The sequence below is a fragment of the Buteo buteo genome, chromosome 12, assembly GCF_964188355.1.
Source record: "Buteo buteo chromosome 12, bButBut1.hap1.1, whole genome shotgun sequence".
In the NCBI taxonomy this organism is placed as follows: Eukaryota; Metazoa; Chordata; class Aves; order Accipitriformes; family Accipitridae; genus Buteo; species Buteo buteo.
Genome location: NC_134182.1, coordinates 22,050,552 through 22,329,679, shown reverse-complemented (window position 1 = coordinate 22,329,679; position 279,128 = coordinate 22,050,552). Strand labels below are relative to the sequence as shown.

General features: G+C 53.8%; 5 protein-coding genes across 20 annotated transcripts; 4 read left to right on the top strand and 1 right to left on the bottom strand.

Annotated features, from left to right (window-relative positions):
* Positions 1-132,621: 132,621 nt before the first annotated feature.
* MRPL14 (mitochondrial ribosomal protein L14) lies at positions 132,622-143,061 on the bottom strand. 2 transcript variants are annotated; one of them, XM_075042986.1, is made up of 4 exons: positions 142,973-143,033; positions 135,795-135,888; positions 134,558-134,670; positions 132,622-133,275 (listed from the first exon to the last, which is right to left on the bottom strand). In XM_075042986.1, exons 3-4 carry the CDS (start codon positions 134,581-134,583, stop codon positions 132,909-132,911), a joined length of 393 nt encoding a protein of 130 aa, XP_074899087.1. In that variant the 5' UTR covers positions 134,584-134,670; positions 135,795-135,888; positions 142,973-143,033; the 3' UTR covers positions 132,622-132,908. The 2 variants fall into 2 exon arrangements, with proteins under 2 accessions (XP_074899087.1, XP_074899086.1); XM_075042985.1 differs by lacking the exon at positions 134,558-134,670 and having other exon boundaries at positions 142,973-143,061.
* A 38-nt stretch (positions 143,062-143,099) lies between these two features.
* On the top strand, positions 143,100-191,461 carry TMEM63B (transmembrane protein 63B). Of its 3 annotated transcripts, none has more exons than XM_075042982.1 (24): positions 143,100-143,252; positions 172,376-172,574; positions 173,205-173,284; positions 175,107-175,145; positions 178,788-178,878; positions 179,622-179,659; positions 180,438-180,580; positions 180,851-180,902; positions 181,191-181,299; positions 181,829-181,899; positions 182,739-182,819; positions 182,951-183,074; positions 183,146-183,279; positions 183,426-183,563; positions 183,841-183,994; positions 184,263-184,369; positions 185,176-185,262; positions 186,632-186,697; positions 186,838-187,000; positions 187,154-187,259; positions 187,417-187,584; positions 187,725-187,840; positions 188,075-188,155; positions 188,934-191,461. In XM_075042982.1, the coding sequence occupies exons 2-24, from the start codon at positions 172,398-172,400 to the stop codon at positions 189,096-189,098; spliced, it is 2,490 nt and encodes an 829-aa protein (XP_074899083.1). In that variant the 5' UTR covers positions 143,100-143,252; positions 172,376-172,397; the 3' UTR covers positions 189,099-191,461. The 3 variants fall into 3 exon arrangements, with proteins under 3 accessions (XP_074899083.1, XP_074899085.1, XP_074899084.1); XM_075042983.1 differs by lacking the exon at positions 143,100-143,252 and adding an exon at positions 167,201-167,219; XM_075042984.1 differs by lacking the exon at positions 175,107-175,145.
* A 2,772-nt stretch (positions 191,462-194,233) lies between these two features.
* Positions 194,234-207,583, top strand: CAPN11 (calpain 11). The gene is made up of 23 exons (XM_075042980.1): positions 194,234-194,280; positions 194,512-195,330; positions 197,306-197,588; positions 198,190-198,259; positions 199,720-199,838; positions 199,981-200,114; positions 200,289-200,457; positions 201,051-201,134; positions 201,221-201,306; positions 201,517-201,591; positions 201,998-202,158; positions 202,238-202,407; positions 202,629-202,640; positions 202,947-203,158; positions 203,280-203,319; positions 203,569-203,634; positions 203,978-204,035; positions 204,121-204,185; positions 205,042-205,110; positions 205,241-205,319; positions 205,780-205,896; positions 205,972-206,030; positions 206,282-207,583. Exons 3-23 carry the CDS (start codon positions 197,343-197,345, stop codon positions 206,306-206,308), a joined length of 2,118 nt encoding a protein of 705 aa, XP_074899081.1. The 5' UTR covers positions 194,234-194,280; positions 194,512-195,330; positions 197,306-197,342; the 3' UTR covers positions 206,309-207,583.
* Positions 207,584-214,834: 7,251 nt separating this feature from the next.
* On the top strand, positions 214,835-234,573 carry LOC142038027 (uncharacterized). 6 transcript variants are annotated; one of them, XM_075042975.1, is made up of 32 exons: positions 214,835-215,263; positions 219,844-219,999; positions 220,705-220,836; positions 220,952-221,143; positions 221,225-221,308; positions 221,424-221,542; positions 221,711-221,825; positions 222,103-222,186; positions 222,507-222,622; positions 222,804-222,948; positions 223,163-223,270; positions 223,383-223,463; positions 223,623-223,757; positions 223,830-223,961; positions 224,230-224,486; positions 224,604-224,727; positions 224,894-225,088; positions 225,397-225,552; positions 226,044-226,264; positions 226,606-226,783; positions 227,110-227,256; positions 227,484-227,882; positions 228,233-228,352; positions 229,528-231,069; positions 231,477-231,557; positions 231,795-231,881; positions 232,025-232,116; positions 232,360-232,445; positions 233,009-233,075; positions 233,203-233,366; positions 233,648-233,782; positions 233,992-234,573. In XM_075042975.1, the coding sequence occupies exons 1-32, from the start codon at positions 214,835-214,837 to the stop codon at positions 234,225-234,227; spliced, it is 6,315 nt and encodes a 2,104-aa protein (XP_074899076.1). In that variant the 3' UTR covers positions 234,228-234,573. The 6 variants fall into 6 exon arrangements, with proteins under 6 accessions (XP_074899076.1, XP_074899077.1, XP_074899075.1 ...); XM_075042976.1 differs by having other exon boundaries at positions 222,100-222,186; positions 223,163-223,269; positions 223,388-223,463; XM_075042974.1 differs by having other exon boundaries at positions 222,100-222,186; positions 223,163-223,269; positions 223,385-223,463.
* Positions 234,574-236,128: 1,555 nt separating this feature from the next.
* LOC142038023 (heat shock protein HSP 90-beta) lies at positions 236,129-278,324 on the top strand. Of its 8 annotated transcripts, XM_075042969.1 has the most exons (22): positions 260,861-261,311; positions 263,001-263,083; positions 263,594-263,675; positions 263,943-264,115; positions 264,345-264,484; positions 264,693-264,827; positions 264,998-265,095; positions 265,455-265,545; positions 265,674-265,765; positions 265,906-266,014; positions 267,202-267,287; positions 272,363-272,509; positions 272,673-272,879; positions 273,163-273,322; positions 273,528-273,661; positions 274,157-274,471; positions 274,909-275,074; positions 275,271-275,461; positions 275,741-275,888; positions 276,170-276,438; positions 276,846-277,179; positions 277,737-278,324. In XM_075042969.1, exons 2-22 carry the CDS (start codon positions 263,055-263,057, stop codon positions 277,844-277,846), a joined length of 3,216 nt encoding a protein of 1,071 aa, XP_074899070.1. In that variant the 5' UTR covers positions 260,861-261,311; positions 263,001-263,054; the 3' UTR covers positions 277,847-278,324. The 8 variants fall into 8 exon arrangements, with proteins under 8 accessions (XP_074899067.1, XP_074899065.1, XP_074899069.1 ...); XM_075042966.1 differs by lacking the exons at positions 260,861-261,311; positions 272,363-272,509; positions 272,673-272,879; ... (7 more) ...; positions 276,846-277,179; positions 277,737-278,324 and adding exons at positions 236,129-236,313; positions 242,457-242,622; positions 269,016-269,215; positions 269,867-270,876; XM_075042964.1 differs by lacking the exons at positions 260,861-261,311; positions 272,363-272,509; positions 272,673-272,879; ... (7 more) ...; positions 276,846-277,179; positions 277,737-278,324 and adding exons at positions 236,129-236,313; positions 269,016-269,215; positions 269,867-270,876.
* The last annotated feature ends 804 nt before the right edge of the window (positions 278,325-279,128 follow it).

Genomic DNA, 279,128 nt, shown 5'->3' with positions numbered 1-279,128 from the left:
AGCAAGTGTGGGTAAAGTAACCCTTAGGGAGCATTTCAGGGGGACTCACAAGGTTTTATTCTGTCTGTGGTGGCTTACTGAGACACAGTAACCTCATTGCACAGCTCTTAAACATTATTTCTTACTTAAGTCCAGAGTCCTGGCACAGGGAGCTGTTCAGTGACCAATGCCAGGCTGAAGCCAGGAGTTTAGTGATAAGGGAACGTGGAAATGAAGCCAATACTTATTTTTGTCTCTAAAGCATGCGCCTGACCCTTTAGCAGAGCTCTGTCAGGGCTTACTTGTCCTCATGCTGAATGCCCAAATCATGTGAAAGTGGGAGGCCATTTGGGAACTCTTTGCAGAGTGGAAGCTCCTCGGGAGGGCTTCCCTCTCCCCCGCCTTCCCCCTTTTGTTTGAAGAAAGCTGCTCCCTGACATGCCCAGAGCATGAACTCAGTTGGCAGTTGAGCCAGTTAGAAGCCAGACAGTTTACGAACCTCTCCTCTCTCAGGAGATACTGCCGGGAAATTGCTCTTGTCCCAGGAGAAAGGTCAGGGAACTAAATGCAAAGCTGTGAATTTGCAGCTGACCTGGGTGGGAAGAGCCCCCATGCATTAGATGGCCTCACAACTATTTCCATCAGCAGAAATATTGCCTCCATAGCCACTGAATCAGTGAGCTTGGGATTAAAATGGAGCAGTGTCCACCTGATAAAGATGATTTTCTTTTTCCATTTCCTCACTTGCTCTTCTGATTTAATTGTGGGCTCAGAAGTGCAACAGGTTGTAATGGCTTCATGAGCTCCAAGACATCAGCTGAGCAACAGTACCTAGCCATGCTCAGGCCCCTCATCCACAGCAACTGAGAAGTTAAATGCATTGGGTGGCAGAGGTGAAACCTGCACCCTTCACCTCATATTTGTGAGGTGCTCACACACAGAATCCATTCCTCTGTCCCAGCTGACACACAGCAGTCTCCAATGACAGACCATATGTCTGAGCCTGAGCCTCCAGAGATGATTTAGGCTATTTCAGTGACTGATTTGTTCAGGGCAGAGGTAAACATCCTTTTGTGGTCCTAAATGGAGCCAGCAAAGATATTACCCAGCCCAACTGCCAGTCACTGCCTGTTGGCTGATGGTTACTCTGTGAGAGTTGTGCCTCATCTGTTTCAGTGCAGTTGTTAGTGCAAACCAGTTTTAGCAGTAGGTTAAGCTAAAACAGATGACTTTCTCCTTCCTCAGCTGAGGAGCACTGCACCAGCAGAGCTGTGAGATGCCGTATGAACTCCAGCAGAAGCACACTTGCAAGTAGGTGTTGAGGGCAAACATCCTAAAACTTTGCATCTTTGCTCTCAGTGGCAAAGATCACTTAGTCCACTGCATTGACTGAGTCATTTACCTAAACCACAGGATCCTGCCTGGTTATTTGATATGAGAGGCAGACATACCCTGCATGCATTGGGAGCTGGCTTATGAAGCTATGTTGGGAACACTGCAGGAGAAGAAGGTTTCTGCAGCCAGCTACTGACATTGAATAGCTCTGCTCCATTTTGGACCCCACTAGTGAGACCCTTTAACCATCCCTTCCCACTTATCCCTGGCTAACATACTAGCTTTGCTGACTCTCTCCCTCTCCTCCTGCCCTCATCTCTCCTTATCTGATCACTTAACCTCTCCAAAATTAGTAGTTCTATGTTTAGCCTGTTCTGGCACTCTGGACACTCCTGCGGGTGCTGGGTCAGTCTCACAGGGAGCCTAAAAATTTCTACTGCTATTGGAGAGAGGAGTGTTTTCAAGACTGCTGACACCAGATCCCAGTGAGTGAACTAAACCAAGAGGCCAGAGCCTGTGAAATGTTCTTAATATAGTCTGGGTGAATAGCTCCCATCTTGTGTTACCGAAGCCCCACAGTCATGTGTCCCAGCAGCCCCATACCCCTGTCAGGCAGGAGGGCAGGACCGTGAGGTCATTTCCAACAGCTCTGCTTCTGCGACGTCATCACGGGAAAGCCGAGCAACTACTCGTTTTAGGTGTGGGAAGTCAGAGGAAAGGGCAGGCTCAGGATTTAAGCCTTCCTTTCTGCTTCCATGTGAGCCAAACATAGTTTTGGAGGTTACAGGGGGGTCATTTTCCTCCCCTTTCTTCCTTCTTGGAGGCCGCTGTAGCCGTATCACTGGCAGCTTTTTAGGAGTGCTGGACCGAGGCAGCTTTGCTCCAGCCTTACCAGAGTATGAAAGAGCCATCTACAGGTGATGAGAGATAAGGCGGCACAGCCCTACCTTCTTCCCTAATCAGCGGGAGGGCGAGATCCTAACCCCAGTTTGTGACCTCCTCCCCTGCATTACACCTCCTCCCCAGGGCTGCAGCCACCCCTCTCACAGGGCACCTGTGCGTTATGTGAATGGCCCCAACCTCTTCCAGCTCTCAGTCGCTGACTTCAAGCCAGGGAACCACCAGCCGAGCTTGCTGAGGAGGCTGGCAGTCCCTAGGGTGGTGAACCACATCGAGAAGGCCAGAGGGAACATGCCACTTGCAAGCCACCACAGCTGTGAGGGCCCCTTGGAGACACCCCTGTAGCAAGCCTTTCATGCCCCTCCAGTGAGGCAGCAGGAGGCTAGACCTGTACGTCCAGGAGACTGGATTCAGTAGAGCGAGAAAGGGACCATCGCGTCTCAGTCACCAGCCTTCAGCTCCAACTAGACTTGGGCCATGCTCCAGAGAGCTTTGCTGGCTGCTGCAAGGTTCCTACCTGCGGCAACCTGCATGACCATGGTGTCAACGCACTGGAGAAACCAGAGCCCAGCTGGCTGCTGGAGGAAACACGGTGGTCATGCACAGGCTGCTAAGAAGAGCCAGCCTTGCATTGGAAAGACAGGGGTCCAGAGAGCAGTGGTTGCAAAATATTTAGAAAAAAATGGGAACTTCTCCGAGTCAGAAAGGCTGGTGTAAATTGCTGTAGCAGGAGGGAGAAGGTCTAGACTGGAAGGCCAGTTCCACTTAGTAGTCCTTGAGAGGTTTCATGTAAATCTATAAACTTCTTATACATCTGCTTTTTCCATCCTCTGCTAACATAACAGTTCTTACTTTCTCCCCCTTGGGCATTTCTACATGGACCAATGCTCACAAGAGACATGAGAAGACCTCTGGGCACACTCAGTGCCGAAAATGTACTGATCCCAAGAAAGGCACCTGGTGTTTCTTTACCAGATATTTGCCTACCTCCTTTTTTTTTTTGCTTTCTTTTCACCCACTTGCCTCCAAGATCTCCTCTTTCTCTTTGTTTCCATCCAGGATCTCCCTCCTGTCCCTCTGTCCTCTTGCATTTGTTTCCTACATTACTCTGGTTGAACCCAGCTCTAGCTTGTGAGTGCTGGAGCCCCCATGGGCTCTGTCTGACTGACACATGACATATTTTAGAGTGTGGACTTAGCCCTGGCGAGGTGAAAGAGCAGTAGTCAGCATGTATGAGCTGTGCAGCATAATAGAAAATACAGCTTTTAATTAAAACTGGTATTTCAGGACCTCTGCTGGTGGCAGCCCTGCTGAAATATGACATCGCTGAAGCCCTGCAGATTGTAGTGTGACCCCATCTCCAGAAGCTGCAGCTCCCAATGTCAGCGCCAGCACTTGGAGTGATGGGAATTGCTCTGTGTAATAGCTAAATACCCAGCTTGGGCTGAGAGCACTCCCACAGCAGGATGGCGACTGCTTTGTAGCCTGGACTAACGGACCCATGTGGCAAAGTACAGGTCACAGCCGTGGTGCTGCTTTGCACATTGTTTCCAAGAACATCCGTTTAAAATTGTGTGAAATTCAAATGCCATGGGATTGTGTCCCTCTTGTTACCTACGTGTGGGACTAGACCCCAGGAGGCTGGGAGCAAGGTCTTCCAACACCTACCCTATTTATTTGACATAGGGCAGCACCTGTTCTTGCATCTTGCTCTGCCAATATTTCATTTCATTTATTCCTTTCATTTATTGCACCTGCTGCTGCCAACTCTCCAAAGCATTCTCTGCAAGGACTGCCCCATGGCTATCCCAGCAGGATGCAGCACCCTGGCTCTCGGTTCACCCCACAGTCTGTTGAAGGTATCACCATGGCTGCAGGGAGGCACGACTGGGGATTTCAGCCCCTGCCCCAGGCACAGACAAGCCTTGGTTTGCTCCTTGCTACACTACTGCCTTCCAGTGATACCTGGGGCAAGTCACTTGGGCCTTGATCTGCAAAGGCAAACATGATTTTCTTGATCTTGGTATCTGTAAACCCGATTAACAGCACATGAGGTACCATGGTGGAAGCGGACGTGCCCTAGGGACAACTCACAGGACCAGGATGGCGTCTCAGAGAGAGAAAGCAGCAGCAGGCTGGGCTCGTTATGAATAATTCTCTTAAAATGGAAGCAGTGCTGCCCACCTGTCCCTGAATACCTTACCTCCTTGGAACAAGTGGAAAGGGCAAGGGGGACCTCAGCTCGCCCAGTTTGGTTCCTGCGCACCCAGTGCCCTCGTGCAAGGAAATAGCCAAGCTCTCAGAGACCTGTACTAGCTTGATATAGCACTTCTCGTTTCCCTCTGTCCCACTTCAACCAGACCATGACCCATGTCCAAGGCATGACTCAGAACTGGGTATCTCACAACCCAAACTCACAATGTTACCTTCTTCTAAATTTTCAAACAAAAGAATAACTGCTCCATGGGTAGGCTGTGAGGTCAAGAAAGGTATTTCCCACCAAAGGGAAGTGAATTGGCCCTCTGTCTCTCAGGCTGCATATGCCAGAGGCCAATCATTGCATTAGTACTTAGACTTCATAGCAAATCAGAGGGAGAAGAAAAACTAGGCTTTAGGATAGAAGAAAATATAGTTTATTGGGCACACCTGAGAGCTGGTGCCCAGAGCCATAGTTCATTTGATAAACAGTAATTTTTTTTAAGTTTATAATACTAGGGTGGGTTATGGGGAACAGCCCCATAATTTGGACCCAGCAACACCTCTACCCACCAGCAGAGGAAACAAACAGCACAGAAGAGCTGCCAGCAATCCTCCTTCACCAGTGCTGCCCTCCCTGGGGCCCTGGGGCTCCTCAGTGGCAGGTCCTGGGGTGGGAGCATGGCCCTCCAGATGGGAAGAGGAGCCAGAGGTGAGCAAAGGCAGCCATTCTCCCTCCATAGGATGTTTTGAAGGGCTGGCAAGGAAAAGGAAGGAGCACCGAATTCCCAGGCTCCTGCTGGCTGCTGACTCAACATGGGACTGAGGTTTCAAGGTAGAAGCTGAAGGTCTTGTTTGGATTTGCTGGGGAATTATGTTTTCTACAGCTCTGGAGGTGGAGACATTAATGAACATTGCAGGCATGTAATGGAGGGAAGATCAGGGGACTGCCATTTCGCTCCAGGAGACTTCTTGAGTGGAGACCCTTGAGAGCTTCCCCAGGCTACATAAGGAGGAGAACTGCAGATCATGGGGTACTAATTGTCTTCCCACTCTTGCCCTTGCTGAGGCCAGTTTGAGGACAACCATGCCCAAAGGAGGAAGAGGAGCTGCACCTGACATTGTCCTTCAGGACCTGTCCTGCAGGACACGTGCAGGGATATTTTGGCTCACAGCAGAGCTCAGCGAGAAAGTGGGGAGAAACCCAGCCTGAGGGACTCCTGTCCTTTTTATCCACAGGTCTACGCCTTTTGCACACCAGCAAGCATGGAGTTAAGACTGCAGCCGCGATGAAATCCAAACATTTGCAAGTGTGGGAATTCCCAAGGAGAGCAACCAAACTACCTTCAGTCTGCCCTAGAAGCAGTGCTTTTACACAGCCTGCAGCCAAGTCTGCCTCGACCAGCTGCAACAAAGAGTTTAATCTTATCAGTGACCATAAAAACTCAAATTCCTCTTAGCAGAATTGCTGATGGGGATGGTAGTGCCAAGCCTGGCTTCATCGCAGTCTTGCACAGTCAACAGGGGGGGAAAATGCTATATCACAAATTCCTGAATCACAAATTCCTATATCATCCCCCACTCCATGCAGGGAGAAAAAGCCCATTGGTGACTCGGCACCAATCTGAGCAGGATCCAAAATGGTTTTTCCCTCTATTACTTAGCAGTAGGATTTTTATGTTACTGAAGTTAAACAGGTACAATGCTTCCTGCAGGCTCATCTAAAGTGCTTCAGAGGTGCTCTGCTCAGGCAGCAGGTGTGCTTGGCCACAGGCGGATGCCACAGATCCTCAGCATGGCTTTGCCGGGAAGGCGAGGGACGATTGGTTCCCTGTGGACAGGAGCTCTTAGCAAAGCTGTGCTTCTACCTGTAAGGTGGATTGAGCTCAGCAAAGGTGGTGCATGCCCGTGGGAATGGCTTGACACTTAGGTGCTGAGAAAGCAGTGCCTCAAGTTCTCCTCTCCCATCTGGGCAGTCTTGCATGCACATGAGCAGGTGCTGGAGCTGGGGAGGAATAGGTGGGCTCAGGTCTCAGATATGGGGCTGGGACCTGGGTTACACCTCAGTGGCTAATTTTGGTGTTATTGTTGAGCAAAAAGGTATAGAAAAGGTTCTTTTTCTCCCATAGTTTGTCACTTGGAGCTGTGAGGCCCATTCCACAGATGCTTGGACCTCCTGCAGGAGGTGGTGAGGACCACCACCTCCACCAGCACCACAGTAACCATGACTGTCTCCTCTCTGGCATCCCCATCCCTTCTTTTGGCCCTTTCTCTGCCCAAACCTCCCACATGCATGGGCCTACAATGGCAAGAACAGCTTTCCTGGGCTGCACTCAGCTGTCTCCCCCTTGTACACCTGCCACCACCATCATCCTTTCTGCTGTCACAGGTTCATCCCATCACCTCCCTATTTGTCCTCTCTTGAGGTATTTATCTATCCCCTGCCATGACCCCACCAGCTATGCCCAGCCCCTCCACGCTTTCAGAAGACACAACCATCTTTGTGTTTCCCTTGCCTCTCTCATATGGTACATTTGTTCTCTCCTCTCAGCCCGTTCACACACACGTGTTTCCCTTCCTATGCACACAAGTGGTCTTTACACACACAGTTCTCATGCAGGGCTGTGAGACAGTCTGAGCTCTGCTCCAGCTCAGTCTGGTCTCTAGTGGACATGCCTCACCCAAGAGAGCAGGCTTCCCCTCTGCTCTGGAGCAGATGGCTCCTCTTGCAGCCCACAGGGAAGACCCCCAAGATACCCAAGGACAAAGCACCTGTGTGCCAAAAATCCGGAGTGACCATGCAATGCAGACACACTTGGACGCTCTCTCAGAACTGGTCTGTATGCCGTGCTCCCGGCTCTTCAAGGTCTCATTCCCGATGTTGATAGGAAGTCACCCTGCTTATACAGGGGAGGCTGGTGGAAATACTTGCCATGCACTTCAACTGTTGATAAGGCTGGTCTATCTGCCAATACACATTGTGCCTCTCCCTCTGTCTGACTTGGAGTGGTCTACAGTTCTCATCATCATCGTATGTCAACACCTGTGCCTTCTGGCTCCTTCCCCTTGCCTCACCCTTTGTACATCTTGGATTAGAGCTGCTTGGCACAGGGGTTGGCCAAGACCTCAATGCCCAGATCCTGTGATATCTGGCTGCTTTGGGAACTGAACCATGGAGAATATCACAGAGGCACACAGTACTGCTTGCAACTGCATTCAGACACGTGGCTTCACTTGCAGAAGTGTACACCTAACCCTTGTGTTGGGCAGAGGAAGATAATGGGTGTCCTTCCTCCCACTGTTGCAGGCTTGGGAGGTGATAGACAGCCATCCTAATTAGGGGCTACAGAGATGACGCTTCCATGGAGAACAAGTTTTATTTATGAGCCAGATTAGGAGGCATTAATTGCTTTCTCTCCTGGTTTCTGCTCAGAAAGGTACAGTAATCACAGGAACATTTTTGACATTGTTGACATAGCTTCCCAGCCCTCCTGCTGAGAAACAGGGACTCTTGCATACTTCAAAAGGGCTTAAAGGCTCGGGTTGTGCCACCACAGTAGTAGTGCCGATCTAGGACTGGGGTGGGGGGAATTTGCATTAGAAGGATTAAATACCAGGGCTATTGTGGAATTTTAAACTGATGTTTTCCGGCTGACCACAGGCCCGGAGCTTGTGTGTGGCATGTTTGAGCCTCAAAAGTGCTCTTGATCCTCTGATCTTTTATTTCATAACATTTCTCCCCACTCCCTCCCTTCAAATGTATTTTGCTTTTCTTTTGGCTGCTGAGCAGACACACATTAGCAAAAGGAACATGTTGGATTGACAGTACTGAGAGCAGTCTGAAGCTCAGGAAAGCTTTGCATGTATTGGAAACATTGAGCGTCTGGATTACTCTTGTAGTGCTGGGCCCCGGAATAACAAAGTTAAGACAAGCTCCATTCTGACACAAACGCTGTGTGAAGCTTTGCCACAGTCCTGCACAACCATTATGGGATGTTCTTACATCAGATTACCTTCTGAGATATGTCTCTTGCTTGTGGTTCATATAAAACCTTCCTGGCTTTCATAGCATGATGCTAAATGAGACATTTCTTGCAGCTACATCAACATAATGGGGTCTCTGCTGAGACAATCCATTTCCAAAACATCAGTCCATGATCTTCCTGGCACTTCTCAAGTACCTCGCTCTGCAGGAAGAGATTGATCCTGCGAGGATGCTCAGGCTCTCACACAACTGGATCAGTCCTGTTCCTGTGCCAACCTGCCATCCAGCTGTCATTAGGCACAGGCTCAGGCTGCACACAGATTTCCTGCTGTGGTAGCAAATGGCTTCTTATTAGGTCCTGCAGCTGACTCTGGGTTAGCTCTCAGAGTAGCCAGCCCCTGCACGGCATCACGTAAGAAAAACATGGTTCTTGGCAGGGAAAGATGTCTGGGGCTGGGGTTTGGGGTTTATTATTTTTTTTTGCTCTGCACAGAGGTGAATACCCAGCCTTCCAATATTAGCCTTGCCACGTGCAGCATCCCAAAGTCGTATGAGACTTGCCTTGGCTTGTCTTTGAGGCAGACATTGGAAGCTGGAAAGGGCCAGTCTTGGCCCTTAGCATGCAGCGTTGTGGTTCCGTGTCTGAGCAGGGTCCAGGAGGGAGGCACATGTCCCTGCAGACTAGGAGGACTGGGGGAGTCCCACTCCTGCTCCCCCCACATCACAGCCAGCAAGCATTCATCCATGGGGGGGCCATGACAGGTCCATGAAAGCACGGGCCCACAGCCTGCTCCAAGCTCTCCCTTAAATCTGGGTGCCTCCTCAGAGCACAGCCCTGTGGTTTACAGGGCACAGGCACTCTCTGTAAGCAGAACCAGTCTCTTTCCCCTGCAATGTGGCCCTTTATGGTCTAAGGCCCTAATCAGTGCCAGCTAAAATTGCTGAGGACCTAATACGCAAATATATCTGTTCCTGTTCTTTCTAAAATCATTCTTGCTGGTGTTTCTAGTAGTTATTATAATTCAGTGAGGACTTGGCAACTCATCAAAGCTAGCATTTTCCCTTAGTCTGATGCAGCAAAGTAATAAAGAGCAACCACTAAAGATCTTGGACCAGTTACACAGCAGGGCAGCAAGAGGAGCTCAACATTTTCCCTGCAACCATGACTCAGCTTTACAGCCCATCCCCTACAGGGTAGTTTCCCCAAAGCGATGGTTGTACCACAGCCAGCAATCTCTCTACCACACTTCCTCACACATCCTGGTGTGACTCCTCCATGGGAAGCTGAGAGTGCTACCATGGAAGCAGCAGTAGCTAGAGGCTTCAAGAGCAGGTGTGCTCTCATCTGCATTTGACAGATGCCTGTTAATTATTTATATAGCACGAGAGGTGTACTTGATGCTAGACAAACAGCAAGCAAGACCAGCCTCTTTCCCCAAGGAGCTTTCCATGCAGATTATGCAGATACCAACAGGCAAGGCAGGATCAGGCATGAAGGAAGGAACCAACCATGCCACGGAGGAGGATGGTGATGAAAGGAGAGAGAAAAGCTGCAAACCATTTAGAGGAATTGGAAGGAGATTATTTGATGAAGGGAAGAGAAATTGTTTTCCACTCATGGGAAAACAAAACAGAAAGAGGCAGCAGGGATGTCAGAAATACCAGAGAGTAATGAGTAGACATACCAGCTTGGGGCTTAAAACTGGCACAGCTCCTACCCTGGCCACCATATCTTGCTTGTGCAATAAGGCTGTAGGAAGCTGGGAGTGAGCAGTCCTAGAGATGGAGTAGAAGGGTCCGCCACGAATTGGCCTTTTGCAATATGCATTGCTGTGCAATATGTTCTGGGTGTGCAGCATGAAAGGATAAGCTGGAGCTGGGGAAGTACAGGCATGGCAAGATCTACACTGGGCTGCCTGTACAGACCTATATGGTCCTGTATACTTGGGACCACTTTGTCTCATAGTAGTGTTGATCAGACCCCTGTGTCATCCCTCTGTTACAGGAAAGGGAGGCAGGAAATCACCAATGATACTACAAGCGGGGCATAAATTCACTACTACCTCCTCACAGGAGACACAGCCCACAATCCCACCTGCTTCACTCTTGTGGCTTCAAACTGTAGGAAGAAGAACTGCTGACAAAAAGGAGTCCTTTAAATCAATAGGCAACCCGGTGGCTTTTTGATTCACAGTGCCCTGATTCAATATCCTGCTGGAACAAGGATAAGTCTCCATTTGATGGTGTACTTAGTCAGACGCCTTTTTGGAATCCTGCACTGACCACATTAGACCATGCAATTTCTCTCATCCTTGCCAGGATGCACTTACACGTTGGCTGCTTTAATAGTTGAGGTGGCACTTTCATTTTAAGCATTTCTTTCCATTGGCTTCTGCAACCTTCTGAAACCATTTGGAGTTGTGTTTTTTTTTCCCCCGGGGCTGAAATTTCTCACGCTTATGCTCAGCCCCGGGTGATGAAAGTTTGATGATAATCTGCTGTTGCTGGTGTCTCGACTCAACAAAGTGGTGATTTGGGGCTGGAACAACTGGAACTCCCTGATACACTGATTGGAGGAGGCACAGAACAAATTGCACCTCCTCATCTACTCCACACACTCTAATTTGCGGATTCCTGGGTGTCTCTTCACCACTGCCTCAGCACCCTCCCTGCTTCAGTCCATGCTATCTGCTGATCCCACACTCATGTGGTCCTGCTACATGGCTTACCCATGCAGGTCACTTCATTTAAGAGACATTAGCGGAGTGGTTGATATTATTAATCAGAAGCAAAATCAAATAGATCCCGCAGGCTTAGCAAGCCAAGTTATCGCACGGTCATGCTGCTTTTCATTAACTTTTTTTTCCTTTGGCACAAACCTTGCTAATGTATAGCCCCTGATTTTGCAGAGTGTCCATCCTCTTCCCAGTGTGTCCCCCCTGACTTCTAACACACAGTACACAGAGCTTTGCTTTCAAATCCCATAGGACAAATGGGCTTATTCACAGTATTAAGTGCTGTCCAGTGTGGTTTCTAGAGCCAGCTTGACTGCAGCACAAGATCTGGGGGTCTTGATCTCAGCTAGCCTCCCCTGGGTGTGGGGAAGTGAACTACCTCTGTGTAGGTTCTTATGGTTCTCCTGCTCTCCTTCATTCCTTTTTTTTTTAAGGCTCCTTTGCCTCACCTTTTCCACTCCCCTATACATGCTAGTGCCAGGAGACCCCTTCAATAACAGCTTCCCCTCCCTGCAGCTAAGACCATGGCAACATGATCCCAGCTGGGTACTTCATCTCTATACCGCAGGGGTTGCTCAAGATCAGTCAAGGGTGACATCTGAGCCCACACCCTACCTTACACAGCCCCTGTCTCCCCTGCAACTGTTGGGAAGAGCCCTGCTGGAGAGCTCCATGAAAGGCAACACCAGGCAGCGGCAGAGGACTTTTCATCGCTTTTCACCCCATGGAGAACCCAGCTGAGCAGACGCCTCAACCCGAACGACTGTGAAGGGACGGAGGAAGAGATTAAAAGCCTTGAACCCCTTGAAAATCATGAAATAATCGCCTTGAACCCCTTGAAAATCATGAAATAATCGCCTTGAACCCCTTGAAAATCATGAAATAATCTGAAAGCGAAAGCATCTGGCATTGGCCAAATGCTAAGGTGGCATGGCAGGGAAAGGTATCCAAAGCCAGGCTAAAGTCAGAAGGCGGCCACAGCACATCTATGCTGCCCTTAACCCCCCTTGGCACCCTCCACCGCCTGGAGCACCCATTGCAGGGCCTGCTGGGAAGCAAGCCGGTTTTGCAAAGGGCAGGCTATTAACTGTGAATCAAAAGGAGCATTCAGGCGGCCAGCAGGTCTGGTGGGAGGGAGGGCTGGGGAGAGCACGGCTCCCCGTCCTTCCCTGCTATTGGAGGCCAGCCGGTTCAGCTGGGGAAGGGGGGAATAAAACGTCTCCAGTGTCGGCCGGTGAGGCTTGCTTTCCCTTTATAGCAGCCCTGACGGCCGAGTGAGAGACACTGCAGGGAGAGCTGAGTTAGAGGGGGGGGGGGGGGCAAATGTTGGCCTGCAAAGTCAATAGTAATTTAATACCCCGCTGACATTTTTGGTTGGCAGCAGGATAGAAATTTAAATCATAACCTTCACTCTCCTATACCCCTCCTCCCCACCAAAAATAAATAAATAAACCCAGCAGCCCCTATTTTGGCCTGCCAAGAACTTGGAGCATTTGCTGTGTGCTCCCTGAGCCTCACGTCGGGCACTGTCAGCTGAGTCTTTCCTTGACATCAGGGATGCTCACTCCCCTCCAGCTTTTGGAGGGTTGCTGAGGACCAGGTGGCAGCGGGGCCAGCCTTGGCAGCTGGCTGGGACCCGAGCACGTGTCTCCGGGTTGCTGTGCAACCAGAGGCACAAGGCACAGCGTGGCGGTGCATACGTGCTGTTTTGCCCATGCGACAGCCAGCTCATACCAGCCTCTCTGACCCCTGGCATGGCACGCACAGGCCCCAGCTGGGCTGGTAGCCTCTCGGGGGGAGCCAGAGGAGAGGGTGGGAGTTTGGGAAGAAAGTGGAGAAAATGGGGAGGGAGGGAAAAAAAAAGGGAATTTTTAAGTCTCAAGCATTGCCCTTAAAGAGCAGCCAGGATCTGACACCAAAGCCTTTTCCACTTGAAACTGATGCCTGAGAACAGGGGCAAGTCCTACAACCTGTCTTCTCTCTGCAGGTTACAGCGCCATTGCCCCTCAGCCCCTCAAGCTTGCAATCTTCTTTTTATGAACTTTTTCAGACCCTAGAAGAAATGGAGCTCATTGCAGATCCATCTCCTGCTTGGTGGGAATTGCCCCAAATCCCCCAAATGTCATGTTTTGTCCCCCCACCCCACTGTGGAGGACAGAGGATCAGCTCCAGCATATCCCTTACCCCCTTTCTCTCAAAGGAGTGCTTCTCCTCGCACATGGTACTGCAAGACAGCTCTTTCCCCAAGGGGCACTCTGTCAGATTTTACAGCTCTGGTTTCTGTTTGCACCCTCTGTCCACAGGTCCTAATCCACAAGGCAATGAATTCAGTGGAAAAACATCCATCAGCTGCAAGGACCATTGAATATGCCTGATATCAATTAGGATCTAATTTGTCTAGTCTTATTATTCACATATGAGTCCTGAGATTGAGACTCCCAGCAGTAAATGGGAATTTTTCTCCCTCCCTGCACCTGGGTTTCAGTGGTTTTGATCAAACTAAATAGCCTGGCTTGCAATTCCATGGCTGCAGCCCCTGCCTGCTGCCATTAGGCTGGATGTAGCAGAGAAAAGCACTGTCTTTGGGAAGGAAGAAGCAAGAAGGGGAGCTAGCCTGGAAGAACACATGCGAGTTATGAATGTGCAGTGGAGATTTATTCCCAGAGCCTTTCCAATGGGATGACCTCCGGGTGAGCAGCAGGAAAAAGGTACCAACAAAATTCTCTGCAAGGTTTGCTAAAATCTGTGGAAAGGTCTGTGTGCTTTCACAGAACTGGCAGGGATTGAAGTTGTCCCCATCAGCCTGCTTTCCCTTGGAGTGTGCAGGCCATTTGTCTGAAAAGATGAGAAGAGAAAAAAGGGAGGTGTAGACAAAGAACTAAGGGATGCCCAATATAACTATGGGATCAGCTTCCCCCAGTCTCCTTAGCACATCGGCATGGCTGATGGCAAGCTCAGGGCAGGACTGCAAGTCAAAGAACCTTTAAATTAAGGCTATAGTCCAAAAGATGCCTGGAGACTAGCCTGCTGCCAACCTGCCAAATGCAGGTGCTGACTGTGAATATTAGAGCTAAAGCTGCTGCTTTAGAGTAACTGAGAGCTGGATTCTGTCCTGTTCTCTCCCTTATAGTGCAGCAGCAGGAGACCTGCTTAGTGCAGCCCAGCCTTTCAAATGTTGGTGCCTGAAAGTAGGTTCCAAAATATGTGTGGAGCAGCCCTTTTCAGAAGCTCAGTGCATCTGCATGAATAGTGTCGGACATCCTCAGAGCTATGGAAAATGCATTCCAGCTGCCTAACTCTGGTTTTTGGAGCCAAATTTGAGGTGAGGAGGATGGAAAAGTTTGGTTTCACTTGTTAGCAAGTCCTTCAGTTCATACCCAGTGGAGAAAAGGGACTAGCAAAATTTAGGACGGCTACAGCAGAAGACAATAGAGACAGGCTGTTAGCAGATTTCCACCCATTCTTTTTGTAAGCCCATAAATAAATATCTCTCTAATGCCACTGTTTGTTTTTATTCTTCCTGAAAATGGTCCTCCTGTTATTTTTGCCTCATCCCTTGGCTCTCTTTGTAATCCCTCTAGTACATTCTTTTCTTAAAGGAAAGCTAGTCTGAACTGAAGAAAGGTCGTGCTCCATGGCCACACACTAAGACATTCAAGACACCTCTTTTAGGGCCTAGAGTACAGTGGGTTATGGCATGGAGTTATCGGTAGTGTCACTGAATGGAAACGGGAATGGCTATAGGACTGCTTCTTTTTGTCCATCAGACATGTCTTGCTTTCAGGAATGGTGGACAACAGGACCTAGGAAACGCTTTTTTTTCCCAGTGACCATTTAAAATTGAGCAGTCTTTTCCTCCTGTATCAGTTTTGTACAACTCTTAGTTTATATTCACCTCCATTCAGGGCCAAGGGGATGTTTTGGGGTGCTGAACTTCATATACCATTGGGCTTTGCCTTACCACCTGAAAGGACCCCAGGCGCTGCTGAGTGGACAAACCCAAATGATGGAAGCAGTGGCTCTGAGAGGAGGTAGACTATGAGTGTGCAGGGCTGTACCCTGATGAGTGCCACTCCCAGATCGGCAAATGATCCCAGTTGTTCCCATCAGAGAGAGCCTCCAGCTCCCTGTGTCTTTGGGAGCTGGCTTTATGAAGTAAAACCAGCTCAGGATCTTTGCCTGCAGATTCCAAAATACTCCCATTCTTGCCTCCCTCCTTCTAGCTCCCTCCCTATAACCAACACCTCGCCAGGGCCAGCGAGATGGCAGAGCTCCCAAGGTAGTGGTGGTGGCAGGGAAATGCCAGACATCTGGAGATGACCTGCTGTAGGGGAGGGGTTTGAATGGCAGCATTCCCATGAGAACCCAGGAGACCTGAGCAGAGGAACCATGCAAACTATCTAGGGACCAGACTGCTTCTCTCAAGTCCCTTCAAAATTCAAGCGAATGTTGCCCAAGGACCCCAGTGAGCTGGCTCTTACAAGACATCCTCATGATGTTCTCCAGTCACGTCTGCTCAACAAAAACATCTCATTTGGCCTAAACAAGAATAAATGAGTTTGTACCTCCCAGGCCTTTAACTCTCTCAGTCCTGGATGGTCAATGTACCAACAGATACGGGTATTTGAACACCCATTTCTTTACAGAGAGTTTCACTGAGAGGAACAAGACATCCTCATGGCAGAGGACTCTTGTGGGGGTCCACAATGGCATTCTGAACTTGGTTTTTTTGAAGTTATTCTCATGTGAACACACTCTCAGAGGAGAAAGTGACACAAAATCAATTGCGCAGATCAATACCTGTACTGATGTATTTCCTGGTGACAGGCCAGATCACCAATTGAGGGTAAACAAAGTCTGAACAAAGTCTGGGCACAGCAAGGGGTTCCAGATGGGAACCAGAAGTTCAGAGCTCATCAGAGCCATCTCCATGCACACATTACAGGCACCAACCAAACACTAATAAATGATTAACAGGGCTGTTGTGCATTAGCCTCAGATTTTGCTTCCCTCCCATTATTTCTGGATAATTTTAAAAAAAAGGCAGATGATAGGGAATTCTGCACTTAGAGAAATTAATTAGATATTCAAGTCTCTGTGGACCTCATACAATCCTGAGAACCCTGTTTCCCCCTCCCCAAATGCCTCAGATCAGTGCTTTCAGTTGAAGGCTGCTCAAAGGCAGTTCCCTTCCAAGTCCATCCAAAGTCTTAAGCATCCAACTCTTCCCTGAGGCCCTACAGAGTAATGCAGCAACCTTCTTTCTTCTGTGACTTGAATGATCTTTATCTTCAGAGTCCTCAGTTCTTCATACGATGGGAGAGAGAAGACCTGGGGATAGAAGCTTTTTCTTACAATGAAGAGCTGATACAAGGAAATCACTTGGGCTTATTGCCTCCTTCAGATGCTCCTCTCACATTTCCACTTTTCGTTCACTTCCTCTATCTTTCACCTGTAGGTAATCTCAACATCCACCTGTTACTTCTGCCTCTTGCAGTCTATTTTCCGTGGCTGTAGCACTACAGCACTATAGTATCAGAAATATTCTTTCTTTCTTGGGTGCTGCCCACTCTTTTGCACTCCATGGTACAGTTACACTGCGAGGCCTGTAACAGGCTGAAGGGGAGGAAGGTTCATCCCTTGGAGAGCGCCCATCTATTTTGTCAGGTACCAACCCTAGCTTTCAACAATGGCCTGAAACTGATAGGACTCTGATATCCAGCTATGACCAGATATAGCATAAGCAGGCAGAATTATCTGGAGCTGAAATTGGTCTTGCTCCTTCTGTTCCAGCTGGGGTCTTCATAGCCTTCCCCTTGAACATGGGCATCTAGATCTAGAGAAGAGCACTGGTCAGGCCCCCAGGAGCAACAGTAAGGAGGGCACCAGAGGGGACTGTCCCCTGGGATCTCTGCAGAGCACAGCAGCTCTGCAGCAGACAGCTTCATCCTCATTTTCTGACCTTCAGTTCCCCCATTCAATAACTGTATTCATTATACAACAGCAGGATTAGATAGTGCCTGCTGGTTGGCACACTCTGATGGGCATTAATACCTGCTGGCACAGAAGCAGGTACATGCCAGTACTCCTGTGTGCTAATGAAAAGGCACCATTTCCACTTCCATTTCAGCACATGCTGAGGTTTCCTGAGAGCCAGCATTGATCTTTGTGTCCAGAACATGTGCCACCGTCAGTCCTGCCTTGCAGCTCCAGGAGTCCTGCTGCTTAAGGCAATGGCTACCATCAGAGAGCTGGATGAGATCAAACAGAACCCCTACTGAATTATTTGTCAGCACTGTGTCACACAATGGAGACTTCCAGTGGCACATTGCCTTCATGTACACTGGGCCTATCCTGGCATCCCTTGGGGAATGGAATGAAAAGCTGCACCATGACAGGCTGGATGGTGCACCTACTCACTACTGTTGGGTTCTCACTGGGAGGTTGGCTTTAAAATTCCTCCCTTTGCCTTCCTCCGAGTTCTACAAGAGCTTCTTTGTCAAAAAAAGGCTGGAGCAGTTTATCTGCAGCCCTCTAGGAACTCCTCTATCACCATGACTCCTTTTGGGAGATCTGCCATCCTGTTGAAACCTGGAGAAGTGATGGTGATGGAGAAGTGGGAGGAACGGTTTCCCTGGCACACTCGTATATAGCCCTGCTGCAATGCCCCTACCCAGAGGAAGTGGCCTCTAGGACTAACCTCCAGGCAAAGCAGTGAATAATGTTTGACTTGGAGGGAAGAGAGATGGAAGGACCTGTCATAGAAATGTTGAACAAGCTACACAAGAGAGCAAGAAGACACCCCAGAATGCTGCACGTGACCTTACTGTCATCAGATTAGCTGGAACTCACTGTCTCAGGGTGTTATGGGGCACAAGATCTAAGCAATATTTTTTTTAAGAAGTAGGTAGTATTATAATTGTCTCCAACTGTTGTGTTGGAACAGTAACTATTTAAAACATGTCAGACTTCCAAAAGAAAAATTCTGATAAACTGATTTCAAGGCCATGGGGCTGAGAAGGAATTTGCCCCCAGGCTTGCTTAGTCCAGAACCAACCACTGCAGAGTATCTTGCAGGATTTCTCTGGAGGAACTGCTAATAATCACATTTTGGCCCAGAATGGATGACAGCACTATGGAGCCATTAGGCTGATTCAGACATCTGCTATGACCAGAATGGACAGCATTTGTCCACCTGATCTGTGAATATTTATGTTTCTGACCTAGTTGTGATGTATGGGAATACAAAACCTTTGAAAGAGTGGGGTACTAAGTGCAGAAATGGGCATGACAAGTACTAGCATGGAGGGATTCATATCCTGCAGGTGACAGGTCTGATGTTGTACAGTAAGCCAAATTTAAAGCAGTGCTCGAAGACTATTAGCAGCATCCTGGCACTGCTGCAGTTCAGTGTGCCAGACAGTAGGTCACTTCAAGACTTTGCGAGTAGGACCATCCACACACACATGCTTGGTGATGACCTCCCACCCCCAGCAAGTTTGAGGGCATGAAGTCCTGCTGCCAAGCTCTTTGAGTGTGGGTATCTTGTTTCAGTTCCACACATGTAGCTCTGCAATTCAGGCCCTGCAAACAATAGTTTGGCCACTCCAAGAGCAGTGAGCATGAAAGGGGTGTGACTAGAACAGCTCTATTCCCAGAAGCCAGGCCAATTCTCTGATGGGAGTTCAACCAGCATCTCTGCTGAGTGTCCAGGAAAGCAGTTTTGGCAGGCTCTCTGTAGATGGTTCCAGTTCAGGAGAAACTGCTGGTAGATTTGAGACAGACAGCATGCAGTTCACAGCTGCATGCAGCCAACAGCGCAACAAGCCCTGTCTGCCAGAGACACTCCTCCAGCATGCTTGATCTTGACTTTTTATTTGCCATATTGCATTGTTCTTGGGTGTCAGCCTCTTTCATTCCCCTCTGTCTCAGCAGCCCTTCATTGCCAAACCATGCCACATCTCCTTTCTACCCAGATCTTTCTTTGCTTCCCTGCTGTTTCCTCCACAAAGGGATTCCTCTTTCTGCTCTACTTCAGACTCACATGTCCCCTAGAAAACACCCCAATCTGAGTGTTTCCTAATAGAAGCACAGTGAATATAGGACATTTTTTTGCTTAAACAAAAAGCCCTGCTACTAAACTCCATGAGAAAAACATCCTCTCCTGTAAATTCTTTGGGACAGGCACCATTTCATCCTACCTCTCAGAGACATCCCCCAGCACAAAGCCTCTGTGTGCAGCTCAGTTGCAGTTAACAAACAGGAACTATGAACTGAGCTTGCAAGGGATGAAACGGTAAAACTGACCTTACTGGAATAAGTTCATTCCCCTTTGCAATTATCTGGTGACAGACTTCACCTCAGGCTGAATAAATATAGTAGTTCAGTTTCCAGAGCTCCAGTTACTATTTCATAAATGGTGCTTAGTTGTGACTTGGCCTGGCTTCAAACAGGGATGGGTAGGTTAGCTCCTATTGATTTGTTCTTTAAGTAAAAATTAGAGCTGGTACAATGCCAAGATTGCAATCACCATGTAGAGCATGATGCCTCTGAGACAGGGAATGTGGCTTTGGACCTTGAGCTGCTAGCTGGGCTCTGACACCAACTCAACAGGTGATCTTCAGAAAATCATCATTCTTCAGGTTTCAGTTTCCTGAAGGAAAAGGGGGCATCATAATGCAGTACCAATGGAGCCACAAGAGTTTTTTCCCCTTTCTTGCAACCAGTATAGAGTCTTACTTGTATTGTTACATTTAGAGTCAGCTTCAGGTGGGATTTCTTTCAGTGGAGCACTTCCTTCCTAACAGCACTGTCCTCAAGTGTTCATGAGCACTGCTTTGATGGAGGGCACCATAGACATCTAGCTACTAAGCAGTCCTCTGATGGAACAAAGCTTTCCCTGCATAGTGCTATTTAGACCAGACAGGATAGTAAATATAAAACATGTCAGCAGAGCCCTAGGTATTATAGATATTGTGTTTGAAATAAGTCAGGAATGAGCCTTCATATTTCAGTGAATATCTGTTCCTAAAATATGAGTCAACACTGACACTAACATGGGGTTTTAACCCTACCTTCATTGAGATTCCAAAAAACAGTGACTAACACCACCTCTGCACAGCAGCCTAAGTCCAGAGCCAGGAGGGACTGAGGACAGCTGAAGGATGTACTGGTGGAACCAGCATTGGAAAAGCTCTGCACCAGCTGAGAGGTCTACTGCTGCTCAAGCAGGAGGCCAGATGTCAGAGCTGTGAAAGGCACAGGGATGGAAGAATGGTGGAGATGTTCTAGATTTAGATAGAGGGACAGCAGCAGCAGAGCTGCATGTGAGGCAAAATGGACTGACATGGGAAGGGATGCTGTCGGGCAGAGCCGCAGGCACAAACACTGCATGCACTGGCCTGCAGCCAGGCAGCAGTGCAATCGGCCTCCCATCACTGTCAGCAGCTGGCAAGGCCACAAATGGGAAGACAAGGCAGCGCAGACCAGATTGCAAAACCCACCACAGATACATGCAAGGAGCATGGACACTTAAGTCATTAAGGGAATGAGTTATTAAGGTGAGGTTTCACACACCCAGGCTTCATGCAACAGAGCCACCGCCTCACAGCAGTCCTCAGCATGTATAAAATTGTGCTTGTGTACCATTCAGTCCTGCTGAAGGTAATGCAAGGGTGCAGTGGAGTATTCCTGCAGGCCTTAGAGCTATTCGCAGTTCAGGAGCAGCTCTGGGGAGAGCAGCAGCTCTGCGGTCTCTCCATGAAAGCCTGCTTTGCATAGGACTGGCTGCTTGAGACTCAGTTAACAGCACAGGAGGATGGGGCTGGTGTCTAGCCCCCATTACAGGGAATTGCGTGCTCTGCCTGAAGGGTGGCCAGTTTTCTGCTTCTGCAGAAAGAAGACATGAAATGGATTGTGTGAAGGAGACACAAATGTTACAAATGCTCTGTATAATCCTGTCTGGAGATGTTTACTGTAAATACCAAGATGAGTGCACCACACCACTTTTGGCACAGCTGGCTATTTTTTTTTAAGCACGCTTGTTGTTGATAAAAATCCAGAGACACTGACACAATCTCTAAGTTATCCAGAGACAACTCAAAATATCCCATGGCTGGCAAGATGAAACAAAAGCTTTGATGTACCAAGGATGCGTCAACACCAGCAGAGCTGCAATTCCCTGGGTTACAGCATCCCACAGGGCAGCCCGCCCATAATTGCCACTGACCCTTCATGCAGTCCCGGCAAGCAGGATCTCATGTCGCCCTGGAGGGGACAGCCTCTGCATGGAGATAACCACTGCTTGCCCATGGCCCCCAGCACTGGCAGCACCACTGTCCCTGTGGGCCCCTGGGTCCCCTTGCCTGGCAGCACTTGAGCAGGGGACCCTGCTGAGCACCAGGACACGTGCCTGCAGGCCTGGCGCCACGGGCAGCCACTGAGAGGCCTTGGAGGCCAACCTCAGAAACCCTCAGGACTGCATTTGGCTCTCAAGATGCCACTTATCTGACCCTTCCCTAGCCAGCTGGCTTACAAGCCAGCTTCTTCTGCAGTTTCAGTTGCTACACAAGGCTCTTCAGAGCAGCCTGGGGGCAGACACTAGCCAGAGCTTGTATGGAGGGGCGGACAGGTAGGGAGACCCTACCAGAAAGCAGAAAAGCCAAAACAAATTAAAAGTGCACCCATGTTGGCAAGCAGCAAGAGCCCAAAGTTCATTTTCTCCAGTTCATCGTGGTCAGCATTGCTTGTGTAGGCCTTGGTCCAGCACAGACCTGGGACTCCAGCTAATCCCATCCTTGGGATCTCAGGTCAGCAGAGAATATCAGCTCCCAAGGAGAGGACCCATGTTTCTCTCCATAGATTTTTTTGGCCTTGTGGCTTGCAACCTCAATGTAAGATACTTTAAATAGGTCTGAATTGTTTTTTTCAGCCAGTGTTGAAAGCCCAGTCCCTAGATGGGTGGGCACTGAAAATCCCAAGTAAATTTTGAGAATCCCAACATAAATAAATAACCAATTAATGCTTAAGATATCAAGGCACTGCAATGAAGGAGGAGAACCCTGACGGCAATTATAAACCCCTGCTCATTGCAATTGCATTGGGAACAAGGTCTGGGAAACCCCATTTCTGAGTGGGGCAGGATCTTTCTCACTCGCACATGCGCATTCACACACAGTGCTGGCAGCACGTCCACCCTAGCTGCAGCACCTCAACCTTGTCCTGGTGTGCTGCACGGAGGTGAGCTTCAGTCACAGCAAATGTGTCTCAAAAACTGTCAAACCCAAACACAAGTTGCCTTGCTGCTGGAGGTCAAGGGAGGTGAAGACTTCATGTGAATATGCTGGAAACAGAAAACAAACACACACAAAAAAATCCCCAGCAAGAAAGGACAAGCCAATCTTAACAAGCAATTCCGTTACCTGTAAATAAAAAGAAGGCAATCACAACATGCCTTAAGCTTGGGGGAGCCAAAAGCCGTCCCTCATCTGTGGGTGACTGATGGCTCGCGGGCTTTCCAGCACAAACTTGCCTGGTGTCATTTGTCACCTACGAGAGGTAAGCCGCTCCTGAAGGCTCCTCTGTGCTGGTGTGTGTGCGTGCGTGCATGCAACTCACGGAATTTCAGCAAAGACGCGTAAGAGGATTGTAGTCCTGGTTCAGCTAAAGACTTAGGACTCTGCATAATGTGTTAAGAGGAGCTTAATGCAATCCTACTACTCTGCCACAGAAACCCTGAACAGCGGCCTGTCTGTTCTCACCTTTCCCCATCTGCTAGCCAGCTGTGGAAGAGCTGGCTTGCCCTGAGACTGTTTAAAGGAGCAGGTGCACAGGTTGGGATTCTGCATCTGTCTTCCCATGGGAGCAGATTTCTGTGCTCACTACAATAAAAAGACATTATGCAGGACACCTGATGCAAAACTCTTATGGTGTGGAGAATTTGCATTTTTGCATAATCTGGAGGCCTCTGGGAGGTGTATCATGAGAAAGGAGGCTTCACAGCTCTGAAAGGCGAGTAGAGAGCCAGAAAAGAGCAGTTTCACATCTCAGTGGCAGGAAATAGTCTAAAAGCGAGGAACGGAGCCCTGGCCAAAATTGTGTCATCCAGGAGGACATGTGCTATTGTGGAATAAGTTATCATGACAAAGGCAACATAAGTAAGTGCGCACTTGAGGTGAGACAATCATTAGAGATTCTCTCTAATGAGAATTAGAGCAAGGATGGCAAAGGGTAGGGAAAAGGGAACAGAAAGACAAGATACTTGCAAATCAAACCTGAATGTCAGGCAATAGTGAGGTCAAAAGGTTGGGTGAGGGTGTTTCCTGCTACTCAGTTGCTGGGAAAGTTTGGTTTTTCACAGCTAAGCCAGAGTCATGCACATCCTTATTCTGAACTTCTCCATATCATTGTGGCCCATCTGCAAAACAAAGCAATTGTGAAATCCTTTTTCCTAGCTTCTGCCTATCTTCTCCCTAGATTCTGCTCAGGTTATAATTGCTCAGTGCCATGGACAGTCTTGTTGCATGCTTAGGTACAGTGCATAACTCCTCTGGAGCCTCCAGTCACTACTTTGATATAAATAAAGAAATAATAATGCAGATTAGAGTTTCCCAAAGTTGACACACTGACCTGGATACTAGCACAATGCAGACTGGGGAAAACATAGAGGAAGAAAATGTATTAAAACCTGGTTGGCTCACAGATAGTGAAAAATAACAGTTTCATCTGAATGTGGGTGAGATGGGGGAAGGAAGTGGACTGGAACGTGGGTTATTCCCTACTGTGGAAGACAGCAGAATGTTAGGACAGCATTTCCATGCTCCATATGCTGGAGAGTATCTGGGTAGAAAATTGGTAAATTAAAATGGCAGTAAGAGCAAATCAGTGATACAAAGTGATCTCTGCTATTCATAATTGGGCTACAACCAGGTGATGCATGTTATAATGTCTGTCCTAGATTAATATGGCAGAGCGTAGTCCGTATAGACAACCTTTAAGTATTTATGAAAAAGTAGTAACTCTGGGGAGCATTGATGGGTTATGCAGATAATTCACTGGAAACTGGCTCCAGGCAGGGCAAGAAAGCCTAACTTATTCCTCCTGATAGCTAATTAAGGAGATATGGAGTAGCAGAAAGAACATGATTTTCCCACTGGCATGGCATTGACAAAACATTTACCAGATGACCACATTCAAGAGAGAAGTAGAATGACTGGGAAAGGTTCAGAAATGAGCTGCAGGAATGATATACAACCTTTAAGATACTCTCTAGCATAAGAAACTCTTTAGGATCTCATATAGTTTATCAGAAGAAAGTTAGGGACACTATGATGTTCTAATGATCTACTAAGGAAAAATGCATCCAAGAACAGGAAGGTCTATTACCCCACAAACAAAACCCTAACAAAGTCCAATCCAGAAGATGGAACCCATAAAATTCAAACTGGAAGTAAGATGCAAGGGATTTTTTTAAGATTTGAGGAAAGGAATAACTGAAAGCATTTCCTTCCAGGGAAGTGGTGAATTTGTCATCACTTGGAGTCTTTACATCCAGTCTGGGATGATTGCTAAAATACATGGTCTAGTTTACCAGAATGTATTGGATTTGATAAGTAGTGGGGAAGAACAAAGCATTTGGACTGCCAGCTGGCCAGGCAGAGCTCTGCATGTTGGGTTTTGCAAGTGATGTGACGAGATCAGCCACTGCGGTCCTTGTGGCTGTAACAGTAAGATCTCGTAATGTATTTTCCGTCCGTGATTCTGAAAATGGCTTTCATAAACAGCCAGTGAGGTGGGCTGTCCCGCTGTGACTGTGACCAAAGAGTGTCCTTCCTCAGTGCCTGATCAAAGCTAAAACCTTTGTTGGCACTGCCTAATGACCACACTCCTTCTGAGGAGACAGATAATGAGAAATGGCCTTGATGGGATTTCTCCACAACGTCCAAGCTGCATAAAGTTTGGCATGCAGGCAATGCTGGAGCCAGAACTGGAGACTTAATGGAGTTTTCCTTACATCTGCTGGCATTGAAATGCATTTCTCTAGAAATCTGTGCACAGGGTGAGATGGAAGCACTGATCTTTTGTATCCTCTGAGACGATGACTCAGCTCTTATGCTGCATTTTATTGGAGCCAGCAATAGGTGTAGAAAATAAAATGTATGTACTTATTGAAGAGTCGGGTCCAATCAGGAAATTTCAAGGAGACAAGATCTTATCGTTAAGCAACAGTTATCGAGAGCACCATACTTGGCTTCAACTCTGAGCTTTGCCATTAATAGTCTTTGATCATGTGCATGTCCTCCTCCATTCCTGGACTTCTGTAGCAATGAGAAGAATTGTACTTCCTGTCTCTCACACATTGCTTTACAGATTCCCAAGCTGGGGGCTGTGTCTCTTCATGTATGCTTGTGCAGTGCCTGGCAAAGAAAAGTACATTTTGAGCTTCTGTGCTTTTTTTCTAAAAAATGTCTAATAATAACTCCCATGTCTGCTGAGTATAATCACAATTTAGGAAATAAAATGTGTTGCCTTAGGTGATATTTTGGTGGAACCACAAAGACTGTATTAATGATTGTTAGACTGTTTATATTTCCCTCTATCATCCCTTTCTAATAAGGCCAAAGATAGATAGTTCCCCCAATCTGTTCTGTAGTCTGTTGGCCCATACAGTTTTAAATAAGCTCAGCTCTCAGACTGTTGTCTACTAAACACAACTTCTTTCTCTTCTTTTTGCCCACTTCTCTCTCCCAGCATCCTCTATTCTTCCCTACATGTGTCATTTCAATATGTGAGTCCCTCCTGCTCTAGAATGATTTCATTTAATTTTGTTCTGTGTTCAAGCAGAAGCTTGCTACAAGGCTATGGAAATCATTGGGATCATTTCCGCTCATTTCCTGAGCTCTTGAACCAGGTTCACTCAAATTTTCAGTTTACTTGTCTTATCTTTAGTGCTGAGAGCTGGTTTACTATTGCTGGCAGGTATGGAGACCAGACAGCCATTCCATAATGCAATTGCCTAGGAACTACACATTTTAAAATGTTTGCTTAGAAGCTAGTGGGAGGGAAAAGTAGAAATGGGATGAGGTTGGGGAAGGAGAGTAATATTGGTGTTCAAAACCTCCTTTGTCTAATGTTAATGAAAAAACAGTTCACTAGGACATTTACAGGAGCAAGAAACACCACGTCTCACATGCTGGGATGAGAATGACATAAACTGCTTCTGGAGAAGAGATTGAGGTTCAGTGAAAGATTTTGGGTAGTGAGTCACCATTTGTTAGTGAATTCTTTCACGTATCAGAGAGGATGGAAATATTCTGCCTTAAGTCAGTAAAAAGCTACCAAAATATCTACAAAATTCTTAAAGGACCTTGAAGAGATCCAGTACTTGTCACTTCCCAAAGTTGTGCAGTCCTGCATGATGACATGGAGAAAGGAAATACTCTTGTCCCCAAAGCAGAGGTGGACTGTAAGTACTGCAGCATCCTCCTTAGGATGCTGATGGACAAAGAGAATTCAGGAGAGCAGAGGTGAAGTTTCAGGGTGGGAAGGGGACTTCCAGTCAAGCTGACCTTTTGTTTGGACCCAAGTCAGAAAATTCAGCACAGGCCCCAAGGCACAGTCTGAGTCCCTGAGAGACAAATCTGGGCTATGGAGAATGGTCTGTCAGTGCATGGACAAGGGACACCATTGTTTAACATCTCTTCATAACTTTTAGATCAACTTTACAAATCAGGCAGTGTTCTAGAGCCTTTCAAACAGAAGGCGAGTAAAGCAAGTGTTGTTCCCAGGATCTCTAGGAAAAGCTCCTTTATGCCTTCTCACTCTGCCTTGTACATCTCAGTGAACTCCAGCAATTCTTAAACATCTAGTCTAGTTACAGAGGGTGGAATGAGAACTATCTTGATTTTGTTTATCAGGAGAAAGCTCTTCCCCTACCTCTGTGCTGAAGCCCTTTGCTGGGGGGGCGGGGTGGAGAGCAGTTTGCAAATGCACAGCAAGGTAGGCTGTTGAGAGCTTGTCTCTCAGCACTCCTGCTCACAGGGTGTTGGGAAGCTGAGCTCTGCAGTGCACAGGTTGCAGTCTGGGTATTACCACCATATTCCAACACAGCCAGCTGATTCTGATTCAGCAGTGGTGGCTTCCAGAAACAGAGGGAGTGCCCATCCATCTCCAGACAAGTGCTGAATAGAAAAATGAAAGTAACTAAATAAAAATCCCTGGAAACGGAGATGGTGACAGCAAAAAAGGGAAAGTAACTTTCTTACTCATCAGGTTATTACCTTTGGAAAGGAAACTATGTAATTGAATATTCTTCTGGACCATTCATCTTCATTCTCCTAACTTGATATCCATAGCTGCCAGGTGGTGCCTGCACAGGCCATTCAAATCAGATTATGTTATCATAGTTCTCCAGTCATCGCCAAGAACAGGATCACGATCATGAGGAGGAAATCTAGTTATTCAGGTACATGTTACCTTATTAAAAGTTTGAGCAAAGTACATTTAGCTGTTGTAATGGGATTAGAGTTTGAGTTGTGTTCTCAGGTTTGCCATGACTCTGTGATTTTGGGGCTTTGCTGTGCGGCTTGGAGAGTGCAGCTCCACTCTGGCCAACCACAAATAATCCAGATCATCATCACAGAGGAGTGGGCACCAGCATGGACTGTGGCCAAGAGTGTGAAGCTTGTGGAGATTATTTTTATCTAGGTACAAATGCCTGAGGCAGGGACTGAAGAAGCCCATACGAGAGGTGTGGAAGGATCCTAATGTCTACTTACACTAAGCAAAGCAGCAATCAGGCAGAGCTAGAAGAAATGAAGGCTTTGTTAAACCTTCTAGAGACTCTCTCAAGTCCAGTCCCAGCCTTTTGCTCCAGTATTAATAGATATCCCTCCAGGAATCTGGTCTTTTCTCTGTAGTCCCACCTGTCCCGATAGAGTATGAAGTGGTCTGAAAGGTTTCTTCTCCAACTGACAAGAGTTCACAGGGGTCGATATCCTCTTCCACATTCTCAGTGAATAGGAATCCACATTACAATAGGCACTAAAAGGTGTTTCTCAGATGCAGACCGTGAAGGACAACAGCTGAGGGAAGCAGGTGGACCAGACTATCATGAACATCAGCTTCCTGAACTGCTTTTACAAAGAAGTTTTTTGCTCCAGAGCCACCAACACAGCATTTTTTAACACTACCAAAGTTATTTGAATGAAATTACTATAAAGGTGAGTTTCTCTGTCTAGGATCTACTCATTTAATTCAGCAACACACTGGCTTATCCAAGAAATGTTATTAGTGATGACCCATGGACAAAAGGGGCAGATTCTCCCAAAAGTCTTGTCTCAGGGGGACCTGCAGGGTGCAGGACTCTTGGTGAGTCCTGAGCATGTTTGAAGCCACGTGCCTTGTATTTTAAACTTTGCACTTTAGTTTTTCAGGTCCCACCAGCCTTCAAATGGTCACTCTTTACCTTTCAGTACTGTGACTAGTGCACAGCTAGCACAGAAGGCATTTCCAGCAACAGGGAAAGCAACATTTCTTCTCCAACTACTCCTGCACCTGGAATAACACTAACATTTTGGGACCACTTACTAGGTTCCTATTCTTAATCTCCTGACAAGGAGTCAAAAGTACCTTGTCAAAATTGACAAGGCATAGTTGCTGCCCTCTCAGACAATGGCCAAGGCTGACACATCTCCACACACACTTTCCCAGGAGGGTTTATGGCATGAGGTTCAGCCCTTTCCTGTCATTACTGCAATTCTAAGCTCGGGTGGCCGCACCAGCCCAGATGTGTGCCTTCTGGCCATTCCCAGCTTTTGGTGGTATATACCTCACTGAATGAGTAGGAAAAAAAGTCTAAACACCTGCCAAAACCCCCACATTTCCATATGTGACTGCAGGGTAAGGAAATGCTGGCAGTACTGCAGTGCTCTGGCAGAGAACAGAATACATCCCTACCATTCCCTGATTCACTAAATACACAGGACATTTTCTCCTAACCTGCCACTCCACAGTAAACAGAAGTGCAACATGCACTGTGGCAGGAGACTGCTCCCCTTCTGCATCAGCACCTGAATGAAGCCAAACTCTTAATGTGTGTCTGCAAAGTGCTCTTGTATCTGGGATTAACTCCTGGAAAACAGTTACACACTTTAAACCTTCAGCTATCATAAAGCCTTTTTCATACGCTCCCTCCCTGCATTGCTCTACAAACCTGTCATGTGCTCGGGGATAAATCCCTTGATGCAGAGATTTTACTTTCTTCCCCCCCCCCCCCCCCCCATTATTTTAATATATTTTGTGACCATTTTAGTCAGCATTTTTTTTTTTTGGAAATGCAGGTTTTAGATCTCAGTGTGCTGAGAACACCCAGGCATTCATGAAATGCATTAATTTCTCTTAGGGGTTAAATGGGTACAAACATGCAGTGCAGATTTGCCCTTAGGACAGGATTCCCCCCAGGGACCCAATGACTCAGACAGCAAGAAAGGAGACAAGGAGCCTCTCTGCCCCAGGATCTTGGCGTCAGTCCAGGCTCTGCCCATCCTCTCCCAAGGGCCCTACTCCCAAGAGGTGTGTGCTGGAAGGAGCAGGGCAGTGGTGGGCTCCTGTGGAGATGGCTGGAGGGTGAAATTCATCCCCTTGTGGGGCAAGCAGGATGCCTTAGTTCTGAAGTGACATGCGGGCCTCCTGCTGGCTCTCTGCACAGGGAGCCAGCCACAGCGAGCTGCTTTGTACAAAATCCTGGCCCCGCTCGCAGACTGCCATGTGTCCAAGAAAATCCTCTTTTTTCTCATCCTCTCTCTCCACAAAGAAATTCTTCCACAGAATTTCTTAGAATCTGAGGACGTTGGCCATTTAGCTGAGATTTCTGGCCACAGCACAATTATAATTGGTCTCTCATGAACAGGCTCAGTGCGGAGGCCAAAAAACTGCAAGGGTTATTAATGACTGAGTTCCTTTCTACTTCCTAACAGCCAGACAGGCAGGAAAGTTAGAGGGGGAGACTTGGGGCTGAGCCACTCCTCTCCTCTCGTACATGCTGTCCTGGTGCTCCAGAGCCTTCTTGCAGACTCGGAGCCATCCACAGCCCAGACACCAGACTGCATGGAGAGCTGCAGGAGGCAGATCGGGTATCCAGAAGCCCTTCTTGCGCTTAGAGACAATTTGCGGGGGCCTTCTCCCTGCAGCCAAAGAGCGTATCAGGGTGAAGTTAGCTGCAGCCTTTCCAGAGGCACCTGGTTTGCCACAGGCAAGGTTGGAAGGATAAAGAGAACCAGCTGGAGTGGCAGACTGAGACAGGCAGAGTCATAGATCCTTCCCCCTCCTCCCCTCAGATAAAAAGAGCATCTCAGGAGAGGTTTCAACTGAGTGAGAAACATATTATTACGATTATTACATTCCCATTTGACAACAATCACATGGCACGGTGCCAGCTGGCACTGGGAAGCCACTGCTGCTTCTCCTTCATTGCCCGATAAACACCGTGACAAGAATACAGCCCTTGTTAGGTTGAGAACCAAAGAATGGGAGAGGCCAAAAACACCTCCTTGAACAATCACTATCGAGTAAACAGAGCTGCACTTGGGAAACACATATTTTAAACATATCTTCCCTGAGGTTTTTGGGGAGGGAAGCTCTGTGTATGGGTTGGGAAGGTGAGCATGTTTGCACTTGGGCATATTTCTGTGGTGTCAGACAGGCTAGTGGCAGCTAAGAGGAGAGTCCGTGATGTCCTCATTTCACAGGGGAAGATAAAAGCCCACGAAGCTGAGAATTTAGGGATGCATGCCAACATAGCAGCCTGGGTAAATTTGGACTGGCACTCCAAGCTGGTCATGGCTGTGCTCAGCCTTTGATAAGGGGTTGTCTCACAAGAGCTCCTAGCAAGCTAGTGTCATTCCAGCAAACCACTCTCTTATCAAAGGTCATGTCAGAAATTTGGAGATGAGAGAGGGAAGCAGACCCAATAAATGCTGAGGTCATAGGATATTGTTTATTCATGTTAATGTTCCTGAAAACATACCTCCCACTGGCAGAACAACTGTATGGAAGCATAGGGAAAAAATGCTGTTTATTAATCAGTAAAATCTTGCATGTCAACACGCTGCTGTCGTTCAGTAATTTTGCACTGAGGTTTGTACAGGCGAGCTAGCACTAGAGGTTTGGGACAAGTGGATTTCAGAAAGACAAGTGCCATATCCAGCTCTCTGAACATGAGCCACTTGTACCCTCAGGACAATCTAAAGAAACCATTACCACAGCACAGTTATTAGGTTTGTCCAAATGTGCATCCTTTCCCTGTCACTCTGTTAGGCCAAGAGGTTCACTTCTGGTAGCTGAAACACTGATTTTACCCAAGCAACATTTGCACCAACCTACCTGAGTGAGTCAGGACAAGATTTGGCCTGTGCAGTCACTGCCTGCTTTGACAAATGAGACAACTATTGCATTCTTGTTCTGCCCAGGCTTCCCAGGGCTGGCCAAGAAACTCTGTAAGGGGATGTCTCACAAGGGCTCTTTAGGCATCAAGGTTTGGCATCTCCTCCCAAGACCACTTCAGCTTCACTGCCTGAAACAGGCTGGGTCCCAGCTGAAGCTCCATGAGTCTACTTGCACAAAGTCCACCAGCTGCTGTCTCCTGAGCAGGCTCATGGCCCTTGTGATACACATGCAATCAAAAAGGCAGAGACCAAGGATGAGTCCAGATCTTTTTTCTAGTCTGCAATTTTCAGTGGGCTAGTACAGCCTCCTGTACAGCTCTGCCTCTCCTCCTGTCCTTCCACATGCTGCTAATCCAGGAGAGTACAAAGGCTCTATGAAATAATAAATAAATGGAAGCAAAGAGATCTCTGATGAATACCCAAAAGGATCTGTCAGCAAAACCCTTTTAGTGGCCAGTTCTGCCTCCATCTCTCTCCCCGGGCCAAGCATCCTCTTAAAAGAGGGCTGCAGGAGGACTATACATATATCAGGCCTAAGATCACAGCATGGCTGCTCCGCAAAGCATCAAAGTGAGAGGAAAAGGGGAGGGGAGGATAACAGCTAATATTGTCCATCAACCTGTCCTCCCATGTTTTAGCAAAACTGCCACTGTGATTGAGTGAGGCAATAAGGGAGGCAGTGTGATCTGCCATCATCAGCCCTGTGCCCCTATGTTAAGATTTAGATTGAGCTGTCAGTGGCCAAAGGCAGCTGGTAAGACAGCTGGAGCTCTCTGCCTTGATCTATTTTGGCTTTACTTGCTCCTCTCTTCCCTATTGCATTTTCCTTATGTAATTTTGAATTATTAAAAATATGAAATTTCCTTGGTGATGGGCTTGCATTAATCTTGGGATCTGATTGCACTGATGTTACTCTTAATTTCTTCTTCAGAGAAAAGATGGTTTTTCACATGGATGGGGAATCATTTGTTCTGGCATGACATTCAACCCAGGTCCAGCTGAGCTAAGCATGCAATTTTTATTAGGATGCATGTGATGGCTAGGTCCTGAGTGAAAGATGACATTGGAGTTGTGAAAGGTTGTCTAAAGCTGGCACATGCTGAAGCCCTTTCTCCAAGCAGCATGATACCCTGCAATGTGTTCCAGTCAGGTGGATTACACAGGGAAAGAGAGGGGCTGGACAAAAGGCCAGTGTGCAAACACGCAATTGTGGCATTCTCCATTTGGAGCAGGAATGGCTGGTATGAACAGCTGGTTATTGTAGGCAATGTCCCAGCTTCCCTGTCTCCAGTCAAGTGTGCTACATGCACTGATGGTGTGGCCCCTGTGACCATGGGAGACAAGCACAGGTTTTCTGAATGATCAGTGCTTTCTGGGTACCTCGGAGATTTGGAGGGTGTGACCAGAAGATGGAAGTGTAGGACCTTGGCTCATTCAACCAACAGTTTATCACCTCTCTTGAGCCCACACCAAAGCAACCCCTTCCTGTTCTGCCTATGCCTGTACCTCCTCTCTTGCTCTGCTAAGCTTCTGGCTCCTCCACAAAAAAACACTTCATCCTTGGGACCCCTAGACCCTAATCCCCTCAGCAAAAGCACACGATGCCACCCCATGTTCCCAGAAATGCCCTCCATCTTGGGGAAAAACTCCTGCATTCAGAATGCCTGTTTGGTGTCTTTGTCTCAGAAGGTCTTTAGACCCAAGAACCTCATCTCCTCTTGCACTACTGGTACCCAATAAATACTCATCAATAACAGTAATTAGTGGTTTGTCACATGTTCTGCCTACTAACCTGAGACGAGAAAATATTTGACCCTGAATGATGTTTTCTTTCTCCCCAACCGTACTTTGTAGTATCAGGCTTCAATCTACATCCAACTCAAACTTGAGCTAAAGAATGTGTTGTTGCTAATGTATAACCAGGGAGTGTGAAGCTGCGTGTGAGAACAGCACACACTACCAGTGTGAGAACAAGCAGCAAGCACATAAGGCAGCCTCATTGTGCTGCTGCAGAGCGTTGTTTAATGTACTTTTTGCAGAACTGTATCTGCAGAGCTCAAGTTGAAGCTAGCTCCATATGCAGCTGCCTGCCTATTCCAGGGCCAAGCACATCACAGAGGAACTTAAGACTCGTCCCTTCTAGGTGTTTGGTTTTAATCTGCACTGTTCAAAGTTGCCCAAGATCTGATTAATACCAAATCTGTCTCTTACCCCGCACCACACTGTATGGAGTCTGTCTGGGAGGACATTTAACAGAGCTCCCTACGTCTATGGTCCTGGCATCAGAACTTGCTTCTCCCTTGGTGGGCTGAAGCTGGATTTGCTAAGCTTGCTGTTGGCCCCATCCCGCTCCTCTCACATGCAAAACTTTTGCTGTGTGATGAGCTGAGAGACACTGGGGCAAGCAGCTTCCAGGATGACTGTAATGGTGCGTTATCATGCACACAAAAGGCACTTCCTACATTTAATGATTGCAAAGGCATACGTGTAGTCATTTAGCAGGAAGCATTTCTGCAATCCCACAGAGAGCATGCAAGTGAACCCACTGCACTCCCTGGTGCCAGCTAACGTCACCAAGGCTTGACAAACTGGCACCCACTCGCAGTGGGCGAAGGCGGTTCAGTTAAAATTCCCTTGGATCAGTGGAGGCACTCCAGTTTGGCAACTGGCTCAGGTGTACGAGGCCAGCATGGGTGAGTGGCGTTCACAGTAGCGCTGCTGCAAACAGTGCAGAAGATGACCCGGGCAGGAAAGTCTGCGTGGGCTAGGCCAGAGCTGTCCCCCACAGCCACAGCAATTACCTCAGATGCACTATGTTCTTCCACCCACCACGGGAACATTTCCTAATACCCTCCAACAAACCCAGCACACCACTGAAGGAGAACAGAGTTTGCCTGCAGCTAGAGTGCCCAAATCCAAAATACGTGCCACAGCCAGCGTGCACGAGGCCAGGCAGAGGCAGGGAGATTTTGCACGGTGCATCCAGAATAACCAGGTCGGACAGTTTTCATGCAGAGCTACCAAAGCGTGATGGCAGGCCAAGGCGGGTGACAGGCAAGCTGGGTCCTCACACAAGAGGAATGCAACATTGAGGAAGCAGCTCAGGGCACCGTGCGAGGGTCTCAGAAGAAATGAGAATTAATTCTGTGGCTCAAATGGTCCTAGGAGGCATCTCACGAAATATGCAGACTGGGAGCACTCTCTGCATCCTATCTGCTACTAGTAAAGAGATGTCTTGCTATATACATGTGACCATGGTGAGCTGAGGTAGTCCTGCTGTCTCTGCCAGATTTGATCTGGTTATGTACCGTCCAGGGCCAGCTCTGCAGAGACTAGGGCCTGGGACGTGACCCAACCTTTGACAAACTACCCAGGACAGGAGGAGGTCAGCCAGCCCCTCACCTCCCTGTACTGCAGTTTTTGGAGCTCTGCTGCAGGTCAAGCCAGGGAGGGCTCTACCCTGCGGTGCCCAAGGGCCCAGGCAGCAGGCCTGCTGATGGCTGTGGTGTCTGCACAGGAGACAGGATTGCTTGGAAGAACTCATGTATGTCATGAAATCAGCTATGGTGTTGCAGAATGATAGCACTGGGACTCTTGAGGCCTGGCTTCTGTCCCCAGCTCTGCCATGGCCTTCACAGGGTGATGCTGGGCAAGTCACATCACTCGTCTGTGCCTCCACCTCAGGAAATGTTGCTTCCTTGAGTTAGAAGGAGCATAATGAGGACAAATCTTTGGGCTCCAGGGCCAGAGGGTCCCTGCAGGCTCAGGCAGACAGTGGATGAGAACGCCATCTTTGCCTGCCACACCACCAATGTGTGGTGTCAAAAGATGACATCATGGGATATGAACAAGTATTTACCCCTGGAAAGAGAAAATAGCAGAAGCATGTGTAACCATTTGCCTTCCATGCCAACATATTTTCCTAATGTAAAGAGAGGCCCTGGCGGCCCTAAGGAGGCTGAGAGATGCCCGTGCTCCTCTGGGAAGGAGGAACTATCAGGCAAGGATGCCAGCATACCCGCCTGGGTAAATTTGTGCATACACTTCATGTTATAATAGGCTTTAGTATCTGATAACAGAGACCTGCTGGAGTCTGGCATGAGGACAGAAGGCATCAAAGGTCATGCCATGAATTCCAGTTATGCTGATAGGCATCTACAGCCAGAGGAAGGAGCTCAAGAACAGGAGCTGTAAACTGGTAGGGAGAGCTGGAAAACAGAAATTGATTCAGGGTTGACAAGTATGGGTCATTTTGGAGCCCAGCTAGACAATTGTGTCCATATGTTTGTCATGGGACATAGGAAAACATTTCCCCTAATGGAGTTACCCACGAACTCTGCCGTTACTAGTTAAGCAAACAGAGTAAATACACTGCAATAAATTTATTAAATAGCTGGCACATGTCTCTCCAGAGGCCTCTGCCTGATGGAGATGCTGATTCATGACATGGATGGGCTGATCAGCAGATAGGTAGGGATGCAAGCATGCAGGATGTACCTTGCACTAGGGGAACTGTCTGCACGCAAAACCAGCTAAGAATGTATGTGACATAGCACAAAGTTGCTTGCCCGCTGCCTGCTTTTGCCTCATCATCCTATTGCACACTGCAAGTCATTCTGTCACTACCACTTGCATTGTGCTTTACGCTTAGCAGATGCCTGGGTGGCACCATGCTCTGTGGTGCACATCAAGGTCTGAACGAGTTCAGACAAGGAGTGAGACTCTGCAGCTGTGCACAGAGCTGGCTTGGCAATCCCTGCACAGCACAGCTCTGTGCCAGGTTGGCTGCACACTTCTGGAGGCAGGAAGAGGTTAATTCATTTGGTCTTCCCATGGAGCCTAACAGAAATGGAGCTTTAAGGTCCTGTGGTACCCAGATGAATAGATGGGGTGGAATGGGCTGGACAAGGAAAGGAAAGGAAAGGAAAGGAAAGGAAAGGAAAGGAAAGGAAAGGGGAAAGGAAGGATGGGGAAGCAGAAGAAAAACTCCTAATAAGTGACCTGACACTTCCAGTTGTATTGCAATATATTGTTAGGTCATTTATTTCTACTTCTTCTTCAAGGAGATGATTCCACTGTTTTCACAACATTCTCCTCTAGCCTCAGACTAGATGTGCTCACTCTGCCTTTACTTTTCAAATCACAGGTTTTATTTGGGTTCACCTGCTTCATGGCTATTGCTTTTTGCCTCTGCACAGGTACTGACAAGGGCTTTGCTGACATTGTCTAAAGCAAATTTTGAGCTAGGAAAGATCTGGTAAACAGGCAGGAGGTTGAAAGAGAGGTACAGCATAGGCGGGGACACTACAAACTACTAGCACGTTATCATCAGAGCATCTTGTTTCTTCGCTCCTCTGCTGAGAGTGTTACAAGCACACTTGTTAGTGACACACTTCAGGCAGCAATAGAAGCTACCTGTGAGGAATTGCACTAGGCATTAGTTTTGAGCAACTGAACAGTCACCAATCTGGACCATTGAAAGCTTGCTCCAGACTGCTGGCAAACTGGTGGGGAAAATCTCACTGAATTCAGGGAGGTTTGGCTTTAGCTTCACAGAGAAAGCCTGAAACTGAAACTTCAGATGCATAAAACTCCACCCATGCAGTAACTACAGGGAAACCGGACTAAAACGGATAGATTTGAGCCTCAGTGAACAGATTAAATCACCCATTTAAACTAGCAAGCAGGAGAGCTTAATTTTAAATATTAAATCAAAACTTCTTTTCCATTTATCCTTTTTAATTATTTTCCCTAAAGAAAGGTTGATACTCGTCAGGCTGTAACCAGTAAGACTCTGTTGACTTAAAACCACATACAGCCTGTCTACTAACTTTGATACTGTTACCAGCAGACAGTTTTATCTACACATATTTACTTACAGCTTTACATGCTTTTATTAGGTCTTGACTATTACATTTTTCTATGCTGGAAAATGTTGAATTCTGCATTTTTAATTTGTTATAGGATGACTGTTTTTCTTTAGAATTGATTCATATCAGGCTGCATTTAGAATGAAATTTGAAACCACTACAAATATCTAAAAACAGTTTTATTAAACTCTTAGTTTATTACTTAAATGAACTACCTTAACTGCAAAACAGAAAAGAAAAAGTAATATTAAATGAAGGAAGTTGTATCAGTGGCCAGTGAGTTAAACAGGTTGTTCCAGGACACCATGTACCCCAACATTGTAGATCTGCTGGATCTTGTCCTCTCATCCTCATTTTCCTCATAGATCAGAGGAGAAAAACAAGCTTGTCTGCTTTTTCCAAACCTCATTCAGTTTCTCAACTTTGAATGAGCAAGCCATTGAATCTAAGTTGTTGTATAAACTGAAATGAAAAAAATTGTCATCTTCTACTCTCTGAAGAGCAATTGCTCTCAAAAGTGGATTTAGCACTTACCAAGCCTTGGTTCCAGGTGCTTAGGCAGTGGTTTGGTTCAACTTTCTGAAATGTTTTGGCAGGAAGCATGTGTAACTTGATATTTAAAACAAAACAAGACAAAAAGAAGTTTTTATCAAATATACTAAGTTTCATTCCTAATATAGATGGCCATTGTTCCACATTTTATTTTAAATAGCCCTACTTCAAAAGAGAGAAAATGAATTTAGCTCAAAATTTTTGAAATTATTAAAAGTCTGTCATTGATATTGTGTGTTGTCTGTGATGGATGTTTGAGAATAGTATGGGCCTTACCTTCCCTGCCCGGTGACCAGACTACTTTAAGCTGTGGATGGCTTCATCATCACAAATCACTGCCCCAGAGACAAAGTTTCCAGCTGGGAATTACGAGCTCCCCCCAGGATGGACAAAGCTGTCAGAATAGGCACGTCCCCCCGTTCCTTTTATCGTCCTCCACCCACCCCTGTTTTTCCCATTACGATCACCAGGGATGTCTTTCCATACTGTTGCATGACTGGAGAAAGAACCTGGAAAATATGAGCAGAGCATAAATCGATGCTGAGATGCCTGCTTGGATTGGCAAGGCACCTGAAACAATAGCTTGAACATCATCCACCCCTGGCCTCTCTGCCCACCCCAGACAGGAGGTCTAATCCTGTGGAAAAGGGGCTGCCTCTCCCTGCAGTACCCTGTGGAAAAGGTTGACACATGCTGTCTTAAAAGGTCATAATACTGTTCCATTTTATTTCCAGTTGGCATTAATTAGCTCTCTACTGTCCTCTTTCTGAATCATCTCGACCAAGGAGTCTCTGTTAGTGATTTATACTTGGTGCTTCCCTGATAAAAGCTTTTCCACTCTAATTCAGCTTGAATAAGACTCTTTTCTTCTTCATGCCAACTTCACTGAAGTGTCCCACCTTCCTGCTTCTGCCTCTCTTTGTAGTAAATGCCATCGAAGAGGCAAATGGAGGACCTTTGCGCCAGTAGCGTGTCTGCTACACTTCCATCACCAGTGCTCAGTCTGTTGTCTTGCCTGGTGGTGACAAACAGTCACCATTAAGAGGAATTGTGTTGGGGTCAGATCCTCCTAACCTCCAGCTTCACTGGCTCCAGTGAGCTGAATCTGTGTTATGCCAGCTGAGGATCTGTTCCTTCAGGAAAACAAGGCCCATCAGAAAGACTGCACAGGAAGGAAAAACAAGGTTTCTTAAAAGGTTAGCTAACACTGCTTTAGCTAAAGCCCACCACAGCCCAATTTCTGGAGGCTTATGGCACATAAATCTTGGATTAACTCAATATTCAGTAGAGCTTTGCAGTCCACTCGTAACACTTTCTAGTTCAGTGTGAAGAATTGGGCCTCTCATGAGCCTCTTTTCAGTGTTTCTCCAAAGCTCTGGATATCCTTCTCCAGTGTGGGATTTGCAGGAGACTCATTATGAGCAGGACACTAATCTGCTCCTCCACTGCAGTGTGTCAGGAAGGGATTCTCAGACGGCTTCCTACGGCACTTGATCCCCATTTCCTCCCTAGGATAACCTGGTGGAGACACCAATGTGCAGCCATTTCAGCCCAGACCCCAGTATTTAACCATGAGAAACAGTCTTGTGTCAAGTTTTCACAGATGTTTTTCAGTGGAGGAATGTATCCTACCTCCTAAATTAACTCAAGCAGATGAGGCAGTATGGAAAACCACTGCTGTCAGTCATTGCTGTCCAGAAGTTTATATCCATGTCAGGAACCAATACAGAGGGAAAGCCAGAAGCTCAGTCTGTTAAGGAACCATGGTACCCACATTTTTAGTTTCCATGTTCACTCTTTTAATTTGTTTTAATGCCTGAGAGGTCTTCTGTTTGCAACTCAGTGTAGGGTTCTGGCTAGAAGAAACCATTAACCATGTCTGACTGCCTCCAAGTAGGATGGAAACAGAAAGGTACGGAGGAAAGATTAAGATCAAATTCCCAAACTTAAAAGGATATTTAAAGCAAAAAATTGAAAAGTGTAATGGCATGCTTCATCTCTATCATTGATAAAATATTTTGCAATCCTGGAAAACTTAATAGCTTCTTTGACATAATCTTTATGAGCTTAAAGGGGTGATAAGGAAGGCAATATAAGACTGTTTCTGAAGGGTTATGCGTTTTCCTAGTCAACTCAGTTTTTCCTTCTCACCTCCAAGGCTAACATTCAAAAGGAAGCTTGGCACATATGGGCTGTGTCGGAACTTGGAAGCTGTTTATTTAGCTTCTCCCAAGATACTACCTATGCAACCTTGCAGAGCAGGGCAAGAAAGGGAGCCCTGTGGAGTGGCAACGGCGTCTGAAAAGTGGAGGGTGCATAACTCAAACTGCTCAAGTTTATTAAAACAAAATAGGTCAGTGGAGTTGCCCAGAGGGTTACGTAAGGCGGAAAGTAGCACTCCACAGGAGAGGAGAAGGGAGCCTGTTAAAAGGCAAAGCCACTCCAGTTTGTTTATGGCCAGAGATAACTGCCTTGTGGTGTGTCTGTTCTCCATAGCTGACAGAGTAAATCACACTCTTTATCTGCACAGCAGATGAGAATTTGGACTGGGCTGTTGTTTTGTGAGCTGCAGATTAAAGCAAATGGGGCTGTTGTTTATTATTATGACTAGCATTATTATTTTGCTCCTGCAATCCCTGCATTTCAGTCTCTACGTAAGGAATTTCATCACTTGCCAACAGTTTGCTTGCAGGGAATGTTAGGGATCATAATAACAGCAAGGACAAAAGCTTGAGCCACCTGAAAAGGGTATATAAGAAAAGTTGGTTGGCAGTTGTGTACAGGCAAGGGAAATGGGCAAATGTGCTTTGGGATCCTGCAGAGCAAAGCTGGAAGCTGACACTCTCACCCTGGCCCAGAGGTCAGCAAAAAGGCTGATATGACATGTGGGAACACGGAGGTACCCTGTGGCCTGCCGGCGCACCTGTCCCAGCACCACAACCTTCCTCTGTTCTGCCTGCTCCTCCTGTGCCAGAAATCCAGCTTTGTATCTTAAACACTGCCCACTCCATCCCAGCTCCCCGGCCCTTGGCATAGATGGGGCAGGGAAGGCCTCTCTTACAGAGATGCCAGGCACCCTGCAGCTCTCACATCTCAGTGAGGGCACCCTCAGTTTCAGGTACCAAAATCCCAAGCCACTAATGGCAGTATTCATCTGTCAGAACTGGAAGCCTGTTGTCCCTTTTCATGCGTTCTCCTTGGCTCCTGTGAGACATTGCTCCTTCTTTTCTGCAACCTCAGCAGAGCCGCTTGTATCGAGAGCTCTCCCCAAAAGCAGGCAGAACCCAGGTCTCACTGAAGATCATACGATCAGAGAACACCTGATACCACAGAAAGCACCAAAACTATTTTTTGTGTTTTCAGGTCTGTAGGAACAAATGAGAGCTCTTTGTTTGTATGTCTGATCTGATGACACCTGCCACCTACTAAACGGGCCTGACCTAGGAAGCTTCTCAGCAGCTCCAGGAACAGGTCCCTGGGAGGAGACACAGACTGCATGCCATTGAGCCATTTGCTGAGAGCTGGTCAGAGAAACAAAGGAGCTTTTTCTTCCATGGGAAAATGCTGAATCATCAAACCCCACATTTTTCATAGGGGCACATCAGTTTTCATGACATTTCCAGGAAAAAGTTTCTCTGATGAAGGATAGAAGGCAGAGGTTATTTTTATTAAGGGGGAGGGCAGAGAGTTGAAGGAGACAGATGGTGAAAAGAGGCTTCAATCCATATTCAATCCACTGGCCAAGCAATGTGAGAGCCAGTTCAAGTTTTGCTCTGCCTGATCCAGAACAAGGGCTGGATCTGCTCAGCTGTGTGCTCTGAGCAAACACCTGCATGCTACAGAACAGCTGGAGGGGACAGGGGGGAAGGTGTCTCTCCCTGTATAATTTTTGCAAGACGTGTTTGAAAAGGCCTGGGTTTGTCCCATGTCAGAGTAGCAGCTCTGACACCCTACAAACATCTGTACATGAGGAGTCAGCTCTCCTAGCCAGATCAATGGTTTCCAGTCTCCTACACCTCATCTGCATCCTTCCAGCTCACCAAGCAGCAGTGGCATCTGTGCCATACACCAGGGTCACATCCCTACAAGGACAAAATACCCTGGGATAAGATGTGAGCCCTCTTCTCTGGTCAGAGGACCACTTTCTTTCTTGCGCAGAAACTTTCCTCTTTATAAGCCAAACTCTACCATGCCAGCATGGAGCAGGCTCTCGGCTGTGAGAGCACTGGCTTCCTACATGCTACACCAATTTACCCTGCTGGAGGATCTGGGCCTCTGGAGCACAGCAAGGATGCTCCTGCCCCAGCACTCAGCCCTTTCTGGAACAAGCCCACAGAAGCACTGCAAGTTCTTATCCTGACCTGTCAGAAACGTGTCAAGCTGCTGCTGCAATATCCACCTGGCACATGAACGCTGCTCTTTAGGGCCACTCTCTTCCCCCGACAGGTCTGGCCCTGTCTTGTAGGCCCTTGCTGCTGGGTGAAATGCATTTTCTTTTGGCACACAGATGCCTTTGTTCAGCTGGCTCTGCTCTTTTCCAGGGATCATCCACAGCCCTGCAGCTCTCACTCTGAGCTCTCTCTTCTTTATTGGTGCCCCTGAAAGTGTGGCCTTTTCTGGTTCATTTACACCAAAGCTCAATTCAAAAGGGACCTGATGTGTATTTTTTTCAGTGGGCCAGGCTTTGGCAAAGCAGAAATCCTCCTCTGGTGTGGCAGCTCTGTTCTCCTAACAGGTAGCCATTTCCATTACTAGTACGGATATTCATTCCTCCTCACATGTGACTGGGAGCCTTAATTCCTGGGAGTGAAGAGCACAGCGTGACTTGTATGGTCCACAGTGTTACAGGCCTTTGAAACTGCATTTTCTAGTCCTTCAGCTTCTCACTGTCTCCAAGAGGCCAAAATTTAACGCAGGTCTGTGCTCTAGTGAGTAACTGATGTAATTACGTTCACTTGTTACAAGGGGAAGCTTTCACAAGAGGGGGAGGCGGTGGCCCCACGCCAGGAGGTGTGTCCCTGATGACAAGCCGCGGAGCCAATCACAGCCCCGAAAGATCATCACATTCATACCAAAAAGAAAAGAAACCGCCCCAGGGTATTTATATTGAGGAAGGGAAGGGAAGAAAAAAAAAAAAAAGAGTTGGCAAGGAAAGAGAAAAAGAGACTGAGAACCTGCAACTTTGTTAACTAACTCTGCAGCTGAATTCAAAAAGGCCAGACTGGACCCCCTACAAATCTTGCTTCCCATCCCCTCCCCTCTCTCGAAGCATCTCTGGAAATCTGTCTGTAAGCTGGAGTGAAAAGTTCAGCTGCTTGGAGTGGTCATTCTCTCCTCCTGGCAGGCAACCTCGTAAGCTGCTGCCTGCAGGGCTGCCTACCCTTGTCCCGAGCAGAGCTAGTCCTCAGGTGGGCCAGGGAAGGTGAGCTCCAGCAGGCAGGGTGGGCAACGGTCCCCTGGCAGCACTCTCCTGATATCAGCAGGGCAGGGAGCGGGACCAGCCAGGAGGCCCAACAATTAATAATTACCTTCACAGCACCCAGCACACCAGCATGGTCTCCAGGATCCCTGTATCTACGTTAAACAGCTGCGGAAAGAGAAGGCAGGTTTAGCTTTAACTAAGGGGTAAATGGTCAGCATTTACAAATGCTGAACTGCCAAAAACCAGCCAGCCACGGGTTATTTATTCCACTTACACAAGAGGACCATGCGGTCCAAAGGATGAGGGGGCCCACAGCAGCCTAGAAATCCTGTTTTCTGCCACTGGCCTGTTGGATGAACCAGAGGAAAAAAACGCTTCCTCTCCCTGAGCCGCGTTTCTTTCCTGCCCACCCTTTCTGCTGCCTTTTTCTGTTTGGACTGCCTGTTCCCCAGAGTACAGACTGTCTCTGACCGTGTTCGTGTGGAGCCTCACACAATGGAGCTGTAATCTAACCTCTGTGCAAACATACTGCCATTAATAATAATAAAAATGCCCATCACACCCTACAGCAGTTGTGGACAGGGGAAGAGCAGGACCAGCCCCGCTCCAGCCAGGGGCCTGTTGGCCGGGGAGGCCGGCACCCCTGGGCAGCCCGCAGCCCCCTCTCCTCCGCGGCTCTGGCTGCGGGGGGAAGGCGGCAGCGCCCCTGTGCTTTGCCGGGGCGGGGGGAGGGGGCGAAGGGTCCCTTCCCCGCCCGGGGAAGCTCCCCAGCCGGTCTCCGAGGCCGCTCCACACGGAGCTGAGGCGGCCCCGGGCAGAGCCGCCGCCCCGCGCAGCCGGGCCGCGCCGGGCCGGGCCGGGCCGGGCCGGGGCCGGGCCCGGGGCGAGGCGCGGGGCTGCCCTGCCACCTGCCGGCAGCAGGGGCTCCGTGCGAGGCCCCGGCTGGGGGTGAGGCGCGGCGGGAGCGCCCACGGGCCTGCGTGAGAGACACCCCTCATCCGCAGGCCCTACCAGGGCCGAGGGCCGGGAGCCGGGGGTGGGGGCGGGGGTGGGCCCGGCAGGGAGGAAGGCAGGGCTCAGCGCTGTCCCCTGGGAAGGGGACCCAGCCTGCCTTGCCTGTATGCCCGGCTCGGCCACCCTGGGTCAGAGCCCGAGGGCTCTTCCTAACCCTAAACCGCAGGGGCTGCCCATGGCTGTCCAACCCACGGGGCTGCAGAGCTGTCCGCCGAGGGCCAAGACACTGGGGTGAGCGGTCGCCTGGAAGCGGCATCGCCCACCTCATGCTGCAGAGGCAGCGGAGGGGAGAAGCCAGAGTTTTCCTCTGCAATGGTTGGTAGTGCTGTGCTGTCAGCCCTGGCTCTTTGTTCCCTCTCCTCCCCACCTACCGTACAATCATCTGACTGTTTCAGGCACACACAGCTCTGGCTGCTCAGCCCCTCCCCTTGCAAAAAACAGGAGACCAAAGAAACTCCTCTCCCATCCACATCCGATGAAAGATAGGGAGGAGACCTTTCCCATGCAATACTGGGCTTTCAGTGGTATTTCTCTATGGGGCTGCAGTATCTCTCTGGCTCCGACCCAGGCAACGGGTGTCTGTTGCCAGCTGACCGTTCTCTGGTGACCACACTGTGCGATCATCTTGGGCTAGGTAACAGGGCTTCTGCTGAAATACTGAAAGACTTGGGGTGAGGATGGGGGAGAGCAGAATGGGCACTTCCAGGTGGGGGCTTTCAGCCCAGCCGGAGGCCTTGGGGGCTAATTGCAGTGCCCTCTTTGCCAGGGGCTATGGTCTCAGTGGAAATTTGTAGGCTCAGTCCAGAGGTGCCCATGTTGTAGCAGCTCATGAGAGGGCCCGTGTTGTGGGGCAGCCATGCCAGGCGTCAGGCTTGCTGTCACAGTCACTTGTCCTTTGCCAAAGGTGGTTCTTTGGCCATCACTTCCCTCCCCTGCTCTGCAGTCCCTTCTCTCCCTTCCCACTAAACTTTCAAGCTGCCTCCCTTTAGCATTGCTACCCCCCTTCTCCTCACCCTAAGACTATAGCTCACTCCCCTTCTCACTAAAGACCACCCATTGCCATGGTAACATTGCCTCTTACAAAGTTGTCAAGCAGACACAAAGATATGTTTCTCCCCTGCTTTACAGCCCTCCTCCCCTCCAACCCAGTTAATAGGCCAGGACTTTGCTTGTAGGGAGGAGGTGGAGGGCTCCTGCATTTAATTTTCATTGTGGAGGGAGAGGTTATTCCAACTCCTTTGCTCCGCAAGTGCTGAAGCCTGTGGCCACTGGAGGGAAAGAGCTGTCATTCATGGACTACCTGAAAGCCCTTGAGGGCACTGGTAGTGCAGATACTGGTAAGACTGGCCCTGCACAAAGGAAAGAACGTCTGCCAGTTAGAAGGGACAGGACCATGGAAGACTTAAAAGAGGGGAGTTAAGACCTGCGTTTGATCCACAATGAACAGAAAATATCTCTGCTGTGATTCTGTTCTGCTGCTGCCTCCCCAAGCAGCTCTGGTTCTCTTCCCCAAATGATTTCTTCAGCACATGGAGATGTGGCCAACTGGCCTGTCTCCAGGACTGCTGCCACCCCTTGCTGCCACAGCTACACCATGAGTAGCGTTGGTACTACTTACATGGCAGTACTGGCACTGTTTAATTTAATACTACCCTGGATATACCCATGGTTCACTGCAGCTGTGGCTATGACTGCACCATAGACAATAGATTCTACTTGTCAATCTCTTGTTGACTTTTCTTTCCCTTCCCTTCTCTCTTATATACATCTCCCTCTCCTCTCTTGATGGATCTGCCCCAGGCCTTTGCAACTCTGAAGAAAACCTTTCCTTCATCCTCCTTCTTGTGGCTTTTCTGCTCTTTCACTTTGACCATGATGTTCTTTCTACTTGAAACCAGTGAAGGATCTCCCACATCCCCCTGTTTGTCAGTCTGGTCCCTTCCAATTTATCATTTTTATTGTAGAGTTGCCATACCAGCCTATCACATCTTCTCTTACCTTCCTTTAAGTACTTCATAAGTCTCCACCAATTCCACAGACTCCCCTCCCCTGAGTTAGTTCCCTTACTACCATCACCACTGAACTTTCTGCCCTGACCAGTCTCTGCTTCACCCCTCCAACATGTTTGTCTAGAGTTGGGTTTGCAGTCACAGTGCAAAGCCTTAGGCCACTACTGGTGTCAAGTACTGTGACTTGCCATATGCTACTGTAGTGCATCTGTGCCGGGCTTTTGCACCACAGCTGTGCAGCAGAGCTCAGTGTGAACATCAGGAGCTGTTTGCAAATGTGCTGCTGAAACTGCTGACTGCCCCAAAGTGGGACTACATTTACAGTACCTGAGAACTGGCTTTGAACATTCATATTCAAAGCAAAAGTGTTAAAATAAAACAAAATTTTTAAAAGGTAGCTGGCCTAAGGAGGAGAAGGAACTGTATCAATAATGTTTATGCCTTGGCAACCCTGAGAGACAAATTGGCATATAGAGGAAAGGAATTTTATCTCCTAGTATCTTTTGCAGCAAATGGGAGAATCTGACAGGAAACTAGAACTGGTGCCACTAAAAAGAAGCAAAGCAATAGAAACTGTTCCTGATATACACACCTGGATGTATCCCAGTATAAGCAACATATTTCAATAAAATAAAAATAAACACATAGGCGATTCCAGGCTTTAATTATCTTTGACAAACTCCACTGTCAAAGTCCCTCTGACCAACTGCAAATTTTGCATCCTCCTGAGCATGAATGAGAATTAGGAGGAAAATTATGGTAAATGAGGCTGTAGCAACAATGGACTTCCCCAGAGGCTGAGAAAAGTCCACGGAGGGGAAAATTTGCCAAGCCAGAAGTGTGAAGGCTCCCTTGACCCCGCTGCTCTCATCCATACATGTTCCTTCTCCAGCGAGGAAAACTGTAAACTCAGCAACACCCATGACAATCAGCAGGGTCAAATCCAAACATGAATTCTGTTTGCAAGTCAGAGCTTGGCCTAAATCCTTCTATGGTCCACCCATGTTCCAGCCATTGTTCTAGTCCAAACATTTACCAGCGCTCTGCTCTAGTCGTCTGCATCTCATCGTCCTTTTCTCTAACTTTTCTTTCCATTCAAATTTTTCCTGGAGATCTTGCCAACACTCCACCACACTATGTCAGGAGCATCCACTCCATGCTAATTTTACAGTCATGATCCTTTCATTACTGTCTAGTCTCCTTCACTCTGGCATGAAGTCTGGAGCCCTGGCCTTGCTGCAAAACTCAGGCATTGCCATCCCAGTTCACCTCTACCAAGGGAGCGCTCCTCCCATGGGATCTTACTGGAATACCATGCCTTATGTGCAGAGTTCTGATAAGCACCTTCTACCCTCCCTGTAGTCACAGGACAAACACATACCTCTAGAAAAAGCAAGACAGGCCTTAGGTGACCTGGATGTTTCTCTGGATGTTCATGTCTCTCCGTTGACTATAAAGGAAAGCCAAGGCCTTATGAGCCCCCCATCTTGTGTTAAGTGGGATGAATTCAAGTGTTTCTGGACACTGTTATTTTCCCATTGTAGCTTTTCATCCTCCCTAATAACCGATAGGCCACAATCCCGCGAAAAAAGCCTCCCAAGAAACAGGATACCTTTTCTTCCCATCTATATGCCATTGTTTGGCTCTCTAGCCTAGCTAGAGTTCAGATAGCTGCTCTTCTCCCAGGGCAGTGAGGTTTGCTGTGTTCCAGCTACTGATTTTTAGGCAAGACATACATATCCTGCATTTATTCCAGGTGGGTTCTGTTCCTCCACCCCCCAGATATAGATTCCTTGGAGTAATCTATATTGCCCCAAACTCCTAGGATACCTCTCAGGTGCACACAGGACAAGCGTACATCATGCAGTCTCAGCCTGGATGCCACGGGCCTCTTCATCAGCTGGGACAAACCAGCACAGTTCCAGTGCCTCCAGAGAGGCTGTGCTGATTTACACCAGTTAAGGAGTCAGCCCCCTTGAGGCAATGACAGCCCTTATCTACATAGCACAGATCTCCTGGGCTGCTTGGAAGGATCACAGTCCCTCTTGGGCTGCCTTGTTCACTTACGATTCCTTGTGAAATTGTAATAGCTGGAGGAAAGTCACTGTTACGAAAGTCACATACTACCCACAATATTCTTTCTAGCTTTGACAAGCTTACCCCATCCTATGTTGCTCTTCCAAGCTCCCAGCCATGATAAGACACTTTGGCCCCTTCTCTCAGCCTTTTCAGAGCTACCCTGGGAATCGGCAGAGCCGCTGGATAAGCAGCAGCAGCGTAAAACTCTCAGCCATTACTAGGCAAAAAAGTCTGTCATGCTCTGCAGGAGGGAAACCATTCAGCGTGTGTCGTGGCACCCCCAAGCATGGAGAGGCTGCTCATCCAGTACAGGAAAACCTGTTCAGAAGAGCAGTATTTAAAAGCCAGTGACTTCTGATCCTTTTCCCTATCACCTCCTCCTATCCTGTATCACTGACTTCCCCGGAGCTGCCTCTCCTCTCTACCTTTCCTTCTTTTATGCACAGACCAGCAGAAGGCAGTGGACTGTCCAAGAGTTAATTCAGTAAATTGATCCTCCAGGCTGGGTCAGATCATACCTGTTTCCTGAGCACAATTTTTAATAGCTTATAAAATAATCATTTGGCTTGTTCTGATCTCAGTGGCAGGTTCATCTCTGAACAGCATGAAAAGATTTCAACGTCAGGATGTGATACTGCTTCTTCTATTCTCCTCTTCACACTGAAAGAGGCCAAAAGAACCTATCTGTTCCCAGGCATAATCCTTTCAAATACCTAATTAGAAATTATATAGGAAATGGAGACTTCTCTGGAGATGCACAGCAGAAGAGCAAGGAACAATGGAACAAGTTGTAGCTAGAAAAATTATAATTAGATATTAGGAAGCATTTTTTTACAGTGAGGGTGGTCAAGCCCTGGAACATGCTGTCCAGAGACTGTGTAACATCCAGCCCTGGAGATCTTCAGAGCTCAACTGGACAAAGCCCTGAGCAACTTGATCTAGCCCTGAAGGTGGATCTAACATAAAGATCGGCCATGCTATGAGCAAAGGCTTGGCCAGTTGACCTCCACAGGTGCCTTCTAACCTAAACTATTATATGAGTTATGGATCTGTAATTGTAGGAGCCAGCTGTGCTTCCCTTTGTCACAGTCCCCTATGCAGCACCCTGCAGCAACTTCAAAATCTCCTCTGCCAGTTCATGCTGTCTCCATCTTGAATCACCTGGGGAGCCTCATTAGAGAAGCCCACATGACTCCCGGCACAGTGGAAGCTTAAGAGACTGCTCTGACAGTCTCTGTTGCACACCCTCAAACCACCTGAACAGCCCAGAGCAGGGAGTGATGGAGCCTGGATTGACAGCATGTCCTGCACAGGGAAGCACCACGTGGTTCATGCTGCCCGTGCAGGCATATCTCTTCAAATGCATGACGGTACCATCCCTGGCTCCATGATATTCATTCCCCTGGATGACCATGCTCCCCCCGTCATAGCAGAAGGCCTGCAGGAGAATGAAATTAACACAAATATATAAATTACTGTTCCCCTCCTATGCCAGGACACTTACAAAGCATTTAGGTAACATCCTCTCCTGGGGAACTCATGCGGCAGTGTAGTGTTTTAGATACACCTAGAGGCTCCTCCTCACAGGAAAGAAACAGTTAACACATGGGACACCAGGTCCCAGAGCCACCTCAACTCTCGGGATTATTTTGGAGGGACACTCCCCGATGGTCAGAAAGGAGAGGCAAAAGGCAAAGGCTGAGCTTCATAAGTGTCTGCTGGCCATATAGAAAATCCCTCTAGGTTTGCTCTTTGCTGTTGCCTAAATCTACTCCTCTTTTTTATTCCTCCTGCTCTTCAAAAAGGAGCCAGACCACCCCAGAGACATCCCAATGTGGCTAGGTTTTGGAATCCCTTAGGATCACCTTTTGTTTAGGTTGCCATGCTGCAGAAAGAAATTCCTGCCCTCTCCTCAGTGTCTCCAGAGCACATGCCTCTGGTAGCGGTGGTAGAAAAGCCAGGAGAAGCAGGGAGTAGTAGAGGCTTGAGAAGTGCCTTTGGTGTGAAAAGCAGCTGCCATTTGGGATTTGGACACAGACCATTCCATGCAGCTGAACACGTATATATGTATTTATATGTACACCCCATTTCCTAGCCATCAGTGTGCAGTATTTTTCCCCACTGCACCCAACATCCTCCTGGAAACTGTGTGCGCTGCTGAGCAAGCAGTACAGCCCCAAATGAACTCACACTGGCTACTGGTAGAGAGACAGAAACACCTAGCTGGCTTTCTCCCCAGAAACTGCCATTCAGCCACTGACTTCTCAACCTGATCCCCAGGGAGATTTATAAAATACCTCCAAAGGATGAGCTAGGAGCTAGAATTCACAGTCCCTCTGGATGGTAAAACTCATGGACTTAGTAAATACACTGTTTTATGACACAGTACTGCTTATTCCTCACTTCTTGTCATCCCTCACCCTTTCACAGGTGCTAACCATCTTTTTCTCAAACTGCCCAGTTGATTACCAAAACCAAACTAAACTCAAAACATTTGTTCTCAGCCAGTGCTTAGCTGGACCTTGCTGGTTGTGGTTCAAAATTGAAAAGGAGGCTTTTCTGCCTGAAAGTTTTCTCAATTTTTTCAAATTATGTCACTTAATCAAAAGACATTGCCCCTCTCTACAAGCCTTATCTGCTTCATAGCTCTTAGGGCTTGGTGGTTGCAGCAGTGTTATTGCTAGTGCCATGGAGAAGCTGTGCTCACCAGAGGAGCCAATGTGCCTCACCTGCTGAAGAAGGCAGATGAGTGAAGAAACCCCCCAATTCATGATGAGGGCCAAAATTGTAATACAGGCAGAGATGCAGACACACAGTGACAAGGCAGCAGGTGACTAGGGCAAAGGAACTGTGTGACCATCATTTAACTTGAGAAAACACGTACTGTGTGGTGGGAAGTGCTTCAGAAACAAGGGCCCTTAGCCTTTTCCATGCAGCCCTCCCCCAGCTAAACTGATTGTGATGGGAAAAGAAAATTACACAAATGGCCAGAAAAAAGGAAACAATCTCTTGGATCCTATGAGGATAGAGAATGAAAAAGAATGGATGAAAGTTGTGCCACAAGAGATCTGAAGTAGCATTACAGGGCCTGGGTGGGACAAATGACCTGACTGGATTGTTAGTGCTGTGGGATGCAATCTATTTAGATGTGACAGAGACTGGAGCAGGGATGATACATCCCATTCAGGGCCTTTCCACATGTTGTGGAATACCAGCAGATGCTAATGGGAAGTTCAATGGCTAGAGTGAGATGAGCACACACAAGCACATATAATAAAGCAGGAGGAAAATCAGAGTTGGTGTCTGCTGTGAACATGCACAGCTCAAGAAAGAAATCAATAAATTCCTGCCTAGTCACACAACACTAATGGCAAGGTCCCAGTGCTTGGTAGTCATGGAGGATTTTAATTACAGTTCCCACATGTCTGCTGGGAAATGCATAATGCTAAACACCAGCCAGCAGGGACTTTCTCAAAGAGCTTCAGTACTACTTTCTGATTCAAAGCGCTGGAGAGACGTGTTAGGCTGATAGCTCAGTAAACCAGTAATGGGATATGGGGCCTTTCACCTCGAGGTCACCTTCTAGTGACCCATGGTTATTACCATCTGATTGCTGTTGCCTGTGTGAAATGAGGTGAGGAGCTTGGACCAGTTCCTCATGGCCAAGTGCCTCTATTGCACAAAACCCACCGCTGCCATTGGTGGTAATTGGCCCCCCTGGTCACCAGCCTCGGCAGAAGGACAGGACTCCCGGACTCCCTGCTCCCTCCTGGGGGGCGTCCCTGGCAAGACATCAGCCCAGTGCCCCCAGGGCTGCAGCCTGGATGGTTGGGTGGACTGGAGCTCTGTGAGGGTCCTTTCCTGGTGGGGAAGGCTCTCTGGGAGGAGGGCGATTCCTCGGAGCAGGGAAGGATTAGGAAGGGCTGTCTCCTTTAAGAGAAGGAGAAGCCCCCCTTTCAGCAGGCTTTCCTAGCTGACGCACAATGGCATGCCACCTCCTTGGCTGCACAGAAATGATAATCAGAGGTTCAGCAAACAGGAGAGAAAGAGAGCTCCCTGCCCTCCCGCCCCCCCATCGCATGACTGGTGTCACACGAGATGAGGTGGCAGATAGGTCGTCAGGGCCGCATTGGCTCTTTTAACCCCTTCCTCCCCCTCCCAGCCCACTCCCAGAGAGGGGTGTGTGGCGGGACCAGCAAAGGGAGGAAGCCCTGGTCCAGAGGCTGGTTTTGCCATTGCGAGGAGTCCAAGCTGTTTGCATGGAGGGCTATGCTGTATCATGTCAGTATCCCAGTGTTACAGTGGGATACAGTATTGCCTGTTTAAAAGATCGTATCTGTGCTGAGGTATTTGGATCCATCCCATCTCAGTTAGCAGCTCTTCCAGGCTTCCATGTCCAGACAGAGGAGATGTATCCGAAAGGGATGCGGGGCATCGGCACATCACAGAGGGATGGAAAAAAACAGGATGAAAGCACCTTCCTGTCCAGAGGCTCTGTCTGCTTTACTTTATGTCCATTATTCACACAGGTCGGCAGGGAAAAGCTCCCTCTCTCCCCCTCCACCTCATCACCAGCTGCTGGCATTTTCTTAGCCAAGTAAACTTCACTGGCCCAACCCCTACAGGGTAGTGCTACCCCTGGTGCAGGGGCAAAGCCTGTGTGACTCCTCAGGGTCTTTTGCTACTCGTTTTCTTCCAGGATGCTCTGAACTCCAGCAACTTGAGGAATGGCTGCAGGAGGATGCACCTACCTGATATCTGCCTGTCTTTGGTGGCTTCTTTCTCCCAGCTGTGATATGTGTTGTCAAAAAGAAAGAGCCTGAAATCCAAGCTGAGCTCTGCTGCTGATTACATTGCTTCAGTCCAATCCCATTACCCCTGGTCTACAGGGACCTGGAGTTATGCCACTCCTTATTACCAGGCATTATTAACATTAGAAATAATAGTTCCTAGCACAAAGGTTAGGGGGGAGTTGGGGCATCTTCAATGAATTCTGCGGCATTTCCAGCATTCTTTGGGAGTGCGGTATTGTTGTTCTGCTGTGTCACATTTATTATGTGCGTGCTGCTTGTACTCAATCCCTTTGGCACATTTTAAAAGGCCACACCATGCAAAGGGGCGCTGCTCAGGAGGAGGCCATGTGTGCTTTGTTAACACAACCAGTGCTTTGCTTTTGGAGATGTGTTCACTCTATCACTGCGCGCCATGGTTTCACAATGCCAGTGCCATCCAGAACTGCTCAGCTTTACTGTTGCCTTTGCACCTGCCTTGCAGCCTCCCCGCTAGCCTAGCCCTGGTCCCCCAGCCCTGCCCTGTGCCTTGCTCCTGTCCCACAGCCCCTGCTATGCCCTTCTTTCAGCTCTGCCGCAGCCCTTTTCTCTCCATTGCTGTAATTTTATTCAATTGCAAATTCTTAATCTTTACTAAATTAATGCACTGCAGTTGCCCTGTCTCTTGTGCCATCTTCCACAAGAAACACCGAGCTGACACTGAAAAAAAAGAAAACCTATGTCAAGTGTCTGCTTAGAAGCAGAAACTCAGTAGCATAGGGTAGGGGTCAGCAATCTTTGAAAGGCCGCATGCTGCATTGTAGTTTCTTATCCTAAGTTACTGTGAGCATGCAGTTAATCAGTGGCATCTTGCCCTCTCTGAGAAGCAGCGGGTGCCCAGCTCCAGTTAAATGTTGAAATGAGAAGCTGAGAGCCCTGATCTCTCATGGAGGCAAGTTCAGAGTGCAGCAGGCAAAATTTGCTGCTCACTGTGTTTGACAGCCTGCCGGCAGGCTGCCCCTGCTACTTCCCACCAGGAAAGGGCTTTCTTGCTCACCCACCCCTCACTTTTCCTTTCCACACCTGATGCTGTCATGAGATGGTGTAGACTGAAAAGCTGCTCCAATCGGGGCAGGAGGGGCTGGCAAGATTTTGCTATGATCCAGGACTCAAAGGCAGTGACTGCACAGACAAGATGTGTAACTTGTTTTCCTCCTCCATGCCCAGCTTCCCAGAGGTCAACATGCAGAATTTAGGAAGGCAGAGGATCTTCTTCATCCTTAAAAAGTTCCTAGATCTAAGCCAGTACAATCCTGATGCAGTGAGCAATGCTATTGAGTTAACAGCCGTGGGTTTTCCAGAACCCCACCCAACCATCTATTTAACATGCCAGTGGCATTCCTTCCCTTGTGAAAACAGACATTGCCAGTGTTCCCAATGCAGAAAAAACCTGTGGATTCAGGGCTCCCACCACAGCCACCTGACCTCTGCAGGAATCTCCACGGACCTCTGTGGCCACAGAACTGTGCTCTGAGTGAGCCAGAGTCCTGTGCTTAAGGAAAATATGGTGCTCTGTCTGCTCTTTCCCCCTTGCATTCAGGAAAGAGCCCATCTGGGTTGATGAAATCTGCAGACAGTAGCTCCAGATGCATGTAGGGTTTTCAACCCATTTTCTGCTCATGTAGCTTCTCTGTGAGAACTGCAAGTCCCTGTCAGACCATGCCGTGCCTCGAATCAGAGCTGGAGTCAGGCTTGGCTACTTCAAGCTGCCAGTACTGCTGCAGGGTGCGAGGCCAGGCTGGAAGGTAGCTCAGTGCCAGGGGGTCAGAAGCAGACCCGGGGGCTTGCCGGAGGAGTGGGGTGCACTGGGCACAACCCATGGCAGTATCAGGCTTGCAGGAGAAAGGAAGGTGCAGAGGCTGTCGCCTAGGTGCAGGTCTGGTTGGTGACGATGTTGGAGCAGCCTGAGCTGCGCAGCAGCACAGGAAAGCCCTGCTATTGTTCTCTGGGGACAAAAAGAACCCATGAAACAGATGTGCCAAGACTCGGGCTCTTTGGGACACAGATCGCTCTGTAGGTTTGAGCTGATCAGTGACACTCGCTGTCTCTCACCCTCCTCCCCATCCTGCTGTACATGTGTTTCAAAGGACAATTACATTTGTATTTTACAAAATACACTGCTCATAAGAGGAGAGGAAGCCACCAAGCTCCCTGCCCCCACTCCTCTGGGCCCCCATTAAGTCTATTTGCCTGTGATTCCTTCCAACTGACAGGGCCAGTCTGTTAGCAGTTAAGTTAAACAGAGCTTGTCCTGTAATAACCCCATTCAGGCTGCTAATTGGTACCAGCACCTACTCCCTGCCTCCTCCTTGCTGCTGGCAGGGCTTGGCTCTGCAGTGCTCCTGCAGCAACACTGCTCAGGTCAGCAAGAGAAGGGATGTCACCTGCTGGCCTTTGCTCTTGCCCCCTGGCACGGGACTTTCCTGTCAGGGCACAAGTGACCATGGCAGGGGGAGGCGAGCAAGGAGGGGAAGGAACTTTGCCAGAGAAAGCAATGACCATGTCCCTGGATATGCTCCGTTTCCTGCTGCTGTAATTGAAGACAGCAGTTGCTCTGCCTGATCTGGCCACAAAGTCATCCTAATCCTCTCCTTATGACATCACAGTGTGTTGCTGTGGAAACAATGATGACATCCCAGCATCACCACAACAACATATAGCTTCACAGCAGGGAAGGCAGACAAGGTACCATGCGAGCTGGACACAGCTATACAGTGTTGTTTGAATGTTAGACCTTCACAAAGTCCCATGAGGTGCCCAGCTTCCCTGGAGATGGAGCTATCACTGCTACCAAAATGCCTCAGGGTTATCTAATAACACACAGCCCTTGTACAGCACCATGCACTATGAACAATTCAAGTTAAGCAGCAGATGAAAAAAAAGGTCCTGGGAAGGATTGCATTTGTAGTGCTACCCAGTCCCTTGGAGAACCCAGGTGACAGGGCAGTTTCCATAGCCAAAGTCAGAGAAGGTTTGTTGTTTGAGGCTCATAGCGCCAAGGTTCAAATCCTTTGGATGACCTGTGGGAGTATGATACTATTTCACTTCCATGAGAAACTGTATTTTACTGCTCAAGATACTTCTAGGCATCACATTTCAATCCCCTGCACAAAATAGGCAGAATGATTTTTGCAGTCATTTGCCTCTCAAAGAACATACTTGCTCATCTTCTCAGGGATCAGCAACACCCACCATTTGTGAGAAGCCACCCCCACTAACACACATTGAATTTCAAATATTTGCTGTCAAGTCGCAGGACAAAACAAAACACCAAAAAAAAAAAAAAAAAAAAAGCTGAGGGGATTTTTTCATCGATTAAATCAACAAACAAATGGAAGGAGACCGCAACTTCATAATGAGTGCAGTTCAAGGAAAAGAATGAGGAGGCTGAATCTGACAGGCTGCTCATTGCAAAATATCTGTGCCACTCCTATTATTGTTATTAGTCACTTGCACATTTCCAAAGCAGTTAACTCATTAATCGTCACAGTGCCCATGGGAGGTAAGACAGTCATTATCCATTAAGGGAAAGCCCGGGTTGTCAATGGTGTCAAATGTTTTGGCTGCAGGGAGGCTGCTGGAGAAGAGGATGCTCTGAAATGTTGGGAGGTAGGGCTCGGCTGGGGCAGCACAAGATCTTTGAAGTTCTTCTCATTTTGGCTGTATCTAGGGTCAAACCAGTCCCCCTGCTGCCCAGAGAGGCCTCCCTGCAGTATGGAAGCGTTTCCAGGCACTGAAGGAACGATCTGTGCCTGCATCCTTCTCTGAAGGCCTTTGATGTGATCCTGAGGGAATGATCTCAGGCCTCAGACACATATAGGAGTATCTGTCAGGTCTGATGCTGATCCTGGTAACTCCTGAGAATGACAGGAGCACAGGGTCTTTATCCTGAACCCTGCCACATTTAGTGTTGACTTCCCAGGGGAGCAACTGGAAAAGCATCCTCATGCACAGCATCCCTGCACTGAGGGGACCCTGCACACCCCTTGGCCCCGCAGAGCAGAGGAGGAATGCAGCATGCCTTTCCCCACCAGCATTATTCAAAGGCCAGGCTCCAAGATCCCACCCTGCATGCATTCTTGGGAGGAAAAAAAAATTTCTGTGTCCTCTGCCCAAGTGCCAAGGAGTGTGTTTATGCAGCCCCCTCTGCGAGAACAGTGTTTGGTGCTGCTCACCAAGCCGCCCTCGTCCCCATTAGGCAGGGCTCCAAGCTTCCCCAGCTCCCTGTTCCTTGGTCCTGGAGCTATCCATGGTTTGTGCAACACACCCAGTTCTCATAGTCTTGCTCATTGCAAACATCAGACTTCCTAAACAGTTCCTGCTCCGGCACTGTAGCATCTAAATCATCCTGTACACGTCACACAATTGTTCAGCTCAGACCAAGCAGCCCCAGCTTTCTCCCAGCTCTGAAAGCATAATAATGATCCCTCTGTGCTGCTTGGTGGTGTGGGGACACAGCCTGGGCTCTCTGAAGACAACAACATGCTGGTGAGCATTGCAAGACATTAGGTGGGTCCCACCTGAGAGACACTACTCTGGAGATGGCTGCATTTTTGTATCACAGTGCATTTGAGGTGTGTGCTGGGATCCTTAGGAATGACAGACACCACAACTGTGAAGAAGGTAAATTATTTGTTGCAATTACTTAACCAACTTCTTCATTTAAGGAATTTTAGGAATCTCTGCTCAGGGGAGAAAGCTCAGAAATGGGAGATGCACCCTGGAGCTCCATGGAGTGGGAGAGAAACTTGATGAATTTAGGAGCTGGCAAAGCCCTGCTGGTGTGAGAAACTGTTCAGGAGAGTGCCAGCCAGCTGCAGCATCTCCACACAGAAGTGGCCAATAGCCTCTGTGGTTGGACCAGACGGAAAACAGCAGTCTGGGTTGGCTGCAAAGCCCAAAGCTTTTGGATCTTAGGAGCAGAAGCTATACAACCAGCACTTTCCATGTCTCTGAGCTAGTGGAATAGTTTTAGGCAACCTTGATATGAAAGAGCAATGAGAACTTGCAAGCCAGATGGTTCTCATTAGTGGTTAATTTTCTTGGTGTGAGGGATAAAAGCACAGAAAGAGCTAAAGCAGCTCCCAGCGTTTGGGTGGAGGGGAGGGGAATGACTACAGAGGATCACCCTTTCCCCAGGCAGTGACTCTAGAGCTTGGCACGACCCTGCAGCAGGGAAAGGGGGAACTGCAACCCTATGCTGAGCTTGCCAGTAAGTGTAGGAGTCTGCTCCCAACCAAAAAAAGGAGCTTAGAGATGGGGGGGGGGGGGGGGGGGAGAGAGAGACCTGGCAAACTGAGAAGAAGGGCTAGGGGAGAGGACTTCTCCAGCAACCTGTAGATGCAGTAGGTTGGGTGCACAGCAGTGCGAGAGCATTAACATGGGCTGGAGAGAGGGGATTTGAAACCAGAGCAAATAAATATGCCAGAGCATCTTTGGTGAGCAAGCCCCTGGCAGCTGGGGAGAAGAGGCTCCAAGGCCAGAAGACCACGTCGTCGTTCTGTGGGGTGATGGTGGTGTGGACTTCTCGGGCTGTACTGCATCCCTGCACTGCTGTTCCAGACTGAGTGCCTGGCACCACATCTCCCAGCCTTCAGGAGCTAAACAGGGAGAGACCTGGGCGGCAAGGGCATGAATACACTGGCTGTGCTTTGAAAAGCTGCATGAGCAGGGCACTTCTGGAGCTTGTGGGCTTGTAGGGGTCTCCTGGTTTTCTGAAGATTCCTCGGGGAAGCTGATATGCCTAGGCTTAGACCTGAAACAGCAGCAGCTGATGTCCCAGTGCTGTTTGCAGACCTTTTCCTTTAGGTATCTGGTCCAGGATTGAATATAACCAGCTGGGAAGCATTAAAAAAAAAAGGAACAACCCTTGCACCCATTTTCTGGCATTTTAAGAGCCATCAGCCTGCCATCAAATCAGTGGAGCACTACTGCAGACCTCAGATCAGTCCTGTAAATTGGCAGCCATTGGCAGGCAATAGTCTGATCTTTTGATGTTGAAGAACCAGCATTAAAAGACAGTACTCTGGAGAATGGTCCCAGGGCTGAGAAGTGAGCTGATGAAGAATTGTGTCTTCTTCCCAATGGCCAAATGGTGATGTAGTAAATCTTTACTGCATCCCTCTTCTCATATGTTTGGAGCAGCTGCGAAACAACTGGCCTTGCTGACCTTCCAAACAATAGTTAAGAGTCCTCTGAAATATCTAAGAAGCAACTCTATGTTTCTTAGTGCCCTTGTATCCAGCTGTTTGCATGCTTAGGGTAGATCCACTGCTTTGGGACCCATCCATTTGAAGATTTTACTGTGTGGTTTTGTTCACTCTTCTGAATTCTCAGATTTTTTGGAAAGCAAGGTAGCAGCCCCCAGAAACGAGGGCTAGTCCTTCCAGCCACAGCGGGACAGCCCTGTTCAAGTCCTGCTCACAGCTGTGAGCCGTGACAGACTGTAAATCTGAGGGCTGGAGTGGGAGAACAGCTGGGTGGCCATCAGAGATGGCTTGGGGGGAGCTGTCAAGGGCACTGCCTGGCTTTCAATCAGTCCTAGGAATTGGCAATGTTCAGCAGACGCTAATCCGCTCCTTTTGGCAATTCCCAGCAATCAGCTTCCTTCAACAGCTGAAGGAGGAAAAAAAGTTACTTGATCACAAACCTGAAGAAGCTGGTCTGATGGTGTGAAACATATCTTTATCTTGTTTCTGAATTGCTTTAAAGTGTAAAAGGGGAAGGTAGGAGAGGGAAGTATAAATAAATACACACCAAATATTCACTCTACACAATAAAAGCTCTCCATTAACTCATGTCCTGTTTTCAAACAGATTATTTGCCTTTGGGTTTTCTGCTTTCTACAGTTTGCGATTTTGCATGATTTGGAGAAGGGATTTTAGTCTCTTGAGATCACACAGGCAACCATCAAGACAGTCAGGCATGTGGTCTCACCATGCGCTTGTGGCTTCTTCTGCTGAAGGCTCCACCGGGCTGTTAGATAGCTTCGCATTTGTTTGCAACCTTCCTGTAAAGAGGGGATGGAGTATTGTTGCCCTTATACAGATGAGGAACCTGAGAGCCTCAGCTCATGCTGAAAAGCTGTAGCTGGGAACTGGATCCAGACCCAATGATCCCACATGCTTTAGCTGTAGAAGTTTCATTCTGAAATCCTTTGTCGAGCTGACTTTTCAGTTGCGTGGTGCTGTTTCTGGATTTGATGGACCACCTTAGAGCACTTGTTCTCTCCTCAACCCAAAAGTGAATCTGTCATTTAATTACTGTTGAGACATGAACGCTATTCACTTGCTGGGGTCACAAAACTTCCTGCAGAAATGCTTGTCAGTTGCAGAGAAAATGATGCCCAATTAAAATTTCTTTCACAGTTGGGAAAAAAAAATCCTCTGATGATCGACCATTTCTATCACACCTGTCTTAAGGGTGAGAGAGACTAGCGACTTGCCATCCTGTGTACTTGGAACAGGAGTCAGTCCCTGACTCAAAGACTTATTGCTTAGGCAGGGTCCCACTGGAGGAAGCGCACTGTACTCCCTGGCCTCTATAATGTGAGCGGAGGCACAAGTAAGGTGGCTTTCCCAACATCATGCTTCAAATCCAGCTGATTCAAGAGCAAAACTGAAAACTCCTGAGCCCCATTCCAGCACCTGATCTGTGGGACAGTCCTGCCTCTCTGATTTTTCTAAGGAAACTTTAAACAGGAGCAAGAGTGTAGCATAAGCTAAAAGAGTTCAAGGGAAACCTCTCACTCACAGATAGCCACAACCATGTAGATTCGGACACTAGTGTCACAAGAACATGCAGAAATGTTCTCTACCACCAGAGTACGCATCCCTGTCCTTAATCCTAAACGTACAGGCTGACTTTTAATTAGCAACATATGTCTCAGAAGACTGGCAAGATGTGTCTGAATTTACCTCTATCTTAATTGCATCAGGAAGTTGCCTTCTGGGGCTGCTCAGCTCCGAGCCTTTTGGCATGTCTCATGCTAACGGAGCGAGGCTGCAGCCGGCAGTTCCTCCCAGACGCTCACCGGGCTCTTACTGCATTGTGAGTAGCATGTGCTGCAGGCGACGCCTTGCAGGACTACCAAACTGGTCCAGCGTTCCTGTGTGGGAGAATGGGATACTGCACTGAGCCGCCTCAGTGCTGGCAAGTGGAGGTGTTACAAGGCGGGTTCAGCTGCAGGGGGATGGGGGTCAATGGGAAAGGGTGATGGCAGATTTATACGAGTAGCATCCACAGGGTGAAACTCAGATCAGATTTGCCATCCGGAAATCCCACTCTGTTATTTCAAATTATCTTGATTCCAGTTCAGTTTCTGCGTGGGTGGACATGTATGTAAATGTGAATGTGAGCTCGTGTATACACAGAACAAAGCCAGCCAGCCACCCCTACCACCGTCTGGCTTCCACCGCACTTGCTCCTGTTTCTGCTGTGCCAGAGACTGATGCGACCCCACTGATGAGTGGCCACAATTTGTCAGTGCAGGCCATTTTGCCATCCCTCATGCCAACTAGGAATGCAAAATGGGGAGCTGCAGGGCCAGGGCTAAAGCACATCCCTTGCCCACCCACCCCCTTGCTCCAGGAGGGAAAATGGGCTCTACCGAAGCCCTGACTCACACCAGCGCCACTCGCCTCTCTGTTTTCAGGGCTTGCTGCATTTCTTCTCCCTAATTTCCCTGGGCTCTCCCTGGGAGGGAGTATGGCCAGGCTCGCTTCCTCTCATAAAGCAGATGTGAGGTTTGGGGCTGCAGCTCCCAGAGAGCTGGGCTATGCTGTCCCGTGCCAGAGCCCAGCTCTGTGGTGGCATTGATGTTGCAGGACACAGTGAGTTCAAAATGGCAGGGAGGTACTGCTGAAGAGCACATCTCCCTTGATACACTGGGTGGCCCAAACCTGCTGACAGCTTTAATTTAGGAAGCTGACAGTGTCTCTCTACACACTGCATCTGCCTCTTGGTTTGGCTGAGCTATGAGCACATCCCTTTCACTCTGCCTTCCCATGCCATAGCCTATTTGGGGTCACAGAGTGCCTCTGCCACCATGGGAACCATGCACCCCCAAGCTGCCCTCCACTTGCCTTTTTCCGCTCTTTTTGCAGCCTAGAAAGCATCCCACTGAAGCTCCTGAGGGCTGGGAGCCTGGCAGCAGCAGACTGACAGCATCCCTGCCTGCAGGAGCCTCAGAGGCAGAGGGTGACATCCAGGGGCCTTCATCTCCTGTCCATACCCCAGGCAGGTGGGAGCAAGCAGGTCTGCAGCTCTCCAGCCAGTCCTTAGCACATGCAAGCAGCCCTACTGCCCTTTCTCTGGCCTGCCTCCTCAGACACAAATGTGCAAGAGGAGCAGAATAGCGTCTGCGTAGGGGAGAGGCTGAGCTGGAACAGGCACTGGAGCTGAGACAGCCTCTGGCTTCCTGGTGATTGCTTTCCTTAATTTAGTATCTAGTCCTGGAGGTCAGCTTAATCCTAGAACTTACCTTTCTTCCCATTAAATGCCATTACTCAGACTCTACACATCTAGGTGCTAACACACCAAACAAGGTGAAGGACAAGGGCTGTATAATTGTGATATTAACGTATGTCTCAGCTTACACAGCAGATAACTGCTGTTTGCCAAAAAGATGCTGGTAAATGGCTCCCAGAGGAGATTTCTCTCTACGAGAGCAGCATTTCACACCACCAGCCACTGTAGTGAGGGGAAAAGCCCACATCCTTACTCCAAGAGGGGGTAGGTGACAGGCTTTGCCTTCCTGCAGCAGGCCTCGAGCACAGCAGTTTGCCTCGCTTGGGAGAGTGGATACACCTCATGCTTCCTCAGCTTGTTTTGACACTCTTCTACAGCCAGACCATATTTAAAGAAAAGAAACTAGTTAGTTCTGCCAAACCGAAGGGTTCAACATTTGATTGCATGTTTGGGGAAGAGAGATAACATGGGTGTTTTTCTAAGCCATGGCCAGCTAGGGTTTGGTTCAGACACTTCCCACCATGGCAGTGCAGCCTTTCAGAACAGACTGCTTTCTTAAGCCATCTTTTTGTTTTGGTTTGGGTGGGTTTTGGGGTGGGTGTTAGGTTTCCTTGTTAGGTTTGGGAGCTGTGTGGTTGCTCTCAAAACTGCCAAGCACGTCTCACAGGCCTTTCCCTGCACACCTAAGTTAGAAGTAGTTTTTTTAGGTATTTTTGTTTTCAGTTGCTCAGGGGCAGACAGAATGCCAGTGAAATACGGCAGAGCTTCATCAAGAATTAATTTCTCTGGAGGGAAGACAGAACTGCAGATGCCCACCCTTCTATTCCTGTTTATCTTTGCTTTCAGGAGGTCAGTTGAATTGTGGGCATAAACTTACATTGCGGTTTGCAAACTGATACTCACCAGAAGAGTGTTCTGGCGTCACAGAGCATTTTGTGTTTTGGTTTCTTCTTTCCTAGCTCTTTTATGGCTTGGTAATAACTTGCAACACATGTATCACAGAAACATTATTTACACAACATTTTTACAGCATCACAAGTAAAACTACTTGGCAGAATTCCCATGAAGATGTCCCTCAAACAGCAGTGACCAACAACCCATTTCAAATTTGGACTTCCTCTTTTTTTTTGGTATGGTATAGCTGCAGGGATTCTTCATAAGCACTAGTTGAAAGATTCATGGTCTTCAATTCTGTGTATGTTGAGAAAGCGGTGGGTGGGGGGCGTTTTGCACAGCGTACATTTGCTTGGCCTCTCTGTCCACTCAGTTATGGTCCCCCCTTTCACACAGTAAGTGACCACCCCATGGAACTCACTGCTGCACGATATCATGGAAAACAGCTATCTCAGTGGCTCCAACAAGGCACCAGACAATGAGAAGCCTCTCATTGTCAAATATAATCGTCTAGCCAAAGCTCCATCTCTGGACATGTTTGCAGTGCTAGCTGCCACATGCTAAGAGGGCCCACAAGGGAAAAGATCCCCCTGTTGAGGCCCAGTTTTTATGCTTTAGTTGCTGTCAAAGCCAGGAGGATGAACTAGGTGGACTTTGGATCTGACCCAGTATAGCACTTAGTTCAAATTTACACTGGCTGGAGTCAAGCCTGGTTTCTAACATAGTGTGTTGTGCAATCCTTGCTGTCATTCCCAGTGCTGTCCCCCAGCCATTCCACAGAGGTTAGTGAGTTTGTATCTCGAGGGAAAGGGAGAGTGCTTTCTGACTGCAGTCACTTTTGTACTGTCAGGCCTTGCCCAAGCCTGTTTCTGAGATCTTACTCAGACAACTGCTTATGCTTACTTGCAAGAAAAAAAGTGCTTAAATCCATCTGACCTTAACAGATATCTTGGAGTGAGGCTCTACCAGCTCTCTGTCCATGGAGTGTGATGGCTCTCTCTTCATTTTCTCATACATTTTCTGGGTTTTCTTTTATCCACAGTTAAATAGGTACTGGACTCTAACACAGCCTCTCTTACATTCTCCCATCCCACCAGTTCAGTCCTGACACAGAACCAAAGAGCTGCTAACATAGGCCCACAAGTTAGGAGGAGGTTTTCTCTGCTAGGCTGGCCTAGGAGAGAAGAATCAGTGGACTCAAAAAGAGCTTTCCAGCAAGAAGTAATGGGATATACCCTGTTTTTAAAATCCCCTTTGTAAAGCCCTGAAGTCAAAGGCAGTGGCCGGTGGATTTGATCAGATGGGACCATCTGGGGCTGTTGGGATTTCTGTCCGCCCATGGTCTGGGCTCTGCTGCAAATCTGTACTGTTGCATTTGTTGGCAAATTTGCATTTTTAGCATCTTGAGATCCCTTGCATTATACAACATTCCCAAATTTCCCTGATCTGGAGCTTGACACACTCTCACCCAGACACAATAATACTTACCCTTTATTCCACTTTCCTCCCTGGCAAGGCTGCCTCAGCGGTCAGCAGCCCTCCTTCGCTGCCGCGTGCTGGTTTCTTTAATGGTCTAGAAAGGAAGATGTACAATAATACAAGAAGGATGCGTAATGAGATAAGGAAGTTGTATAATGAGATAAAAGTGATGCAAATGCCTGCTGGACAAGAAGGGACTTGAGGAAGCTCAGGGAGACATCCCTCAGTGGCTCAGCAAAGAGGGATCCCCATTGCAGGAGAAAGCCCAGGATGATGAAAACAAATTAAGGCAGCCTGGAACCCTTCTCTGACTTGTGGGCTTTATGGGGCTCTAAGTCATCTGTAGCAATGCTCAGGGAGGAGGCTGGCACTGTGGGCATGGTATAAAAGGGCCTAGGAAAGCATACTGCTGGGTTCCCAACACCTTTATATCACCTCTTGTGCAGCTCCTGCCACAGGTCTGCTCACCCATCACATGGGAGATAATGCAATGAGAATGACTGTGGGCTAACTCTTGTCTGGCAAGACCCTGAAAGTTCTGGCATGCATTGCCTCAGGAAGGAGAAGAGCAAGGGGGTCGCCAATACAAGTGTGCCAATGGTCTCACAGGGGACAGCTGGGAACACCTGCCCTTTCCCTCATAACCACAAAAGTGGTGGAGGAAAAGAAGTTAAAGGATGGGAAATTCCAGTGGAATAACACACATTTTAACACCAGCCTTGAACTTAGCAGTACTCAGAAGGAGCCTGGGTAGCTAGAAGGCACAGGGCCATTGCAAATAGCAGTAAGTTATGCAATTTTTCTTCCCATTCTTATTGCTGGCTTCTGAGAGTTGGCCTGGGGAGTTCAGTGAGTTTCCCTCTCAGGGGTGGGGGGAGTACTGTCTGACTTAAGTTAGCTCTGTACCATCAGGCCAACTTCTATAATTTTGAAGGCAGTCAGCAAGGCTCAGGAACATTGTAAATAATGACCACGTGTGTCAGAAGGGGTATGAATTATTCTGCTCCAGGGCCTGTCTTTGGCTGCTCATTGACTGAGCTGCTTAGCTGGAATGGATACCCATGACAGAGGGTGAAGGGCAGAGATGTGCTCACTTGCCCCCTTTGAGCCCTGACCTCTTTTCTAGGAGCACTGGTGCTGGCCAGTGTTGGGCATGGGATGGAAAGAGGTGGCTGTGGGATTCATCGCACATGCATATTTCCAGCAGTACCCTTTCTTTTTCTTCTCTGGTGCTGCAAGAACAGTTGCAGGCTTTGGCTAGTACATCCTCCATGACTTTCCAAGCTTTACTGTCTGCAGCACCTGAAAAGAAACCCAGAGCATCCTGCATTTGATTGCCTGACTACACCAGCTACCAGCCTGGGGGTAACCTGGCTGTCATGGTGACAGTCTGGAGTACCACCTGGACCTTCAGGGTGCAGAAAGTGGGTTTTGTAGTCGCAGAATGATTTAAAAGAGAGGCAGATGACTGCCTGCTCCAGAATCACCAAGGACTGTGTGTTGAGCCAGCCTGGTGAGGTCAACAGCTATAGGGACTGCTCAGGGTTGTCATACCCCACCTGTCTGGGGACTCCAGCAAGGCTGAAGGCTGGCACTTTGCTTTATTAATCAAGTGTTATTTTCTTGTGGCTTTCTCTTAGTTGTAGTTATAAACTGTCTAGTCATTAGCAGCTCCACGCCGTCACACAAGCAGAGGGAAGACTGCTCATCACTCATCAAATGCTGGGCTTATTTGTGTGTTTTCAGTTTTTATGCAAATTTTTAAAGTGCAAACAGGTGTCACAACATTTTTATCTCCATTACCTTCATGTGGTTTTTATCTCCATTAAACTTGCAAAGAAAAACTACATGCAACCAAGTTTTTGGTCCAGCAACTGCAAGAAGCCCCATGAGACAGAACAGCCCAAAGCCAGGTAGATTGGTTATACAAAAAGCCTAAATTCTCCAGAACTGAAGTGTACAGACTGGAAGTCTTAACAGCTCAGGCTGATCCAAGCTACAGAAAACTGTCTTCCTTTTTCACATGCTCTTCTTTCATTTACAGCTGAGACCATCTTTGTATGAAATTCCTTCCTCTCTCTTCTGGTGATCTGCCTGCCTTCAGTACATGTTGTGTCTACCCAAAACATTGTCTCTTCAGAGTAGCCCCTGTGGTTGGAAAGTGCTCTTGTCCATGTGCTATGGGCACACAGACTGGGGCAACAGGAGCTGACGGGCTCCCCCTCAGGCACACAGAGGCATTGGTGAGTCTGGCTGTCCAGGCACCATGTCCAGCCTTTGCTGTCTGGCAGACAGCCCAGAGGTAGGTAGAGGATTTCAAGTGGACTGGAGGGTATTGTAAGAGTAAGTATGGGAGACACAGGAAGGGAGTTACAGCATTGCAACCCAGTCATTGAAAGCTAGGCTTCAATAACTCTGCTGCTCCTGACAGACTTCACTTACCCAAGCTCATGTCTAAGAGCAGGAGCTTCAGCTTTACAGGAGACCATGCTGGGGTTCCTTTTCCAACGAAAATATCCTCAGGTCTGCTTTGAAGTTGGAATTGAACAAATCTTCCTTTAAGCTGCTTTATATTGCACCTAGTTCAGGCAAGAGCAGGAAATTCTTCTGCATTGCTGCATTACTGTGCCAGCAACCAGGAACTGCAGCAGCATCCAAAGGTGAGGTCTTATCTCTCTACCCATGTCACCAGCTTGCACAACACCATAAAATAGTACTGTGCTACAACACACAACGGGGCAAAAGAGACAGATCTCTTTGCTGTTCTGCCCAGGTGACTGGCACTATTCATACAACATTGCTCTTTATAGGTTTTGACTGAGCCGAACAGAGCCTCCTACAAACAAAGGGGACAGGCAGATTCTGCCATGAAGCACTCAGGCTGTAAGGAGACAAAAGAGTGATGGGATCAGAGAGGAAACAAAAAGAAAGCTTTTTTTTTCAAGATCACAGAACAGGTCAGCAGCATTAGGTAACACAATGCTGAACTAAATACCCAAGTGCAGGTGCTTCCTGTAGGACTCCTTCTGTAGATAATCTAGTCTACTTTAGCAGGTTTTGTTAGAGAAATATCTAGGGAGATGTTCACTGCTTTGATTTGGGCTCACAGGCACACCAAACGTTGCAGCTCTGTATCGTTGGAGGTGAAAAAAAGCAACTGACAGTGTAGAATGGAGGAATCTGTCAAACTCATAAAATCCTTTTTTTGGGACCCATTTCTAGGAATAAAAGAAATATTTGTGCAATCACATAAACTGCTAAACGTTCTTGCATCGTTATGCTGTTAACTCCCTTCCGTACCAGCCAGGAAGGGCCATTAGACCTTTTTCCAATCTGATTTTTGATAAGACTCTTTAAGACCCCTGTAAATCTTGTCAGAAAAAGTATTTGGCATTAAAATAATTGCTTAGGTGAGAAAGCTGGAATGCAGGGTGGTGTTTTACGGAAAGAGCCTGCCCTCACGTCCTGGAGCGTTCAGTCCATGTACTACTACATCTGCCAAGGCAATTCCAGAAGACATCATCCTGTTGCCCAGTTTCCAAAGCAAATGTCAATTAAAAAAAAAAAAAATCCCTTTATTCTATTTTTCATTCCACTAAAATATTGAGCTGGAATATTGTGAAGGGATGCACGGATTTTGCTCTGGTTATTTGCAGAGCTGTTTCACATCAGGATCGTTGTTTCATCAATAGAAATGGAAATCACAGCCGAGCCAGTAGGAAAGGTGAGACAGCTAAGATGGCAGAAATCCATTGTTTCAAGCCATTTTCTCAGAAAGCTTTTTCTATTTCTTTTTCCTGACATTTCATAAGTTGTTTTTTCTATTCTTTTTTTTTCCCAAAAAACATAATTAACTTAATCAGATTTTTTTTTTTTTTTTTTTTTAATAGAAAGAAGCCCAGAGATAGGCTGCAGCCCCTCCCAAGCGCCTTTCTGTCTGGGAGGAATCCGAGTCCCAAATATTGAATGTTCCAGTCTGGCATGCTGAACGACATACAAATATCAGCTGTGGTACAAGTGAAATGCTTTGGTGAATCACTGGACACTGCTTGAGGCTGCTAACAGTTCGGTTGCATCCTATTGTTACATTAGCAACCCTGTAGAAAAAACAGCCTGAAACTTATCCAGTGTAAAAAAATGTAATAAACTAATTTAGTGCAGACCTCCTAAGAGTAACAAAACACACCCTAAACCTCCTCTTAAGATCAGCTGCATTATTTTTATAAACAAGTAGTTATAACTGGCCTTTTTAAGGGTTCAGAATTTGCATCCCGGGTAGAGAACCATTTAAAAGAGGAAAACTCACTGGGCTTTCTCTATCTACACTTTATACCCAATTCACTTAGCTGCCTAGGTTTTTCTGTGAGCAGAGGCATGCCCCATCAGATAGCACCACTTTCATCATTTCACTGCAAGGCTCTCTCCACTTTCCAGACATGGAGATTGCTGGGGAGGAGAGAGGCATCTCTGCAGTCATTCAGGCGATCGTGCTGGGATGTGGACCTCGCCCTCCTGCTGAGCAGTGGGATCACAGTACCGCCTTCTCTAAAATGAGAAAATATCCACTCAGGCAATAACCAGGTGGACTACACTCCTTCCACAAAGGGGTGCAAAACACACTTGTTCAAAAATCCAGAACAAGTCTTTATCATGGACTACACATGAAAGAGAAGCAAGTTTCTGGTTTACAGCTTGCTGCCTAAATGACCCAATATGAAATGTAAGAAACTGCCCTTTTCAGAAAGGCAGTGGCAGTGAGTGTGATAAATTTTTGTATTTTAAGACCCATGAGGGTTATATAGTTCATAACACAGAACAAAACACCTCCCAACAAAGCAGGGGCTCAGTTATACCTGTACATTACAGAACCTTGTGCTGTGTTGGCAGGTAAATTTAATTTAAATAAGGGAGAGACATGGTTGGTGTCTGCTTGAGGCTATAATGCAATGCTTAAACTTGCACATAAGTAAAGAAATATAAGCCTACTGAAGAAAAAGCGAAGCTGACACAGCAAGATGGCTGCAGTCTTGGCTCATGTAGCCAGCGGAAGCTGACGTGTATTAAGAAGGACATCTGCAAAGCAGTGGAGGACCAAGTAAGGTTCAGTGGTACGTGGGTGTTTTTTCATACACGGTTTGTTCAGTCCATTTATTCCATGTTGACTGGTGTCTCATCTCCCAAGAGGTTTCAGGGCTCTTCTCTGCCCCAGGGTTTCAGAGTGGTTTCAGCTGCAGAGTCACAGCTGTGGCTGCCAGCCTGCAATCAACTGCAGCATCTGCATCACAGCCAAACTCCTCCAAATCCATGGCCAGTCTCTTCATTAAAGAGCTTGCCCTTTGGACTGACACAACATCAGTTTTCCCATGCCTGTCTTCCATACCCAGCCAGGAGCCAACCTCCTGCAGCCAGGACCGGGGCTGTCCTAACTAGGATCTGGGTCAACCTCTACAGCTGGCACGACATGGGTAGTGGTTCCAGTGAAGCCAGTGAAAATACTGTGGTTCATACCACGGGGAGAGACCCAGGCCCATTATTCTTGAGCTCTGTCTCTTGCTTTATCTGCATGCCACCTTCTTTCCCACCTCACCAATTCTTCAACCTCCATCATGGCACAAGCCTCCCAGGCTGGCCTGTGCCCTCACAAACAGCTCACATCAGCAGCACCTTGGCCACAAGCTATATTTTTCATTCAAATATTTTTTTTGTGTTATTAAAATACTCAGAGTAAATACATTAATTAGGAAGATAGAGCAAGTAGGAAACATGAGGTGGGATGGAGAGATTTGACCAGCTATAAATAGCACATAGAATAAACAAAGAACTGCGAATTATGGGCTGCAAGGCTGGGCTTAGTGTGGAGGCAGCACCTGCTACTGGGAGACTTTCACCTGTTTATTTGTTTGCTTTTAAAATAAAAACTGTTTACAATTATAAACTCCAGGCTGACAGATTTCTGGGAAAACATTACTACTTAATGATCACTTGCAGGTGTTTTTCCTACCTGCTGTGCAGTACTTGCCCCACTCCGCATGCCAGAGGCAAGGTAGGGCTTTTGGCACAGACTCCCCTTACCCCAAACCCTTGCCATGTGCTGGCAGCCTGGGCAGCTGCCTGAAGATTAGCAGGAGGGGTCACAGCACATTAGCTGAGCTTACGGGATGCTTAGGGCATTTCCTAGAAATGAAAGTTTGGGGAACACATGGCATGGTTAGACAAGGGGAGCACAGGGAGGACTCTGTCCTTGGGGGTGCACAACAAGAGGGGACCCCAAAAGGCCCATCGAGGCAAACATGCACAGACACTATGGATGACCCTTGGAAACATTTCTGAGCAGGGGAAAAAGAAAGGATGCCAAGGCAGAGGCTTGTCCTGAAATGTCCACAGAGTCGTCATGGAAAGGCTTCCCATGCAGCAGGGACGGTGCCTCTGAGCAGCCCTGACATGAGCTGCTGGAAGCACTTGTGGGGTGCAAAGTCTCAAGCATTTTGTTTTTCCAGGAGGTCAGGTTGTCACGGACAGGAGGGATCGCCCAGTATGGCTCTCATGGTGGTTGGTGCCAGGTCGATGTGTGTGAGCAGCAGGCATGTTCCTGCAGACACCATGATGACTTCTGGCCCCAGGCCTCCAGCTGAAGACTGTTGCCTGCAGCTGCTTCCACACAGACTAACCCCACTTTCCCCCAGGCGATAAAAAGATAACCACTTCTCGACCATGCAAAGATCACAGCCCGTTTTGAAGGTGACTGTGCTTGCCACCATCCTGGGACAGTCCCTGTTCACCCTGTTTGGGTGAACAGCGTATTTTTCCATCAAGCCTCTGCCTGAATGAAGAAAAGGCAGGAATTCTTAGCCTGACTAATGCTTTGCCATACATCACCGGCAGCTGAATTTCAGCCGTCACTGCAGTTGAGCTCAGTACCTTGCTTTTATCTCCCAGAAAATCAGCCCGCCTGAACACAAAGCCGTCAAGAGATGGGGAGCCCCAGACCCCTCCCGCTCTGTTTTGATGTGTGCCAGCACCCCCTGTGCAATGTGCCTCATTTCTTATTTACATTTGCCTGGCTTTAAATTGCAATCCCTGCTGCTTGTTATGCTTCTCTCTGCTAAATTAAAGAGCTCTAAAATGTCACCCATTCACTGTTATCATCTGCCCTCTGCTATTATTGCCTCACAGTAAACAAAAGGGACTTCCCAGTCATTATTTTATACCCCACAATCACAGTGCTTTTTCAGATCAATTAGTTTTCACTCCTCTTATCTGCATTCAAGCCTCACCTCCCTTTCAGTGTTTCCATTGCCTGCTCAGGGACCTTTCCTGTGTCTCCTCTGACCTCTGGGAGAGGAGCCGAGCTGACTCAAAAGGGGGGCTTGGTGGGAGGACATCCGATCTGCTTACGGACCAGCCGACCTAATGTTGAACACAGCCAATGCTTTTGTGCATGTCTAAGCTTCTCACTGCACATCCTGGGAAGATAACATGATTGCTTGCTTGCCTGTAAAGTTACATCCCCTTTGGCACGATCAGCTTGTACAAGACATGTCAGTTTGGGTGACTTGGTACTTATCTATAAGGACTTTCATCTTCTACCTTGTGCCCAATTACCTTTCAATAGCATACTCTTAACTAAAACCATTGTATTTTATACACTTTCCCTTTCTTTCCTGGAGTACATAAAAACATCAGGGCAAAATCTGTTCTGCAAACAACTGCAAAAACTAACTTGACTGGGGATAATCATTGGATTTTCTTCCTCTCTCTTCTAAATCAATATTTTTTTCATTTTGGCAAGAACCGATCCAATTCTTCAATCACTACTTGATAATACATGGGAACCAGAAATTAATCTTAAGAGGGTCAGGCCAATTTCATTGTCCATCTTGAGAAAAGTTTAAAATCTAAGCTATCAAGAATGCATAGTTAAAAGCACATTGGAAGCCATTGAAGGCCAGTTTGGACGACCCGCCAGCAAAATGTCTTTTAAGGGCTGGTAGGAAACTGTGTTTAGCTTTTAAATATAGCTTTTTAACTCCCTGGTATGGTTTTACAAAGTAGAGGCAGCGTCACTGTTCCCCAAAATATCCTAACCACATCATGTTAGAAATGGAGCTTTACTACTTCACTTTGTTTCCTAGCTACCAACAATTTTTTTAGCTTAGTAGTAGAGATGAGCAGTGAAATTTGGCATTCAAACTGCGACTTCATAAAAGCCTTTTAAAAATCTCATACATATATATATACATCTGTAACAATTACAGTTGCTCACATAGTCACTCTTTTCAGAAATGTTTCAGTTACTAACCTTCCTCCTGGATGCCCACTCATTCCTGTCCGGTGGCCCCCACCAGCCCAGCCCCGGGCCCCCCCAGCTCTGGTCCTGCCTCACAGCCCCCTCCATCCCAGCCCCCCCGCTCTGCCCTCCACCCTTTTCCCACCCCAGCCCCATCTGCTGTCGGAGCACTCTCTCTTCTCACCCTTCCCAGCTCTACCAGTCCCTTTACATTCATCACATTAAAGAAAACATTTCATGGTCATCTCTTTTATCTCCTTCAGTGAACAGTTAATCAGAAAAAATGCTTTCATGTTGCTAAATCAGGGCCAGTGGGCAAAGCCAGGCTGACAAGAGACATTTTCCTCTGCCACTAACCTGGGCTAAATAGTATTAATTACAGAGGCTGGGCTTTGATTGCTGGAGTGTGGTGGGACTGGTGAGAGCTTTCTCCTCCCCCTCCCACCACAGACCTACACTGCACCTTCCTTACCTGCCTGCCTATTGCCAGCATCCCCTTCCCATGTCACAGCACAACTGCAAGTGGGATCCCCTAAGTCTTCGGCTGGGCTGCTCAGGCAGCATCTCTGGAGAGTCAGGTCCCTGGATTGGAGGTCAGGGATGGGCTTCCAGCCCAGCTGGGTGGTTGGGGTATCTCTGTCCTTGCCTCCCCCATGCCTATCTGCCCACGGCGATGCTTTTCTCAGGGCAGGGACTGCTTCTTTCTATGTTTCAGAGAACCTGAGAGAAGGGCTGGGAGGCAACTGGAGAGACATCACCCCATCCAGTGTTTCTCAGCCTGTGGTCTGTGGGCCACAAGTGGTCTGTCAGATTTCAAAGGGACTGCAGAATGACTGCAGACAATTTTGGGGGACAGACACATCTATCCTCACACATGCCAGAAAAGGGGCAAAGACAACAGGCAGTGGGAGTAGAAGGCAAAGTGAGGCTAACGTGCTACAACTCAACCTTCTGTGGGGAAGTCCAAAGGTGTTTGTTGCTCTTTCAAAGAAAGAAAGGCCAAGAAACACCAGGCTGGTCTACCCCTGCAGAGATGAGTGGTCCTCATCTCTGCACATCTCCACAGACATTATGAAGGAAATGATGGGAGCTGGACATGGCCTAAAGGCTTCACTCAAGCCTGATGCTGTGCTCCTCTCTATGTTGGCAATAGCATTCCCCAGGTCTCCCAGGTGTGTGTGGGGGGACAACCTCACATCAGACCAGCAGCATCAGCAAACAGATGGTTAGCAATTCTGATGAACTGGCTCTCTGCAAATTATCAAAACAGGCCAAATCCCCAGATGCATGAATCACAGCTGGAACATGGCTGCTCTTTAAAGGCAGAATGCCACTAACTGCTTTCCCCGTCCCTCTCCAAGCTGAGCAGGGGTTTATGAAAGCGACCACAGGAGGAATTTGCATGGCAGTCACTCTGTTTCAGAGACCTTCCCTTGGGGTGGGTGGCACAGCTGGGGGCCTCAGTCAAGATTTAAGTCAATTAAGGTGACTGTCCCTGGTGACCCATGGTGACAAGCTCTGATCCCATGCAGCTGGTGGGCAGCATGGTGGGAGCATAGCACTCCAGGCAACAGGCATGTCCAGACTCACTACAAAACAGCTGGAGCACCCTAGCTCCAGCCAGCACCCTAGCATGATTACAGCTGCTTTTCTACCACATAAATACCCTTGGTGTGAGCCCAACTCTGTGCCCTTTGCAAGTTGGGGTCCCCTCTTCCCATCCTATGATACTGCAGACCCCCGGTCCTTCCTCCTCCTCTGTGCTGCAGCTGGTTCCCACAGGTTCACCCTGCCTTCTGAGCCGATGCTTTGCTCTACTCTGCACAAGCACAGAAAGAAGCAGAAGCAGTAGATCTGTTCCATTTTGCCCCAGACCACACTTTGATCTTCTATGTGCTCTTCCCAAGGTCTTCCCAGACAGCAACAACAGGTTGGAGTCTCCACCAGAGTAAATCAGCTCAGGGCCTTGGAGGTCTGCTGGCACTGTCTAACTGCTTAGCCTCGTTTGCTCTGAAGAGCAAAGAATTGGAGAATTGGGAAAACACCTAGGGTGGTCAGGGCCCAGCAACCAAAGTCAGCTAAACCTTGATATACCAGTAGCTTGCATGGACCCAGCTGCTCAAGGCAGGTTTACTCCAAGTTCTGTGGGAATGGGGTCCTTTGGACTATCTGGATCTCTAGGGCAAAAGACCTCAGACTTGTCAATAGCTTCATTCACACCTTCAAATTAAAGTGCAGCACTTGCAGGATGAAATATGCAAGTAAGTAACCCAAGAGGTAGTTGTCCCCATGCTGTTCTTTTTGATATTCAAATGTATTTTAGGCTGACAGTGCTATATCTACAGAATACAGTACAGCAGTTACATGCAACACCCTGGAAGAGCTGTTGAGGAGGCAGAAATTGGCATTTTGATGGCTAGGAGAGCAGTAAAGAGCCTAGGAGATAAGAACATTCTCAGCTAACATGCAGTAGTGAAGAAAACTAAGGCTTGAGTTGCCATTGCTGAGTTTAGAGTTAACAGCGTCTTGATATGAATGACAGTTCAGAGCCCTTGTTGCAGCATACTTCAGACCACAAACAAAGTGGTTGCATCTTTTTGTATTAGCTTCAAATATTTAGGGCTCTCTTCATTGCCAGAAAGACTCAAAACTTTTCTTCTTTCTTTTTTTTTTTTCTTTTTTTCACAGTGAAAATGTAGAAGATAAGAATGGCCAGCCTGGATCAAATTAAGCCTCCATCTAGCCCAATTTTTTCTGGTGGGCTGTTTTTTGTTGCTTCTGAGAGAAAGGCAAGAGGCTTTGCAGCAGTGGGATATTGCGCTTGCCAAAAGAGTTTCTCCCTTAGAAGTTGTCTCTCTTGCTTAGAAGTTGTCTTCTGCCTTGAGGCAGGGTGGTTTATGTCCAAAGCTACTTGATTTGACTTTGTTCTTTGTTTGTTTTCAGTTCTTCAGGCTGTCACTGTGAATAATGGGTCTTTGGTGCTGGAACACAATTCTTGGACAAATATTGGCTTCCATGGTAAATTTCAGGGCTGCTGAATTCAAGAATAAATCTTATCTCCATTGAGTGGGTGGCTGGTGTCTTTGGGGAAGGTACAGGGTGCCGGTACAGCACCTCCCTGTCAGTCCACAGAAGGTCATAATTCCTTGCTGAAGTTCTGCATGTGGAGGGCCAGGCCATCCTCCAGCCTGAGCAATGAGCCTGGCCTGCCTGAAGCTCTCCTGAGCTCCACACTTGGGAATCTGCTGCCACATGGTGGCATCCACTCTCTCTTCCTGGCCCTAGGAATCCCTCCTTGGCTTCCAAGAGGTAGCAAGTGTGGGAAGAGCACTTCTGAGCTCTGCGTTGCAACTACCCCACCAAGTTTCCAGGGACCCATTCTGGAGCTCCTAGGAGCTTTTCCAAGAGCATTATTTCCTGTTCAGAGCTACACAAAAGCATCATGGATGCTGGTAAAAATTCTGAGAGGATCTTAGGTGCTTTGGGGTCAGTGGGTAGCATTTGTAAATGAAAGCCCTTTACCAAACCTCACCGCACTAGAAGTATTTTCATGAAGCATACCAAGGTCTGCATCTGTCTGCTTGCATTTCTGGTGTGCAGCAGTTGCAAGAGCATCCGTAGGCGGGAAAGGAAACTATTGAGATCATTCCTGTTCCTGACAGAGACTGAAAAGCAGAAAAGCAGTTGTCACAAGAGCTGGTGGAGAGCATCGGTCTCTCTGGCTGTGTGCAGCACTGTGAGTTTTCAACGCTGTATTTCACTTCCTGAGACCACAGGTTGCTTTGTCCGGTCGGGCAGCTGTGTGCTGCTCAGAGAGCATTTACAAGGCAGCTACTCAAAACAAGACTGGCTGCTTCCTTCCCAATGGGTGGTGGCACCTGTGGGTGGAAAACCCATGGAAGTGCCCTGGGTCCACCTTTGCTTTGGAGACTGTGAGACAGCATGCTCAGAGCCTGTCGTTCCCACCGTGCTGCTGTGTACAGTGCTGGAGATGGCAGCTTTAGTCAGCAGGCTTGCCTGGCTGGGAAACACAAGGAACCATCCAGCTGAAGAGGGAGGGTGGCAGGGCAATGGACTGGCCCAACAGATCACCTAGGTAGGGCCACTTGGTTTGCAAAGGACTGTGGGGAACCTGGCCCAAACCAACAATGCCCAGAGTCTGGAGTCAGAAGGACTGATGTCTAGAGTTGATGGCATCCCTGCTCTCCTCCACATCAAGACAAAGTTGAAGTCCATCCAGCAGCAGCTCCTGGATGCAGGAAAAATACAGATTCTAGGAGGATGGCAAGTTACCATGGACCGTCTTCCCATCCCATCACAACCCATGCCCAATGGTAAAAGCTGCACTTCTTTCCTCTTCAGCTTCACCCCCGCTGCAGTCCTCTGGCAGTGAGAATAATGCAGGACAGCATGCTAAGCTCTGTGTTGGGGGAGCAACACAAGATGGGCACAGTGACATCGGGAGCAGTAAAACATGAGAATAAGGATGGGGAGGTGTGACCCCCAGGGAGGGAGAGGGACTGTCCAAGAAGCAGGACGGGGAGGGGGAAAGGAATAAGGGTGTTGTGGGCAACTTATTAGGAAACTCTGTGCCGTGGTGAGATCTCTGTTTTGGCAGGACACTGCTGCCCAGAGGCACTTAGTACTCAGGCTTGTAGAACAGGGATTGGAGGGAGCATCTCTCCAGCAGGCCAAGGGGACATCCTCATGACACATAACAGAGCTGCCCCATCTCGTGCCTCTGCTGTTCCTCAGCTGCCGGAGCTGTAGGGGAGGAAGGGGTGGCCAAGGAAGGGCATTTTGTAAATGTTGGGACAAAATAAGCAACAAAGCTGTTGCAAGCTCAGCCACTGTTATTCCATACGGTTTGGTGTCCTGTGGCAGTACGTGCAGATAGGAGGGAGGCTTTGAGATCATCTGTATCCAGCTGTTGAGCGTGCAGGCCCCCAGGAAGAGCCCTGTGTCTATGCCACAGACTGTGCGGCTGCGAGCAAGCCCACTCATCTTCAGCTGTGCCTCTCTTCCTCTCCTAATGGAGACTGGCTAGCCCTCTGCCCCAGATCCTCTCTCCTCATTGCTGTTCTCTGCCCTTGCTTGCTGCATCTTGTTTCATGGAAAAGGATTCACTGTGTGGGGCAGAGGCCACGTCTGTGCCCTGGGGGGTCCTGTTCTGCCTGGGAGACCTCAGATATTGGGGTAACCGGCCTAGGTAATTAACAGCAGTGGAAGGTGCTGGAGGAGTGCTAGGGTTGATTACATGCACCACAGCAGAGGCTCTGGGCGAGCACATCAAAGGAGGTCTCCCTTTCATCTTGCTGCTCCGAGCAGACAGCTTCTGAAGCATCTCTTCCAAGGACAATATGGGGGGGAACTCTAATAACCTTACAGTGTGGAGCCCTGCCAGTGCTCCCAGCGGCCGCTCTGGCGGCGGCTAAAGGGGCGCCTTCTCTACTTCCACCCTAATTGCCCTTAATTGGCTCCTGCCTGCTGGCAGCAGAATGGCAAGGGCTCTCCAAGGATCACTGTGCTGGAGTGACAACATTTGGAGAAGGATTGCCTGCCCCTGCATTGCCCCACCTCCCTCCCACTCTTCCCCACCCACAAGAGCAATACAATAACCTTCCAAAATATGAGATTTCTCTGTCCATGTATGACTTTTTCTTTCCAGGCTCTGCTCCCTGCTTCCCTGGAAGGGGCTTTGCCAGGCAGCCGGAGCAGGGGAGCAGTGCAGAGTCTGTGTCCCAAATGCGGAGGACTGTGTGCACAGTGGCACTGGGCTGAGGGGGATACAAGAGTTGTCCCTTCATATAGCACTGAGACCATCTTGCCCAAGACCCTGTGTCAGTGCAATGAGCCCTGCTGCTCTGCTGCTTGCCAGGGCTGCCTATGCAGGTGACCAGAGCTTTGAGGTCCCCCATGCAGAACCAGCATCCCAGGTGATTCAGCCCACAAAATCCCAACTTCTCTAGGGAGAGGTGCTGCTGTACTGGGGCAGCCAGACAGGAATGGAGTTGCATGCCAGTGTGATCTCCTGGCTATGGCCTGCACTGTTATCCCAGGGGTGTGGAGGGGAGGCAGGGAGGGCTACTCTCTGCCCCCGCTCTGTGTCCCAGCGCTCGGTGAGAGCACGTGGAGCTGAGGGCACCCGCTGCCCCCCTTCCCCAGGAAGGGTTCTCCAGGACATGCTGGCCCTCAGCTTGTCTGGCTCCAGTTTCGTGCAGCAGACCTCCCTGCGCTTTCCCCTCTCCACTTGACACCCTCACAATCCGTTCCCTTGTGTCAACAGGAGGGTGGGAAGCTGCAACACGAAAAGCACCTTGTAGCCCCAACCAGGCACATCCCTGCCAGGCTCCCTCCCCGCTCCTGCTCCCGGCCAGGACAAACTCTTGCTGCAGTGGCAAAATACAGCCAAGCATCTTCACAGTCCCTCGTCGTTACCCAAATCCTAGCCAGGGCCAGCCTCCACAGGCAGCAGGCATCACGTGAGCAACACGCTCAGCAGCAAGCTGGCAGGGGCATGGGAAGGCAAACACCACACAAATCCAATTCTGATGGACGGAGCTGTGATGTCTTTCCTGCTGAGGTTATTTTTAAACTGTTTATCAAAGGCTTGCTGCTCTTGGCAGCAGAGTGGGGGGCTATTTTTGGACTCCTGCTTCACCTCTCCACAGAGATGGGCTGGCATAGGTTCATCCTTTCTTTTGCCTGGCACTCTCAGACCTCCCGTGGTCTCCGAGGTTTGCCCCGCTAAGGTCACCACTGTATGCTCACTCACATGCAGAGGGACTTTTTAAGCAGGAGGTCTGAGCTCAGGCACAGCCTCATAATTAGTCCTTATTAGCAAATCTCATTCTTTCCTGCTGTCAGTGTCAGCTGCTTGGGTGTGGGCAAAATACACGCTTTTGCCTGCTTTTGTCCTTCAGGATGGTGACATTTGTCCTGACCTACGCCTGGCACTCTGGAGCTTTGCATTCAAGTGATGTCTCTGCTACTGGCTTCCCACTTGCTGCTGTCATGTCACTTTGCCTGTCTAGAAGAGCAAGGCTGTATTTCCCTACTCCACTGGGTTGCTGGGACAAGTAATTGGGGCAGGCTGACTGAAAACTCAACGTTGTCCTCACAGGGCCTCTTCTCTGTGCACGGGTGAAAGACATGACAAGTTTCACTGAGGTGTAACGTTGGGAAAGGTGGTCTGGTAAGGTGGAGCTCAAAGCAAGTGCAAGGAGACAATAGGGGTGTGTGGAAGTGCAGCAGCTGTGTGTTGGAGTCAGTGAAAATGCAGACTAAAATGGCAATGCAAAGCAAGCTATCAGGCTTTGAGGTTAATAATAAGCTGCCTGAGTCTTGACTGTGCAGAAGAAAATCAGTCCTTAAAAGAAGCTCACTGGCACAATGCTTGGCCCCGACATAGTTATCCACAGAAGCCCGAACAAATGACTGGCCTCATTACTGACCTGCAGCCAGAAGCATGGCTTGAGATACTCTGGGCTCACATAAAGAAATCAGCACTGTCCACACTGCCCTTGGAGTACCAAGGGAAAAGTCTTGAAGAAGTCTCCCAAGAACATCAACAAATTCAGAGATTTCCTTTTGCTAAGAAAGCACAAATCTTCTGCTGAAGGAAGATTTTCTACATTCAAATATGATTTTGGAGAGCCAAAGGTATGTGCAGCATCTCCTCCAGGAATGAGGACAGAAGAAAGGCAATGCTGGCACATGTGAGATTTTGGACTCAATGAGGATGGGCATGTCTTTTCTTACAGAAAGCGATTGGATGAAAAGATGAAAAACACTTCCCTTCAAGACTGGCAGGGCTGGCTAGGTATCCTATACAAGCATACACAACTGTGCTCTCAAGTCCTGCGAGTTAATGGGCAGATTTCTCTGAAATGAGAGACTGGTGGGAATCGAAAAGCCCCATCGGCACACACACAGGAGAAAATGAGACGGAGCCCATTGTCATCTGTGGCAACCACTCAGTCACCCCTGTGGCCTAGCTGGTCACTATCTCCATGGACAAGATAGTCAGAGGGGGCTGATAATGCTGGGGGGTGGCAGATCAACAGCAAAGAGCTCAGGGAGAAAATCCTTAGGGGTAAAGAACCAAGGGGTAAATGCCAAAGGAGAAACATGGGTGAGGGAAGGGAGACACACCTCCACGTTGAGGACACATAGCTATATCCAACAGCGCCCACAAGTGCTGGCGTGCCAGCACAAGGCAATGTGTCTGGGGAAACACAGTCATTCAGATTTCTAAGCAAATTAGGAATAAAATGGGCAGGGTCACTAACCAGCTCCTGCAGACATGCACCGGTGGAGGTGACCACAGCATGTGGCTGGCTGCAGGAGCCAGCACGTAAGCGTGGCCAGGGCAAACCTGCTGGGGAGGACATGCTTGTGGAGTGAGTCCCTTGGGTGCACTGAGGCTGCTGGCACGAGAAAGCGCTGCTGGCATGAGGTGTCACTGAGGCAAGTTGCCCCCTGACATCTCTGGGCATGTGGATGTGAGCAGACATTCTCACGGTAAGTAAAGGTTATGCCATGTGGCACAGTCAGACAGGCACGTTCACCATGAGAGGGTCCAAAGGAAAAATCATGCCATTGGCCCTTCCTCTTACTAACAGGGAGGGACTGACTATGAGCAGTAGGATGATTGGGAAGTCTAGGGCACTGACCACGAGAACCTGGAGCCTGCCTAGATGAGGGATGAGTTCACTGTTCCCAGTCAGAGACCTCAAGAGGACAGACTTTTTGGAAGTGAAAAAAAAGGAAGGGGGAAAAAAAAAGAAAAAAGATAAAAAAATACAGTGCCAAATGTGCTGTTGCTGTGAGCAGGATCCACAGGTCAATGAAAGCAACACTCACCTTGTCACTCTATAGATGCCTCTCAAGCCTGGAGTCAGAGCCTACCTGGTTGCCTTCTGCCCTGGGCCACCTACCAAGGAGAGATGGAGAAAAATGCATCAGAGGGCTTTGCACACCAGTATGGGCAACAGTCTGCCGTAGGACCTTTGCCTTTCTGGGGGCATGACAATACAGGAGTAGGTTTCCCTGATATCAGTGCAAAGAGCTCAGGCTGGAAAAGCCCTGGGTTAGAAAGCTGGGGGGGAAAGGGCTTGGTGCAAGCTGGAAAAGAGCCAGGGATTTGAAGGAACAGTGGGGAGATCGACACCATCTTGGATGTCACAGGGAACACTGACAAACATGAATGCAAGCAACCCCCCGCACACTGCTAATATCCAGAAGGGTCCTGGTGTGTCCCTTTTTATCCTCCATCCATCCTTTAAGCTGTCTCCAGTAGACATTGTAGAGGCCTTGAAAGCTTCATTTGACAGTGTTTCTGCTGTGTTTTGTACAGCTTCCTGATGGGCTCACCACCTACCCCAAAGCCTGGGCCAGGCCACCCAGCCCTGTGTGTCACAGCAGGTCCCTGAGGTGACACAGGGAAGGAGGGGAAGTGATGGCTTAGTCCATGCTGGGAGAGGCCCAGGGGTCCCAGGACCACCTGACAGCATTACCCCTCTGCTTTGGGCAGCGGGAGCAGGGACCGAGACACAATCCCAGGCACAGCAGCTGCTTGCCTCCCCACAGGGGACATGCTCCCCACCTGGCACGGAGACTGTCCTCTCCTCCTTTGTGGCATGAAACAAAGAGCGGAGGGAGGGAAGGAAGTGACTTCTCTGGAAGCGATTGTGGCGGCGGGATGAGCACCCATCCCTTTCCAGACAGGCGGAGCAGTGATGCCCCTGGTCCTCCAGGCATCCCCTCTTGCCTCCCATTCACTTCTAGCATCCCCTTTCTCTCCCCCGGCCTTGCCTTCTGCAACTGGGAGAGAGGGAAAAAAGAAGGAAAGAGAGAGAGGGAGGAAGCGGATCTGGGGCACTGGCTGGCAGGCAGACAAGGAGCGCGGCAGGGGCGGCTGGGAGCCCGGGACGCGTGGACGCTGCCAGGCCCTTCTGGGCTGCGGGGCAAGTACGTGCGGTCAGCAACGTGCAAGCCGGTGTGTGTGCCGGGGCCGGGAGGCACGCGCTGCTGTGCCAAAAGGCCTGGGCTGGCAGCCGGCGCGCCCGTCAGCTGAGGCTCCCTGCACGCAGCCCCCATCAGCTGGCAGGCAGCGGGGCGGGCGACGGGCGACTGACTGCTCCTCCCTGGCCCCCCCACGCCCAGCCAGCTCCTGCACCTGCCCAAGGGCAGCACGTGCCACCACGCACATCCCCGGCGGCCCCTCCGGCCCCCGCCACCGGCTGGTGCCATCCAGGTGATCACAAGTTTCCAAGCAGGCGGGTGTGCTTTTCTATCACGCCAGCCCACCTGCCATTTGTGACCTAAGACAGAGAAATGGTGACCTCCTCCGTCCCAAGGCCACGTGCCTCCTCCCGCTGGCCCGCGGGCGATGCCGCGCTGGGGATCATGCTGCTGCTGCTCCCTTCTGCCTGTGTCAGCAGTTTTGGAGCGGTTCCCAGCCCGGCAAGGCTCCCGTGCCCTTGAGGAGTCCGCAGAGCAGTGAGGCTCCCTCCCTCCGCTCAACCCCCTGCAGCCTGGCCGTGCTCCTGCCCACCTCTTTGGGAGCATCCTGTCCTGCTCCCACTTCTCACCCACCAACTCGGGAGAAAAAAAGAGGTCTCACTTGCACCCCCCACTCAAAAATGTCTCCCCAAATGCACACAAAATTCATATTCCACACTCAGGCACAATTTCCCCTACATTCATATCAAATTCACACAAAGGGGAAGGGAAGGGAAGGGAAGGGAAGGGAAGGGAAGGGAAGGGAAGGGAAGGGAAGGGAAGGGAAGGGAAGGGAAGAAGCAGACACAGTGGAGCATTTTATAAGACGTGGTTTCTTCGTGTGCACCTCTGTGCATTATGTCATGGGCCAGCTGGGAGTTAACTAGGTCTTAGTCTCCTTCTCCTCCTCATCTCCTGAAAATGAACGAGGTTTCCAGCCATTTTGGAGGCTGGAGAGCAGTCTCCAAAGCCAGAGGTGTGCTGAACCCATGAGTCAGCAGCTGTCAGTAACGGTTACACACACGTGGGTCTCACCACTGGGATAGGAAAGTCCCTGTAATATCACGCACCGGACAATAAGCACGTAGTAACTTGGCTACTTAAACCCATCCTTGGCGCAACTAAGAATATATCAACACCACAACCAAGGTGTTCCTACATCCCGGAGAGCACGTATTACTTCAGCTCTCTGGGGAGGTAGTAGTAGCACAGCTGTGCAGGGATAGAGCCCGCAGCAGTCTCTGTGGGTCACGGCTGTCATGACAGTGGCTGTCAGCTGCGTTTCACTGCCAGCTGCACCTGTGTTTGCTCACTTTTGGTATATCCAACCCACTTCAACTACTCCTCAGAGTAAAGCAGACCCACTGAAATACTCTGAGAAAGATGGTCACCCTGCAGCAGACAAACCCAAGCGGAAATGGTAGCGCATGGGGTTGGGGGCGGGGGGGTGGCTGATGCCTTTTCAGGGTACTGAGATGCTCCTGGTCAGCAGGTTACCTCCTTTGCTGGGTGTCACTTGCAGAACAGCCCAGTGGGGCATTGCTGCAGAGCCCTGGCTCTTTGCATGGGAAACATGAAAAAGGCCGTGGGCAGGGAGAGGCAAATGACATGGGGAGGCAGAAACACCAGCTTTTGAGCTCACACCAGTTGTGCTTGTAAATATTTTATTCATTTCTCAGTTATTCACTGTAGCAGGCCACTATCTAGCTTCTGGCTATCAGAGGGCAAAAGCATTAAAGAGCTTTAAGTGTATGAGCAGGTCTGACATGTAACAACTGCTGCATGAAGACAGCACTTTTCATCTTCATGTCCTTACTGTCCTGACCAGCCCCAGCCCCCTGGCTCTGCCCCTGTCCCTTGCTCCCACCCTGCAGCATGCCTGAAGGACACATCGCATACACAGCGGATTTGTAATTTATACTCCCAGTCCCAGCAAAATATTCATTTTCTGTGTATGGGGTGCCAAATAATAATCCAGGTTTCTTGAAGCAGATGAGTAATTATGTATCTATAAAACTGGACAAAGCTAGATTGGTGATGGGCTGCGATCACATTCCCTTAAACAAAGGAGGCAAATGAGGCAGATCTAATCACATCCTTCACTCACCCCACCCTGCAAACTGCCTTTGCAGTGTTCAGTGAGGAAGGGTGAGCCTTTGGTCCAGGTGGTCTGAGCTGAGCAGCTAAGATGGGTAGAGATGCAAACAAAGTGCAAGCCCTTGGGCCCAAACCAACCCTAGAGAGCTCTCCAAACACGGGAGCTGTTCAGTGTTGTGCTTCTAGTGGAAAGGCTTCTTGGCCTGTTGGCCGAGGCATGGCAAGGTCCAACAAAAGCATGTTGGACTTCATTTCAGACCACTGGGGTGATGTGACAACCTCTTCGCCACCATGGGGCAAAGGGAAAGACTCTGCTCTCCTGTACAGCTCTGCCCATCCCGTGTCAGGTGCCGGCTGGCTGCAGATAGCTTTCCAGCTCCGTGCCCAGGACACCCCCTCCCTTCCTTGCCCAAGCTGTCAAAGATGGACACTACCAGCATTTCCTTCCTCAGGTTCTTCATCGCGAACGGCACGACCAGGTGAGCCTGTGCAAGCAGCAGCAGAGGAAGCAGGAAGTTCCCACTCCACTTTGCAAGAGCCTGTGGCATGCGGGCAAGGCTGGCCACTGCAGAGACTTGTTTCTGGTGTCTGTGGAGCAAATTCAGTGGGGCACTGCTGAGACAGGAAAGTGGGACTGCGGAGAATCTGCCTTCCCATGTTCTCCAAGATCTGTTTGTTTGACAGTTTTGTGCTTTCTGCCATTCACAGCAGAAAAGGTGGGTGCTTACACCAAGTGGATGTCAGAGGAGGTTCATTTCTCCCTTTCTGCCTTTGGAAACCAGCCAGACATAACTCTGCTGGGAGCATTACACCTGAAGGCAGGTGAGGAAATCTGGGTCTTGCTGACAACACAGAAAAAGGAGATGCAAAAGATGCCAAGCTTGTCAGTCCAGCCAGGTGATGAGGACAGATCCCCACCTGCTGCCAGCTGTTGCAGCTCCCCCTACATCAGCGGCCCTTTAGCAGACCTTTCCCGGGGCAGTGCTGCTGGAAGGCTGCTCTTTGCTGTAGGAAATGGGAGCAGCAGCTTCTCTGACTGTGTCAGCGTGGAGACCTCAGCCAGGGTATTGTGCTCTGGACTTATCGCCTGCCTGGCCATTTTCCTGCTTTCCCCAGGGGCCCTCAGCTCTGCCAGGGCATTTCCCACGCCCACCCCCCTGGGACCCAGTGATTCCCCCCCAGGGCCCCACTCTGGGCAAAGGTGGGGATGGCTGAATCCTGTGGCGGTGGAGCTTTGTGCCACTGGCAGGCTTCCCACCCGTCCTCCACCTGTTCCTCACCTTCCTACCAGCACCGCCCCAAACAGCAAGATAGCTGCCTGCAGGAATAGCAGGGTATATTAGGCTGAGGCTACTTACTGGAGCTGTCTGTCCAAATGCCTTGAAAGCTTCTCCCATCCCAGCCCATGTTTGTCCCTCTGCTGCCAATTTCAGGATGCTACACCTCTGAATTCACCCCTTCGTCACAGAGACATGAGCACAGTGAGGACCCCCGTGCCTCTTCCCTGTCTCCTCCAGAGAAGCAAGCAGGTCACTGGGGGAGAGGAAGAAGAGGGGCCAAGAAGTAGCAGAGGGAGGAGTTGGGATCAGTTGAAATCAGGGATGAAAAGCGAAAGAAGTGACGGGATCAGATAGGGGAAGGGGCAGAAGGAAGGAGCCGAGTTAAGGGATAAAGTAAAAGGACTAGAAGGGAAGAGGTCACTCAAAGGGAATTACAGGGGTTGTTTAAACCAAGAACTACCTAGGACAGAGACTGCCTCCGTGGTTGCCCAGCCTCTATGCCTGGATCCCAAATGAGCAACAAATTAATAGATGTGTGAACTCAGAGCTTAGAAGGGAGGTGAATGGGTGGGAATTACCAGCATTCGGAAAACTGAGGAGACATCCAGACCCAGAAAGGCAAACGTAGAAAAAAGCAGGAAATGCAAAAGCAGCCAGGCCTCTGCACTGAAATCCCTAACACAAGGAGGGAAAGCGAAGGAAATGATGAAACCGAGCTGGCACACTGGGAAACAGCCTGGTCCCGCCATGTACCACCAGTGCTGCTTCGGGGGAGCTTAGCACCGGAGCGCTCCGTTTGGGAAATGCCGGTCTGGAAATAGCCCGCTTGGTAGTGAGATCATTCATTCTTCTCAGCTGGAAACCTGACCCTGTCGCCAAACTTATTTTCCAGACTAGAAGCTGATGTTCATGGAAAACTTCGGCCCCAAGGTCCAAATAGTGAGATCCCCAGCTTGTCCGTGCTGGGGTTCAACACCTCGACAGGCTACACAGCAATCTCAGAAGTCTCTTTGGCCTTGTTGCAGCCTGGCTGGTGGCTCAGTTGGGGAAGAGGAGCACAGCCAGTGTGACTCAGTGGCTAGTTGTGCTCCACACACTGTGACCAGCTCCCAGGCAGCTCGTGGGCTGGCTAACGTTGGGTATGCATGGTGTGCTCATCAGATGGTCTTCAAAGAGATTCTACAGGGGCCAAAGCCTGGCAGTAAGTGGCAAGGGCGTAAGAGGGCTCAAATAATATCTGGTTTGATATTAGGTCTCCTGGATGCTATTAAAGGGAGTTAATTCCTCCTGGACCTCTGGCAGCAGGAGGGAACATGTTTTTGGAAGCCTTTTCTGGCTTCAAGCATCACATAAATGAGCATGGATATGTCAAACACTTTCAGTCATGGCTTTTGTCACGGAGTCATGACTCTGCCAAACCACCATCCTACTTCTGAGGTTTTGGGCGACTTCCACTGCACCACGCTGGGGATGTGAGCCATGCATTGGCAGGGCACCCCCCCACCCCGGCGCTGCACTACCTGCCGTCCACGCTGCTTCAGCTGCTCTTCCCTAAGCAGTCGGCCCCAATCCAAAGAAAACAGCAGCAGCGCTGCCATGCCATTGCAAGCATCTGCGGGAAAGCCAGGCCTGCCGCGGGCGAGCAGCCTTCGTGGAGCTCCAGGTGAGGCTGGGCACGCTCCAGCCCCTGTGCCTAATATTTGCCATGACACCCAGATAATATTTGTGTGCGGCTGGCAGGTGCTCATCTCACTCTGGCTGGGATGGTGTCTGAGTGTGTGGTGAAGGTGTGAATTATACCATTTCAGGCACTGCAGAGCGCTTGAGGGACAGCCAGGGCTGCAGGCATCTCCCCTACCTCCAGCCTTGGTTGCAGGCAATCTCCTGCAAAGCCCTCGCCTCCCTCCCTTGCCCTCTCTGCAAAAAGCACCAGGCTGGGGGGACAGGGTAACCCCAGAAGCTCCTGGCCACTTTGTTCTCAGGCACCCCAGTGGGAACCAAGGGACGATACTCCTGAGGAGGAGCTGAATTTGGAGAGTCAGGAGCACACCAGTTGGGACGCTGGAGGGGACTGAAATGCCAGGTGTCCGGATGGAGGGGTGGCCCCATAGGCACGAGAGTCCCCGCTCCTGCCGGCAGTGAATAACCATTATCCAGGCAGCCTACAAAGGCCACTCGCTGCCTGTGGGCAGACGTGATTGCAGGCACAGCCTCGGCTCTCGCACTTGTGGGAACCCGGCCGAAACCCTCCCGCTTTCCCCTGGGCTCGGCTCAGCTGTGCTGGGAGATTTGCATTGGCAGCAGGGTGGCAGGGAGGCTCGCCCGCCCCTTGCCCGCATGCTGCCAGCGTCCTGCCAGTGCCGGCAGCCTTTTGCCTGTGTGAACTTTTTGTCTCTCATGTGAAAGGGGAGCATTTTTCAAAGGAATCATTTAAACATTGGCATCTTAATTAGAAGTGGGCAAATGGCACAAGGAGCCATACCTTTGGCTCAGAAGCACACCTTTGCCCATGCACTCCTCTCTTGCCTATAGGCATCCCCCTCTGCCACCAAGTCCCCAACGATCTCAGCTGGCCGAGCCCCTCAATCCACGCTGGCAGCCCACAGCGTGCCCGGAGTCCCCTGCTGCCCTCAGCCCAGCTGCATGTTACGCATGGCTGGGTCAGTGCCCCCTCCATCCCCTCTCCCAGCCTCCCGCTGCTCTCCCAGCCCCAGGACCCTGCCCCCTTCCTGCCTCCTCTGGCCACCCCTCGCTCCTGACCCTCCCGTTACCTATAGCTGCAACAGCTATTCGGCCTATATCTATTACTAAATGAAGAATCCTCTGTGAAGCAGCAGAAAAGCCCCGGCTGTACAATGCACCCAGAGTGAAAAGGGAAGGCTGTTAACACCACTTGGAAAGGGGCCTGCATTTGACAACAAACACAGCCAAGTTTCAAGCTCCTTGCTAATTAGTCTATTAGCTATGTGAGCAGAGAAAGCCTCTCACCATCCAGCGCCGCTCCGCTCTCGCGCTTCAGCCCCGTCACCTCAGGAATCCCCTGCCCCGTCTCCGTGGCGCGGTGCTACGTAGGCATCACACCAGCGGCTGCCTGGCCACTCGCCTGCGCCCGGACAGGAGAGCCAGCCGGAGATGGTTCCTCGCCGCCGATTTTCTCTAAGGGACAAAAGCTGCTTAAAAAAAAGGAGCCAAAGCCCCAGGTGCTGCTGGGATGCTGGGCTGTGGAAGGAGAGGGCACCTTGCAGTAACCCACAAACCCCCGCACCCATGGGATGGATGTCCCCAGCCTGATGGTGGTGGCAGGAGCCACCAGGAACAGCCCTGTAAAGAAGGTGTTGGGGACAACCTGTCCCCCTGCCAAGTCCCACACCTCCTGGCCAGGCTCGGGCACCAGCAGAGCCATCAGCCCAGGGAAGAGGTCTCTCCCTGGTGCACCTTCGAGGTAGGAGCAAGCAAAACCATCACTGTTCCCCCCGCTGCACAACCCGCACGCATCTGCGCCCCCAGCCTTTCGGCACCTTTCCGGCAACCCAGCCAGCCAACCCAGCAGAGAGAGGCTCTCAGTGCTTCAGCAGCAGCTGGAGAGCATCTGTCCGTGCATCTGTCCATCCGTCTGTCCAGGGAATGGGTTAAACAGCCTGTGCCCCACCCCTCGAGGCCAGCCTGGGCTTCCAGGCATGGAAGGGAGAGGCTTACAGCTGGGGCTCATTACCAGGCAGCCATAAAGAGGGTGGAGGCACTTCCTCCCACACTGATCAGAAGAGCTTTGCAATTGTGTGCCCTGGAGCCAAGGGATGAGGTCCAGGGCTTGTTTATCACCTCCTATGAAACAGGGGAGTTTTGTCCACACCAAGGAGAAAGCTGGCTGATCCCACCAAGAAGCTATGTGTTACGTGCTCCCCAAAGTGAGGGGACTGCTTGATGACCACGTGGTCTGCTTTGGTTGATTTGTCCAAATCAGGAGGGCCTTATTTGGCTGACCTGCCTGGGGATATTTATTCATCTAATATTCCCCCCACCAGGAGACAAGAGGGGATACTGTGTTCCCCAGCCTTTTACTGAGGGTCTCCTGCTAACAGAGCCTGTTGACAGGCCACAAGGACAGATGCACCTCTGCTGCCTGAAAACATGGAGCTGCAGTGGCAAAAGGTCCGATTCACTCCTGCCCTGTGCAGGACTTGCATAAATCAAAGGAAAAGAAGAGGCAACCTTTCTGACTTGGCCACAGCATATTGAAGGATTGACACCAAAACTCCCAGATGCTGAGCTCTCTCCACTCAGACAGCTTTCCTAAAAGACTTGGAGATCTTGGAGAAATTTAGCAAAATCCTAAGGGATGCACTAATAGCAGAGGAACTAAGCAGCAGCCATTTTGTCCTGGGGATGGCATGTTGCCTGGCCATCAACAGATGAATGGAAACCCACATGCCAAGGGATGCCGGAAGCACAGCCTTTTCCCTTGGAACGATGGGGAGCTCCACATGAAAAATGGATGACTCACTCTCCCAAGCACCACAGTCAGACATGGAGGGGAGGAGGTCGTGGTACTCCTCCAAGCTCAGCCCCTGGAACTAACTTGCCAGATACCAAAATGAGATGTTATGAGATGTTTGGCTGGTGTGGCTGGTCTCCCTGCTTCATGTCCTCGAGCAGCAAAGCTGTGCTGGCTGGTAGAAATCAATAGAGTAGATGCAATCCCCTTTGGTTTCCAGTGAAAGCTGGGAACTTCTGGAAGGCCAATTGTAGCTTCTGAGGGTTGCTGGGATGGTCATCTACCTCTTCATCCAGCAGAACTGAACCAATTGCTGGGGCAGTTTCATCTTGTCTGAGCAGGACTGCCAGAGAAGGTACTTTCCAAGATCCGAGCTGTGTTATCCACTGTGACCCCTTTCTCCTCCCTTCCAAGCATGGGGGATTTCATACTCCCTGTGGGATGGCCTTATCAAATGCTCTCGAGCTGCAATATGAAGTCTTGGAGGAAGCTATTCCCCTTGGTTTCATCCTGCACTGTTAACACAGGGGCAATTCAGCCAAGGAGTTTGGAAGAATTATTTATTAAAGAGTCATAAGATTGCTGAGGTCACTCATCTGTGAAATCACCAAGGAGCAGAAAATGGATCTTTGGCCTCAGGTCCTTGAAAATCACATAAACCTGTGGGAAATGTCTCTGCTCCAGCCCTCATCTGCTCTTGACAGATGTTTATACCACAGTGGCCTCTCTCATCTCAGTGCTGTAATCCAGGCAAAGGTCAGCCCTTTCATTGCCAATGCCGCTTCTAATGCATGTGGTGGGTTGGCTTTTCAGTGTCAACAAGGCTTAGGGTCTAGTTTTTCCATGTGGCCTCCACCCAGCCTCTTGTGAACATGCTTACCCTCTGGCAGAGGCACCCATTTGCTTGAGCCAACCTTCACAGAGCATTTGAGTTTGAAGGGGTGGTTTGTATGCTGCAGCATGGGGCTGAACCAGCACAGCCATAAGAGGATTTCCCATACAGACTATAGCATCAGGTCTGTGTGAAAAGGAAGGCAGCTCAGGTCCACCTTGAACAGCCTTCTGCAGAAGTCTGGCGTGGCTCTGAAGGACTCCTGTGGGTTTGCTTTCCCGTTGACTCCCTGGAGGACTCACCAGCTTCAGCATGTTCTCCTCCTGAAGGACTGCTGTGAGGTCTAGTGGAGACTAGGCCCTCTTTCTCCTGCCATCATGAAAGCTCATTCAAGGACAGATGTTTACTCCATGCTTGCAGCTTACCCTGAACTAGTGGTTTAACTTCAGCCACAATAAAGGGTAGGCTTTATCCACCACTTCTCTAAATCTTTACTTGTTATCTAGCCAGCACCGGATGAGGGACCCATTCAAGAAGTCTTCTCATCTGATTCTTGTAGACCAGAATGATGTAATGAGCCTTTCCAGTTGAACGCCAGTTCTGCAGAGTTAGCAGCCTCCGTGGTGCAACTGAACCACTGCATTTCCCAGCAGGAAGTGATAGCAGCCTGTCCTCCATCAGTCGAAGGGTAGGGTTGTCTGAACAGTGGGTTAAGCTTCACCTGGGCAACTGCCAGCTTGCTGGTGTTGTCATGTATCCTGCAAGGCTATCCACTTTTTGGAACAGGGAACAGGTGTCTGGACAACATGGCAACATGTTCATTGATTTTCAGCAATGCCATTTGCATCACCCTGCAAAGACCAACTCACTGCTGGAACTGCATGGCTGTGCCTTACCATGTAATGGTGCATGACCAAAAACAGGGTTCCTGAAACATCATCTAGATATCTCTCTGCCCGAGGAGGGATACTGCTATCTAACCAGGCCTGACAGGTATTTGTAACACCTTGGTTTTGGAAATTGCTAGAGAAGGAGATCATGTGGTCTCTGCAAGGCACTCTGTCTTAAGAGGACAGGAGTCCTTAAGGACTTAAAGAGCTGAAAAGTTTTTCTGGATGTCTAACCTTATGTCTTCTGGAGATGGAAAACAATCCATTCTGTTCCTTTTTCAGATACTTTTTACAAATCTGAAGGTTGGGGGTTTTTCCCTTTCCTCTTCTTCTAAGCAGACTAAACAAATGCAGTTCTTTCAACCTTTACTCATAGGTCATGGTTACTAAGCTGTTGATCATCTTCCATGGACTCTAATAGGTGTAAGCCTTTCTTGAACTGCATTGCCCAAAACTGGATGTATTCAGAAAGTATGAGACTTTCCTAATGCCACATAAAGTGGAATGATTGCAGCACACATGGTGCATGCAGCATTATTGTTTATATAGCCTAGTAGGGATGTTTGCTTTTCTTCACATCTATGTGTTGTCAAGTCACTCAGTAATGACACGTGTCACCACAATAACACCTGTGTCCTTTTCTGAAGGCCTTGTTAGCCCCTTATATATATGCATACAGCAGATTATAGTGCTAAGAGCTATGGCTTGTATCTGCCCTTATGAATTGCATCCTGTTTATATCCATTTCACCAATGTCACAATCCGCTTGAATTCCCATTCTGATCTCCAAAGTGCCTGCAACGACCACACGGCCAATCATCGGCAGCAAATGTAATATGCATCTTTGAAACCAACACCCAGGCTGATCACGCAAGTAGATCATAGCATTAGAGCCACGACACATCTTCCTCGTCTCCTTGCCCTCCTACCCTGCTGTAGAAGGAAATTAGGCCCTTGCCAAATCCGTGTTGGCTATTACGTCTCACCTTGCTGTCATGGTCAATCTTACAGATAGGGCATCTGCTCCAGGGCCCTTGCCAGCACTGAAGGCAGCCTGGTAGGTCCGCAGTCCCATGGCTCCATTTCTTCTCCTTTAAGAACAGGTACTATCCCTCTGCCTTTTTTCCCTAGTCATCTGGAACCTCACCCCTTCTTCATAAGATAATTACTACCACATCTGAGACCGTTTCAGTCAGTATTTCAGCAGAGCCAGTTAATCCGAAAGGAAAGGAGAAACTCATCTGAGGTCACTGGTGAAAGGACGAGGGAACTGGTGTCTCTGCCATGGCCGGAGGGCACGCAGCCCGAACCTCTCTGCCCTGCTTAGGGAGCCTGCAGGTGCGAGTCCAGCACCTCCCACGGCACGAGGAGGGTACGTGAGCCTGCAGACAGCATCCTGCAGCATCTGGCCTGTTTACATAGCAGGGAGCTTTTGTTAACATCAGGAGGTTGGCCAATGAAGGGAAATTTTACAATTGCACCACACAGCTCTGTTGACTCAAAAGGAAGAGTTAGCTTCAAAGCGAAACATGCTCCACGTAGCCAGGCTCACGTAGTCCAGCCAGCTGCACAATGAGGCGTTTCAGTGGAAGGCTGGGAGGCTGCTGCATGGATGCACAACATTCACATGGGGCAGATAGCAGCTCTCGCTAGGCAGCTGGCAAACGGGCAGCTCCCGAGAGCCAGAGAGCGCCCTGGGAAAGGGGCAGGCAGAGAGGGAAACAAAGGCTGTCGGGTGACTGCGGAGAGGCTGTGGGTGTGATGCTGACATCCACTCCATCAGGCAGGAGCTGGCAGCTGCCTCTGGGTACCCAGGAAGGGACAGGGGACGAACGGGCCGCTGAGTTCCCAGGCCCCTTGGGGGATACGACGGCAGTCACACAAAGTGCAGTTCTGCGCATCAGTGAAGGGGCTGCCCCAGTGTTGTTCCCCCCACCCCAACCACACTATTTTCCACTTCTTTTCCCAGACAGGAGTGGCCCAATTCTCTGGTGAACCCTTTTGCCTTGTCCTTACCTTTAGTCATGAATGAATTTATTCTTTGCCTCACTTTTTGGTCCAGCAGTTTTCCCAGCCGGGCAGTGAGAGAGGCAGGCGGGGGGAGCACTACACCCCCCTCTCACTTGCTTCTCCCCTGCCCGCTGCAGAGCCGGGCAGCCCTCCACACCATTAATTACAGGGGACGGAAATGCCCCGTGCCTGATATCCGGTCGGGCTGAGTGATGACAGCCCGCTAATCATTTCCAGAATTTGTGATTGGAATTAAAGGGCCAGGTTCTCGCTGGCAAGTGTGGGAAGGGCAGATGGGGGAAGGGAATGGCCCCCATTTGGGTAGGGAAGAAATGAAGCTGCGCAGAATATTGCTGCACTGCTGGAGTGATTCAAGCACTGGCCAGCTGATAAGTGCTTTATGAGCCTATGGGATAGCCGTGGATGTCCTGTGGGCTATCTCACAATAGCAAGCGGTTACAGCTTTGCGAGATGCCAACCTTCCTCCCCACCCATCACACGCAGCACCTCCACTTCCAGAATCTGCATGGTCCCTCCCCACCTTCTTATCCTCCTGAGAGAGAGCAGGTCCTGCCTCCACTCTGCCAGCCCTACCAGGCTATCAATATTGCCTGCTTGCCTGCTTTCCCAACAAGTGCCTGCATGCTCCCTCCCTTCTCACCCACTTGTGCCTGGGGGAGGCTTCCCACACACCTCCTCCAAACCACTTTCTCCACTGTGGTGCTGGAGAGCATAGGGAGCTCAGCTACTTGCTTTATCCCCAGCTGGGAACTTGTCCCACTGGATTCCCTAGTACTCCCCACCTTCCTGATGGCTGGTGGCTGGGGGTGCTGCTTGGCTGCCTGCTCTGGGATATGTACATCCTTGAGAAGAAGCCATCTTTCATAGTTTTGTAGCTCAGCAGGACCCAGCAGCACCCCAGGGACTCTGCTTGCACGAGGAGTGCTTGGTCAAAAATGGCCCCATCAGCTCCTGCACTCCAGACAAGGTATGGCCCAGGGGTGCAGGACACCAAAGGCAGGAAAGCCTTTTATTATTATTCATGTCACCTAGAGACAAGCACTCCAGAACAGAAGCAAGCCTGTGTTTGCTGACCTGGCTCATTGGCCTGAAGCCTCCCATCCAAAAGCAGCCCTTGGGAGGGCTTCTGAGATGCTGCCCTTTCTAAGCACAGACCAGAACTGTTTTCTCCTGGTAACAAGGCATTGCCCCCTTTTAGGGGCTTCTCACATATTTGCCTGAAGCTACAGGTCTGGGATATAAGGCAAGGAAGACCCCCGTGGTCTTCCCGTACAGCTCTACCCTGGGCCCCAGCTATGAAGCTCTTCTGAAGGGAAGCTCAGGGCAAAGTCCTGTGGAGATGAGCTGGAGAGAGCTGTGAAAAGGGAAGCCAGTGAGAGGGTGGGACGCCTGGAGGGCTGCAAAGAAACTTTTAAGTAATTGTGTCAGCGGAAGAAGAGATTCGGCTGTGGAATGGAAATTAATGAGCTGTCTGCAGGGCATGTGCAGGACAGGCTGAAAGCCTTGGGAGCCTCCTGGAGCTGGGTGGCCAGCTCCAGCAAGAGGGACATCATATGTAATACCCTTGTGTCAATGCTATGCAAGGAGCTTTGGCGGCAAGCCCATATATTTTGGGATGAGCCTTACTGCCTGACTTCCAGATAAGGATTTTACAGAGTTTACTTGCTCCCAACTTGAAGATGTGACATGTTTCCAAGCTTTAGGTGGCCACTTTTTCCTGACTGCCACCAGCAGCGCTGGGACATGCTTTAGCAGAGGTCATCAGTGGGTAAACTCCTTCCCTGCCTAGCCTGCCAAAGGGAGGGTTTGACAGCTTTCTGCAGACCCCGTCTGCCCCAGCAGGGCAAGGAGGATGTTTGCAGAGAGCCTGGGATGAAATCACAGTCTGGGAGGTCTCTTACTCTTTGCAGCCTCAGAGCTGAGCTCAGGGCCCGGCTAGGATCCACTTTATCAGCCATCACTGTTTGATGTGAAATCTCCATCCTGAGCCCAGGGCTTGAGATAGATAGATACAATTAGCAGATTTGATGAAATAACCGAGATAAAATAAGGTGTCTGTTGGATGCAGGGCCAAGCCCAGCCCGGGATCATGCCAACACACACATTTTGGAGAGCAAACGTGCATCAGGAGTGGAAATTAATTACCCGGGCTCGTTTATCACTGCTCTCCCTCCCTGCCTCTCACAGAGGCTCACACCCCATCTCAGTGCCAGGCTGCACGTACAGTAGCAGGGCTCTGACTAAGGCTTGCCAAGGGATCCCAGGCAGCGCGCTCCCATCTCCACACCCTGGCTGCCTCCAGCCCCGCTGGGCTGGGTGCTCACTCCTGAGCCTGGCAGGCAGGGCAGAGCCATGGAGCAAGCCAGGCGGGACAGTGGCAGCCACCCACTTGTGCCTCTCACCTGTGCCCATGGGCCCTGCTCTGGGCTGGTACCAGCTCCTTGCAGGCGACCATCGGGGATGCAGCTCGCTGGCTAATGGGGCCGAGCAGAGCTGGGGATGCTGGGGTGCTGAGGCAGTGCTGGTTAGCTTCCAGGAGCGGGACAGTAGTTGCTGAGGGCTTGGGTGACAGTGGGGCCTCAGGGGGTGATGTGTAGGAGAGAGGACCTGGATCAGCCCTTCTCAGATGGAGAGCAAAGCAAGGAGGTACCCCAAGGACCAAGCAGTGGCATTGCATGCTGGGTGTTGGGACAGGCCTGCAGTCGCATCCTGAGGGACACGGATGCTTGGAAGTCGGGGTGCGTTCACTCTGCTCCGGCTGCCAGGGCCACACTGCGGGAAGCTCCCTGCCTTCAAAGCCTTTAGTCCCACTTCAGTACGTCCCTGAGCCCACAGCAGAGCTGGCACGTGGGTGCCAGAACGGGACTGTGCACTTGCAGCAGTGGAGGTGGTGAGGGGTGGGGGAACCAGCCCAGACCTCCCATGATGCAGGGTGCCTCCTCCAGGCTAGCCCCATCTCCTGGGCCCTCCCCTGGCTCCTGATGGGCTGCATCTCCTGTCACCCCACGGTTGCCTTTTCCACCATTGGTCACCAAGACCTGAGCCCATCAGAGTTGTTCAGATCAGCCCGTCCTAGGTCGTTCCATCTGGGGATGCTACTGAGGAGCTGGAAACAAAGAAAACCCCCTACCACTGCCCAAAGATCCCACACACGCTCTGAGAGCAAAATCCCTCTGGCTTGTAAGCAAGATGCAGCCACTTTTTGCAGCTTGTTTAGCAGACGGCATCCTGTGTTGACCCTCCTAGCACCCCACTGCGGGGTTAGGTCAGTAGCGAAACAATGAGAAGGTAGTACATCGCCGATGTCTTCTGGCTAAAGAGCCCCACAGCTTTCTGAAATACCTCATGCTCTGCCTGTGAACTTCTGCAAGCACCGACCACACTGAGACTGCAGCTTGCAGAAGAAGAGGGCTCGGATCTTAAGGAGAACTTGGACAGCGTTAAAATCTTGGGAGACAAAAAAACAGGCTTGGATGTAAAATACTCCAAGGAAGAGAGAAAGCTTGTAACCAGCTCAGGGAGAGCAGCTCACAGGAGGACGAGGAGCATGCTCCAAGGGATGGCACAGTGCAAGGTCTGCACAGATACAGCAATTCCTGTGTGCAGTAAGCTCTTGGAGCAGTAGCAGGGAAGGGATTCAAACATGAGTCAGATGGGCGCTTACTTAGAGGAAGGAAACAGTCCAGAGGACAAACACCAGACAGTCAGGTGGAGAGCAGGGCCACCACCTCCTCTCCTGAAACACTGCTCTGGCCCTCACGTACCGCATGTTCCTGCAAGGAGGAAGGGATTTGCTCCACCTGCCCAGCTCAGATCAACAGAAATGGGGGAGCTCCTCGATGCGCTGGCTAATAAAACATAGCAGCAGCCCAGGCACCCACCTTGTGAACATGTCCTAAAACACCCTGCCCACCACGTGCCCCTTGCCCTCCAGAGATGTCTGCATGTGGACTCAGCACAGCCACAGCAGGCAGCCTGGACAGTGTGCAATATGAGGAGTGGAGACAAGGCACAGGGACTGAGACAAGCTGGTGAGCTTCCTGGTGCAAAAATTCCGCCCCCCCTTCTCCCTACTCTGTGTAAGAATTTACAGCAAATTTTTTGACTCCATTGGTATCTCCCTCAAACACACAGCAGGGTACTGATGGAGAGGACGGGCTCTTGGGCTCATGGGATGTTTGTTCCACAGAACATATGTGCTGTCCTTGCAAATGGCACAGCAGGCTGCAAAGGCCTCTCTACCAGTCCTGAAGGATGTACCCAATCTAGCATTAAATCTAGCTGGCTTGAGTGCCAAGAGCAACGAAGCTCTGGTCCCACAGACTTCAATATGAGTCATTTACCCCCAGCACGGAGCCTGGACCATGTCCTCGTGGTGACTAACTATTGGCACTGCTAGCTCAGAGGTGTCTAAATATGTTCTATGTCTACCTAGCTGCTGTCCTTTCCTAGAGCAAAGTCACCCCCTCCACAAACAGCCCTTAGGCTCTGCCACCAGTGCCATGCACAGGTCCTGCCCCTTCACGCTGGCTTGCTGCCTGCCCTTACCTTGGCTGATGGGCAGCGTAGCTGCACTGCAAGTGCCCCTTCCCTGGTGCTGCAGCCAGTCTGTGGGGACAATGACTCTGTCCTAAGACAATGATGATGGCAGAAGTCCTCATAACGCAGCCCACAAGCACTGGCTGACACACTCAGTTCATGACCCATAGCGCCTGTCTTTTCTGGGTCCCTGGCGTTTTGTTTTCCCTGTCAGGGCAGACTACACCAGGCACTGGGTATTTAAAGAGACCCCCTCCCAGTCAGTACAAGGTTTTCTTGGCCATCCCAGTCCCACCGGCTGATGGGCATCTCAGACAATCAATACACACAGTGTATTTGTGTTCTGGCCCCAGGTTGTGAGCAGGATGAGCAAAGGGCTCCTCTCCAGGGTTTGCCTGGTGGTTTCATCCTCCTTGCTTACTGGGAAATAATATTCCATTGGAAACGTAAAGGAATAAGTAACCCTGTCCCCTCTGTGAGCAAACCGACCCCAAAGACACTGACCAGGCTGGAGGGGAGACACACAGGGGACCCCCACAGCTCGTCCCACTGGGGGAGAAGCAGCACAAGAGATCTCAGCCAAGCCACGGCTCCCAAAAAAAATCTCCTTCTTGCCCCCTGCTTCCCAGTACCTCCACCAATGTCCCATGCTCCATCCCTGCCCCTGCTGGGTCAGTCCAGCTGTGCTTGCTGTATGATTCAGTCATTTCCTGACATTGGGCACTGTGCAGTATGACCAAGAGCAGATGTACACGAGCAGAGAAGAGTGGGAGATCTAACACCGCATCCAACAGCATGCTGACAGCGTGTCGGGCAAGGGAAGGGAAAAAAAAAAAAAAAGAAAGGAGGAGAGAAGAAAAAAAAAAACCACACACGGCTCAATTCTTTCCATGTGCTGCCGCTAAGGAGGAAATCGCCTCCATTTGCTACGTGCAAAGCCGGGTGTCTGCACAGTGGGCCGGGAAGAGAAGCGAGCCTGTTTCCCAGGTGGGGAGGAGGGGCTGCCGGAGGATCTGCAGAAGGGAGGAAGGTGCCTCCCACACCCACGCAGGATGGGGACGGCGGGGCCGGGGGGGCGGGGGGGCGGCGGAGCGGTGGGCTCAGCTGCAGGTGGCAGGGGAAATACCGAACGTCAGGGGCTGTGTTGGAGGAGCGCTTTAGGAGGAGTGCCAGGTTAGGCGCTGCCTCGATTTCCCCACTGCCAGGCTGCCAAACAGGGAGGGCAAATCTGGGCGCCTGCTGCGGTGCCCCGCTTTCAGCTCTGCCTAAAGGGAGGCAGCCCGAGGGAAGAGGCAGCAGGGGCTGCCCGGGGGCTCCTACTCCTGCCTGTCCTCCCAGCACCAGGGGCTGCGGGAGAGCGGCTCCTTACCTAGCACCCAGTCTTGCTTCTTGAGCTGGGGTGCCAGCTGTGCCCCCCTCCCCGTGGGGTACCATGCGCTCTCTCTCATCCCTCAAAACAGGGGCAAGGGAAGGCGAGGACCTATCTCCCACCCCCCCTGCCTCCCTCTGAACAGCGGGGGGGGGGGGACAAGGGCTACAATGTCCTCCTCCATTCCCATGACTGCAGCTCTGGCCTCTGTGCACACCGAGGTGCTGCCAGCCTGCAGGGGCAGCTGCCTGCCGCTGTGCCCCTGTCCCCTCCCTGTGCCTCCTGCCCAGCCACCTCTGGTAGCTGCTGCCCCCGCCTCTCGTCCCAGCTGGCACCCTCCTCCTGCACCCCCCTGGCAGCCATCTCTGCTGGGGCAGGAAAGGGGGAAGGATGCTCCTGCCCAAGGTCCCTATTGGAGGTGCCCCCAGACTGCTGCCTCCAGGACAATGGCAGAGGATGCAGCACCTGAGGTGAAGTAAAGCCCCCTGGGATTTCGAGGGCTTGTCTTGTGAGACTCTCAGCATCCCCCCCTGAAGCCGAGCACCTCAGAGCACAGGGGTCGCCTCTCTCCAACCACTCCTTCCCCACTTCCACCATCCCCACCAACACAGCAGCTACCCCTCCTTCACCCACACACATGTTCCCGGGCTGGTGCCATGGGGCCCACACTCCTTGCCCTACTCCACAGCACAGCAAGACATGCTGCAAGCAATAAAAACCTGCCCCTCCTTGCCTGCCCCCAGTGCCAGGGTGGGGGCCACCCCACATGCCATCCTTGCCAGGGCAGGGAGAGCCTTGTGCTGACGGGTAGTACCACATTACCTCCTGCACCAGACCGGGAGGCAAAGTCCCTGATTAGAGAAGGTCTGCCACGATCACCCCTGGTCTTTGCAAGCCAGGGAAAGCCCATGGACTACAAGATGAGCAAGGTCGGGTTGGGGGTGGGGGTTTAACCTGGGGACCAGGGCATGAGAGGTCCCTCCTGCCCAGCCTGGGGCACCTCAGTGAAAGGTGAGGGGGTCTTTGCTGTGGCTGCAGCTCCCTCATGCCCGAGCCCCTGCCCAGCACAGCCCACAGAGTGCATGTGCTTGACGTCTCACCGGGAGACTCCCACCTCCAAAGTGTTTCTCCAGCTGTGAGTGGACACCACCAGAAAGACTGGGAAAATACCTTCCTCTGTCTGCAGCATACACCTTGGCTGTAAACTGTAAAGTCAGCCTGGTTCCGCTCCAGGCTGCTTAAACACCGGCCCAGACCCCTTGAGCGCCTTCCCCATGGTATCTGCAGGCTCGCAGCTGCAGAGGAAGTTATAGCCCTCCCGGCTCCTCGCTGGGAAGCCACTGCTCTGTCCTGATTTGACCCACATCCCCGGGGCCTTGTCTAATCTCGTTTGCACAGGTGTCCCACAGGTGGGGAACCTTTGGAGTCCAGAGATCTGCATCCATGCCAGCTAAAGCACAATCAAGCTTTAGGCCATTGCTTTTCCCTGGGAAAAGACAGGATTAACAGGGCCAAGTGATGGGAAATCCAAATGGCCCCTGTCAGAAACTGGGCCTGCTTCAGGAAAGGCTTGGGAGGGGGGACAAGGTTTTGAAGGCTGTGGAGTCTTCGTCAAATCAACCATAAAACACAGGGAAGCAAGACAGTGTGCAGCACAACCCATACCATTTTGGCTGGTCCACACCTTTTCTCATAGTCCTGCTCATCCTCAGAAGACCCCATGTGATGGGTGCCATGACCCATTGCAGGTTTTTGGGGGGCACACTAGCATACAGATCACTCGGCAAAGACTTCTGTGATATGCAGAGCAAAGCTTCAGACTGACACACCCAAGTCTCCAGCACCCCAGTGGGGAGAGGAGGATGGCACTCAAGCTCTCAGAAATGTCTCTTAGTTCACCTCCTGACCCACAAGACCCTCTGGGGGTTATGCTGTCCACAGGATGCCACAGGAATCGGGATCCTGGGCAGTCCACCCTGAGGCCCTCCCCGACCTTTTGCAAAGAGCAGAACTTACCTCCAAACATCTCCTGGCACGTGGGACTCTCCCCATTGGGATGTCTCATGGTTCCCCTGCAAGGTGCCATAGCTGGAGACCTCCTGTGGACCTACTGCAGTGAAGAAGGCTGTCAGGCACAGGGTTGTGAAGTTGTGTGTCCTAGCTCTGCAGCTGCCAGCCAGCTCCCACTGGAGGGGCTGTCCAGCTCTGTATTCGCCACCTCTGTGCTCTACGGGCCACACACTGTGGTCAAGAGCTGATGGTGCCTACTGAGGAAGGTCCAGTCCGTCTACCTGCTGGATGGGTGGCCCCCTTACCACATGGAGAGAGCGGAAGCAGCCCCAGAAGCAGCAGAACTGGGTGCAAAGCCTTGAGACAGTGGCTTTATTTTTCTTGGGAATCAACGTGGTGCCCAGAGGAGCTAGCAATCCCCAGGCAAAGCAGGGGGACTTCCAGCAGCGACCCCAGTTCATCTTCCAGGAAGGTGTGGGAATGTGGCATCTTCTGCTTGCTGGTGGTGAAGGCACAGTGGGGATGATGGCATACCACGCTGCCCGGGAGGAAAACAGCTCTGAAAGCGGACATCCCTTTCTACTAGGCATCTCTCCCTCTGTTGGTTTATGAATTTATTTTTCATTTTCCCTCCCTCCTCCTCTTCCTCCTCCTTCTTTCCCCCTAATCCATGAACAAGACCCTCAGAGCTAGAAGAGAGGCGAAAACCAGCACAGCTGCAAATTTGATCAGCCGCGCGCTGGCAGGCAGGCACGCACAGCTGGGAGAGGGGAGTGCGCTCTCACACACACAAAGCAGCACCAAATGGAGCACGTGGACAAAGGCCAGCAGAGGCCGGTGACTCACATACCCCAGCCTCCATCAGCTTCAGACCGAGGAACATCAGCAGATGGCTGAGGCTGGCAGGAGATACTGCAATGCTGGAGCCGTGCTGAGCACCCACTGGCCACCCGAGTCAAGGATGGGTAAACTCTCCTGACCTCAGAGGCTGCTCAACACATCTTGGTGGCAGCCAGATGTAAAGCACCATGTTATCTTCTGTGAATCTGAATCTAAATATTTATTTCCTCTTTCAGGTCCTGACACGTCCCCCCTCCCTCCTTCCTTTGGCAAATTGTCCATACCACCAGTGGCAAGAGGTGCATAAACGGGAGAGAGTGCCTGGTGCCACAGACCTAGCAGATGGGCAGAAAGCTGAGCACTGATGAGATGTGGAGACCCCTTGACATGGCAGAGTTGGGGAGCAAGGAGGCTGTTGTGAAAAACGCAGCTGCCACACCACGAGGCCCTGCTCTCAGGGTATTCTCTCCCCTCCCCAAAATAGCCCAGCAACACAGTGGGGCCTGCGATGGCTGCCAGATTCTCCTTGCTCAGGGGCCATTTAGTCTCCCAGAGAGGAAGAAGCATCCCTACAGGAGACTCTGGCAGCAGAGCAAAACTGGCATCTCTGAGGACACGCAGCACCTTTGCAAAGAGCAGCACTGCTCCCCAGCCCTGCCTGCACCCACTGTAGCACCACCATGGCTGGACCAGCTTCTCGCCTTCCTTGTCTGTGATGGCAGTGGCCCATGCCAGGGCACAGCAGAAATGCAGGAGTGAGAGAGGAGGGAAAAGGGCCCTGTATTGATGCAGCATCCATACCCACCTCTCAGTGGACAGTGCTGCAGCATGTGGTGCTAACTGGGGACTTCAGGCTTCTTCTATCCTCTTTAATGCCTCCACTGCTGCAGTGCAGCCCTATGCCATTTGTTATGGCCTGGCTATACATCCCAGTGCCGGTCTCCTTGCCATACAAGTTCCTCCCAGTTCCGGCCAGCATCACTTTTATTTGGGATGGCTCACTCCTCAGCTTGACAGAACACAGACATGCTGCAGGCACCAGGAGGGAGGCCGGTGAACCATCGTTTCACCATGCTGCAGAAAAATGGGAGAGGATACTGTACAGACCTGAGTGGTGGTGCAGCCTCGCCCAGCCCTGTCTGCTGCTGGAGCCCTCATCTTCTGCGATTTCTTCTTGCACAGCCACACTTCCCAGCACATCGGTCTGTGATGCCTGGCTCCCCTCTCTCCTCCCCTCCTCACCCTGCCGTGAGGACCACACAGCCTCCCCCTGATGCAGGATGCATTGCAGGATACAACGCCATTCAGAGCTGTCATGAGGTATAAGTTTGAGGTAGCTGGAAAGCACTGGTATAAGCTGACCAACTCTCCTGTGCATAAGCATCTATATCCTGTCCAAACCAAGGCTGGAGCCTGCGTACCACTCACAGGTTAAAGATTGGGCACTGCCATTCTGGCTTGGGGGAGAAAGAAAATGAAGGCAGAAAAGGGTGGAAGTTTTAGGGTTTTCTCATCCTTCCTTCACCCCAACCAAACACAATCTCCACCCCAACAGCTCTATGAAAGCAGAGATACGAGGGACAGACATTGCAGGTAGGTCCACTCCTGTCAAGCGCTGTGAATATGCTGTCACTCTTCCCATGCCAAGTGCCGGTTTTCAGCCGGTTTTAACTTGGCCATACTTAAACCGTTCAGGCTGAACTTTGTCTTGCTGCTGGCTGCCTAACACTGAACTATCTATATAAATATAGATATAAAATACATAATTTCAGCCAAAATGATTCATCTGCTTCCAAGAACATTGTAAGGGGAAATACTTTGGTTTCTCTTGCTTTTGTTTCAGAGAAATCTGATGACCTTTTCTTTGAAGAGCTCTCGAAGCTGCATGTTTTTGGCATGCAGACTTGAAGTTTGGCAAAACGAAAAGCAGGGAAGGCCTTTGGTTTAGTCCAGATGCACCCTTCACTGCCGCCAAACTTAGCCAAGTCTTTGAAATATTCCGTTTCACATGTGCTCCCTTAAGACAGCCTTATAGTACTCACCGGCTAAATTCTGTGAAACTTTTCCCCTTTCAGGATGCGCTTCAGTCAGGGGCTGAGCAGGATTTCCAGATAAGCAAAGCTGTGGATCGCTACGTTCCAGACCACAAGTCCAGTCCCTCCTTGAGATTGGGCATCTCCTGCCCCCTCGCACTCCCCATCCTGGCCCAGGCAGCATAAGCAACACACACACAGGCAGGTGGGGAAAGGAGCCAACCGGACCGAGAGACATGGCCACAGGAACTGCTGGGAGGAGAGAGGATTTGGGACAGGGATTTGGCTGAAGGGAAACTGGTCTGGGTCCAAGAGGGAAAAGGAAGGTGAGTCTCCATGAGGACTCAGCATGAAGAACCACGACTAACCGAGAGCATGGCACAAGGATGCAGAGGATCCTGCAAGGATGCAGCCCTAGAGAAAGCCAGGGTATCCTCAGAGCCAGAGGAAATGAGGAGCGGGGTGGGAGGAGGGAGGCAGCCAGCTGCTGAGTATCACCAGCACCAAATCAGGCAAGGGCCCCGGCAAAACCAAGAGGTCTTGGACAGCATTGCAGGCAGAGGTGACAGCCAAAAGGTGCTCAGGGAGCATAAGAGCTGATGTTTGGGGGTGTCAGGACAAGACCACGTCTGCTAAGAGGTTTCTTTAACATGAGGCATGGAGGGGAAGCTGCATATCATGGAAATATTACTATGAGTGCTTATCCTAGTAGGAGGCGAATCAGTCCTGCACCATGATGTCAGGGTCCTGCCCTGCTGGTGGAAATCAGCAGAGCTCTCTAAGTGTGAGCTGAGGGTCTCATAGAGGTGTGCAGGTTCCACACTCTGAAGACAGAGGAGGGAATTCATTGGAAAGTAATAAACTGTAAATCGGGACATTGCTTCCAAACAGGGAGGGACACATCCTGCTTGGTATGGTGCAAAAGAAACCCTTCAATGTGGCTCAGGCTCAGAATAGCTCCATTTGTTTATTTATTTTCATTGTGATGCTCTAGTTTTGCTTGGAAGCAGCCGCACTGAAATCTCCTCAGCTCCCAGGTCTCCAACCTCAGCTCCAGCCCAAAGGAGGGCAGAAGGTTTGGAGACCATCCAGGCAAACATTTGAAGCTTCTGAGCCTCACTTTGCACTAGCATTAAGAACCCCCTTCACAGTCATACTTCATTAGCTCTAGGCACCAACACAAACAATCTCTCTACGGCTGTTAGCTGGCCTTTCATGGGACTGCTGTTCTCCATGGATGAGTGGTCAATGCTACCAGTCTCTGCTTTTACTTTATTTTTCAGTTAAGGAGGAAAATTTTCTTATCACTTTCTTAAAAATAAAAAAAAAACCCAACACATTAAAAAAAAATGCACTTACACTCACAAAGCAGCAATACCTTTTCATTTTTCCCCTAGAATCCCACAGGAAGTCCAGGACAAACCCTGCCACTTTTTCTCAGGAAACACATCTCCTCATCCTTGTTTCATACCTAGGCAAGAGCAGAAAGTTTGCATTCAGGCTGTGTCAGCAGCACGGGGGTGACTCACCCATCCTCCAGCCAGGGTGCCAGCCAGTGACTCATCTGCGATGGAAATCGGGGAGCATGAAGCAGAAGAATGGAGAAAGCAGTGGTCCATGCTATTCTGAGTGCGTCACTCCGCCAGGAGATGTCTTCCTGTGCAAACAGGATCACAGGCCCTGGCAGACACGATGGGCAGAACTGGACCTCACGCTGTGGGGAAACCTGCAGTAGAGAGTGTTTGTGCATGCGAGTGTCTTCGAGAAAGGGAAGCATCTCTGGGCAGTTCTTCACTTAAATGCTTCTTATACATAGTGGCTGGAGATTATCTGTTGGAGCTATTCCTTTGTATTGAATCTTTTGTTCCGTTTTAACAGCAGATTCTGGATTCTGCAGGGAGCTTTTACTTTTTAACACAAACCTAGACTCCTGAAGCCAGGCAGTTTGGCCAAAAGCCCTCCCTCCCCCAGTCCTTGGTCCTGAAGCACCGGGGCTGCCTCCTGGTCCCCAAGCCCTGCCTTGCCGTGCTCTGCCCTGCCAGATTCTGCCCTGCCCTGCAAGGCTGTGCCTTGCCATGCCATGCTCTTCCCTAGCTAGTGAATCTTCCCTGTCATGCTCTCCCCTGCTGTGCCAGGCTCCCATCCAGCATTGTGGTCATGCCACCATATTTTGTTAGCAGGGCATCCTGGCACATAGTGGGATCGGCAGTCCAACCAGGGTGTTGGGCCTGTGAAAGGGCAAGAGGGGCACAAGCTACCTGGACTGCAGCTCCCAGGAGACAGAGCAGCACTGAGAAGTTGTGAGTGTGACTTTTTTCTTGACAGGAGCTGAGCAGTTGGAGAAGGAGCAGTTTTTGACCAGCTCTGTGTTTTAACCTCCCCCTCTAGAGGAGGGCCAGATGGGCGTCCGAACCAGGGTAATCCTCGAAAACTGCACAGCAGAAGTGGCTTCACAGGAGCATTTGGCCTCAGAAGAAGGACCAGATAAGATTTGGCTGCTGAAGTCCTTCTGCCCTCAACTTCTCTGCTGCAGGCTGGCTCCTGCCAGCTGTTCCTCCGTCTCTTCGCAGCAGCACTGCCGGCTTTGGCCAAGCCGAGAGCTGAGCCTTTCCAGCGTCAAAGCTAGGAGCCTGCCGAGGGGACCTAGACCTTAGCAGAGCTCCTTAGCCTTGCAAATTGATCTGAGAGCTCCTCCAAGGGGCAATGGCACTGCAGAAGAAAAGTGAGCCCACCATTTCTCTCCCCCGCATCCGCAGGTGTCTGCAGAGCCATCAGACGTGCGGTGCTCCGCGACCTCGGGCGTCTGCTCCACTTTCTCTGGGAGAGACGGCCAGGGCAATTCCCTGGGCGCGAGCAGCTCCCACGCAGCGGGCCAGCGCTCGGTGCCAGGGCCTGTGTGTACAGAGCCAGCCGGAGGTAAAAGGCAAGCCTGCTTTCTCTGAGACAGCCAGGGCCAAGCCCAGAGGAAGAGGCAAAGAAAGCCTTCGCTGTCAGAGTCAGGGTTTACAACCAGCTGTAAATGGCCTCGGTCCCTAAAGTTCCCATGGTGACAGTCCTGGTGGGAACCGAGCTGTCTCCTCTGCCCCGTCCCCACCAGCCCTTCCCAGGTCCGGGTGTGCAGCCGCCTGGCACATCCCGGGTGAGCACACCCAGCTCCAATACCCTGAGATGGGGAACGAAGCGTGGCCCCAGCTCCGGGGGACCAGCAGCCAGGGCACCTTGCATGGCACCCCTCCAGGGCCAGGCTGCAAATGCAGCAGCTTTGGGGTTTGCTGCTTCTCATTTGGCTGAGTGTGGGGTTTGGTGTTAGCCTCCACTCAGGCTCCAAAAGGCAAAAGATCAGTGACGACAGCAACGGATGGACCAGTTCTCCCTGGGACACAGACACAGAGCACCTACCACCAAAGCCAAAGGCGTTCTGGAGAGAAAGGCTGTTTGCAGCCCATAATCTTTGCTATAAGCTCCTCTTGAATTCACTAGCTAGTTTTCTTTGCTGGTGCCTCACCAACTTGACTTACAGCTCTTCCCAGCACATGATATTGCCTTGCTTGTTTTATCAACTTGCTTATTTAACACATTCACATGGGGGAAGGCCCATTGCAGAGGCATCGTTGTGCAATGCAGATTTAGGTTTGCTCCCAACAAAGACTTCCCTTTGTCCTGCTGTGAGACCATGGGCAAATCACTTGATCCTTCTATAGCAAAGATTCCCATGCATTAAAAAAAGACGTAGCTTTTCCCCTGCTCTTGCTCTGTTATGTTCTACCATGCTGTTAGAGAAAAATCTTGTGGATATAGATGTATGCACCACATCCCACAGGAGCTACTCTAGACTCCCTCCAAGTGGGACTGGTCCCACCAGATTATCCCCAGCGTGGACGCTGGTGCCTGAGCTAATTACCCCAGGCTCCCCACATAGCTGGTGGGAAGAAAAAGCATCTTTAGGACTTGATGGAGCTAACCTATTTGAGTTGTCTACTTGAGGATGAAACAATTGATGCCCTGTAAGTGCTGCTGGCTGCTCATGAGGCCCTGGACACCTTGGTCACATTAGATGTCTCCACAGCAGAGCCTGAGACATGGTCAGACAACTCATGCTGGCCACAGCAGCTGCAGTTTGGACGCACAGATGGTGTGACGCTGGTGAGTGAAAAAGATGACTTTCCCCAGTCATATTTCTGAGTGTAATTCCTCTTAAGGCAGAAGGCCTTGCCTTGGCTGGTTACGGCATCGCTGTGCAACGAATGTGAGTCACTGCTGTAACAGGCTGAATTACAGCTCCTTGCTTGCTGAGTTTAAAACAGGAAGGCAGCTTAAGCAAACGGAAGGGCCTAAGCATGTGAAAAATGTTCCCTTTTCAAAACTGCCATTAGCCAATTGAAAATCTTTGTGTTTGGGCTGCAGGTCTATGCCAAGTCTCTGTCTGAGGCTCAGTTCAAACACTCAGGCTATATAATTCCTTCCAGTCTGGGCTCATAATGGAAACGCCAACAGACCGTTAAGCACAGCAGTATTGCCAGGTTCTACTATAATTAAACACACACAGGAAAAGGTATAAATAACCAGGTTAAATTAAGGCAGGGGCTGTGATTGAAGGAATCTCCGGGAAAGCCTGCAGCCTGATTGTGTCTGACTAGTTCAGGGGTGGTCATCCAGGGACCTGGGTTTTGCACCTGGCCCAGGTGAGCCCTCTCCAGCAGATGCTGTGTATTAAAGTGAAGTCAACTAGCCGTGATCACCTGCAGAGTGTGATGTTCCAGCCCGCAGGTCTGTGCTCCTACCCTGGAGGCAAGATCCTTTCTGTAAGGCAAGCTACACCTTACCTTACAGAAAGCCAGGTGAGTGGGAAAGTGAGAGCCTTGCTGCCTTCTGAGCCACACTCAACCTTGCTGGGTTTATTTGCCCCATTGGGGGCCCATGTTTGTTGTTTGCCACCTTGTCCTCATTTCTACAACAATCAGATGACATGGCCTGAGGAAATTATTGTCCTGGTTTCAGCTGGGATAGAGTTAACTGTCTTCCTAGTAGCTGGTACAGTGCTATGTTTTGAGTTCAGTATGTGAAGAATGTTGATAACACTGATGATTTCAGTTGCTGCTCAGTAGTGTTTAGACTATAGTCAAGGATTTTTCAGCTTCTCATGCCCAGCCAGGGCACCTGACCCAAACTGGCCAACGGTGTATTCCATACCATGTGACGTCCCATCTAATTTAGGAACGGGGAAGGGGGGGGCAGGGAATCGCAGCTCAGGGACTGGCTGGGTGTCGGCCGGCGGGGGGTGAGCAATTGCCCTGCGCATCATTTGTACATTTCAATCCTTTTATTACTACTGCTGTCATTTTATTAGTGTTATCATTATCATTATTAGTTTCTTCTTTTCTGTTCTATTAAACCGTTCTTATCTCAACCCACGAGTTTCACTTCTTTTCCCGATTTTCTCCCCCATCCCACTGGATGGGCGGGGAGTGAGTGAGCGGCTGCGTGGTGCTTAGTTGCTGGCTGGGGTTAAACCACGACAATGATGATGCAGAAGCAAATAGATAGAAAAAGTTCAAAATACAGCAAAGAAAGTGGCAGAGGAGGCAGAGACTTCTTTCAGGGACATTGGTCCCTGGGGACCACTTCATCCGCAGCCTCGGGGTCCTCCGAGGGAAGCACATCTCTGCAGCATGCAGGTGTTGCAAAGCAGCAGCAGAGACATGGCAGGTCCGGCTCTCTCCTCTCTGCAGGTTGTTACTGCTTCCACGCCCTGGCTGTCTGACAAGACCCTCCTGCATGTAGATGCTGGGGAAAGGTGGGACACCCACAAACAGGACAGTGGCCTGTCTGTACTGGCAGACAAGGAAAGCCAGGAAAAAAGGCAGATTCACAAGCAAAATGGTCCCACACCAGCCTCCTTCCTTGTGCTGATGGGTGCAAGAAGTAATGCCATGGGAATGCTGCAGGACTCTTGGGTAAGGCAGTGTGGGCTGCAAGATGCACCAATGCCACCACACAGTCCCATGCTTGCTTGGAACAGCGGTGCGGGCTCTCAAGCTCTTCAGCAGGATTAGCTGCACATACACGTCCCTCCTGGTTTTCCTCTTGTGATTCCCAGCTCGGTTCGACTGAGTTTGCTGGGCCAATTCTTCTAAATTTGTACAAGTATCCAGGGAGCTTTAGTAAATAACACAGTAAATATTTGTTTTCAATATTTGTCTTTCAAAAAGACAATGAGGCAGCAGCCATGCAGCCACACACAAGGACATGGCCATGCATACAACCTCAGGCGATCGCAGAGCACACCCCGCATCAGAAAACTGAAGCTTGCTTTTCTATCTGAAGAAATAACCACCAGGATTAATGTGAAAAAGAACCCCTCCACTGAAACCAGATACATGCATGCTCCAGCACATACGTACATTTGTGTACACTCGTATATTTTTCTGACCACAGTCACTAAGCATCAAATCTTGCACTTCCCAAAAAAAGAAAAAGCTCATTTCCAGCCTGCAAGACCGACTCTGACCTCAGCCTGTGCTTCCCCAGCTGAGCTAATAACACTCCCAACCCCCAAAATATGGAGGCAGCTCAGAATGGAAATGTTAAAGAGCCGTAATTCCAGAGGATGTGAATGGCTAATTCTGTACATTCAAATGAAACAGAGGGGAAATATACTGAATGGAGCCCATGTATAAGATCATATGAAATGTAAAAAGACTTGTTGTTCGGCGCACACACTGCCTCTTCAATCTAGTTCTGTTTAAATGCCCATTCTTTTCGTTTGGCATCTCCTTGTCTCTCGATGGCTGAATCAAAAGAGGAACGAAATAATGACACAAAGATTTTAAAAAACTCAGCCCCAGCTGCAGCAGGGAGAAGCCTGAAGCGAAACGTGAGAGCGTACGGCTCTTTGTTAAGGTTTCCTTGGCTATAGAATATGGTATATGAAACGCCTGGCGGATCCCGTTTGGTCCTATGGAGTGAGAGCTCTTAAGGTGGCTCCCTTGGGTTTGGGGAGGGCTGCGGGAAGGCTTCCCTGCATTTGCAGGCAGCAAGCATCCCACCTGCGGAGACCCCAGGGCCCGGCCGGTTACCCCTTCAAATGCCCCGGGGGCCTAGGACACTCTCTCCCCGGATGGTGGGTGGTCCAGCTTTTTTTTGTCTTTTTCTTCATTGTAGCTGCCACTTTACATAGGGAAACCAAACTCTGCAGTTCTTGTTGGGAGATGGTTCCAATTTATATAGGTTTCCAGGAAATAAGTATTTTTTTTCCATGCCTCTGAGGTATTTTGTGCATGCCCATCCCCAGCCAGCAGAGCCGTGAACACAAGCAGCTACGAGGCATTGGTGCCAGCAGAGCACAGCCCATGCTCCCCAGCCACAGCCTTTTCTAAACTCTGCACTTGGAAGCTGGTGGAAGAGTTGATGCCCTGATGACTGCATGGACCCCAGCATCACCAGCCCAGCAGAGCTGAGGCAAGGCTGCCTGTCACCTCCTGATCTCCAGCGCCTACAACCATGGGAAAGTTCGGCAGGTCCTTGCACTAGATACACCCACCACAACCTCCTTGCAAATGCTGCAAGAGATAATGCCTTTTGAGAAAGGACATCACCCAGAGCATCCACCTCTGGGAAGGAACACCACCATTTGCTCAGCTCTCTGGCTATGAGGAGCAACCAGGGAGAGAAAATGCAGTGCGGAGGAGGAGGAGGAGGCTCATGAGGTCAGGGCCAGCTCTCCCTGCTGCCACCCAGCCACTTGGCCAGTGTCATGAGCAGCAACACTGAAAGACATCTAGTAAGTGCTGTGGTGACCAGCTCCCCACAGCTGAGCAGCTTTGAGACAGATTGCTTAATCTAAGCAAATGTTCTGGGAGCATCAACACTAACTCATTTTCTGTAGGCCGCAAAGTTTTCCTCTTGGAGGCTCTTCCAGCAGCTGCAGCTGATTTCTGCTTGTGCCCAGCATGTCTTCCCCAGGACTGCCCACCTTCATGGTCACCAGGGTGGTTCTCAGCATGTCCACTCACAGACCCCAGCCCTTGGGACATGCTGGGATTGGGATCTTTGCAGGGGTTCCCTGTAGGAAAACCCAGTGATGCTGGGATGCCCTGAGCTAAAATCAGCACTGAAGGCCCAGTGGCCGACCTGTGCCACCTGGATAGGTACTAAAACTATTCATTGGCATTGATGGATTCTCTGTATTGTGTACTACCTGGAACAGACTCAGGCTGTGGAGTCCTTGTATGTTGTGCCTACCCCACCTCACAGCTTCTGGGCATGCACCGCAGGGCCAGCACGAGCGGCGTGCCATGCCCGACCAGGCAGCAGGATGCTTCCCTGCTGCAAGGAGCACAGGTCTGCTCTCCTCAACAATTTGCCTGGCAGGAGGGCCTTTGCAAACCACTGAGGAGACATTTCCAAAGGCCTCAGGTCACCCCAGCGCCCTTGGTTGTCTTGGCTAAATCCCAGAGAGGAGGGGTGCCATGACCACCGCTCCCTACTGCCAGGGCTGCGCCCCGGCCACATGTCCTGTTGGCACATCAGGAGACTTGTCACCCACCTGTCCCCAAGGCTGGTGAGGAGGAGCACGTTCCTCCATAGCCACTGAAGCCATCTCATGACGCTCGCATGTGTGGCTGCCTGGAGGCTAGCACGGTGCAGGGGAAGACAGCCAGAGTGGCCATGTGATCCCCTTGCTGCTATTCCTGGTCCCTGGGGAGGCTGAAGGACTGTCACACGGAGTGAGAATCAGCCGGCTGAGCATACAAGCCAGGTGAGTCCAGCTGTGGTGACAGCAAATTCCTAATTAGTTCATTGCATCAGACCAGCCAAACACTTGCCGTCATTACCCAATGATGGCCTACGTGCTGGGCAGGGTGTAGTCCCCTGATCCCTGCTTCCCAAAACAGGACCGGGAGAGCCAGACTAGCTCGCCCTGGAAAAGGGACATGCTGTGTGCTGTGCCCAGCATGGCAACCAACTCCAGGTCCCGCAAACCACATGGGGAAAAACCAGCAAGACAAAGTGCCAGGCATGCAGCAAATGGCCCAAGTGTGACTGTCCTACACGGTGAGGTCTCATTCTGCTGCATGCATGGAAGTGGAGTGAGTCTCTCTTACCCACAGCCACAGGGACCCAGGCATGGGACAGTGGGGAGCACACCAGTTCCCCCATCCTGCTCCCCTGTGCCTGAGGGTGTAGGCAGGCATGACCCACTCCTTTGCGACTAGTGCCTGCGGATGGAGAGCTGAGAGCACATGTGGAAGCCCCTCAACACGGCGGTAGTAGGGCGAGCTCCCCGTGCGCTTGCTGGCAGCTTTGCAGAGAAGTGCTCTCCCTGCGATCTCAGCTGGACACTGCGTGAGTGCTGGCTGGAGGGTTGGAGCCCTGACACGTACCCACTCCCAGCAGCATCCGAGGGCAGAAGCACCGCTGCCTCGGAGGTAGCGCAGGAAGGTTTGGCAGGGAACTATGTATCTTGGAACTGATTTCCCCACAGCAGTAGCTGGAGCTGATTCTGAATACTTAGCTGGTTTGATATGCAAACAAAAATCCCTGGATTGTCAGCTCTTCCAAGCGAGGGACCATCCGTGTGCTTGGCAAATATGCAGGCGCAGAGAGAGCTGTGGCAGCCGAGCAGCGATAGCCAACACTGGTCACAGGGCGGAGGTGAGAATCTGCAGGCCCAGCCAAGCAGCCTAGGCTGGGGTCTGCATCATGCTTGCTCTGAAGTTTAGCTGCTCTCCCTTGCTCAAGCCAGGGTAACACAGAATGGCATGGTGTGCCCCAATCCTCCCTGTGCTTGAGCCCCATCAAGGCCTGTGCTGCTGGTGGCTTCAAGGCGCCGCGAGGTGCTGGGTCAGGCAAGGACCTCCTGCCAACCACGAGATGGAAGCACCCACACGGCCGCAGGCTCTCCTGTCCTCCTCCTCCTGCATCATCTCCCGGCCCTGAGGGCACCTCACCACGCTGGCTGGAGAGTCCCTCTCTTGCCTGCCCTCTGGATGGAGGATCTGCAGGATCCAAAATGCCGCTGAAGCATGGACTCCTTTAGGGTGGCACACAGTAACCACCTCCCAGCACACAGCAATCCTACCTAACTGGTTCAGATAAGGGGTGTTGAAAAACCCTGCATCCCACTGAAACCACTGTGGGATTTAGGTCAGGCAGGTGAGATCACCCAGGCTGGAGTGGGACCAGTGGGCAGGAACCTGTACCCAAACACTGCCAAAGGCACCACCAGATCTGCAGGATACCACCCCTGAGGCACAGCCAACCACGCTGGGGGAGCCAGTGCTGCAGCACCAGCCTTGTCCATCCCACAAGTAACACAGCGCTGCAGAGAAACAGGGCCCAGCCGCAGCAAGTGCCGTGCTGGGGCTTTCTGTGGAGTCCCTGGCCCACGCCACAGGATGGCTCTGCTCCTGTGCTGTGGCATAGGGGTGGCACAAGGCTAGGTACCCCCAGCAGGAAGCGGATCAACATGCTGTTTGGAAAAGCCAATGTTAGAGCTTCCCTCCTGGCGAAGCGCCGCTCTCGGGGGTCTCCTCCAAAGCTCCCCCTGAGCATCTCTGCACCTTGAACACTCCCTAGAAGGAAACTCAAGCCTCACCGGTGCAGGCAGTCTAAGCTGCCTCTGGAGGAAATTTTATCCCCCATGAGGCAGAGTGGGCAGAGCGGATGGGAAAGCAGCCATTCCCCCAGCCCACTGCCTCCCAGGAACAGCAAGGGCTGCCTGTGCTGCACTGCAGGCACGACCCACACCTGCCCGGCTTTGGGGCTGTGCACAGTCACTTCTGCTGCTCAGTCACCCGTCCCACAGCTGTGCCAGCGATGCTAATGTCCCAGTCCCTACAGTGGGAAATCCAGGCTGCAGCTGAAAGCAACTGACACATGCAGTCCCAAGTGATGCCTCAGAGGCCTCAAAAGCCACAAAAAAAGAGCTTTTCCTCTCCTTATCTCAAAGTACCAAGCAGCCATCACCCCCAGCTTCTCTGCCAGCAAATGGCAGCGAGTTACTCGGCTCCTTCTCCTGGCTTTCCACACCAAGGGGGACCTCTGATGCAAAGAGGGAGGTCATGGGAGAGCAGGATGGGGGGCTGTGAACATCCCCCAGGGCACAAAGAAGCTGCAGGGGAGGAGGATGCCCCGGCACCACCTTGCGAGGCCGGGCATAGAAATGTGCAGTGGGGAGAAGGGAGTTTGTTGACAGCGAAAGGCAGCTCTGCCCCCCAAAGCCCAGCCTGGTCCCGGACCCCCCCCCCTGCTGCTGGCCCAGCACCCCCCCCGGGGCTGCCGAAAGCTCTCCACGGAGTGCGTGGAGAGCGTCGCTGGGGCACGCCAGGGCCCAAGGTCACGGTGGCAGCCCGGTGTAAAACCTATCGGGCCACGCTCGCCCCGAGCCGGGTTCCGCTCGGGGGGGGCCGCCGGGGACCCCGGGGCGCCGGGTGTCGGGCGGGAAGCGGCGGTGCCGGTATCTCCGTGAGGACACCTTAACGTCGGTGCCTGCGGGCTGCCGCCCCGCCGCCCCGCTCCGCTCCTCGCCGCTCCTCGCTGGGAAGCAGCTGACTCGGGGCGGCTGCCAGCGCTGCTGGCTGCTGGATCCGGCCGCTGCAACGTGCAGCCTGACATGTAAACCCGGGCAGGCCTATGCTAATGGCTGGGGGAGGGCGCCTGGCGCAGGGGCGAGGGGGAACGGAGGTGGAGGCCGGAGCCCAGCCAGCAAATTCCGCCCCCCCCCCCCCCCCCCCCCGCCTTCTCCATCACCACCTCCCCGCATCCATCTGCCTCCCCTCCTCCTCCTCCTCCATTCATAAAATCCGGGCGGCACTGCCATCTACCGTAGCGTGCAACGGCCAGCCCGCCGCCCCGCTCGGCCCACCGGCAGCCCCCCGAGCCCGCCGCCCCGCCGGCACCCCTGCCCGCAGCCCTCACCCTTGCCCGTGGGTCCCGGCCCCATCGCGAGCCCTCGCCCCAGCAGCGCTCCCAAAGGCCCGACGAGACTTCCCACGGGGCAGAAAGACAATCCTGTCTTTGCCCTTAATGCCAAGTTGGGGTGTCTCTGTCCAGACCCCCACCCCAGCCTCAGGCCTGCCCCAGCGGTATTTTGGGGGGGGGGGGGGGGGTCTCTTTGCCACCCTCTCGGGCAGCACAGCCAAGAGCTGAGCGGTCAGCCCCACTGCTGCTGGCCAAGCAGCTAGAAATCAGGAGGCGGCAGAGACAGTAGTCTCCTACCTCTGCTGCCTGGTCTCCCACCCTTAGGAAAACGCTCAGCTCGTGTTTTCAAGCACCGCCTTAAAACCACAAAGCCCTCTCTCAGCACTGGGAGATAGGGGAGATAAAAACCCAGCTTCTCCTGTAAGGAGCCATGGGCCTGAGGCTTTAAAAAACAAGATGAAAGTAGCATGTGCCCGCCAGGAGAAGCATGAGTTAGCTGTCAGCCATAGTCCCTGCTGGGGAAGAAACCCTCCCAGGGCCAAGCAGCCCCCTCCAGGAGGAGACACTAAGGGGCAGCGCCTTTCCCTCCGCAATCCCGTTCCAGTTCCCCACTGGGGAGGGCCTGGGCTCCTGCCCCCCCCCCCCCCCGGCTTACAGTGTTCTATTCTCCCTCCTTGACATGCAATGGGACAATCCCTGGTTGGGTCTTGTTCCACATAACTTACTGTCACTCATATGAATAAAGTCTTGCTGCCATCCACCCACGTCAGGGGATGTTCCCCAATCCCCTATGCCCTGCCCTTCCTTCTTTCCTTCCTTCCTTCTTTCCTTCCTTCCTTCCTTCCTTCCTTCCCTCTCCTCGCTAGGGAGGGCTATCCCTGGGCAACAAAGATGGCAACCCCACACCCCAGTGGGAAGTGAGCAGCCCCATGGGGTGGCCAGGGCTGGACCTCCAGGCTCATGGGTGGGCGAGCAGGAGCAGCAGGTTCCCCGGCCAAGTCCGTGTGTCGTCCCGTCCCCCCCCCCAGCAGTATCTCTGCTTGCACCGGCCTCCCTCTTTGTTCACTGGAGCTCCCCCGCCCCCCCTCCCCCCCTCCGCCCAGGACTGAAGCCCCGGGGGAGCGGGAGAAGGGGAAGGTGGTGAATTTGGACTGGCCCAACAGAACAACCTGCAGGCGGGTCAGTGTGTGTAATGCGTGTGCAGGTGGGAGACCTCGTGCTTGAAGCTGAATGGGGAGCACTGTCTGAGCATCTCTGCAGGAAGAGAGAGAAGGAGGGAGGGAGAGAGGGAAAAAATCTTGTGAGTGCAGCGTTTGCAGAATGAGCTGGCGGTAAATAGCTGGAGGATAGACAGCGTCTCTGTACGTGAGGCACAGCACGGAGAGCTGCACCTGAGCGAGGCTGGGCCACTGCTTGCTTCGGCATCACACGTCACTTACTGATGCATCCTCCCCAGGCTGCCCTCTCTCTGCACTGGCTCCCCTGCCTCTGCCACGATAATGCAGAGGGAAGAATGGGTTCCCCCCCACACCCCACGCAGCCACAAAGCAGAGCTGGGAGAGGCACAACTGAACTTGATTCAAGGTCCAGCTCATGCCTGCCCTGGTTCCAGGGGCCATTCAGGAACACGAACCTCCTGATCCCCTTTTCCTGCTGGGGACCCACACCCCCTTGAGCTCAGCCTCTCCCCACGCCTCTTCAGGCGCTTTCTTCCCCCAGCAACAGCAGCAGTGTTGCCAACGCTCCCTGCTTGCAAGTGTCACTATCGCTACCCAAGTCCCTTTGTTCCCCTCACAGGGCAGCCTTCCTCTGTGTTTTGCAGCGAGAGGCTGAGGCCCAGCACAACTCATCTCACCTGGGGTGCTCCAGGCAGGAGACCACCACCCCTCTTCCCCCCGCCACAAAAGACCAGGCAAAAATTCACACAGCACCTGAAAAAAGTAGCGCACTTCCTACGTGCCGTAGGGCAAGGAGCAGAAGTCATCCTTCCCCTATAGAAAGGTGCGCCCAGGGGTATCGGTTATAGCAAAACCAGCCGATTATTTGCAATTTTCCAAGGCTTCCTCCCCGGGCCCACTGGGTTTGCTGGTCCCACAGGCGTTAGCGAGCGGTCCCGCACCCGGTGCTCCGTGGGAAGGCCGGCACCCGCCTGACACCGTGTGGCCGCCGCTCGCCTTGCAGGGACACGGGGAGGGCGCCCGAGGCAGCCGCGGGGATGGGGACCGAGCCGGTGGGAAGGGAGGGAAGGCTGCGTGGGAGTGGGCACACAGGGTCTCGCCCAGATTGACTCTTGGCAGAGCAAAGCTAAAACGGGAGCGGGAAGAAATCTTAGACCGAGCGCATGCCTGACTCCTGCCACCTGCCATCCAGGGATAAAATGCTACATACTTTATAATAAAGCAGCACACACATGTCCCAGCAGTTTCCATAGGCGCCCACAGATTCAGCCCAGCATGTCTAGGAGGAAAAGAATTTCAATTTACTGCTAGCTGATGCCACAGACTCGTATTAGCACGCAAGACATCTCGCTCTATGGGCAGCGTGTGACAGCAGGAGCTGCTATGATAATGCCTCAACAGTTGAGAGACCCCTAAGAACATCCATATGGGTTTCAAGACACTCGAAGAGTTCTCCACATTGCACAGCAGGGGCTTTCTCCTGCCCTTCCACAGCTTTGCTCACCTCCTGCCAGGAGGCTGAATTTCGACTTCCTGAAGCACAAAAGTTGGGGTCTCTGCAGGGACTGCGCAGAGTAAAACCCACTCATCTGCACCCCACCGACCCCATGGGGTGCCCATTTGGTGTGCCCACCTGTGAAGGTGTGAGGGTCAGAGTGGCCCTGTATGGTGCCTGTGCCAAGCGTCACACACTCCTCCTGCAAGAGTCAAAACACCCCAGCAATTCCCACCGCTCAGAGCTGGCATGTCTGAGGCACTACCAGCAGCTATGGCACTGCAGGACCACAGCTCAGGGAAGCTTCAGCAGCAGCTGGGGACAGGGCTGGCACTCACCCTTCCTGGGGAAGCAGGAGGCATGGCTCCATGCAGTGTCCCAAGGGAGTTACTGACACTCAGCATCCCTTCCTGCAGGGTTCACATCCTGGAAAAGCTGCCAGAATGCTGGAAGTGGGAGGGGTGGAGCTGTTTGCCGAGAGGGCTTTGAGAGCCAAGCCACCTTGGAGCAGGCAGCCCTTGCTCCAGGTGCTCGCCTAGGTACCCGAGCAAAGTTCTGCAACCTTCATGGAAAAGCTTGTCTCGATTTAGGACAGGATCCTTTGCATACCCTGACTTACCTGCCTCCATTCTCCATTTTACAAACCCCAACATATGTCCCACCCCTACTCCTCCCAGGGCTGTGGGGAGAGACCCCCAAATCCCACCAAGCCCTGAGCATCTGATGGCCGCTGGCTTGGTTGTCCTGCAGGTACATCAGCTGTGTCTGGGGAGCTGGTGACCCCTAACCCTGCCGTACTGCTCACAGCATTCACAACCTCCCCCGGGCATCCCCAGCTTTGCAGGCCTCTGCAGGGAGAGAGAGACTATTTCTCATTCCCAGGTCTTCTCCTGGGTGGACAGCCAAGGTTCCCTGTTTCTCAGAGCCTGGGGCAGAGCTCACCCTTGCTGTAGAGTGCCATTGGCAGAGGGATGTTGCAGCTATCAGATGCTTTCTTTGCTCAGACTTCAGTTTCTCTGAACTGGCTGTGGTTCAGAGAGATTTCAATGTGATACTCTGCCCCAGCACATCTTTCTGGCCTGAGCCCAGCAGGGAGAACTGGAGACATTCAGACAGTGCATTGCAGGGGAACCATTTTAATTAAAAGAGATGCTCTGGTCAGCAGGGCACAGGCTTCTTTGGGGATATGGGTAGGAGGAGTGAGCTGGGTGAGTGACATGGGGGGAAGAAGTGCCTGCTCAGGGTTAGCTCTGGACTCGACAGCTTTGCAAGGGAAGCGGTGCTGGTGCTCGCTTCCCACTGGCCTCACCACGGAACTCGTGCTCCTGGCAATGCTTACAGTATCCTGAAAGCCCAGTGCAAACTGGGGGACTCTCTCCCCCAAATTGAAAGCATTTGCTGCTCCCCAATACCAATCCCTCTCCTGGCAGAGGAGGAGGATGTCTGCATGCTGCCTATGGATGTTTGGGGGTATGGGGGCCTCATGCTGGCTCTCTGCCTCTGCCACAAAAGAAAGCTAAAAGCTCAGGAAGGCCCTGCACCGGGGAGGTTATGCAGCATAGTGGGGAGCCACCGCAGCCACAGCTACCTCCTGGAGGTGGGAAAAACCACTAGGTCTGATGTCCTTCGTGGTGAGCTGCAAAGCCCCGCTGCGCTCTCAACTCAGGCAGCAGAGGAGATCCCTCTCTGCCAGAGCTGTGCTAAGAAGACTAGAAATGAATTGTGAGGGCGAGTAGGCTTTGAGGAGAAATTAGGCAAGGGAATTTTTCCTCATGTAGAAGTGCAGGATCTCCAGGGACTGGGAGGCTTGAAAGAGCACCAAGCCCTTGTGTCCATCCTGAGGCGCTCTCTCAGGCTGGCCCTCAGCTAGAGACTAGTCTACCCTGGGTAGCTGTGATCCTCCCACCTTCACCCGATGTTCCCGGGATGCTCTGGAAAAAAGCTCCCAGACACCAAACCATGTGGCTCTGAATCACCAGGAATGCATCTCCCTCCAAGCAACCTCCAGGCCCATTTTCTGCTCCCAGGACAGTTGTGGAAAGCAATGGCTGGGCCCTCCATGCCATGCCTGCCTGCACATGTACCCCAGCAGGAGTCAGAGGTGGAGCAGCCACCAGCCCAGCGCAGAGGCAGGTGCCATTCCTGTCCCAGCAAGGATGTCCCTTGCTGCCTCCCCGCCTCAGCTAGTGGCAGCCCAATCACATGAAACCACAATTATATTGCAGGCAGCGTGGGGAGCATTTCTAGCACGTGCTGCCAGTCGCTGTGAAGAGACGTATTTGCTGATCAGTGCCAGCAAGATGGAGGGAGCATGACAGGAGGATGGGTGGCACAGGATGTGGGGAAACTACACCACTGGTCCTCAGCAATGCCTGGCGAGGCAGTGAGGAAAGGGTGGAGAGCGACTACGTGATGCTTTGCAGGGAGAACTGATCTTATTAATAAAAGCTGCTTCTTCCCAAGGCCTTGATAATCTCTCCTGCTGCAGATTATTTACAGCTGTGGAATTTAATACTCCAATGAACAAAGCTCCCCAAAGCAGAGCGGGAGTGAGCAGACTGTTAACCCTTCTGCATGGCACCAGGGGCTTTTGGCTTGGGTTTGATGTCTCAATGCAGCGGAGCCACAGGCTGCTGCAGCCCCACCAGATCTCAGCACCTATGTGGCCAGCACCCAAGCCAGACGGATACTTGGCAGAAAGTCAACCCAAAAGCCCATTCAAATGCCTGCATGGGGAAAACACCTCTTAATTAAAAAGACAGGCCAGTGAGTAGTGCTTGGAGGCAGAGCCTGGGCAGGGCTGGGGGCTGTGCTGTCAGCAAGGTGTCCCACCAGTGCCTGAACCTGGTTTGAGTGTGTTCATTGCTGAATGGGATGGGCACAAGAGAGCAACCAGAGGAATGGCTGGGCGAAGGCATGGAGAAGGAAAAGCAAATACCAGCCCTCACTCACACACTAAAATCCACTAACCACCCCATAACAAAGTGGCAGATTGTGGAGCCGTAAATGCAGACATTTTCATCTCCACCTCTCTTAGCATGCCTGCACTTCAGACATTCCCCAAGGACGACACAAATTCTTGGTCCAGTTCTGCACAGCACAAAGGGTCACAGTAGCATCCCTACTGTAAACTACATAACTACAATCCCCAGACACAATAAACAGTCCTTATCCACCCCACATAGTCCATGTAGGAAAAAGCTGAGTTATGGCAGAATTCAGGTGGGATCTGCTATCCTCTCAGTCAGCAAAAACCCAGCTTCCGAAGTTCAGGAAACACAGAGCTCATGCACCAACTCATGTGTCTCTCTTGGAATGGCACCCCCTCTATTTCTCAGGAGCATCCAGCCTTTGCGCAGTGCCAGAGCAGCCTACACCTGCCCTAAAACCACAATATGTGCCTCCCAGGTTATGCAGCCCCTTCGCTGTTGACTTGCAACACCCCTCCCTACAGCCCCTCTCCTACCTGCATGATGCCATCTGTCAAGGATCTCTCAGGGCTCTTTCCCCATCCTTCAACCACCCCACATAGGACGAGCTGGAGATTGTAGAAGGGAGCTCAGCCCAGCCTCAGGTGGCCCAAAATTTGCACAGGACAGCCCATTAACTCTGCATTTCCCCATTCTTTAAAGTTTGCTCAACTTTCTGCAGAAACACAAGATACCACCTGCCAGCCACCACTCTGCATTGGCAGAGCCCTTTGCCATTGAGTTTGCCAGCAAGCAATGCAGGTGGCTCTGAGGATGCTGAGTGGAGACACCAGCAGTGAAGGGAGCCCAGAAAGCAGAGGAAGGACGGATCCTGCCCCACAGAGCCCGATGGGTGTTTGGAGACCCTCGTTCACAGGCAGGAGGCGGGCCTGGCTTCCCTCTCCCCCTGCCCTAGTGCCTGAGCCGCTAAGCCTCCAGGAGGGAACTGCCTCCCTGGGCCTGAGGAGGTCCCCATGTCCTCAGCTCACCCCACTGCAGGTGAAACATCCTGGTGACCCGTCCCTCCTCTGCAAGACAGAGCAGAGGCACATCAAGGGCAAAGCGGCAGACTTGTGAAAGCCAGTTAAACCAGCTATTTACTGTTGTTAGCAGCATAAAACCCAGATTTGAGGCTTCCTAGAGCTGTCTAGGGCCTCCTGGAGAAGGGCCAAGAGCCGAGCATCAACCTCAGGAAACAAGGGCAAAGATAACATCTACCATCCTACCACCTCCTTCCTCTCTTCACTTTATCACCCCTCCGAGCAATTAGTTTTGTGCCATCAGTGAACTGGAGCCTTTCCCACCACTCTCCAGATGCACACAGGGGATCTTGGGCCTTGTTTTGAAGAGGAATGTAGACATGGTTAGGAGCAAAGCTTAGCTGACTGGGCAGCATGCAACTATTTTCTCTGCTCCAGGCATGTGTGAATGCAAAAGACCAAAAGCTCATCATGCAGAAGTAATAGCCCCTCCTGCACTGGCAACCGGTACCACCTTCCGAAGCCTCCTGTGCATCCCAGACAGCTTGGACCAGACAATGGGGCAAAGTGTGAAAGTCAGGACAAAACAGCACCTCGGGGTAGCCCCAGGCAGGTCTCCCCTAGGGACACCCTGAAGCACAGTGATAAGAAATGCACTCTGGCCTGTTCAGCTTTTGCCATTCCCGGTGAACCGAATGTTCTGCTGTCATCAGTGCCTCCAGGGAGCTGCTGCTGGGCCAGCAGCATGGGTTGGGCATCACTCACCCCACTGTATCTCCCCCTGCCCCGTCCCAGCATAGGGTGCCTGTTTGGGTGAGCAGGACTAGGCTTGGCAGGACCAGAATGTCAGAGAACACCTGAGCTCTTCCTACCTCCCGGATGCAGGAGGTGGAACATGCTCCACAGCAGTACATGCTGCCCCTAACGCTCGACTGCTGCTCTCAACCCACAAAATGTTCCTCGTTTCAGTACCAAGAAGGGACCACCATGATTTCCAATCCCTGCATTATATTGTCCCAGAAATGGGAGGAAGGTTTATTTTTACCTCCTCTGGGGTCAGCACCTAGTCCACAAGCTAGAGCAACAAATCCTTTAACCCCAAGAGGTGCATCTAATATGGGAAATCACATTGGGATGCCATGGTCACAACTGGGGTCCATCAGAGGAGGAGGCCGGCTTCAGAGTCTGGGCCACATGGCCACAGTTGTGAGTTCTGTGATGGCCCTCTTTGGCCAGGAGTGGATATCATGGGGTGATGTTACCATACCTGGGAGGTTTCAGCTCTCAAGAGCTGAAGGTCAGCCACCACCCACATTCATACTGGGGAGTTAGAGCAGCAGTCAGGAAGCCCATCAAAGCATTGCCTTTGGTTTTGGTATGAGGACAGCCCCAACGGGGGTGACTGCTATACAAGGGATGGGAGATGAGAATTTCCCTGGGGTCGCCCAACCTTGGCTCATTCCTTTTTCTGCCCTGCCTTGGTAGATCCTGGCAGAAAGAGTAGCTGGTGGGCTCTGAATGCAGCTTCACCTCCTCTCCCCATGCTCCACAGGCAGCCTGGGGTACAGCTGCTGTAGGTTGCCACTGGAAGCACCCCGGTACCTGGGACAGGATGGCTACTGAGCCCTTCCCAGAGCTACAGTCCTTCAGCAGGCTGGGATGCTGGCAGAGTCCACCCTGCCATGCCTCCAGGCAAGCAGAGGGCTAGCCTCACTGCACAGGAGCCGCAGGACCACTGTGTCCTGGCCTTGGCCCTGGGGAATACTCACCAGTGCCCCCCCTCCACACCCAAGTGCTATGAGGCCATAACTATGAAGAGCAGCTCATTTGAGCTAGAGCAAGAAAGGTCTGGGGTACAATCTTACACCAAATGACCTTGGATTTGCTTCACAGGCTCTGCCTTGGTCCATGTTGTATCTTGGGGCTTGCATGTTTATTTTTAAAGAACCACATTAGGTTCATGGTGTTTACAGCCTTCAGACATTTTCAAAGCAAGTTTATGTTACAGATGCCCAAGTGACAGCCTGTCTTCAGTGTCTACACCACAATAACTAGGCACATCACTTCCCAACCTTGTGGGGAGGGCGTGTGTACTATTCATACTGAGCACACTCACTCTAACTGGCATGAAGGTGAGCATCCAGGTTCATTTTGAGCTGTGTTAAGCAGTGAAGCTTGCTGGTGCCCTGGAGCAATGAATTCCATAGGGCAGCTTGTGCTCTGGGTGAAAGGAAAAATGAAAAAAAGCTAATTTTATTTCCTCTGCCAGCCTGTTTGATTGAACATTGCCTCTACTGCACTCTCAGAGAGGGCGAATGGATGTGCCTGATGTGCTTTCTTCACATCCTTCTTTTTATCCTTCTGTCATGAGCCCTCATTAATCTCCCTGCTCCCCAGGCTAGACACTCCTGAGCTTTCCAATTCTATTTTCTTGTTAGAGGGTGTATATGCAACAGGCCTAGGAAAATTCCCATCCTCTACCCCTGACAGCTTCTGAGATAAGCTGACCAGCCCAGCATGCACTAGCTCGCTTGAGGCTCCACCACTGATTTACGCAACAGCATTAAGACTAGATTCAGTATCATTCACCACCCCATTTCTTATGCTGGAGAATGGGAGAAACTACTCAGAAAACAAGCAGACAAGGCAGCAGTCAGTGCTAACTCACTCACAGGAGAGCCCTCTGGGCAGTGACCACACAAGCTGTAACCTCAGGGCTCTGCCCTGGCAGCAGTGCTAGCCCCAGCATCCTCCCCTCACTCCCAGCTCATTGCCCCCTCCAGACCCTCTGTGTTTCCCAGTACAAGTGTCCAGCCCATACAGTCTCCCTGACGGATGCTCTCCCCCTGCCCTTGTCTATCTATCTCAAACAGTAGCTGCAGGATTTAAACAAGCAAGGTCCTGGGTCCAGCTGTTTCCCAGTCCTCTTTGCTCTCCTTGGGTCATATGGATCCTAAATGGCACAGCCATGTCCAGAAGAGAAGCAGACGGCTAAAAAAATGACAGCCCTCACTTGTCTCATCAGAAGGGCTCAGCAGGGTCCTCTGGCTGCCTCTCTGTGAGCAAGCGGGTAGAAAATGCTGCTCAGTCTGCAAAACCCGCTTGCTGCCTGAGGCTTGGCAAGCCTCTCCCTCAAGGAAGGGGATTTAGCATCTGCCTCTAGGTGAAAGGCCCGGGCAGGGGGTTTCATTGCATTTTGAGGGGTTGTTTTGCATCAGGAGAGTGGCCCAGCTCCGGGCCTCCCAATAGAGCCAGGCTGCATCTCCCCCGCTGCCCACCCCTGCCCCCTGTTTTGCAGCCCTCTGCCATCCATGAGCCAGCATCCTGCCACTCGGCAGGGCATCGTGTCCCTCCTCTCCCTGCCACGAGCAGCTACCAGCCCTGTGGGAGTCACAGCACTGCTTGCAGACCCATCTTTCCATCGATCTCCCTAGCCCAGCTCGCCCTCACCAAAACGGCATGGGGGTTAGATGTGACCCTGCTGCTCCCAGCCACTCAACACACCTCCGTGTAGACAGGGCTCAGCCCTGCTCAGAGCTCCCTGGCTCTCGCTGGATCTTTCCCCAAGGGACCAGGTCAGGCTCGGTCACCCCAAAGTTTCCATCTTTCTCCTCCTCACTGCCCGCAGCTCCGCTGCCCTGCTGCGGGCCGGTGGCTGGGGAACATGCTGACAGAGGGAGATTTCAGCTCCAGCGTGTCAGTCAGGCTTAGGGGCCTGCCGATCGGCATGGGGGGCGGTGGGGACAGGCTGCCAGGCGCACCATCATGCCCACATTGCCATCTAGCCTCCCACTCTGGGATGTGCAGCTCGCCGCCCTCACCCCGTCAACCAAGCGATGCTCACTTTGGACCAAAGTCCATCCTCTGGCTGCATTGCCCCTCTTTCGGCCGGGGCTTTGGCTGTCTCCCCCTCCTCCCAGCCCCCAAAGTCACTAGCTGCCTCCCCCAGCTCTGTGGTCCATCCACCCCGGCTGGCACAGAGCCATGAGACGGGGCCGCCTGTCTCCCAGCCTTGGTCTCCAAGCAGATGGAAGGCATCAGCTCCCCACTGCATCCCTCCACAATAATCTGTCTCGCCTGCTTCCTTTCGGGGACACCCCTTCTCACGGCCAGCTAATCCCCAGTGCTCGCCTGTCTCTTTCCAGATCCCAGCCCTCACCAGAGAGCCCTGTCGCATGTCTTTTCTGAGCAAGCATCTCCCCAAAGGCCATCTCTCCCTACCCATGCAGGATGCCCTAAAAAAAGACCCCTCTCCCCCAGCTCCCACGGAAGAAAGTCTGGGCACAAACTCCCCACCATCGCCAAGGGAACAGGCACCCTCTCGGGAGCTTCGTCTGTCGCAAACCCCATATCCAAACACACGGGAGTGGACGCTAACCCAGGGACCCAGTTGGAGCTGACCAGGGAGGCACACTGGTAACAGGGCAAGAAGACCCTGGGAGGACTCTGCCTTTGGCTTCCCCTTCCCTCTCCAGCGGGTGGCAGCTCTCCCAGAGGCTGCACAGGAGATGAGAGAATTCCTCCCAAGCAAGGTCTCATGCTGGGAAATTTTCCCTCAGCGGAGCGAAGAAAAACCAAAACACCACCTACCTCAGCTGCTGCCAGAAGGTCATTCTCTCCTTGCTCCCTATTTATGTTTACTATTCTGCCATTAACATGATTTTGTATGGTAAATGGGAATCATCCCACCAGCCTGCATTCATCCTTCAAAAAAAGGACCTGCAAGAATTGCTACCCACAGAGGAAATCACATCTGATTTCCTAGCAGGATAGATGCACAAGGAAAAGCCTCCCATTTGGGGGGAGCTCAGTCTCAGGGAGATCCCAGAGAAGGATGCCACAAGCTAGAGCCCAGGAAATCCAGCAGCTGCCCCTGGGACACCACTGCCTCACTGCTCAGAAGGCTCTGGCACGTCCAGAGCAGAGCGGGGGCCAGCCTGGAAGTTGAGAACAAGCAGGTATCATCCCCTAAGCCAAAACAAAAGACAGGACCTGGAATACAGGGCCTGCTTGAAGGAGAAGAGAGAGCCTGGAGAACCTACATCAGACTGGGCCGCTGGCAAGGCACCATCCATCTGCTCCCACCTGTGCAGGCTTTGCTGCCAGAGCAGCGCTGGGACAGTCAGGGGCTGACCATCCCACAGCCACGGTGGGGCCGAATTCAGTCAGACAGGTGGGAGCAGGCTAAGGGCTCACCCACGAGACAGGCCAGCCCTTTCCCCTCAGAGAGATGCTGCTACAGGCAGCGTCTGGAATTTGCCAAGCACAGAGCTGTCACCATGGGCTGGGGATTTCTGCCGAGGCCACGTTCCTCGTTAGGGAAAGACGGGTAAAAACTGCAGGAGACACTCTACGGGATATGCTTAGCTTAGCTGTCTGCATGTCTGCTTATTAAGCTCCAAGGTTAAGGATTTAGTTCCACATATCAGTTTACTTAGAAATAAAGCATTGCTTCACATTTTAATCTCAAGTATGCTGCATTGTCTTGCCTGCTTCCTCTCGTGCCCTCTCCCCACGACCCCTTCCCCAGTGAAACGCTGGAAAGTTATTAGCAAATATTCTGTGAAATATTTAATATCCAAACAGCGGGATCTGTGCATCCCATCAGAGACTCATAGCACTTATGGTCAGGACAAGAAAAACAAGGATTGTTTGCAGGCCCCCAGGTCCTACTGGGAGACACTTCGAGGCTGGAGTTGTTGCCAAGCAAAAACCTCACAGAAAAGCAGCCCTTTAGATAAGTTATAAACCAGGCTAGCTGGGACTGAGGTATTCCAGCTTGCGATGGACCCCACTTCCACTGTGCCCACAGCCTTTGCACAGAACTGAAATACCCCGTGCAAGTGTCATTTGAAAGTATATTTTCTGGCCCTATGTTAGTGGAAGCCATCTTCCTCTCTTGTTCTCAAACGGATTTACATTGAAGAAGTCTGAGCTCCTTCTGTCTGCAGGAGGGGTATGACAGACATAGCAATTGGCTTATGATTTGCTTATAAAAAAACCTGTAAAAGTATTTGTTTATGTGTTTATCAGGGTTGGGGGACTTTCAAAGGTTGTGAAAGGTTTCTAAAGCAAAACTGCAGAGCTGTTAAGTGGCATAAACACTTTCCCTAAAAATGCATAAAAGCATAGACCCTTTTTCTACTCAAAATACTTTAGCCTGCTACTGGGATCAGCTTTGAAAAAGCTAAAAAACACATCTAAAGTGGCCTGTGAAGATTTATCCGCTCATGGCAGGGCACAATGCTGACTTTCCCACCCCTTAGCCCAGCTCAGGTAAATTCAGCACCCTGCAGCCCTACACAAGGCTCCCCCGGTGCCAGGATTGGACCTGCGCACCCAGCACTTGCTAAAGCCCGTCAATCTTGACCAGAGCCTAGTTAGTCCCACACCCCCGGCCCGACTCTGCTCCTGAAGCCATGGCAGGCCCTGCCTGGTGGCTGGGAGCCACTAGAGACCCTGGCCTGCTGGCAGGAGGATGCCAGGGCCGGGCAGGTCTGCTCCCCCCCACCACCACCTGGCTCCAGGCATCAGTGCGCCCACCTGCCTGGCTCCCCATGCCCACAGGGCAGGCACCAAGCATCAGCGAAGGGCTGGGAAGCCGCTCATAGAACAGCACTCATCCCCGAAAAAGTGCCCAAGGAGCATCCTGTGCTGATCCAGGAACAAATTCAACCGGGGAAAAAAAGGCAGTGAGTCAGGCCATGCCATGGCCCTGTGACATGGAGGCAAACCCCACCCAAGGCAGGGAGGCCAGTCACACTCATCGCTGTGACTGGCATGCAGTTTGTTCACCATCCTGCTTAGCAAAATGCCATAAACATCACCTCCGAACACTGAAAGTTCCTCCTTAAGTCGACTGCACCCAGATAGACTGGAAAGACTGACATCAGCCAGGCGAGCATCTGCTCAGCTGCTATGGCAGCAGGCAAACACCTATGAAGCAAGCAGGCTGAGGGCTTAAAGGCAGCGCCTGAGGGGTTCAGGAGGACTCAGAGCAGCAGACTCAGTGCCCACCAGCCCATGGACAACAGCAAACAAGGAATGTGCTGCCAGAAGCAGTCGATCCTGCTTTCCCACAGAACTGCGCAGCACATTGGCTTGGGCCCCTCCAGCTCACAGGGAGGTTTTACTAAGCGGGATAGTGCTGTTAAAGGTTGAGACTGAATTTAAACTCAAAGCACCATCTCACCTGCGTTACCTGAAGTAATGGAGTACAAGGGAAACCAGGGCTCACGATCTCTATGGGCAACATGGATTCCACAGTGGAGAACATAGGGCAGATACATCTGCCAGGAGTAACTAGTTGAAGTGTGGAATAGCTCAGCACTGCAGTCTTCAGATCTTCACACCAGAACAATGCAGAGCCAAGGTAAGGAGCTTTCCCAGCACAGCAGGGAGGGGAGGTGGAAGGACAAGGCACAGCCAGCTGCTGCTGCCACCAGACCTGTGAGGAGTCAGCTCAGGGGCCTGAAGCTGGCCAGACTCCCACTGGCTGCATCCCCTGCACCCTCCTCCCCCACACTGCTATTTCTAGGAGTGCTCTGCCCCAATGCCCCTTTACCTGCCACAAGCACCAAGTTTCTCTGCTCAGCTCCATAGAAAGGCAGCTGTTTGGCTCCTGGATCACAGCTGGCCCTGAAAGCAATACAATAGCATTTGCCTTCTATTGTGCCCTAGCTTAGGAAGCTGGACAACAGGCAGCCTCACCAACCAACATCGTGATATCTGACATGGTCCCAAAAAGCAGTCCAAAAGGAAGCTTCTTTCTGTGGACTTTTCAGTCTGAACCCAGGCCTTGCATTACTTGGAGAACATGATTTCCTGAGGTTGGTCAGGTGGAGAGCATAGGCTGCATCTCAAACCTACCCCATTCACCTCCCCTTCCCCATCTCTGGCATACCCTGTTCAACCACACACCACTAAGTTGTAGGCCACCATGCTCTCCCAATTCTGATTCCTTCTGAAGACTTTTCTTAGGCCAAGATGTAGAAAGTAACCCTTTTAGTGAATGTGCCCAAGCCACCAGTAGTTCATTATATATCCCTCCTACTCTAATACACATGAATCCATTTTGTAGACCCCAGTGTCAATGGGTCAGGGACTGCACTTTGCGTCTTGCTCCTGGGGAACTGGGAAAGGCAGAAATAGGGAAAAGAGAGCATCAGCAGTACAAAACAAGAAGGATTTTCATATTCTCATTTTAATGATTAGAGACCAAATTAACACCACTGCAGCAGTAAGGGTGAAGGACCATTTCCCAAACACACTGCAGTTGTTCTGTGAAATAAATCAAGCTTCTTTTGGACAAAACCAAGGTATTTCAACATTTAAACTAGCTGCTTGTAATCAGGAAGGGAGACTCTTGATGAACCTCAACTTTTTCACATTTCACCATTTTAAAAAAAGGACCAAGGAACTGCTACTGTATGAAAGGATATAAACAGGATTGCCAGAGACCTTTCTTAGCTTTCATACAAAGTTGCGGGCAATGGCCAATACTTTGGAGAACTCTCCTTCTCTCTGTCGCAGGATATAGGGTATCGGTGTTTTTATTCTAGTCCCTACTGGATTTCCGTTGTCTTCTATGAGTACCACATTGTTGGAATCAAATCTAGGTGTCATGGGGGGGCCAGGCATCTTATGCCCTACAATTAAAGCCTTCTTCTTTTCTCCTTTGATAGCCAGAAGGATCGTATCTCCTACTTTGCCAACTCCGGTCTTGTTATACACATGGATACATTTTGGTGGCCGGTGGTACGGCGTGTTCCCCAAGGCGCTGTTGTCCACCACTCGCACGCGGGTGAGTTTCTGTATTGCTCGGCATGCTCCAGTGATACTAGCAAAAGACAGGAAAGAATGAGAGACAGATCTCCTCAATCATCCTTGGGGAGCAAGGGCAAACCCAGCACAGGATCTTGTCATTACACAAAGCACTCAGAAGGCGCCAGCAACAAATACATACCATATGGGTGATGCATTGACTGCTTTCAATGTGCTCTTTGAAAGCCAGATGCTACTTTGGGCTTTGCACACTCCTCACTAAATGTCAAACATAAAACAACCGTTCTACTCTGAAACATGACTAAAAGATGGCGTGAAGAGTGGCTTGCATTCACTGGGCTTTTTAGCAACTGCAGCTGGTTCCATTCGACTTCAATTTACAAGCAAAAAAATGTGCCTGCTTCTGCTACAAAGTCTACAGGAAGCTAAGACTCAAGTCGGGCTCTTTCAATCTTGTACACAGTCCCCAGCAATAAGGACTTTTCTGGCCCATCTTCTTTTCAGTGAAGCCTAGGAGGGTCCCCCATCTTATTCTGCTCTCAGTGAGACCTCTGAGGTCCTGCTGTGGCTGTGCTAAGCTGCCACCAACTAGAATCTAACAGGTCATCACCTTCCCCATGTGGAAGGAACCCAGAGAGATGCAGTCTGTTCTGCATCTGCTCTGTGGGATTACCAGGAGTAAGAAACAACAGAAATAAACTGCACAATACTAAGTTGTTAGAGCTCACTCTGAATATGCTTGGGAACAGCAGGAATAAACAGAAATAATTCAACCCCCATTATAGTAACAGCTATTCTTTTATCCAGTATGCTCAAATTCAAGTGATTTGTTGCTCCTCTTCAAAGGACGCCCAAACACAGACCATCGGAAAATCAGGAAGATCCTTTCTACTACTAAACAACTGCTTTGCAGTAAGGTACTAGAAACATGCTGGCCAGACAGCTGCAGATATGCCAAGCTGCTATCAGCTGAACCACTCAAATAGCATATGGAATCAAGCTAACCGTTCACCTCATTTTGCAGAGCAGAAGCATATACAGTGAATAAAGACCATTGGGGACCATCAGCCCTTCTTGAAGACAAAGGACCTGTATTTGTAATGCTGCCTGGAAGAGGAAGCAAGCCATCCCCTGTGTATCAACCACAGTGTGGGTGGACATCAGTTGAAGTAGACATTTTTACATGCAGTAAGGGAAGGCCAGCTGGGTCAGTTTGTGTTAGTCTAACTGTTCCAGAGGTCAAGCGCTGCCTTTCAAGATTTGTTTCCCACAGCAGACGCCTACCCCAGCTTTCCCCTACAAAAGGGCACCTCTCTTCTCTCTCAGAAGTCACTCACCTTTGCAAGCAGCTACCCTCTCCCATCTCCTGGCAGGGACTGTGGTATACCACACTCTCTATCCTCTGCCTACCAGCTGTGGCTGCACAGCAGGGAAAGCAGAAGGGAGGAGGCTGGAAAGGACAAGAGTGTTGTCACAGGAAGGAGAAGAGGAAACCTAGGTGGGACCAAGCCCACAACAAAGCAGTAGCAAACAACTATAAGTGTGATTGCCCTGATAACCACTTGACAACAGTAACTGCACAAGGAGGACTTTTTCTTTCCCCTCCTTTTTTCATTTCTGCCACAGTCTTGGAGCAAAACCCCACCACATCCAAAGCAGGCCCACCACAAAGAGTGAGTTTCCCCATTAAGACTGCTGACATCCTGTAGTAGCACTGCTCACATCTGTGGACTTTGCCTGCCTCCCTCCCGCTGTCAGCATATATATATATATCCTCTAAATGTCTACTGGCCAATGCTCTCATGCAGCCCATTTACAGAGAAAGCCAGTAAGACTTACATACCTCCTCGAGATAGGTCCTGGGACTATCACAAAACCTAGCCCTGAGCATTGTCTTAATCCCCTCTCCAGACTACAGTCATGGGAATGACTATTCTCACCCTTTAAACTGAAGCACTGACCCTTCAAAGAGTTATATGCTAGAGATTCCCTGTACCTGCACCGAGTGTACTGTGGGATTAGGCTCTAAGCTTTGTGCAAGGCATTGTAAAATATAAGGTCCATAAATTTAAGAAGCTTTAAATGCCTTGAGCCTTGAACAAGGATGAAAGTTAACAAAATGTACACTGTTAAGGTACAAGGAAATAATTTTTCAGGTTACTTTTGTTCTAAATAACTGAAATTATAAGCTCTGGAATAATTTTTAAAATGTAATTGGCTCTACATGAGCAGGGGCTGGCTGTTGCTTTTTTGCACATGGCTGAGAAACACAGGTGCTTTTAACTTCTGCTTGCAGACCCTTGCATGGCCCTCAAAGGTTTAAAAGCCTCCTTACACACATATGAAAATGCAGAGTTCAGACCACGTTCAGACTGCTAGGAACCTGCATATGTTGTTGTGTTTGGGCTCACTTTACAACCTGTGAAGAAACAACTGTGAGATTTTTTTTTTCTATTATATTATCCTTTTTGAATTACAAATACTATACCTTATGCTTGATCTACTTAACAGCATCTCTTTCAATGAGGAAACTCTCCCAAGAAAACAAAAGCAAAAGCAAGATTTGACTATTACCTGAAGTGTCGCTGGATCACCGTACTGCTTAGATGGGTTAAGGATAAACCCAATCGCCTATTCAAGAGAGCCATTTGGATTCTGGTAACCCACCCTGCATAAGAAACAAGAGAATCATGAACTCTGGAAAATGGAGAAAATTTGTTTTGCTTCCCTTCCCTTATATAAATCACATGCTAGAGCCTCAGCACCTCTTTAGACGCTGCAATCCACAGCACACAGAGTGGTAACAGCATCCACGGCACACTACAAAGCAGATCAACAATGCCTGCCTGAATTCAGGAGACAATATAATTCAGATGCGTATACCACAAAGCAAACCAAAACAGCACCCCAACTGCAGCAGAGCCGGGTTACAAGAGTAACCTCTGACTGAATTTACGACACCCTCTTCCCTGACTACATCTATGGCTGTTCGCTAACCTCATTCTGTCAGACTACGGGGACCAGCTTGCACGCGCAATCGCGCAGGCATATCTGAACCCGGATCACTTGACCGAACATTGGTTAGGGAGCGACAACCCAGGCAGCTATGTTGGCAGATCCAAGTGAAGGGAGAAAACAACAGGGACCTAGAGCCAGTCCTCTTTCAGGCCAGCTCAGGTAGAGCTAAGACTTTCCATCTGACTGTAACTACTGCTGTGTGACACTGCTTGCTTAGACCTTGGCAGTGTAACCAACACATGCTCTGCTTCTCTCCTTTCTGAAGTAAACATTAAAAATACATTGACCTCTTATCTCCCTTTGCTAGTTCTGATGAGCTTAGGGCCAAACTGTAGCAGTACATTGTAAAGCCATTTTCTTAACTTTCATTTTAAAAACAAAGCTGACCTAACTTCTCTAGGGAGAAAAAAAACTACCCACAGAGCCTTCCGACAGGTGATGCCACAGCTGTTCTTATTACAACCAAGTAAAGCCCAGGCTAAATCTTCACTTTCTCTTTATTGTTTTTATTCTTCCGCAGTGTGTTTGCTTACTTGGGGATACAAGTAATTTTTTGGATTTGCGGTTGTCCTACAGAGCAAGCGTTACTGGACAGCAAGATGAGAAACACTGGAGATGTGCACCACAGCAATTTTATATCAGCGCTCCCTGAGCAAAGTACAAGATACATGGCAAACCATCTCACCTGTCAAACAGGCAGGTTTGGAAGAGAACAGCAACAGTCAAAGCTTACATTTATTTGCAAAACAAAGCCACTTTTCAGTGGGGTAGAAGATCTCCAAATGAATTCAGAACTTCCCTGCACTGTCCCCTCTCCGAAATGAGACTCCAAGAAGGCTGTGTATTTGCCACAGCTCCTGACCTAGCTGTGTGATCCTAACAAAAACAAGGCCCTGCAGTATCTACAGTGCTGCTGGCAATCAAGGTCCAATTACCCAGGCCTTGCTGCTGCTAGGATTTCTAAGCGAGTTCAACTGCATTGCCTTGCTGTAAGCCCACACTCTGCATTGGCAGGGAGGACAGCCTGTATCACATTCTACACTTGGGTGTACTGTTTCCCCAGGTGAAACTCAAACCCAGTGGGTAACACTGCTCCTACTTCCTCCAGAATTGCACCAAGGCTTTGGTTTGGATCCCTCTAGAAAACCCAAACAAGCAGCAGCAAGTTGGCCTCTCTGTTGTCTTTGATGGACACTTCTTGGGGAGTCCAGCTGCTGCTGTCACCCCCATCTCTATTCCCCTGGCAGGCACAGTGGCCTTGCTGGCAAGGGAGGGTGGGCCTGCTCATCCTTACCACTGCGTAAAATGGATAGGAGAGGTCTGCTGGTTCATGGCAGGGCAGGCACAGGCGCACATTCTGCCTGCTGCCAGAGGGACAGCAACATCAGTACCAGCACAGCTAGATGTGCTCAAGGCCACATGTCAGAGTCCTAAAGCGCTGCCTAAACTCTGAACTCACTCCCCACTCCTGGGAGGAGTCACCACTTGTTTCTACCCTGTGGCAGCAGTGAAGGTTTGAAGTTACAAAACTACCAGCAGAAGCATCAACACCATTAAGTGTCCAAGGATTGTTTATTTTTCCAGATGACTCAGTACCCCCTTCTTTGCTAAGAATTATTCCTCGGCACATTAAGATGTGTCACAAACTAAGAAACTTTGTATGATTGATTATTTGGTATGAAGCACCCTGTTAGGAACTGAGTAAACAGGGGGGATGCTTCCAATTAGCAGGAAGGTCCAGGGTGGAAGGAAGAGAAGAATGCATCTGTGGTGTGGAGTACAGCATTCAAGAGTGCAAGTGGGTTCACAAAGAGTGAATCACATCTTCAGCTATCATAACATGCCAGCCGCCCTTCTAGAAATGAACAGCCAATAGTTTGGGTCTGTCTCCAGGTGCTCCTCAACCAGACCCAGTCCCAACTTGCTCCCTCTGCGGCTGCAAACTTGACCTACTTGGCCCTCAGTTTTCCTCTCTGTGGAGTGGCTAATTACTAAACTAGACTCCAAAGGGCACAGAAGCCACTCTGTCACACTGGGTGCTGCCACATGAACACTCTGAGGTGGTGCCAGTTGAAGAGCCGCTATAAAGCGATGACAGCCATCAGCCCCAGTGCACCCGGCACCTCTGTCCTTCCCAGCACTGAGGCTGCCTTACACCAGCAGGCCTTAAAAAGGCTCAGAGGAGGCTGCACTTAGCACAGGCATGGGGAATGCACATGACCAGAGTTTGCTTCTGAAGGTGGCTCTCCCCAGGTTGTCACGTTTCAGTGCTTGGAGGTGTATGGGAAGAGTACTCACATAACTCTCAAGCACAGGAAAATTTGCAGGAATTCTGAGACGTCTGCTGTTGGTATTGCCCATCTGATACAGGAGTGCACCCTACAATACCCTGGATGGGCAAAACACCACTGCTGCTTAGTACTTAGTCACTAATACACTCCTGACCAAGGAATTATCTTCAAAAGGACTTTCGGAGGTCATACAGTCCAATCTCCTGCTCAAGCAGGATTAATTTCCAAGTTGTTCATGCTAAGCAAGAACAGTATTTAAACGGACACTATCCTAAAATGAAAGGTCCAACACAAAGACAACTATTGCTATAACATCAGCCATGCGTAGCTGCACCAAAGCAGTGATAAAGAACTGTGCAGAGAAAACTCTCTCCCCATTCCTACCCCACTGCCCCTAAATTCTAGCAGTGGCTCTATCTCATGGTTAGAGAGACTAATTTCTTAAAATGAGAATCACAGAGATGCTTTGCTTCACTCCACAATGTGTTAAAAGTTAGCACAAACCTCAGAGTTCAGAGTAAGATTCAGAAAGGGGGGAGGAGTTTGTTAATCAAATATTCACTAAAATGACCCAATTTCTACTTACTGAATAAGTCTAAGCATGCAAGAACCTGCTGCAGCAAACACTCCCTTCTCAAGGGCCCTTCAGCCTTACCCCATTCAACGCAACAGATCGCCATCAAATTCCAACACCGCACAACAAAGAAACTCTTCACCAGTTATAAACCTCCGGAAGTTATTTACCCACTGCACCATTTTCAAGTGCCATACTAAAGCTACCGCCTTCACCATTTTTACTTGAGATTAAAGAACTAACATATTTACTGCAGTCTTGAGTGATTTTTGAATGGAGGAATTCTGGAAAATTTCACCCCAGCTAACAGAAGCAGGCCACATACAGTATTTTCATCAAACGCATGCAAACGCACAAGTAGACCAGTTCAGGGAGCTGATACAAAGCAAGGACATCTTCCAGATAAGGACAACAGGATTACATACTCACTTTGAACCAACGTCAGGTCACACAGTAGCAAGAAAGGAAGCCCTGTGTCCCCCCAACACACATTTCCACCACCTCCCTTATGCTGGCTCTAGCATTCATGTAAATCAGTCACATCAGTTCCCTGATCCAACTCATCCCACAGCTGCATGAATGCTGGTGCGAGGGAATGTGGCAAAACACAAGACTGGGACTTCTTTCACTGCCAACCCAGACTAACATTGTGACAGTATCTCCAGAGAAACATCGGGAGACTTGGATGAGAAAAGGATCTGTTTCATTTCAGCAAAAATACTGATTCGCTTCACAAGAATGGTTTGTATGAATCTGCACTATTAACACAGCCGTGGGAGCACTAAAAAGGTCTGCGTCTGAACACTCAAGAGGCCAGGGCAATGGCTCTGACCAAGTTTTTATCAGTGTATATCCTAAAAACCAGTCACGGTGCCGTTCTTACCCTGCCTGCATCCTAGAGTAAACGTACTTTTAAACAGTGCTGTTACCTAGCAATCCAGCATTACTTTCCTTTTTAATCACAAGTTTTGGAAATGACACCTGCTCCCTATATTCCCAAGATCTGTAGTTCCACAACTACTCAGCTATTTCTTTTCCTTCTTTCTGCTACTAATTCATCCACACAAACAGGCCCCAGGGAAAACCAATGGATGTCACACAGCAAACGCTGAGGCCTACTACCCAAAGCCTGCTGTCAAACATACAAAATAAAACAGGGAAAAATATTCTTCCCTTTAATAGCAGTAACCTGATCTGCACAGTCAGACAGTGGGGGCCAACATCCCCTTTATTCTTCCAAGAGACCAAAAATAGACATGCTGTGGGCACCAGAAAGATTTGAACTGCATCTGTCATCCATCATTAAAACACAGGAAATAAATCCAAGACAATATGCACGATGCAAATACCTAAACCCCTACTCTGCCACTGCAGGTTTATTTATAGACTGTCTGCCAGGGTGAGCTACAAGAGCCAACTGTGAACTACGGGACTCAATCCATTCACAGCTCTCCTCATAAAGGAAACGATGTGATTAAGGGCTTGTGTGTGTTAAAAATACACAAGATATTCATTACCAAGACATAATTGGTTTTACGTTAATGACAGCCAGAAAGGCCAGGATTCACAAAGAGGAATTAAGCCTTTTTGAATTCCATTTATGAATAGGATTAGCTATTAAACAGGATACTTATTGATCAAATTTACCAACAGAAACTCATTACAGGTACATCTGTTAACAACTTTGAAGCAAAACACACTAAATTCATTTTCCAGATCACAGTCAGGAAAGGCAGATAAAAAAAAAGAGCTAAATACCCTTAATGGAAAACTTACTTTTGACATTTTAAGTATGCAAAGTCCCAACGCTAAGGTACTTATGGCTCTTATCGTTCTAGTATCCAAGCACCTTAAACCATTCTATATATTCATATTCACAGCACCGTACTAAAATAGAGAGGGATTATTCCCAGTGCACCAGCAGGAAATTAAGCTACAGAGAGGACAACTTCCTGTGTGAGGTCAAAGGAAAGGTGCAGTAGAGCAGGTACCTAACCCCAGCAGCTCTGCTCTGGTATGGTCTGTGGGGCTGGAGATGAAGACCAGTGAGGTCCCTCCCCATCTCTGCCTTCTGGAATTATATGTGAATTCAGAGAACTACCCACATTCCCGTAACTTAATGCCGCTATCACCTCTCAAATGTATCTTTACTACTTCTGAAAGTATTGAGGTCTCAGGAACAGGACAATTGGTGGCAAGCCACAAGACCAGATTCTGTTTCCAGCCCTGACCTCGGTAACCAAGTCCCAACCAGCAAGGTGCAATCACAAACCAGATAGCAGTAACTGTGCTGGGGGTAGCTGTGGCCAGGACAAGGACACAAACAAGAAGGAAGAGAAGGTGGGCAGCTGTGGCTCAACCATAAAAAAAAAAGTCAGGAACCAATGACCTAGGCTAGTTGTTCACAGAACAAAGAACGATAGTGGCTCCATGCCTTCTTGCTAAATCTACACCAGAAAACGATGCCTAATACAGACAGAGTTCAGGCTTAAGAGAAACCTGACCTGGAGACAAAGGCACAGTCATGCCACAAGGCAGCAGAGAGCAACCTGCAGCTTTGCTGGAATAAGCCTCGCTTCTCACTCAGAAACTTCCCTTAACTCAGCTTCTCTCTTTCCAAACAAGACCCTCCCAGGTAAGCTTGGAGAACTCTCAAACCAGACAAGTGAACACAGCTCAGATGAGCATCTGTGTCCTGCTTTTAAAAAGGCTGCCCACCTGTCTGCTTTTACTACAAGAAGTCCTTCATGCTTCTAAGAAACCTGCCATGCTGTCTTCTTCCCCAAATTGCCTCCCCTTACTCACTGGACCTCCAAAGGAGTTTTTTGGAGAATAACCAGCAAAGCACAGACTAGCGCCCACACTTCCTGAGTCCCCATGACACACATGAGTAAATGCGGCGCTTGTCAGGACACAGGAATTTTGGTCCAACTTTGCTGCATGACTACTCATACCCACACAAGCCTAATCCCAGCAGCACAGCCCTGCGTGAATTCTGAAGCAAATTAACACTCTGAAGGACACACGTGCAAGAGTATCAGAATAGACTCTGTGTTCTCCTCCCCGAGGCCAGACAGCTAGGGCACCGGCTGGAGCCCAGCGGGGACAGAGGGCGCTGTCTGTCCGAGAGGCAAGATGCTGCCGGTCACCCCATCTGCAGTGCCGCGTATGCAGGCAACACAAAAGCTCCAGGCTCCGCACAGCCCAGGCTGTGTCTCCCGGCAGCTTTTGCAAGGCGTCACAACTATCTGCCCCGCTGCGTGCCACTCCAACTCGGCCACCGTGCCGTCTTCGAGGCCGGCGCTTCCCAGCCTTTTAGGGCAGCAACCCATGCTCAGGGTTTAGACGTTTCAGGCCCTGTGCACAGACCATCAGCGACACCTGCAAACGGCTCCCTATCAGGGACGGGCAGCAGGGCGGGTACCCGGGGGAAGGGACGACCCGGACGGCCCAGGCGCCGCAGGGCCCATACGCGAGCGCGGCCCCGCACAGCGGCCCGCTCTCGCCCAGCCCCGGCGCCCGGGGGCCGAGAGGGGCCGCCCGCACCCCGAGCGGCTCGGCCACAAGGCCGAGTGAGGGTCCGGCGCCGGCTCCGGGGGAAAGCCAGCACCCCGGGAGCAGCCTGGCCCGGCGGCGGGGTAAGGCCGCCCGCAGGCCGCCGGGTCCGCAAGGCCGCGGCCGACACCGCCCGGGAGGCCTAAGGCCCCGCGACGGCGGCGCCACGGCTCAGGGGCGGGGCGCCCACCCCGGCGCCCGCTCCGCTCCGGTCCCCACCGCCCCGGCCCGCCGCCGCCGCCGCCGCCGCTGCTGCTGCCGGGGCTCCCCGCGCCGAGCGCGGACCCCGACCCCCCTGCACCCCCGCCGCACACCTCCGAGGAGAACGCGGGCCCTCCGCCCTGCAGGCCCCCGCGCACGCGCAGCGCCGCCGCCGCCCACGGGTCCCGCCCACCGCTGTGCAGGGCCGGTGCCTCTGCGCCCCGCCCACCCGGGGCCCCGCCCCGCGCCGAGCGCAGCCGAACCGAGCCGAGCCGAGCGGTCACCCCTCGCTCCCGTGCGCGGCGCAGCGCGGTACCGCAGTGCCCGGCCCGGCGGGGCGAAGCGGAGCGGAGCGGCAACCCGGGGGGGCAGCCAGTCCGCGCCTGACACGGGGTAAGCAGAGCTGCCGGCGAGGCGGGGTGCGGCGGCTGCGGCGGCTCCTTTAGGCCAGGCGGGCTGCAGCTCGCCGCCTCGGTGCTTGTCGGAGGGGGGGGCGCAACGGCCGCGCCTCAGGCTTTCCTGAGGGCGGAGCGGGCCGGGCCGGGCGGTGCGGCCGTTGCGCGGAGCCCCGCAGTGGGGGCGGCCTGGGGTGGGGGGCGCCGGCTGCCATCTTGGGGCGGCGCGGAGCGGAGCGGGGCGGGGGGCGCGCCCGGGTGGCGCCCGCGGAGCGGCCTGTGCCCCCGCCGGGGCCGCGTGGGAGCGGGGCGGCTCGGGGCGCCGGGGCTCCTCGCCCGCCTCCCGGGCGGCCCTTCTCTGCTGTCTCCCGGCGCGCCGTCCCTCGGCTCGGCCGCTGCTGGGTAGCGGGGTTTCTGTACCCCGGGGGTCGCCAGACTCATTTCTGCGGGGTGGCACCGGCTCCCATCTCACCTGCGAGCGCCGTCGGAGGTGCTGAGGCCGCTTTTGTGCGTGCTCGGTCTTGGAGAGCTGCCTGTCCGCTGCCTCCTCCTCCTTGCCTCTTCTCCAGGCACCGCCGTGACGGAGAGTAGCAGGGTGGCAGGAGGGACGTTTCAAGGGTGGGAATAGCAGGCAAATTTCTGATGCCGCCCTGCCTTTCGTACCCTGGAGAACTCGGCAAAGAGCTATCAGATAGGGCTTGTGTCTGTGGCCAGGTAGCCAAGCAGTCCCTTTCTACGCTTGTCTTGATCACCAGCCCCTCCAAATCAGCAAACCGTGTTTTTTCCTCCTGTCCTAGAGTGTGCCCTGTGTGTACGTAGCTGCTTGCTGGAGGCGTCACACCAAAAATCTATGACGTGGCTGCAGTCAGCCCAGTGCCTGTAGCAGGTTTGGTAGTTCTCAGCTGGATGGAGACCAGGTGTTTGGGAAATTTGGGATTCTGGACACCTCCCTCCCTTGCTTTACCCTCAATAGTAGGAGTTGGAAGCAAAAGGCTGATCAGTGCTCAGGGTGGCTAATTTAGTTGTGCATAGTCCATGAGGACACACTCCCCCCTGCTCCCGCCCTGTATTTGTCTGTTACTGTGGAAGTGTCCTGCTCCATCGTGTCATCCTCTGGAGTAAGCACACATGGAAAGCCACAGGCTGCAGGGCAGGGACATCCCATTAGCAGTGGTCACAAAGCCACTGAAGGGTTGCACGGCACAGGTGCCTCTTGGATGATCCTGCAGATGCCCCACCCAGGCGTGGGACAAAGCCTTTGCAAGTACATTGCGGGGACCTGTACCCTTCCTCTCCAAACACCCAAGCTGTATGGTCCCTAATAGCCTTTTATTCTCTTAATGCTTCTGAGAGAGCGGAAAGCCGACCACTCAACTTGTAACCAACTCCAGGAAGACTCCATTCAAACCAGAAATAGCAAAGCATTAAGGACATTGCTTCTAATGATTGCAATTAGCTGGTATCTACCTAGGAAAGGGTTTTTTCATCTTGAGCCTTTTAGTGGTAGGAATACACTGTCTTTACAGAGAGAGAAGTCCTTTCTGCAGTCTTCACCTGGATACCATAGGAGCAAGATAAACATGAAAGAAGATGCCTTTGAGGGGGTGGGAAGAGACTCTGGTTTGGCTCACGAGTATGTTTTGTTGCACTAAGTTTGCTCTATTTTTGTCTGTTCCTGTCTTCAGTAACCTTGGAAGGAACTGAAGCTACTGTATTTTCTGAGGGTGTCGGTTTTCTTGTCAAGAAGGCATTGCTGTGAGGCTTTGCAATGCTCCATTTTCTTCCCCTTTGACCAGAGCGCAGTGCAACTGTCCTGAAATGTCCTGAAACCATGAACTGAGCCAAAAAAAGAAAAATACTGAGTGCTTTGCTTCTTGTTTGGTTTTGTGGTTGTGGTTTTTTTTTTCCTTCTGGGCTTTTAAAATATCCTTGGTCATATTTTTTAGCCTTCTTCAGTAATAAAATGGGCTGGGAACTTGCTTGGGGGTTTTTTGATAAATTTTTATGTAAAAAAAAAAATCCTCATGAAATCACTTTGTTCTGGGAACTAGGACTTTAAGAAAATCCCAGGTAGCATGAGATTTGAAATAAAAGCCTGAGAGCTGGCAGTGCCAAGGGCCTGGTTTTTGTCCGTTGCCAATTATGCTTTCCTTGAGCCCAGGGTAGCTGGAGTGCCTCAGGTCACGGGGAGCCCCACAGCATCCTGCCCGCAGCTCCTCTGCCGCCTTCCCCATCCATGCCAAGGTGCAACCACAGCCCGCATCCTCTCTGTAAGCACCCTGTCTCCATCCCGGTGGCCAGGGTGAGGCTACATGTTGGGGACCCCAGGGCTCCGCAGGCAGCACCTCCCGCTCCCAGGAGAGACAGCCAGGACCTGCGCCGTCTGACATGAAGCCTGCACAGCCATGGGGTGATTGCTTCGTGCCAGAGGAGGCCCTGGGCGTAGGATACTCGGCACTGTTAATTGCAAACGGTGCCGGTTATGGATCCTGTAGCTGATTTGCATATCAAAGCATCTGAGAGCTCCGTGGTGGGTAACGGCGGCAAGGATGATGGGGCTTGCTGGAGGCTGGGGCTGGACCTTCCCTGGGGCTTTTTGTGGTGCATAGATGAGACAAGATGATGGGGGTGTTTGGAAAATGGAGATTGTCTCTGTGTCCTTGAATGACAGCATTGTTAAGGCTTTTTTAATCTAGCAGCTGCTTTCCAGGTGCTGGGAACCAAGGAGGAGGGGAAGCAATCGTTGGTGGCAGTCCCTCGGGCTGCTTCTGCCCTACCTCCTCCCTGCAACCGAGAGCTTGCCTGGCAGCCCCGTACTGCCCTCCAGCAGCCATCCTCCCTGGCCGGCATGCCAGCCCACTACCTGTTCTCCATGCCACTTCTAGCACAAGGAGGCGGAGGCCCTACTTGGAGCCTGAAGCAAAGGGGCAGGTTTGCTACTGCCTGAACTGGCTCTGCAGGGTCCCAGGTCTTGCCTGATGGCTCAGGAGGCATTGGAGGGGGGAGCAGCAGAGCCTTGAATGGGCCACGGCCTCTGGGATGCTGTGTGAGTCAGAGGAAGGTTCACCTGTGTCTGGTCTCAGCACAGCTGTCTGCTGTTCCTCCTGGCTCTGGAAATGAGCCTGGGGAGCTTGGAGCTTGCTTGCAGGCTGAGTTGGAAACCAAAATGCAGGTGTCCAGGTGGGGAGAGAGGGAGGGAGTCCCTCTGTCCCTCTGCCACTTTGATCTTCGCAGATGTGTTGCTGGTCTGATGCTATAGCTTTGAAGGACCATGGTGTGGGGCAGCTGGCCTCTCTGCAGGTAGCTCTGCATTCTTCATGGGAGTGCCTGCTGCCTGGCACTGCAGCCCTTGGCCTCTCTTCTGTGCCCTGTGCAGCTCAGCCTCTTGCTGGGGAGGACTCCTTGTCTCGCTAGCCATATGGGGAGTTGCTGTGTGCAGGAACTGCCTTGAGCATGGCCTTCTCAGGAAGCACCTCTCTGCTTTCAGCCCTCATCCTGTCAGCAGCTCTCTGGATTGCTCAGGGGAGTGAGCTGGGGAGCAGGCCTGATGCATTGGCTAGAAAGTTGGTTAAAAGGAGAAAAACAAAAATCAAGGAATGAAGAAGAAATGCGCATGTGTGTATGCACTCTGCAACAGAGAGAGGGCGAGATTCATGAAGCTGGTGCCAAGCTTGTAGAGCAAAGGCTTGCAGTATGAAATGGCTTTTCTCTGAGCCTGCAGGCCTGCAGTTGGCACTGCCTTCTCACTTCATGTCCTTCCAGCATGGAGCTGGGTGTCTGCCCTCTGCTCCAAATACAGATTAGCTGCAGGAGGCCCGAGACTCTTGCTAAGTGTGAGATGCAGAACGTTTTCCTCAATCACTGCCCTTCGCAGGGTTATATTTGCATGTTTGTTAGGTGTTCCCTGCACATGATTGCTAAGCAGTGCTGGAGATACTTCCGCTCTCCCCCATGGCTCTTGCATTTTCCTATTGCCTGCCTGCTGTTCTCCCTCTTCTGTTTTCAAGTCCCTTCTTCCCCATCCCTCATAAAGCCAGGTGGGGGAGTGGGAATGCTTTCCCAGTATCCCAGTGCTCTCCTTAGGCCAAGCTCTTACAGTGGCTACACAGCTTATATGGGCAAGATGGGGATCCTGCTGGCATAGCCCACTGCATCTTTTGAGCAAGGTCTCCTGTTCTTGATGTGCTTTGGTCTAATTGTCAATGCCAGTAGCTTCTGCCCATATGGTTATTGTGCTGGGAAGAGAGAGAGGTCTTGTTTTATGCATGCTGGTTTTCGCCAGAGAAAAAACTGCCCCAATTGGCAGTTGGTAGTATGGGTCTGGTTTAAAGCAAGATTTTGAAGATTCCTGTTTGTGTCGCCCAATCTGGGAAGATGTTTGTGCTATTGCATTAAACGGGGCTGGATCTCTTAAGGGACTGTGTATTTGAAAGGTGGCACATTGCATCAGCACCAGGAGAAAGCAGTTGCAGGCAGGATTCATGTCTGCCTGGTTTTGGTATGTTCTGCAATTGTTTTCCTGAACTACCACAACCGTGCTGCCTCTGAGCAGCAAGCTGAAAAACCTCTCTGCCTTCCTCTGGCTGGAAGGGCAGCTGCTGTGGGCCTTTCCTGTCTGATTGTTGCTTGTCACTCCCTAGAAGGACTGTATGTTCCCAGAGCTACTCGTGTGAGTCCCTGCATTGGGTGTGCTCATCCCCTCTGCACCCCTGTAATTCTGTGTGCGGAGCAGTTGCTTGCTTTGACACCCCCTTCCCTTTCCCCTAGGGATGTTCCTGCTGGTTTCCGTGCAGATCTCTGCTCCCGGCTGAGTGCAGCGCATCGCCCTGCAGACAGCCAGCTGCCACTGGCGATGTGACCTCTGGCTCTGTCATGTTAACAAGGAGGCCACGTGGTGTTGCTCATGGGGAGGTGGTATGCTCCCTCCTGTTGACCTGCATGTAAGAGCAGCTCTGACAGGCTCCCTTAGAGCATCCAGCTCTCTCCTGATGTGTTGCTGACATGGGTCAAGGGGAGGGTGCTACTCTTAAAAGTGCAATTTCTTACAAGAGTGCATTTAATAGGAGAGTTGTGTGTTGGCCTGGCCCTGCTTTTGCTAATTAAAGTGGCCTTTAGTAGGCTCTGTCTTGGGTCCCTTCAAAGCCAGGGGATGAAACAATCTTGGCATGATCTTGTACTTGGAGGAAACTCAGATGGCAGCAGGCCTTGTCTCCTGCTTGAAATAATTATCAGCATCTGATACCTTCTGCTTGGAGGTCAGAGAGAGTCTTTCAGTGACACAGACTGGGGAGGGTCTCTGCAGCTGACCTTGGGATACTTGGGCTCCTGAGCCAATAATTCAGTGCCTTTAGGTCCCAAGGAAGGTCTTAAAGGGGCTTCATCCCTCAACTCGCTGTGCATGTGATCTAGATTCCCTTTGTGTGAAACCATTGGACTCTGGAGGCTCTCAGGTGATACTGGTAAAGCTGATGTCTTCTCCAGGATGACTGCGTATGCAAGTTGGTGATTTGGTTTTGCTGGGGTCTTGTCTATGCTTGAGGCATAGACCTGGAAATGAATTATTGTGTGTCTGCTGAACTGCAGTAGCTGCCCAGGGGCTCTCTATTACAACACAGAAAAGGCAGCTTGAGTTGGCATGAGTTGCGTAGTTATAAATCTGGGAGGAAGGAACCAGATTTGTGGAGGATGCGAAACTCAGTGTGAACTCCCAGCTAGGGCAGAAGGAGCTGATGCAGCTATTGGATAGAAGAAGGAATTGGCTCCTGGCTGCATGGAAAAGAGAAACAAATAAAATGGGATAGTAAGAACTCTGTCTTCACCTTGCAAAGAAGGTTGGGGTGAGAAGGTACTTAAAGGAGTTAATTTTATAAAGTAAATCCAAGCATAAATCAGAACAGGTGACAAGACTATTTAGGTAAATTAGATGTGGTCATGTGGGCAAAGCCTTGTGAAATTTCCCTGAAAGTACTTAAAGAATAGACTAAGGCAACTTTTGCATGTTGAGCAGCCACCTTAGAGAACATCTAGCGAAGGGAGATCCCAAGGTTTGATCCCTTGAAATACAGGGAGAAAGAATGGGACTACAACCAGCCTAAATAATCTGGAATAAACAGTTAAGCAGTTGGCATCTATTCTGTTAAGGAGGTGGGAGAATATGCTGATCAAAAATCCACCAGCAATCATTTGTCTGGAATGTATGATGTCAAGTCAGTCAATGCCCCTGCCTGAAAGAATGGCTTGCCTAGTGGCTGAGTGGGGGTGATGGATGTAATAGATCTTGACTTAAGTCAGTCTGTGTCACTGACCCAAGTGTCAGCTGTGTAAACAAATGAGGAAGGAGTAGGAGATAAGTGTCCTTCGGGTGGACCCACAACCAGTTGAAAAGCTGTATTCAGAAGGGTTCCTGTCTGATAAGGAGACCCTGGCTGGGCAGGGCAGGGGAAAATGTTGGTATTACCAAGGTTCGGAACTAGGATGAGTTAGTGCTCTGCTGGGGGCGGTGGGGAGAAAAACATGAGGCAAGCCTTGTGCCAGGCTGTATGAGGAGTGACACCTCTAAGGTGCAGGAAGCGATTAGTGCTGTCCTCAACACAGATGAGGTGTTGCTGAAGGACCAGGCCCAGATGTAGATGCAACCCTTGGAGAAGGATGTGCACAAACAAAAGAGTATCCAGGAAGGCAACAGAAATTATTAAGGTCTTTAGAAATATGGTGTGGGAAGAAGGATGAGAAGAACTAGGACTGTGTAGTCTGAGGAAGAAAAGATGGAAGAGGGAATTTCATGGTCTTCAAGGACGTACAGCAGTGTACTTCTAGAAGACTGTAGTTGTTCTGAAGACAGGGCAGGAAGTCTCTTTACCTGTAATGAGGGAGTTCAGACTTTATGGTTTTCTGTAATATCAATTGGGATGGTGAAGCAGAAGAAAAGGCTATCTTGAAAGGGTTTATGTTTTGGGGAGTGGGGGTGTTTGTTTTAGAACAAATTAGCCAAAAGTTGGTAGATATGGATGAGTTGCAGCTGGCTGTGTTTCAAGCAAAGAATCTCACCAGATTACCTATTCAGGCCCCTTCAAGCCTGGCAGTTATGTGAAACGTTTGACACCTGGAAGGGCAGCAGTGAGTAGCCCTAGGAATGAGACTTTACTGCTGTAGGAGGTGCTGGGGAGACTGGTACTAAAATATGCTGTCTAAATCCAGTGTCAGTGCTCAGAAAAGGATGCTGAAAAACTGAAGAGAATGCAGAAAAGAGTTACAAGATAATCTGAGGGCTGGAGAAAAAGCTTTATGGTGAGAAACATAAGGAGATCAATCTGTTTATCTAATCAAGGAAAAGATTAAGATGAGACTTGGTTATCCTGCATAAGCATAACACATCTTATGACTGTGTATCATTAGCTCAGTAGGACAGAAATACCAGGCCATGAAGAGTGGCAAGAAAAACCTGTGGAGAGATGCTAGGTCTGTGGTCATGTTCAGAGCTGTGCAACTTTCTCCTCTTGCATGGGTGGAGATCCCTGTCTTTGCCAGTTGTCACTTTCTCAGTGCACCCCTGTTCTATGAGTTTCAAAGCTCTCCTTGTTTGTTGCTCCTGCCTTGGTATCTAAGTCCTTTCCTTGAGACTCCTCTACATTATGAGGAGGCACCTCCAGTAAAAGAAAGCACTAGCCTGGCCCCAGCTAATATAGGGCAATGCACTGACAAACCTATGTGCACTGTCTGTGCGTGTGCCTCTGAAATTGTTCCCTGCCTCTCCTTGCCCCAGCCTGTTGTCTGCCTCTGAGTGATTAATAGCATCCCTTCCCCTGTGACACCCAGCTTACTTGCCAAACAGGTACCTGGGAGCAGCTGGCACCTACCACCTCTCCAAACTCAGCACCCTGGCCGGTGAAAATGATGAATGAAACCAAATGTCACCCTCAGTTCTGGTTCCTGCCAGCCTGCAGTCCAGTGCTCTGTTACTTACAGCTGCTGGTTTATTTAGGGTCGTTATGCCTGTTTTCAGTCCATGAGGTGATGTTTCTGCCTTAGCCCAATGAACAAACCTTGAGAGGGAGATTGGGTGAGATGCTGCAGCAGATGGCTTGCTAAAATCTTGCTACATCCACAACTTCCCTTTCACCCACTAAAGCTGTAATACTGTTAAAAATAAAGATGATCCAGTGTGCCTGACAGGATGTATCCCCTGTAAATCCCTGCTGCCTAGTGCTCCTGGAATCTCACACTCTCATCTCTTCATGTTTTATTATCGCCTGGGGTCAGTGGGGAATTTCAAAGCTAGTAGATAGCTCCTAACTATGGTTGCAAGTCAGGGGAAAGCAAATGCTTTGATGTGCTTTAAGGGAGAAGGGGGGAAAACCCCACAGTGTTTCACTCCTTTATTTTGTTATCTCTGAAGCTTTATTCAATTTGGTGGGAGCAGAGCTTTGGTTTGTAGGGAATAACCCCAGTAAGTGTTTGTGTCCTCCTCTGAGGAGTCAAGCGTTACAGTGTGGAACAGCCCAAGTTGCTCCAGAAGAGTCTTGTGGAGTAGCAGCCATAGCTCAGCTCTCCTCTGGTGGGTATGGAGTCAGGAATGTGCCTTTACAAATCAAAGGCATAAACACATGGTACAGTGGCAGTATTTGAGCATGGTCTGGGCTGTGTCTGTAGGGTGTTTCAGGTGCCTACTTCAAAACACCTGCAGCTTCTGGCCTGCTTGATGTGTAGGATTGCCTGTTTTGATTGCTCTGCTGATACATTATTTTGGCAAAAATGCCCCTGCTTCTCAGTCTGGTTTTATTCCACCATCCCAAAACACCAAGAAGCAGTTTTGCCAGTATAACTCCACCTCCATCAGCAGACTTTTGCCTGTGGAGACATGTTGATCGCTTGGGTCTTTGCCTCTGTGTCTGACACAGCTGTGCTCGCAGATGTCTCTGGGGTTGGCTGGGTGTGAAAGACCGAATAGGACCTCTAGTTGGAGCTCGGAAATCTAGGGAAGAGATGGGGCAATCAAAGTAGAGGAGGTGTGCGGTTTTAATGAGCCTGTTTTCAAAATACATGGGAGTGACTGATGTCTGGGTAGGAAAGCAGTGCTGGAAGCACGTGACTAGTAGATAGAGAACAAAGCAGGTTTTGGACAGCTTCGGTTTGCTATTTGGACTGCAGCACGTATCCTCTGTCTCGGGTTGTTTGCATTTCTTGGAGCAAGAAAAGGGATTTTTTTAACCCATTTAGTGAAGGTAGGCTCCAGCCCATCCAAGCAGTGGTGCAGGTAGAGCTATGCATTGTGGCTGAATGGGTGCGTGGACTGGAAACTCCCAGTCTAGTCCTGAAAAGCTACTGCAGGGTGGTGAGCCTGCCTAGCCCATAGCAAGGATGCCTGCCTGCTCTTCCATCTGCTCCCCTCCCTTCCCCCTGGCTGTTTCCAGCCTGTCAATCATTCTGATCAACCTCTAATTGCTTCCCAGCCCACTCCGGTGTTTCAAAGCATCCCTTGACTTGCAATGCATTACTGATTGCGAAGCCCGCCCTTCCTACCAACCCCTCCTTCCAGAGCTGGCTCTGGAGGCTCCCGGCAGAGCTCTGGGGCAGCACCCTCTCCTCCTACCACAGCACCGGGGTTCGGCTGCCTTGTTATTCCTACTTTGCCTCCCCGCTTAAAGGTGTGTACATTTTCGTGCCCCGTTTTGCCTGCAGAAGCCTCATGCTGAAGCAGATTTCAGGATCAATGCGGGTTTGAGACTTGAACGTGTCTGGATGGGGGTGGTTTGGGGTTGGGTTTTTTGTTTGTGTGGTTTGTGGTTTTTTTTATCTGCCCCTACTTCTTAATGCATGTGCGTTGGAGATGGTGGGACAGGAACTTCTGCCCGATCCCTTGATAACCCTGCAGGCTAGAAGGTCCAGGAGGAGGCCCTGCTGGCATATGCTGCTGCCTGCCATGCCAGGGGAGGAACCTCCTGCTCCTTTTCCAGCACTGCGGTACCAAAAAAAACACCAAAGGGAATAGCTGAGATGTGGTTTCTATGCTCTTAATCTGGTGACTGTGGATGCTAGGGGAGAAGAACAGAACACAGAAAGTGGTCAGCCATACATGCTGTCCCTGTTGGGATCTCCTCGCAGGGCTGGGGATTGGCCTGGTCCTAATGTAAACCTGAAGTCCTCCCCAGGTAGGGAAGAACTAAAGGAGAAAAGGTGACAGTGGAGACAAGCAGCAGGTAGCAGGAGGTGATGTGTAGGAGCCGCGTGAGGCACAGAATGAAGAGCCCATGGATGACGAACAGCAGCTGGGGGCAGTGAGCAGAGCACCCTGCAGCACCACTGCTCCTTACAGGGACCCGAAGGTGGATGCTGCCGGCAGGCAGGAGAGACTGTGCCAGGGCTGGCGGGGGGTCCCGTGACTCAGGTCATGGGTGGAATGGGAGTGTTCTACTCCTTTCTCACTCCTTGAGACAAACTTGCTGCTCGGTGCCACTGCCCCCTCCCTCGAGGGCAGGGAGTGTACCTGGTCCTGAAAAGCCTAAGCACTGAGCTTTGGAGGAAGATTAAACTAACAGTGGCAAAACCTTGTAAGATGTGCTGCTGCCTGCCTGGGCACCCTGCTGGCTGCTCGGAGCTGACCTGAGCTGGCAGAGGTGGTGTGAAGTTTGTGCTCTTGCAGTTACCCTGGCAAGCAGCTGGGAAACCATCCAAAAACATCTTCGGTTTTAATCCTGTGGCTGGTGACACTCTGAGGAGGGACAGGACAGGTGTTGCTCACCCAGGAGAGGGATAAATCTAAAAGCCCCAGCGGAGTAAGGGGCAGCAGAGCAGGGACAGCCCCCTGCCACTTCCCCAGACCTTACCAATGGGACCAGAGGACCATAGCTCTAGGATGTACCCTACGCTCCTAGTAACTCAACAGGGGTTTCAGCTGACTCTAGGTGGGGGTGCAAGCAGCAAGAAATACTTATGCATTGCTGGTATGTCTAATCTGGAAAGTGTAGTGTCTCACCCGTGAATTAACGACATGATCTCCCTGGGTGGGGTTGTATGTGACTCTGACAGACAGAAGCAGAGGCATGGGGTGTATCAGCAGCATGCCTGCGGTCATGCAGCCGGTCAGGGTGGGATGCAGAGCAGAGCCAGGCTGTCCTCCATCATGGGTCCATGCTGCTTCACTGCTGCTCTCTAAAACAGAGTGCTGACACCTTGCCCTGTGACTCGAGGTGGCAGGGATGCGGGAGGCAAGCTGGATGCGTGGTTGTGAGTGGCAGGGAGTGAGTCAGAGCTGGGGGTGGGTGAATCGGTGCTGGGAGGAGCAGGTGGGTTGGGGCACCGGTTGGGATGGCCAGGAGCTGCCACATAGATGTGTGGGAAGCTGGCAGAGAGTGGGGGCCCAGCAGCGTGTATGGGGGTGAGCCAGGAGGATGGAGAGAGCAAAGGATCATCCTGCACACGGGCAGTGCTGCTGGTGCTTCCAGCTCTAGCAGCACATGGAGTGCAGAAGCCTGCACCCCCACTGAGCCTATGGCTTGTTGGTGGGGAGAAGTCATGCTGAAGGGATGGTACATGAGGGCCAGCTGTGTGGCTGGCTTATAGCCAAAACTCGTTGTACAGTTGACCAGCAGTTCCTGGGCCCTATGTGTGACGATGTCCCGTGTTCCTGCAGCTAAGGCAATGTCCTTCAGGCACCCCTCTGGACTCCAAGCCTTGGCTGAACACACACTAGCCCCCAGCTGAGGCTTTCCAGTAAAGCCCCAACACCAACCCTTCCTGTGCCTGTTAGGAAAGGTCAAAAACCCAGAAATCGATCCAGCCTCTTAATGTAAAAGTGCATTCTTGCCAGCCCGTTTGGGGCTGGTAAGTGCAATGGTGTAGGAGATGGATCTGGGAAATGACAGATGGGAATGGAGCCAGGAGGTCTGTTACCAGTTTGGTGGGGTGGAAGAGGCTCTCTGAGGGCAGGAGAGCAATAACTTTCTTGAAGACAGAGAGGAAAATGTGAGGCTCTAAAAATGAGACTGGCATCGGGACATAGCTGGATGCAGCTGGGAGGAAGGAATGGAAAATGCGGTGGCTCTGGGAGGAGCTAGGGGCTGGCACCGGTTGTTTTGCCTGGATGGGCTTCAAGACTCTGATCTGCCACCATATGGGTGTGCAGTTCAATAACATCACACAGGGTCTGTTTCCAGCCACCCAGGAGGGCATATAGGTTGGACACCAGATAAAGTCTGCAAAATTTAAGGAGCCCTAGGAGGTACTCATTTCTTGCCTTCTGTTGCTCAGAAGCATATTCCTGAACAGTATCCTGAATGTGAGACATTGCCATGGGGGCCTGCGGTTGTAATCCCTCTCTTCCCTTTACCCCAGTTTGAGACCCATAGCAAACTTGGTTGTGCTCATCTCTGCCCACTGCTGAAGGCTGGCATTATTAGTGCCTCAACTGTCAGATGTCCTTGCTTTATATAGCCCTCCAAATCTAACTCTTCCCAGGGCTGCTGAGCAAATGGAATGACAGAGTGACCACCCAGAACGGAGGCTGGGCGAGGGTGAGCAGTGGGGGCTACCTTCCCAGCCACCTGCCAGAGGACTGCCATCTGGGATGGGCAGTGCTTGACGAAACCCTGTCAAAGTATTGTGGCAACCAGCAGCCCTTCATTGAGCTGCTGGAAGAGGGTCCCAGGAGCTGCCAAGAGGTTTCTGGAGACCTTATGTTAAATCTATTCTTCAACACCTGCTGGCACTCAGTGCTTCCTGAGCCCGGAGCAGGTTGCAAGGGGATGCTGGCACTCTCCTGTGTGCTGGTTCTGATCTCACAAGAAGATCTTCCCAGAGCTCAAGGATCTGATGTAAAAAAAAAAAAATGCTGAGTGTGCCGTCAAGTCCACTTGCATCGGTGAGTGAGCTGCAGGTGATCAGCCATGCTGCAGCACCCAGCCCCAAGGAACCCTCCCACGGTGCCCTCATCTTCCCATGACAGAGGAAAGGTCCCTTGCTCATGCTCCCTTGACTCATCTTGTCCTCTGCTTCCAAGGAGTGAGTGCTTAGTGTTGGTAAACAGCATGTTATAAATAGGCAACTGATACTATATTGGAAGGAGTTTTCTCTGCTGGTGAGCACAGGCATAGTGGGACCTGGGCCTGGAAGCTGTCAGCTCCACTGGCAGGCATGCAGAGGCACTGGTGACCCCTCATCAAGGGGCTGCTGTGGGCATGGCTGGGGGGAACCTTCCTGAGTGCCAGCTCTGTCTCCCTGGCCGTGGGAAGCCATCCACAGCCTCCCACCCCTACCGACATGTGGATGGGGGCATTGGAGAGGAGGCTTGAAAGCAGCTAGGATTCAGCAGGAAGTAGTGAGATGCACGTGGCTGTGTTGAGCTACAGTTATCTTTGAGAGGCTACAGGTTTTTCATGTAGGGACAAAACTACTGCAGCTGGCAGTAGAGGGCTAAAACTTGGGTCAGGGTAGCTATCCGCTTCCTCCTATTAAAATTATCCCTAACTCGGGAGAAGGTATGTAGCCAGCATCTGGGCAAGACTCTGAAGATGAGTGGATGACTGTGCTGGGTTTCTCTGCAGTGCCTGCTGGGGCGTTGGGTAGAAGACATTGAGCGAGGGATCTCCCCGATTGCTGCCTGGTCACACACATGCATGTCCCTATGCATGTGCCACTTGGAGAGCAAGCGTTAACCCTAGAGTGCTGCTGGGGCTGTGGATCTCTGATGAGCTGTAGTAAATGAATCAGCCCTCAGGTGCATGTGGGGCAGGGTTGATCTCAGAGGTCCCAGCATTGACCCTAACAGGACATGTCCCCCTGCTACCAGACCCAGCAGTCAGTCCCCCGGCAGCCATGCCTGGGGGCTGGCACTGCAGCCTCAGTGGAGGCCTGATTTCCGTATGCCGGGATTCCTTGGAGGCTTTGACCAAAATGCCAGTTGGGTGGCGTAAGCAGAGGGCAGGGTGCCAGGGCTGAAATTCCAGCCTCCCCGCTCACTTACGGGGCTGTGGCAGGATTGCTGTGGCAAGCCTTGGGCATAAACAGGCTGGCAGGGCTGCAGCTGTGGGGCTGGCTACCCAGGAGGAGAGGCTGGAGGAGGTGCTGCCCTCCTGCATCCCTGTACTTTGCCATTTCAGGCCCTGGAGGAGCTAAGTGGGGCAGCCAGGCACCTTCCCCTCTGCGGACTGGCCTGGGAGGTGCGTTCCCAGCCCCAGCAGTGTAGGGTGGAGAGGGGATGTTCGCACCGCAGTCAGCTGTGATTCGAGAAGGACCTGTGAGTTGGCATGCCTGGGATATACTTCCTGCTAGGGTGATGTTTAAGCAGGGGACCGCTGACTTTGCGGCCTTCACCCCTATCAAATGGGTGGGTGACTGGGGGAAGGAGCAGCTGGGCTTGTTTGGGAGCTCTCAGGAGGGCAGCAGTGGCTTGCAAAGTGCAAACTAAATCTGAAAGCTCCTCAGTTTGACAAGTGGAGGCTTTACTTGGTCTGCTGCTCAAATAAGCAGCGTTGTCTGGCCTTACTCTGCATTGTTCAGGTTGTGTTTTAAGCCATGTAAATCTAATGCTGCCTAATGCTTTCCTGTGAAGTATCCGGCTGGCTCTTCTGAGGTCATTGCAATGCGTTGGAAGAGTCAGGAAGTCATCCCAGGAGCAGCCTGACTGGTATGTGAGATGAGGCAGTGTGGCTGTACTTTCTCCATTGATAAAAAGCAAAATGCCCTGTAAGAGGCTTCTGCCTTCTCCAGCGTGTAGCACGTGTCTTTCCACACCATGATCTGAAAAGCAAATGTTAGGAAGCCTCTCTTCCATCATGCATTAATAGAGTTCACCTCTGCCTTTGGCATCTGTAGATCGCCTGCCCTGGTGGGAGTGCAGGAGACCCTAGATCATACAGCTGCTTGGGGAAACTCTGAGGTATTCAAGTGCTTTAGTGCAGGAAACCTTTTCAAAATACCCCGTAAGAGCGATGGAGATGCAGAGGCCGTGTTGTTTGTGTGGTAGTGTTTGCCAAGAGCCAGGCAACCCCAGTGCTAATGCTGATGATTGGTAGCAAGTCTGGCAACAAGGTTTACCACTGTGTAAAAATGGGACAACTAGGATGTTTGAATATTTGTTGATATAAATGTGAAAACTGAAGTTCACCATATAACAGTTGACACTTGTCAAACCATTGTGTTGATTTAAAAACTTTAAAAAGGTTGCTTCCCCTGCCCCTGTGGACAGTTTGGGCACCATGGGAGGCAGCTGTGTTGGAAGGAAATGGGAAGTGAGAGAACAAGCTAGGATGACAGGGTATAGGGGTTTAGATATTTGGTCATGATGTGACTGACAGAGAACTCTTTGGTGTCTCAGGCTATGAATGCAAAGGAGTTGTGCTGCAGAGCAAGGAGACTGCAGTACTATTCTCCCTCTGGCTGTGGCCATATCCGTGCTTGGGATATTGAGGCACAATATGACTAGAAAGATGCTGACCACACAGAGAGATATCAGCTGTGGAAACAGTCAGAGGCTTGGAAAGGTGCACTTGGAAAAATGCCAGGTGCACAGAGCTTAGCTTAAGGAGAGTGGAGGCAGGTGAGAAATCTCCTGACAGCAAGGGATCTTCAATCCCCTTGCTGAGAAGGGGAGCAGTATTTTTGGAGGAGCAGCCAAGTAGCAGAAGTAATGAAATTTGGAAACAGAATCAGGAGGAAGGGCATACCTTTCAAGTCTGCCAGAACTATTTCCCTGTGAAGAGAAGAAAGCTTTCTGGTCTAGGATTATTTATTTAACCATGTCACTGTGAAGTGTACTGCAGGAACCTATTTCTCATCATGAAAGAACAATTCTGGTTAAGCTACTTGATCTTTGCTGCCTCTATCCTGAAACACTCAACTGGGGCTGGGTTGCACATAGCTGGGGTTCAGAGAATGGTCTTGGAAAACATCTGGTGCTTGATGCAGAACACAGTGCTCAAGTCTGTCCCTTTTTAGGTGAACACTTTAGCCATGTACTTAAGTTATGACTTCAGTGAGAGAGTTTCAAGATAAGTATATACTTAGCAGCTTTCTTGAGCAGGGGTGATTTCTTTTGCATGAAGATCCGTGGAGAAGTATCTTAACAAGCATTAGCCCATACAGCTGTCAAAGCTAAATTTGTGTTGGGAGAAATACTAAGTGGTAACCTCATCTGTGTTATTAATTAGTAATTAATCTCAGAATGCCATAATCTACTAATTGTTTTTATGCTCCTGTGATGTGTTTGGGAAGACCAGGCAAATTTCACACCTATAAAGAAAATTCTGGAGGAACTGCTTGCTGTTCTGTCACATTGTATTAGAGGCCACAGCCACTGCTTTAATGAGTGATTTGTCTTTTAATGCAATACATGTGGTATGTTGTCCTGATCCAGAAATGAGGTATGGAACATCATGTTCACCCTCTCCAGCATGTAAACCAGCAAAGAATAGTTTTGTTGTCTGAAGGAACCCTGACTGTCTTTGGGGTCCACTGGCTCCTTTTTATTTGGGTGTACTGCCCCTCCTCCTCACCTCTGTGATGCTGCACTTCACATTGGTCCATACAGCTATATGCCCTTTCCATAGAAGGGGAACAGCCAGGAGTGTGATTTCCTGGTGGAAACCTATGGCATGCTTTGATGCATCCTGCCAATGTTGTACTGTGTGCTGGTACCTGTGTCCAGGGGAGGGTTAGGGTCATGGGTACAGGGTGACCTTCGAACTTCAAGGCTTCATGCAAGGATAGAGGCACAAGGTCAGAGATGAGATTCACCCAGGCTTGGGGCACCTGGACCCCAGCCATCAGTGCCGTCATGCTGTTTTCTTTTGGCATTAGAAGTCATCTGTGAAAGCACAGAGTACGAGGGAGTACTTTGGGAGGGAGAGGTGGTCTCAGGAAACATGGCCAGAATAAGTGATGGGTCTTGGCTCCCAGTGACACATAAGGATTAAGGCTGAGAGCCTTAGCCTGGCAGCAGAGATGATGGGATGGGAGCAGCACAGTTGTTCGGAGTATGGTCCCTCCCAGGGCTGCTGCTGCAGCTCCAATCAGGCAGTGCCCCACTGATTTGCCCTCTGTTTAGGGTGGTGCTTTCCATGGAAAGCAGACTCCAGGTGCGCAGGCTGCCTTACAGCAGCCAGGCCATGATGCTTAGCTGGTCCTGGGTGTTCTCCAGACTCAAGCCCATGGAAAGCACCTGCTGCTGTTTTCATTTCAATGTCACAGCCTCGAGGAGCAGAGCCCAGGAGATGCTGTGGCTGCCTGGCAGGCATGCCTGAGGGGGCTGCCAGGTATCTGGTCTTAGTTTTTCTGTGTGATGCTGGTCCATCTGGGCAGGAGGGCCCTTCCTGACTTCATCTCCAATAGCCCTTGGTGCACAGTATTTGATGTGCTCTGCATTGTTTCTGGGGTGACCTCCAAGCCATCTCCTCCATGTCAGGTCAGGATTTCAGTGGTCTTAGTAGGTGTGAGCACCCTGGCTTCAGTGGGGGCTGTGGGCAAGAGGAGCCCAGGTTATCAACTGCAAGTGTTTAGTGGACTCTCATAGGCTTGATATTTGCTCTTGGGGAGCTGTGCTCCATGGATAAACAGTGACTCAGAGTGGCTTTGCCCAGTTAAAGTACTGTTTCTTTGTTTGTCCTAGCATTGAGATAGAGTCTGGATGGCAAAAGGCTTGCACTGCTGCATCTTACTGAAAATTCAATGCCCTCCTCCAAGTCCAAGCAGCCACTTTCTCACACACCTTTATCTGCGGGTCTGGGAGCCAGGCTGCTTGCCTTAAAGTACCACTTGAGTGTTCCTGGTCTCAGCTGGATGCTGTCAACTCTGTGCCCAGCACCCAACCAGTGCTTTGCTCCCTGTGTTTCCAAGCCAGGCCTAGCTCCTCTTGCCAAGCCCCACAGGGTAGAGAGAGACTATTGAAAGGAAGAGTCCTGTCAGCATCAATCAAGTGCTGGTGGTTGGCTGAGAGCCCAGTGTCCCCAGCCTGGTGCATGTGAGTGACTCCGTCCTGCAGACCCCAGCCCGGCCATTGAAGGCAGGCAGAGCTGCCCTGAAAACTCAAAAAGAGCTGTTCACCCCTCATTCTTCCCAGCAGGTAAAGGTTATTGGGGAGCTGCATCTAGATTAGATCCCTCTGGCAGCATCAGAGCAAACATCCTACAGAAGAGGAATTGGGACATCTTTGAGCACTGATATGCCAAGTGAGGTCCAGTGGTTCTCTCTCTATAGCCTAGATGAGGACTTTGAGGGCAAGGACAGTCTCAAGGCTGTGTTTAATGTCCATCTTGCTCTGCTGTGACCTTTGTAATTTATTCAGTACCCAACAGGAGCTCAAAATTGGTCTCTTGCAGCCTCAATCTCCCTTGTTGGAGTTCAGTAGCTGCTGGGTCAGAGTGCGTAAGGTGAACAGTGTGCCGTAAAGCCTCAAGGTTTTTCCAGCATCACAGTGTCCTAGTCTGGACACCCTTGTGGCCAAGGTTGCCCTGCTGCTCTTGGTCGTACTGGGTGCTATGAGTTGGGCTGGGTTGTGCTGCTGTTGCTGGAGCTCTGACTCCTGTCATGATTTCCTCAGCAGATGCAGAATGCTGGTTCCTAGATGTTCTCCTGTAACTGTCCAGGCTTGCTGGCTGCATCCAGACCTCTTGCTGCGAGAGCCTTTTGCTGATGTCTGCTGTTGTTGAGGAACAATTGACTTCCTTCCTCCTCCTGCTGTGGCTGCTGAAACTCTTCTCAGCATGGAGTTGTAAAGGGAGCTCAATTCTGCCTGCTGCAGGGCTGTGATTACATTGACCTTTGTTGCTTGGCTGTGCTGTGGGTCCTTTGTAGACCAACCCTGCAAGGCACATGCTACCCTAGGAGTGCTGTAAGGAAGGTGAGAAAAAGGTGAGAACATCCCCAGTCTGTGAAACACAAACACTTGTAGCTGCAATCTGCTTAAGGGCCTTTGAAAATAATTGGCATTTATTTGTTATAGGAAGGGTGCAAGTGCAGGGTTTGGAGTACGTGTTCCTGTTGTTGTTGGAGCAACATGGAGAGGCTGCTGCTGCTAGAGGTCATGCAGCATCCTGGTTGCTTGCCCCCCAGTGCCCACAGGGGAATGGGTTTCTCTCTAGGCTTCCTGGTTTTACATCCCGTTTCCTGCTGGATGAGAGAGCCAGGCTGGTGGGCCCTTCCCTGCTAGTGCCAAGCTGCCTCACCTTCTGATGTGAAGGAGGGTTATTCTGTGTGCTGCTAAGTGTCATCTCCAGGGATGCTGCTCTAAGCAGCCCATGCACCCACTTTGCCACCATTCCTGAATTGATGCAAGGTTTCAATTTTCCTGGGTCCCTATGGAGCACTTGCTAAAAGCAGGGGCATGAAGCTTTTCTGAAGTACCATCCGAGAGGGACAATGCCCTGACCCTGTGCATGCTGTGTGTGGTGTTGTCAGTGCTTAGGGCAGGAGGACCGGGCAAGAGAGAAGCTTACCCCCAATAACCTCTGAGTGAGCAGCTTGCATGCTGCAGAGTAAGGAGTAGGGATGCTCCCACGGCTGACACAGTAGGGTATCCTACCAGCCCCTGGTGAGGAGCCAGCTGTGGAGCCCTGAGAGGTGGCTTGGACAACTGAGAGATGCTCCTTGCCACTGCTTGGTGACTTGCATCACCAAGGATTTCCTTGGTGGGAAGTACTGATTGCACTCTGTAGGTAAGCAATTGTAATCATGCCCATTGGACAAAATTTCTGCATCTTTGAGTGCTGTGCTGCAAGGAGGTAAAGACTCCTGTCATGCAGAAGTGAGGAGGAGGAAACAGTCAATGTGACCTTGAGAGACTAGCTCAAAAACCTGGTTTTATTAGACACACACATACACTTAAGAGGAAAAGCTGGGTGCAGATGAGAATACCCAGTCTGTGACAACTGGTAGGGGACAAATAGGGGGCATGAGGGAAGGCAAGTATGTTAATAGTCCCCTATGCACAAGAGGATTAAGATCAGAGATAAAAAAGAAGCTCTAAGATGAGGTGAGCTTACTGATAAACAAAGGGAAAAGGGATGAGAGCTGGGAGAGGTGCAAAGCTCCTGCTAAAAACGTGCACCTGTGCAAAATGGACAAGATGGCATTTGGTTACTTAAGGAAGAGAACATAGAAAAATTCAGACTAAATAAGGGTTTATTATTTAATAATAGGGAGACTGGTCCATGTTTCAGCCGAGCCAGATATCATGCACCTGAACAGCTCTCCATAACAATGCTCGAAAGCTGAAGTGATACTTGTGCAGTAAAGATTCTGTATGAATAGTCACTCTCACCTAAAAAATGAAGTATAAGATAGCCAACCTGGGGCAGGCCCACAAATATTTTGCAAGGAAAGTGCAAACCATGTGCAAGCAGTGTAAACGCTGGTAACAGACATGTAGTAGACAACCAAGAAGGTAACACCTGAGGAACAGCCCATGTGCTATGGGGATCCATAAACCAGAAGTTGAAAACCACTGGTGTGAGAGATGGAGTTTCCATCCTTGGTTTTAGTAAGTGTCTGTTGGGAATTGGTAAAGTTGCTACTGCTGGGGTGTTGGGTGATAGGTGAGGAAGCCCTGTTTTCCGGGATTTACTCCCAACCAGGGTTTGGTTGCCATGTGGCCACCGCTCTGCAGAATATACAGCGTGATGTCCAGCACCTCATCAGTCTCACCACTCAACTTATTTATGTTGCATTTGCTATATCACTACCAGCGTATGCCTACAGGAAATGAGGGAAGCCAAACAGTAAGCAGTATTTCTTTATAAAGTACAAGCTGGCAGACAAACTTGATTTCTTTCTGATAGATATACAGCCCAGGAGCTTGAAGGGAAAGTGACAGGTAGATATGTTTGGAACTAAAGTGTTTGATTTGGTGACTCATGAAATCTAACACTCAAAATTTAATGCAATTCAGGTTGGCTGTGACTCTGCCGTGAAGACTGAGAGCTGATTGGTGTGGAGAACTGTTGGATAGGTTTGGGCTTACTCTTAATGGCAGAGGAGGAGACAGGCCCTTGCTGTGGACTAGGGTGGGACAGATGGATGGGACCCTGGGGGTGTCCATGTGGCATCGAGACTCCATAGTGTTTGTCAGGAGGTAAACAAGATGAGGCTGGGCACCTCTTCTTAGTGGTGTAGAACTGCTGGGTGCCATGGCCATATTGCTTCCTTGTAGCTGGATGGAGGCAGTTGGGCTGCCTTCTTGGCAGCAGAGCTGCAGCATGGTGTTGCGTGGGTGCCACTGTTACACCAAACCTCCCTGGAGAGGAAGGGGACACCATTAGCTCTTTCCCAATGGCCAGATGGGGACAAACACCCCTTGCCCAGGAGCAGCCAGTCAAAAGGGATGCGAAAACTGAGGCAGGAGGGCAGCAAGGTGCAACATCGGAGCAAAACGCAGAGCCAGAGAGACCAAAGAGCCTTTAGGCTGAGGGCAGATTGGCCAGCTGAGATGAGGAGAATGAACCACAGCATACCAGGGTTTCAAGCCGTGGTACAACCCCTCTTTGCATGGTACATTATATTCGGGGCACCATACGACTTGAAAGCACTACCAGCAGACTGGAGGGAGTTTCCTGTTAAAAAGAGGCATAAAAAAGACCTCGCTGTCTGGAGCTAAATCTGTATCACTTGGCAAGGCAGACAGTTTCCAGTGGGCAAAGGCAGCATGAAGGGTTTTGCTGATGTTCAAAGGCAAGGTTTTGTGGTTGGCTATCCTGGGTGATCTTGAAAGGGGCAGAGTTCTGAAAAGGACAGGTTCCCTGACCTTCATGGAAGTTAGTGCCCAAAAGCTCTTTTCCTTACTGAAAATCATGGATGAGAAAATAACCTCCAAGAAAGAAGTGTTGTGTGGCCTGGTCAAGGGAGGACTGTCAAGATGAAGTTGTGGAAATAAAATGGCTTGGTTTCACCTGAAACTTGAAGATTCCTCTGATGTTGAGATTCCTCAGCTTGTGGAGTGGTTTTTCCTAGGGAAGGGAGTTCTTCAAACAATCCTGGTTTAGGCCTTTGAAACAAAGGAGCAGCCCAGTACTGAGCCCCAGGAATTAAGCAGGGGTCTCCAAAATGTCTATGTCCCTTCAGGATCACCCTCTAGCAGGTTCAGGACAGAATGTTGGGAGGAGGTCCCCTCTTCCTTTTGCGTGGGGAAGCCATGCTTCCTTCCCATTTTGCTGATGAAGTGATCTCTGTAGGTCTCGGTCGCCTTTAGGAGAAAATCAAACCCAGGTTTCTCATGGATCCAAAGGCTCCCCACTCTTACTGTCTACTTCCATCCCTGCCAGGCACTGTCCCAGCGCAGATGAGTCATTTGTGTGGTCGGCTGTGCTTGCAGCTGTGCTGGGAGCAGGACCGGGGCTCCCAGGCAGTGGGATGTATACAGCCAACAGTACACAAGCTGCTGCAAAGTGGTGCTCGAAGCAGCGTGGGGCTGGGGGCCGGCCGTGACAGTACCTGCCAACACTGGGGCTGGGAGCTGATATGCACAAAAAAAGGTGCCCTTTGCTGGTAGATATTTGAGGCCTGATGCAAAGCCAGCTGGAAGGACTTTGGACCCAGGGTAAGGGTGCACTTAGTTTTGGCTTTGAAGAAGCCAAGCCTGCCAGATCAAACCTTTGAAGGCCTGGTGTCTGCTTGGCTAGCTCATTCAGATGATGAAGCATGCAGGGAGCTTTGTATGTTGACCAGAGGAGATGGAGAGGAGGCAGAGAGATGCAGGGCTTTGGCAGGCCCTCCTCCTTCCTGGTGATACAGGACTGATCCCTATTGTATGCTTGTCGGTGCTTTGCCCAGGCTTGTTTGAAATGCACCAGTAGCACATTTGCTTCTTGATTCTTTTTCCCTTTGTAGATCGTGTTCCTCCTTGCTGCACCTGGCACATCAGCACTTCTCTGGCCCTCGGCTGCCTGAAGCCCCATGCCAGGTCTGAAGCATGGTGCAGGGCAGTTTTCCCTCTGCTCTGTCTGCAGCAAGAGTGCTATTTATCCCTTTTCTTTGCTGCTGTACTCTGGGAAAGGCTTTCAGCTAATTTGCAAGCCCCCTTCTGCCCACGTCTCCCTAGGCTTTTCCCTGCTCGCTTACCAAGAGTTGGACATTTCTTCCTGTGGTCTGTTGATGGCTGCAAGCAGTTTGCACAGAGCTCTGCTAGGCTTTGCCATCAAGGTGCAGGTAACCTAGGTGGCTGTTGGGGGGTGAAAAGGCTCCCTCAACCTTGGTTGCCAGCTGCTGCATGAGGGTCCTCAAGTGCCCAGTGCAGGCAGGTCTGACCTGCCCTGGCAGGCAGGGGCTCAGGGTAGCATGTCCTCCAGGCTCAGGTCCCTCACGTCAAGGCATGGATCACCTATGGTGCTTGGAAGGCCAAGGGGACACCACAGAAGCAGGTCTGCAAAGTACAGGCCATGCCCCCAGCACCCTCTGGGGCGAGGAACCAAAACGCACCTCACCTCCCTGAACATCGTGTCCTAGAGATTTAGCAAATTTTGGGTTGTGGGTTTTGGGGGCTTTTTTTAAATCTGGAAATCTCTAATATCTTAACCCCGGACCTGCTGGTATCTGGCTGCCTGTCTCTGTGCCCTCAGCCTGTTGTGAGACTGTCACATTTCCATAAACGAATGTATCTCTACCCGAGCACAGTCTCGCTGTTCTAATTACAGATGGGGTTATTAACATTTACTGGTGAGAAAACAAATAAACATAGCTTGTGTGCTTACGTTGTTCTGGCTGCAAGTGCAGGCATACGCTTTATTGATTTATATTTTTCTGCAGGTGCTTCTCGGGCCTCCTCCTTATGTCTGACTGACATCAGTGGTGTGGCTGGAAGAACACAGTTAGACACTTGCCCATGTTGGCACACCTGTCTGCCTGTAAGCCAGCCAGCCGGCTCCTACATCACTCCTGCCTGAGTACCAGCAGAGCACTTTCTCTTTTTTTCTTTCCTCCTGGTGCCAGGGGTTCAGCAGAGGATGTGAGCACTGCGCCTGAGGGGCAGAGACTCCAGGGTGAGCTGGTGAGGAGAATGGGAAATGCTCCATTTGGGAGGGCCTGCAGTGCTGTTTCTTTATTGTGTGCCCCAGCCACACTGTGTCAGGAGAGTTCAGCATGGGGCAGGCAGCTTCCTCAATGGGCACCTCCTGGTCCCCTGCCCTGCAAGAGCCCCTCAGGCCTCTGCCAGGTGTTACCCCCTGCCCGGACTGTGGGATGACTCCATGAGCATCCTGATGCATGCACTCTGCAGGCTGAGACACAGCTGTGGAAGGGCCAAGGCATGTCATCGTGGCCTTCCCAGCCTCATGCCACCTTCTTCCCTTCTTTCCCTTTGCAATGGACAGACAGGATCTTGGAGGCTTGCTTGGCTCCTACCTGGGTGCTCATCCAAGAGGAAAACCCAGCAAGCTTGTGCTGACCTGCAGGCCAAGGACAAAGGCGAGGAGGAGGAGAGCGCCTGCCAAGCCCTTGAGAGCAGCAATTCCCAGGACTGTGTGCACAGGGCTTAGCAGGCTGGAGCTGGGCTGGAGGGTGCACTGCAGCACCTGGTGGGATGTGCTTTATGGACTTCAGCTAGCAAGTGGGATGCCTCTGCTCCTGACACATGGGGGTAGAAACATGGGGCAGTGTGGACACGCTGGTCCTGCTGGGGATGTAGAGGCTGTGGTGCAGAGCAGGGAGCAGGCTTCTCTGGGGATAGGGGAAGCAGGGGGACTGCTGTTCCTCCCTCCCCCCTTCCCACTGCTCATAGAAAAGGTGTTGGATTCCGGTATTGCTGAATAAGAGCTGAAAATGCCTTTTGGCAAGTCTTTCTGTGCTGTCCTTGCTGTTTTGAGGAAGTCAGCAATAAATGTGCAGAGTGCAGGAGGGGAAGGCTCCAGGGCTTGCATGGGACCAGATTTGATGTCTTGCTCTTACTGCCTCTTTGGCCCTGCTGTGTGCTGTGGTGGGGAGCCGTGCTCACAGTCAGGAAAGGGCTTGGGCACCTCAGGCTGGTTCCCAGCCCTCGCAACAGCTTCCCACCAACTCCCTGTGCCTTGGCTCTACTGATGTGCAGGAGCTCATGCTGATGTTAGCATCTCAGCCCAGATGGAGCCAAGCTCTCCCTGTCCTACAGCCCTCGAGGGGACAGAGGGACCAGGAAAGGCACCTTTAACCACGTCCTGGCACGGCACAGCCTGTGTGGTCACAGGGGCTCTCTTACCTGCAGTGGCAACATAGGTGTAAGGAGGCACACAGGGTCCTTCCCCAGAGGCAGGCAGTGGGATCTGAACAGAAAGCTTTGCCAAACCATACCTGCCTTGGGTGGGGGCAGGGCATCAGGTGTGTATTTGGGGAGGGGTGCAATCATTGCTGGACAAGTCCCCTTCTCCCTCCCATGCTGCTGGAGGGGATTTCCTTTTGTAATTGGGAAGTATGCTGCTGCACCACAAGACTGTGCTTGCTGTGAGCGCCGCCTTTCCTGCCCACCTGTGCTTTGCTTAAAACACTGCACCCAATGTCAGCTGCTTCCAGGACCAACTCTGCACCTTGAAGCACAGGACATGTTGCAGCGTGCCCTGCCTGGTTGAGGGTGGGGACAGAGGGTCCCCTGGGGCAGCTGTCTGAGACCAAGGCGCGAACCAAGCATGAGGACAGAGGTATTGCCAGGCCCATGAGTTGCGTTGTGCCTGGCAAGACCAGCCAGCCTCCTGCTCAGCTGATCAGCTCCTGGGAAGGGTCTTTGGATGAAGGATACTAGGTAGGCACTAGCGATTGAGCCTGCAGAGATGGCCACCAAGCTTTATCTTATTTACCTAATTCATGTTGTAACCCCAGAAGAAGCTGGTCACCTTGGTGGGTCTGACCTGAAGTGATGTGGTAGGTTGCTGCTGCGTGTGCCTGCAGCTGGGGGGGCTGGAAGGGCAGAAGTGCTCCAGACATCCTTGCTAGCATTCTGAGCCTTCCCACACACCTGAAGCACCTCTGTCTCCATGGGGAGCCCCTTCTTGTGCTTGCCAGGTGGAACATTGCATACCTAAGGATGGTGCTGACTGCCACTGTGCTGCCTTGCTGGGCTGATGAAGAGGCAGTGTAAGCCTTGGGCATATGCCACAGCTTTTCCATTATTGGGTGTTCTGATTGGGTTACTGGAGAGGCTAGGAAGGTTTATCTCCAGTCCCTTCCAGTCCATTTTCTAGGCTTCAGAAAAAAAATACATCTCTGGGACCTGTCTCTGTGAAATGTGGCTTAAATTACCCATAGGCTTGTGAAGTTTGTCTTGGACACGTAATGGTTTGTATAAATAATGATTATGATAGGGCTGTGGGCAATGTGAGCATATGAGCCTCATTTCTGTTAGAAAGACGACCAGAAAATGGAGCTATAAAACATGCGGGAATGAGGTAAATGGTTTGGTCTCTGCAGAGGAAAAAGCATACTTCCCTTATCTGTTGCAAGTCTTTCAGTACTTTGGTAAAATAATATATAATATTTGGTCAGCTTGTGTAACTTGCTTGGATGTTCAGAAAACCTCTGAAATTCCTCACAAAAGACTGTTAAGAAAACTGTCCAGTGGAGGAGATGTAGAATCCTGGATCAGAAAATTGCTGAGGGTCCAGAAACAAAGCGTAGGAGCGAATGAGCAATTTCAGAGTGACACAAGCAGAGGGATGAGGTCCTTCACTATTAATGACCCAGAGAAGATAATATGCAGCAAGTTACCCAAAATCTGCAGATACCCTGGAGTCATTCAGATTTGTCAAGATGAAATGACTCCAGAGCGACACTGCATGAAGTGGTGTGAGGCAATGAGAAAGTGGGTATTGAGAAGCATGCAGCTGGGTGTATTGGAAGGAATGATTTGTTCTGGGACATGGCTGGCTTCTAAATTACTGTGACTACTCCGGGCAGCAGCATTGTGGGCCAGCTACTGAGATACTTTTCCTCAATACGCAAAGATGCCATCGGACAAGTAAATCATGCTCAGCCACACAAGGAGTAACAAAAAGAGATACTGAGAGCGTCAGGATGCTGTTCTGGCAGTCAAGGTCATTTCCCTACCCAGGATATGGTATGCTGTTCTGGTCACCTTTCCATAGGGTCAAAAGAGGATATACTGGGGATGTGCGGTGAGAGTGGTTAGAGCTGGAAGACACCTTGTGTCATGGGAAGGAGGGGGCACTTAATAGTAGTGAGCTTAGCAGGTCTAGAAAAAGCAAAGGCTTTTATTCTTTGCCACTATGTAAGGAGAACCGAACGCTGTGGAGTTGCAGTGGGATCACAGTCTTTTACTCAACATCTGGAACTGGTTGCTGCAAGATACCATTTACAAGATTCCCAAAATGAGGAATGAGAGGTATTTCTCTTTGCAATGAGTCCATCTAGTCTGGCACTTTGGAATTGAAAACAGAGGGGTATAACCATTCACACTCCAAAGCGTGTGACTTTAATTGGTGAGTCTCATCCTATCGTTTCTTCCCATCCCTCTCCTGGAGCTTCCCAGTCTCCTGTTAATTCAGCCAGAGTGAATTATCCTGCCTGGCTCCCCAGTTGGTTCCCAACTGTAATCTCACGGCTTGGCTTTCTTCTCCTGCTTTTCTACTCCCCTTTTCTGCTCCTGGCGGCCCTGCTCGAGCTCTGTACCTGTGAATATCTCTTAATAAGCTGCTTGGTGGTTTTTCCAATTTGGCTGACCCCCCTCAATGCCTCTACCCAGCTGGGCTTTTGCTTGTTGCGGTGCCCTTTGTCATTGGTGCTTCAGCTGGTTTGCAGCTGTGCATCCGTACCAGCTGAGCTGGGAGGGAGCACTTTGAAGCTGAGCTCTATAGGACACCGCAGCGAACAGTTTGGTGGTCATTATCCAGCCAGCAGTGTGCTGTGATGCTGATAAATCTCTGCAGCCAGGCGGGAGATTGCCAGGATATACCCATGAGCTGGTGGGAAGAGCCCTGAGCCCTCTCTGCTAATGTCACCATCCAATGTGGAGCTAGAAGGGCAGGGCTGGTGGCAAGGGACATCTCTGGGACAAGCGGCTGAAACCAATGCAGGGAAGTGGTGGTGGCTTTCTCATGCTCTGGGTAAGTGACAGTTCTTTTACCCAGGCCACCAGGATGGCATTTCTGGGCTTGGGTAAGCAGCCCCTGAGCATTGCCCAGAAGTGATGCTGTGCTAGCCAGCCTTTCTGCATGGTGCATGGTAGTGAAGGATTTGGGGTGGTTGGTGGGTGCTGTGTAAAAGGAGTGGTTCAGGGATCAGCAGCCTGGGTAGATCTTCCCGTCTGTTATCACTGCTTCCTTCTGCAGCTGATGGGGTTTTCTCTTCCCTGTTCCACAACGTGGTTGTGTTTCTGCTGCCAATTTGTCATTTCTAGACCATCCTGGTGATGTTCAATTTGCATTTATCCATTGCTAGCTTAATCTTCTCTGTTTCCCATGGAGCTGCTCTGCACAAGAGGAAGATCTCCCCATGTCTAGTGATGCTGACCCAAGCCCAGCTGTGGGTCTTGTAGCAGTTTGTGGAGGGCACTGAAATAAAATATTTGACCAGCTAAATAGTAGAGCTTAAGCCTCTTCTCTGCCCTCTGTGTGATTGCATCTAAATGCATCCAAGTCAGAGGAAGGAAGGAAAACAAGCAGGGGGTGTAACTGGCCCCTGATGGGTGCCCTGGGGGCTGAGGCCTGCAGTGAGCCAAGGGTGGTGATTCAGCCTAATAAAGCTAATGGCATGCAGCCAGGTAAAGGAAACTGTGAGATCATGATGCAGTAACTGTCCCATAGCAGTTTGCTTCCATCATCCAGACGTGACTTCATGCCTCCACCACCCCACTGTTTCATTTTTTCCTGTGCCTAAACATTCTCTCTGCTGAGGGGAAGGGGCTGAGACACTGCGTCCTCAGGAAGAGGAGTAGTCCTTGAGAAGGAGGTGCACCTAAGTGGCATGAGAGTGGGGGAACAAGGAAGGGAGCTCTGGGACTGTGTGTGGTGGGACCACAGCTGCTGAAGCACCCAGACTCTTCCAGCACCCCTCAAACTTAGCAGGCTTCTCCAGATGACCTTGTCCCTGGACACTGGTTCCCAGGGAAATCCTGTAGCATAGAGGAGCCTGAACCAGCAGGCAAGGTTGACCCCTAACTTCAACAGGGCTACACTGTCATCCAGCTGGTGTGTGTCTAACCAGGCCTTTCTCTCCTTTCCCCAGGGAAGACGATGAAGCTGTAGAGATGCTTCCCTACGTGATTGCCACCCTGGGCTCAGCAGGGGCCTCCTGCAAAGCCTCCACATGCAACAACAGCACCAAGGACTACTGCTACAGTGCCCGCATTCGCAGCACTGTGCTGCAGGGGCTGCCCTTTGGTGGGGTGCCCACTGTCCTAGCCCTCGACTTTATGTGCTTTCTCGTAAGTCTACCTACTGTTGGTTCAGCACCTTCTCCCCTAATTAGCCATGAAGGGGGGGCTGTGGTTGGGTGGTTGGAGTTAAGGGCTTAGAGTTGGAGTTAAATGCCATCCCAGACTTTGCTGCTGGCTGACTTTATGGTCCTGATCGTGTCCCTTAGCCACTATTGACTTAATTCCAATATCACTGCACTGAGCCCGTGGAAGGGTGTTGCAAATTCTCCTAAGGACATGGGTCAGGTTAGGTCCGTTCTGCATCCCAAAACTCCCACTTACGGTGCCAAGTCCCTGCAGCTTTACCCACCCAAAGGCATTGCTTATTCCTCCTTAGGAACTGCAGGACCACAGATGCTGTAGCTGTAATCTCACCTCCTTGGGACCTGAGGGCCTTTTGATCTTGTAGTTAACTTAGTTACTGTGTGTGGCATCCTGGACCTCTGCCTCCCACAGCCATCCAGATAGTCTGATTTTAACAGCCCTGGAGAACTTGTGCTGTCCCATGGCCTCAGTGTGCCATTAGCTGAGCAGTCCCGTCCCCTCCTACCCTCCCTCTTCCTGTGGCTCTGCATGCAGAGGGCAAGAACAGAGCTGGACAATGCCTCATCTCACAGCTGCTCCTTTGCTCTCTTCCAGGCACTGTTGTTTGTCTTTTCAATTTTGCGTAAAGTTGCTTGGGACTACGGACGCCTGGCCCTGGTGACTGATGCTGACAGGTAAGAGTAGGAGAGGGACAGGAAAACAAGACATGAGTGGTATCCTTCTTTGCTGCGGGGCAGAAGGGATAAACCCACTTCTGTGTGCCAGAGGCAGCTGGGGAGGAGATGCAAGCATGCCAGTTGTATCCCCTGAGCTCCAGGCACAGGAAAAATCCCCACTTACCAGCTTTTTTGTTACAGCATCCTTCTCCCAACACAGGGGGTGGTCCCCGCTGGCTCCATATCACTTTTGGTCCCTATAGTGACAGAAGTGTGCAGGGGTCCTTACAGAGGAACAGCAGATGGAGGGTCAAGAGAGGAAAAGAGGTCACAGCAAGGGTGAGGGCTGCCACAGTGAAGGCTTTGTTAAGTTCTGAAGGTGTCTTTGTGGCTCTACTGGATGCAGTTCTTGTTAAGAGCACTTAAAAGTGGTAGGCTGTGTTTCCAGGTGCAGGACTGCTGTGCTAACATGAGTTTAGCTCACATCCCAAGTACTGATGAGTCGGTCTGGGTATGGATCTTTCCTGCCCAATGCTTTTGTGGGCTACAGTGTCTGTTGGCAAAGCCGGGGCCCACTGGGAATGGCAGCTCCATAGCACTGTGATGCTATTCTCATTTTTGCTGTCAGCAGAAGGTAGGACAAAGATTATTTTCTTCCAGTGCCAAACAAGGAACTCTGCTTGATTAAGCTAGAGGGGTTGTGCAGGTAGTCTGCCTCTATCCAGGGGTGGTTTGCTGTGCCCTTGGTGCTTTGTTGTGTGCTGGAGGCAAAGTGTGGCTTCTGAAGGCTGACTGTGGTAGGTGGTTCTTCTCCTTGATCAGCTCCACAAGCTTATTGTGCCCAAAGGCTTGGATGGGACTGAACTCCAGCCTCTCTGGCTCTTTTGGTGATACAGATTCAAGTAAGCTTCTCCTGAGCACTCTGTGCATGACAGTGGAAAGAGTAAGAGTTGTTTACTTCCAGCACTGAAACAGGAAATCTTCTGGTTTAGATAAGCGGTCCTGGATAGCGTTAGATAAGCAGCTGTGTCCCTGTGGCTCCTCTGCTCCTCCTTTCTTGGCCTGGCTGGGGAAATGAGCAATGCAGGGGCATTGGGGGAAAGTGAGGAGAAGGGAATAGCCATGACACCTCACTAGGGAGAGGGCAGCAGCTCCTCAGGGTTAAGCTATCTGGACCTAAGCGTGGGCTGGTAGCCACAGGGGCTGCACAGCTCTGGCCTTCAGTGGGGAGAGAGGGCTGGCCCTTCTTAGAGGGGATGCTTGAGCACCCTGGGTATGAGGGAGTGGGAGCAGTGGCTGTTAGGCAGAAAGGCAGAGGGGTGTCAACTTTTTGGTGGGGGAGAGCCGGTAAGCATGGGGAGAGGGACAGCATGGCTGCAGATCACCAGGACCAGGATCCCAGGGAGGAGCACCTGCTGGTTGGCCCATCCATGGGGTGGGATGCAAGTGTGTTGGCTGCCTGGGTGGGGAGGAGAGGCATGGAAAGGGAGGTCAGGTGGCAGCTGGGCCAGCCCCGGCAGGCTGTCCTGCCTGACCCCATCCCTCAGGAGCTCCCTGGGACACCCATGGTGTGGAGCCAGGCCACCTTCCTCGTAAAGTCGGCTTCCCTTTAGCTGGCAACAAAGCACTCTGCCCCTGGGCCAGCAGGGGCTCTGGGGTGTTGTGGCTTGGGACAGCACTGGGCTCTGGAAGGAAGATATTCTCCAGCCTGACCATTGGCAGGTTTTTCTTCCTCAGGACAGTGTGGAGCCCTGTTGGGTGCATAGCTCTCTGAGACAGAGGAGACCCAGCACCTGCTCCCATGGTTGTAACCTCTCCTTTTGTGTTTCTGTGCCCCCAGGCGCCGACGCTGGCAGACGGAGCGAGAGGAGCGGGAATAGTATGTCGTTTTTTCAGGGTCTTGTTTTCTTTTCTCTTTCTTGCTTGCACTCTCTCTCTTTCTCCTTTTCTCTTACAGTTTTCTGTCTTGCTTCTTAACTAATCTAAGTGGCTGGGAGTCTGGGCTTGGACTTGTGCCTCTCAGTGGATATGTGATCTTCTCTTTCCCTCCACTTTGTGTCAGCCACTACCACAGCTGGATGCATCCTTGTTTTCCCCTAGTAGCCCTTAAATGCTCCCTGAGGGCAGCAGTGCCAAGGAGCTCCCAATCCCACCTGAGGCAGAGGGTGCCACATCACATACCCTGCTCTGCCTGCCCGTGTGCAGCTCTTCTGCCTTATAATGGAGAAAGTAAACCTGGTTGCCTGAGTCCACAGCAGGCTTGGGTCACCCAGGTGCAGGGGAGCCTCCTTTGCCTGGTCCTTCTCATGCCAGGGTGCCATGAGGGCTGCTTTCATGACAGCTGCAAGGGCAGGCAGGTGCACAGAGAGAATCTGACAGGGAGTTGCAAGACTTCTCTTTTTCCTTTACCTATGAGGCTGCTGGGATCATGACAAGTGTTGGCCCTTGTCCCTTGCCACCTACCCCCAGCTGGCAGCATGCTCAGCAAGGCAGCACCTTTGTCCTTTCTCTCTCCCCCTGCAGAAGCAAACTTCCTGCCTCAGTGCTGCTGAGAGCATCCTCTGGCACCTTGGCCTGGTGTTTCCCATTAAGCACTGCCATGGACCTCTCCCTCCCTGGTCTTTCCTCTTTCTTGCTGCTTTTATGCCTAAGAAAAGAGCATCCCTTATGCCTTGCTGACTGGCTGGGTAGTACACACTGTAGAGATGATCAGCTGGCAGTGCAGAGCCTGTGATGGTTGCTCCAGCCAGACTGACACATGTCTGAGGCCAGGGCAGCAAACTGCAGCCTCACTTCTCATACTCCATCACTTGCAAAGCAGGAGCCTGCCACTGCTACTGCCTTTGGAGCGTGCAGGGATGCTCCTATTTTTGTAGTTGCTCCTTGCCTCCAAAGTAGCAGAGCAGAGAGAGTTGTGAAAACAGAGGTGGCGGTAGCTGTAGTACATGGCACAGAGGGGACCCCTCACTTATGCTTGGGTGCTTCACTAGTAGCTGGCCCTGTTCCAGGCATGTCTGGCAACTTTTCACTGCTAACACCTTGCAGGGGTAGTAAGGCAGAGGTAGCAGATCTGTTGTGCTCTGAGGGTTTTAAGGGGGGGCCGCCTCAGTTATCCTCACGAGTGCTTGTCTCTCTCCAGGGGGCTGTTCTTTCCTGCTCACATTTTTCATCTGAGCTTGCTGGAGCTCTCTGCTGACACCTGCACCCCTGCCCTGCACCCAAACCTACTGCTTGAGCTGGGACAGTGTTGGTAGCCAGAAACTTTCAAAAGCCTGTGGAGCTCAGCGAGGAAACTTTTGTCCTGGCTGTGCTCCTCCAAGGCTGGTGGCACCTTCCCATCCCAGCTGTTCTTTGTGCTGGGGTGCAGTGGCAGGTGGTGGGTTAGAGACATGTGTATGCCATCTGGTGCTCCAAGCCCTTGAATGTGCAGCATCGCTCTTGGTGTGGGAGGACATCCTCCTCTGATGTGTCCCTTTGCCTGAGAACCAGCAAGTGCCCTTGTCCTGCCTCTTGCCAGGGCTTGCAGTAGTGATCAGCACTCTTAATTGGTGACTCAGTCTGCACCAGGAGGTCGTGGCAACCTACCTGCACCTCTGTGTGCAAGGGCAGTGATCGCAGAGCCCTGTGGGGCTTGCCACCCACACAGCCACCGCCTGCCTTGCACTGCAGCAAGCCCTTTCCACAGCATGCCTGGCCTCCCCTCCTGGAGCCTGCGATTCCCTTGGCCTGAGGCTAGCCGTGCCTCAGACCCCATCCATCTCCTTCCCTGGCAGGACCAGCACCAAACCTGGGGCAGTGGGCAGGGTCCCACCTTAATCTTCTTGCAGATTAGGGCAACCTTGCCTCCACCTACTTGCTTTGTTAGTGCTTTGCTTTAAAAAGTCTCCAGCTAGGTGCAGGTACCATTGGAGCTCCCTTTCCAGCTTTCCATCTTTGGCAAGGTTTGGCCTCCTCTGTCTTCTCAGCACTGCTGATCACTTATCTCTGCATCCTTCTGAATGGAGCTGAGTTAGTCTGGTCATCTCATAACATGGCACTTTTCTCAGTTGTTTCTTCCAGTGCTGCTTTTGCTCTGCCCTCTGTTTTTCCAGTACCAAGGAGCCAAAAGCACACCATGTCATTGTGCTGGTCTCTCCCTGGGGCTGTGGACAGCAGAAATTCACCCTTGCTCCCTGTGCCCACCTGCAAGGCCTCTGGGATTTTAAAGGGCTGAAGGTCCAAGAGCTTGGTTGAAGCTCCCTCTGTCCCTCCAGCAGAGCAGGGTGTTGGGCTGTGCAGTCGCAAGGCTGCACACCACTGTCTAATCTGCACTGCTGTAGTCCCATGACCTTCAGCTAATCTCCTTTTCCCCTCTCTGTGTTACTTCCAGCTAGGGACTCAGCAGGTGCTGCTCTGCTCTGAGAGAGGCCATGTGTCCCATCCTCTTTCCTTTAGCAGGGTCATAAGGGTCTTTGCTTATTCTCCTTCCCATAGTGTCATCCACTTTGTCTTTAGCACTTGTCTCTCAGCTGCTTCTTCTCCAGGTTCTTGCCCATCTGATCCACCTTGAGCCTGTACTGGTTACAGGGAGACCATGTTTTCATCTGTTTTTTTTCCTTTGCTTCTAGCCTTCAGATCAGTCATACCTCTTGCACCTCCAAGGTCCCAGCCTGCTGTTGCTATCTTGCAAGTGCTATTTAATTTAGGTCTCAGGACCATTTTCTTGTCTCCTTTGCCAGCTGGCCTCCACCCCCGTTCATAGTGGGAGCTGTTGTCTGCCTTGAATGCTTCTGCTGCAGGTTCTTCATCTAGGTCCCTGCCTGTGCCTGGAGTAAAGTGGCCTGGGGTATTCACCTCTCTTGCTTTCCTGTCCTTTAGCCTGTGGTCGTTCACTTCTAGCTCTTTGCCCTGCTCCTGCTGGAGGGATTTCCAGGCAGGAGGCCCAGCTGAGGCTGGCTCCAGGCAGCACAGCTGCTGGGACTCAGCCGTGTTCCTCCTCCTCCTGGCTTCCCCTGCACTGAAGCACTAAGGGTGGGGAGGACTGGTGTAGTGGGATACAGCCCGCCAGACTCCCAGCCTTCCTCTTCCCTAAGGCAAGCGAGGCCCTCCAGGACGGAGCCGCTGCCAGCACCTCTCCGGAGTGCCGGGGCTGCCGCCTCGTGGCTGCACCAGAGCCAGAGGGGCTGCAGCACCCTCTGGTTCCCACCTCCTCTCCTCTGTCTAAACCCTGTGCTAAACAGACCTCACCTCTCCTCCATGGCAGCAGCCGCCAGCCCCTCCTTGCAGGGGCTGCTGCATAACACAGGTGCCTCTCAGAAGGTGCTGAGCAAGTAGTGTCCACGGGAGCTGCTGGGCACAGGGTGCTGTCTGAGGAGGGGTCTCTGCGTACTGCTGCCTCTGCTCTCTGATCTTGCCTCTCTGTCTGACCTGGGGCAAGCTGACCTGAACTAACCTCTGATCTTCTGGGTGCCCTTGTTTCCTAGCAAGGCTGCCTCCCTCACATCTTCTAACTTTCTCCCTTGCCTCCTGCTTGTCATTTTAGCGTAGCCTCTGCCCTGCACTCTGACAACCATGACCGCTACGAGCGCCTCACCTCCGTCTCCAGCTCTGTGGACTTCGACCAGAGGGACAATGTGAGTAACAGCTAGAGTCAAATACCTTGCCTTTGCGTGACCAGGAGCCCACAGCTTGTCTGAACCAAGGGCTTTTCAGAAGAAATGCTGTTTGCCCATCCCTGGGCCTTAGGTCCCACACATTGTAGAGCTAAAGGAGATATAACTATGTGGCTTCTAGACGTGTGCTTAAATAAGTAGTCTGTACATCTCTGTGGCTTAATGGACATCTGTCCAGCCTATAGTCTCAGCATTACAAACAATACTTGCCAGGTCCTCCTCACACCCTTATCTCCACTGCTGTTTTCCTCTCTAAAAGGGAGACAGAGTTCAGTAGGATAAGAGGGTCTGATGGGCAGGTGGTGAAGCTCCCAGGAAATATTCTTCCCCCAGGTGTCCTTTGAGGAGCACTGGCTTGGCCCAGCTTTCCTTCCCAGTCCCTACAGAGCTCCTGTTGTCCAGGATGATGGCTAAAGTACCTGTGTGGTGAATTTTCTGGGTGTCTCTAGTCTGTGGAGAGCTGGTAGGGGACAGCCACATGGCAGAGTCCAGCCTGTGTTGTGCCTCATGGAGTAGCACTGTCATCTCCTTCACCTTGGCCCATCTGTAGCTCTGCATGTCTGGGTGCTCATGGTCTGTGCCCCCCCAAGCCAAGTCTGTGGAGATGCAAGGACACCAGCCTGGTCCCCTTAGCCTTTGAAGATAGAAGCAGGGTTAAGGGAACATGGAGTGATGTGAGACCCTCCTGTCTTCTTTCTGCACAGGGTTTCTGCTCCTGGCTGACAGCCATCTTCAGGATAAAGTAAGTGCCCAAGGACCTGCATGGGGGAACCACGTGGGGAAGAAGGAGAGGCAGTGCAGGGTGTTAGGTCACCCAGTGCAGTTACAGCTGTGTGAAGCTGCTGCCCTTGCTGCAGCCCCTTCTCTGAAGGACACAAGCAAAGTGTGTCCTCTGGAGACGACAAGCAAAGATGGGACTCGAGGAGTCTTAAAGCCAAAACTAAGGTCACACAGTGAGTCTCTTGACAGAGGAGGGCACCCAGCCCAGGTTTCCCCTGCCTCAGTCCCATCTCAAAAACACTGTCCACTGCTCTGCAGAGATGCTCCTCTCCCTGGGACTTTTGATAGGGGCACTGCTGTCTGAGGAATGGCACAGAGGGGACTGGAGGATGCAGGAAGACACCCCAGCCTGATGATGCTCAGGAGTAGTCTCCTAAGCACTTCTTGGCTTCAGAGTGCTGCAGGATAGTGTCAGCCATCCCGTATTTCAGCAGGGGAGGCAAGGCCCACCAGAATGGTGTGAGGTGGGGTTTGCATTTATCCAGCTACCTGTCCTGGGGGGCAGAGGGCAGGAGTGTGGAGAGTGGGGCTGCAGTAAGCATTGCATGGGGAGGTTTCTGCCCAGGCTGGTTCAAGGCTGGGTGCTGGGCTCCCTGCCCCAGGGCCTGGCCACGGGTCCAGAGGGCAGAACCAGGGGTGCTGTGTGGGCTCAAACCAGGAGGGCAGCCATGACCCTGTGCTTTTTTCTAGCACTTGAGGGAATGTAGAAGATTGCCTGACGGCCTTTCTCTCCCCGGCAGGGATGATGAGATTCGGGACAAATGCGGGGGTGATGCGGTGCACTACCTGTCCTTCCAGAGGCACATCATCGGGCTGCTGGTGGCTGTGGGTGTGCTCTCTGTGGGCATCGTGCTACCTGTCAACTTCTCAGGGGACCTACTAGGTGAGAGCAGGGAGCCTTTGGCTGGGCGGGGGGAGCTGCTTTCAAGACCATGTGCCAGACCACTGGGGAGCAGTGGAAGGCAGGACAGGACTCACACAGACAAACCCTGACTGCTGTCCCACTTCAAGCGTGGTGCATCTAGAGGGTCATCCTGGGCAGCTTGGGTTTTGGGGTGTCCTGCAGGTGAGATTCCTGCCATAGCCCACCCCAGTGGTGCTCTGTGCCACTCATTATGACTGAATGTGCTTGTGTCTGCCTCTTTCTCCCTAGAAAACAATGCCTACAGCTTTGGGAGGACAACTATTGCTAACCTGAATTCTGGGTATGTGTGGGAAGTGGTGGGATGGATAATTGAGGCCCTTAAGGGTATTTTGTAAATGACCACTTGCTGCAGAGCATCACCTCCTTGAAGGTTGCGTTTCTGCTCTTGCTGTGAGGCTGCTGTCCCTGCTCCAGTTTCCAGGCTGAGCTCCTGGAATTTGGCTGTAGGGCATGTGGGTGCCATGCCAGTTACTCTGCTCATGGCCCCAGTGCCTTGAGGGCCTAACTAGCCATACACAGACTTGTAGTGGCAACTTTGCATTGGCCTTTGTGGTCTCTCTTGTGACAGGAATAACCTGCTGTGGCTGCACACATCTTTTGCCTTCCTGTACCTGCTGCTGACAGTGTACAGCATGCGCCGTCACACCTCCAAGATGCGCTACAAAGAGGATGACTTGGTGAGCAGGATCTGGCCACTCTCCCAGGCACATTTTCCCATACCCTTCTGTTCAGTCAGGTGGCCTTGGAGAGAGTGCAGAGCACCCCACTTCCCACAGCAATTTGGGGCTGTCTTGTTTTGGCTGTTCTTTTATTCTGCCTGGCCAAAGGCAGATCTCCAGAGCAGCAGCCCTGACTGCCTGTGGGGAAAAAGGAGAGGCCTGCACTGGGTCGGCGTGTAGGGGGGGACCCTGTGCCTTCCTCAGGTTGCTCCAGCTGCTTTTGCCTTCTTGGTGTCTTAAGGGTACCCCCTGTTTCTGTTCAGGCAGCTGCAGTATAAGTCCCTAACCTGTCAGTCTGCAGTGCACAAGGATGCAGGATGCCAACAGCTAGTGAAAGCATAGGAGAGGGGGAGCCTTGGGTGCTAGAAGTGATGGGGCTGCCCTTTCCCATCGCTGACTCAGGCTTTGTGGGGGGGGGTGCTACAATCCGGTCTTCCACACTATCCATACCTATTTGCCCTCCCCTTTTTTTCTTCCTTCCTTCCAGGTTAAGCGAACTCTCTTCATCAATGGGATCTCAAAATATGCTGAGCCAGAGAAGATCAAGAAGCATTTTGAGTGAGTCTCACTGTGACCCTAATTAAAGGCTGCTCTGTAACAGGGATGTTTTTATTGAGGTAGTACTCATGTTACCTGGAATGGCAATAATATATTGAGAGCAGAAAGCTACTCAAAATCGGTGAACACTTTTATTTTGGGCATCTCTGCTGTTTTTCTGCACAAATTTTTATCTGAATGTGCAGTGTCCTTGGTTTTGTGCCTTGGGATATGCCCAGCTATCTCTTGCAGAGCCATGGGGGGTCAGCCTAGTAAGTAGTGGACAGGGCATGTCCTGAGATGTAGTCAAGCTCAGAGATGAGATGCAGGCAGGAGGCGCTCAAGCAGTGACTATGGGATGTTGTGCTGCTGCTTCTGCCCTGATCACAGTCCTTGTAGAAAAGTTTTGGGGTTTTTTGTTTTTGTTTTTTTAACAAAAAAATGAAATTCCTTTTCCATCAGGACCTCAATGAACACACTGTCAGGGCCACGTTTAGAAGCACCATGAGGAGAGAATAAATGCTTTGTACCCTTTGGGAACCTTTCCACCTCTTTCTTACCCCAAGCCCTGTGGCCCATGAAGGCAGAGAGGGGGTGTGAAATCAGAGAGGTGCCTTGCTGCCACAGACTGATAGTCCAAAGAGGCTCCTTGTGCCAGAGCCTGGAGGATGTCGTGTTTGCCCCATGTGTTGCTTCTATAAGGGACAGAGCCTGCAGGGTCCCCTGCTGCCCCCAGCAAGCTCTTACTATGCATCATGATGCTCAGTCCAGGGCAGGAGAGAAGCCGTGGATGCGTGGGGTTTGCTTGAGGGTACAGCCTTTGATGCTGGGTGTGATGAGCTGGTGCTTCCCATCTGCAGGGAGGCCTACGCCAACTGTACCGTCCTGGAGGCCCGTCCCTGCTATGATGTGGCCCGGCTGATGTTCCTCGATGCAGAGAGGTAACCCCTGGTTTGGGAGAGAAGGCAGGGTGGGCTGATACCACAGGTTCTCCTTCAAGTCTGGTGCCACAGGAGCTTTTCTGAGCCACCCTCTTTTCTTTCCTTCCTTGTCTTCTACTCTCCTGTTTCAGGAAGAAAGCTGAGCGTGGGCGAATCTACTTCACCAACCTGCAGAGCAAAGACAACACTCCATCCATGATCAACCCCAAGCCCTGTGGCCACCTGTGCTGCTGTGTCATCAGGGGCTGCGAGGAGGTGGTAGATGGTGGGGCACATGGGGGCTTGGGTCCCCAGGTCTCTGCTCTGACCCCTGTCCTTCTGCCCAGGTGGAGGCCATCGAGTACTATACCAAGCTGGAGGAGAAGCTCAAAGATGATTACAAGCGGGAGAAGGAGAAGGTGAATGAAAAGCCGCTGGGGATGGCCTTTGTCACCTTCCACAATGAGACCATCACAGCCATGTGAGTGCAGAGGGTCCTGTCCTCCCCAGGAAGGTGACCTGTCCCACCTCTCACCTAAAATCAGAGGAATGCCAGTGCTAAGGCTTCCCTCCCAGCTTGTCCCTGCCAGCCCTCTGCATCAACATCTCCCTCTTTCTCTTTTCCAGAATCCTCAAAGATTTCAACGCCTGTAAGTGCCAGGGCTGTGCATGCCGTGGGGAGCCCAGGGCCTCCTCCTGCAGTGAGTCCCTCCACGTCTCCAACTGGACAGTCAGCTATGCCCCTGACCCACAGAACATCTACTGGTGAGCTGCTCTGTGGGGCTCAGCGGGCCCTGCCATGGAAAAGGGGTGCATCCTCGCTGTCTCCCTCCCTATCTGCTCCTCTGGTAACTGAATGAGTTGTTCTTGCTGAAGCCCAGCCTGGCTGAGCTAGAAGTCTGATCTGACTTGGAAGGCAAAAGCCTTGGGCTGGCGCCCTAAGTGCTGTTCATACAGGCTGGGCTGTGGTGTGGATATGAGGGCCTAGATCTGCCCTTCTTCCCCATGCAGCCATCCTGATGCCTTCCTTCCCTCCTCCCAGGGAACACCTCTCCATCCGGGGCTTCATCTGGTGGATCCGCTGCCTCGTGATCAATGTGGTCCTCTTCATCCTCCTCTTCTTCCTCACCACCCCTGCTATCATCATCACCACTATGGACAAGTTCAATGTCACTAAGCCTGTGGAGTACCTCAATGTAAGGCCTTTGGAGACAGCTGCAGGATGGGTAGCATAGGAACCACCCCAAGGCACAACAGCCCCTGCGAGGGAGGGGATAGGGAGAGAGATTGTCAGTGTTCCCCAGGACCTGTTAGCCTGGCCATGAGGGAGGTGCTGAGCCTGGCCAGGGTCCAGTGGCAGCTGCAGTGCTGGGGACTCGGCGTCAGCAAAGACAGCTCTACCTGTGGCTGGCGCAAGAGCTCCCACACTGTGTAACATGCAGTCTCTTCTCTGTCTTGTTGCAGAACCCCATCATCACCCAATTCTTCCCCACCCTGCTGCTGTGGTGCTTCTCTGCTCTGCTGCCCACCATTGTGTATTACTCTGCCTTCTTTGAAGCGCACTGGACCAGGTAAGGAGAGCCAGCACCTGTTCTTAGTTGTACCAGCGTGCTGCCTGGCCACTAGACACTTCTCACTGATGTAAAGCTCCTGACTGGATTCTTCTGCTTGAACTTCTGTCTTCCACTCTAAGCATGGTGTTATGTTGCACCTCTTGGACACCGGGGGTCTGCTGTAGACAGGTGTTCTGCCAATCCTTAGCTGTTGTGCAGCATGGTTGTCTGAGCAGAGCTTGATGTAGGTCTACAAGAAGAAGAAAGCTGGGAGGAGTTGGGGCTGGTCACTGTGAGAAATGCTAGTAGTGAGGGAAGTCTTGTCTCAGGTGAGCGGGCAGGGGTGGCGTGCCTGTTCTCATGTGTAAGTCATAGCTTTTCCAAGGGAAACTAGCCTTAGCTGCTATGACTTCTGGCCACAGGGAAGGTATCTGAAGTGCAGAGCACTAGAAATGTGCTGCTTGTGAGGTACATTCCCCACAGGATGTGCAGTGTAAGCTTTATTTTCTGCTCTATGTTGCAAAGACTGGTGGGGAGGTTGTCACCAGCTCCGAGGACTGCGGGTCAGGAGAGATTATTGCAGAGTCCTGTAAAGATACAAGGGCTGGGAGGGCCTGTGAGACAAGGGGGGAGGAACTGGGACTCAAGAAGAGACCTCAGACACACTGGAGGGGAAAAAGGGCATATTCATGTAGCAGTAGTGGACAGGGTGGGATTCAAATTAGACACCGGGAAGTACTTTCTAATGAGAAAGCGATAGGGGCACCGCTCCTGGGGCTGGTGGGGTGACAGTGAAAGATTAACAGCCTCCTCTCTGCCCTCAGGTCTGGAGAGAACAGGACGACCATGCACAAGTGTTACACCTTCCTCATCTTCATGGTCTTGCTGCTGCCATCATTGGGCCTGAGCAGGTAGGGGTGGTGGGAAGGGAAAGCAGGTGCAGACACCTGGAGCATGGGGAGGGTTGAGATGCACCCCTGTTTGTTCATCTACACTACATCCTTTCCCCACTGCACAAGTGCCCTGGCCACCATCCCATTGGGAAGGTGGCATTTAGTTCTGGTTATGGGGCCAGGCCAGATCATACCTGTCTGGGTTTCTTGGAGCTTATTTGAATCAATCTGCAGATGCATTGACATGTGCTGTGGTATTACAAATAATGCAGCAAAAACTGGCATGGTTGATGCATGCATGTGAAAAGTTTGCTCAAGGTCTGCTGGTGAAGGAGGCACTCCCCACCTCTGTACTAAGTGCACTCTCCAAATTTTGCACAAAACTAGTGAATTCCCCATTTGCAACAGAACTGAGTAGGTTGCACTGCTTGGCTGGGTGGGATAGTTGTGTAGGCTGCAGCAATACTCGTCTGTTTGGATGCAGGCCCCAAGTTTTCCTGCAGGGGTTATAGAAATGCCCTGTGGCAAACAGCAGTGCATCAGTTGCCAGCCATCAGCATAGGCTCCCAGCACTGAACAGTGGTCAAGTAGGGAAACAGTGTGAGGAAGGAAAAACTGGAGGGTGGGAATGGGATGGGGGGTCCTGGTAGAGACTTACTTACATGTTGTAGGGTGGGGGATATACAGCCCCTCAGTGATGAAGTCAAGCAGCTCCTGAGAATGGACAAACCCTTTGATAGAAGCAGAAGAATAGTCCTCCATCCCGGTGGGTGACTATAACATTTCCCAGCCAGATTAAAAATGCCTTATTGTGTATAGCCTTGTGACCTAGGCAGGTGAATGCTCTCACAAGGTTTGCATTTTGACCAGATACTGTTAAACAGATTGCACTTCCTTCCGAGGACTCTGTCCCCCTGCTGTTGCCTCTGGAGCTCTGTACCTGTACCTGAGGTGCCAGAGGATTGGGTGGTTTTATATCAAAAAATCAGAATTGAGAAAAATGTGGGGTTTTTTTCTCCTAAGGGATTTTTTTAATATCTGTGTTGGAGAGTACCTTGTACCTAACCGGTTTCTTCTGTCGAGTCAGCCACCTGTTCCTTGCATGGATGTTGTGCCCAAACAGAGGGCAGAGGAAAATACTGATAGGATCAGGGCAAAGGGAGAAGAACACATGAGAGTGGGAAGCTTTATGTTTTGATGCTGCACTGTTTTTCCCAGTGTCTGATTTACATAATTGCTGGTGACACATCCCAAGAGGGAACAGAACAGTCTATAGTCAGAGCTTTGGGTCCTTCTAGAGCAGCTTCGCTTCCACATGTTTGCATATGCATGTCAGTCTATAGCCACTTCTGACTGTTACTCTCCTTCTTGCCCACCTCCTCCACAGCTTGGATGTGTTTTTCCGCTGGTTGTTTGACAAAAAATTCCTCGCTGAAGCCGCTGTGCGATTTGAGTAAGTGGAGTTGGGCAGAAGGGCCTTCTTTGCAATGGGGGGAGGTTCTTGTTGGTACTGGACTGGTATTGAGGGTTCCTGGCTGCTGCCCTGCAAGGGGGGAGCACATCCTGCAGCCTGCTTTTGCTGCACCTCCTCAGGTGTGTGTTCCTGCCGGACAATGGGGCCTTCTTCGTCAACTATGTCATTGCCTCTGCCTTCATCGGGAATGCCATGGACCTGCTGCGCATCCCCGGCTTGCTAATGTACATGATACGTCTCTGCCTGGCCCGCTCGGCTGCTGAGCGGAGGAATGTCAAACGAGTATGTAGTGGGGCTGAGGGGGTGGGTTGTGGCCTCCACCTGGGGATGGGAGTGCTGTGATGGGGCGCCCAATGCTGTGTGTACAGCTGAGTGTGTTGCACATCCCGCTCAGCTCCCAGGGTCATGCTGACAGGTCTGTGTTCCCTCTGGCAGCACCAGGCCTATGAGTTCCAGTTTGGGGCTGCTTATGCCTGGATGATGTGCGTCTTCACTGTGGTCATGACATACAGCATCACCTGCCCCATCATTGTCCCTTTTGGTAAGTGATCCCCCTCTGCCTCCCTGTGTCAGAGGCTGGGGAGAGCTCGAGGCTGGGAGGCAAGAAGGGTGGCACAGAGCAGATATTCCCTGTCAGTCAGAGGCACTGGGGAAGAAGCTGATTCCCTGCTCTGCTGGCATCCCTCCCTTTCTCCCAGGCCTCATGTACATGCTGCTTAAGCACCTGGTGGACCGATACAACCTGTATTATGCTTACTTGCCTGCAAAACTGGACAAGAAGATCCATTCGGGGGCTGTGAACCAGGTGGTGGCAGCCCCCATCCTCTGCCTCTTCTGGCTTCTCTTCTTCTCCACCATGCGCACAGGTGAGCACTGGGCTGGGATGCCAGCCCCTGGCTTCCTACAGAGCTGCTTCCCTGGCCAGGCTGTGGTCCTGGCAGCCCCCAGCCATGGAGCATGGTCAGGGTCCCTCTGACACCACCACTTTGGTTTTCCTTTGCCCCAGGTTTCCTGGCCCCCACTTCCATGTTCACCTTTGTGGTCCTCGTGATCACTATTGTGATCTGCCTGTGTCACGTCTGCTTTGGGCACTTCAAATACCTCAGCGCTCACAACTACAAGGTGAGGTGGAGTGCTGGGTGGGGGTGTGGGATCCTTCTTCTTGGGAGCACAGTTCAGCAGCGAAACAGTGGGGGCTCTGGGGGGACCCCAGACTGCTCCCCAGCAGAGCCTCTCAACCCTGGCTTCACAGAGGGGACAGTCCCAAAGCTGTCCCTGCTGCCTGTATGCTGCTCCTGTGGTGGGACAGCAAATGTGTTGCCCCAGCAGTCTGTCAGTTTCTCCTTTCCTCTCCAGATTGACCACACGGAGGTAGACACCATAGAAAACAGGCAGAACGGGAGACCTGCCACCAGTCTGCCAGCTCCCAAATCAGCTGTGAGTCCCTTTCCCCAGTTCCATGCCCTGGTGTGCTCCTTACCCAGGTTTGGGAAGGAGGAGGTAACTCCCTGTCCAAGTACCTCGCTCTTCACCTCTCTGAGGCACCACTGTGCTTTGTGGACTCTTCTGTCCCCTACCCAACTCTCTGAGATCCCAGAGTCAGTTTTTTTAACTTCTCCTTGGCTCACTGGCTCATTCCAGCTGCTTCCTTCTACCATGAGATTCTTCTAGTTGGGGTCTGCTTGGGGCTGTTCAGGGAGTACATACAGAGATGCAGTAAAGCAGAGCCTTCTGCTTCCTCGGGAGAGCAGGGCTGGGGTGTGCACATGTAATCCAGGCTTATTCCCAGTCTCCATGTACCTAAGGGCAGTGGCATCTCTCCAAAAGGAGATTCCCCATAAGGAGGCAGGCACAGCCTCAGAGGGACATGTCCACTGGCAAAAAAGGGAGCACAGTCTTCCAGTTCACATGAGGTCCAAAGAGCTGAGAAGTCCCATGCTTTCCCAGCCCTGGCTCCCTGGGGGTGCTGCCTGTCCCAGGATGCTGGGGTTTGGCACATCCATTGTCGCAGGGCCAAGCCAGCCCCGCTTTTACCCCCTTTCCTGGTACATCCCATGGAGACTGGACCCTTCCTTGCCCTCCCAGCATATCCCCATGCTCAATCTCTTGCAAGGCACTTTGCATGTTGTGCTGTGCTGCCATGAGAAGCCCCTGGGCTCATGTGTGTTTCTGTTCTTTCCCCACCCCTCGCCTGTCCTGTGCCTGGCCCTGGCAGAAGTACATCGCCCAAGTGCTGCAGGACTCCTCGCCTGAGGGCGAAGCGACAGAGTCGGAGGAGCAGGGGTCGCAGGACGAGGAGCTCATCAACGCAGATGGCATGAATGACACGGATTTCCAGTCATGTGAGGACAGCCTGATAGAGAATGAGATCCACCAGTAGGGACCTCGGAAGGCGGGAGGGGAAGGAGGCCCAGGAGTGGGGCAGGCTGTGTGCATGGAGACCTAGGGAGAGGCACCCAAGGGTGCTGGCCATTGCCCTTGCCTGCCCACCCCCCAGGGCCGCTGCCTTCAGTGAGGGCAGGGGCCCTGCCACAAGCTCTCCATTTCCCTGTTCGTCCAGCAGCTCAGCAGTCATGCCTCTTACTAGCTACCTTTAATGTGTCCCCGGACCCCAAAACCCTGGGGGCTGGGGAGGAGGGGGGCTGTGACCCCCGTGGTGCTGCTCTGGACCTGCAGGGAGGAGGAAGGCTGGGTACTTTGTGGAGAGCAAGAGGGCGCAAGGGGAACCTTTGGGGTCTTCTCAGCAGGCCCCTCTGTCCCCTGTCCTCCTGGCGAGAAACTCTAATAATTTATTAGATTCACAGGAAGGTGATAAACAAAATGCTTTAGTCAGTGAATTGGAAGCCCCACCTAGGGAGGGGGGTGGCTTTTGTTGCACCTTCTCCCCATGCCTGCCCTTTCTCAACACCTTGCAGCATCCACTTGGCATGACATGCCAGGAGCTGGGCCAGGCACCAGGGGCTGGCGACAGAGACTTCCCCCCCACCCCACCCTGGCAAAGGTGACAGCCTGGCCTTTTGGTCAGGGGTGGCATCAACCTGGGAAGGGGCATGGGGTTGGCAGGAGCTGGGCAGCCCCTCACAGCGTGAGGGGTGCTGAGGGCATTTCTCATGGGCAGGAGGGAGGCGCAGGCAGCCTCTCCCCCAGGTCCTGTGCCCTCCTCCCCTAGGGGCACAGGCAGGGGATTGCAGCATCATTTTAAGTGGCTTTTTTTTTTTTTTTTTTTTTGCACATTGTACTCCCCTTTCAAACAGAAGTCAACTTGACCCCCATATGGTACTGTGACCTGACCCCCTCTGCTGCCCTGTGTCTGCACAGCAGGGTCAGGCCCAGGGATGGGGGTGGCTGTGCTGGGGGTCTCTTGGGTGCTAGGGAGAGGGGAGAAAGGGTACTGGACTGCAGGCCCTTGGCACCCTGCAGGATCAGTGCTGCCCAGTTGTGATGGGGCCCCTTGGGCTGCCTTCCTTGAGCTGCTACAGGGTCGTCCCCCAGCTGAGGCAGTCGGGGAGGGAGGGAGCCCTGGGAGAGCAGCCCCTGGAAGCCCTCTCCAAGCAAGCCCACCATCTTCAGGAGCACAGAAGCCTCGTGGAGCTGTGCTGGCTTTCTTCACCTGCCCTGACTGGGTGTAGGCTCCCCCAGCATCACTCAGCCTGAGAGAGGGGGCTGTTCTTCCCCTCCCTCTGCCTTTGCCCCCTCTCTGGTAATAGCTGTGTTCCAGAGGTAGTGAGGGGATAGGTTGGATGGGAGAGGTGGACTGGAGCCCTTGGCATCCACAGGGAGGTCTGACCTTGTTTGAAGGCTTTTTGTGAGGAGGTCTTTGGTCAGGATCAGTTGCCCTCAATTGCTTCCCCCCTCCCCTTGTGTAAAATGTAAAGGAAAATAATAAATCTCCCTGCTACTGAGCTATATTTATTTCCCTCAACTCCTTGCCACCATCCTGTTTGGTGCTCATTGCAGACACTACCACCCTCTCTTTGCCTATCATCTGCAGGTGCTGCTCTGGCTCACTGGGGCTGTGCCCTCCAGGGTCTGATGGGGCCAGGTGGAAAGGGACAGTCATTTACCTTTTCAATCACCTGTGCTGGCCCTGGAGCTCCAAGCACTTTAATAGACCTGAACAAGTGAAGTGTCAGCCCTGCCCAGCTCTGTTCTGGGGTAGGGTGATCGCATCCCATGGCTTTTCTCTCCGTCACCCCCTATTAGAGGAGGGGAGCCAGAGACACAGAGCAGGTGGGGGGGGCTGCTCTGAGGATGACATAGCTGACTTTCCTGTACACCTCTCTATAGGAATCCCAGGCCCAGAGGAAAGGGGGGATGGAGGGGAAGAGATGTGGGTCTGATGCATGGGGAGGGCAGGCCACCCCAGCTCCCAGGGCTCAACCAGGGCTGGAGTGCGTGCGGGTGCGGAGGGGCATGGTAAGTGTCACCCTGTCCCCTCCAGGGATGGGCTAGAAATGAAATGAGTATGTGAGCTGAGAGCTCCGGGTCCCCTCCCAGGCTGGGGGGGGAGAATGTTGATCCTGCTTCCCTATTCTTGCACCCACCTACTGCCCTTGCCCCCGGTCCAGCAGGCGGGCTGGGATATTCCAGTCTCTGTAGGTACGGCTGTAGCCCAGGACTCTCTTTGTGGCTGTCAGGGCTCTGCCTGCGGAGAGCTGTGTGTTCCGAGTGGCACTGTCTGTGTAGAGATGTGTATAATACCCTGTATATATTTGTGTACAAAAGTAAAAAGGAAAAAAAGGAGCTATTGTTCTTGCAGTCTTTTCTTTGTGGAGTGGGTTGGGAGCTGGGACCTGGGAGGAGAGGATCCGAGCTGCGGCAGGGATGCAGGAGCGTGCGCGGTGCAAAAGGAGGAGCAGGGGGTTGTGCGGTCCTCTTGTGTGAGCACAAGCCCTGCCCTGCTGCTGGGAACCCGGCTGTGTCTCACGGGTTCCAGCCCAAGTGGGCTCTCCCTCCGGCTTGCAGAGGCATCGAAGGCTTTGCTGCTAAAAGCGAGTTGGATGGGGAGCTGCATGCACTGAGGCTGGGATGGGGAAAGATGCTTTGGGGATGGTGTGGGAGAAGAGGGGAGGGGAGTTTTACTGGTAGCCTCTGTAGCAGATGTTAGCCCAACCCTATGGTCCCAATAGCAATTTATGTGACTGCTCCTGTCCCCTCCATCCAGGAATCTGTCTCCCAGCCTTGTTTGGGTGGACAGCTAAAAGCCTTTGGGAAAGGGTGAGGGATGCTAGATTCCTGGAGCACAGCTTGGCTGGGAACAATTTCGTGCTGTGTGATGCTGCTTGTAGCTCAGGCATTCTCCAAGCACAGGGGCAGGCAGCAAGCAGCCAGCCCCCAGGACTGCTCCCTGCTGCTCTCTGGTGCAGGCTGGAGCAGGGGTGGTTCCCAGGCAGCTGCTGCATGCTCGTTAATTTGTGTACAGTGGCTGTTACTTGGAGGATGGCACAAAGGAGAGGGGAGGTATGGGGCAGGCCTCAGAGATGGACAAGTGACCCCAGGCTCCCACCTCCATTCCCACCTTGCTGTATTCAGGCTCTGTGGCTTCATGTGCCAGCGGCACAGCGTGAGCAGGGGACAAAAAAAACTCTCCTTCCCCTGGCAGCCCACGGCCAAAGGACTGGGAAGAGGCAATGCCTGGGCACAGACAAAGAACCAAAAACCGAAAGAGGAACGGTGTGCACTGCCAAGTCCCTGCAGGCATCGCTGCGAAGCGAAGCTTGAGGGAAGAGAACAAGGAAATTGTATGGGTGTTTGGTGGAAACTGCTTCCAAGCACAAGGGGCAGGACATGGGACAGCCTGCAGGACAGGATTATGCAGGAGCTGTCTCCTACCCCAGGAGAGTCAGCTGTGAAAGCAGCTTTAAAGGCCACCGAGGGGTAATGAGGCAAGAGATGAACAGGAGGAGAATAGGATCACAACAAGAATGGGCAGTGTCTGGAGCGGATCTGTGCAGGCAGGATGGTCAGTGGTGGTGAAGGCCAAAGAAGAAGTTGGCAGAGCCATTCAGGCACAAGCTCAAAGCAGGAACAAACCCTGGTGGTGCAGGTCTGTTTGCTCCTTGTCTGAAAGCAACGCTGCTGTCTGCAGCTTGGTGCAGAGCTGGCTGGTGACCCCAGCAGGGCCCCCCTTGTTGCTTCCAGCTTGCAGGCAGTGGGGCAGCTGTCTTCTGGCTAAGATGGAGCAGCTGCTGTGGCATCCCAGAGCAAGACACCCCAAAGCCTCCTCTGTGCCAGGGTGGGCAGAACAAGCTGCCTGTGGCAGGCTCTCCTAGGTGGGGATGGGGATAAGGTCAGAGCCAGAGTATTCCTTTGTGGGTGTGGCAGCAGGACCATGCTACAGCTGGTTTTGAGTGTCCTCATTGCCCTTCCCTTGGGCAAGGGACACAGCTCCTAACCCCTTGTGCAACCTGCTCCCTGCTTAGCAAAGATTTGCCCGCCTGGGGTGGGGTGGGATGGGTTAGAAAGTAGGTGCTTTGTGAAGCCTGGGGGAGCAGCTGGGTGCTGGCTCCTTCAGTGAGGCAGTGTGGGCACAGCCTCCCTAGCTGCAGCCAGGCACGAGGAGAGGAGAAGGAGCCCCATGGTTGGTGACACCCATTGGGATCACCATGTTCAGCCCTGGCACCAGAAGGATGGCAGTGCAGAGCTTCTTCCCGGGGCTGGGGCAGGTGGGGCTGGGCCAGGCCGTGCCGAACTGGGCTGAGCTGAGCTGGTGTTGCCAGGCCAAGCCATGCTGTGCTGAGCCATGTTGGGCTAAGCCACACTAGGCCAAGCTGTGCCAGTCCATGCTGGGCCATACCACGCCAGACAAAGCCACATTGCACCACACTACATGGAGCCGTGCCAAGCCCCGCCGTGGCTATGCCTGTCAGCAACGGCACCACCCGGCATAGCGGCGCAGTGAATCACGGAGGGCACGCACGGGCAGCCGTGCTGCGGGAAGCTCCAGGGCAGCGGGACCTGCTCGGGATGGGCCCTGCCCAGCAAGGGCCAGCTGGTGGGGTGGGGTTGCTGGCCATGACTGCCTGGGCTTGCAGGAGTGAAGCGGTGCAGACATAGCCTCCCCAGGCACAAGGGAAGAAGGACCCCATGGTGGGTGACACCCGTTGGGACCACCCTGCTCAGCCCTGGCACCAGGTCAACAAGCCCCCGGACCAGGCGCAGCACAGAGCTTCACCTAGCTAAGCTGGGGCAGTGCCGTGTCGCCCTCAAACACCTTCCCAGAGGAGTCGCTTCCTCTTCCAGCCCCGGTTTCCGTGTGCACCAAGCCCTTTGCTCGGAGCAAAGGTGGAAGGAGCGCGCCCAGCCCGGCGCTACCCCTCCATCCCCGGGAGCGGGGAGGGGGTGACAGCAGCCAGGGCCGCGCCTGCAGCCCCGCTAAATCACTTCCCGGTAGCTGTGAGAGGTCGCTGCGCCTTTAAGTCCCCCTCCCAGCGCCCCCCCCCCCGCCTTTGCTCGCACATCCTGCCCGCTGAAACCCCACCTTCCGCGGGGCCGTACCGAGCCGAGCCGGGCTGGGCTAGGCTGAAGCGGGCAGGGCGGTGGCGGCGGCGGCAGCAGCTTCCGTAAGTCCACCCCCCCATCCCCATCCTCACCCTTACCCTTATCCGACCCCCAGCACGGCGTTAGTACCGGAGGGACCCCCGCCGCCGGGCGGGCAGGGCTCCTCCGCCGCGGGGGCGAACGCCCTGCCCGCTCGACGGCGAGGGCCCCCCGGGCTCTGAGCTGCTCCAGGCTTCCCTGTCCCTGCCCCCCTTCCTCCACCTCCTTTTTATCCGCGGGGATTTTTGCATTAGATAATGCAGCCGCAGAGACCCGGAGGCTTCCCAATCGGGGCGGCGAGTAAACTGGGCACCGCGGCGACCCGGGATGCGATGCCGACTCCGCATTTCGTCGAGGGGATGCGGGAACATAAAAGGGGAGCTTGTGGGAAATGAAGATTTTTGTCACCCGGAGGGCTGGGCTGGGCCTGAGAGCTGCTTGCGCAGTGTGGCACCCTATGGGTGGCTGTGGTTCCTTGCCCCGAGCTGAATATGCGGCAGGATGCGGTGTCTGGGCTTGGCCTGGCTGGTTTTAAAGAAGGGAGCTCCCCCTTCCTTCGATCTCCAAGAGCAGCTGGCAAAGCAGAAGTCTGCAGAGATTTTTGGCTGGACTTCATCAATGATGCTGTCCAGGGGGGTTTCAGTATGCACTAAGGTGCACGAGGTATCCAGAGCACCAACACGTCTTTCTGCTCCCACCTTGGAGGGATGAGAGGTGCCTTTGATACTGGAAAGCATCATATTGTGGTTGGATGTTGCCTGGTGTGGAAGACTGCCCTGGGGGCTTGGTTTGTCTCTGCACGCCCTTTCCTCACCCCGTGGAGGACCTGCAGTGTCCATCAGCATCAGCCTGGGGGGGTGTCAGCAACTGACCCCATTGCTTAAACTCCACATGGTTCCTGTCCCATCCTGGGGTCTGAAATGTTTTTCCTCACTCTGCGCTTGCGTGACCTCCGTCTGCTGCTAAGCACAGCCTTCCCAAGTATTTTGAGCCACAGAGCTAAGAATAACTCACACCGTGCCCACGTCTGGACTGCACACAGCTCCCCGTGTCCACGGCCATGTCCAGTGCCGGTAGGCAGGAAGGGAGAGGGTGCAGGGAGCCTGGCAGGGGCTGCGGCCCTCGGCAGGCTGTGGTGTGAGTGCTGGGGAGGTAGCAAGGTGGGAGCTGGAGGCTGTGCGGGTGGCTGCATTTGGGTTTCCTCCCCCTGCAGCCCCCCTGGGCTCTGGGCAGCGGCTCGGATCAGAGGAGTCATTCCAGCCAGCTCTGCAGGCAACAAGTGCCTCGCTGCTGGGAGAGGCTGCCAGGGTGCTGGCTGCGGAGCTGGAGTTGGGGGGAGGAGATGATGGAAAAGGGCTGAGCTCCATAGATTTGGGGCCATTGTAGAGGACAGAAGGGCTGGTGCTGTCTTTGAGAAGGACAGTGGGTTTAGAGCATCCCAGGACAGGCGGAGTGATGGGGAGGAGCAGATTTTCCTCCTGAAAAGCTTCTGGTTCGGGCAGCCCCTTGGGTTAGCAGCTAGATTTATGCCCCGTGCACCTGCCAAGAGCTTGCACCCTTTTTGCTGTTGCCTGCCTTCCCTTAACTATCACAGCACTTCAGGACAAGGAGAGACGCCTCTCCGGAGCCATGCTGCACCCTGCTCCCTTGGGACGGGGCGCTGGGGAGACCACAGGCCAGCACTGGCATCGTAGCCCACTGCTCTAGTGGATTGCTGGCTCCCGGGTTATTTACCCAAGGACTGCTCCCCCGCCTCGTGCGGAGAAACCTCCGGAGTATTCAGTACCAGCCCTGCCGAGCAGGACCTGAGATGGCTGGGGAGTGGGGCAGGGTAAGCCGCAAACGCCGGTGGGCCCATGGTGGTGGCACCTGCCTCGTGGCCCTGCTGCAGGTGACCCTGCTTGCGTGGGGGGTTGGACCAGACAGCCCCCGGAGGCCCCTTCCAGCCGGGGCGGCGCGGCGGGCGCGAGCGCCGGCTCCTGCCACGGGTGCCTGAGCAGGGCCGAGGGCGGCCAGGGGCAGGGAGGGGAGTTGGGGCTTGCCCCACTGCAGCGGGCGCAGTGGGGCAGGGCAGCGGGGCCAGGCACGCCCGGCAGCTGCGTCATGCCGGTTCGAAGCACGCAGCCATGAGCCGCCGGTTAAAGCCCCTGGGAGGGAGCCCCTGTGGCAAGGCCTTCGCCGGGGCGAGGGACCGGTGCGGTGGGGGGGGGCTCTGCAGGGTCTGCCCTGCCCCGGTCTCCTGGTGCTGGGGTGCCCCGCTGCAGCCACGTCCCTTTCCCAGTGCCTCCCAGCAGGCTGCTCCACGGGCCGTCGGCGAGGCTTGAGTCACCCTGCCTGTGTGCCTGCCGGGAAGGGCCGTCCCTCCTGCCTCTTCCTTCCCTTCTCCTCCGCTGGCCCCACAGACAGAGCTGTCTCTGCGCCCCACTGGGCTCCTCCCTTCCCGGCCCTATTGACTCAGTGCTCAGGCAGCCGGGGCGGCTTGAGAGGGAGAGGGAGAGGGGCCCGGGGCTGGGAAAAGCTGCGGGGCGGCCCCTGGCTGCGACAGGCGAGGAGGAGCTGGGACAAGGGAAGGTCCTGGAAAGCTGCGCCGGGAGGAGAGGCTGTCGGGGGCGGAAAGCGTCTGAAATTCCTCCGGGCTCAGCCCTTCCGCGCAGCAGGGACGGACAGGACGGGAGAGCCACGGCCTGACCACCAGTGAGCTGCCTCCTTGCAGCTGGCCCTCAAAGCTGCTCTGCTCCTTCAGTGTCCCCTAGAGACAGCGGGGCTGCGATGGCCGGGCTGGAGGCCATGGATCAGAATGGGGCTGCTGCTAGGGATGGGATTTGGGGAGGTCCTCCTGGTGCGCGGGCCCACCCTGGGGATGCTCTATGTGGCGGCTCTGCTCGCTGTCCCAGGGCAATGCTGACGGAGAAGATCCCTGCCGTGGGGGTGGTGGGGAATTGGAGATCCGGCCTCTGAGCCTGGCACTGTGTGAAAAGGCTGACGTCCCCAGGGGGGTGCGTGGGTACCGGGCCCTGCCTCAGACCAGCCATGCCTGTTTTGTTGCAGGGAGCGGAGCTGAAGGTAGCGCTGCCGGTGCCCAGCCATGATGCCCTTCGGTGGGATGGCTGCCCGTCTGCAGAGGGACCGCCTGAGAGCCGAGGGGGTTGGCCAACACAGCAATGCTATCAAGTACCTCAACCAGGACTATGAGGCCCTTAAACAGGAGTGCATTGAGAGCGGCACCCTCTTTAGGGACCCCCAGTTCCCAGCTGGCCCCTCTGCCCTTGGATTCAAGGAGCTGGGGCCACACTCCAGCAAGACGCGGGGGGTGGAGTGGAAGCGTCCGTCGGTAAGTGCTGGGCTTGCTTTTCCTCGGACTCTGCTGGCATCCCTCCCCTGCAATGTCTGTACTGATGTGGTTTGCCAAGCTGCAGTCTGGCCCTGGTCTGCTCCTCTTGGTGCTCAAAGTCCCTCATGTGCTTCATAGCCCACTTTCCCAAGGGCTTAGAGCAATGCCCTATGAGTGTCTGCTCAGAAAAGCATCATGTCTAGCAGGCCCTGCTTTCTCTGGGCAGCAGACCATGGGCTTTAAAATGGGTGGGCTATGTCATTGCTTGTGGGTGTCATGGCATGGATGTGTCACCCTCGGTGACTGGGGCTTTTGAGGGTGTATATCCCCTGGTGCCACGAGTGCAAGGGGAGTGCCGTTAGTCTATCTAGCTGTGGCCTCCCATGGCTATGGCAGAAGGTCTTGCTTTCCCTTAGCCTTACTGTGATGGTCTTGGGGTTGCTGTCAAGCAGATTTCCCTGGCAGAGGGCAGGTGGGGTGCAACTCTCAGGGACCATATACCCTTTCTCCTGACTCAGAACTGCAGCGGGTGCCAGCCCCCCAGAAGCCCAGGCCCTGCCGAGATCTAGCACCAGCATCTGATTCTCTCTTCCTCCTGCAGGAATTAGTGGATGACCCTCAGTTCATCGTTGGTGGTGCAACCCGGACAGACATCTGCCAGGGGGCTCTGGGTGAGTGCTGGAGCTCTGTCCCTGGACCTTGGTCTGGAGAGCAGTGGCTGGGGAGGATTGGCGTGGCTAGAGAAGAGATGTTTGTGTAAGGTTGAGGGTGGACCAGTTTCACAGCACCTTTCCCCAGGCCCATGCAGCACATTTTCATGTCAGCCTCTGCACAACCATCTCTGTACCAAAGGCTCCCTTCCCATTTTAGTGCGGTAGAAACTGGAAGGCAGGGGATACCCTGTGCCTCCTGGTGGCTCTAGGTTAAGGCTCCATGAAGATGGGTCGATGTGTGCACAGCTTGACCATGCTAAGATCAGAGGAGATGTCAGGTGGATCCATGCCTGACACATGCTGACAACAACGCCAGGAGCTGCTCCAAAGAGCTCCCTGCTTTGGTAAATGGTGAGGGATGGCTGCTGGATGACAGTAACAAACGGAGGTGAGGATGTGCTGGTCATGACAGAGTGCTTGCAAAGCAACATGGTGTGGTGGAAGGGAACTAAGGAGAGCTACGGAGTACAAGTGGTGATTTGTTATTTCTCCAGGGGTGTCTCCCAAGACAAAGGTACTGAGACAAGAAGAGCAGTGTTAATGGGCTGTGTAGGCTGGCAGGGCTGGCAACTGGGATTTCGTGATCATCGGAACCAGACCCGGGCACCACCAAGAGTGTCATCCTGATCTGGATCAAGTTGGGCACTTGACTGGGAGTATTGTGTATCTTAGCACACATAGCACACTGGTTTCAGGGCTAACCACATTTAATGCATCCAGTAATTAGAACAAACTTGAGGTGGTAACTGGAGCACATAGCAGCCCAGAGCACTGTGGCGGTATTCAATTGGTCATTAAAAAGTCTGAAATGCCATTTTGTCAAAACACAGCCTGGTACAGGTTATCCAGGCTCAAGGCTAAGGTGTGACAGGCTTCAAAGGCAAAAGAGAAAGGGGAACCAAGGCAAAGGATTTAAAGCGCAGTGCTGGCCTGGAGCAGCACTTGTGGTTAAGAGCACTTGGAAGGAAAAGTGTGGTGGTGTTGCTTGCAATTTGAGAAGCTGGGGCAGCAGCATTAAACCTCTAGTTTGATAAAATGTTTTTTTAAATACAAAATGTAGTTCCACTGCAGAACTCCCTGTCTGAGATGTGGAGGGCAGTCATACGAATGAGTCCCAGGAGGGTCTAGATAAACGGCTGCAGAAGGGGGCTGTTGGTGCTGACTGTACATGGTGGTCTGGACACAGGCTCCAGGTCAGGGAGGATGGTTCCCTGTTGCCTTGAGCTAATACTTCTCTCTGAGGCAGGCTGAACAAGCCTGGCTCCCTGAGCTCTGTCTGCTGGACCCTCTCTGGTTTCTCCACGTGCTTTTTGAGCTGTTTGCAAGGAGAGCTTGCTGTGGGCTCCTACACATCCACCGCCTACCACCACAGCTAGGGAGGTGGTGCGTGCTCACACTGGCTTCCTCTCCTTCCCCAGGCGACTGCTGGCTGCTGGCTGCCATCGGCTCCCTCACACTCAATGAGGAGCTCCTGCACCGTGTGGTGCCTCATGGGCAGAGCTTCCAGGAGGACTATGCCGGCATCTTCCACTTCCAGGTGGGCTGGGAACTCCTGGCCCTCCACAGGTGGTGGGCTGGGGACAGGAGGGAGGGCAGTCGATTGAGGGCATCCCTCTGGGGTAGGGATGAGCAAGTAGTGTGATGCTCTGAGCTCACTCCACTCTCTTCTGATCCCTCAGATCTGGCAGTTCGGTGAGTGGGTGGACGTGGTGGTGGATGACCAGCTGCCCACCAAGGACGGGGAGCTTCTGTTCGTGCACTCGGCAGAGTGCACTGAATTCTGGAGTGCTCTGCTGGAGAAGGCCTATGCCAAGTGGGTACCCCTGTGGTGGGCACGTGGGCGGGTGGGGGACAGGGCAGCTCACTGCACGGGGCAGCAGGGAGGGGGTCTCTTCTATCCCTGGCCCTGCTTGTGCTGGGTGCCTGGGGAGCAGCAGTGTGCTACATCCTTGTCACTTCACGCGCCCCTCTCTCTGACGGTGCTCAGGCTGAACGGCTGCTACGAGGCACTCTCGGGGGGAAGCACCACCGAGGGCTTCGAGGACTTCACCGGCGGCGTGGCAGAGATGTATGACCTCAAGCGGCCGCCGCGCAACATGGGCCAGATCATCCGCAAGGCACTGGAGAGGGGGTCCCTGCTGGGCTGCTCCATCGATGTAAGTGGTGTGCCGGGATGAGCCAGGGGCTCTGCCCCAGTGGTGGCCAAGGCGAGGCCTTGCAGCCCGAGATTGTGTCAGCAGTTCCCTCACTGGGACACCAAGCAGGAGGTTACTTCTTTCCCCTCTTAGCAGAGCACCCTTTCCAGAGCCAGCATGTCAGCCCCAGGGCACAGTGCATGGGGCTGCAGCCCAGCTGCTGTGAACAGGCTCCTTTGGATGGAGCGGGAATGTCCATCTCAAGTGTGGGCTGTTAGAACAAGGGTCTGCCTATAGCTCTGGCCATGTCTTAAGTCAGCGTTTGAGAATTATCTGGAGCGGGGTTTTCCATCCATTCCCTCTCGTGAAATCCTTTTCTTGGTTTCTGAAGTTTGGACGGTTGCCTGATGGATCTTCAGGGTCTACTGGCTGGGAAACTGTCTTTACGTTGTCCTCAGCCAGCAGCCTTTGAGCAGAGGGTGCTGGTACCTGCTGCTTCTCTTGGCTGGAGCAGTGCTAAGCAAGGGGGATTGTCTACATGGTGGAGGGAAGGAGTAGGGATAGGACTATATGAATTTTATCATATTCACTTGATCTTTGCACACTCTCCTCAGATCACAAGTGCCTTTGATATGGAAGCGGTGACCTTCAAGAAGCTGGTGAAGGGCCACGCCTATTCTGTCACAGCCTTCAGAGATGTGAGTTGGCTAGATGAGACTTTAATAGCAATAGAATAGCCTAGACAGTGTCATGGGCTCAACCTCCTGTGTCTGGTGACTGGCAGGTGAACTACCGGGGTCAGCAGGAACAGCTCATCCGCATCAGGAACCCCTGGGGTCAGGTGGAGTGGACCGGAGCCTGGAGCGATGGGTGAGCTGGACAGATGGGACTTCAGTCCCACCACTGGCAGGCCAGGAGGCACTGCACACACGGCAGTTGAGTGCACGGCACTGCCAAGGGGAAGTTTGCAGTGTGCAGTGCCCTTCACGTCAGAGAGGGGGGGTAGTTGAGGGCCAGCTTTGAAGTGCTCTCAGTTCACCTTGAGTAGTCCTCATCTAATTGTCTCTCCTGCTGTTCCAGCTCCTCTGAGTGGAACAACATTGACCCTGACGACAGGGAAGAGCTGCAGCTGAAAATGGAGGATGGAGAGTTCTGGTGAGTGCAAAAGTGCTGCTCTTTTTCAGCAGCCAGCCTGGGAAGCAGCAGAGGAGCTGGGGAGAGATCCTGTGGCCCTACTTCACCTGAAACACATGACCTGCCTTTATGAGCTGCCTTTCCAGCACTGGAGAGCCTGCTAGCATTTTCTCATCTGATCTAGTTAATAATTTTCCTCCCTTCAAGGAAATTCAGCCCAATTAAATGCAAAATAAACATCTAGGAAGGGTAAACATCCCTTCTTCCCCAAACCCAGCAGCGGGCTTTAAATGAGCTATAACTGCTCAGGGTAAGATCTTGCTGTCACTTAATTCTCCCAAAACGCTGGCTGGGTCTGGAGCTGCTTGCACTCTCCTCCCTTCCTGCCAGCAGTGTCCTGGCCTCAGCCCCTGCCTGCCTCCCACAGGATGTCTTTCCGGGACTTCATGAGGGAGTTCTCCAGGCTGGAAATCTGCAACCTGACCCCCGACGCCCTCACCAAGGACGAGCTCAGCAGATGGCACACGCAGGTGTTCGAGGGCACATGGCGCCGGGGGAGCACTGCCGGGGGCTGCAGGAATCACCCAGGTACATCTCCCCTCTGAACCTCCGCTCTTGGCAGCATGATGGAGCCAGGTGTCTCATCCACGCATCCTCTTCCTCCCAGCCACATTCTGGATCAACCCCCAGTTTAAGATCAAGCTGCTGGAAGAGGATGATGACCCTGGGGACGACGAGGTGGCCTGCAGCTTCCTGGTGGCTCTGATGCAGAAGCACCGGCGGCGGGAGCGGCGGGTGGGGGGCGACATGCATACCATCGGCTTTGCTGTCTACGAGGTAACCCCTGCCCACCCCAATGCTGCTTCTTTGGGATGGGCTCAGCCCTGCCAATCCTGCCTCAACCTGGCACCACAGTCCTCAAGGAAACCTTTCCCACCTGCTTTGGCAAGGCTGTGGGTTAATGTCCCCTGTCCCATGCTCCATGCAGCTGTCAGGGATGGGGGCAGGTACTAGGATTCTGATTTTTTTTTTTTCCCCCTTTTCTCTCCTCCCTGCAGGTTCCTGAGGAGGTACGTCCTGAGTTGCCAGAGCCTACCCACTCTTGGAGGAGAGCGCAAGAGTGGGAAGGAATGGGTTAATGCACATGCATGCACACATGTGCACTCAGTGGTGTGGGAGCTCCCACCCTGCTGGCAGTGGCTAGGGTGCTAATGGGTGCTGGGCATCTCCATGTGGGAGGGATGGCTCCTGCTGGGATGGGCAGGGTAGGGCAGGGCAGGGATGTCCTGTCTGACAGGGCTGGCTTTGGTCTTGCCGCTCCCTGTGGGTCACCACTGTTGAGGGGCTGTTGTCCACAAGTGCATTCATTCCCCCAGGCCCAGGGCACCCAAAACGTGCACTTGAAGAAGGACTTCTTCCTGCGAAACCAGTCCCGGGCACGGTCTGAGACCTTCATCAACCTGCGGGAGGTGAGCAACCAGATCCGGCTGCCCCCTGGCGAGTACATCGTTGTGCCCTCCACCTTCGAGCCACACAAGGAGGCCGACTTCATCCTGCGGGTCTTCACCGAGAAGCAGTCGGACACGGCGTGAGTCCCTGCCTGGCCAGGGGACGCCCTGTGTCTGTGAGTGGTGGGACATTTCCCCACCACAGGCAGCCAGCTGGCTGGGGACCCCGCTCATCACTGTTTTCCTCCTTTCTGCCCCCAGGGAGCTAGACGAGGAGATCTCTGCAGATCTGGCAGATGAGGTAGGAGCTGCCGCTTTGGTTCAGTTGGTACGAAGGCTCTGGAGCTTGGGAGGGGGAGCTGCAGGCAGGAGGTGTGTCACTGTGGCTGGAGAGGGGCTAGCAGGGTTGAGGTGATGGGGATGTGGGAAGTAACAAAGGTAAGACGAACAAAGAAGAGCTTCCCTTCCATTTTGGGTTTGCTGAGCCTGGGAGGTAGGGCAGAGCCCAGGTTTGACCACTAACTCTTCTTTCTGGCCTGTGTCACCCCAGGAGGAAATAACTGAGGATGACATAGAGGATGGCTTCAAGAACATGTTCCAGCAGCTGGCAGGGGAGGTGGGTACAGCTGCGCTGAGCTGTGGGAGGCCCTGGCCTGGGGAGGGGATGGGATGGGATCCCTGGCCGTGAGACCTCCAGCCCACCCCACGGTCACTCAGTTCCATGCTGCAGACAAGTCCGTCTCTACACGGCTCAGCCCAGCTGCCCCCAGGGGTGGTGTGATGGGAGCAGATTTGGGGAAGGGGCATCCAGCTGTGGCCCAAACTCTTCTGGGCATGCAGAAAATGCAATGGCACCCTGATGTGTTGTGACTAAGGCAGAGATGTTTAGGTGGGGGGGAACGGCCACAAGTGGGGTGGAAAGCAGGCAAGGGGTGCTGCTAACTCTGCTCCTGCTGCAGGACATGGAAATCAGTGTCTTCGAGCTCCGGACTATTCTGAACAGAGTCATTGCTAGACGTAAGTGCTGCCCTTCCCGCCCTTTTGGGCCTGCTCAGCAGGTTGGGTTTTAATGCACATGCTCAACCTCCTCCTTCCTCCTTAGACAAAGATCTGAAGACGGATGGGTTCAGCTTGGATTCCTGCCGCAACATGGTCAACCTGATGGATGTATCTTCTTGGTGCTGCGGACAGGGACCAGCTTTCCTGGTGCTCAGCCTGCCGGCAGCAAGCCTTCTACACAGGAGCTGGGGCTTGGCTCTCCAGCCCTGCTGAGGCTGTTCAACCAGGGGAAGGAAGGAAGGGGTCCTTGTGGCTTCAGGGCCACCTGCACTACACCTCTGGGCTTTAGCAGCAGGTTTTTTGGAAAAGGTCACCAGTTGCCCTGCTTGCTTTGGGCCCTGGCTCCACCACCAGAAGCCTAGCCCTGCTCAGGCCTTCAACCTTCCCCTCTGGGAGGAAGCGCCCTGTGCCTCCCTTCCCCACAGGCTCCCCAGCCTGATGTGCCATGATGCCACCCAGCCTTCGAGACACTCCTGGAAGGGAACAAGGGCTCTTGGGTTTTTTCCCCCAAACCATCCTGTCCAGCAGTTGCGGATGAGAGGTGTAAAGTGACAGGAGCCATGGCCTGTGTTCCTGCTTGCACAAGGACAGGCAGCTGAGTGGTCAGGTGTGGGCAGAGGAGCAGCTCCAAGCCATTCTCTAGCCTGGCCTTGCAGCATCCCCTTTTGCTGCAGGCCAGCCCAGTTTTGCTCCAAGGACACCACAGTGATGTGCTTCCTACAGCAGCAGCACAGCTGCTCCCAGGGAGTGGCATGGCAGCTAGTTTAAGCATTGCTGTTTCCCCGCTGGGTTGCAGGCTCTGATCTTGCTGATGCTGCAGGACAGAGCGGGGAAGCTGGGGGGAAAATTGGGCAGGCCAAGTGTGGCCAGGCTTTTGTTGCCTCAGGTGGCTGGAATCCGATGGCTTTGCCTTTACACCACCCCCTTTTGCTGGCTGCTTTCTCCTTGACCCTCTGCTTCCCAGAAAGATGGCAGTGCCCGCCTTGGGCTGGTGGAGTTCCAGATCCTGTGGAACAAGATCCGGAGCTGGCTGGTGAGGAGGAGCGGGGGTATGGCACACTGCATGGGGGTGGCACCCCTTCTGGGGCAGCAGGGTGAGGGGGCAGCCAGGCTGGAGGCCACAGGAGAGCCTGCCCTTCACATCCTCTGTGATGTTTTTGCAGGCGATCTTCCGCCAGCACGACCTGGATAAGTCGGGCACCATGAGCTCCTATGAGATGCGCATGGCTCTAGAGTCAGCCGGTAGGTCTGGGGCAGGATGGGGCTGGGCTGGGGGCTGGGGCTGGGGCTCATGCTGTAGGAGCCGTGTCCCAAGTAGCTGGAGAAGAGTGAAACCAGCCTATATTGTGTGCTTGGAGCCAACCTGTTGTGATAGTGAGATGAGGCCCATGTCTGCGCTGGGGTCTCTCCATCCCAGCTGTGCCAAGTGCTGGAGCCTCGGAGTTAAGGACACACACAAGGTGGTCCCAGCCTCTGTCTTCTGACCTGCAGGGTCCCATCCTGATGAAGTAGAGGCCTGGGGTGGATCAGTGAGCTAACTAGTCATATGGCTCCAAGGAGGGCATCCCCTCTTCCTGCTGAGGCTGGACTCGGTGCCCTTCCTTGGGTGGGTTGGTGGCCCCTTTGGGTGGGGGCATGGACTTTCATAGTTACACCCTCCTTTCCTGCCTCCCTGGGGTGCTGACTCTTCTCTGCCTTGCAGGTTTCAAGCTGAACAACAAGCTGCATCAGGTGGTGGTGGCCCGCTATGCAGACGCCGACATGGGTGTGGACTTTGACAACTTTGTCTGCTGCCTTGTGAAGCTGGAGGCCATGTTCAGTGAGTGGTGGCTCTGGGGCAGGGAGGGTGGGGACAGAGAGATGTGTTGCTCACCTTGCTCTTGTGCCCCTGCAGGGTTCTTCCACAGCATGGACCCCGAAGGCACTGGCACCGCCATCATGAACCTCTCCGAGGTGAGAGCTCAGCCCAGTGGGGGGGGGGGTGGGAGACAAAGGGACAAGGCATTAGGGTGAACGGGGCACCTAGGCTGGGTGATAGAAAGCCCTCCAGTCCCTTGGGTAGGGAAAGAACCCATAAAAGATGAAGATAAGAAAAAGGGATTGCTGCAGGCTTGTTGTTTCTTGGAGGGCTGGTAAAGTTGACACATGAGGGCATGTCAGCAATGCACCAGCCCCTGCTCATCCCTTCTCCCTCTCCTTCCCAGTGGCTGCTGCTGACGATGTGCGGCTAGGAGCCACGACAGATCCACCATGGCTGTGACACCCCGGCGGGCCAGTCCCCCTCCAAGTGCCTCCCCTTGGATCTGTGGACACAGAATGCTCTTCCCCACCTTGCTCCATCCCACGCTGAGCCACCAGCCCTGCCTCCCGGCAAGCCTCACACCACCCTCTCTGGTGGACCAGGGTCAAGGCAGGCAGGGGATGCTCTTCTCCTCTTCTGGGCTGGGCTTCTTTCCACTCCCCTCCTCCTCTCTCCCCAGCCCAGAACAAGAGGAGGGCAAGCAGCATGGAGTACCTGTGCATCCCTGCACCGAGCTTGATGGGAGTGAAGGAGCAGGCTGGGGACTGGCTGCAGAGCCAGGAGAGGCAGGAGCTGCAGGGGGAAGAGAGGAGCGACTCATATTGCTTGCTCTAGTGCTGTCTCATCCCTGTCGGTCTCTGCTCACACCTGGGAGCATCAGCAGGTACTGCCTTGCTCAGGCAGAGGCAGCAGGTTCCTGGGGAGCTCGAGTGGCCTTCTGGGAGGAGGAAAGGCCATACTCTTCTTCTTGAAGCCCTTGCACTGCACTCATCACCACTAAGCACGACCAAAGCATGGAGCCCGCTGGCTCTTTCTGCGTGGCCTTCAACACATCACTCCCACCTTCATGCCCGTGCCTTTGCCCCACCACTGGGTCAGGCACTGAATGTTTGGGGGTTCCCCTGCCATGTGAACACATGCCACCCTGTAGTGCAGCAGAAGCTCCTCTTTTCCACGTGGGCACAGCAATGCCCGTCACAGCAGCTTGGCCACCCCTCCCATCCCTGGGAGCTCCTGGGGCATCCACTGCCCCTGCTTATGGCCCATAGCAGGGCTAGTGGGGACCAACACCCAAGAGGGGATGCCTTCCCCCAGAGAGGAGGGGATGGTGATTTGAGAGAATGTTCTCCTGCATACAGTTGGGGTTTTTTCCCCCATTTCCCTCACCCTCCCACACTGTTACACTCTTTTCCTCCCTGGGGCTCCTTCGCCCAGTGCAGATGGGCTCCAGTGCCAACGTATTTGCACTTTTCTGTGCTCCTCCACTCCCCTCACCTTCTGGGATAATGGGGTGGCTCCAGCTTGGCGGTGGTGATGGCCTGTCCTTTGCCCTGTAGAGGCAGGCAGTCAGGCAGTTAGCTTCCCCCAGACCCCTGTCGTCGCTGGAGGACGCACCTGCAGCAATAACCACTTCTGCCAGCCCGGCAGCTCCGCTTCCTCACTCCCGCTCACTGCGCACTCCGGGAATAAACCAAGATCTGTTGGACGTGTGGCCTGGGCAGTGACTTGGGGGTCGCGTCCTCCCTCCGCTCACTGTAGCCTGGGCTGGGGGGATGAGATGCGGAGCCAAGCCCAAGGCATGCTGCTTGCCCAGCCTGGGCCATGGGTAGAGGAGCACCACCAGGTACAGGTCTTACCGTGAGGATGGGAGCATCCATATCCCCTAGGATTTTATAAAACTCGCCTCTTCTTTTGCAGGGGCATCTTGTCGCCTACACATGGGGGCAACACCATGTAAGAGAGGTGTAAGGGAGCACTGCTCTTCAAAGTGAGAGCAAGCAGCGTGCTGTTAGCCAGGCTGTTGGGTTATCCCAGGGATTTTTCAAGTAGAGGAAAAGCCAGTGCTTGCTCCCTGGTGTCAGTGGGAGGAAGAGTATGCTACTGCTAGGCTGGGATGGGGGGGCCAGGGCAGCTTCACCCCAGCCTGTGCCCCAGGGATGTGGGTGTAGCCATGCTCCTGCTCAGCTAGGGGAGCCCTGGGTCTGGTCATGGTGTCCCAAAGGCCTCCCCAGGGCACCACTGGGTGCCTCTGCCACGCAAGCAGCTGGAGCAGTTTAAACTCGCCACCCCTTTGCCTTACCAGCAACCCAGCAGTGGCTGAAGGCAGCTGGCGAGGCTGGGTTTGGCCCAGCAGATTTTGCGCTGGGTGGGTTAACGTTGATCACGGTTTGCTGCCCTGGCTGGCCCCTTGCCATAGTCTCCTCTGCTGGTGGCAGAGCTGGGGTCTGCTCTTAAAGAGAGGTGCCTCGGGGAGTTTGGGGAGGGGAAAGAGCGTCCACTTGGATAGGATGGAGTGGGTGGGATTGGAGGGCAGCCTGGAGCTCTGGACCGTGGAAAGGGAGGGACCACACAAGGTATGTGACCCTGGGGAGGGGCTGTGGGACATCCGTGTTACGCCCTGCTTCCTTTGAGGGCATGCAGGTTACAGCTGGAGGCAAAAGCTTTCCAGGAAAATGACAGTGGAGGGCCAGGTGGTGGGGCTTTTCACTGCATGGCTCAGAGCAGGACTTGCTGTCAGCATATGCATCCTGCCCCTTGCTGACACCCCAGAAGGGCATCACAACCCAGATGGCCCCAGAGGTGCTCAGTATTTGGAATAGGAGCACCCTTGCACACCCTATCCCCCCTGGCATCTCAGTATCTGTTGTGTGGGTGCCCTTTGTGCCAGCCCAGCTCTCTGGGACCAGTCTCCCCACAGTGGGGTAGCACCCAGCTCTAGGGCAAGCCAACCTGGCTCAGAGCACAGAGTGGAGCTGAGGTGTGATGGCAGGAGGGAGGAACCCCCCAGGCTGCCCTCTCCTCCGGACGCTCCCCAGGGCTGGATGGAGGTGGGCTACTTGCACTTGGCTCTTGGCTACCTGTGAGCTGAGCTGCCCGCTGTGGGGTGGGGTACCTCAGGGCTTGCCAGCCCGGGCTCCTGCTCCTCTGTGCAACCCCAAGGCCCCTGGGAAACAAGGGCTCAGGTGGGGACAGGACAGGGGCAGGCATGCAGAGCTGTCATCGCTGTCCCAGCTGCAGGGCCTCATCATGCACACACAGGCCCGATTGTAGGGCAGAGTGATGCCCTGGCTTTGGGATGACAGGTGTTCCGGCGCAGCCTTACCAGAAGCCCCCTCCTTCCCTCCCCCTGGGCACCAGCTGGCAGATCCCCTCCCTCACTAGCCCTGGCAGCTGGCAGGCCAGTATCAGCAGGGGGTCAGCAGGCAGGGGGGACCCAGCTGCTAGCTAATGAAGAGTAGCATGGCTCATCCCCCTCCTTGCAAAGGGGACAAGGAGGAGGCCCAGCAGGGTCCTTAAATGCTGGTGTAAGATGAGGAGCAAGAGGGGCTAGGGGCCAGATGTGACCAAAACTGCTCTTAGCTTTGGGTTTGTCTTGCAATGGGCACTAGCCAGCAAGAGCCAGACCACTCCTGCCTTTTCCACACCTACCCCACAGGTCTGTGTTGGGTGGGAGTGCACAAGGTGGGCAGGCAGTACCCATTGGGTGCACAGCACCACTGCTCCTGCTCCCCAGCATCGCGGCATCTCCTCCGGCACCTCATGCCCTGTGCTCCTGCTTCCCACAGCCCAGAGCCGCCTGCCCGACCTGGGGGTCCCCCCTCTTCCACCAGCTGCTCATGTCCATCCTCCAGGCATGGGAAGGGGGGGCAGGACCACAGCCCGGCCCCACCTGGCCCCACCAGCTGCCCCGGCAGCCGGGCTCTGGCCCCGTCTGCCTCTCGATTGTGCTTCGTTCTGTCACGGGCCTGTGGCTGCAGGAATGTCAGTCCTGTGGGCACAAGGGGCCTTTGTGCGAGCAGAGCCGGTGGGCGGGGGGCTGTGGCCCAGCCCAGCATCCCAAGCTGGCGCTGGGGAGAACCAGAGCCAAGGGCACCTGCATGGGCAGCAGCTGCCACTGGCATGGCCTCACAGCTCCCAGCCAGGCTCAGCAGTGTCCCCACTGCTGCAAGGGCTGACAGGGAGGAAAGCCCCCTCCCCATCCTCCTTGCCCCTCCAGCACCAGCAGCCAGGTGGTGGGAGCATCCTGCACACACCGTCAGCCTGGGGACCAGCACCAACACCAGCTCAGAGCTGGCATCACCTTGGTGAGCCTCAGCACCCATGCCAAGGGATGCCATGGGCTCAGCCAGCCCGCGAGGGGAGCGGAAGGGCTGGGGGCATGGGGCGGGGGCCAAGAGCACCAGGCAGCAGCTGCTAGATTCAGCTTTTTTCAACAGCTGCTGTCTCAGCGCCAGCAACAGGGAATGTGCTTGGCCTGGGGCTTTCAAGGGCCTGGCCACGGTGTGTTAAACAAACTATTTATAGCACTTACATCCCTCCCCAGCAGGAATGGCCAGCGTTCCTCCTGCATGGGACCAGGTGCTTGGGTGCCACCGGTGTCGTCCCCACCACCACCCTCTCAGGTCCCTGCCAGATGGGTGGGATCTCCTCAAAGAAAGGACTCTTGGCCACCTGTCATCTTCCCCCCCACCATTTCTATTAGCTTCCAGTGCTATACCCAGAGCAAGATTTGCAGCAAATCTTGCACACCTTGTGGAAGAGATGCCCGAGGGCCATGCCCTTCTTCCCAGCATCCCTGCTCCCTGCTAAATCCTCTGGAGCCTTAACCATGCAACAGCTGCTTTAAGCATTGGCAGGTGCCGATGGTTGCTCTGTCCCCTGCACCTGCCTCTGAAGTGGCACGAGGGTCCTGCCCTCCCGCAAAGCAGAGATGCTCTCCTGGGAGCAGGCTGGGTGCTGGCATGGGGCAGCGGCCAGGGATCTGGCTCACTCTCAAAGCCTGTGCCAGCTTTGCCCGTCGGCTGACAGGGCACAAGGCTGCTCAGGCGGCTTTCCCTCTGCCAATGGGCAGCAGCGACCAAGAGGGGTCTCACCAGGAGGTAGCACAGCCACGTCCTGCCCAAAGGCTGGCGTGTCCCACACTCCTGACCCTCCAGCCATGCCTCCTCTAAGGTGGCCTCCCAGCAGGTTGTCCTCTCCCAGAGGAGACAGAGGTGCCGGCTGGCTCCAGACCCAGGATCTGCCCAGAGGACGTGTGGGCTGTGAGTTCACCCCTGCTCAACAGCAAGAAGGAAGGGGCTGGACTTTGGGCAAGCCAAATCCTCAGGGATTTGGGACTGCAGGGAGGAGAAGACAAGAGGACAGCTCTGCACAGTCCTGCCACCAGCTTGAGGACAGCCCCTGCAGCTGGGTTGCTTCCAGCTCTGTTCTCCCATTGCTGGCGCTGCTCTATCCGCAGGTTTCCCGGGACCCTGCACCTGCCTTGCACCACCCAGGGGCATCTCCTGCTCCTTTTTTGCTGATGTCCATCTGCTAACTGACCACCTGAGAGAAACAAGTGCTATGGAGGGGTACACGGTCTCTGTTTGGGCTTGGGAAGTGCATCCCAGCCCTTGCTGGCAATTAAATAGGGCATACTTCATTGTGCAACTGGTACGATAAAGAAAATGGATGTCTGAAAAGAAGCAGCCTTGATATGCACCCAGCAAAAAGAAGCCGGCCACCTGGTGAGGGATTTTGAGCCCCTTGGTAAAGAGGGATGAAGGATAGACAAGAAAAAGCGTTGAGAGACAGAGCAGCGACTGCAGGAGGAGAAAGTCCTCCATGGATCAGGTTACAGCAAGGCTCTACAGGCTTTGGCCCAGGAGACACATGGGTACAGGACTCCAGTGCCCTAAATCTTGTGCTTGGAAGTAGATACCGGTGGGATTTTGTTTTCTCTCGAGGTTGCATTCTCTTCCCAGCTCTGTGCCTGACTCACCAGAGGAGCAGGGTTAAGTCCCATCACCTCCCTGGACTGTGCTTTTGCCCAACGGAGAAGGGAGGCTAAACCCCCTGACCTTCCAGATCAGGAAAGCAGCTCGGCAACGCCTCTGCATTTTTGGCAGAAGCAAAAAAAATCTGCCTCTTTATGAGTCCCAAGAGCTTGGCAAACAAGCCCTGCCCCACTTTCCACCCGGTGCTGGGGTGTTGCAAGCATCTGGCTCTCCCAGCAGGGCAACCCCTCCTGCCATTACCTGTGCTCGCTCCCTGGGAAGGAGCAGGTTTCTGCAGAGGCCACACACTGAAGCCCCTCAGTTCCCAAGGGATTTTCCATTGCCCTCCTTTTGTACCTCTGCCACATAACCCTCAGATGCAATGCCCCCAGGAATGTGCTGCAATACCTCTGCACCTGGCTGGCACCTCCCTTTCCCCACAGGACCCAAGGACAGGATTCCGCTGGCAGGCACGGCAGGATGAGTGGTTCCCCTGGCGCAGACAGGACTTTTCCTAGGAATAGGTAAGCGTCCCTGGGGAATAAGATCTCCGTTCCCCTCCATCACTGCAGACACTGCCACTGACCAGGGACACTGCACTTTTTACTGCAGTGGTCCCCAGCCTGCTCAGAGGCAGGATGCTGCAAGGGCCCTCTGCACAGGGGCAGGGATATTGCCACTGGGGCTGTACTGCTGGGAAAATCAAGGCACTGAGCAAGGCAGTGACTTACCCGGGATCAGCTGCAGCACAGCGAACCCAGGAGTCTCAAGAGCATGCCAAGCACTGCACCTGCTGCCTCCCTGATAAAAGGGGAGAATCTCCCTCCCAGGGAAACGTAGACCCTGACACAGCTGCAGCAAAGCTTTGGCTCCTGCTTCCTCCACCTGCATTCTTCCCACTCCCCGTAACACTGCCAGCACAGGGCCAGCAGCAGCACGCAGCAGAGTGATGTGCCTGTGCCAAAGTCCTCTGACCACAGCAGACCTGGAGCCCAGGAGGCTCTGGGAGGCCAGTCCCAAGGGGCTGACGTCAGCCCCAGTCTTTGCAGCTCCTGGGGCCTGGAGCTGAGCTGTCGAGGAGCTGTTTCTGGTTTCGGCACATGATATCTCCATGCTGAGGCATGACCAGCCCACTTTCCTCATCCATGGCTGGCTCCCCAAGAGGAATCCACGGGGCTGGGAAAGGTCACCCTGGCTGAACTAACCGCCCTTGGATGGGACTTGCTGGACAAGGGACAGCTTGCATCAGGCAGGCTGGGAGACGGAGCAGTAGCTTTCAGTCCCTCGTGTCTGTTCATTCTCCTAAATTCTGCTTGAGTGGGAGCCAAGAGTTGGGCCTTGGCAAGATTTTTGAAGGGAACAACAAGGGGAGGAAATGAAGCCAGACAGCCGCCAGGAACAAAACAAAGGTTAGGCACAGGAGGGAAGCAGAAGGGCACAGACATGAGCCATGGACCTTCCTGCCTGCACCCTCACCCTGGCTAGCTTGCGCTCCCCTGGTCTGCAGGGCCCTGGCTGCTTGCCCCACGCTAGCTCAGCTTGGGAGCACAGCTGGAAAGCATGGGACACTGGTTACCAGCCTGCTCCGGAGCCCTGCATGGAGCCAGATAGCAGCTCTTCCCCAGGGAAGTGCCCGTCTGCTCCTCTGTGCTCGTGCCTTGGGGCATCCCTTGCTTGCTCTCCTTGGCAGTCCGCCTGGTCTGCATTCCTGGCCCTTGTGGGAGCAGGGTGGCAATTGCTGGCGCTGGCACAGAATGACAGGCAAGCATATTTTGGACCCGGCTGCCTGCTCAGGGGCTTCTGCGAAGCCTTGTAGTGAAACAGGACCCCATCCCACCAGCCCACATTTCTGTGGCGGGCAGATGTTGTTCCTCCCTCACCCCCCTTCTTCCCCCGGCACTGCCACCCCGACAAATGGGGTCCTGGACAAATGGGGTCCTGGGCAGTATCGCTTACAGGGAGCATGTGTCTGGCCTGGGAGGAGGGGGCATTTAAATGGGCAGCTGTTTTTTTTGCTGTTGTCCCTCGCTCTGGAGCTGTTCCTGCCATTTGGGCTGGTGGGGGGTCCACGTGGGGGGAGCTGAGCGGCACAGGCTCCTCTGGGAGAAAGGGCCGAGCGGTGTCCCGGAGCAGGAAGGATCCCAAGGAGGGTAAGAGTGCCTCCCCCAAGCAGCCCCCCGCTCCCAGAGGGGTGCGGACGCCCCAGCACCGCGCTCGGCCTCCCGCATCCCGCTCGGGTCGGAAGGTCCGAAGCGTGAGGAGCTCCTGGGCACCCCCCGATCCGCCGAGGCACCTCGGGGGGCGCCGGGGGCTGACGGTGCGCCCGCAGGCTCGGGGGGCAGCATGCCCGCCCCGCCGCTGGCCGCCCCGCTGCTGCGCGCCCTGCTCGCCCGCCTGCTGCCGCTGGCCCGCAAGCGCCTCCTGCCGCCGCTCCGCCGCCTGGGGCGCCGGCTGCGCTCCCGGGAGAGCCGCCAGGCCCTGCTCACCTGCCTGCTCTGCCTCCTCAACCTGCGCAAGAAGGTGGACGACTGAAGCCGGCCGGGCAAGGGAAGGCAGGGCAGGCAGGGCAGGCAGGGCAGGCAGGGCGCGGCGGCGGCTCTCCCCCGCCTCCCCTGCCCGCCGCGGGAGGAGGGACCCGGGCAGGGGAGGGGACGCGCCCCGGCGGGGGCGGGAGGGTCCGCCCAGGCAGCCGCGGCCGGCCGGCCGCCCGCGCCTTCCCGCTCCGGCCATGGGAGCCGGGCCGCCCCCTGCGCCGCTGCCCCCCGCCGCGGGGCCGCCCCGCTGAACGCCCCCGCGGGAAGGGGCGGCCCCGCCGCCGCCGCAGCCGCCCGCCCCGGGGAAGGAGCCGGCGCCGCCGGGGCCGTCTCCATCACCGGCGCTCCCGTGCGGCGGGGGCTCCGCGCTGCCGCTTCGCCCCACGGTGCCCGGGCCGGGCCCGCCGGCGGCCCCCCTGCCCGCCGGCGGCGGCGGGGAGGACGAGGATGTCGGGCAGCACGGCGCGGAAGGTGCAGCCCTTCACCATCAGCACCAAGCTCTCGCTGCCCAAGTGTGCCGCCGACTTCTCCGGGGACGCCTGCCCCGGCATCGCCCTCGCCTCCGCTCTGGACAGCCACCGCGGCCTCCGCCGCAGCCTCAACGAGCGCATCTCCCTCTACTTGGCCCAAGCCCGGGCCGGCCCCGCCGCCCCCGCGGGCCAGCGCCGCAGCCCCAGCCCCGGCGAGGATGGGGCGACCGACGAGGAGCAGCTGAACCGCAACTCCCTCGCCCGCTCCATTAAGAAGATCACGCTGTCCAACTGGCATGGGGAGGCTGGCGCGGGGGACGCAGGGGGACCCGGAGACCCTGCCCGGACCGGCGGCGAGAGGAACCACAACAACAACAACAGCAGGACAGGGAAAGCTCCGTTCAAGGTAAGCGCTCCCTGTACCCTGCGCCCTGCTCTCTCCCCGTCTTCCCTGCGGCTCCCCGTCCCTGGCCGCCAAGGGACGGGTAGGTCCTGGGGATCCCTGCTGCCTTATCCCCGTGCCCCCCAGGCAGCACTCGCTACAGGGCTTGTGGGGTAGTTGCTTTTCCTCCCATGCCCCCCAGGGCTCTTCTCTGTACCGTCAGGCTGGAGTGCAGGAGGTCTTTGCGGGTGAGCTGGAGACGAGCTTTCCCTAGGGCTGAGATGACCCAGAAAAGCTCTGCCCCAGAGCCTGGCTATGGAGGGCTCAGCTCTTGGGATGCTCGCTTATGATGCAGTTGTGTGCGGGGAGCTGGGAACTCGTTCTCCCGTTTACCAGAGGGGAAACGGAGGCTGGGAGAAGGGAAGTGACTCATGAAGGGCCACACAGCCGGGCAGAGCCAAGACAAGGCTAGGAGCAGGACCCAGGGCTCCTGGCACCCCACCCTCCGAGTCTCAGCACTAGCAGGTGTGGAGGTCCGAATGCATCAGTGCGGGAGCCTGGGAGACCCCCTGTGTGGCTGGGATGGTGGGGAAGGCAGCTCAGAGACCTCGGCGTTGCTGGCAAGAGCAGGCAGGAACTCCTTGGGATTTAACCCTGACCTGCAACAGCTGGTTTCCCAGCAGGATAGCGCTAGGGAGAGCCGCTCAGCCCACTGCCAAAACCCTTGTCTTCATTGCCAATAAAGGCTAGGCACGGCCTTGCAAGAGCTGCCGCTTCCTCCGGCATGCAGGCAGCTTCTCGCTGGGCGGCCGGAGTCTGCGCAGCCCAAGGGGCATTGGCATGAGGGTTCCCCCTGTTTCATATAAGGTAGGGACATGTGCTCAGCACGGTGGTGTGGTGCAGGACTCTCTGGAGGCTGCCAGGATCAGCCCTTCCTGCCTGTCCAGCCTGGGAGGGGTGGAGCTGGAAGGGGGGGCAGGCTGCAAGAAGGAATTTTGGGAGAGAGAGGGAGAGCCAGGGCGCAGGGGAAAGCGTGCGTTAAGTGGGATGGCAGCCGGAGGAGAGAAGGGAACGTTGTCCCCTGGGCAGGGCACACTGGGGCTTTCCCAAGTGTGCCCCCCAGCCCCCAGCTCTGCCCCTCGCTCCTGCCCTGTAGGAATAGGGGACTCCAGGATGAGCATGGTGGAGCCCAGGAGGGTCTGGCCTCGCTCGTCTTGCTCATGGGAAGTCACTGGCACCTACTCTTCTATGGGAACACAGCAAGCCTGTGTGCTGTGTTAATTTTGCTATTAACGAGGGAATGAAGCATTTGCAGAGGAGGAAGCTGAGGCCACTGCACTCATTTCATGTGTGGATTTGCTCAAGTTGTGAAGCCTGAGGTCCTGCTGGGGAGCAGTTAGCACAGCACCTTATGGATGCGGAGGAAGGCACTGCTCCTTCTCCCAGCCTTCGGTGGCTGTGAAAATTTGTTGTTTTGCCATAGCAAGGACCCAGCTCTGGCCAGAGGGACCGGGGAGGGGGGGCAGTCCCAGTGGAGCAGCTCTGCGGGAAGGATGAAGTCATCCTTGTGCCGGCAGCCCTGTTTTCCTGCAGCTGATTGCGAGACGGGGACTTTAAATAAAGGTCCTGTGTCACCTGCAGGCTAGTCTCCCACAGCTGAGCCCTGGGGGAAGGCTTGCAGGCTGCAGCCCATGTGGGATGCTTCAGCCTAGAAGAGGGGCTTCCTAGGGACTTAAGCCCCATAAGCACTTCACGTTTAGCTCCCAGCCGTTCCCTAAACAGGCATCCAAACCTCTTGGCCCTGTGGTCAGGTGGGGGGTGCCTTCTCCTTCTGGCACCCTCCTGCCAGACGTGCTGAGCTCTCGCTGCGCCTACGTGACTCAGCCTCACTCCCTGCCTGCTTTGTCTGCTCAAGATGGGATGCTGCGGCGTGGTACGGTGGTCTGTCCTCTTCAGCCACCAGCTGGGCTTTGCAGGCCCCTGGAAAGGTCTGGTGGTGCTGGTCTTCCAGGGGTTATAGGGCTGTTGGTGGCAGCAGCTCTAGTGCTGGTGGCTGCCATTCACGTTGGGACTCTTCTGCAGTCCTGCAGAGATGGTAGGAAGCCACTTTTCTGTGCAGAGAGGGAGTCCTGCTTTGCCTGGGTTGGTTCCCCCTTGGACACTGTCCCAAGACTGGAGTGGTCTGAGCAGTGGTGGGCTAGGTCCAGCTCCGGCTGATCCACCATCCCATTTGCTGCGGTCTCAGAGGAGGGGGTATCGGGACAGCGCACATTGCCCACCACCTTGCGTTGCCCTGTGCGCATGTGGACAGCTGTTACAGAGGCAGCAAGGTGGCTCCAGGGAGGGAGTGGAAGGAGGTCCCTAAATTGGCCCACTATATCTGACAGCCCAGGAAACAATCCATCCGTAGAGGATGAGAGTGACTGCCCTTGTGCATGATCCAAGCAATCCCACGCACCTCTTCTCCTGGGGCTGGGCTCCATTAAGGATAAGGTAATGCAGAGTTCATCCTGGACCTCCTCTCTGTGCCTGGCCGAAGCTCCTGGACTTCCTTCCTCCTGTGTCTCCTGCTCCCACCCTCACCCTGTCCCCTGGGAGCCCTTCCCTGCGAGTCAGCCACCCCCTTAACTCTTGCTTCCCAGACAGGCTGAGGTCAGGGATCAGCAGCTGAGAGGTTTGGGGGTTAGTGATCTCCTGTGCCCTCGCGCCTCTGCTCTGCTGTCCTGGAGATGGGCGGGGGGGCTGACTCCGAGCATCCTTAAATGACCAGGGGCCAGTGGTGACCACTGGATGGGTTTCTGCTGGCTTTGGAGTCAATTCAAGGGGAAAAAGGGGGTATGTGGGGAGCTAAAATGGAGAAGGCACTGAGCAAAGCAAGCTTAGGAGCTCTTGCTCCTGGCTGAACACATGGCAGGAGCTGCAGGTGATGCCTAGAGGAGCCTGGCCTGGATGCATCAAGAGGGTCGGGCAAGAGCCTGGCCAAGTGGTGTCTGGGTACTGCTGGCAGCCTCCTCTGGCCCAGAGCAGGGTGCACGCTCCTCCGTCCCCTCAGCTGCTAGGATGGTCAAGCACTTCCAGGCTCACGGCTGCACCTTCCCGTCTCTAGGCCTTCCTCAGGAAGGGCGTGGATGCGGAGGATGAGCAGCAGGAGTCTGGGAGCCCCCAGGCCAGTGGTTTCTGCTCTCCAGTGGACAGAGGTTCCCCCTTCTATGCGGTACATCCTCTGCCCTTGCTGTTTAGGAGGGCCTGACCCAGGGGCACAGCTTGGGGCTGAGCAAGTGAGGGTAGCCGCTTGTCGAGTGCCCGGGCACGGAGGGAGCCTTACCGCTTTAAATGAGCAAGGGGACAAGCTGGGCATGACAGGGCAAGGGGTCAGCCCCCAGGCCAGTGCCTAGAGGTTTTATCACTTCCAAGGGAGCTGGATTAGGGGCTCCTCCAGCCCTGGCCACGTCAAGAGACTGAAGATCCTGGAGTCACAGGAGGGCCTGAGAATTATGTTGCTACTTAAAAAAAAAAAAAAAAAAAAGACAGAGGATTTCTGTAGTTCTTGTGGTTAGGCAGAAAGGCTTTGAAAAGCGAATCCCATGCCGTCAGCAGGGCAGAACATGCCAGAGTGCTTAGAGAGCCTGAAACAGTTGCCCGAACCCCACTGCTCTGCAGGCTCCTGGGAGATTGCTCCCTGATGGCCTCGGGTGCAGCTGCGACCCCACGGGGCAGCTCACACCCAGCACCCTTGGGGAGGGAGGGCTGCCCCAGGCTGGCCCCAGGAGCAATTTCTGCCTGGTGAGAGGAGGCAGTGAGCCCTGCACCTTCAGGTTTCTCCTGAAGATGCTCAGGCTCCTGTTTGCCACCAGTTAGTGTGCGGTCAGGTCCCTGTCCCCAGGCAGCAGGGTGGGAAGTGAGTGCCCAGGTGGCTGTGCCGTCCCCTAGGCTGCGTGCAGCTAGGCCCGGGGCTGAGCTTGGAGGGGGGCCAGCACTTTTGCTGGCTGACCTTCGCCATCACCCCCGGTGGAGCTGGAGCCCTGACAGAGGGTTTCGTCAGCACCGGCCACCCCTGAGGCTGCGTCCCAGGGGAAATGCTGCGCTTTCTGCCCCCGCTGCCGCTTGCTTGGCATGGGGGTCTCTGAGTGCCCCTGAGGGAGTGGTGGGCTGAGCTTATTTAGGACCCAGCCCATAGTTCCCCCATCGCGTCCCCTAGCAGTGTCCCCCAGGGTGACACCAAACAGATGTCACAGACACGAGCGCTCCTTGCAGGGATCCGCAGCCTGAGGCTGGGGGGGGCAGCAAGCACCGCATCCACCTCCAAAGTGGGCGCAGGGACCAGCCCAGGTGCTGGGTGCCATCTCGCTAGCCCAGAAGGACCCAGGGCTAAGGAACAGCTTGGCAACCTCCTGCTGGGACTGTGAAAGCCACTGGTACAGCCTTGGTGGAGGGGAGCTCTGCCTTGGGGAGCTGGGCGAGAACCCAAAGATGTCAGTGAAGGAGTGGGACCGTGGATGAGGCAGGCTGACATACTTTATTTGGGTTTCTGAAACACTCCTGGGAGGTGAGGGGGAGGGCTCCCTGAGGTGGCACACTGACCCCCCTGCCTCTGCCTGCCCTAGCTGGCAGGAGCTCTGGCATTGTCACCCCAGAAAGAGACCCCAAAGGGCAAGGAACCCACCATGGCACCAGGATGTGGTGGGCGAAGCAGTGCAGGAGCAGCCCCCCTCCTCGACCCAAGCCCTCTGGTAGCCCAGTTCAACCGGGAGATGCTACAGGTGAGACCAGCTGGGGCAGCCGCCCAAGGGGCTGCATGGGGAGCGGGCCGGGTGGGCCACCAGCAGCCTTTCATGTGAGCTGCAGGGTGGGGTGCACAGCAAGGAGGGCTGAACTCCCGGCCCGGAGCGAAGCCGTGGTTGTGGCATGAGATCATGTTTGGCTTGCCTCTCCCTGGCTGTCGGCCCCAGGGAGAGGGGTCAGCCCGCACCAGGGCCCTGCTTCCTCCCCACGTGCGCACGCTCCTCCCGTCCCCCATCCTCCTCCTACTCCCAGCCCCTCTTCCTCCTCAGCGGCATGGGAACAGGGATGGCGTGGGGGAGCTGCTTCCACACCATGCTGGGGAGGGTGCACAAGTGCTTGCACCGGGGAGCAAAGTGCAGGAAGAAGAGATGCTTCATGCAGGGATGTCCCATGCAGAGACCCCCCCAGACTGGCCTGTGTGGGGGCCCCCCCAGCTTCTGCTGTGCTGGGGCAGATGCTGGAAAGAAGCGAGATGCTGCTTGCCTTCCCACCCCCGTTGCCACTGATGCTGTCCTGACCCCCTTTGCTAGCCTGTTGGTGCTTGGAACAAACGGGTCGTCAGCCAAAAGGGTGCCCTTCAGTCCCTGTCACGGCTTTGCTGGGGTTTGGGCGTGGGTCCCCGAAGCCGCGTCCTCAGGGCTCTGGCAGAGGCACCTGGCCACGTGGCTCTTCCCACGTTGCAGGCGGAGGGCTGGGTGCAAGGCAAGCTGCGGGACCTGAAGGATGGCTGCGACCTCCAGGACTGGGCAGAGATGGCTCAGACCCTGCAGTGGGACATGAAGGATTTCGAGAACACACTGATAAAGCTCAACCAGGTGAGGCTGGGCGGTGGCACACCTCCTGTTCCCCGCAGCACCTGTGTCCCCAGGCCCTCTGCAGTGGAGGGTCCCTGGGAGCCCCTGACACTGAGTGGGTCCCTTCTCCCCACAGATGGGTGAGCAGCTGACGTGGCAGGCGAGGCCCAGCGCTGAGGTGGTGCGGAAGCAGCTGCTGGCCCTGCGGGACCAGTGGCAGCTCCTGAAGCAGACGGCTGCCAGTCAGAGCAAAGCCCCGGGGGGGCTGCGGAGCCTGCAAGACTTCAACAGGAAAGCCGAGCGGCTGGAGGCATGGATCAGGCACAAGGTGTGGGGTGCGGGGAGTGCGGTTCGGGGAGAGGAACAGCCATGCTGTCCCTCTGCCTTCTCACACCCTTCCCTGGCCCAGGAGGAGAAGCCCTCCTTGGCAGCCCTCCTGCAGGAAAGCCCGGACAAGGTCCAGCTCACCCGCCGCATCCTTGACTTGAAGCAGGTGAGAGGCTGTTGGGGGGCTGCCAGTGTGCTGGGGACCCCAAACCCCACGAGGCTGGGGCATGGCGCAGGTCCCTGAAAGCAGATGCTGATGTCTGTCTCTCTGCTTGGGCCAGGAGGAGCAGCAGTTCCAGAGTCTGCACAAGGAGCTGAACAGCCTGGCCCAGAAGCTGGAGAAACAAGGCAAAAGCGAGAGCAGGAGCATCTCAGCCCGGCGCAAGCACCTCAACAAAATGTGAGTGGAGGGCACACAGGCTGAGCGGGACTGAGCCGGGTGCTGGGACCTGACAGGCTGAGAAGCAGGACCCCCCAAACCTCCCACCTGCCTCCCTTTGCCCCAGCTCTGCACAGCTACCCAGTGGGGTACAGGCTGCCCTTCACCTCTCCCCTTCCACCCGCACAGGTGGCTGCGGCTGCAGGGGACCCTGAAGGAGCACCACGAGGCTCTGCATCTGGCCCTGGAGGTGGCTGCCTTCCTCCAGCAAGCAGATACCCTGCTCAGGGCCATCCACGCCAAGGTACCAGCACTGGAACCACGGTCAGCCTGGTGCAGGGCTATTGCATGGCCAGAACGAAACTGGGTGGGCAGCACCTCGCTCTCGTACCCCTGCATGGGGGCTGCTGTTGTCCCAGCACCCTCAGCCTGGAGCTCGGGGAGAGAGCTGGGGGATGGATCCTGGTATAAGAAGGGGACCCAGAGCGGCAAACGCAGCTTTGCAGCGTCCCTTTCTGCTGGAGCTGAGGGCAGGTCCCCATCCACCTCGCACTGCTGACTGCAGCTCCTTCTTACAGCAGAGGAGCTTCTGCGGTGCAGGGAAGCCAGGGGAGGGTGAGCCATGCCAGGATCGGGATGTCAGGGATATAGCCAGCCAAGTGATGGTAAGTGCAAGGCTCTGCCTCGTCCTCTGAGCCCTGGGAAGCATCCCGGCAGAGCGAGGATGTGTGCCTTCCCGGGTCAGCACTGGCATCAGCAAGGCTGGGGGCTCGGTGGGCACCCCACAGCCGTGTGGGGTGGCCAGGGCTGTGTGCTGGATGGGGGAGCATCCCCGGGGACAGCAGGGGACTGGACTTGGCACTCGCTGCCTCTCCTGCCCCCGCAGGGCTGGAGGTGGGTTGCCATCACGCACTCGCACCGCGGCTGCGGTGGCGCATCCCTTGCCAGCCCTGTCATTGCTCCCCAGCTGCTCTCTCTCTTCCAGATGCTGGATGTGACTGTGTCCCAGCTCCTCAGCCTGCAGCCCAGCCTGGCAGCCCGAGTCTCCCCTAAGCACCGAGATGTCAAGGAGAGCTGGGCGCAGCTCCAGCAGGTGCTGAGGTAGGGTACAGTGCGGCAGGAGCCCCTGGGCCTCAACCCTGTCCCCCCAGTGCTGGAGCCAGAGGCTTGGGGAAAGACCTGGGTTAACCCCTGGCAGGCTCTCTGGGGCACCAGCTCCACTTAACGTTGCTCTTTTCTCTATCCTCTGCACCCCTGGGCCTCCCTTGCACCCCTTTCCCAGGATGGAGAAGGCTCCAGCCCTGGCAGGCAGTTCCCCAGTGGGCGAAGCTGTGGCTCGGAGTGCAGAGCCCCGAGGAGATGATAGCAGCTGTGGGGCTGGAGGGAAGGAAGCAGAAGATAAATGGACGAGAGGCCCTGGGAGCATGGTGAGCACTGCCTTCCTGCAGGCATCTCCAGCGCCTCTGCCTCAGGAATATGGGGGAGCTTGTGGGAAAGGAGTTCGGGAGTTGGGCAAAGCCCAAGCTGAGCACACCTGTGACCTGGCCTCACCACTTACGGGAGGTGATAAGTGCCAGGCCTGGGACAAAGCGATAATTGCTTTGGGCTGGCAAAGGAGGAATGGGAGCTTTTGTGCTATAGGTGCCGAAGGATGTGCCGAGGAAGATGGCGGAGCACGGGATGGAGGAGGAGAGCAGGCCTGGCTCCCCAGCAGTAGGGCAGCCCCCTCACGGCGGGGACAGCAAAAGGTACTGACTCGTGGAGGTGGCTGTGGGGAGTGGGATGGAGTCAAAGGGAATAGACATGGGGTCCTCTGTGCAAGGGGGGACCTTGCAATCCTGACTGTCCCCCTCTCTGCGGGAGGAGGAGAGAGACAGAGGCCGAGTGCGGGACGCAGCAGCCAGAGGCCCAGCTGCAGGACGTCTGTCAGGCAGTGAACGCGGTAATGTCTCCCCAAGAGCCCCCTTTGCTCCCAGCCCAGCCAGGGGAGCCAGTGTCGAGGGGTACCCCCTCCTGCTTGCTCATGGGCATGCATGCCTGTGCACTCGCGCCCATCCCTGGTCTGGGCACTAATGCATCTTGTCTCTCTGCTCCTCGGCAGACTGTGTGCCTGCACAAAGACAGCATGAGTCCCAGAGTCCCCCTGCGTCCAGTGGGGGACGTGGAGAGCCCAGAGGAAGCACAGATGCAGCGGGAGCCCCTGGACTCCAGCTCCAGCACCAGGGCTGTGCTCCTGGTGAGCCCCCTTGGGTGTGGGTTGGGGATACACCAGGCAAGGCCTGTCCTAACCACCTTCCCTGCCTCCCAGGAGGAGTCAGCACCAGGGGGACCCCCAGGGAGCCCGCAGGTGGAGGCCATGCTGCGGGAGCTGGGGGACCTGTGGGAGGACCTGCAGAGGAAGCACCAGGAGAACGGTGCCGTGCTGCAGGAAATCGATAAGGTACACGGAGGCAGGGCTGGGGTGGGCACAGGGGCATGCCCCAATCCAGCAGCTTGCTGGGGATTGGCAAGCGAAGCCAGTGCCCACGGGGACTGGAGCTGCAGCATTAGCAGCGACATCTCTGGCTGACCTCGCAGCCTGCGTGCTGCTCCAACTTTGCTGTCCAAGCTGCTGGTGCCCCGGGTACCTGCAGTGGGGTGGCAGCATGGCTCCTGCCTCCCCTGGGTGGCTCAGAGCCAGGCTGATGGGTTGCCCACTCTCCCCGCAGGCACTGAGGCTGGTGGGGGAGCTGGACCGGGCTGAGCGGTGGCTGCAAGCCGTGGCCGGGTCACTCTCGGAGCCAGCCACCATGAGAAGCCCGGCAGAGCTGCGCTGGGACCTGGAGGAGATGGGCCAGCTGGAGAGGCAGCTCCTGCTGTGTGGCCTCAAGCTCCAGGCGCTGCGGGAGGAAGCAGCGGGCGAGCCACCTGCCGAGCATGATGGGGCAAGGAAGATGCAGAGGAAGGTGGAGATGGTGGAGGAGAAGTGAGTCCCGAGGGAAGGTTCCACCTCTCTGGTCCCCAGGACGAGCAGGGAGGAGGATGCTCACCCCAAGGAGGCGCAGAGGGTGCCAGCACTTGTGACGGGTGCCTGTCCCCACAGGTTGGCACGTGTGCAGGCAGCCCTGCGGCGCCGGGCAGCAGACCTGCGTGACTCCCTAGTCCTGTCTGAGTTCCTGCAGGACCTGCAAGAGGAGGAGGCACGGAGCCGGCAGGGACCTGCAGCGGTGAGCAGCGTGGCCAGGTGTCCCTTGGGATCACCCAGCACCTGGGACCGGCCCAAGGGTTGTTCTGTGGCTGGCAGGGTGACCCTGTGGGTGCCCCCCTCAGGCCCAGCTGCCTGGGGGGGTCATTCCCCACCTCCCTCATGCCCAGTGTTTCTGTTGGCTTCAGCCAGGGAGTGGGTGTTGTGGCTCGCAGGGGTCTTTTCCCCTGGTCTCAGCCCAGGCCAGCCAGCCGCTGAGCAGCGAGGACATGAGCTGTCCCTTGGGAGAGCTGCAGGAGGCCGTGGAGATGCTGAACGATGCAGCAAAGGAGTGGGAGCGGGTCATGGAAGTGGCGGCGGAGACAGAGAGCCTGGAACGCCTGGTAGGAGATGGAGGCGGAGGGTCTGGGGATGCAGCCACGTGGTCTACCTGCAGTTGGACATGCTGGCTAGTTGGGACGGACCACATGCTTCGGCTGGTCGCAGTGGGACACAAGGGCATTGGTATATATGGGGACCACTCTGTGCAAGGCTGGTATCCCTATCTCTGCCATGGCTGGTCCTCCCTGCCCTTTTGCAGGCGCGTGGCAGGGTGCCTCCAGGCTGGGGTGGGCTGGGGCTGCGTGGCAAGTGGTGGCACAGGTCCCACGCCGGGGCTCATCTGTCTTCCCCCTCCACCCTGCCCATCTAGGTGGCGGAGGTATCACTGTGCCTGGAGACCCTTCGATGCAGAGCCGAGGCACTGGCTCGAGGCACTGCCCAAGCAGAGAGCAGCTTCACCACAGTGAAGAGTGAGAAGGATCTCCAGGGGCTGCAGGGCTTGCTGAGCCAGCAGCAGGAGCTGGAGGTGAGACCCAGGGAACGTGGCCAGCCGTGCCCATGGTGGGGAGGTGTCCTGGCTGGCTGGGGCTGTCCCAGAGAGGCACTGGCCCCCAGGGGCCCAGGTGTTGTAAGCCTTGGCACACCACGGCAGGGTGGGCTGGAATTTTCCAGCCAAGCCGAGCTCTGCCCCACTCCACTCCCCTCTGCCAGCACAGGCTAGGCAAGGGGAGAGAGCTTGCATCAGTTCCCGTGTGCCAGTGCCCAGCTGCCAGCACCTTGCTCATCTTCCCGGCGGTGGGGAGGTGACTCACAGAAGCAGAGCGGGAAATCAGGCAGCCCTCCGCTCTGCCCATCCTCCCTAGCAAGGGTGGCTCTGCCCACTCCCTGCAGCTGCTGTGCCAGCATCCTCCCTTCCATCCTCCCCTCCGTCCCTGCATCCCAAAGTGCAGGGGAGTCCATCCTTGGGCAAAGAGTGGTTGGATGCATCCTGAACCTTTTCTGCCTTGTGATCTTTAGTGTGTGGTATCGGAGACCCTCCAGGGGAAGCTGGAGGAGCTGGAGAGGGCAGCTGCTCGCTTGCAAGAGCTCTGCCCTGCTCGGCTGTGCCCCATCAGCCGGGAGGTGCAGGGGACGCTGTTGGCCTGGGCAGGGCTGCAGGAGCTGCTGCAGGAGACCCGGGCCCGCATGCAGCAGGCTAGCCGGCTGCGGCACTTCTTCAAGGATTACTTAGCCATGATGTAAGTGGTGATGAGCTGTCGGGGTTGCCTCTGTGGTGGTTGGGGGGGAGCTGGTGAGAGCATGGCATTGCCAGAGCATGGGCTGCTGGTGGGTATGTGGGCAGTGCCAGAGCTGCAGCCAGGCAAGACCATGGGGACCCTCGAACAGAGGGCTGTGTCAGGGCTGCCTGCCTTGGGGCAGCCCCATAGCACCTTCCCCTGCCCTGCCACACTTGCCACTACCCTAGTGAGCTGCTTCCAGCCATTTCTGAGCATGGGAATGGCTTCCCTGGGGCCTGCAGGGCTGAGGAGGGGCTGGGTCGTTCCTCAGCCCCCTCAGCCTTTCTTTCACGTGCCCACAGCTCCTGGACGGAGGACACGCGGGCTCAGATCTTCTCTGAAAGCCCAAGTGGCCACAGCCTTCTGGAGACTCCATGTGAGGAGCTGGAGAGGAGGATCGAAGGGAAGCTCAAGGAGTTTGAGGCACTGGCGGCCTCAGGGCAGCAGCTGGTGTCTGAGGAGCACTACCTAAGCGCAACAGTGAGGACAGGGGAAATGGGGTTGGGGAACCTCAGCACCCCCTGAAATCCTCTGGGGACAGTCCCTGGAGGAGGGAGCAAGGTGCAGGTGCAGAGCCCCAGCGAGTGGTATGGGGCTGGCCATGCATCCCCGGGGCTGCTCAGGGCAGGAAGGGGTTTCACCCAGCAATGGATGCTGAGACTTGAGATGATGTGACTGACTGTATCCCACTCCCAATCCCACTCCCAAAAAACTCCTAAACTGCTCTGTAATGAGGTGTCCTAGTAGGGCCAGTGACCCTGGGCCCAGGGTCCTTGCAGGCTGCCCAGCATCTCTCCTCCCCTCAGATAAAGGAGCGCTTGGAGGAGCTGCAGAGCATGCTGGGCTGGGTCCTGGTGCGCTGGCGAGCACAGAGACATCAGCGGGACCTGGGGAGCAAGCAGGAGGACAGAAGGCGCCCGGAAGGCCCCTCAGGCATGTCCCCCACCAGCCAAGTGAGTACCCAGCCACGATGAGACTGTTGGGGAGCAGGACCAGCCTCGAGGCTGAGGGTAGCAGAGGCACTGGACCGAGTTGGGTGGTGCAGAAGTAGAGGAGGGATGTGTGCCAATAACTCTGGGACTCTCTGGGGTTCAGGCAGGGCAAAGGGAAGATTGTCCTGAGAAAGTGCCTGGCCCTGGCAGCCTTTCCTCCATGTTCCCTCTCTTGCCTTTCTCCCCAGGAGCAGCATGCCCTGTGTGCTCAGCCTCAGTTGGAGAGCATCCACAGCCCAGTGGAGTTCACGCCCTGCTCCCTCCTGAAGCCCATGCCAAGATCGGAGCCGCGGCAGCCAGCAGGAGTGGCCATCTCTCCACCAGCATCGCCCCTCTCAGATGCCCCATTGGGAGTGGAGCAGAGCTGGGGGAAGCCCAGCAGCTCAACACCCCACGGTGCAGGACCTCCCGAGGAGTCTGTCATCTGGGATCCTGCTGAGACCTCCACGCTGCTGCTGCCACCATGGGGCCCCAGCGGGCTGGGGGGGACGGTCAACCTCATCCTCAGCATCGGCAAGAAGGGCGAGAAGAAGAAGGTGCAGCCAGTGGGCGGCAGTGAGCGGCCAGGGGAGGAGGTGCTGCAGACGGTACGTGGGAGACGGTAGGCAGCTTCAGCAGAACCATGGGTGAGCACCCAGTGTGGGCCGGCCACTACTGTGCAGCCAGGGCAGCTCTCTGGAGTTCTGCCCCCATGCAGACTGGGAGGCTTTGAGGCCTATGGGGTAGCCCCCATGCTGGGACCTCCCCGGGCCATTTCCAAGCGAGCTGTTGGGGCTATGTCAGCCTCAGGAGAGGGACATTTGGCTGTGCTGATGCCGAGCGATGCCCAAGGGCTGGGGACCAGCTTGTGACACCCACTTTGCCTGCGCTCTCCTGCTGCAGCTTCTCACCCACTCTGCCCTCAACTCTTTCTGTGTCTCTCTCTTCCCCTGCTCAGCTCCCTGCCACTAAACTCCCAGGCTGTAAAACCTTTTGGAAGCGTTGCCAGGGGCTTTTAGGAAACACTTGGGGTAGTTTAAAGCGAAAGAGAAAGCCGCCTCGCCAGCTGGTGGAAGAGGTAACGTCCCTGGGGAAGGCTGCATGCCGGGCAGAGTGGCTGCATGGCGTGAATCTGCCTGCTACCGACCCTCCTGGCTGTGCTGCTGTGCCCTGCCAGCAGTGGTTCCTCAAGAGAGGGGAAACCCTCCCAGTGCTGTGGGCTCCAGAGTGTGGGCACTGGGGCATGCAAAGACGGGGCTCAGACGGGGCTGGCTGCAGTTTGGGCCCCTGGGTAAGTGGTTTTGGTGGCCACGGGAGGCACGGTGAGCTGGCGGCCAGTAGGAGAGCCTCCCCACCTCCATTGCTGGGGGGCAGCAGCAGTCCCTTGTGAAGCCAGCTGAAGGGGGCAAGGGTGGATGGTGCCATGTGAGGGTGCACATTTTGCGGGGGGCTCACTCTGGGCTGCATGGCTAGTAACCCTGGGGCTGGGAGCCCAGTATTTTGTTGGGGCTTGCATCTGTTTGTTGCTCCAGAGCTCGCGCAAATGGCTGTGTGTGAGGAGCCCCGAGGGCAGCTGCGACCGGGCCCCCGTGCAGCTAGGCTGGGTAGCCAAGGGAGAGGGCAGGGGGCCATAGAGGCCAGAGGTCATCGAGGCAGGGCAAGAGGCTGCCACGCTACCAGGAGAGTTTTGCTAACAGGCACCCTCCAGCCTAAGGGGTACAGGGGGACACTGCTTCAGCTCCTGCAGGCAAAACCCTTTGCTTTCATTCTTGCATCTGTGGAAACCCAGGAGAGGGGCTGCAGCTGGGCTGGAGAGGCTATCTGTGCAGAAGGGGAGGGGAAGGGGCTGTCCTCAGCCCCTGCCCTGGAATTTGCCCACTCTGCTGCCTGAGGGCAGTGACTGCTGTCTCAGTAGCCACCCAGAAGTGGTGGATTGGACGGCAGCGCTGCAGGGGGAGAGCCATATGGCGCAGGCAGCCCCCGCTGCACCGCACCTGCGGGAGTCCATTATGGGCAAAGGTTCCCTTGCCTGCCTCTTCCCTGCCTGTGCCGAGGTGAGAGCAGCCCTCGAGGGGCAGAGGTGAAGCTGTGCCGCTCCCAGCTCTGCATGTGCTGCTGGTGAGCATTTTTGGCTGCCTGCTTCCCCCTGGTTCCCTGCTTGCCCAGGTGCAGCGTGGAGAGGGGGTGGTCAGTGCAGGGTGGCGGAGGCTCCAGCCACGGGCGTCACCCCTCTCTCCTTCTCTGTGTCCTCAGGCGCAGGTGGAGGTCGGGAAAACCTCCAGTGTGAAGCATCTGCCTGCTGTCACCCACCGCCCTCCGGCACCCAGCAGCAGGACGCCGGCCACCTCCCACACCCTGCCGAAGGCAGGGGCGGGCTCCCTCTTCGACAGCCTGCAGCGGCGGGAGCGGGCAAGGGCCGAGCAGGCCCGGCTGCTGACGCTGCAGGGCATCATGGGTGCCAGCTCCCTGCAGCCCGCGCCAGAGGAGCACCATGGCCCCAGCAACACGTGGCCTCAGAAGTGCAGCCGGATGAAGGGGGGGCCAGCAGCGGCGGGTGCTGGAGCCCCACTCGGAGAGCTGCTGCTCTACGTCAGGAACCCGCTGGTGCGGGACATCGACGCCGAGTGTGGGGCGGCGTCCCGGGACCCCCGCCTCCCTGGCCCAAAACCCATGTCCCCCCACCTTTCCCTGGGTTCCGTGCTCAGCCTAGAGCTGCCCCAAGACACGGTGGTCCTGGGGTGCCACCGAGGGGCCGCAGTGCTGCAGGAGGAGGCGGAGGGGCAGGAGCAGAGGCAGGACTGGGGCGTGAGGCCATGGGAGCCCACAGGCTCGCATGGGGCTGGATGGCAGGAGGAGGTAGTTGTGGATGGGCACAGTCCCCACGGGCCTGGTGAGGGGCTGGGGACATCCCCTAAGAGCGAGCGAGGAACGTGGTTCGAGGAGGTGAGCTTCAACCCCAGCTACAGCCGGCAAAGGGCACACCGCGCTGGGGAGGAGCGCTGGAGCCCGCGGTGCCCCAGCAGTGCCGGTGAAGACCTCCTGGACTTCAGGCCGAGCCGGCCGTCCCATGTTGGTGTGCTGCACGAGCGGGTCAGCTGGGAGGGGGACGAGCTGGCTGCCCAGCTGAGCCAGGATGGCAGCCCTGGCACCACTGGGAGGGCCAGGCATCGCAGAGCCGCTCGACTGGAGCTTGGGCCGTCCCCTGCCAGCATCCCAGGCAGGGCAGGACCCGTCCCCGGCACTGCCCGCACACAGCGGCCAGCTGGCAGTGGCCAGCCTGGAGGGTCCCCGGCTTCCCCTGCCGCCCCCACCCAGCTGTCTGTCTTCGAGTGGGCGCTGGGGTCCCCACAGCCCCACAGCCCTGTGTCAGGCACCGGGAAGGTTTGCCACCCTGCCCACAGGCAGTTTGAGGAAGAAGAAGAGGAGCTGCAGGCCATCTGGGATGGGGCGGGTGAGCAGCAGGCACCCAGCCTGCCGGCAGGCAGCTATGCCCACCACCAGGCGGGGAGTGGGGCAGGCAGCCTGCCGAGCCCCGATGCCACTGCCGCCGGGCCCCTCATCCTCTCATCAGCCAACAACGTGCTAGTGGCCAAGTTCACCCTTCCCACCGCCGCCCGGCTCCTCCACAGCCCATTGGGAGAGAAGAGCCCCGGTGTGGGGTACAGCGGTGGTGGCAGCCCCAGCGGGCACGGGGTGTCCCCCCGTGTGGAGGAGCTGGTGTCCGCAGCCTCCTTGGACAGCCCCGGTGCCTTGGATCGGCGGAGGCATGGGGAAGAAGAGAGGGAGGGCAGCAAGGTGAGAGCTGTGGCCCAGGGGCTCTCCCTCAGGGTCAGGCAGGGGGCTGGGGGACGCCTCAAGCAGCAGCTGGGATACCTGCTCCAGCAAACATGACCTGTGTTTGGGGACTCCCTGACTGTGGTGGTCCCTTCGCTCCAGCTGGCAGGGTGGGGAAGAGCTAGGTGCTCAATCGGGGGGTTCCTGCAGCACTCCCCTGCCAGCCCTCAGCCTTAGCAAGGCAGCACTTCACCTGTAAAGCCTACAAACAGCCCAGCCCCTGCCGAGGCCAGAAAATTGCTCCTGTTGTCCCATGCCCACCTTGGTGTCGCCCACTGGGGATGGGTCAGAATGACCCCATCTGCCCAGGGGCTGAGCTAGCACTGCCGGCCCCAGCGCTGCTTCACTCATCCCCTGTCCCCTTGCAGGCCCCTCCTGGTAAAACGGAGTTTCAGATGATGGAGGGGACACTGGAAAGGAAGCACGTGTTGCAAACAGGAGGGAGGAAGGTACAAGCATGCCCGTGGGGCTCCTTTGGGACTGGGGTGCTTGGTCATGGTGGGTGGCATCCAGGTTTTGGGGCAGGAGTGAAGCCAGGGATGCTCCTGGCACTACCGTGGCAGTGCTGCTGGCCATGCTGGGAGAGCAAAGCCTACCAGGGTTGGGGTGCATTTTGAGTGGCAGGGGAGTGCCTGTCTTCTCCCAAACCTGTTGGCATCACAGCTGTCCTCTGCTTCATCCTACAGGCCAGCTGCCGGGCCTGGGGCCTCTTCCATGCTGTGCTGATGAGGCAGACGCTGTGCTTCTACCAGGACCGCCGGGACAGCCTCAAGGTACGGTGGGGTAGAGCAGGGTGATGTGGGAGGGGGCTGGCAGCGAGGGGGGGGTGCTGGCAGCGGGGCACCCTCGCCCCCACAGCTGGGGAAGGCAGAGCCTGCCAACCCTGCTGTTGCTCTTGCTGTTCCCTGTGCTGCAGAGCTCTGTGGTCGCCCTTCCCCTGAACCTCTCCGGGGCGGTCTGCACCCCAGATGCTGAGTACACCAAGAAGACCAACTGCTTCAGGCTACAGTGAGTCACCTCAACCCAGGGCAACTGGGGTATTATTAGCTACAGCACCCCTCCCAGGTGGAGGGGACTTTGCACTGCTGGGATAGATGCACACCAACACCCCCAGGCAGGGCCAGCTCAGTCTAGTGCCTAGATGAGGATTTCTTCTTTCTCACCTGCTTCCCTTCTTTCCCAAGCTGGTGGGGGCTGTGGTATCTGTACCCCATGTCTGTCTCATTGCTGACTTGTTCTCCCCTTCCCCAGGCTGCGGGATGGCTCCGAGTACCTCCTGAGGGCCCCCTCCCAGCCCCTCATGAACGAATGGGTCTCCAAGCTACAGCAAAACTCAGGTGAGCAGCCCTTGCTGGCAAAGCAGGGGCCTGGCTATGTGCAGTTACCATGGGTGTGCAGTCCCCGCTGAGCCCTGTGATACATGGGGGTCAGAGGAGAAGCAGCACAGGATTGTCTCTGATTTATGCATCCTCCCAGCCTGTATTGGGAACAGTAGTTCTCTGCCAGGCAGGATTTGGAGGCTTTGTTTCCATACCACATACACAGTTACAAATCAGGAATAGCACGACTGACGTCAGTGGAGCCTCAGCAGCAAAAAGCTAGTATCGGGAATATTATAATTCTGCCTTGGTCTTCCTCCATCTCCTCTGTGGGGCCTGGAAATCCCTTGCCTGCCCTTCAGGCAAGGAGACCTGTAATACTGAGGTCTTCCCACTGCTGTGCCCGTACCCGAGGGGGTTCAGGCCCCGCCATGAAATCCTAGGCTGGTTGGTAGGACCAAGAGCAGGCACTACAGCAGGAGATTGGAGGGGCAAGCCATGCAGCACAGGCATTCAGAGATGGGGCTGGCTCTACGAGATGGTCCTGTGCACTGCCAGCAAGATGTCTGCTGTGCCCCTAGGTTTCCCCGAAGTGGATTACTTCCAGGCGGCAGCACACCATGTTGAGGGTACCAGTGGTGCTGGGGGGTGAGTAGCCAGGAGCCAGCCAGCCAGGTCTTGTTATTACAATTCTCTCGCATGCTTGCCGCTGTGTGCTGCTCCAGCAGGACATCGGTGGGCCAGTCTGGTTCGCTAAATCTCTGCTGCTTCCCAGTTTCAGCAAGGTCCCCAGCCCTGGGAGCTCCTACCTCCAGGGACATCATCAGGTCACGACCACCAAGAGCCAGGAGATCGTGGTGCTGCCCCGCTCAAACGCCCAGCTGCAGCAGCCTCTGGGCAGCCAGGATGGCCCAGCCGATGGGTCTGTGGCAGTAGCAGGTGACTTTCCTGCCTGGCTGGGCTCTTGCTGTCCCCCGACTCCTCTCCCCAGCCCAAAGAGGTGCAAGGGAGCCGAATGGGGGAAGCTGAAGGCTGTCGGTCAGTCTTGAACTCAGTGGTGTCTGGGCCAGGGCCCAATGCCCAGGAATGGGGTTCAGGGAAGGACCAGTTACTTCCCTTCACTTCCTGGGATAACCACATATTTCCGTGTCCTCTTTGGGGCTGACACAGGGGTGTCCTATGGTGGCCTTGCCTTGCAACATGTCTCTATTCTGCTTCAGAGGATGTTCGTGGGGCCAGGCACAGGGAGCAGCAGTGGTCACCCGGGGGGTCCCCTGGCCTGTGGGACAACAGCTGCCCAGATGACGACTATGGGCTCGTGGCCAACAAGAGGAGGTCCTACTCCTTCACCTCAGGTATGGCCCTGGTTTTGCTGTCACTGCCAGGAGGTGGCACCACTGCCCCTGTCCCCACAGACACCCAAGGACAGGTGTGATGCTGCTCCAGCACCCACCCGGTCCCACATCGCTGTGCCCTGGGCTGCAACCCCCACTCGAGGAGGGCTCGGGGGGCTGGCAGCACCTGCTGGCACCCTCCCCTCCCCACTGACTGCTGTCTTTTGCAGCCACTTACCAGAAGATCACCCCGGTGGCCATGCCCAAGGAGCTGGTGGAGGCTGGGAGCAGCTACTCCGTCACACTGTACATCGGGGAGCAAGCACCGGCTGTGCCCCGGGCACGCTGCCACTCCTTCGTGGCCCGGCCGGGGAGCCCGCAGGACACGCTGGGGGAGAAGACACCTAGCCCCCCTCGGCCCAAGAACAAATCTGTCTTCAAGAAGTTCTTTGGGAAGAAGGAGTGAGCCCCAAGCGAGGGGGAGAAAAGCCCTAGCCTGCCCTTTATCCTCCTCTTGGGTGCCATCCTGGTATGGTCTCCACTCCCAGCACCAGCTCACTGCTCGCTGCCTCCCCGGGGGAGAGAGGCTGCGGCAAGCAGCTCTGCTCCAGCCAGCCCCGGTGCTGCACTGTGCCCCAGCCACCACAGCCCCTGGCCTCAGCCTGGCGCTGAGCACCCCTCCTGCCTGCCCGCCCACCCGGTGCTCTCCCTGGGTGCCACTGGCTCCCCAGGCATCCTGCCAACACGCAACACAAGCAGGTGTGGGGGGGGGGGGGGGGGGGTGTTTTTATTAAAAAAGAAACAGACACTTAGTCTGGGAGCTTCTTCCTCCAGCAGCACCTCTCAACACAGGAGAGGGGCTCTGCAAGGTGGTCCCTGCTAAGGGATGGGGGGAGCTTCAGATGAGGGGGGCCACTGCAGCAGCATTCAGCCCTGCTCAAGGAGAAGCCTGAGCTGTCTTATGCCTCTCACAAGGATGCTTTGTCCCATGGTTCCTCTGTGCCTGCGCCCAGCCCAGCTAATCCCATGGGGCACCTGGGCCCCTTGTCCCTGCCACAGGAGCTCAGTGGAGAAGCTGCTGCCCACAGAGCAAATCCTCCTGCCTGCACAGCCCTGCCAGGCCTGCCCAGCCTTCCTCTCTTGCAGGACGGCCGCTGGCACAGGTCATGGCAGGTGGATGTTGCGTGCCATGGAGGGGGCCAGGGGAGTGTGACCAGACCCTCAGGGCTTCCTGCAACCCAGATACTTTGCGATAACTTCACCAGGCTACACCAGCTGCAGCTGCCCCAGTTCCAGCTTGCACTGGGAAGCGGGAAGAGGAGGTGGCCCAACCTGCCCTGAGCATGTACCAGCCCCGGCAGGAGAAGGCGAAGTTTCCAGGGTTGTGGGTAGCCGGGCCTCTTGCCAGCGGGCTGCGAGGCTCGGCCGTGCACACCCCTCGCCTCCTCATACATGTTGTGGGGCTTAAAATAGAAGTGCTGGCTGCAGCCCAGCTCTGCAGCAAGGGCTGGGAGAAGAGAAATGCTCCTGCCACCCCATCTCCCTCCCGCAGCGTCCCCAGGGCTGGGGACAGGCAGTGAGCAGGTGGGCATGCCACTGTCTCCAGCAGAACAGCTTTCTCCGTGCTCCCAATGAGGGGTGGGAGGAAATGGCAGCAAGGGGTGCTGCCATGTGGGCGTGGGTGTGCTTTTTGTGCTTCCCCTGTGCCTTCCCACCCTCCACTTGGCTCCATTGCTCTTGGCTCCGGCACCTGTTTTTCTCCGGCACCAAAGCTCAGCTGCCTGTGCTGCTTTAATGGGAAGAGGCAAGAGGGACAGCAGGGCTGGGGGGGGGCCCTGGGAGGAGGCCAGCCCCAGCCGGGCTGGGGAGGAGGCTGAGGCAGAACAGTTGCAGCTCCAGCCACACATACCAGGAGAGCAGCCGGTGGGCAAGCGCCAATTCATTCCTGAGCAGCTGAGGGGCCCGGCAGAGGGGGCAGAGGGTGCAGGGTGCTCTGCTTGAGGGCATGCAGACCCATGGTGGGGTGGGGGCTGAGCAAGCATCCTGCCATGGCCCGAGTCCAGCACAGCAGCGTGGGGTGACATGTGCCACTGGTGAGGTGTCGCCATCCCAGGGACGATGCTGGCACCCGCAGCACCCCCCTTGGTCCCCAGGGCTGTCCCCCTTGCATAGGCTGCATTGTCCCCCCGGGACAGCTGCCTGCCCCCAGCCTCCCCTCTCTCCTTCCCCGCACTGGCGCTTGGCCCCTCTGCAACCCGCTGACGAATCCCGCTTGCAGCTCCTATGGCAGAAGCCAGTTCCCCCCCCCCCCCCCCCCCCCCCGCTAATCCGCCCGTGCATGCAGCCTCCACCTGCTGAGCCAGCGGGAGCCGTGCTCAGCCAGCCCCAGCCAGCGCCGGGGCTGTGAAACCTGCTGGCTGGAGAGCCCGTGGGGCAGTGGAGCCTCCGGACCCCGGTCCTGCTGCCACAGGAAACCCCGACCCCACTTGGCACCAGGCAGCGAGGCGGCTGTAGGCAGCATCAGCTGGCACGGGGAGAGCTGAGCCCTCCAGGTAAGGGAAGGGTGCAGGCAGGGGGCTGAGCAGAGCAAGCGCTGTCCCTGCTGTGCCTTGTTCCCCCACGTACCAGGGAGGGGGTCCGGCTCCAAGCTCCCTTCTGCTGAGCCAACGACTTGCCCCCCCTATTTTGGCTGCGTGGCAGTCCTGCTGCAAGGTCACCCTGCAGCTGGGGCCCTATGCTGAGCTCCCGGAGCCATCACCCACTGCCTCTCTCCCCCACCCGGGGAGGACAGAGGGCTGGGACCCCAACCGGGACCCAGAGCTTTCCGGTCCTGTGGCTGCGAGGAGGGTTCGGAGCCTGGCCCTGCTGCGGGCAAGGGGGGGAGTGAAAGCAGGGAGCAGCAGCGGTGGGGCTGGCTGCTAGCACCCTGGCTTCCTTACCTGGGCAAACTCGCAGCACAGCAATGCCCTCGTCCCCGGGGCAGGGATCCCCGGGGCAGGGTCCCCGGAGGGCGCAGGGGCAGGAGGGCCAGCCATCTGCTCCAGGAGGAGGGGAGGCGCGGGGAAAAGCCAGAGCACGGGGCATCCCTGTGCCGGCGCTGCGGCAGCGGGGCGACCTCAGCAGCATCCCTCTCGCAGCAGCGGGTGCTGCAGCTGGGGGACCCGGGGCAGAGCGGGGTGCGAGGCGGGGTTAGGCAGGGGTGGGAGCACCGGGCTGCAGTGCCGGCGGCACCGGGGCCGGCCCTGGGCTGGGGCTGAGGGCCGTCCGGCACCCGTCTGCGCTCTGTCCTTGACGTGGCAGGCAGCGCGCTAGGACCTGGCGAGCCCCGGGCAGGCGTTGCTGGCAGCCCTTTGCCTGAACGGTGCAGGATCCTGCCTTGTCAGCCAGCAGCACCGCGGGAAGGAGCCTGCCAGCTCCGGGAAAAAACATGTAAGCAAGCGTGGCTGCGCCCCAGGCCACAGCGGGCCGGGCAGGAGCTCGCTGCGCTGCGTCCCACGGGCTGGGACGCAGGGCTGGGGACTGCCGCCGCAGGCCGTAAAGAGGGCACGGGGTTAAGGGGTGGTGTCTGCTGCCACAGGAGCGGGTGGGTGCTGGGGCGGAGCGCGGACCCCAGAAGCGACGGTGGCAGCGCTCCGCTCCGGGGAAACCTTTGCACCCGTCCAGTGGCAGTGCAGGGCAGCCGGGGTTGGGGTGCTGTGGGGGTGGCAGGCTGTCCGATGGATGCTTTGACCCCAACACGCTCAGCCCCACACTCCTGCCTGTACTGGGTGGTGCTGCCTTCTCCTCCCCCTCTGGGACCCCCCACAGGACTGGGCAGGGGACCTGTGCCGGGAGATATGGCTGGCACCAGGACAGTGCCATGGGGCAGCAAACGCCTCCCCGCCCCCCCCCCGCCCCAGCACCAGCCAGCTGGGTACCGTGTTTGGCTAGCCTGTCTGTGAGGATGTCACCCCAGGACTGGCACAGCCACTTCTTACTGCCCCTGTCACCCTCTTGTGTCAGTTCCAGCCTTCCCTGCCCTGCCAGTGCCATATGTTCCTATACGGCCCCAGGGGTGCCTGCATCGCAGGGGACACTGCTGGGGAGCTCTCCCTGTTCCTGGAGGCCCTGGGGCTGTGCGACCCCTCCCCTCCCTGCTAGGGCTTCTTCTGCAGCCCTGTCTGCCTCTTGCATGTCCTTTGTCCCCGTAGCCGGGCACTCTCCCATGACCCTTTCCATTTGTAGGCTGACCGCTGGGAGCTGGGAGCCCGCCCTCCACCCTTGCACCATTCCGCATGTAGCTCCTTCCCCCCCCGGGCACCATGCCCCAGCTGCCCTTGGTGTGATTTGGCCTGGTGCAGAGGTCCCAGCTGCCCACAGGGCCTGAGGCTTAGCCTGAGGCTTGTTTGCAGGAGCCTGACCTCACGTGCAGGGGAGAGAAATGAAGGTACAGGCAGCGTAGGGTTCATGGCATGGCCCTTGCTCCCACATTTGTGGTGCGTCTCAAGGTCAGGGTGCTGATCTGCTGCCCCGGTCCCTAGGCCTGTGCAGATAAGATGATGGAAGACGCAGTACAGGATCATGGCCATGTGCTGCTGCTGGCCTGCTTGCGCTGCGCGGGCTATCTCATGCACAGACATATAAGGAGCCCTGCTCCCTGCCAGGAGCAGCTGGAGCGTCCTTGAAGGTGAGTTGGGCGGCACTGGGAGCAACAAGGCAGTAGATGTGGGCAGCAGTGGCAGAGCAGCCTGTCCTGCATCAGAGCTGGCAGCCCTGGCCTGAGCTGCCACCAGCAACGAGCCACTCCAGGGCTTACCAGGAAGCCAGGCTTTCGTGGAGCTCTTTTTCTTCTCGAGAAGCATGGCTTTTTGCAGGGAGCCCAGCACTTCCATGACTGCAGCTACAAAGCAGGGCCAGCAGCAGCACTGCTGGACACCACACGGCAGCTCAGCCCTGCTGTGAAGCTTCCCAGCTCTGCCATCCCAGGACACTGCACTAGCGACAGACAGGTGAGGCTTTTCCACCTGCTTGCACCCACTGGAGATGGCAGGTCCTGTGGGGAGAGTGGAGAAGGCAGGGAGCAGATGATGCCTGCAGCTCCTCCTCAGAAGGGGGTTCTTCATGGGAGGCCAGCCACCACTGTTGTCAGGGCTGACTTTCCCTTTCTGGCTTGCCAGAAAGGAGATTTACTGGGTATGGGTCATGGTGTTAGCAGAGCAGGCCACGTTTCCCCAGAGACTGTCTGTGAGTCCCTATCAGCTGAGGATGTATGTGTCGAGTCAGCCTCAGGCCATAAGCCCCTGGGAAGGTAGTGCCAGGAGCCCTTCTTAGCCCTGAGGCACAGGCAGCGGCACAAGGATGCTCCTGGCTGCCTCATAGCCCAGGGCTGTGGGGAGAAGCAGGCAAGCTGCCTTCTCAGGAGTGAGCTACGCTGAGGAGGCACGCCTCGTGCTTTTCCCCATGCCGTCCTGTCCCATCCCACCCCACCCCTGTGAGACTCGGGGCTCTCAGAGGCCCAGCCAGGACCCCTTTCTCTGCGGCCTGCAGTTGAGCTGCAAGCACAGCCCCGCAGGGCAGGTATTGTGCTCAGGGTGTCTGTTGCTGTGTTGTGTCCTCATGTGATCCTTCCTTCAGCAGGACCCTGAAATCTGCTTCCTAACACTATCCCTGCCCTTCTGCATGGTACGTTACCTACAGGCAAACGCTGTCCTCCTCCGTTACACTGCCTTCAAACTAAGAGCTGGAGCTTCTGCCCTTGGACTTCCCTGCTACCTCCCCAGATTTCCTGGCTCTCGCTCATCCCCAGCCCCCTCTCTGCGGCACAGCCGTGGGTTAGCACAGCACACAGGACAAGCCCTCCGAATCGCTGCCCACACTTTGGGGTGCCCGGTCCTGCTTTGCGTCCACAGCTCCCGACGCCGGTGGTTGCCCCCATCTCCCTGCTCCAGCCCACTGCCTCCTCATCCTCATGGTGGGCCTGGGGTCCCTCACCTGCCCTTCCCTAGCCCCCTGCCCGAGGGCCGGCTTGGGACGCTTCCCGGCTCGCAAAGGCCAGATCCTCTCCCACCAGCCATCGGCTCCCCGCTGCCGGGAGCACGCCACCGTTGCCGCTTTCCCACCCTCCCCCCCGCATGCCGCCGAGCCACTTAAGCCTGTAGGGCGGCTAAGCCCTTCCCCGTGGGCCCCCCCTGCTCCCCGGTCACGGGAGGGGGCCCGCAGCTGCCGGCTGCCCTCCCGGGGGCCGCCGTGCCCGCCGCAAGGGGGTGCTGCGCCGGGCTGCCGCCAGCAGGGGGCAGCAGCGGCCCGCGCGCCTCCCGGCGATGAGTTTGCGGGTGCTCTGCCGCCGCGCCGGCGGGGGGCGGCGTCGCAGCGAAGCCCCCAGCAGAGCCCCTCTCGGGGTCCGGCGGCTTTGCGGCGAGGGCCGGCAAGGGGCCGGCAGCCGGTGCCTCCCCTCCAGGGACAGCCAAACTCTGCCAGGGCCCCCCCTGGCGGCACGAGCACGAGGCACGGCAGGCTCCCGGCGGCGTCCCCCAGTCCCACGCGTGAGGGGCGCAGGACCCCCCGGAGGGTTTCCTTCTCCCTGGGCCGTGTTGGCAGCATCCTCTGGCCACAGGTGGACGCTCGGCTTTGCAGAGGGGCTGAGGGAGGGGGCGCAGCCCAAGCGATGTGATACCCGCCGGCCGGGCTGCCGGCCGCGCGTTCGGCCTGCCCTTCTTTTGGTATCACCTCCTGGTTGCGCTCCGCCGGGGGGGCCGCCTTTCAGCTTGGGAACATGCGGAAGCGTGACTGGCAAGGAGGGGAAACGATGAACGGCCGGTACTGTTGGAAGCTGTGGGAAAGGGCCCTCCTGGAGACCTCCCTGGGGGAATGTTTGGGAGCATTCAGCCACAGCTCCACTGCCGATTCACCCAAGGGGAAAAGCATGACAGGACGGGCTTAGTCTCCAAACAGGATTTAGTCAGCCATGCCAGACGTTTGCACAGAGCTGAATTCCTCCACGCCAGCCAGCGACTGTTGGGCCAGGCACAGACCGGGGCCAGCAGAGCCATGAGAGCTCCTGGGGCTGTGTTTGGAGCCCTTCCTCTCTGCGGGTGGCCATGTGCCATGGTCCCCGAGATGCCAGTGGCCACGGAGCCGGCTGGCTGGGAGAGCAGGCAGGCACCTTCCCCGTGCCCTGCTGTGCAGGGTGTGCAGCCTCCGGCCGCAGCGGCACTCTCTGAGAGCTGGAGCGTGGCTCTGCCCACTGCCACCAAGGTGTCTGGGGAAGGCTGATGGGGAGCCATGGCTTCAGACTATCCCTCAGGCCTGGGATTCAGCCATCCCCCAGCAAGGCTTATTTTGCCTTTTAGATGGTGCTTGGAGATCCAGGGAGCCACTGGGCACCTGGCTTCACTGGGGCATGGGTGGGCTTTGTGGAGGAAAGCAGGACCGCACAGCAGCTGCCACCCCCCTTCCTCCTGCCAGGGTCCCTTGTTCCCAGCTGCCTGCGGCTCCCCATGGTATTTTACGAGGGTGGCTGGGTGCCAGCCGGCTCCTTCCTCAATGGCTCTGCTCCGTCGCGCCAAGGAGCGGGATGTGCCCCCGGCACTGCTTCAATGGGCCGGATGACCCCGATTATAGTGTGGCTCCCTCCACCCAAGCCAGCTCCATCCTCTGCCAAGGACATGGCGTGAGACCACGACAGGGTGACAGGGTACTCAGCATGGCCCTTGCCCTGGGGCTGCCATTTCTGAATGTTGCAGGGGGTTCCTGCCTGCTGCTGTGCCAGGGGTTAACCCTGGCTCTCTGGTAGCTGTGGGAGCCTGCACTGTGTGTCTTGAGTTTACCCCGGTCTCAGCTTGTCCCCTGGCAGGTGGAAACTGCCTGCTGCAGGGGTAACATTTCACCCTTGGCCGGTGGCTCTATGGCTGTCATTCAGTAACTAGCCACCCAGCAACTTCGGGGCTAATTGGTGTCATTAGGCAGTAAATGCTTGTAAGAGTAAGCAAATGGGCAGCTGGAGCTGAGGAGAGGGTAGCAGCGGTGCAGGGAAGGAGGGAAGATATGCAGGGTATGGGGAGGGAGGCAGAGGGATGGGGATGGAGGAGGGAGGGATCACTGTGGGAAGGATCTCGCCCAGGAGGTGGCAGAGATGGGAGACACTCAGCAGTGGCTTGGGCAGAGGGGTTTATGTCCCACCCCCCCAGCCTGCCAGCTGTGAGATGCCCCTGTCCCAAAAATGCTGCTGCCCCACGGGGCACCAAGCCTTCCCCTCTGGCAGTCTGAGAGGGGCTGGAGCTTGACTGGACCCCACTGCCCACGCCAGCCCCTGGGAGCCCTGTGGGTGCCACGGGCCCCTTGCTGAGCTGTGCCTGCCCAGCGGACAATGGAGTTTGTTTCTGCTTGCCCAGCTGGAAAACACCCACGTCCCCACGACCAGGCTGGAGGCACTCGGGGCCAAGGCCCTTCCCTGCCACATCTCTGGGCTGTTTGCTCGCTGGAGCTGCAAGTGCTTTGGGGGTAACCGTGTCACCTCGTTGCATCTCGGTATTACTAGTGAGGGGGGATGCTGAGTGTTGGGAGGTGGTGGGGCTGATCCACAGCAAGTGCCTCCCTCTCCCCTGCCTCTCCTTGCAGGTTTTCACCCAGGGCTGCTCCTCTGCTGGCAGCGAGCTCCTGCTGCCCTCAGCCCACTAGTGAAGGAGTCACAGGCACCTGCCTGACTTTATCCTGGCAGGTTGGGTTGTGCGAGGAAGCAGAGGCACAGCAGCGCGCTGGAGATCTACTTGGCTCCCTGCGAGTGGTGACGTGCCCAGCTGGATCTCCGTGCCATAGGCAGAGCTCAGAAGGGGATCGCAGGCTGCTCCTTCCCCACCTGGTCCCAGCCAGGCTCAGGCCATCAGGTGAGCATCACCTCTGCCCTGCCATTTCTCATCCTGAAATGCAGGGCAGGGCACCGAGGTCCCAGGGGGTCACAGTCAGGACCCCCACAAGCAATGACTGGAGAACCCCTACCCCAAAAAGGGCCTGCCAGCCAGGACCCTGCTCTGGGGTCAGCCAGGGCCAGTGAGGGAACAGCAAAACTAAAATGGTCCCTGAGCCATTCGCTGATCTCAGCAACAGGCTGAGATGCTTTGTTGAGTATCAAAGCATCCAGATCATTGCAGTCTCATTATGACTGGATTCCAAGGAGCCTGCAGTGATTTTTTTCCCCCCATTGGCTAATAGGTTAATAACCTGCTGGCACTTGACAGAGGTCCAGTATCTTCTGTGTTTCCCTCCATGTGACTGATTAAAATGCCCCTTCTCCCCCTTTCCCAACCCGGCTGTGCTCCGCTGCCTTGTCACACGTGCAGAGAATCGGATATGGCTGCTAATCTTCTTGCCACCCCACTCCTGCCTGCCTGCTCTGCCTTTTAAACACATCGGCTCTCTGTTTCTCTGCTCTGTGGCACTGAGGGCCAGTGCAGAGGCTCTCTGAGCTGAGCCGACCATGCCTTCCCCTGGGATGGGGTGGGCAGCGCCCGATGGAGGGAAGCGCTGTCACCATGAGTCATGCTTGCAAAGGGAAGGGCGGTTTTGCAATGGAAAGGGGAGTTGGACAGCATGCAGCCCTCCGACCTCAGCCCTGCTGCAGACTGATGGCCTCCCCATGCCTCAGTTTCCCCTGCCCCTAGCACAGGCACATTAGAGGGAAAGGGAAAATCTCATTGTAGAGGAGGGCTGGCGGGTTAATTAATGTACAGTTGCAAAGTGCTTGCAAATCTCCAAGGAAAATGGTCAACATGGGTGCCAAGTGTAAAGGATCCTGAAAATACTAAGTGCCTGCAAATGCTGCCTTGCTCCTCAGGCCCTAGAACTCAAATATTGCCCAAGAGGCACGGAAAATATTCCTTCAGGTCATATGATGCATTACCCACAGCCTGGAATAAATCTCTCTTTTTGTTCTTGCTTTCCAAACCAGCTGTTTGTTTGCTTTCCCCTTTCGGATTTCATTGCTTTAGTTGAAGCAGGGAATTGCTACAAGGGGCGGGGGGGGGGGGGGAAGTGGCTTTTGTGAAAGGTTTGGCAGCAAGCGTCTCTGAAGGGAGAGCACTTTGCCAGTTTGTTCTGCCTGTTACAAACTAGCATTGAGCAGAGCCTACAAATTGGGCTCCAGGTGACCGCATCGCAATGCCTGCAGTGTATGTTTGTGGTTTCAGAAAGAAAACTCAAAGGGCTGGGCAGCTTGAGCTCCATCGGCATGTCCTGGGGAGCGTGTCCATGGGATTCATGGCCTTATGTAAAGGAGAAGCTTCGCTGGCTGCCTTGCTCCGGGAAGGCAGGACTCTGCCTTCTCCCTTTGCTCTGGGGAGTGCAGCAATCTGCCAACAGCAGCAGCGTATTTTGGCACCATGCTGCTGCTCTGGGGATGGAGAGGGTGGAAGAGCAACAAGCCCCTGGGCCTCGCTCGAGGCTGCCTTTTCTCCTTGCCCAAATTACACAGAGGGGAAACATCTAGCTTTGTGTGTCGTACTGGTGTCCTACAGTGGTGGGCCCAGTACCAGTACTGGGCAAAGCACCAGCTGTTTCCAGTTTGGAGCAGAAACTGTTTCCGCAGCTGTTTGCTTCTTCTGGGAGGCTTGTTATTATACTTGGAAAGGCGAAGACGATAACATGAGAGCCACTTGGGAGCAGAAGGCTCCGCAAAGGCAACGCATCCTGTCAAGGTGAAGCAAGGCAGCTTGGCCCTTCAGCAAGGGCTTGTGTTTGCGGGGCAATGAGTTGTCACTGGCTGTGTGATTTGTCACCTTCCCTCACAGAAGAGGTGTCGTCCCCCTGAGACCACGTGCCAGAGTTGGCATCACACAGCCCAAGGACTGTGCATCACTCTTGAGGATGGACATGCTCCCCAGGGGGCTGAAGTGCTTCTCCTGAGATGATACCCATGGGTGAAATCTATTCTGTCCTGCAGCAGCCAGGGCTGGATTTTAATGGGCACTCTCTCCCAGCCTTAGCCTTCCTCTCTCCACGGTGTCTTGCTTGCTCTGGGTCTCCTGCTTGCTCCAAGGAAGGTATCATTAGAACCCATCCTGCAAGTTGGTAGTGGGTGGGTGCACAGGTCTGTGCAGAGAAGCAGCCCGCAGCCCGTGCTCTGCTTAGAAGCTGGAAGCTGCCTTTCTCCTTGCTTCCCCTCGGGTATATCTGCTGGCCTCCTGTCTGCCTGCGGTCACTGGTGTTCAGCGTTAATGGATTTCAAACTGCCTGTCTCCACTGAGAGACATGTCTATTGAGAGATGTTGATTCCAGTGCTTGGGAGTGGCTGTGCAGACAGGACCAGAGCTGTGAATTAGAGAACATTTAATCCCGTACTTTGGGGATGGTAAATTCTACGTGCCCTGCTGAAAGCCTGGGGTGAGGCAGCGTCTACACCCACCCTGTCCTGAAGCAGACACTTCCCAGAATATCCACTCAAAGGTAAATTTTGAAGTGTTTCTCCTCCCGATGAGGTCTGAGACTGTTAATGATGCTGAGAGCCTTGTCGTGGCTTCTCAAACCACAGTGGTCATTCAGCTGAGCACTGCCACTCTGGACTTCGCACTCAGGAGTCCCTGGGGAATTGGTTCCTGCAGCTTTTAGCCTGTGCTGAGGCTGGAGCTTATATAGAAAAATAAAATTGTAGTGATGTTCAAATTTTAGCTCAATGCTGCTAAGCAGCAAGTGTGGACATCTCGAGGGGAAGCACGGGGCCCGAGGTGCTGTGGCATTGAGGTCCCAAGGACATGGGGGCATGTAGGGTTCTGTACTTGACAGCATGGTACATCTTAAAGCCAGAGAGGAGGTGATGTGAAGACATTCCAGAGCAGGTGACCTTGCTCTTCTATTTGTTTTTTTTTTCCCCTGAGCCTATTTTGAAGTGATCTTGGTTTATGTTTTTCCCTTTATGCAGGGGGGAAGGAGGGAGGGGAGAGGAGAATGAGAGGGAGAGGGAGAAGGAGAGGGAGAGGGAGAGGAGCTCACCCAGAAGATGACCTTCCAGATCGGAAAGGCTTAGGGAAAATAGGCTGAAGAAAGGCAGGCCCAGGGCTTGGATCCATCATTGCTTCGGAGACGCAGCAGGAGCTTAATTGGAGATGGGAGCTTTTAAATTTAATTTGATCTGAGTCTTACATTTAAGACAACAGCCTCCTGTCTTATTATGTGACAACATTGTCTGCTGCTCACTTCATGTTGTTAGTGCACCCTGCTATCTGACCGCAGAAACCCATAACCGCAACAAATATCTACCACCAGCGCAGAAGGAGAGACCCAGTGGGAAAGGCTACTACTGAGCAGGACAGCAAAGAAGTCACTTCCTGAAGCTGACACTCCACAGTGTCATCATTGTGTCTCCGAAAGCACTGGTAGCTGTCTCACCCCATCCCCATTGCCTTTTTCTTGGGCTTTGGGGACTTCTTGCTTACGTGGCGATGCTTTGCAGGTCTGTCTTAAAATACAAGCTTGGTGCTTGGATTCTGCAGGGAGTTGTGTGTTAGAGATCATCTCCCTGAGAGATCACAAGGATGGGAATCTGCCAGAGCATTTGGGGGTGTTTTAACTTCTGATTTTAATTTCTAACCCAAACTCGTCGCTGTCTGCAGAGAATTTGCCCAGGCTTTTTAGTAACAGAGCAAACACTTTTGCAGTTGAAGCTGCTGCAGGGACTTCCTGGTGCCGCTGCCTGTGGCCGCATGGCATAGGTGAATGGGGAGAGCGAGGAGGGCCCCATGCTCCTGGCAGAAGCACCTTGAAACACAGAGCTACATAAAAAAGATTTCTGCAGACCATTTAACAGCCCGGCTGTGAGGTTGAATTCAGCTGCACTCCCCTTTGCTGGGGGACAAAGTACCCCGAGTCCTGCTGCACCTTGGCACTTAAGCAAAACAACTGGCTTTCATCACAGCGGAGTAGTTATCTGTTCCTGAGAGATAGGAGCCTGGAGACGGGCAGCCTGGAAAAAAAACAGCTTAGAGTCCACGCCTGCCCTTTGGATACTGGATACACGCAATACTTAGGTCCTCTGGATACAGGGAACTTGCTAAATTTCAGAGAGGTCTGCACATCGCCTGCCATCCTGGGTAGCACCACCATGAACACACTGTGCAAAAAGCTGTCTTCAGTTCTCTTGGTAACCCTATATATATATATATATGTTTGGGGGGTGGTGGTGTTTTTTTTTCTTTAAACACCCATAAGTGGTGACTGCCAGCAGAGAGGGTTTTGTCCAGATTAGGATGCAGCACTGGGGACAAGCGATGGACCTAACAGATGGGGCCAGTTCACACTCCATTTAGAGCCATAATATAATATAGAGCTCCCTTCAGAGCTATGATATTTACTCATGTATGGGTATTAATGCAAACCCGGAGCTGGGTGCAGCTCAGGAACGCAGAGGGGGCTTTGCTCTCCTTCCATCAGGGCCGTACATTGCTAAACCAGTCGAACCCTGGGCTGGGAGGGCCGGAGGTTTTCCCGCTGGCTGCGGGGTGTGGGGATGCGGGGAGGCGCGGAAAAGGAAGGGGGGAGCCAGGGGCGGGCAAGCCCGGAGGGAGGGCCGGGGCCAGTAAGCGGCGCGACGTGGAAGAGCGCGGTGCAGGTGGGTTCACCCGTGGGGTGGGTACGGCTGCCCACGGAGGGTCGCGGCGCATCTTACCCGTGCTCTCCCCGGAGAGCGGGGGGGGGCGGGAGGCGGGGGGGAGGAGGGAAGACCCGCCGCCTCCCCCACGCGGGAACCGCGTGGCGCTGAGAGCGGCAAAAAGAGGAGGAGGAGTTTGCGAAGCGCGGGCGGAGGAGGTGATTTCCCGTCCGCATCGGGGACAGAAGGCGCCAGAGCCGGCAAGGAGCGGGGGGCAGCGGGGGGCGGCCGTATTTAAGGTATTGGCTTACAGTCGCTGTGCTTGTAACCCACCTCCCCGGCTCCCACCGAGGCTCCTAGCAGCGTTTCAAAGCTGCCGGGTGCGTGGCGAACCCGCGCACCCGGCAGCTTTGAAACGCTGCTAAGAGCCGGGGCGGGGGGGGATTGCAGGCTCAGGATCCGGCACCGCAGCGGGGGAGGGGAGGGGGGGCGGCGTGTGGGTCGCGGCTCGGAGCGGTGGGGGGTGATGCATAGCTGCTGCCTTTTGGGATGGGGCGGGGGGGTGCTCTTCCTCGCTGCCTCTCACTGCAACTCCAAATCCCCCTTCGTAGTTACTGCTGGGGGAAGAGTATGCGGTCTTGGGGGCACGAAGCGCGGTGATGCTCTGACACCTGGGATGCAGGACTTCACCGAGGGGTTTGTGCAGTGGTCCTCCGGCTGCGGCGATGTGCATCTGTGCCAAGCACTCGGGTGGGTGCGCGACAGCGGCTGCTGGCGTGCTGCAGCCGAACCCGCGTTACAAGGACCCACTGGAAAGCACGTGGGCTGGGCGCCATGTACTGCCGTGCAAGCAGCGGGGCAGAGGCCCCTTGGCTGGTGGCAAAGCTGCTGCGCCGGGGTTGCTGCAGGTCCTGCTCAAGAAAATGCTCCCAGCTGGCTGCGGGACACTGTGGAGGGTTTCAGTAAGCGTTTCTTTCTGGTCCTGAGCAAACCCGTTCAGGAGCAAGCTCAAGAGCCCGGTCCAGGAAAGAGTGTCGAGGGCTCTGTGTGGAGCCCTTTTCTGCTGTCCTCCCCACCCCTGTAGTTAAATCGGAGCCTCACACCCCTGCTAGGTGCTAATACTGCCAGACCAACACTGTCCCTGCCTGTACTCACCAGCACTCCCATCTGCCTCTCGGGAACGGGCTGTGGAGCTGTGGGCTGTGTGGGAAGGCAGCAGCGGCCAAGCCCTGGGGTGTGGGATTGCAGACAAGTGAGCCTGTATCCTTGAACCCAGTAGATTCCCCAGGGCTAGGGGCTGCACGAGGAATTCATGCAGCTGTTGGCCACAGCTGGATGTGCTTCCCGGCTGCTCTGAAGCAGGAAGCAGCCCGATGGCCCCTCAGTTGCCTGTTGTGAGCCGACGCAATTGAGACACTTCTGTGAATGCCGACATGGGAAATCCCACTCCCCTCCTGCACTGCATCCCGGCTTGGCGGCATCGTTTCCGCTGGCCAGCCCCTGCGAGCTGCCAGACAGCCTTGGGCTTCCTCAAGCCTGCCTTCACTACAAAGCTGTCTCAGGACGTGACTAGGCAGGGATCTTTTTCTCTTGGGCTCACTGATTGTCCGAGTGTGGCTCATGAGCCATTGATACAGTGTCAGTGCAGTGTGGACACCGGAGCACTCCTGCTCCCGCCGTTGCCTTTTGCTCCTGAAAAAGACAGGTAGGCTTGCTCTTGGCTCACTGAGAGGGTCTTCACAGAGCAGGGGCAGTTTCTATACAGCACTGAGGGCTGTAATGTAGGTCCCAGAAGATGTTTTATGGAGTGGCTGTTCCCCCCCCAGCTAGCACAGACAAGAGGCGAGGGCCTACGCTGTACCAGGTACGTGGAGTGAAGATGAATAAATTCACTCCAGCCTGAACCAGCAAATGTACTGCCAGCACACAGGGCAGGGTGTCACCTTCATCCTGCAGTTGTCCCTCTTCTCCTTTCCTCCCCAAGCTGCATAATTAAGTACTGGCATCATTTCCCCATCATGGCATCCCTGCTCTCATTATCTTGGGCTGGGAGGTATTAATGAGCCTCTTCCTCTTTGAAGATGAGCCATGGGCTTTGTTCTTGCCCTGGCCTGACCTGTCTCCCTCCTTGTTGTGGGCTGGGGGCAAGCCAGGGCGCGGAGGACAAGGCACCGGTTCACCCACTCCCGTGCTGCACCTTCCTTGCTCTGCCTGGCTCCAATCCCAGCTCCACTGGCAGAGGCAGGCCTGGGGACTGGCCCGCTGGGCAAGAGGGAGCCCAGGAGCACCCGCCTGCCCTGTCCAGATGGGAAGGCACCAGGCATGGGCTTTGGGAAGCCAGCAAGCAGCCTCCAGTGCTTCCTCTAGGACAGTTGTAGATCTCAGTTGTTTTCGTCCAGCATAACATCCAGGTCCTTGGCAAGTGTTAAGGAAGCTGCAACACCCGCTCTTATCAGCAGAGTGCTGTTTGCTTGCAGTCCTTGCCAGCTCAGTAGCGATCCCACAGTGCAAACTCTGCTCACCTCCCTGCGCCTTCCTTAGCCTCCCCAGCACGTAGCTCTGCTCTGTGTGACGCCTGGCAGCCCAGCACTGGGACTGCAGGACCACAAGCTCTCGGAGTTGCATCTCCATGCTAACTTGTACTCCGCTGCCAGCAAGCTCAGGCACAAAGCACTATGCAGAGTGAGCTACAGGCATTTGCAGATAGGCAGGAGTCAGGATTTTAAGAGCCACACAGCTATTAAGATTTGATTAAGCAGTGCAATAAAGACTAAAAGTGCTTCCTAAGTTAACAGTGTGTAAGACATGGGATGGGGAAACAAGTGTGTGGAGTAGGGGCCAATCCTGGATGGGTTTGGTTACGTCAGGTTGTATGGTCCAGAGGGACCCCACTGCCGCCAGCTGAGGTTGCAGTGCAGCACTGCACCCCATCTCCCACTCCAGACCTTGCAGACCTGGTCAGGGGATTGGCTGTACATGGGCTCTGAGGTCCCCGTGTGGGAGAGGAGCTGTGGTGCTGCGTGAGGAACACGTACAAGGGCTGTTGCTCTCATGAGACAAGGGAAGCTGTTGTGTAGAGATAGTGCTAGCCCTTTGTAGCTTCATTGCTGATGCTGGTGGTGTGAAGAACATCGCTTTGTGACACTTTGGTCCTGCTCTGGCTTGGAGCAGGCTTTTCCCTGGTCTCACCGATCCCTGAGAAAGGGGAGGCTCAAAGCACTGGGTATGCATGGCACCATCCGTGACACAAATCAGTGAGCCTGGCATTCTGGGTGCAGTGCTCGAGGCGCTCTTTCAGCCTCTTAGTTAAGTTGTGGGTAAGCACAGTCAGGCTTCATCTCCAGGAGACCAGCTTTTTTTGAGGCCAAAGGGGAGCAGAGACCTATTGCCTGCCTGCTGGTTCATGCAGAAGAAGCCAGCAGGAAATCAGGCAGATTTCCACAGAGCCTTCTTGCCTTCTTCCCACCACACCACTGCCAGTGGGATTTGCTTTAGTTCATTTCCTTTAGGACTTGTCTGATGGGAAAGCACCTCGCTGTGAAATTTCCAGCTGGAAATTCATGGAGTGAGCTGACTGGGAAGTCACAGAGGGAGGAGGCAGGAAGGGGCTGGAGGTGGAGAAGAGCGAGGCTGGGAGGGATGTGGCTAGGTTGGGAGCAGCGGTGGAACCAGAGGGTCATGCAGTCAGCCTCCTGCCTGGCGAGCATCCTGCTCTGGCCATGTACTGAGGCTGCAGGTACTGGGTCGTCAGCCTTGCTGTGCCGAGGGCAAGCCATCGACCTGAATGTGTACCAGCACCCCCAGACTGCCCCTGAAATGGCCCCAGCCTCCTGCAAGACTGCTGGGGAGAGGGGCGTCCTGCCTGGGCCACCCCACTTGGCTTCTCCCGTTGCTGCCCATGCTGTGGCTCCGAGTGTGGTCCTTGCCTCTGTCTGGTTCATCACACCTAGCACAGCCACCCACTGATGCCATGCAGGGATAGGGAGCCAATTTACATGTGCGGCTGAGGGCCGGCTCACCTGGAGGAGCTCGAAGAGGGTGAGGGCTTTGGGGTGGGCAGCCCCATTTGAGTTTTGCTAAAGGTGTGCTCATGGAAAACCCTTGTGAGAGGAGCTCCCTTATTCTAGGCTTGGGGCTTACCCCTGGAGAACAACTTGGGGAGGCAGGAGGGACTGGTGGCACAGCTCGCTTCTTGGTCCCGGCCAGGGGCTCAGGGTTGAAGGAGCTGCCTTCCCTGCCTTTGACAGGCCTTGTCTTTTCCTGGCCTCAGGACCAAGTTGAAGGCAATTCCATTTTTTTGCCTGAGATATCCTCCCTCGGTGCTGTGGATGAGCTCCCCGATGGTATTTGCTCTGGATGGAACCTCTGCCCTCTCAGGGAGCCCACTGCCGCAGGATGCACACAGGGAGTGCAGTGCTTTCAGCCCATCAGGGTTTGTAGGTGTTGGGCTGTGGCTGAGGCCAGCAGGGTTGGGTAGGTCTCCACACCATCCTGACGAGATTGGGAGTGTTATCCATTAACCATGGGAGGAGGCAGACCAATGGCAACACAACCAAGCTATTAAGAAGCGATCCACCCTCCCCTGCAACTTCTCGTTCCTGTCTTCACACTCGCTCCTTGTGGCAATACAAGGTTGGTGTGAATGCGTGGTGAACCACATCAGGGTATTGATCTGCCAGCATGTTCCTGGACAGGGCTGTTACCCCGCAGGCAGTGGGTACGCAGTGCCCAGCCAATGCAGGGCAGGAGCTGTGCCTCATGGGGGATTGAGGGAGCTGCCGTAGGGCCCTGCGCTCCCCCTGCCTGGGCTCTGCAGCTAGGCTTGCTCCAAAAGAGGAGCCTTCGAACAGAAACAAAGCCTGGCAGTAAATTGCCTGGCTGTTGATAAACAAACACAAGTTGTCCACCACCAACTGTCCCTCTCTTCCTCCCCCCGTGGCTGCAAGGAGGATGCAATGTGCCAGAAAGGGATTGCTTCAGCAGGGCTCAGCCCCTGGGCTCCCTATCGCCTGGCATCGCCTTGGGAGTGCATCGGCATCCCAGCATGTTCAGGCACTTGGGCAAGCTCTGGCAGGACACCTTGCTGGATGGCCAGCTCACTCTGACGGAGGCTATGGTACCCTTGGATCTTCCAGCAGGGAGTGTCAGAGCTGCCCTTGTCTCCTCTGCTCCCCAAATTAATGTGGGGGAGGCTGGGATGCCGTCAGAGTCTGCAAGCCGACACCAACGTCTCCAAAGCACTGTTTCAGCATGAGCAAAGCACTCAGGTGGGGCTCTCCATGCCTACCTGAGGCATCCCTGAGGATGATCATGGTCCCTTGCAGCCTGGGACCTCATGGCTGTGGCACACCATGCGTTAGCTGGTTGCATGGATGCAGCAGCATCTGCAGGTTAGGATTTGGAAGGGATGTGACTTGCCCTTTTCTGACTTGCAGCTAGGCTTATTATTGTCGGTCATGAGGGAGTCTGTTTTGCTGGGTTTGGGCAGACACAGGAGTGAGCTCCTCACCTCCTGTTGGCTCTCCCTGCCTGATCCTACTCACATAAAAATTTTCCTGTTTGCTGCGGGTTAGCTGAGGCCAGTGCCGAGAGTGGGAGGTTTGGGCTCTGACTTACTCCCTCTGAAGGAGGTGCCCACCTCAAGCCTTACTCTGGCTCCACATTTGAGACCTGAGTCCTGCCAGGGCATTTGGGGAAGCTGAGTTGTTCAGGGAGGAGGGAAGAGGGTACCAGAGGTGGCGTTTCCACTCTGGGTGTTTACTCCAAGTCCTTTGCTTTACTCCAAGTCCTTTGCTTGCTCCGCACTGCTGATTGCGTGCTGCCACTTTGGCTTTCCATTCCTCAGTGCCGACCATGCGCTGCCCACACGGCTCTTCTGGAGCTGCCGCAGAGCAGGGACATGGCAAGCCCAGTTCTCACCGGCAGCGTCTTCCTCTCAGCTTAATTTAAAATCAGCTGGGAAGTGTGCAGGCATGTGTGGCTCCTCGAGTCCCCCCAACTCCTAGGACTTGTGGGGACAGCTTTGCCCCACTGCTCGGAGATGGCTGCAACTTTGGAAGTGACTGGCTTTGGGCACGTGAGGGGAGCAGACCTAGCCAGGGCATCAATCCCTTCTCCCTCCTTTTTTTTTCTGGGGATCATGGGGTGCCCCTTGGCTGGGACAAAGGGGGTGTGGGGATGAGGGGGTGACAGACATGCCCCGTCTCCTAGAGCAGAGCTGCCATACCCCTGTCCATTATGAAATGGCTGCATTTAGCAGCTGAAGCCAGTTCGGGGTTTGTGAGATGCTGCAGCTGTCTGGGCAGTGAGTGGGATCTTGACAGGACAGGCGGCTGGCAGAGAGACTGTGCAGGACTGTGGTTGGCACCAAAACCTTGCTTCCCTGCCCACCATCCCCTTTCCTAGTAGAGCTGCAGACGTTTTGTGCCAAAAGCAGCGGTCAGCCAGGGCCCCTGTTCCTGAGCTGGCCTACAAGGGGGAACTCCGCTTGGTCTGCAGGGACCCAAAATAGCCCTTGCGTTTCTGTCCCAGCCACCGGGCACAGCTGACATGCAGAGAATAGAGCCAACCTCAACCCGCCGCAGGCCCGGCGGTGGTTGGCCTCCGCGTATATGTCCCAGCTTCTGCCGGGTGGCTGCTGATCACTGATCAGTGGGGAGGAATCGCCCCTCAAAATTTTGGGAGCTGGGGAGATGGTGACGCCAGGTGAAGATCATATTGTGGCTCTGGTTTCATTCCTCCACCCCCCCTCCCTAAATTGGAAGCAGCTGTGCAGCCCCGACCAACTTCTGAAAAATTGCTGAGTGGGGGCAAGATGAGCTCTGCCCCTGTGCCAGCCCCCCCGCAGGGCTGGCAGCCTGCTGCAGCCCCTCTGCCGAGTCCTCTGGGTGCAGGGGCAAGGCTCACTCCATCCAGCCCCGGGGATGCTCTCTCACCTGCTTGGGGGGCTCAGGCGAGGGGGCAGCGCAGCCCAGGTGCGTGTGGTTCAGCAGCTCCCGCTGGGTGCGGGCAGCTCTTGCTGGCTGAGGGTCCTGCTTGCTGCAAGCTCTGTGCCTTTGCATCCGGCACCAGCTCCAGACTGGAAGGAGCCAGAGCTGGAAGGAGCTCTGAGCCTCTCCCCCGGGGAGGCAAACATGCCCTGGGGTGTGGAAGGTGGTCGGGGGGCTGCTCTGGGCAGGTGATTTGGCTGCTGGTTGACTGCCAGCTTTTCCTGCCCTTCCAGAAGCAGCCCTGTTTTGGGGACAAGAGAGCGAGTCCTGGGCTTGGGCCCTCCTGGGGGAGAGGAACCCCTGTAAAGTGCAGAGTGGCATTTGGGGTGGGGGAGTATGTTTGGGGTTGAGTCAAGCCCTCCAAGCCCCCTCCGCCGGGGGCTCTGTGCATAGAGGGGGCTCTGTGCATAGCCTGGGGAAGGATTTAGACGGGCTTTTGAACTTTCCAATGATTTCACAGCCTGATTTCACTGCAGGGCTGTTTTGAGGACCTCCTGGCCGCAACATAAGCTGTCCCCATCCTTCTCCCCCAGCCCCTCACTGCAGGTTGCTCCCTGCTCAGCTCCCTTGTGTCATTCCTGGCCTGACTCCTTCCTGGGTCTGCCAGCTCTGAGCTCAGTCCCGAGGCCAGGAACGTGAAGCAATGGAAGGAGGAATCCTCTCCATTCTCCATCCTAGCACCCTGGGGGCCACCAATGGCAGGTGGCCTTGTGCAGTTCTGCTCTTCCCTTCCAGTACTGTTCTCTGAGCAGTGACCTCGGGGTAGCCATGTGTTGCTGGTAGATACGGCCCTACTAAGCCCAGGAGGAGACAGGGTATAGAGAAACTCATCTTGCCCCTCTTTCATTCCCTGGCTGTGGGACTCATCTCTTGGGTTTCTTCCCATACATCCATTGAGTCCTTATCTTCAGAATTCTCTGGCCATGAGCTGTTTTGTTCTTGTCCTGTCTTGCTGTGTGCTGCCTCTTTATGGGTCTCACCTTCACTCCTTTCAGCTGCAGACATGAGGGGAAATGGGGACACAGTCCCATAAGCTCAGCCCATCCCTCCAGTGCTGTTGCTGCTGCCCAAGGCGCGGCCAACCAAGATATCATCTGTACAGACAGCATTTCCTCTTGAGGAAGGCTGAGCGCGACTGGCGGGGGGGGGGGGGGGGGGGGGGGGGGAGCTGCTAAAGCAAAAGAGATGCATCTGGCATCCGTGCCCCAGGGGGTCTTACCTAAGCACTGCGCCAGCCCACCAGGGAGTATCCCTCTCCCCACCCAACTGGGTGGAAATAAGGAGTGTCACCTGCTTTCGGGAGAGCCAGGCTGGGGGCAGGCAGGAGCCATGCCTTGTGTTGTGGCATGGCTGGGATTGCCCCTGTCCTCCCTGTGTGGCTGTCCTGGTACGTGGTGGCCTGTGCCACTGCTGCACCAAGCCCCAGGCTCCTCTGTGCAAGGAGGACCTGCTCCCGACTTGGGGCTGCCCCTGGCTGCTCTTTGTGCTCCCAGCTGATTTTTACATTAATGGTGTCTGGTTGTTCTCCCCAGGGGTCCTGTAGGGTTTTCTCCATCAGGAAGCAGAAATGTAGCTTCCTCCCATTGTGCCTCTTCCTGCTGCGGCCCCCAGGCCAACCCTGGGGGAGCACCCTTTCCCGCAGCATGCCTCCTCCCCGCGGCCCCCAGGCAGAGCCAGGCAGCACCTCCGCTGGCCACACCGGCACCCGTGGGGGGCTCAGACCAGCCCTGCGGACCTGGGCTGCAGGGGGCTACCAGCTGCAGAGGATGCCGGGCAAGGATCAAGGTCTGGGGGGAGGCATTCCTGGGCTCTCCCCAAATCCATGGTGGCCCCAAGGGAAGCCATGACCAGGTGGCCTGAGCCTGGTGTGAGCCTTTGTGCCTGCCCTTAGTGGGTCATCACCCCACACCTCCCCACCTCCAGGCAGCCCCTGGAGGTGCTGAAAGCTGCCTGCAGGCACCGTCCAGGTCCTGGAGGGGGTTTCTGTGTGATTTTGGAGTTTTCGGCAGCTGCATTGAGGGGAACCCTGAGCAAATCCCTCCCTCTTCTCTTGGGAGAAAGGGACTTTATTTTTCTAAATTTCCAACAAATGGAGTGCAAACCTAGCCCTAGAGAAACGTGTCTCCTTCCCCAGCCTGCCGAGAAGCAGGTTGGGGTTGTAGCTTGGAGGGGATGGTCTTTTGCCAGGGGACAGCGGCCTGAGCAGGTGCCATCAGGGAAACCAGCTCCTCAGAAGAGCCCCTACGAATCCTGTCTCTGCAAACAGGCTCCAGAGAGTGGCTTATCTCTCCCCGTCTAACACCTCCTCAGAAATGACGTCCCCCCTTAGCTCCTGCCCACCCCGGGCACTGTATCTCCTCCCGCACCCCCAAACCACTGGCCTCGGAGCAGGTGGCTGCTCTGATATTTGCAGGGGTTTTCCTGCCTTTCCCAAGGCTGTGCCGTGCCTGCAGTCCCGTGGCCTGAAGTGACCAGGAGCAAGGGACTGGGACCAACCTGCCCTTCTGGTAAGCTTCTTACTGTGACATTAAAATGTCCCCCTGCAGCATTTGATGGGATGCTGAGCAGGAGCACCCATCTCTGCTCTGGGGGGGTTGGGTGGGTGCCTGGAGGGGTTTTCTCTGGCCAGGGGACCAGGTGTGCCTGGGCTTGGGCACTCACCAAGTGCTGAGGACAGAGGTGTGTGCATTCTTCATGGGGCTGCCATCGGTAAGGCCCCCTTGTTGGTATTTGGCCAGTGAGATGTCAGGGCTGGAAACCCACTCAGCAGCCCCCATGGGGAGGCGGATGCCCACGGCCTTGTGTGACTTGATGATAGGTGGAAGAGTCCAAGCTGTGTTACCTGGGGTAGTTTTAGGGCTAGCTCTGCCCAGTCACTGGTGGCAAGCCCTTCAGGGACAGTGCTGTTCACTGGGGGAGTCCCGCCGGGTCCCTGGGGAATTTGCTGCCTGGCCAGGTCCCTTTACCTGCCAGGGGCGAGGGCCCCTGAGGAGCCTCTCAAGGCTCCTTGAACTCTCCAGATAAGGGACTTTGCAGCTGGCTGGTGTGAGCAGTTCAAAACACACCGCAGGGCTGAATGCTCCCCCCGCGCCTCCCCCACACCACCCAGCAGCCGAGATAATGGCTGGCGGTGGGTGCTGGGAGCAGGGACAGCCTCCGTAGCTCCTGCTCTGCGGGGAGTTTGCAAGCCTGAAGGCAGAGAGGGTCTAGAGCTGCCTCTCCTTTTGCCCATGGAGGAGTGGAGGGAGCAAGGTGAAGCAAGTCAGAAATGTTGCCCAGGGACCCTCAACCTCTGGGGAGTGAGGGTGCCGCATGGGCTGCCTTGCAGGAGGTTTTTTCTGCCTGCCAAGACCTGGCAATGCAGAGGAGTTTGTCTGCAGGCAGCAAGGCAAGGGAGGAGGCAGAAATGCCCCCATCCTGCTCTCCCACTAAGGTCCCCCCCTCAGGACGCAGGCGCAAGCAGCTCTGGGGGGAGTGGATGGCGCAGCAAGCCTGTTTGCAGAGAGGCAGGGCTCAGAATAGAGAAGAACAAGAATAATAGGAAGTGCTATCAGCTCTCTGATGAAAACTGCTCACAAAGCACACCAGGAGTACGAAGCCTGCTGAAGACTGTTGGAGGGATGGGGGATCGGAGGAAGAGAGGCCATAGCAGGAAGTCCAGGTGAAGCTTTTGCCTCTCTTCGCTCCAGAAGAGCCCGAGCAGTTTCTTCCACTTCTTTTGGGGGACTCCTCAGAGCATCCGCAGAGGAAAGGTTATAAAGCAAAACTAAACAGCAACAAGTTGCTAGGCTAAGGCGATGTTCACCAGAAGGAAAGGGAGGGTGAACTAGCTGGCTGTTACATGTGGCCTCTAGTCATTCATTCACAACTGCCCCAGCTCCCGGGGACTGGGAGGAGGGAAAGATGTGATGTTCATTTCTAAGAAGGGCTGGAGGGACCTTCAGGGAAAAGCTGACTGCTGAATCTGCTGCGTGTCCCGAGTGTCCAAGTGCACAGGGATGGGGTCTGTGGGCTGGTGGGGAGGCGCCTGCTGAGGGGCCCCTGAGCTGGGGCAGCGATTCGTAGGGACTCTGGGCTCATGGTGCCCACGCTGCTTCCCACAAAACATTCAGCCAGGGCTTTCAGCCCAGTTTTTAAGGGAACTGGCTGGTCAAGAGGGAAGGTCCTCACATGGCTCTGTCATTGGTACAAAAATAGGAAGGAGGGTGTAGGAGTCAGCAGTTATTTTTTGCAGTGGAAAGAGATCGCTGCATTGGGTCCCATGTTTTTTCAATGTGTTCATGAGTGACCTGGAAAAGGGAATGAGCAATGAGATGACAGGCTTGCTGAGGTGATTGGATTACTCAGGTTCATGGGGACAAGTGCCAGCTAGGAAGAGTACAGAAGACCATTACAACACTGGGCAGTAGGCAGATGAAATTCAGTTTAGATAAATATCAAGTGATAGACTGGGGGGGGGTGGGAGCCCCAAATCTGCAAACAAGATTACACAATGAGCCGGCCACTCACAGCAAGACCTGTGGCTGTTTTGGATAGCTTGGTGTGCATAAAAACACATCGAATCATCTTTGTGAGTGACAAAGCAGGAAAGCCTTGTACTGCTCTTCAAACTGGCATCTCATCCCTTTGCAGTCACTGTGTGTTCTCAGCCCCAGTGTCTCTGGAAGGGTCGAGGGGAGGCAGGGAAGGCTGGGAGAAAAGCAACAAGGAGGACCAAAGGCGTGGAGCTGTGCCTAAGTGAGCTAGAATTTCTCTGAAAATGTGCTGTAGGGTGGATACAATCCGGGCCTGTAAAGCAGTGGCTGGCATGGAGAAGCCACTCCAATGTTCATCCACCCTTTGACAGCAAGGGTGAGGGAGCCCAGGCTGACACCCTGCATGGGGAGAGATGCTGCCCTCACTCAGAAGCTCCCGAGTTAGAGGGGGAAGCAGGGTTTTCACAGAAGCGAAACCTGCTGCGGGCTACAAAACACATGAACAGCATGTCCCTCCCAGCTCGGAGGCTGGGGGAGCAGTCGAGGAGTTAGTATATGACTGTGCCACTCTTACCCAAGCTTTTGAGCAAGACCAGCCTCTGATTTGACCCAGGGTACCTGCCCTTATTTTGGGAGGGCTGGTGTTTGTCCCAGCGCCACGGTAATGGTGCACAATCATGCATACTCATATGTCTTGTGAAATACAAGCACGTGTCCTTGCAGCTTGTGGCTGAAGGTGGAGGCAGGCAGGACGCTGCCCAGGAGGCTGGTTCCCTGGACCCTGGCAGAAGGTAGGAGGACCCGTGAGTGACATGGTTAGAGTTCAGGCATACACATGAAATCTCATGAAATGGGTGGTCTCGGGGCGTTTCCCATCCTCCAGCTGAGTCACGGCCACCAGGGCTTCACGTGACTCGCTTATTCGTGCCGGGCTTGTTCCCTGTCTGCAGGTAAACCTTGATGGGCCCCCAGATCAGCCTTCCTGACGGGAGGGCACTGGTGTCACCCAGGGGGGTGAGCGGATGTAGGGGATGGGGTGAAGCCAGGTGAGGCACCTGGCCCTGCCTCATCTTGGCTGTGCTCAGAGGAAGTGCTGACCTTATCCCCGCAAAGCGATCCCCTACAAGTGGCAGCTGGAGGACACTGGGTGCTTGCCATCGGGCCTGCTGGCAGCCCCTTGTCTAGGGACTGCAAGGACGGTGCTACGCTTGGTGTGGTGTAAAGGACTTTTCTTTAGAGCTGGTATTTCTGGGAATAAACCTATAGCGTGCCTATCCGGCACCATGAAATTTCTCTTGAGTGGAAGGGCGATCAAGCGCTGTGCTCACCTTTGGTGAAGGCAGCAGAAGCAGGAGAAAAGTCAATGCATGGGAAGGGAGAGGTATGGAAATCTCCGAATCCCAGTGACAAATGGCTGCCTGCAGGCGTGGCTGTCCTGCAGTGCAAGTTTTTCTGCAGAGGTTGGGTGGTTTTGGTGACAGGCCTTGGCTGGCAATGGGACTGTGCATGGCCCAACACAGCAGGTGTCACTTGGCGTCTCTCAAGGCCTTTGTGCAGTGTGAATGGACAATTAAAGTTGTGCCATCTCTTCTTTGTACCTGCTCAGAGGCCCTAGCCTGTGGTTTGTTAAGGCCACTCTTGCTCTTTCCGCTTATACGTTGCTTCCGAGGGGATAAGACAGACTGCTCTATGCCCAGGAACAAAACTGATGTCCTTAAGCCAAGGCCCCGTATCGCTTCTCCTTTTCCCTGTCCCCCAGGCTGTGCAGCCACCAAGCTGGTGGCCAGGCTAAACATCAGCAGACCCCTCCAGGAGGTGGTTAGAGCTGTGGTGGGCCAGCCCAGTGGCTGGAGGGTGGTCTCCATCCCCATGTCCCTTACAGTAGGGCTGCTGTGGCCAGGTCAGAGCAGGGACCTTTTCTGTTTGTTGTAGGGTTGTTTGTAAGAGCCAGTGGCTGGACGTGTTTCCTGCTCTAATGAGTGCTGACCCATGCGCCCCTTGGCAGGCACTGGCTCTTTGTGGAAAAAATTAGGAGGCACTTAGTGAAGTGAGACGGAAAACAAACAGAGCAGGCAGGAGGCTGCGGCTGGGCAGCCGGGCAGCGCCCGCCGAGGAGGTCGGGCTCCTGACGCAGGGATGTGGGAGCTCTCTGGACGGAAGCAGGAGGCGGCTGGGAAAGCAGCGTGGCAGAAGAGCACGCAGCGCCCTGCCCCGGCAACCCCCCGATCCCCCCCACCTCCTCCCTGCTGCCCCTGGTTCCTGCCGCTTGCTCCACGACACTCTTCCCTTCCTCCCGTCCCTGGGTGCTGCGGGCAGGTCCCTGGGCAGCGGGACCCAGGCTGTGTGCCAGCCGTGGTACTTGACACCTCTTGTCCTCCTCTGCGGATGCCGCTAGACCCACATGTCTCCAGCCCCCGTGACTTGAGCCGGGGCCTGACGCTTACCCCCAAGAGCAGGGGGGTGTGGAAGTGGGGGGACCGTGCTGCCTTCGAATACGCTGAACAGGGGGCTTTCCCTGGCTCCGTCATCCCCAGGTATGTCTGTGGGGTTGGTCCCTGCCCTCATTTCTTGGGACACCAATGTGACCTTCTGTGGGGGGCTGGGAGGGGGATTGGGGGCTTGGCTCAGCAAGAGGCAGTGTGTTGAGGGCTTGCTGGGGACCTGCTGGGGGAGCTGGGCTTCTCCCACCTGTTTGGGGGAGAGATCTGTTCGCTCGGGGACAAGCAGTGGCCCTGGTGGGGTTTCTGTGTGTGAGGGGGCGGCAGTTGCACTTGCAGATCCCCCTGCTAATCCTGGGTCAGGGCTTGGGGTGTTTCCTGCCCACAGAAGCACTGGCAGGCTGCCGGGAGGGGATTTTGGGACGTTTGCTCTGGAAGCCCGAGTGGCTCACAAGGTCAAGGGAGGAGCTGTCACACCCTGAGCTGCCTGCGTGGGAAGGCAGGGGAGCAGCGCTGAAGATGGCTCCGGTGTCATGGGCTGGCGCCTGCGGGGTTGGGGCTGTCGGTCCCACACAGACGTACCTGTCAGTCTGCTCTGGCTTTTCCAAGCAGCCAGCGGGCTTCCCAAATCCCTCTCCACATCCTGCCAGCTATGTTTTGGCTCCGTCATAGCTGTAGGCTCCCCAACCTGCAGGACCACACCGGGGAGGAGGTGCGCTGTGCCCAGAACCAGGCGAGCACCGGCGACAAGGGCCGGGCTCCGCTGCCTTTAACGCACGCCGGGGCTGGCAGGGACTACAGATCCCAGCATGCTGCTTCCTGCCTGCCTCCTCCCACGCCCTACCTGGCAGGGTGCAGGCAGGGATGCTGTAGCTGGCAGCAGTGCTGGCAGCTCAGGGGCATGCCCCGGGGGGGCCGGGGGCTCAGCACCGGCAGCCCCACTGCAGATGAAGCCCTGGGAGAGGTGCTGGAGCACCCCATGCTGCGCAGCCCGGACTGGAAAAGGACAAGGCAGGCCTGCGGCTTCTCCGGGGTGGCTAATCCCGCTCTGCCCAAGGAAGGGGGGGTGGACCGGGGAGGGAAGGTCCCTTCTCCGGGCTCCCTGGGCTGCTTCTCTGGGGCTGTCTGCGGGGGGAGCAACACCAGGGCGGTGGCAGGGGCTGGGTAGGTGGTGATGGGGGGGGCGGAAAGAGCAGTGGGCACTGGGGACTGAACAGCAGTGCCAGGGATGCCCTTGGCTTTCCAAGGTGACCCAGGAAAGGGCTGTGACAGCCCCAGGGAAGCGGGAATTGGAAATGGGGGGTTTGCGTGGTTCTGGCTGGAGAGACTGCTGAATTAAATGGGTCTTTTGTGCCGCCGTGCCTGGGTGTTGGAGGGAGGTGGGGAGGGCAGGGGGGATGTGCGCATATGCTTTGCTCACAGCCCCAGGATTGGGGGCAGAGAGCTGCAGGCTCACAAATCCTTTAAGAGCCTGCTGCGGAGCAGGAGGGCAGTTGGCACCGAGCAGCCTGGGCGTCTCAGGAAAGCGGTTTCCCTTTTGGAGGGAAGGCTTGGTGTCCCCCAGCCAGCAGAATAAGGTTGTGTGTCACAGCTCCTCGGCTTAAGGACTCTGAGCTGCAGGTTTCCAAAGCTGCTGCACTGCGCTCTCACCAGTTACCGGCTCTGTTTGGCTCCCAGTACTGTGGAGCACTTGCCCAGCAGCACGGCCAGGGGCTTAAAATCAGCACTGCCCCTGCCTGGCCTGCATCCCTCACTCCTCTATAAAATCCTCTGTTTGCTTTCCAGACGGAGAGCAGCCACAAGACTTGCTGGGACCTGTGCTGACTCTTGCCGCACAAGATGACAGCAAGAGACGGGCCCCAAGATAGGTAATGCCGGGCTCTGGTGTAGGTGTTGGGGCACATCCAGGATCCCAGGAGGTGAGGGAGGACAGGGGGACCCAGCATCTGGGGGACTCCCTCTCCTGCATGGTCACTGGGCTACCGAGCTGTCCCTTCCCTGAAATGCTCTCTCTGTCACCTTTTCCATAGCAAACAGGCTGTAAACAGTCCCTGGCACTGGGACACGCCTGGGGAGCGTGACTCCCTCCCAGCTCTGGCGATGGCCACTTTGCACCTGGGTGCCACATGCTGAGGAGCAGCCATCCTGCCCCTGCCTTCGTACCCTCCCGGGGAGGGCCTCCCATGGCCCCTCTGCAGTGCCACATCTCCTCTGGCAGCCCGGGCTAGCAGGGGCTGTGGGGCAGGGACAGGGCAATAAATTTCATCCACCCTCCTCCTCCTGGTGCCTTCCACTGCGGAGACGGGGACAGTCAGAAGCAATGCCTGTCCCCTGCCCTGCCCAGTGTCCCGCTCCAAACCGCTGTGTCCCCTCCACAGGTACAAGGCTGTCTGGCTGATCTTCTTCATCCTTGGTCTGGGAACGCTGCTGCCATGGAATTTCTTCATGACCGCCAGGGAGGTGAGGGCTTCCCTCCTGCTGCTGCCCATGACACTAATCGTCCCCTGTCACATCTAGGGACCGTGGTGTAGGTGTGGCAGCACAGCACAGCATAGAGCCCCCTCATTTGCACGCAGGAGGTAGAAGCGTGGGTGACCTGGGTGGGATGAGTGGCGCTGAGGCGGCAGGAGGGCTGGGCATGGGGTTGGAGGGGGGACAAGGGTGGCCTGAGTGTGCTGGGGGGAGGTCTTGCAGCACCTTGGCCCCACCGTGCCATTTCTCTCGCAGTATTTCATCAGCCGCCTCGCAGACCCGGAGGAGATGAGCAGCTCCTGGAACCAGACCAGTGAGGCTGCCTTGTCCCCCTCCTACCTGCAGTCCATGTTTGATAACTTCATGACTCTCTGCGCCATGGTGCCCCTCCTCATCTTCACCTGCCTCAACTCCTTCATCCACCAGCGGTGAGCCTTGCCCCCTCCTTGCCCCTACCAGCCCCCATAGGGCCACCCAGCCCTGGCCCGTCCTCCTGCCCCAGCACTGGGTCAAGCTGCAGCCTGTTCAGTCCAAGTCAAAGGCAAATACATTGGTCTCCTGTGCTGTGGTTTGGCTGGGATGCCCATGGCAGAGCTTGGCCTCAGCCTCGCATGCTTTTGGGGGGTGGGTTTTCCTCACTGAGACCCTCTCTTACAGGATTCCCCAGCAGATCCGCATCTTAGGCAGCCTGGTGGCCATTGGGCTGGTGTTTTTAGTCACTGCGATTATGGTGAAGGTCGCCATGAAGCCTCTTCCCTTCTTCGTATTTACCATGATCAGCATCATCCTCATCAACTGTGAGTGAGGCAGCGGAGGGAAGGAAAGGGGCACAGCCCCATCGCTAGGGCTGATGTCTCTGGGAGAAAAGCATGAACCTCACTGCGGGAGAGCCAAGGAGGAGGGGGAATTGCCTTGCCTCGCAGGGCAGGAGCCTTGGCTCCCCGCAGAGGTGCAGTCCATCGTTGCCTTTGGTTTCTCATTTCTGCTCATCTTTCCCGTTCGCAGCCTTCGGCGCCATCCTCCAAAGCAGCCTCTTTGGGCTGGCGGGGCTCCTGCCTGCCAGCTACACAGCTCCCATCATGAGTGGGCAGGGCTTGGCAGGCACCTTTGCCGCTTTGGCAATGATCTTCAGTATTGCCAGTGAGTAATCCCTGCCTTGCAGGTGACAGGGCCTTCCCAGAGCACTGCTGTCAGCAGGATCTGCTGGGGTCATGCTGTAGGGTGGGAGATGGCAGCGGGGCCTCGCTTCTCTCAGCCCTCATCATCTCCTTCCTTTTCCCCCCCCATCTCCTCCCTTCCTGTGCTCCCAGTTGGCGCCCAGCAACCTGAGAGCTTCATCGGTTACTTCACCACGGCCTGTGTGGCGATCATGCTGGCAATCTTCTCCTACATCCTTCTGCCTCGCATGGTGAGCCTTTGTTGTCCTGGTGGGGAAGGGTGTGGGGACATGGGACCTTTGCACATCACAGCAGGACTGTGGCTCACTAGCACCCCAGCCTTGGCTCCTACCAGTCTCCACCTCCCGGATCAGGGCAAGCTCTCCCCTGTCCCGAGGGAGCTCTCTGGGATATTTCCCACCTCAGATACTCCAGTATCCTTGGGATACTGTGGAAATGAGTCCCTGGGTGAGCCGGAAAGCATCAGTATCAGATGTATTTTGCCCATATTGCATTTGCCCATATTGCCCATATCTGCTATTACCACACAGCCCCTGGTAGCCTTCTTTCCTCATGCATGAATGAGTTCTCCATGGCTGTCTCTCTGCAGGATTTCTTCCGATACTACTCCATGAAGGACAAGACAGAATACCGTGTGTACAATGCAGAGCTGGAGACCAAGAGAGACCTGATTAAGAAAGGTGAGGGGCTGAGAGGAGGAAGAGGAAGGAAAAAGAGGAAGAGCTGAGAGGAAGAATGAGACAGCAGGACTAAATTCATTCTCAGCTTTCTGGGGTCTGCTATGCCCTACTTGTGTCTTTCCTTGCAGACGAGCCCAATGGGATGGAGCAGAATAACTCAAAGATCATCCCTATCCACAACCCTGATGAGAAGCCCTCAGTCATTGCTATTTTTAAGAAGGTCTGTGAGTTGCCAGCAACCCCTGCCCTGCCCCTCACATCAGGGGATGGGCACAGAGGAGAGCATGGGGAGAGGAGACCAGCCTTGCACTGGTCTCTTGCCCTGTGTTTGGTACCAGCCTCTTTCTTTCATCTGCCTAGCTCTGGGTCATGGCTGTGTCTGTCTGCTTTGTCTTCACTGTCACCATCAGCGTCTTTCCTTCCATCACAGCTAAGGTGTCCACTGTCCTCGGAGAAGGAAACAGATGGGGTAAGTGTGGCCAGAGATGGGGTGCAGTAGGAGGAAACTGCGAACAAGGTAAATGGGAGAAAAGAAAGTGGAGCTTGAAGTAGTAGGTATGTGTGGTGGTGGGTTGACCCTGGCTGGACTCCAGGTACCCACCAAAGCTGCTGTATCACTCCCTTCCTCAGCTGGACAGGGGAGAGAAAATATAATGAAAGGCTCGTGAGTCAAGATAAGGACAGGGAGAGATCACTCACCAATTACCGTCACAGGCAAAACAGACTCGATTTGGGGAAAATTAATTTAATTTATTGCCAATCAAATCAGAGTAGGATAATGAGAAATAAAAACTAAATCTTAAAACACTTTCCCCCCACACCTCCCTTCTTCCTGGCTCAACTCCACTCCTGATTTTCTTGACCTCCTCCCTCCAGGGGCACAGGAGGACTGGGAATGGGGGTTGCGGTCAGTTCATCACACACTATCTCTGCCGATCCTTCCTCCTCAGGGGGAGGACTCCTCACGCTTCCCCTGCTCCAGTGTGGGCTTTCCGCAGGGTCACAGCCTCCTTTGGGCACCCACCTGCTCCAGTGTGGGGTCCTCCACTGGCTGCAGGTGGAGATCTGCTCCACTGTGGACCTCCATGGGCTGCCGGGGGACAGCCTGCCTCACCGTGGTCTTCCCCATGGGCTGCAGGGGAATCTTCGCTCTGGTGCCTGGAGCATCTCCTCCCCCTCCTTCTTCACTGACCTTGGGGTCTGCAGGGTTGTTTCTCTTACATGTTCTCCCTCCTCTCTCCGGCTGCAGTTTCTGTGCCTGTTGCAACTTTTTTCCTTTCTAAAATATGTTATCACAGAGGCGCTACCACTATCGCTGATGGGCTCGGTCTTGACCTGCGGCGGGTCTGTCTTATTGCTGGCTGGTATTGGCTCTGTCGGACACAGGGGAAGCTTCTAGCAGCTTCTCACAGAAGCCACCCCTGTAGGTCCCCCACTACCAAAACCTTGCCACACAAATCCAATACAGCACGCCTGAGGGGAAGAGGAAACCACTGTGCATGATGGTTCGGATGCAGACACTGGCCTGGCTGGGAGACCATTCCAGCCCTTAGTGGGAAACCAGGAGGACCTAGACCTGAAAGACAGTCTCCGTGCAATTGGTGGGAGGCCCTGGGGCACCCTGGGCTCGTCAGTGACCTTCTCCCCCTTCTGCAGGTCTCTACTTCATCCCTGTCTCCTGCTTCCTGCTCTTTAATATCTTTGACTGGACGGGACGGAGTCTCACTGCCCTCTTCACATGGGTAAGCATGGGGCAGGGACAAAACGCCCAGGCAGTCTCCATCCCCAGGCCCCTTGGCAACAGCTGCAATTGGGGCTGCCATCCATGGCTTGGAGCAGGAAGGAGGTGCAGAGATGATTCCTGCCTTGGCTTTAAGTCCTAAGCAGAGATTTATGGGTCAGAGCCGAGAACCACAATGTTGTCCTGTCCTCCTCCTACCCCTCTTTCAGCACAGCTTGGATGAAGCTGCCTCCTCCATTTCAGCCTCTTTGTAAACAAACCTTCACTCCAGCTATGCAAACAGTGAGACAGGATGGCGGCAGGGAAAAAGGGTGAAAGACAGGGCAGCCTAAAATAAAACCTCTGGCCTTGGCACAGGACACAGCTGCTTTAAAGAGCCTTGTCCTGGGAGCAGGGCAGAGCAATGCCATGTGGGTCCCAGAGCTGTCCCCTGCTGTGTCTCCTCGCTCTCATCTCCCCTGCTCAGAGCTGCTGGGGCTGAGTGATGGGAGCTGTGATGGGGGTGGGCAAGGAAGGGGGCTGTCCCGTCTGTCTCTTCCTGCTCCTTCACCCACCCCCCAAGTGCTGTTTTCCCCATATTGTTCAGGCTGTTTGTCTAGAGAATCTCCTCAGCACCATGTGTTGTGGGGTCTGTCCGGGCCTGGCTTCCCCACAGCCTGGAGCTGCTTCTCCCCTGGCCATCACTGCTGGCTGCCCTTGGCCTTGGCCATGAGCCTCATTGCCTGGTGTCCAGGCCGCAGCCTCTGTGGTGGGATGACCCAAGAGTAGATGTTTCCAAAACAAGGCTGTGTGGAAAGTCTGACTGCATGCGGTTTCAGCCTCATTTCCCTGGTTGGGGCCCCGCTCGCTCCTTTTCTCCTCCTCAAGCAGGAGAGGCTGCTGCTCTTGCCAGTTTGCCCACAGGCATGGCAGCTGGCCTAACCTCAGCTTCCCCCTGTGCTCGTGAAGTGTCCCATGGCTACGGCAGCCCAGCAGCTCCCAAGGCAGCTGTGTGTCTCTCCTGACCCCAGACCAGTGAGCCCTGTCATCTGTGAACCTGGCACCTCATCGAGGGGACCCTAGATGGAGCCAGGCACATCTTGTACCAGGGCCTGCCTTGGTCCTAGCTGCAGGGACAACACAGGGGGACAATGCTTCCTTCTTTGGCCCAGCCTCACATCAGGGACTCTGTTAGGATCCAAGGAGACCGTAACTTGGTCTGTGCCTTTCCCAGCACTGTCCAAAACAGCCCCAGCATAATCCCTTTCCCAGATTGCTGGATGTTGCCCCACTTGGCTGGCAGAAGGTGTAGGAGGCTGAAGATCTGGTTAAAGCCCAGGCTGCAGGCCCTGAGGTGCCAGAGGGGATTTACCTCAGCCAGCCTTGTCCTGCATGGTGGTTCGCTGCAGGAGATTGCGTGAGTGTGCACAAGGCTCTCCTGCCTGCCTGTTGTTTCCAGCAAGGGTTTAGCAGTTGCTCAAAAGCTCAGCTCGGTATTTTGGCTCTAGTGCTGCTGCTGTCCAAGTCGGCTGGGATAGGACTTTCAGACCTAGTAGGACCCCCTTACTAGAGCAGGTGGTGATGCTGAGATTTGTTGCAGCAGAGAAAGTCTGTCAGCAACTTTGCCATCTCTGTGGCTCCTCTGCAGCCCTGGCGCAGCAAGGACAGCCTCTGTATAGCCCCTGCCAGCATGCCGTGGGATGGGGAATGGCCAATTCTCACTGCTCAGTGACCTGTGTTTTTCTCCCAGCCCGGGAAGGACAGCTGCCTCCTGCCAGTGATGGTGGCCCTCCGTGTCATATTTATCCCTCTTTTCATGCTGTGCAACGTGCAACCCCGTGACTACCTGCCTGTCATATTCTCTCATGACGCCTGGTTCATCATCTTTATGATCTTCTTCTCCATCTCCAATGGTTACCTGGCCAGCCTTTGCATGTGCTTCGGGCCCAAGTGAGTAAGAGCTGGGGACAGAGGAAGGGTTGGTTACACCCCCAGATGCCAGCCCCAGCATGACTCTTGGAGTCTGGCTCTGCCCAGCTCTGTCATCTGGAGAAGGGGATGCAGGCACACCACCTCAGGGAAGACAACCCCAGTGTCCTATCTCCCAGCCTTGTGCCTCCATATCCTAGAGACGAGGAAGCTATTGTTTGGGCTCTCCATTCCCCCCACCTGCCATGCTGGGGAAGGGGCTGGACACAGTGGGGATCTGGAGGGGAGCAAAGTGTGGCACACCACCCACAGCAGGGTGAGCAGCCCTGCCTGGCGCTGGAGCACAGGCAGCATGAGGAGCCCAGCTGGGGCTCAGCCAGGCGGGCAGCAGTGCATGGGGGCAGGAGTCAGGGAGGGGTGTCCCATGGTGCCAGGAGCTTCAGGGCAGCCTGCCTGATGCATTTTTTCTTTCTTTATGAGCCTGTAATGTGGAGGCAGGCTTTTGGAGCCAAGGTGGATTTGCTCTTGCTGTTCCTCTGCTGCAGAGAAGCACAGCTTCTGGCTCCTCTGTGGCCTCCTCCCAGCTCCCTCCTCCCAGCTCCCTGTTGAACTCACAGCAGGGCATGGGTCACGCATCCCCAAGGATGGGTCTGACACCTGTTTCTCCCCTAGGAAAGTGCTTGCCCAAGAAGCAGAGACAGCTGGAGCCATCATGGCCTTTTTCCTGTCGCTCGGCTTGGCCCTAGGAGCTGCTGTCTCCTTTCTGTTCCGAATTCTCATCTAGCAGAGGCACCTGGAGGGTGCAGGAACACCGAGAGATGGCTCTACATCCTCCTCCAAGGCCCTGGACACCTTGGCGCCGTGGGGAGATGAACACCTCACGCCTGCCCCTGCCAAATTGCACTGCCACAGCAGACATTAGACCCAGGGACAGTTCCACTCCTGCAGGGTTGGCCTGGCTCCTGCCATGCTCGGATGTGTGATGCCTTCAGGCCTACGTGCCTTCTCCTTCCCCATGCTGTGTGTGTGTAAGACCCCCTGGATCTCACAGAGGTCCAGCCGCCTCCCACGCTGTACAATTTCCCCAGCTCAAGGCCAAAAGCCATTCTCAGCCTCCTCCTCTCTGACAGAGTTGAAGGCTGGTATCCAGTGTTACTCCCTCTCTTGCCCTTGTCCCAAAGATGCCTAGGGACTTGCTCTCGTCTCCTTTCCTTCCAGGGGTCCTCAACACTTCTTCTGCTGGTGAGACTTGCAAACAGGGAGGAGAGCCCCAGCCAGCCTCACCATACCTGCTCTCTGCTAGACGCACATCTCCCTGCCCAGCAGTATCCCGAGGACATAGACATCCGTGTCCTCCCCACATAGAGAGCCAACACCATGGCTAGGCTGCGGGAGGAGGAGGTCTCCACCCCCCACCTTCTCCCCCTCTTCTTGCCTTTGTTCCCTACTTTTTTTGTGTGTGTGTGTGTGTGATTCTGCCATTGTTTTTCTGCCTCCTGGTTGTGTGACCGGAGGTTCCCATTGTGGACTGCGAGAGGCAGCAACTCCCTTCCCAGCCAGGCTGCCTTCCCTGACCACCTGTGCTGCAGGGGGAGGCCTGACCTCTCCCTTCGCTTTCCCATCCCTTGTCTGTGTAAATGTGTCTGTACAGTTGCCATTTTCTATAAAAAGACCGAAACGTCCCTTTGGGTATGCGTGTGTCTCCATCACCACGGGGGAGAGGGCTGCAGAGGGGCAAGGGCTGAAGGGAGTGGGCACCGGCACTTCAGTAGCCGGCATCAGGCAGTGAAGCCGCGTGTGCATCCCCCGCAGGGACAGGCCCAGCGCCTCTCTGCTACGGGGACACGGCCAGCATGGGAAGGAAGTACACCAAGGGACCACCAGCACCTCTGGTAAGGAAGGGATGCACCTGCGTATTTTGGGGTGCAGTGACCTGCAGCACATGCACCTGGGAGCTTTCCTTGTGCCTGGGAACGGCCGGAGTGCCATCTCCTGCTCCTGGACGGGAACTACACCACCCAGCCCGCGGGCCTCCGCCCCCCACACCACCCCTCTGCCCCACAATCATTCACAGCCATCACCCCGCCCCCCGGCACCCACGGCCAAGAGGTGTGGAGCCCCGGCCCCTTCATCCCAACCCCGGTCAGGCCTGCGTGCCCACAGCCTCAGCAGGGAGGACGCGGCATGAGGTTTATCGTATTGCCCTTAGACGCTAAAAATACAGCGTATCCAAACACAGGTTTCCAATGAGGAAAACGAGCCTGCGTTGCTCTCAGGCTCTGACACGATCCCTACAGCCCGCCCCCGCCTCCAGAACCGGTCGCCTCCATCTTGTCCCCTCCGCATCCGCAGGACCCCCGGTTACCCAGGGCCCCCAGCTTCAGAACGGCAGAGCTACGCGGCTCTCGGAGGCACCGCAACGTGGAGCTAAGACAGCAGGCAGCCTCTGGGGCTATGCGGATCCCCGGTTCCCTGCCCGGGCCCGGAGCCTGCGGCCGGGGAAAACCGCGGAGACACCGCCCTGACCGCTCTGGAACCCTCTGGAAGTTGCTTCGCACTGCTGCCGCCCCCTGTGCCCCTCCGCTTGCCGGTGGCGGGAAATAGTCCCCTTCGGCGACCCCCCCCGTCGCCCCTCGCCGCGGCGCTCGGAGGGCCGCGGGAACCCTCCGAGCGCCGCGGCGAGGGGCGACGGGGGGTCGCGACCGGGAGCGGTCCCGGTAAACGGCATGGGGCCGAGAGATGTGCGCCCGCCTCCACCATAGCCGCCGCCATTAAAAGGCAACGGTGATGGGGCCCATAGCGAGTCCTGCTGCATCGCCCAGGCTGGGGAAGCAGCAGCGAGAACGTCCCATAGAGACTGCAGCCAGGGTGGAGAGGGCGACTGCGCTAGGCAAGGCCCGCAGGGAGGCGTGCTCATGAGGGAGGTGGGAGCCGCAATATTGTAGCGGGGACCAGCGCCGTTTTAAGGCGGAAGGAGACGGTGAGCGGTGAGGCGCCGCCCCCCCCCTTGCCTATAAAAGCCGTCCATGGAGCAGGTGTAGCTCTTCCGCTGGTCGCTCACGCCCGGCACGGTGAGGAGCCTACGCTGGGCCCGGTGCCCCTGCTGCCCCTGCTGCCCGCCTTCCCCCAATCCCGCCCCGGTGCTATCGGCCTGTGCTTGCCTTGCAGATGCCTGAGGAGGTGCAGCACGAGGAGGAGGATGTGGAGACCTTCGCCTTCCAGGCGGAGATCGCCCAGCTCATGTCACTCATCATCAACACCTTCTATTCCAACAAGGAGATCTTCCTGCGGGAGCTCATCTCCAACGCCTCCGACGTGAGCCCGGGCCCTGCTCGCCCCTGCGGGGGCAGTCGCCTTCCTCTGCTGGGGGGCTCAGGGGGAGGCCGGTGCCAGGGGTGGTGGCCTGCGAGGCTTGTGCTGGGGGAGGGAGGCAGCTTTTGAGGAGGGAGGCCGTGGCGAGCATCACCCTCTCCCTTAGGCGCTGGATAAGATCCGCTATGAGAGCCTGACTGATCCCTCAAAGCTAGACAGCGGTAAGGACCTCAAGATTGACATAGTCCCCAACCCCCGGGACCGCACGCTCACCCTGGTGGACACTGGCATCGGGATGACAAAAGCAGACCTCATCAACAACCTAGGCACCATTGCTAAATCTGGTACCAAAGCCTTTATGGAAGCCCTGCAGGTGGGTTGCCTTTGGCTGCATGGGTTCACCAGGGCCTGGGCCCCAGGCTTTCACTGGGGTATAGCTCCAGCCCTGCTGCCTTTTTTGCTGTGGTAGCTGTTGGCCTACCTGAGTGTGCTTCCCCACCTTACCAGCAGCAGGGTGGAGCTGAGGGTAGGGCTGGCTACCTGTTGGCACTTGCCTCTTTTTGCGTGCATGCTGACCCAGTTTCTTGCTGCTGTGAATCAGTTGCAGACATATTCTGTCTTTTCACTGGTCTATCAGTCTTTCTCTGCCTTTGCAGGCTGGCGCAGACATTTCCATGATCGGGCAGTTTGGTGTGGGTTTCTATTCTGCCTATCTAGTGGCTGAGAAGGTGGTTGTCATTACCAAACACAATGATGATGAGCAGTATGCTTGGGAGTCGTCAGCTGGGGGCTCCTTCACTGTCCGAACTGACCATGGTACGTGTTGTACAAAACCCTAAGTGTATTTCTCTGCTAGAAGCACCCCTTTTGCTGGTGCTCCCTAGAGCTGTGCTGTGTTGTCAGGTACGCTTGTTAATGTAAGGTATTGAGTACTGTTTAGGCTAAAGGAGCTGGTCCCATTTGCTTTCTGCCCTTTAACACTATGCCCTGGGATGCTAATGTTTCTGTCCCCACATTGTAGGTGAGCCCATTGGAAGGGGCACCAAAGTGATCCTGTATTTGAAGGAGGACCAGACAGAGTACTTGGAGGAGCGGCGTGTCAAAGAGGTGGTGAAGAAGCACTCCCAGTTCATTGGCTACCCCATCACACTCTATGTATGTAAGGGAAGGACTGTGGGGACCCACTGAAAAGCTGGAGGCAGGGGTGGGTGTTATTGGGAGCAGGAGCCCAGAAAAGAGCAGAGTACAGTCTTTTCTGTTCCCTTCTGTAGCTCCTGGCTGCTGGGTGTTGAGCAGTGGTGCTCCTAGCTTCTGTGGCCAGAGGTGATTTGAGGCTAGGGGCTCATTGGAGGTGAAAGGTGGTGGGTATCCAGCCATGTTTTTGGTCTTTCATCTGTGCAGCTGGAGGTCATCTAAACCAGCCATGGAGGCAGGAGGGTTTTCTGCCCCTTGTCTCATCTTCAGACACAGGTTTTGGTTCCATGAGCTGTGGAGTGACTCTTGAGGGCTGGTTTCAGGAGAAGCCCTGGTTCTAGATGTTGCATTTGTTGGGCCTTGGAGGACACCCATTTCTTTCATCTGGAGCAAAAGGATTCCTGGTAACAGTTGCTTGGGGCTGAACCTGACTCTTCTTTCTCTCTTTCTCCACAGCTGGAGAAGGAGCGTGAGAAAGAGATCAGTGATGATGAGACAGAGGAGGAAAAAGATGAGAAGGAAGAGGAAGAGTCAATGTCCAAAGATGAGGAGAAACCCAAAATCGAGGATGTGGGTTCTGATGATGATGAGGAGGGAGACAAAGGCAAGAAGAAAAAGACCAAGAAAATCAAGGAGAAATATATTGACCAGGAGGAGCTGAACAAGACCAAGCCTATTTGGACTCGCAACCCTGATGACATCACCCAGGAGGAGTATGGCGAGTTCTACAAAAGCCTCACCAATGACTGGGAGGACCACCTGGCTGTCAAGGTGGGTGCTGGGCCACCCTGGCTTGCAGAGAGAGACAGAGGACACCTTTCTAGCCCATACTTAGAGCCACCATGTGGTTGTGCCTCAGTGGGACTGAAGGTTCCTGGGCCACTTGGTGGTGCCTCAGCTTGCACTGCAACTCCTGTGCAAGTGGGAGGGTTGGCAGTGCCAGCCTAGAAGCAGAACAGGAGGGTGTTGGGCCTCAGAGAAGCATGACTTTTCCATCCAGGCCTGCTGGATGCCAGAGACCCCTGGCATGTGGGGGGTAGTGGGACTGAGAAGGGGGAAATGCAGGTTGCTTGGATGCTAGAGACCCTGCTGTGCCCCCTGCCAGCCCCAGTGCTGAGGAACGGCAGTTCAGCATGCCCAGAGTGGGTTCTGGGGAAGGGGTAGAAGGGAAGCACCCCGGCAGCTGTTTTTCCTTCCTGGCTCCGCAGCACTTTTCTGTGGAAGGGCAGCTGGAGTTCAGGGCCCTGCTCTTCATCCCACGCCGTGCCCCTTTTGACCTCTTTGAGAACAAGAAGAAGAAGAATAACATTAAGCTGTATGTGAGACGTGTCTTCATCATGGACAGCTGTGATGAGCTCATCCCTGAATACCTAAGTAAGAGCCCCCCCGCCTTAGCTTCTCAGTGCAGAGCCTGGGACCCTCACAGCCTGTGGTACTGCTCCCAGTACAAAGCGGCTGGATGAGGCACTAGCTGGTGTGGGCGCACAGCAGTCAGTGTCTTAGTGCTTTTCCTCCTGTCATGAAGCTCAGAGCTTTTAACCTGACTCCTGTTTTCATTTCTGCTACTCAGACTTCATCCGGGGTGTTGTGGACTCAGAGGACCTGCCTCTGAACATCTCTCGTGAGATGCTCCAGCAGAGCAAGATCCTCAAGGTGATCCGCAAAAACATTGTGAAGAAATGTTTGGAGCTCTTCTCTGAGCTGGCAGAGGACAAAGAGAACTACAAGAAATTTTATGAGGCCTTTTCCAAGAATCTGAAGGTGAGCTGGGTATACCGTGCACATGGAGAAGGGAGGGACCCATGACCTGTCTGCCTGAGGAGCAATTTGTCCCTGTGCCATGTCTTCTCTGCATGGGTATTAGGGTAGAGGGGGTCTTGCGAGCGCCCCAGAGAGCCTTTGTGGGCAGCTGGCCCCTCTGGCTGCCCTAGGCCCAACACTCAAATGATCAGGGGGTGGGCAGAGATGGCTGTGCCTCAGGGGTGGCCAAGTGCATGCAAGTCCTATCCTGGAGGCTTCATGCATCTTTTCTGCCCCCAGCTGGGCATCCATGAGGACTCAACCAACCGAAAGCGCCTTTCAGAGCTGCTGCGTTACCACACATCCCAGTCAGGCGATGAGTTGACTTCGCTTTCAGAGTATGTGTCCCGTATGAAGGAGACCCAGAAGAGTATCTACTACATCACAGGTGAGCCAGAGCTCCTCCGTGCCCTAGCAATGTGGAGGCAGGTTACCTGCTGACCAGCCCTAACTTAAAGCAAATTTTTCCAGGAAGATCCTGCTGTCTTCAGCAGGCCCTCCCTGCTGAATCACAGCCCATCCCTGGGGGCTGGGGAAAGACCACCAGGCCTAGAGCCCCAGCTGCAGCCAGTTTTATGCTAGGGGTTCCAAGTGACTATTGCTGTTAGTCCTGCTGTAACCAGCTCTTACGTCTTGGTGACATCTCATTTTTACTCCCCACAAACACAGGGGAGAGTAAGGAGCAGGTTGCCAACTCAGCCTTTGTGGAGCGTGTGCGGAAGCGTGGCTTTGAGGTGGTATACATGACGGAACCCATTGATGAGTACTGTGTGCAGCAGCTCAAGGAGTTTGATGGCAAGACCCTGGTATCGGTCACCAAAGAGGGGCTGGAGCTGCCTGAGGATGAGGAGGAGAAAAAGAAGATGGAGGAGAGCAAGGCCAAGTTTGAGACCCTCTGCAAACTCATGAAGGAGATCCTGGACAAGAAGGTGGAGAAGGTGAGGAGGGCTGGGTGCTCTGTGATGCAGGCAAGGGCCCCAGCTCAATCAATGCAAGCCTCTCATCTCCCTCATCTCCTGCAGAGGAGCTGCTATAGGAGACTGGAGGTCCCAGCATGCACCATCTTGCTCTAAGCAGCCAGGCTGCAGGTGAGGGGCAGTGACCCAAATACATGCATTGATGGGAAAGGGTAAGTGTGGGAAACAAGCAGTGGGTGCTGAAGATGCTGGCTGAGCTGTGCAAATGAGTCTGTGTAGCAGTCCTGGAGCTGCTTGGAGATGTCTGCTTGCTTTGGGGTGTCCCCAGGTGAATGTCGGGCAAAGACCTGGGGTATCGTGTGCTGTGGCTGGGCCCAGTCCAGGGCATATGGGGACCTTGCTCAGCTAACCCTTGGCTACATTGGCAGGTAACGATCTCAAACCGGTTGGTCTCATCTCCCTGCTGCATAGTCACCAGCACCTATGGTTGGACAGCCAACATGGAGCGCATCATGAAGGCTCAGGCACTGCGGGACAACTCTACCATGGGCTATATGATGGCCAAGAAGCACCTGGAGATCAACCCGGACCACCCAATTGTGGAAACACTCCGCCAGAAGGCTGATGCTGACAAGAATGACAAAGCTGTCAAAGATCTGGTGGTGCTACTCTTTGAGACTGCTCTGCTGTCCTCTGGTTTCTCCCTGGAAGATCCCCAGACCCACTCCAACCGCATCTACAGGATGATCAAACTGGGGCTTGGTAGGTAGCTGTCCATGCAGCTTCTCAGGCCTGGAGCAGGTCCTGAAAGCAGGTTAGCTGGTCAGGCTAGTGTGTAACTGTCTTGGGGCAGGGGGAGGCCAGTACGTGAGCCATGCTGGTGTGATGTGCAGAACTGGCTGTGTCCATAAGGTGGCTAGGGGCAAGTGGAAACCTGGAACAAGGTACTTAGGGAAGGCTCAGGGCTCTGAGTGGACTGTCCTGTCTTCCACAAGGCCAGAAGCAACCACCACCAGGCTGCTCAGATGACAAGCCGAGGGTTTTTATTTCTTAAAGAGTGAATGTCAAAAGTTTGTAATGGGAGATGTGACCAATCTGGTGAAACAACTTGTGCTTGCACCCAACTCTTTTTCTCCAAATTGGCTATTTGGCTAAAAATGTAAATCAGGAGGTGCTGTGGCTTGGCATAACTACTGGATGCTAATAGCTCTGTCCCTCAGGCTGTGGGCAGGAGCCAGCCTTTGCTCTGGGAGAGGCTGTACCTCTGGGATCAGGTATCACTTGGAGGCCTCATCTCTCCCTTTCCTCCCCTCTCCCAGGCATTGATGAAGATGAGGTGATGGCAGAGGAGCCCAGTGCAGCTATCCCTGATGAGATCCCCCCTCTGGAGGGAGATGAAGATGCATCCCGCATGGAAGAGGTAGACTAAAGTAGGAGGAAGCCTCTTCCCTCACTTGCCAGACCTCTGCACCATGTCGTGTCTGCTTAGAACAGGGTCTGCTCCCACCAGCTGCTACTGACTCCTTGGTGATGTCTATGGTTTTTGATTTGTTTGTTTGGGGTTGTTTTTGGCAGGGTGCAGGAGGGCATGATTCCCTGTCGGTCAGTAGTGAATGATTCAGGCAGCCTGAGGCATGTTTGTGTCTTTCTGCTTGTGTAGGAACAGCTGATGGGGAGTGGAGGTGAGGAGTCATCAGGCTTCCCCTCTCCCCCCATGGGGTCTCCCATGTTCCCAGGGGGCATCAAACACTGACCTTGTTCCATTGGAGTGGGAGAGCCCTTCCTCTGAGCTGCTGCCTCCCTAACCCCCAGGGTAGGATATTGTATTTTGGTTGGCTTGGTTATTTTTTGTTTGATTATTCTTCTGTTGTTTTGTTCGACTGGAATTAAAGTATTGAAGAATGTGATTTACATGGTGGGGTCCTTTGTGTTTCATGCCTACCATATGGAGGAAAGGGTCTCAGCCTGTGCCTGAGGGTATCAGGCTGCTGGTCTCTCCCCTGCCCTGACTGGTTTTCAGAGCCCTGCTTTAGGTGATCTCTGCCCCTTCCCTGCCCATGCACCATGAAGTGGGTAGGAGAAACACATGACCTGCTGTGCAGGTGGGGTCATCTCTAGTGGGCAGTAGTTCTCAATGTAGGGTGCTGCATGCCCCACAGCCTGGGAGCAAGACTTTTCCAATCTGCATGTGTCAGCTGGGCAAGCTGTGCCAGGACCTGAGTCTGCACTGCTGCTGGTTGGTCTGATCTGAGTGTCCCTGGAGGCAGGAGCCATCTGCTGCCTGTTCCCTTGCAGTGCAGAGCAGGGGGTGGAGTGATAGCTCTGGACTGTACTCAAGCTGCGTCTCCAGCTCTTAGGCTAAAAGGCTCTGCTCTAGACTCCTTTCTTCCCACCTCCAGCCTGCCCTTTCTGGGCTTTTGCAGCCCTGGGGGGTTTGGCAGTATATGGCCACCCCCTGGCTTTTGCCTGGGTCCCAGATGATGGAGAAGCCTGGGGCATTACCTCTGATTCATCTGCCCTTTACACTGAGCTCACACCCCATGAGGGGAGTTTGTCACCCTTGGCCACAATGGCACTGGGGTTTGTCAGGGAAAAGTGACACCAACATCGAGTTCTCTTGCTGACTGCTTGCCAGCAACCATGGGCACAAAATGGGAGTGGGCTTTAGCCAGTATCCATCTTCAAAAGGGAAGGAGGAGGCAGAGCCTGCT

Coding starts and splice junctions, on each gene's coding strand:
- TMEM63B (XM_075042982.1), top strand. CDS start 172,398: ATGCTTCCCTACGTGATTGCCACCCTGGGCTCAGCAGGGGCCTCCTGC. Junction 173,285..175,106: donor CTGGTGACTGATGCTGACAG/GTAAGAGTAGGA, acceptor CTGTGCCCCCAG/GCGCCGACGCTGGCAGACGG. Junction 178,879..179,621: donor ACTTCGACCAGAGGGACAAT/GTGAGTAACAGC, acceptor CTTTCTGCACAG/GGTTTCTGCTCCTGGCTGAC.
- MRPL14 (XM_075042985.1), bottom strand. CDS start 135,868: ATGGCTCTCTTGAATAGGCGATTGGGTTTATCCTTAACCCATCTAAGC. Junction 133,276..135,794: donor GTGATCCAGCGACACTTCAG/GTAATAGTCAAA, acceptor GTCTTTTGCTAG/TATCACTGGAGCATGCCGAG.
- LOC142038023 (XM_075042969.1), top strand. CDS start 263,055: ATGACAGCAAGAGACGGGCCCCAAGATAG. Junction 264,116..264,344: donor AACTCCTTCATCCACCAGCG/GTGAGCCTTGCC, acceptor CCTCTCTTACAG/GATTCCCCAGCAGATCCGCA. Junction 272,510..272,672: donor TCATCTCCAACGCCTCCGAC/GTGAGCCCGGGC, acceptor CCTCTCCCTTAG/GCGCTGGATAAGATCCGCTA.
- CAPN11 (XM_075042980.1), top strand. CDS start 197,343: ATGATGCCCTTCGGTGGGATGGCTGCCCGTCTGCAGAGGGACCGCCTG. Junction 201,592..201,997: donor ATGGAGGATGGAGAGTTCTG/GTGAGTGCAAAA, acceptor TGCCTCCCACAG/GATGTCTTTCCGGGACTTCA. Junction 205,111..205,240: donor ACAAGATCCGGAGCTGGCTG/GTGAGGAGGAGC, acceptor ATGTTTTTGCAG/GCGATCTTCCGCCAGCACGA.
- LOC142038027 (XM_075042975.1), top strand. CDS start 214,835: ATGTCGGGCAGCACGGCGCGGAAGGTGCAGCCCTTCACCATCAGCACC. Junction 223,962..224,229: donor TGCTGCAGGAAATCGATAAG/GTACACGGAGGC, acceptor CTCTCCCCGCAG/GCACTGAGGCTGGTGGGGGA. Junction 225,553..226,043: donor GCCAGCAGCAGGAGCTGGAG/GTGAGACCCAGG, acceptor TGTGATCTTTAG/TGTGTGGTATCGGAGACCCT.